This window comes from Lingula anatina, chromosome 1, assembly GCF_051362555.1.
Source record: "Lingula anatina isolate TDL-2025a chromosome 1, LinAna3.0, whole genome shotgun sequence".
Taxonomy (NCBI): domain Eukaryota; kingdom Metazoa; phylum Brachiopoda; class Lingulata; order Lingulida; family Lingulidae; genus Lingula; species Lingula anatina.
In genome coordinates, this window is record NC_141767.1 from 19,814,820 (window position 1) to 20,088,456 (window position 273,637).

The 273,637-nt window shown below is 37.2% G+C and overlaps 9 protein-coding genes, 4 long non-coding RNA genes and 1 other non-coding gene across 43 annotated transcripts; 7 read left to right on the forward strand and 7 right to left on the reverse strand.

Annotated features, from left to right (window-relative positions):
* Positions 1-1,527: 1,527 nt before the first annotated feature.
* Positions 1,528-9,437, reverse strand: LOC106180812 (snake venom 5'-nucleotidase-like). 3 transcript variants are annotated; one of them, XM_013564945.2, is made up of 9 exons: positions 8,920-9,435; positions 6,324-6,537; positions 5,438-5,623; positions 4,997-5,194; positions 4,090-4,215; positions 3,812-3,931; positions 3,487-3,636; positions 2,969-3,172; positions 1,528-2,428 (listed from the first exon to the last, which is right to left on the reverse strand). In XM_013564945.2, the coding sequence occupies exons 1-9, from the start codon at positions 9,250-9,252 to the stop codon at positions 2,244-2,246; spliced, it is 1,716 nt and encodes a 571-aa protein (XP_013420399.2). In that variant the 5' UTR covers positions 9,253-9,435; the 3' UTR covers positions 1,528-2,243. The 3 variants fall into 3 exon arrangements, with proteins under 3 accessions (XP_013420399.2, XP_086856877.1, XP_086856878.1); XM_087000751.1 differs by lacking the exon at positions 3,812-3,931 and having other exon boundaries at positions 8,920-9,437; XM_087000752.1 differs by lacking the exon at positions 1,528-2,428 and having other exon boundaries at positions 3,004-3,172; positions 3,816-3,931; positions 8,920-9,437.
* A 6,479-nt stretch (positions 9,438-15,916) lies between these two features.
* LOC106180813 (KRAB domain-containing protein 2-like) lies at positions 15,917-16,453 on the forward strand. Its single transcript, XM_013564946.2, has one exon. The coding sequence runs from the start codon at positions 15,917-15,919 to the stop codon at positions 16,451-16,453; it is 537 nt and encodes a 178-aa protein (XP_013420400.1).
* A 1,845-nt stretch (positions 16,454-18,298) lies between these two features.
* Positions 18,299-38,723, reverse strand: LOC106180850 (snake venom 5'-nucleotidase-like). Of its 4 annotated transcripts, XM_086999185.1 has the most exons (10): positions 26,550-26,721; positions 25,550-25,749; positions 22,340-22,553; positions 21,772-21,957; positions 21,398-21,595; positions 20,724-20,849; positions 20,307-20,426; positions 19,718-19,867; positions 19,204-19,407; positions 18,299-18,785 (listed from the first exon to the last, which is right to left on the reverse strand). In XM_086999185.1, exons 2-10 carry the CDS (start codon positions 25,658-25,660, stop codon positions 18,616-18,618), a joined length of 1,479 nt encoding a protein of 492 aa, XP_086855311.1. In that variant the 5' UTR covers positions 25,661-25,749; positions 26,550-26,721; the 3' UTR covers positions 18,299-18,615. The 4 variants fall into 4 exon arrangements, with proteins under 4 accessions (XP_086855311.1, XP_086855310.1, XP_013420463.2 ...); XM_086999184.1 differs by lacking the exons at positions 25,550-25,749; positions 26,550-26,721 and adding an exon at positions 38,200-38,530; XM_013565009.2 differs by lacking the exon at positions 25,550-25,749 and having other exon boundaries at positions 26,550-27,154.
* Positions 38,724-40,305: 1,582 nt separating this feature from the next.
* Positions 40,306-60,822, forward strand: LOC106179414 (uncharacterized). Of its 3 annotated transcripts, none has more exons than XM_086999175.1 (15): positions 40,306-40,708; positions 41,001-41,345; positions 41,743-41,928; positions 45,664-45,885; positions 46,340-46,426; positions 46,996-47,097; positions 47,389-47,479; positions 47,715-48,097; positions 51,052-51,366; positions 56,396-56,569; positions 56,962-57,192; positions 57,501-57,590; positions 57,903-58,055; positions 58,393-58,480; positions 58,698-60,822. In XM_086999175.1, exons 1-15 carry the CDS (start codon positions 40,639-40,641, stop codon positions 59,476-59,478), a joined length of 3,318 nt encoding a protein of 1,105 aa, XP_086855301.1. In that variant the 5' UTR covers positions 40,306-40,638; the 3' UTR covers positions 59,479-60,822. The 3 variants fall into 3 exon arrangements, with proteins under 3 accessions (XP_086855301.1, XP_086855300.1, XP_086855302.1); XM_086999174.1 differs by having other exon boundaries at positions 40,307-40,741; XM_086999176.1 differs by lacking the exons at positions 40,306-40,708; positions 41,001-41,345 and having other exon boundaries at positions 41,753-41,921.
* On the reverse strand, positions 60,815-181,131 carry LOC106179425 (protein phosphatase EYA1). 19 transcript variants are annotated; one of them, XM_013563091.2, is made up of 22 exons: positions 180,959-181,120; positions 180,329-180,397; positions 172,320-172,388; positions 162,258-162,476; positions 103,400-103,464; positions 91,719-91,834; positions 86,328-86,420; positions 85,248-85,328; positions 84,080-84,131; positions 83,472-83,674; positions 82,421-82,525; positions 81,983-82,044; positions 81,550-81,787; positions 80,967-81,020; positions 79,450-79,592; positions 69,654-69,743; positions 66,759-66,817; positions 66,182-66,342; positions 65,197-65,326; positions 64,851-64,972; positions 64,316-64,416; positions 60,815-63,465 (listed from the first exon to the last, which is right to left on the reverse strand). In XM_013563091.2, exons 4-22 carry the CDS (start codon positions 162,423-162,425, stop codon positions 63,385-63,387), a joined length of 2,124 nt encoding a protein of 707 aa, XP_013418545.1. In that variant the 5' UTR covers positions 162,426-162,476; positions 172,320-172,388; positions 180,329-180,397; positions 180,959-181,120; the 3' UTR covers positions 60,815-63,384. The 19 variants fall into 19 exon arrangements, with proteins under 19 accessions (XP_013418545.1, XP_013418554.1, XP_013418500.1 ...); XM_013563100.2 differs by having other exon boundaries at positions 65,197-65,311; positions 80,955-81,020; XM_013563046.2 differs by having other exon boundaries at positions 80,955-81,020.
* Positions 71,712-74,216, forward strand: LOC147764073 (uncharacterized). The gene is made up of 3 exons (XR_015331728.1): positions 71,712-72,203; positions 72,775-72,840; positions 73,194-74,216. It is a non-coding gene; the product is annotated as an uncharacterized LOC147764073 (long non-coding RNA).
* LOC147764074 (uncharacterized) lies at positions 73,576-75,323 on the reverse strand. Of its 3 annotated transcripts, none has more exons than XR_015331727.1 (4): positions 75,309-75,323; positions 74,685-74,759; positions 74,220-74,394; positions 73,576-73,971 (listed from the first exon to the last, which is right to left on the reverse strand). It is a non-coding gene; the product is annotated as an uncharacterized LOC147764074 (long non-coding RNA). The 3 variants fall into 3 exon arrangements; XR_015331725.1 differs by lacking the exon at positions 75,309-75,323 and adding an exon at positions 75,250-75,264; XR_015331726.1 differs by lacking the exon at positions 75,309-75,323 and adding an exon at positions 74,870-74,884.
* LOC147764075 (uncharacterized) lies at positions 92,705-102,386 on the forward strand. 3 transcript variants are annotated; one of them, XR_015331723.1, is made up of 2 exons: positions 92,705-92,859; positions 100,451-102,386. It is a non-coding gene; the product is annotated as an uncharacterized LOC147764075 (long non-coding RNA). The 3 variants fall into 3 exon arrangements; XR_015331724.1 differs by having other exon boundaries at positions 101,847-102,386; XR_015331722.1 differs by having other exon boundaries at positions 92,710-92,898.
* Positions 150,987-153,857, reverse strand: LOC147764076 (uncharacterized). Its single transcript, XR_015331913.1, has 2 exons — positions 153,074-153,857; positions 150,987-152,814 (listed from the first exon to the last, which is right to left on the reverse strand). It is a non-coding gene; the product is annotated as an uncharacterized LOC147764076 (long non-coding RNA).
* A 504-nt stretch (positions 181,132-181,635) lies between the features above and the next one.
* On the reverse strand, positions 181,636-188,201 carry LOC106167461 (uncharacterized). The gene is made up of 11 exons (XM_086999186.1): positions 187,773-188,201; positions 187,307-187,485; positions 186,877-186,957; positions 186,252-186,430; positions 185,432-185,621; positions 185,072-185,163; positions 184,685-184,839; positions 184,011-184,132; positions 183,622-183,720; positions 182,934-183,065; positions 181,636-182,604 (listed from the first exon to the last, which is right to left on the reverse strand). The coding sequence occupies exons 1-11, from the start codon at positions 188,143-188,145 to the stop codon at positions 182,524-182,526; spliced, it is 1,683 nt and encodes a 560-aa protein (XP_086855312.1). The 5' UTR covers positions 188,146-188,201; the 3' UTR covers positions 181,636-182,523.
* A 234-nt stretch (positions 188,202-188,435) lies between these two features.
* On the forward strand, positions 188,436-199,506 carry LOC106179781 (DNA polymerase delta catalytic subunit). Its single transcript, XM_086999177.1, has 25 exons — positions 188,436-188,508; positions 188,941-189,017; positions 189,329-189,435; positions 189,654-189,770; positions 190,227-190,399; positions 190,636-190,729; positions 191,073-191,241; positions 191,500-191,723; positions 192,290-192,456; positions 192,784-193,029; positions 193,250-193,360; positions 193,540-193,731; positions 193,977-194,065; positions 194,415-194,534; positions 194,864-194,977; positions 195,259-195,406; positions 195,666-195,761; positions 196,156-196,293; positions 196,501-196,673; positions 196,981-197,133; positions 197,255-197,357; positions 197,655-197,787; positions 197,951-198,064; positions 198,292-198,445; positions 198,890-199,506. The coding sequence occupies exons 2-25, from the start codon at positions 188,962-188,964 to the stop codon at positions 198,984-198,986; spliced, it is 3,288 nt and encodes a 1,095-aa protein (XP_086855303.1). The 5' UTR covers positions 188,436-188,508; positions 188,941-188,961; the 3' UTR covers positions 198,987-199,506.
* A 7,749-nt stretch (positions 199,507-207,255) lies between these two features.
* Trnar-ucu (transfer RNA arginine (anticodon UCU)) lies at positions 207,256-207,343 on the forward strand. Its single transcript is given in 2 exon segments — positions 207,256-207,292; positions 207,308-207,343. It is a non-coding gene; the product is annotated as a tRNA-Arg (tRNA).
* Positions 207,344-208,645: 1,302 nt separating this feature from the next.
* On the reverse strand, positions 208,646-210,916 carry LOC106179289 (sterile alpha motif domain-containing protein 15-like). The gene is made up of 4 exons (XM_013562841.2): positions 210,727-210,916; positions 210,385-210,483; positions 209,432-209,519; positions 208,646-209,174 (listed from the first exon to the last, which is right to left on the reverse strand). The coding sequence occupies exons 1-4, from the start codon at positions 210,886-210,888 to the stop codon at positions 209,038-209,040; spliced, it is 486 nt and encodes a 161-aa protein (XP_013418295.2). The 5' UTR covers positions 210,889-210,916; the 3' UTR covers positions 208,646-209,037.
* A 33,780-nt stretch (positions 210,917-244,696) lies between these two features.
* On the forward strand, positions 244,697-257,734 carry LOC147764077 (uncharacterized). Its single transcript, XM_087001980.1, has 3 exons — positions 244,697-244,724; positions 245,520-247,103; positions 251,973-257,734. The coding sequence occupies exons 1-3, from the start codon at positions 244,697-244,699 to the stop codon at positions 257,045-257,047; spliced, it is 6,687 nt and encodes a 2,228-aa protein (XP_086858106.1). The 3' UTR covers positions 257,048-257,734.
* The last annotated feature ends 15,903 nt before the right edge of the window (positions 257,735-273,637 follow it).

Below are 273,637 nucleotides of genomic sequence, written 5' to 3' on the forward strand. Positions count from 1 at the left end.
TATGACAAATTTATTTAAAAAAGAAAGAAACAATAAACATGAAAGTATGAAAATTTGACGAGAATCCATTAAAACGAATAGCATGAATTTATCTGATTCTTTTTTATTCGCCCATATGATCTCTTTATACGGTAAACCTAATTTCTTCGGAGTGTTTATTTAAAGATGAGCATGGATGAATGTCACAGCGGCAAGAAATGGGGTCTGTTTATTTCTAATTTTTTAATCGCCATCATCAAAGTAAAGAAAAGATCCCGGACTACCCTATGATTCTTGATATGTGTCCAAGAACAGCGTGAACGTTGGAACTGCTGCGAATGCTCGGTTGGTGCTACAAGGTTCCACTGAACCATTGACAAATTAAATTTGGGCCTCCGCACCATGATACGCATGAGAGTACTTTTTGATGCTGTCTATTAAGACATCTGAATTCAAATCACCTGAAAATACACATGCTATAAAAAAGTGCCAAGCTTATATTGAGTCAAGCATATATTGTGCCAAGCTCATTGCATTTGGAAACCTTTAAAAAAAGAGTTATTTTAGTGACGATGGTAATATGTTATGTTAAAATTAGGTACAAGAGCGAGAGATTCTGGCTCAGTTAAAAACACAAGAGAGAAAAAAATTGTGGAAGAACGTAAGAAAGGCTTAGATAAGACGCAATTGTGATGTGCTCTGAGCAAGTCGCACGGACTAAACTGTAACAGAAGGGTTTCTGGTACATCGCGCGCAAAACGGGAGAGAAATCTCCAAGATACCAGGGAGAGAAATCCAATAAACCCTATGCTATTTTAAACGCTTTTTTGTTTTCGCAACATAACTGTTAATCTAAAGATTTAATTAATTTTAAAAAAATTCAAAGATATATCAGAATATTCAGAATTCTAAAAACTGGGATCATTTTGGCGTTTTAGTTCCACACCTGTACATACAGTATGCTGTTCCTCAACATCGAATAAAATCTTATCCATCAATGATTTGATGGATGACTGACATTAAATAATCTTTATAAGACTGTTTTTATATTATATTATATTATATTATATTATATTATATTATATTATATTATCAAATTACGTTACAATACAGTTACATGATCCACATCTTTGATTTTAAAGTACTCTTAAGAGAAAATTGTCGAATGTTATTAAAATGAAAAAGTGCAGAAACCCTTGTAGATTCTCTCAAAATGGATAAATTACTGGATAGAAAACTTGATTAACAAGTCTAAGACGTTAAAGTGTTTGAAGTGAAACCCTTCGATGCTTCGAGTATGTGATAAAAGAAGCTCGCTTGATTCAATTGTACACCACGCGTGTCTTTGTCACACTATTTAATACGTAATACCAAACTTGTACAAATAGATTGGTCCAGAAACAAATTCAGCAGATTTCACCATATTTGTAAACAATAGTGACATCCTCCCAAGTCGCGTGTATATATACAGTGATGTTTCCAATGACTTAATGTTAATCTTAACGGAAGAAAAAGGTTTGAAAATATTAGTTATATTAATCACATGCGGGAATATCAATAACATTTATTTCATACAGGAATAATATGAATCACATACAAGAAACATTCGTTCAAACATCAAATTCAGGTAAACCTTTTGGTAATTCTCTTAGTTATACTAATTGAAACTATATGCTGGCATTTGGTTGGCTTTTGTGGCAAAAAAAATTGGCTTTATATGCATCTTTAAGTTCATCTGAATGGCTTCAAGTGGTAAACCTTAAGGATCAAGTTTGAACTGTGGGCTGTTTAACGACTTAGTCAATTCCAGTAATTCTTACAAGGTTTCTTAAGATTGCCAAAAGGCAAAACACCATGTAGCCATGAAATTAATGTTAAAGTGTTTCAAGAGAAACCATCCGATGCCTAGAGTATATGACAAGGGAAGCTCACTAGCTGCTATTGTACCCTACATGTGTTTTGTCACACTTTTAACACGTAAGACCAAACACTTAAAAGTAGATTGGTCCAGAAACTAATTCAGCAGATTTTACAATATTTGTAAACAACGATGACATCCTCCAATTCGCGTGCATATATACATCGATGTTTCTTTATTTAAAATCATCATCATCAAAGAAGAGAAAAGACTCTAATCTGCTCAGTAATTCTTGACATGACGTGTCCATTCCTCGTGTTTTCCTGATTTTTTTTTTTCTTTTGCCTTTAAAAAAGGCTTGGAGACTTCAGTGTTGTAAGCGCAAAGTTGTGACGGATGTGAAATTTTAACAATTCCCCATAAAGAACAAAGCAAACAAAATCAACGTGAACGTCGGAACGACTGCGTATGCCTGGTTGTTGCTACAAGGCTGGACTGAACCAGTGACGAATTTAATTCGGTCCTCCACACCATGGTAAACCGGAGAGTACTTTTTGATGTAGTCCATTAAGACATCGGCATCCAAAGTATCTGAAATATACATGCATTTTACTCTCTGACCACAAGGTGCACTAGCAGCCAGTTACAAAATTGTTGAAAAGCAGCGTGATTTTGGAGAGTATTTTACGGGACCCTCATATCAGAGGTTACATGCATTTAAAGTGTCAAGCCAGTTTACGACTGCATTTTCAAAACTTGTAAAGTGCTCTTTTATCAACGGTAATTGGCCAGATAAAAAAAGAAACAGGAAAGCAAAAGGAGGAACTACGTAGGAGTAACTGTTTGGCAATAAAACAGGGCTCAGATGCGATGCGGTGTGATTGCAGTCTGCTCTGTGCAAATCAGGTGGGCTCCACTGTAACAACGGGGGTTTTCCTCAAGTAACGGCATCTCGTGTAGAACAGGGAGAGAAATCAAATGAACCTCTTACAACAATTTTTTCGTTTAAACAACATTAACGTTTTTATTAAGAATAAATTATTTGTCTTTAAAATAACCAAAGAGTTAACACAATAATCAGAAGACTATAAACTGGGATAATCCTAGCGTTTTAATTCGTTCCGTACGTACCTATCCCGTATCGATACACGATGTTGTCCCTCAATACCGAATAATCGTCACCCCCTCCTAAGATGAATGAACTAGTGATTACTTCGTATATTTTGGTCTTTATGAGGGGCTGGAACTTGGGGACAATGCAGTCCGCACATCTGACGTCAACGCTGACCACGCGGCTTCCGACCGGCTTGGAGATATTGTACACAACTCTTAGCCCTAGACGTGAACACGAATGATGTGGACTTTCAATGCATTGTCAAAATATCTTTTGTGAAAAGTAAAGGTTTTGATTTATAATCTCTTGCTCTTTAAAAGAAACAAAACAAAAAATGTTCTTACGGCAAATGCCAGATTAACGCTTAGTTTCGGGAAAATTTATGGTTTTGGTGACAAGGAGAGATTCTACAATTACTTGATATATTTCCAATTGTCACGCACCCGCATGTGTGTCCTCGAGGTATTCTGTTAAAATTATCACAAACTAAAATACAATATCAAAACTAAGGCCTAGGTGCCTAGGTCTGCTTTACCTGAGACTTGTAAGAAGCGGCCGACCTTTTCCTCGTATTTAGACACTGAATGCTCCAAGACTGCCCATAGTGTGCTACCAGATATCTGGGCAATATCAGCTCCATTTCCAAATGGAACAGCACCTCGGACGTCCGACACAAGTATATCGCCTGGAGATAAAAAAAGATTATATATATATAAAATGAAGAAGAAATGCTTCCAATTCTGCAATGCATTAAATTAATCAAATGCATGTACATGTACTTATGAAAAGAATTAGTAAAATTGATGATAACCGAGAAAGTACATAAATGGTCATAAAAGCTTAACATGTGGAAACCTCACCTACGCGAAGAGGTGCACGAAATGAACCACTATTCCAGATGCCAATAGACCTATTCGTCCATCTTGAGCCATCCGAAGGCTTCAGATATTTGTCAACTAATGCGTCTGCCATCAAGTTTCCTGTAAGTTTTTATGTTACAAAGAAACGACGTCAATTTAAAGAAAATATCAATTCATCTATAAAGCATAAGACAATTGGTTTCATTTAACTGTTCAGTGACAATATTCTAATTATTTTCATAAATTATATACTTGCAAGACGAACAAAGGACACTTACCTAGACTACACTCGTTGAACTTACAACCCGTGTCATTTAGTAACACTAGTGAGGATCCGATTTGCCTTGAACCAAATTCAGTCACCCGTTGTTTCCATGGCTGCAGCTTAGTGAGGGTAGCATTGTCTGACAGAAGAAGACGGTACAAGCCAACTTAAAACATGATTTAGGCCTAATATTAAACACAAAGTGAAAACTTATATTCACTGTTTTTTTTTATTATTATTATTTAAGTGCAAGTCTCCCTTTGATAGGCATTATAATGACTATTACAATATACATGCATGTTGGAAGCTATAAAGGGTATCCAGTGGCGGATTTAGAGGTGGGGGGGGGGGGTGAGGGAGGCCTTCGGTTTCTGAAAAATGTATCACACCAATATTCCCCTCTTGAAATTAGAATGTTCACTAGCTAAATCACATTTCTTAACCGTACTAAAGGGCCCTGTTTGCTCTCCAAAACACCAAAAATTCCCGGGGCCCTTTAGTAGGACCCAAACCCCAAAACGATGGTCGGCTTCGCATCCGAGGCCTGTCGTTCTGGACCCCCCTTTCAAATAATCCTAGATCCGCCCCTGGTATCAAGTATCTGGGATAGCCATTTTTAAAATCCAAATGTTGTGAAAATCACAGCAATTTTCAACACAAGTGAAGCCTTGGCAGAAAAAGAATATAACTGTGGAACCGTTATGTGGTCTCTGCTGGCATAAAATAAGTTAATGTGTGTTGCACTAGTAGTTTGATGTAACCCTTCAAAACTCACATTTCCCCCGTGATTGTTACTTAATGGACTTTTCGACACATATTCATACATGTATGTGAAGCAGGGTACAATGTAACTTACAGTATTTTTATTGAGGTACTTGAACGCATTAATTGAACACAAAAATTCATTGCAGATAATTTACCTTCAGGAACAGTTTTATCCAATAAGATTGGATTACCATTCCATGACGTAACTTCCCCTGCGTCATCAAACGTCACTGCTAAATGACCTAGATATTTGCCCAACCAGAAATCAGAGACTATCAACACTTTTCTCCCGCCTGATTGTGTCATCACAACTGGATATTCACCTTCAGGAACTTCTGTTGAGGGCGGGGTCCCTGATACGTTATTAAAATCATAGAACAAACTTAAAATTACATGTTTTAAGATAATAATAACGATAACATAAACAAATAAACAATATAAAAACAATATGGAAGAAACATATCTTCAAAATAGGTCAGAATATAAGGGTCTACTTTCAAAGAAGAAAAAAGAAAAAAAACAGTACAGTACAGTGCGCTACTTTAAAAAATTAGGGCAGATTTTTCAAAAGAATTCTATTTCAAATGCAAACTTACCAGTATAAAGAAATGTATTTGTGTGCCCACTAACGACGATGTCCACACCCGTGACAAGTTCGGCGACCTTCTTATCCACAGGAAACCCCGAATGCCCCAATGCGATGATTTTATCGATGCCTTGTGACGTCAACTTGTCAGCCTCTGCCTGAACTGCAGCCACCTCTTCGGTGAATATCAAGGCACCTTAAGAAAATCCAAGTGAAATGTATACAATATTAACCCGTTTTTTAAAATCTCTTTGTTCAATGAGTACAATATAAGTATATGTTAGTCGCTCCCATGGCTAGATTTGGCGGATGTATGGGCTCTTTGATTCTGCAATCTCGATAAACTTCAAATGAATGTTCAAATTATTGTTTTTCTTTTTATCAAGAGCTTGTAAAATATGTGGATATTACCTCCAATATTTCTGTGACTGTCAGTCACCATCATCAGGGAGTAAATGACTAAGGTCATTTCATATTGGAGGTAATACCCACATATTTTACAAGCTCTTGATAAAAAGAAAAACAACAATTTGAATTGATACATACAGAGCTAATGAAACTATTCTCTCATTCAAATGAATGAATTAAAATATGACGCCTTAAATACGCAGCCTAGTAAAGGCATCATGTTATTGATAAACCGTTCAGAATAAGTGTATTGCACGAGGCATCAGCATATACATCTTTCATGAAAGGAAAAAATAAGTAATTTATCCCCCGATATCTCGTCAAACAATTCACACAAGATTTGTCATTGATGAAGAGAAATATCGGGCTTATTCAAAAATCGCGTGTCAGTTACTTCAGAAATGCTTTCTGGTTAATCTCTTCATCAAATGTGCCCTAAATAACCAAACAGGTGTCTGTTTATCGATTTTTATTATACAAATTCTTACCAGGGCTTGAAATAGTGGGTGTGTCTGTAGTAGTATATCCTATCACCCCTATCTTTTCACCAGCAACAGTTAGCACTGTGGATTTATTGAACAGTCCTCTCATTTCTGGAACATTAGCAGCGTTGATATTAGAGCTTACTACTGGGAAGGTGACGTTTTCAAGAAATTGCGCAAGACCATCAAGACCGTTGTCGAACTCGTGATTGCCTAATGTCTGAAGAGCAAAAAATAAAAACAAATAAAACAGGGACGTCTATCTTTTATCTAAGAGTGTAATTAATCATGTTAGGGCTATTGGATTTAATTCATTGCATCAATAATGGAGAGAGAAAGGGAGAGATAGAGAGATCACACTTTACAAAGATTTCTCAAATCAAACATTTGTTCTCATTTTTCCTTTTCTGTAACAACTGAGGCGGCTTTGTATACGTATAAGACTACACGGGAAAAAATGAGAAATCCAGCAAAGAATTTGCAATAAAATTTAAAATTATATTTTTTCAAACAACAGTTTAAGTTATTCCCATTCCAATATTTAACTGCTTAAAAAGACGCCTTTATTAGGAAGAGGCTACAATAACAACAATCGTAGTTCTTAAAAAAGGTGTCTTGTTCTGCATTGGGATATTGTAGTAGAGATAACTCCGTTGTCAGAAGAAACTATGAAAATTATTTCAGGTAAGCTGTGTCGTCCATGTCATAACTTGTTTTTAAAACTTTCATATCAATTTCGATCTACAGCAAGAAAATTTTATTTATTCAAAAATTCCTAAGCGTGTTTAGCTGTCTGGCTTGTCTGATTTATAACCCGATTGTATCTACAGACGGCGTTAAACAATGCCAAAATATTAGGGTATACTTTTACTAGGCGTTGTAACTGGCCACGAAAGACCCATGATATGTGATTATCTATACTTTACCAATGCATTTTTCACATAAACATATCCATTTGCTACAAATTATATACTGTACTGATGTGTTTTCACATAAAAATATCTATTTGCCACAAATGATATAGTCTGTCGAGAATACATCATTGATTTATTTATCTGATAAAAAATAACGACAATATTATTTCAAACGAGATTGCATAGATTTTTTGTCCGAGATAAATAGAAAGATACATATGTAAAAACCCAAAGACTCAAAATTTGATAAAAACAAAGTTTTCCCTGTCTTAATGTCCGAGTTATTGAAATCAACCCCACCCGCAGGATGCGAATAGATGTAGACCTGGAATGGACTTTTTTCATTGTTCCAATATTTTTAAATGCCAAAAGGCTGGATCCACCACACACGCGCGCGCGCGCGCTTACGTTCGCTCATTCTCATTCTCTCTCTGTAGAATCGAATTTTAAATCTTTAAATGTCACAAAAGATACGTATGACTTGTTAGTGCATAACATATAACGAAAAGAGCCTAAATGAATGGAATGTCAGACCCATTGTTGCCATTTTCGGCAATGCTGCAACACCCATAGTACATAACGCCATGGACCCATAAGGGAACGTGAGGCTTGTTTCAATGGAAAAAAAATGGTAAGGTGGAAAGTTGATAATACTGTATCGGATAGAATGCAAGGTGAATAACATGATCTAATGTCACACCTATTGTGTACTATATCTGGCGTGTATAATGTGACATGCAGTTTTCCATATAAAAGTGGTCAAGCATGATAAACACTGACTCACCTGCAATACCAGGGAATTAGGTGAAAGAAGAAACATAACATGTGAACATTTGAAAATTCGCAATAATTGCACAGTAGCACAGAAATATATGCCAACTGTCAATTTATAGATAATAATACTGTAATAATGGAGGAACATGGTGACAGCACCGCGACCCAAGGTAACGTCTGGCATGTCGCTGTTTACATGAAAAGATGTGTCTTTTGTGGACTAAAAGGCCTAAGGGACGGCAATGACTCGCCTTTTTTTTTTTTTTTTTTTTTTTTTTTGCAAGATTCGCCTTATCTTTGACATCGAAGAAAAGAAGGTGCGTTAATCTTAAAAGCGCATTTCCGCATGCATGAGGACAGTTGGGATGGTCCCGCAGGTTGTAGCCGGACCCACCTTTTGTAAATGTACCCCGGTCGATCAGTGCTCTTTCTCTCTCTCTCTCTCTCCAAACACACGTACATGTACGAACGCTCATGCTAAAATTTACTTAAAAATTGTAGGCCTACCGATATGACACATGTATGATATGATATGAGGGAGTGACTACATGTGTCTCCAAATAGTGTCACCATATTATCTCATTTTGTATGTTCTCCGATAAGGAGTGTAAGATAAACAGTGTTTTAAAAATACACTGAAAAGCTCCGTGATACATGTAGAAAAGGTGACACAAAACGTGTACCGTGCGTCCAGTGCGTAGACGTGTGAAGGCTTGTGAACTCAATGAGTGTCAAGTCGCTGATAAGATGCTAATCGCTGATAAGGTGTTTAAGAAACGACGGGTGATATAAAATAAAATTATCCTTATTGAGCCTATTTTCAGGAAGTAAAAAGAATATTCTAATACGCCTTCTAACTGAACGACAATTAATCTCTCGGTAAATGCCTTTATCGACCCTTAGATTATTCTTACCATTACATCGTATCCAAGTTCGTTCATAAAGTGTGCCGTCGCTTTTCCTTTGAACATAGAAAACCACAGCGTGCCCTGAGCCTGGTCTCCAGCGTCCAGCAAAATCACGTCAGGTTCTGCTTTACGGATCTCCTCGATTTTAGTGTATCTTCTTGCCACTCCCCCGAAACACTCCCCCGCTTCTGCCTCTGTTTCCGAGCACCTGCCTCCATACTTGTCAAACTGTTCAAACCGTGCATGAACATCGTTGGTGTGTAAAATAGTCAAATTAAACCCATAGCTTAGTGTTAAACACATGCTTATTACCACCAGCTCCTTCATAGCCCCTGCCATATTTTCAATGGATGTACAGTAAAAGGTACAGTTTATTGTGCTACTAATGCTAAAAATCCTAAAAAGCCCAGTCAGGCTATTTATCTAACTTTGCTGCTCTATGACCGTGAAGCACGTCACCGTCTTATTTGTGTCGTGTGTGCAAAGTAACAAAACAACGCTATGCCAATGTGTTTGTGGGGCATTCCCCTTGTGACCGCTGTGATAACATCACTAAAGACTGTGTGATAACTTAATAATAAAAAAGACAGGTTAAGTTTTACACGGTATGACCTAGTAAAGTAAGGGACATTAATTCATTTTTCATTTTCACTCCTCCTCTTCTGCAAACCGCAAACGGTTATTAAACCTCTGGCAATCCTTTTATAGGCTTTATAACAGATGTTTAGTTCTCGGATATTGGTTTATGAGTCGCTAAGGTCATTTGTAGTTGAACAAGGCAGCAAAGCTGTCAAATGTACAGACAAAAAACAGAAAATAAAGATGCAAAAAAGGTCATTTTGTCAATTTTGATGCAATAATAAATAATGCTTATAATAGCACTGTCAGTCAACACTGAATTTTAATCTTGCACAAAAGGTAACATGGTCAATAACAGGAGCGGACCCAGAGATATTTTCTGACAGTATTACAAAGTATCTATGTTGATCCATCCTCCATTTTGATGGTGTTCCAACAGAAAAAAATAGATACCAGTCAATATAAACTTAATAACCTGACTGTCTTCCGGAAGACCCAGAAGATGGTCTCAATCCACCCCTTCAATAAGATTACAGTTTCAGGACCATGAGAGTTCAAATTCACATTATGAAAGTCTCAATATTTGAAAAATGATGACAGTGCATAAAATAATATTACATAATGTTTAAAGACATAAAAAACAATACAACTGCTTATGTAGAAATACAGAAAATGTGCAGAGCCCCAGGCAGATGACAGCCTGCCTGGGGCTAAAAGTCACAAATGCAAGTGTTTGAGAAAAAATTATAAAGGAAAACAACAAAACTAGAGAGTGCAGACCTCTGCCAAGGCAGCAATTGTTGATTATTATTGATAATTGATTGATTATTGATCCGGACCACCACCAAAAATTAATCATTGTCCTCTTTGGCCCACTTCCGACAGTTCCTGAAAATTTCTGCAAAATCAGTCCATAACTTTTTGTGTTATGTGGATGACAGACAAACAAGGGTGAAAATATAACCTCCTTGGCAGAGCTTGAGGTAAATATAATTCCAATGAAGCTGCTATTCAAACTTTTAATCTTCCAGTTTGATATATATATATATATATATATATATATATATATATATATATATATATATATATATATATATATATATATTTAAAACTTATTTGCAATATTAAACAAAATTTACCTGCATAATTATCACTGCTTCCTTATTATTAATCTAGCAGAGAGCTTTACCTTTGGGAGTTTACAGGGAAATATCAACAAGTGTGCTTTACGTAATCTCATTTAATGGCCTATTAAAGCAAATGACTTTATAACTCTGAAATTAATCTAGTGATACCCAAGGGTAATTTATAGACTGACCCACTCAAAGGTCTTCAGGCCCATAAGTCACACCTTCAGAAAAGCACAAAACCATAATGCCCAAAATAGGAGACTACCAATCCTGATGCAATAATACATTATGTTTAACTGCACAGTCAACATCAACTTATGCACAACAGGTAACACAGACGAAAGTAAAAGCATAAGGCTTCAGGCCCATCAGAGTTCAAGTTTATACTTAGAAAGTGCCAGAATGAGAAAAATGAAAATTTCACAAAAAAATGCATAAATACAATAAACATGATAATCCAATAGAGCTGGTTTTCTCATGAGCTGAAGGCCAATCCTAAAAATCGTACTTGTAAGTTTAAAATTATAATAAGTAGCACAGTTTTCTTTTCATAATGTTTGCAGTAGCAGTGCAAAAAGATTGTCAATTTTGATGTAACATTACATAATAAATTAGAGAATAATTATCACAAATTTTTGTTTATTGACTATAAATAGGATGGACATGTAGAAAATATGATTACCATTTGGCTTCATGTCCATGGGAGCTCCGAGTCCCACAATGAATATGCCAAAAAAGATAATGAATATAACACTAAAATGTATAACTTCCAGAAAAAGAAGCCAATTAGACTGCTTTTCTAACTCAGGCTGCATTTTAGTCCTGTGTTTCTTTTTTGAAAGTTTGACAGTCATAAGTAACACGGTTTTTCCATAATGGTCATCAAGGCAGCAGCACCAAAAATTGTGTTTTCTTCTATTTTGATGCAACATTACATAATGCTTAACAGCATAATGACCATCGATTTTTAATAATAAAATATAAGTGTCATGGATTTTCACAAAATGTGACTAGCACGGGTCTTCAAGCCCGTGGAGGTTCTAAGTCGCACCTTGGAAATGCCAATATGTGAAAAATTAAATTTTCACAAAAAACTGTTTAATTGCCAGAAAAATTTACCAAACAGACTGCATTGCCTACTGAAGCTGTATTTTAGACCCATGTTTCTTTCCTGTAAGTTTGAGAACAGTAATTGACATGATTTTTGTTAAATGGTCATCATGGGAGCAGTGCCCAAAATAGGGGTTTCTTCAAATTTTGATGCAACATTACATAATGTTTAACAGCATAATGACCATCAATTTTTAATTATAAAATATTAGTATCACGGATATTCAGGAAATGTGACAAGCAAAGGTCTTCAGGATCATGGAACTTCAAAGTCACACCTTGAAAATGCCAATAAGTGAAAAATTAAATTTTCACAAAAAACTGTTTAATTGCCAGAAAAATTTACCAAACAGACTGCATTGCCTACTGGAGCTGTATTTTAGTCCCATGTTTCTTTCCTGTAAGTTTGAGAACAGTAAGTGACATGATTTTCCTTAAATGGTCATCATGGGAGCAGTGCCCAAAATAGGGGTTTCTTCAAATTTTCATGCAATATTACATAATGTTTTACAGCATAATGACCATCAATTTTTAATTATAAAATATTAGTATCATGGTTATTCAGAAAATGTGACTAGCAAAAGCCTTCAGGCCCATGGAACTTCAAAGTCACATATTGAAAATGCCAAAATGTAAACAATACAGCACTGTTCTGAAATGGGTTTATTTCCATTTTTAACACTTTTTAAACATAAAACAAAATAAACAGTTTACTGCCATTTTTATATGACCAATGAAGAAAATTGATGAGATGGGAAAAGTATCAATAGAACAGTTTTAAATGCCCAACTTCCTCCATTCTGAGATTCTGAACATAGTGGATGAATGCATCTGACAAACTGCAATGATATGAGTTTATTTCCATTTTTGACACTTTATTACACAATACATGATAACAAGTTTACCATCATTTTTACAAAATCAACTAACAATGTTGTAAAGATGCAGGAAATGCCAAACAAACACATTTACGTATCTTATTAGTTCAATAATGAGACTGTTAACATGCCTAAGAATTGAATGTGAGGAAATGTGAAAAAACAGCATTACCTTTTAAAATAATGGACTGATTATGCTGATTTTCAAACTCAACCTGCGTTTTAGTAAGATTGGCCCCTCCTGTGAGTATAATGACAATTGGCCAATCTGTTTTTCTTATATTGTGTTATCAGTGTTGCATATATACTGAAAAAAGTGAAAAAAAAAACAGCATAAATTCCCTATAAGTTACCCGATCGTGCTGATTTTCGAACTTGACCTGCGTATTATGAATATTTATCAGTTCTGTAAGTTTCAAGCCAAAGGGTAAAACAGTTCTTCATTTATTGTGTTATCAGTGTTGCAAAAATGCTGAAAAAAGTGAAAAAATAGCCTAAATTCACTAAAAATTACCCAATCACGCTGATTTTCGAACTTGACCTGCGTATTATGTATATTCATCAGTTCTGTAAGTTTCAAGCCAAAAGGTAAAATGGTTTTCCACTTATCGTGTTATCGGTGCTGTATATATGCTGAAAAAAGTGAAAAAACAGCATAAATTCCCTATAAGTGACCCGATCATGCTGATTTTCGAACTCGACCTGCGTATTATGAATATTCATCAGTACTGTAAGTTTCAAGCCAAAAGGTACAATGGTTTTCCACTTATCGTGTTATCGGTGCTGCATATATGTTGAAAAAAGTAAAAAAAACAGCATAAATTCCCTAAGAGTGACCCGATCATGCTGATTTTCGAACTTGACCTGCGTATTATGAATATTCATCAGTTCTGCAAGTTTCAAATCAAAATGCAAAATGGTTTTCCACTTATCGTGTTATCGGTAAAAGTGCACGGCGACGGCGACGGCGACGACGGCGACGACAGACGCAGATGATGGCTATATGTACAGACACATCTGTGTCTGTACATAAAAAGGAGTCAAACTAGGCCAACGTCTATTTCCTAGGAACTCGGGGCTACTGGACCTCCAAAGTTTTCACCTGCGATCTGTATGTGCAGAACGGACAGAAAGATTTTTTCATCTCTTCATTCAATACATTGTGTTTCAGTGTTGTAATGGAAAAAAGGAGAAAACTCTCTTGCATTTTAGAGTGTTACCATAATCGTTTTTTAATGTTTACGTTCCATAGGGAATGTGTCTGTGGCATATGTAATATCCATGTGCTTATTGCATTTTTGTTTGACTTTCATGTTTTAAAATGAATTTCTTTCTTTTTTTTTATTTCATAAAATGGATTTGAAGATTGCATGCTTAAGTAGTGAGGGCTATTCCCCTTATTTATTTCAGCTGATAGATATTTGGAGGGCCATCGATAGGGCCTACTCTCCAAAGAGTTGTTATGTCAGAGGGCCCTTAAATTATACACGAAATTTCACTGGGGGCTTCTCAACATTTTTGAAACAGACGACAAGCGCACCCTGTGGTCAGAGATGTGTGTATGTGTCATGTAAGATTGTTAGCCAGGGAAACCTGTATTCAAATCTGTCAAAGCGAAATCTCCCGTGGTTACATTATACTGTACATCGTCAGCGATACTGATGTTTCTCTCTCCCGCTTTCAACCAATGGCGAATGACACGGAATTGGGACAAAAAGAAGTATTAAGGCAATCATAATCGCCTCTTCTCAACTAACACATTGAGGCCATCGGCTATTTTTACACTACTTAGTACGGTGAGATACTGCCCAGTTTCTCAACTTCTACTAGAAAGAGAGTTGTATTTATCTTTTCATTCACAACTTCCACAAGGTACCTGCAAAGTGTCATGTAAATGTCTCAGGACAGATGGCGATTCAGTATAATCATCGATTTTCCTAGACCAGATGGCAATCAGTCTGATCTGCCCTAGAACAATCGCTGTTTGTCCTAGGTCAGTGGCTGATTCATCAGTTTGGATTCCTAAGCGAGTAAATATGCAATATGGAATCAGGGTGATGGTTATACTAGTAATAATGCAATCTTTGATACAAAGGGATTTGTACATTGAGATCAATGACACTGATTGCTAGAAAAGCATGACCTGGTTTTTCTCAGTTTTCATTCCGACAGACATTAGCGTCTAAGGATGGAAGTGAAAGAGGGGCAAGATTTGCATCACGAAGAGCAGCGAGCTGAATTTTACAGGTTGCTGGATGCTCATATTCAAAATTCGACCATAGAAAACGCAACACTCACTGTATTACTCAAGAGTGCTATGATAAAGCAGTCACTGCATTGCAACTGGACAGGGGTGTCAAGTGCTCGGATGGAAATAATTTTAAGTTCTGGGCGTCGAAACGTTTCAAGCTTCAACAAATTGGATCTCGCAAAATTTTATACTGCAAGAAGACATCCACACCTGTAGTACCTAAAGAAGATCTGTTTTCCAGTATAAAGATGTAAGCGCCCTTTTATAAATTACATGTATATTAGCATCAATTGGTTTGAAAATGAAAGGCAGTTATGCATATAAAAACCCATATACCAGGTATGATTAAAATTTTTGATTAAGCCATAAAAAAAAATAAATAAATAAATAAATAAATAAAGTCAGCACTAATTGAAGAATACTACATACATGTGTAAGTGCAGTTATGGTAGTGGATTCTTCTTGTAATCCAAGTAAATAGTTTCATTAATAAGCTCAATCTTATGAATAGGGTTATTTGTTTAATTTAATGAGGAAATCTACATTTTTCTCCTATATTTCATATTATATTATCTACTATTTCTCAATTATCACATGAAAAGTAGATGCAAAAGGGTGTATTTCCCTATATAAATTGTTCTTGATTAAAAAAAACTACCTCATTTACGTACTTACATTTGATTTAACATGCATCTTTTTTTATTTACAATTAATAAACAGTCTTACTTAAGGTTTTCCAAAGACTGAAATTGATGATTGGCAATGGCGTCACATATATGTATTTTTGGTTACTTTGGTTTTAGTTATGTATTGAAGAAATAATGTGAAAATCCATATTTTGCTTTAAGGTGCCACTTAAGAGTTGGACACTGTAGACGTGACAAAACCTGGAAGAAGTCAAGAAATATTATGCTGGAATCCGTGCAGATACTGTGAAGTTGTATCTGAGCACGTGCACGGATTGCTTAACCAGACTAGCCCTAAAGAAGTCATCTGTGGGAAAAGATATCATTTCCATCGGCTTTATGACCAATCTATATATGGACCTGATTGACATGTCGAGTAGGGAGCATCATGGGAACAGGTGGATCCTCTATCTGAGAGACCACTTCTCTAAATTTAGTTGGTCATATGCACTCTCATCAAAATGCGCTTCAGAAGTTGCAGAAAAGCTAACATCACTTTTCTGTCTTTTCGGTCCACCTAGAATTTTGCAGTCAGATGATGGCAGGGAGTTTTCTATACAGTTGTTTGATGAACTTGCCACAGTTGAAATGGAAAATGAAGATTTACTGTTGAAGTTGGGGAAGTGGGTAGAAGAAAATCCCCACAAATCATGGGTTGACGGCCTTCAGTATGTAACATATACCCTCAACACCACAGTTAGTTCCACAACAGCTAAATCACCATATGAAGTTGTGTTTAGACAACCACCACACACAGGCAGTGCCCTCCTGGGCATCCTAGTTAAACAAGAGCCGGATGAAGAAGTGACCAATGAGGAGGATATGGAAGGTTTCTTCACAGACTGCGACCAGCTTGACCAGACTGAGCATGGGTCAGGGCGGAACCAGCACCCGAGTATGAGGTAAAGCCTTTCAACAGCAGCACAACCAGCAGCCTACTCAACTATGGTGCTCCTACAGGTAATCATGGAAGGGAATACTTGCAACCTCCTCTGTGGAGCTGAAACTATTGCAACTGGGGTTGAGGAAGGAAGACTGTCCACAGAGAGACTGTTCAAAGCAAGTTTCAGGGTATATTTGAGAGAACAGGAGTCATAGATTCACACTACACCCTCTCACATAACAATCCAATCAATGAACCACTCGCTGAAGGCCAGTTTGTTACTTGGAACTTGACGAATGTCACTCCACTGGATGCTCTAGACACACCACATGAAATGAGAAGATTTCAAGAAGATACTGGGTGATCAGAATTCCTCAAAATATCGTGGGATCTAAGTATCTCAGTGAATTTATTAACTCAATTTATAATTTATAGTTTTATTTAGGACAAACAATATTTTTCTAAAAACTAACATTCAATTTATTAATTCTTGTTTTGAACCTTACTAAAATTCATTTACATAATGCAACCAGTAGTATTGAACTGTGCTCTGTGTAAAAAAACTTTGAGTGAGTGCCTCAGTTTGAGACACAAGTAGGAGGAACAATGAGCATAATTACCTTATCAGTAATCTCTTAACCTCACAGGATAATAAGTAACTTAAGTGTTAAAACAACTGTACAAGTGAATCAGTAATATTTTTATTATTGTTCCTCCTATTAATAAAACCCTCTGACAGTTTACAATGTTTTACAGTTTTAAGTGCATGGTGAATTCACCAATCTAATGGATATCTTGAATAAGTGGACTGCTTTTTTACTTTTAGCGGCCATTATTGGTATTATACACCTGAAGAAGCAGATTTTGATGCTGAATACATACCATGGTGCTTTCTAACCTTTATATGAAGCCATTTAAAGACTATGTACTTGACGTTTTTATTTAAAAGGGTATTTTCGACGGCCATCTTGGATTTGGCGGCCATTTTGGAATTTTCAGACATGCCCATATATCCACAATTGCTTAGAATTTCATTGTCAACAACTGTGCCAAATTTCATGCTTGTGAGCAAAAATGCACAATTTTTAACCAAATTCCTGGACTATTTTCGAGGATTTTGTTTCTACTTATTACTTTTACCTGTACTTTTACTTCACGTAATGGAGATAAAGGTGGTTGAATTTCAGTCGTGACGGTAAAAACCAGTCTTGTTTAGGATATATAGAAATAATTGATTAATTTGTGTTCTAAAAGAGACTAATGCGCATTGTATGGCTTTCATAATATTGCTGGGGTCCCTCACCCTTGCGCGAGTGTGTGGCTCTTTCTCCTGAATAATTCAAGCAAGTAAACCATGTTGTATTTTCTCTTCATTTTGCTGTTACACCCGAATTTCAATACAAAAAGCGGAGGTGTTCCCTTACATATTTGATGACTTGGCGACAAACGTTTCGCTACTACAAAATAAAGTCGACGCCAGATTTTGAGACACCGGCGTGCATAAAAAACTTTAAACACCTTTGATGTGAGCAATGGTGTATCTAGGAGGTGACATGGAAGGTGTAGGGCACATGCCCAGAACGCCACTTGAAGGGGGTGCAATTTTGTGATGAAGTTATCGTGGTATTGAATGTCAAGCGTTGAGACAGGGGTCGGACTGGGACGAGATTTAAGAGCTTGTCAGAGTTCGTTCGTTCAAAAACTTGTCATCTGAAAGTGGATCACTGAAAGTGGAGGGGGGCAATATAGCACAAAGGACTTCTCACCCAGTTCTTAGATGAATAAAACTAAACGTTTTGTTTGTCTAAGGCCGAATCCACCCATGGCACAGTTGCTCTAAATTTGAAGCACTACGCAAGATTTATTCATTCATTTATTTATTTATTTATTTATTTATTTATTTGCGCATACATGTTTGTTTGGTTGTGGTTCGATAAAGTCAGTGACAAATACACAAATGTTAGAATATTTTTTGCATAGAAACAATACAATGAATTGTGCGTCTACAAAGTTTTTTCTTTATATAAACATCTATACACGATACATTTCTATCTAGAGCATTGATATTTACAAATCTGGCGTACGTTTTTGTCTATCACTACCGGTATATGTGCATTTCACTCGAAAACGCCAAAAGTCTCTAATACAAATCCCATCTTTAAAGTAAAACGACATTAGAGCATTTTCATAATGTCAGTGCAAACAATATCAACATAAATGTTGGTGTAAGTGTGAATGCTTTACTGGTTGTACACGACATTTCTTCTGAAGACATCCTGATTCGGCCTTCTAATCCTTGATATATCGGAGAGTACTTTTGGATAAAGTCCATTATAACATCTGAATCTAGGCTGTCTGGAATCGTAAATTCAAAGAATAGCAAAATTACAAAAACGAGAAATGGACAAGCAAACATTAATTTAACAGTTCTCGAAGCTGTGAAAAATCGTTTGTCAGTCACCCTACATACAGCGGTTTCTCGCTGAACATCCTTCGTACCGGGGTACTTGCTCTAGTAATATGCACGAACGAGGTCTGCGCAATGCAGGGTTTTAAATACCGCTATAATTAGCTTAAAGCCAGCAGGCTGACAACGACAACTCATTCCTGTGAAAAACCTACTAATTAAAAAAATCACCCAAGAGGTTTTTATACTGGCATTCTAAATTGATATCAAAACCTTTATTAAACAAGAATTATTAGTATAAAATATTTTAACTGGTATTTTCCTTTTCTTTTCTTGCTTTAAACCGAAAACATACGCAGGACCTACCTATTCCATACGGATATAAAATGTTCTCTTTCAAAACGTCATATGCATCTCCTCCCCCCATTAAGAAAGTGTTGGTGACCACATCGTATGATTTTGTCTTAACAAGGGGCTGGAACTCGGGGACTGTACAGTCAGCGCACCTGACGTCAATGCTGACCACTCGACGGCCCACTGGCTTAGACAGGTCATACACAACTCGAAGACCTGAAGATAAATACATATGTAATGACTCTAAAACTTCAAAATAAAGATAAAGTTATTACATTTATGACACCGGTGGCCGATCCAGAAGTTAACAATTTGACAATTGGCAATAGAATGGAAAATGCGCTAGTGACCTAATACGTCATTTGTTGATAATAATTTTTTGCACGCTATACACTGTATTAGGTATGCCCTTACACCAGCACACTTATTTTGACATAGTCTAAAGCATGTTATATAGGCATACCATGAAAATGTTTGTCTCTACAAAAGCAATTGTCCATTTAACTACATGTATGAGACGTCTTACCTGAGACCTGTAAGAAACGACCGCTTCTCTTCTCGTATTCAGAAACAGAATGTTCCATGAGTTCCCAAAGCGTACTTCCACTTATCCTGACGATGTCTACACCATTACCGAATGGTGCGGCACTCAGTACGTCTGACACGTAAATGTCACCTAGTGAATCAAAAATTAATCATTTTGTGATGATATTCATAATAGTTATAATAAAATGGCGAACCAATTCATCATAAAATGAATAATCGTTCCAACATATTTTCACGAGCACTGCTTACTATTTGCTATATTACCACAAAGACAAATTCTGGTACATTTTGTGTGGGAGAGAGATTGTAAGAGAGATATCATGAATATTCATTAAAATTTATACGCAAGTATAATATTGTTAGACGAGATTCATGTCTGTCAATGAATCGATGGATAAACTAAATAAAACTGCCAATGTAAAAAAAAAAACAAACACAATAAACGAACATCACGTGATCGTAGAAGCAATTAAGAGAGGTGCAAAGGCACATTTTGCAACCGGTTACTAAATTAGTTCGGTCGTAAAAAAAACGGTTCTGCAGAGGATGACGGGAGTGGTTAGAAATACCAATATCGATTGGTGCTCGTATCCCGCCGCTGTTCCACAGGCCAATGGAGGCATTGGTCCATCTCGTTCCGTCAGTGGGTTTCAAGTAGGTGTCAACTAAGGCGTCTGCTATCAGATTACCTGGGAAACGTGAAGAAAAATGATGCATATCTCTATTTTGTTCGATTATTTTTTATGGTAGAGAATTTGACAGCCGAACGAAGAAACTTCTCATGATAAACATGAAACTTCATGAAGTTGTCCAGACTCAACCAAAATAAAAAATTGGTGACAATTTTAAAGTCCCTCAGTCCCAATCTGCCCAAGCAACACTGAATATTAGAAAAAATAACATTAGCAATATGATATTCAGTATGCTTAATAGTTACAAGAGTAAAAATATTTTAATACTTTAAAGAAGGAATATAACACGTTTACCAAAAACACATTCAGCCAGGCGGCATTTCGCATTATCCATGAAGACCAGGCTGTAGCCTATCTTTTGTGAACCATATGCCGTAACTCGTTGTTGCCACGGCTGCATCTCTGTCAGTGTAGCATTATCTAAAATGAGAAATAAAAATATATAATATATCGCAACAAAACCCCGTAGTAATGCGTTTTCATGGTGGAATCAGTTATTTCCCCATTTGAACAAGAGTATATTATTAATATCAAAGGTATCGTTCTTTTTGTCCTTTAGGTTCACGAGGAGATGCATTATCAAGCGTGTGTCTTGGCTTAAAAACCAAGTGAAAATGCAAACAAAAATTGCTTTCAAGCTCTCACTCGGTTTGAACCATGAGGAAACAAAAAGTGTCTGAAAAACCTCACAAAGGACTGGGAGTGCGTACATGTAACTCGCAGAATTGACGGAACAGGATAATCGATGTGAACGCCTCAGAAATCCTTAAGTTATATTTTTCCTGCAAATATCAGATATGCGGTCGCTTTAAATGTCCGTCACGTTTACAATTTTACAGAAAAGTATATAATGTTACATTTTCCTTAGACCTCGAAAAATAATAACTACAAACAGTTAAATATTAGGTACAGAATTTCTCAAAGTACTTAACATTTCTTGACACCAACGATGCGATCATTGCTTTTACCTTCCGTAATGTTTTTATCCAGTAGAATAGGGTTACCACTCCATGATGTCACAATTCCCGCTGCATCGAATGTTACACGTAAGTGCCCCAAATATTTAGCCATCCAAAAGTCAGAAACTAATAACACTTTGCCACCAGACGCCTGGGTTATAACGGTTGGGTACTCGCCTTCTGGAATTTCTTTATCTGGTGGGGTACCTGTGCACAAATCATTACATATTTTTACACTAGCATTGAAGTGTCTACTGAGAGAGAGAGAGAGAGAGAGAGAGGGAGAGAAGGAGATTACCTTTTATCACCGAAAGATACCGTAACTGATATTTTGCGTTGAATTGGGTTCTTTTTAAGAGGGATAGAGAGAGGCATTTACTTACCGGTATAAAGAAATGTGTTAGTGTGCCCGCCAACGATTATATCCACTCCTGACACTTGTTCAGCAATCTTTTTATCTACAGAAAACCCAGAATGTCCCAATACAATGATTTTATTGATACCCTGTGACGTTAACCTTTCGACCTCTGCTTGAACAGCCGAAACCTCGTCGGTAAAAATCAAGTTGCCTGGAAAAACATAACATAAGAATAACATAAAAATATTGTCAAGTATTGAAATCAACAAGTCTCTTCTTTATCTTGAAATTGCTTTTTAAATCCAGGTTTCAAGACTGAGGCCAATTGAACGCGTCACATCTCTCACGGTTTTCACTTTGTGTGGGCGCCCACACATCAGCAGGACTGATTGTAGAGTGAAAATTAATATTAAGATTTGCAGGACAACTTATCAATAGATAGATACTTTAATACTTATGTATACATAATAGTAGGCTAAATAACACAATGTAATAGTGTAATAAGAATAAGAATAATAATTAAGTGACACTTTTAAGTCACTTTACGGACAGGTAAAGTGCTCATTTTCTTATTTGAGTAGGGAAGGTTTTACCTGGGCTTGATATGGTCGGTGTGGCCCTATATGTGCAACCGACAACCCCTATCTTCTCTCCGCCCACATCTAATACTGTTGACTTGTTGAACAGCCCTTGTATTTCTGGAACATTACTGGCGTCGATATTAGCACTTATTACAGGGAATGTGACGTTTTGAAGAAAAGGAAGAAGGCCGCTAACCTTATTATCAAACTCGTGATTGCCTAATACCTGAAAGAAAGTAAAACATTTCTTAATCATAGTTAGTTTTTATAATATTCAGTAAAATTTAGACATACTCATCAGATCGAATTTATCTTTTAATCTCATTCTTGTCACCGTTTTGACTGAGCAGTGATTTCTCACCCACAATGCCGCCCACCTTTACATAATGGTGGTCACTATAAGTGCTCATTCCCATAGAAGCTATCGTTCTACGTAGATCAATCCAACTCTAAGGGGACTGCCGCTGAATTCAATCTGTTGAACAGGTAAACACGCCTCTTCTTGTTTCCAACGTAATCGTATAATTAATCATCAGTTTTTCTTTATTCTACGCCAGAAGGAAGCGTGTTATTCCGTTTAATATCTCCCTGCAACTAATTATTCAATAATCATCTAATGATTTAATGATTAAAACAACTGAAACTACCTCTAAAATATAAAATGACGGCGTTTACATTTCGCATTGATGAGGATAAGCATAGACACCCCAAAGCGTCATTTTAAAAAACGTATCTATTTCGAGACTTCATCCCTGAGCAACATCTTATCACGAAAATTGGCATAGGTGACGACAAATGTAGGGACTTCAATCCTGTGCCGTCATTTTAGTTTAAAGGTTTTTGTCGTGGAGTTATAACCCCCTCATTACAATTCATCATTGAACAAAGGTTGTTTTTTTGCCTTATTTACGATAAAACCTGAACTAAGGCTTTTACGAAAATTCGCCGGCAGGGCTTTGAAGTACTCAGTGGCGTTATGTCATTAAATTGACTTTAAAACGATGTTCATGGGTGCTCAGGTAAAGGAGAGATTTGGGAAACCTTTATTGCTTTTTTTTTTGCCCCGAAATGGCAATTATGACGTCATCGGTAAGATCACATTTGTGTAAATGCTAAGAAATATACTAACTTAAAATTAAAGATTTATCGATTATTCCCCCCCCCCAAAAAAAAAATAAAAAATTAATAAGGCAGTACATAAATCCTGACAGTGCCCTTCATGTCAGAGTCGCTGTGTTGGCTGTCTCAGTTTAATATATATATATAGTAGATGAACGTCCAATGTTTTATCATTATTCATCTAGTACGGCCCCACACTGACCCTAGATGTATATTCAAATAACATGCAATTTGACTAAGATCTTCTTGTAACCCCTACCAGGCCCGCGGAAAATATGTGTATTCTTCTCTATCACAGACAACATAATGAACGTGTATGCAGGAAGGACGACGTGGGTGACCCATGTAAAACTCCTTTTCCAGTATGGTTTCAGCTATGCCTGGATCGTGGATGAGTTAGGAGCTGCTACAGAGTTTATAAACCAATTCACGCACGAGTGACAGACTGTGCATTACAAAAGACATTTGCTGATATAAGCTCATCGTCAAAGTGCTCATTATACAAACAGTACAAAACTGTTTTAAATCCAGAAAGATATTTGTCATTACCACTGTCTTATACACAGAAACGTGCTTCATCAAAATTTCGCTGCTCAAGCAACAGTCTCATGATTGAAAAAGGACGCCATATGAATATAAAAAAAGACCGTAGATTTTGCCCATATTATTTGACTCGGAAAGTTTATACTATAGAAAACGAGGTACACTTTCTACTATTGTGTCCGTTGTATGATTTGGGGGAGAGATATTTCAGAACAAAATGGACAAAACAGTAAAAATGAACGATTATTTACTTTAATTATGTCTGACATTAGTAAGATGGCATATTCTCATTAGCAAGATTTTTAACTAGTGCATTTGCATTGAGAGAAAAGATTTGTTGCTATTGAAGTGAGTTTAATTCACAGTGTTGATTAAGAACATGACTATTAAAGCGTTTACAATCAATTAAAATCTTTAAAAAGAGGACTATTATGGATATATGTTCATATTTATTCAGTGCACATTATTACATTACTACTAGTGGAAAATTATGGTGAAGTTGCACATGTATTTTGGGTCGGAGGCCTTAAATTACGGAATAAAGATCAATCAATCAATTTATCTAAAGACATATCTGTGAATACCTAGTGAAAAAAGCAATCGACTGTGGCCTTGGTAGAAGGTAAGATTAATGTAACCTCCCATCACGGCAGGTTAATTAATCATCAAATTCCACGAAAGTTTGGTTTATTTTCATTTAAACATTTTCACTTGTACTCGATGTCTGGGTGTTTTAGTTGACCTGTGATAGAGAAGCGGGTATTGTTAAACTCCTCATTTATCACTCATCAAAATTTTATATTTAATTTTTTTTATCGATCATTTTTCATTTATTTTTACACCCCATCTGTGTACATTTATATCGAACATTTTAAAATGTTTACCCCCCCCTCCCCCCAATCTTCGCATCTTTGCTGCCAAATAAGTCTCCAAAGATTTACTCTCTACCAGGGCCAAAGATGGATTTTTCACTAGATATTCACAGATAAATAAGACGGTTATTTTGTTCTCTCGCGATAGAGAATAGTACACATATATTTTCCGAGGGCCTGGTATAGGGTATCCAGGATTAACTGTTAAAGACTACGCAACATAACGCTGCCGTGGAATCTGTGGTCTTTTCGCATCGAGTGGTACAGTTTTCTGTATCATACCAATTTGAGACATCGACAATTTGTTTGATCGACAATTTGATTTACATAAGAAAGTCGCCTATATATAGCCCCATCCCGACAAAATCAATAAAAAATGGAATATCAGTGATTAGTGTATTGGGGCTTGTGACAGAGAGTACAACCCCTCGTGGCGTAATCACATGTCAGAATAGCAGTTGTGAATGGTAGTCCTAGGAATGCAGGACCGGGGGCCTATATGATTAGAACAGGTTAGATTAGTCGAAGTATTTGGGTTAAAGTATGGGACGAACGTCACCTGTACAAATTAATGTGGAACGGACTACAGTTCCTAGCAGACTACCATTTCTATCACACCTGCCAAATACAGGCAGTGTTGAAATATATCGCTAGCGGTCTCTTTTGAGAAGACCTACAGAGTACTTACACTAGATGGGGCGTAACTCGCTTTCACAAGTTTGCTTGCTACTGTAAGGTGGAAATTCTGACATAAGCATGCGCACCATGACACAATACAAATATGTCGAACAACGAGCATAGCGCAGTGAGTGGGTCGTGTCGAGTGCGGGAGCTCCGTTTAAGCGATTCTCGTTCATAATAGCCAGGCTATTAATAAGCTGCCAATCTATCAAAACAGAACGTTAAAGATGTAACGCTACGCAATGAACTTTTCTGCAGACCTCTGAAAAACAAAACGTGGTCTGTTACTGGCTGTTTCGCCAAATACAAAAGTCAAGAAGTATATAGATGACAAACTTACGAACGAACCTCTGTATGAATGAGATAACGCAAAAGTATGTTACAATAACCGAACTTAAGTTCCGCTTGCTGACACAAGCAACCGTAAGATGACGAAAACGTTGTGAAATAGCGACCACGAAAAGCTGCGTTATTAACTCAAGAATATTACTGGTCAAGAGCATAGTGGCGCGCGACCTTGATTACAATCAGTTGGAATATTAAGGAGCTGTCAAAACAGCGTCAATGAAAAGGTGAGTGTTTGCTCGGACTCTCAGGAGCGACATGTACGTTGCCGGTCCTTTCATTTCATTCGTCCTAGAGCTACCCTAGAGCGGACTTGCGTCTCATTTGCATACATTAGTTTCACATAAGAAGTTTAAAGGTGATAGACAAACAAAGTTAAGTAATAGTAGGTCACACTGGAGAAAGCAAGTTAGAAGTTGTTCACTTTTCATTGGTTACCAAGCTGTTAAGTACATCAACATCAACCAGCTCACCGCCCGAGAAGCTTCACCTGACCTAGGTACTTTGTAAGAAATATTATACCCTCTAGCAGGGACACAAATTGGTTTTCACTGCATTCTTACAGATGTGTCTCTAGCTTAATCGTGGCACATTTCTCAAAAGTGCAAATAATTAATCTGCGGCCCTGGTAAGAAGCAGAAACACTATATACCCATACTAACCATAGCATCGTACTTCAGTTTATTCATGAAGTATGATGTCGCCATCCCCTTGTAGATGGTGAACCACAATGTGCCTTGGAACTGATCCCCAGCGTCCAATAACACCACGTTCTGTTCAGCGTTACGAATTTCCTCGATTTTAGTGTATCTTCGTGCCACTCCCCCGAAACATTCCCCCGCTTCTGCCTCTGTTTCCGAGCACCTGCCTCCATACTTGTCAAATTGTTCAAACCGTGCATGAACATCGTTGGTGTGTAAAATAGTCAAATTAAATCCATAGCTTAGAGCGAAACATGTAAAGTAGAAACCGATTTTGACGAGCGTCTCCATCTTTCCGTCTCCCAGTATTTATAACTAAGGCGAGTGTGCTTTGTTTGGTCACGGTTTCACTTAATATGCTAACCGTACCTCGAGTTCAAATAAGCTACCCGCATGACTCTACACACTCCCTCTACACCGCCTCTTCCGATGTCACCGCGTCATGGTTAATCTACAGTTTCCCCCCTGAAACTGTCACGTATCATAATTGCATAACAAAAGAAATACATAACATGTACGGCTAATTAAAGTTGGGGTCTTTAAAAAATCACTGTGGTAACACAAAGGACAGTGAAACAATTTGCATGTTCAGACCTTGAAGCAAAATTAGAGCTCGACTAAGAAAGAAAGTGAGGTCAACTCTGCATGATCTTGGACAAATAATACGACGTTCCATCTCTGATGACGCAGAGATAACTATTAGCATCCTGGTGACCGACAATAGATGAGGTATTATAATTATATCATTAGAGTTGTAACTTTTGTCCTTGTTAGCATCCTGTCGTATCCAGTTTCAGGGTCACTTAGTTCCATCTTGGACCCATTACAACGTAAAACACTATTAATAGTAATGTTCCAATGGTATTTGTACTTGAAATCTTGACAAAAAGTTTCACAGAAGTAACCTTTTTATTGGGGGGGGGGGGGGGGGGGGGGGGGGGGGGGAGAGGGGGGGCGGTGGAGTGGGGATGGAGGGTTGTAGGCATAGTGGGCTCGCGATAGACTGTTTACTTTAGAGGGGATAACGTCGAACAAACCATTTCATATACAAATCCATTCGTTTTATTCGACAAAGTTGAAACCGCTTATAACATGTCAATCCTATTAGGAGTAAAAACGCGGAAATCATTTCCGGGCAGAGGTACTGAGCTTGATAGCAAATTACGTAGCTTATAGTTTTTTTTTCTGTTGTCAGCCCAACTATCAGATGGATCAATCTCATCATTGACCATTGTCATTTTATTATCATTCATTTGGGTCCGTTGAGTTACCCGAAATTCGCTTTTCTAGCATTTCCTCGCCCTCGACATACATGTGGGCTTGTAGATTTAAGTATGGAAATATATCGTAGACTACTATACAATAAATTTCCATGATGTAAGCGTGCGGTCATTAAATTTTGAGTCCGATACAATTAGTTTGTAACGGACCACTGAAGAGTACGATTTCTCCAATTAGCGCGCTTACCTTCTTTTAAACTTACATGCCCAGCGAATATACTTGTGGTTATAAAGTTTCTTTACTTCATGGCGGGACTTATTAATGATTAGGGTTATAACGTATTAGCTTTGTTTTCTTAGAAAACAATTAATATCCAAAATTATGACATATTTTACTTTCTTGCGGAGGGTATCGATCATGGCGGTCTAACCGTTTAGTCGAGGGAGGTTTATTGCGCTGGGATGGGTATGGACGCATAAATAGGAAGGGGTACGACGGATGAAAAAATTCTATTGGTCATGTACGTGTATTACCATATGAGTAATGTCCGACTGCAAATATTGCATGATATCGACTTGTCACATGTTCGTTAGCTACAATGGAAATAATCTTAGGTGAAACTTTTTGTCGGGAATGCCAATTTAGAAAGCAATATAAAAGTGACGCACTGCTATGCAATAGTCGACAGAATTTGAGAAAAAGTCAGCATTCAATACTGCACCGCAATCGCCATCCTTCCATTATTTCTTACCTCAATCTCCTTCAAAACCCACGAAGTCGGGAGACGATGGTGTATATCAGTTGATTTCAATTATGATTTTTTTTCAGCTTTGATCTAACAGGATCGAACCAACTCCGAGGAGTTTCTCACTAGATTGCTTTCAGTTTAAGCGGCTTAGATGTCTGTCACGCCTACTGAGGCTGCTAAACGATAATTAATTACCCCCTAGCCCCTTGAGTAGGCGTGACAGACATCTAAGCCGCTTATGTCGATTGCAATTTAGCAAGGATCCCCTAGGATGTAGTTCCACCCACAGTTAGTACGACAGGGTCTGGGAATGGTCCCTTAGACCCTTTTCCCTTTTACAAAAGTAGGACATATACAAGACCAGTAACAGAATTACGAATGTTAAACCCGTTTTCGATATCTTAGTTTCTACACTTTACTTTTACTCGTAGTTTTACGTCACGTAATGGAGATAATAATAGTTGAATTTAAGCCGTGACGGTAAAAAACAGTCATGTTTAGGATATATAAAAATAATTGCTGGGTTTTTTTTCTAAAAGATCCCAATGCGCATTGTATGGCTTTCAAAATATTGCTGGGGACCCTTATCCACGCGCTCAAATTTGTGTCTCTCTCTCCTGAATAATTCAAGCAAGCAAGTATTTTCTCTTCGTTTTGCTGTTACACCCGAATTTCATTGGAAAAAGCGGGGGTGTTCCGTTACATATATGATGACTCGGCGACAAACGCTTCACTACTAAAAAATAAAGTCGAAACCAGATTTTGAGGCACCGGCGTGCATAAAAAGCTTTAAACACTTTTGATGTGAGCAATCGTCTAGGAGGTGACATGGAAGGTGTAGGGCACATGCCCAGTACGCCACTTGAAGGGGGTGCAATTTTGTGATGGAGTTATCGTGGTATTGAATGTCAAGCGTTGAGGCAGGGGGCGGACTGGGACGAGATTTAAGAGCTTGTCAAATGTAATATGATCACTGAAGCATTTCATAAATAGCATGCAGACTTGAGGAATATTTTTTTTGTCATCAAAAAGCATGAGATTTGACTGTAGGCTTATATGGACGGCAAACCGATGTATTCCGTTAAAAAATTGTCATCAGAATCTGATTCACTGGGGGGCTCAATATTATATAAATGACTTTTCACCCAATTCTTGGGCGAATAAAACGTTTTGTTCGTCTAAGGCCGAATACACCCATGACACAGTTGCTCTAAATTAACGCAAGTTTTTTTTTTTTTTTTTTTTTTTTTTTTTTTAGCGCGTAACGTATACATGTTTGTTTAGTTCTGGTTCGATAAAGCCAATGACAAATACAAAAAGGTTAAATTTCTTTCAAAGAGACAATACAATGAATTGTGCGGCTAAAACATTTTTCCTCGTTATATATAAACATATAGGCCCCTATACACGGTGCATTTCTATCTAGAGCATCGATATTACAAATCCGGCGTACATTTCTGTCTATCACTAAATGCGCATTCCTCTCGAAAACGCCAAAAGTTTCTAATACAAATCCCATCTTTAAAGTAAAACGACATTAAAGCATTTTCTTAAAGTCAGTGCAAACAATATCAACATAAGGGTTGGTGCAAGTGTGAATGCTTTACTGGTTGTACACGTCATTTCTTCTGAAGACATCCTGATTCGGCCTTCTAATCCTTGATATATCGGAGAGTACTTTTGGATAAAGTCCATTATAACATCTGAATCTAGATCGTCTGGAATCGTAAATTCAAAGAATAGCACCATTAGAAAAACGAGAAATGGACAAGCAAACATTCATTTCATAATAAGACTTATATCCAAAATGACCATCCATCTATCTAGAGACATATCTGTGAATATCTGTGAAAAATCTATCAGTCGCCCTGGTAGAAGGTAGGCATACTTCGTTTGTGCAAATTACTAGAGTAAGAGTACGAAGGATATGCAGCGGGGAACCGTTATATATAGGGTTGCTGACATATGATTTTTACAGCTTTGAGAACTGTGAAATGACTTATACCCAAAATGACCATCTATCTATCTAGAGACATATCTGTGAATATCTGTTTAAAATCTATCAGTCGCCCTGGTAGAAGGTAAAGTATGCCCAGGGCAGGGTTTTACCGTTATAATTAGAATAAAAGCTAACAAGCTGTCAATGGCAATTCATTCCTATGACAAACCTTCAAACTTAAAATATCACACAAGAAGTTTTTATAGTGGTATTTTAGATAAAAATCTTAACCTTTCCTTAAGAAGTAATAATTATTATTATAAAACGTTTTACCTGGTATTTTCCTTTTTTTTTTTCTTTTAACCGAAAGCATAACATACTCAGGACCTACCTATTCCATACGGAAATACAATATTGTCTTTTAAAACGTCATATGCATCTCCTCCTCCTATTAAGAAAGTGGTGGTGACCACATCGTATGATTTTGTCTTAACGAGGGGTTGGAACTCGGGGACTGTACAGTCAGCGCACCTGACGTTAATGCTGACCACTCGACTGCCCACTGGCTTAGACAGGTCATACACAACTCGAAGACCTGAAGATAAATACACATGTAATGACTCTTAAAGCTCAAAATAAACAGAAAGCAATATTTATTAAATATTAAATATGGACAAGAATGACACCGGTGGCAGATCCAGAAGTTGACGATTTGACAATGGAAAATGCGCAGGTGACAGCCACCGGTACTTTGTTTTTGCCTCTTATATTATACGTTATTTGTTGACGAAAACTTTTTGCCATGGTCTAAAACATGTAATATAGGACAACCATGAAAATGTGCTGAGTGTGCCTATACAAAACCGATTGTCTATTTAAATATGAAATGTCTTACCAGAGACCTGTAAGAAACGACCGCTTCTCTTCTCGTATTCAGAAACAGAATGTTCCATGAGTTCCCAAAGCGTACTTCCACTTATCCTGACGATGTCTACACCATTCCCGAATGGTGCGGCACTCAGTACGTCTGACACGTAAATGTCACCTGGCGAACAAAAAGTGAATTGTTTTATAACATGATGCTATTTGTGATGATATTTATCACAATTGTACAAAAAATAAAATAAAATAAATAAATAAATAAAAAAAATAAATAAAAAAGAAAAAAAAAAAACAAGGAAAAATAGTCAAACCAATTCATGCATGGTCGTTGAAACAATTTCACAAACACTGCTTACCATTTGCTATATTGTCACAAAGATAAAAAACAAACACCACAAACGAACACAACATGATCGTAGGAACCAATTAAGTGAGCTCGAGGTGTAAAGGCACATTTTGGACCCTGGTACTAAAGCCCCTGTAGCATGAAAATCTGACTCCCCCAGTCAAAATTTCATAATGAAAATCTGACTCCCCCATGAAATTTTGACTCCCCCTCAAAGAAATTATATTAATTATTAATCTTATTTTATTTGAGTATATAACTTTTATCTTGTAGTATGCATAATAGAGGATACATTGGCACTTTTTGAAAATTTTCATGATAAAATAAGAAGATTAAAAATGTGTATTTTTCCACCCAATAACTCCCATGAAAAGTTATGGGAGTCCAAATCCTACAGGTAGTAGGATTATTTGAGTATATAACTTTTATCTTGTAGTATGCATAATAGAGGATACATTGGCACTTTTTGAAAATTTTCATGATAAAATAAGAAAATTAAAAATGTGTATTTTTCCACCCAATAACTCCCATGAAAAGTTATGGGAGTCCAAATCCTACAGGTAGTAAGATGAATACTTGTTTCAAGAAATTTCACCAAAATTTTCACCACTAAATTTTCAAATACTAACAAAATATATGTCACAATGCAAACCATGTGGAAAACAATTGTATGATGACTAAATATAAAATAGGCCCTTTCTTCATGGGAGTCCGAATCCCATGGGTATAAATATGAAGATTTTTCATGATTTTTCTTTTCATTTTTTGCACCCAATAGTTTACCAACAACTTTCAAATATTTTCAATATATTCTTCATAAAGTATACTTAAGGGAAAGATGTTGAAATGATCACCAAATATCAGATAAACAGCTTTTTCATAGGGGAGTCATTGGGTGGTAAAATACACATTTTGAATATTCTTATTTTCTTTCTTATTAAAATTTTCACCTGCAAACTAACAAAAAGTGTCAATGTATCCTCCATTACGCATTAGCCATATACTAAAAAAAAAATAAGATATACTAAGTTTTGCGGGGGGAGTCAAAATTTCATTGGGGGATTCACATTTTCATTATGAAAATCTGACTGGGGAGTCACATATTTCGGGGAGTCAGATTTTCATGGTACACCCCCTTTACACTGGATGGCGTCCTCTCTGCGTCCAGTAGTGCAGCACCGTTTGAGAATAAAAAATACTTTACATGAAGACAGCTGGCCGATTATTGAGCATTCATTTAGCAACCAAAGCGATGAGTGTGCCTCCTTTCTACGGGGACAGAGATGTCAGTTTCATGGTCGCATAAAGGACGCAGAAAGGACGCTCTCCAGTGTAAAGGGGGTTTAAAGGAGTTTGGTTGTAACATGTAGTCCTACAGAGAATGGCAGGAGTCATAAGTAATACCAATATCGATTGGTGCTCGTATATCGCCGCTGTTCCACAGGCCAATGGAGGCATTCGTCCATCTCGTTCCATCAGTGGGTTTCAAGTAGGTGTCAACTAAGGCGTCTGCTATCAGATTACCTGGGAAACGTACAGAAAGATGATGCAAATCACTATTTCGTTTGACTTTTCATTCTAAAATGCGCGAATTGTAGAAAATTTAAACTTCATGATATTGTCGGGACTCAAGCGAAATGAAAAATTGGTAACAATTTTGAAGCCCTTCAGTCAAAATCTGCCCAAGCAACACCAAAATAATAAAAAGAAGGCAGTAAAGCTGTCCAATGCACAGACAACAACAACAACAACAAAAAATAAATAAATAAAATAAAAATAAAATAAAATAAAATAAAATAAAATAAATAAATAAAGCTGGTTTGCCAGTTTGAGCTGTATGTCGATCTTTCTTGTAAGTTATAAGATAATAAGTAACACAGTTTTCCTTTTATCAATTTTGTTGCAGTGTCACATCATGCTTAAAGCGTATAATCACCATAAATTTTAAATTACGCACTGCAGGTAACATAGATATTAAGAAAATGTGACTAGCAAAGGTCTTCCTTTCCATGGAAATTCAAAGTCACACCTTAAAAAATGCCAATATGAACACAAGTACTGAAATGTCTTACTTTCTTTTTCAATACTTATTACATAATACAAAATAACCAGTTTGCTTTCATTTTTAAATGAACTAAAAAAAAACCAAAACAAAAGGTAACACGGGTTTCATTTTATTTGTAAAACGGTGGATGAAAAATGCTGAAAAGGCAAAAAGAGTGCAACTTTTGGAAAAATGGTCCGATCAGCCTGATTTTCGAACTCGACATATTCATCAGTTCCGTAAGTTTGAAGACAAACGGTAAAACGGTTTTTATTTTATTTGTATAACGGTGTATAAAATAGACTAAAAACACTGTAACTTTTGAAAAATGCTCTGATCAGGCTGATTTTCGACCTCGATCTGTATTTTATGAATATTCATTAGTTCCGTATGTTTAAAGACAGAAGGTAATTTGGTTTTCATGTTATTTATATTACACTGAAAGTGCACGGCGACGGTGACGACAGACACAGGCGACCGCTATATGCACAGGCACATCTGTGTCTGAACATTTCATTTTATTCATGCTTAACAGTTACAACAAAAATTGTTTACGATATATTTAAGAAAGAATATCACATATGTTTACCTAAAACACATTCAGCCAGGCGGCATTTCGCATTATCCATGAAGACCAGGCTGTAACCTATCTTTTGTGAACCATATGCTGTAACTCGTTGTTGCCACGGTTGCATCTCTGATAGTGTAGCATTATCTAAAATGAGAAACAAAGATGTATAATAAATCGCAATAAAACTCCCATAGTTATGCGTTTTCACGGTGGAATAAGTTATTTCCTCTATTTGAACAGGAGTATATTATTATTATCAAAGGTATCGTACTTTTTGTCCTAAAAGTTCACTAGGATGTCTATTCTTGAAAACCACGTGAAAAAGCAAATAAAAATTGCTTTCAAGCTTTTAAGCTTTCACTGAGACAAGTGGAAACAAAAAGCGATTGAAATCCTTACAAAGAATTTTGAACCCTCACAAAGAATTTTGAATAACTTGCAGAATTTATGGAACTGGAAAATTGATGTGAGCGACTCAGAAATTTTTCCTGCAAATGTCAAATATGCGGTCAAATTAAATGTCCGTTACGATTACAATTTTGCAGAAAGGTGGGTTATGTTCCATTTACCTACGTTTCGAAAAAATCCTGCAAACGGTTTAATATTAGGCACAGTTTCTCAAACTACCAAACATTTCTTTGCCACCAATGATGTGAATCTTTGCATTAACCTTCCGTAATGTTTTTATCCAGTAGAAAGGGGTTACCAGTCCATGATGTCACAATACCCGCTGCATCGAACGTTACACGTAAGTGCCCCAAATATTTAGCCATCCAAAAGTCAGAAACCAATAACACTTTGCCACCAGACGCCTGGGTTATAACGGTTGGGTACTCGCCTTCGGGGATTTCTTTATCTGGTGGGGTACCTGTGCACAAATAATAAGGTATATTTACACTAGTATTGAAGTGTCTATTGAGAGAGAGAGAGAGAGAGAGAGAGAGCGTAACTTTTATCACCGAAAGATGCTTTGACTGATATTTTGCATTGGATGGGGTTCTTTCAAAAGAGAGAGAGAGAGAGAGAATTTACTTACCGGTATAAAGAAATGTGTTACTGTGCCCGCCAACGATTATATCCACTCCTGACACTTGTTCAGCAATCTTTTTATCCACAGAAAACCCAGAATGTCCCAATGCAATGATTTTATTAATACCCTGTGACGTTAATCGTTCGACCTCTGCTTGAACAGCCGAAACCTCGTCGGTAAAAATCAAGTTACCTGGAAGTAAACATAAAATATTGTCAAATGTTGAAATTTACAAGTCTCTTCTTAATTTTCGAAATTAAACTCAGGCTTCAAGACTGGGGCCAATTTAACGAGTAACATCTGCCACTGTTTTAATTTTGTGTGTGCGCCCATACATCAGCAGGACTGATAAGAGCATAATTAAATATGAAGATTTGCAGGACAACATATTAATACATGTAGGTAGATACTTTTATACATAACAGTAGGCTACATAACAGAATGTAATAATAATAATTATTATTATCAAGTTACACTTTTAAGTAACTATGCGGACAGTAAAATGCTCATTTTGTAGTTTGAGTTAGGAGGGTTTTACCTGGGCTTGATATGGTCGGTGTGGCCTTATATGTGTAACCGACAACCCCTATCTTCTCTCCGGCCACATCTAATACTGTTGACTTGTTGAACAGTCCTTGTATTTCTGGAACGTTACTGGCGTCGATATTGGTACTTAAAACAGGGAATGTGACATTTTGAAGAAAAGGAAGAAGGCCGCTAACCTTATTATCAAACTCATGATTGCCTAATGCCTGAAAGAATGTTAAATACATCTTAATCATAATTAGGTTTCACAGTATACGTTAAAATTTAGACATATTCATCCGATCTGATTGTATCTGTTCATCTCATTCTGAGACACAATTTTTAAAGTTCCACAGAAACCACAGAAAATGGACGCGTGATTGCTAGCCCCCAATGCTGCCGATCTTTACATCATGGTGGTCACTTCATTCAGAAGCATTACGCCTACTTACTGGAATTAAACTAATATAAGGGTTCATTCTCATTGAAGTTATCGTTCTACGTAGATCGATCCAACTCCTAGGGCATTCTCGCTGAATACAATGTGTTGAACAGATAAACACGACTCCTCTTGTTTCCATGGTATTCGTATCATCACCAGCTTTTCTGTATTCTACTCAATGGCAGAAGGAAGAGTGTTAATCTGTTAAAATCTCTTCCTGCACCTAAATATTCAATCATTATTTGATGTTTTAATGATTGAAAACAATAAGAATAACCTCTAAAATATGAAATGTCAGCGTTTATATTTCTGGTTGCCTAGCATAAGCATACATGTGGCACCCCAAAACGTTTATCGTCTTATTCATGTATTTTGAGATGAAATAGCAATCGGTATGGGACGTATATCCATCCCTGAACAAGCCCTTATCACAAAATTGGCATAGGTGAGGACAAATGTATCCCGTGCCGTCATTTTGGTTTAATTTTATTCATGAAGAAATGAGTTTAAAGGCTTTTTTGCCTTATTTACGATAAAACCTGAACTAAGGCTTTTACAAAAATTCGCTGGCACGGCTTTGAAGTACTCAGTGGCGTGAAAACTGTTCGCGAGTGCTCAGGTAAAGGAGAAACCGATTTTGCGGGGTTTTCCCCCTAAAATGGCAATTATGACATCATCGGTAAGCTTACATTTGTGTAAATGCTAAGGAATATAGTCAGTGAACATTGGCGGTTTATCAATTATCCAAAAAATGAATGTAAAACAGTAGACAATAAGGAGTTTTTAGGCTAATCCTGACAGTACCTTTAATGTCAGTTGCTGTGTTGGCTATCTCAATTAAATATCTATAAAAAGTAGAGGAACACCCAATGTTTTATCATATTTTATCTAGCACAGCCCCTCACTGACCCTAGGTGTATATTCAAATGGCATGCAATTTGACTCGGATCTTCTTGTTGAGCCGGGATTAATAAAGCCATGTGCGTAAGGGCTAACAGCGTTACTTAAGTAGTTTTCTATCGTTTTCAAAAGTGATCAAATGCGTGCGGACCTGGATAAGAATGCACTGCCATCACGGCAAGTCATCAATCATCAAATCCCACAAAAGTGTGATTTATTTTCGTTAAAACATTTTCAGTTGTACTTGATATCTGGACGTTCCAGCTGACCTGTGGTAGAGAAACGGGTATTGTTTAACTCGCGTCAATTATCACTCATCAAAAATGCATAAGTTATTTTATTATCGTTTTCATTAATTTTTACACTCATCTATGTACATATGTATATAGACCATTTTTAAATTCTGTGCCCCATTTCAGCATCTTATTTGCATATATTAGTTTACATAAAAAATTTAAATGTGAGAAACAAAGTTTTGTACTACTAGTAGACTCGTACTACTAGTAGACTCGATGAAAAGCAGGCCCGTAGCCGGGGGGGGGGGGGGGGGGGGGGTCTGGGGGTTCGAAAGAACCACCCTTTTGCTGGGAAAAGGTCCACTCTGGGTACACTATGTACTTGAGGATTTTATGGTAAAAGGTCCACTTTTTCAGAAAACGACCCCCCTCTAAAATCGCTGGCTACGGGCCCGAAAAGAAAACAAGTTAGAAGTTACTCACTCTTCGTTGGTTATAAAATCAACCGACACTTTACCCGAGAAGCTTCACCTGACCTAGGTGGTATGCTAGAAATAATATACCCTCTACCATCGCTACGGATTCATTTTACTACATACTCACAAATGTCTCTCTAGCTAATTCATGGCTCATTTCTCCACTGTGGACAACAGTGCAAATAATTTTAATTAAAATTAAAATCTGCGGCCCTGGTAAGAAGGCAGAAACATTATATACCCATACTAACCATAGCATCGTACTTCAGTTTATTCATGAAGTATGATGTCGCCATCCCCTTGTAGATAGTGAACCACAATGTGCCTTGGAACTGATCCCCTGCGTCCAATAACACCACGTTCTGTTCAGCGTTACGAATTTCCTCGATTTTAGTGTATCTTCGTGCCACTCCCCCGAAACATTCCCCCGCTTCTGCCTCTGTTTCCGAGCACCTGCCTCCATACTTGTCAAACTGTTCAAACCGTGCATGAACATCGTTGGTGTGTAATATAGTCAAATTAAATCCATAGCTTAGAGTGAAAAATGTAAAATAGAAACCAGTTTTGACAAGCGTCTCCATCTTTCCGCCTCCCAGTATTTATAACTAAGGCGAGCGTGCTTTGTTTGGTCACGGTTTCACTTATTATGCTAACCGTGCCTCGAGTTCAAATGAGCTCGACTCTACACACTCCCTCTACACCGCCTCTTCCGATGTCACCGCGTCATGATTAATCTACAGTTTCCCCCTGAAACTGTCACGTATCAAAATTTGATAACAAAAGAAATTCATAACATTATTATGCTAATCGTGCCTCGAGTTCAAATGAACCACTCGCATGACCCTACACTCTCTCAAGAAGTTATAACTCTTTATAACTTCTTGACTCTCTCTTACCGCCCCACTGTACAGAGATTAGCAATCTATTTAACCAGAGACATATCTGTTAATATCTAGTGAAAAATCAATTTGTTGCCCTAGTACAGGGTACCGTTCATGGTGGTCTTTCGTTGAATCTTTCGTTTGATTGCGCTGGGTTGTTCTGAAAGTAGTTTATCATAACTAAACTGGGAGAGAGTGCGACGGTTGAGAAAATTCTCAGAAAATTGGTCAGGCACGTGTATTACCATATGAGTAAAGTCCGATTGCACCATGATATTTGCTTGTCACTCGCTCGATGCCGACATTGGAAATAGTCTGATATGAAACTTTGTGTGGAAAATGTCATTTTAGAAAGCAATAAAAAAGCCATAGGACAATGTTGATTAATTGCATCGTTTTCTTATACTGTGACTGTGTATGTGTGTTTGCGTTTATGTGCGCTGGATGCTGTGGAGGCTCCGGGTGTGGAAGTCCGCAAGTCTGTTTCATCAAGGAGTTATAACTCCTTGGTTTCATGGAGAAAGAGATAAGCATAAGCAGATCTGGAAGTCACCTGACTCTTTATATATGATTATGGTTATTTTCAAGATGAAAACCAGGACTGATACACTGCATAGTTGTAAAATTTGTCTGGATGTCTCCCACAAATGGTTATAATCATTTTTCAAATATATTTGACTTTCACGCAATTCAAAACGAGAACTGCTGATTATTGCTCTGCCCAAGTGATCAGGATGACCAAAAAAAGGGGAGACTTCCCTGCATAATTTTTTTTAAAGTTTGTAACGAAAACAGGTATATCTGATGTTTGATATACGTTATCTAAGAATATGCATTTTTATTTCAACAAATTTCATTTTTCATTAATTTTTTCAGTGACCAACTGACAAATTTATTTGACGGATTTTAATGCATTAAAAATATACTTTTCATCTGGAAATAACATTTTCTATTTTCCTTGCTAAAGGGGGGAATTAAAACCTCAATATGTTTTGATTCGCGGAATGAAAAGACTGACAGCTATACTCAGGAGCAGATCCAGGATTATTTGAAGGGGGTGGGGTCTAGAACGACAGGCCTCTAATGCGAAGCCGACTATTGCCCCCCTTGGTGTGGGGTTCGGGGCCTGCTTAAGGACCCGAAATTTTTTTGTGTTTTGGAGAGTAAACAGTGCCCTTTTGTACGGTTTAGAACTATAATTTAGTTAGTCAAAATTCTAATTTCAAGAAGGAAATATTGGTGCGATATATTTTTCAGAAACCGAAGGGGGGTCAGGACCCCTGACCCCCCCCCCCCTAAATCTGCCACTGTATATTTTTCAAACTATGTAATATTGTATGTGGTGACCCATTAATTTTAATAATATCTTATTGCTTTGACACATTTCATCCTCTCTGATATGTTTTTTTTTTGTAATATTTTGTACTTAATCAGAAAGGCAGTAGTGTATTCGATTTCAGATAACTAACTAATTACATGTAGTAAAAGATGTGAAGTGTAAAATAACTTTTACATTAAAAAATTTGAATAAAATAACGGTCTGAAAATGTATCACTTTATTTTAGAGCATTTACCATACATTGTGCCTTGAGGGTGTCTTTCTCCTATTCAACTCTACCTGTATAGTCAGTGACATGGAAATTGGCTGGGAATGATGCATGGTTTATATTGTATGAATTTTTAAAAAAAATATTGACAGAGGTCATCACTGCAGTACGTTTTGTTACTTCCTGATATGGATAGCATATTTTGAATCACCTATAACTGCATCCGTTTAGTTTTTTTACTTCAGTCTTGTCAGAGGTAGTCATGATTTTCAAACTGTACAGAGTGGTTGATTTATGCATGTTGTTTACAGCTCTCACTTGTGGCGTTGAAGGTATGTGGAAAAGTAGCCCAGTATATCATTATGGTTAGTGGTGTTACATATTTTTAATTTTCATTTTATAGCACAGATGGTAATAATACCACTAGGTTGCAGTGATAATGAGGAAGATTTAAGATTTTTGTCAATGATTAACAACTGTAATGCACAACCATACCAAACTTGGTATGATTTTGAAAATCCTGAAGTTATCATACATGTGATATCCCTGACTTCATTTGATCTGACTGATCTTTTTTTTTCATTTATTTTTGTCACACATCTCATATCTTCAAATTTTTTTTAGGAAAGACAAACACCACTGTTTTTCTAAAGACAGGATGTATCCATGAAACATATTTGGAATCTTTGGTAGTTTTGGATGACTGTCTGCCTGGGGAGGTGATATTGGTTACTGAGGCATCTTATGCTCATCCTTATCCTAGGAATGGTTATACCTGTGCTAACAATCAAGGGCTGAGGACTTCTTGTAAAAGTGCTTCAGAAGCAGAAATAAAGTGTAACAACAAAGAGTTTTGTCATCTGAAAGCTGTAGCCAAAGGTCATTGTGAGGTGAAATATGATGGCAAATTCTCATCAGTTGGTACATATACAGCTGTTTTCCTTATAGTGAAATACAGATGCATTCAAGGTACAGTAAAAAGTATTTAGGTTCATAAATTGCAGTATTCTTGAACCAGTTGCATGTTTGCACAAAATCAAATGCTATTGCAATCATGTATTGGGAAATATTCTGAAAAAAAGGTTATTGACTTATCCAAAGTTACCATTCATGTGCAAAAAAAGATTTTTTTTATTTATTTAATATTACCAGTAAAAGTAAATACAGGGTAACACAGGGAATACGGATTTGTTCTCCAATTTGCCATAGAAATCCTATTCACATTGCTGGTGGATCCTGGATTTTGTTTGAGTGGGGTTGGAGCTGGTGCCTGTTAAGATCAACATACCAGTATGTTTACACCTATATTGACATGATTGTATGTTTTAAACCCCTTTTCAAGTTTTGTTAACTTTGATTATTACAGCAAACATTGCTACAGTCACTTGTCCTGTATTGGAGGCTCCAGCAGGTGGCCACATCAAGCTACCTCCCTCAAGAAATCTGCTTTCTGTGGCTGAATTTGGGTGTGACCCTGGTTTAACACTGTCTGGAAGTGACAGGAGACAGTGTCAGGGGGACTCTACATGGAATGGGATACAGCCAGTATGTTGTAAGTATGGGTATTTGTGTACGGTAATTACTTGATCTTTTCAATGGGGGAAAATTGTGAATTTTACTGACTTTATCTTTTTTAAGTCATTATTTCTTAAGATTAGAACATCTTATTGAGTTTTAGAAGCAAAATTAAAAATCAAGCTTCTATCTAGTTATATTCTATGCAGTAAAAGCACCACATATGCTTCACAGAAATATATATATATATATATATATATATATATATATATATATATATATATATATATATATATATATATATACACACACACTGGACAAAAGAAGTGTCACCCCCTAACTCAGAGTAATAAAAGTAGGCCGATCTTGGGTACTTATAATGCCTGGTCTACTTATAATGTGACTAATGAGTGTAAAACCGCTATACCATGGAATTGTATTGTTGGTCTTGTACATGTACAGCAAATGTTATTCCTGTATTCCTCCAATATGACAAGATACAGGCAATTATATAACGGTTATAGGTGCAAGTTATTAACCTGAAGAGGCGGAATATAAGCAATGTCAGAATATCGATACAATTGAATTGGTCAGTCAGAACCGTGCAGAGGGTCTGATCTCGGTATAGAAACACTGGATCAAGAGACAAATTGCCTCTGATGGGTCGTTATAGAAAAAATACTGGCCGTGAAGACCGACGACTGATTTTGATGTCCTGGTTGTCAAAGTTCGACACTGCTTGTCAGTTGACAACACAGTGGAACAATTTCACACATAAGAATGTGTCTGTGAAAATTGCTAGGCGTCGGTTACATGTTCAGAGAGTGTACAGCAGGGTAGCAAGATTGAAACCTCTTATATCGTTACAAAACAGGCAACGTAGAGTAAACTAGGGTCAACAGGATCTGGAACTGGACAGTTCATGACAATTAGTCCTATATATTTTTTTCTGATGAGTGTCGCTTTGGCCTGACCTCTGATGACAGACGGGTACTATGCTGGCAAACTGCTGGTAAAGCATTTGAACCACATGCACTTAATTTTCGAACCCGGAGCAGCATATTCGTCATGGTGTGGGGCTGCATCCGCATCCATGGCTTGGGCGAATTGATAGTGGTTGATGGAAACATGAATCACTAGAAATATATCGATGTTTTGGAGTCAGGCTTGCTACCATCTATTACTAACATGTTTGGTGACAGGAATTATCCATTTGTTCACCAGGATGACAATGCTCCTTGTCACAGGCCCAGAGCAGTTGATGATTGGTTTGACCAACAGGACATTCGCAGGGTGATGTGGCCTGCCCAGAGTCCGGATGCAAACATAATAGAAAATGTGTGGAATGTACGGAGCTTTGTTTACGGAGCTTTGTTAGTATCATATTAACTTTTTTTCTATTTTCATTTAAGTTTCATTTTATGGAATTTTCACCGCGGTGAAAATAAATTTCTCTTTATAATAACGCGTATTATTGGGAATACTGGTAGAAAGAAACCTCTCCAAGGAAACCGAGATTACATCTATTAAGATAAGATGTATGGACAAACACATCACACAAATATTTAAAAATACATTGTCCAAAATTAACGTTAAGTATTTAGTAATAACAATGGGATTCCCTTTGCATAAAACTGCAAGCGGGACTTTGATTATATAGGTGGTAAATATAGATGGGAAACCTAAGTTAACGGCAGTGGCCCCACGAACAGATCCACCAGCCTTGTGTATGTACAATAGTATGCACCGTGACGGCATCTGGCAAATGTAAGGTTCTCATTACCTATTCATCACCCGGGCCGAGATGGCCAGGAATTACCACCGCGGTGAAAATTATTTTCCACCGCGGTGTAAATTATTTTCCACCGCGGTGTAAATCATTTTCACCGCGGTGAAAATTCCATAAAATGAAACTTAAATGAAAATAGAAAAAAAGTTAATATGATACTAACAAAGCTCCGTATTTGTTAGTATCATATTAACTTTTTTTTATTTTCATTTAAGTTTTATTTTATGGAATTTTCACCGCGGTGAAAATTATTTTCACCGCGGTGAAAATAATTTACACCGCGGTGGAAAATGATTTACACCGCAGTGGAAAATAATTTTCACCGCGGTGGAAAATAATTTTCACCGCGGTGGTAATTCCTGGCCATCTCGGCCCGGGTGATGCATACATGTAGTATATGCGAATCCAAAATTTACCAGATGTCTGGGAAGGAAGTTGATTAAGACAAGCACATGCACATGCACGCGGTTTAACCGGTCTATGTGCCAATCATCCCAGGAATGTGGAGGAAGCGGGCAGTATTCGAATAGATTAAAAACCTCCGAAATGCTGCAATGTTGTACGTCGTTTTCCCCTTTATAATAACTTGCATATTATTGGGGATATTGGTAGAAAGAAACCTCTCCGAAGAAACCGAGATTACATCTATTAAGATAAGATCTATGGGCAAACACATCACACGAATATTTAAAAATACATTGTCCAAAAATAACATTAAGTATTTAGTAATTACAATGGGATTCCCTTTGCATAAAACTGCAAGCGGGACTTTAATTATATAGGTGGTAAATATAGATGGGAAACCTAAGTTAACGGCAGTGGCCCCACGAACAGATCCTCCAACCTTGTGTGTATGTAACAATAGTATGCACCGTGACGGCATCTGGCAAATGTAAGGTTCTCATTAACTATTCATCACCCGGGCCGAGATGGCCAGGAATTACCACCGCGGTGAAAATTATTTTCCACCGCGGTGAAAATTATTTTCACCGCGGTGAAAATTCCATAAAATAAAACTTAAATGAAAATAAAAAAAAGTTAATATGATACTAACAAAGCTCCGTAGGAATGATATGTCAAAACTTTTTACAAATGCCCGTCTAACCAGCAGAGAAACTCTGTTATATTCAGTGTTTCATGCTTGGGCCAGCATTAGCCCTGAACGCATCAGACAATTATATGAAACCTTGCTTCGTAGACTGGCACCTATTATTAGGTCACGTGCCTATGCTACTAAGTACTAATTTTGGACTTGAAACTGCATATTTTGGTAGAGTGTATATTTTGTTCTCATTTTGTGATTTTTTTGTGAAATTTAATGTTAATAAAATGATACCAGGAGCATATCATTCCGCAGTCATTTATCTCCCCCATAGTATTGGCTCAGTAGGGGTGACACTTCTTTTGTCCAGTGTGTGTATATATATATATATATATATATATATATATGTGTGTGTGTGTGTGTGTGTGTGTGTGTGTGTGTGTGTGTGATTATGAAATTATGTATCCTTGGGAAACCCAGTAGGTTTGTGAGTTCCTTCTTTCTTGGCTGCAATCATCAAGTCTATCTGCAAAGTTCGCACTTTGATTTGAAAATTGTAAAAACCCCATGTTTAAAACACCACAGAATCTTTGGTTTCTTTTATACTTATCAATCTTTTTTTATTAATCTAATCTTGGTAGATATTTTTGTTATAATTGTTTGGAAACATTGACAATTTTTTAGCACCACACTATTGAGTTACATATTCAGAATGTCTTCAGTGTGACTAAATCCAAGTGGTTGCATACATGCATGTATTCATTTTTTGATTTTCTCTTGCATGAAAATGGCTATGATTTAGAAAGAGTAGAAATAAAAAAGGACATAAGTCTTTAAAGTAAGATAAAGGGTATTTGAACTAAAGATGTTAGAAAAGGCATTAGAAAACTGCTCCTTTATTTTGGGAAAAGGATCTAATGGCATGTTTTTGTTTATTTCAGCAATACCCTCATCATTATGTCCAAAGCGTTTGCTGGTTTCAACTTTCCACAACTACTGTTATGAATTCCAACTTAACTTCACGAAATGGGGAGCAGCAAAAAGCATTTGTGAAAGACAGAATGGGACATTGGTGGACGCCAGTGTTGAGGGTGTGGTCCAGTACCTGGGCTGGCAGGCAGAGAAAATTGGATTTGAATATTTCCACACATTGCAGGAAACAGGTATTGCAAATGATACATGTAATTGTCTCTAAGACTGGGTTCCCATACTTAGATCAATCCATCTGGATCGACCTTACTCCCTGTGGGTTCACGCTAAATTGCTATCAGCTCAAAACGCATAAATGTCTGTCACGCCTACAGAATCAGCTAGGGGTAAAGATAATTACCCCCTGACAGTTTTACTAGGCGTGACAGACATTTACATAAGCCAGTCAGTTTGATAGCAATTTAGTGAGACTCCCCAGGGAGATAGATCAATTCAAATATCTGTGGGAATGGTCCCTAAATCATCTTACTGCATAGAGATTTTAATAGGATTGTCATATTGTTAGTTTAGTAAAACCTTCAATGCATGGGGTTAAAATCAAATTGATTAAAATCTCCAGCAGCACTGTTTTCTCCAGATAACAGACATTGTTTGTTTTAAGCTTAAATTTCAATTTTTTCCCTCCAGTAATACTTCTTAAGAGTTATAATGGACAGTGGACAAATAGTAGTGTTCTAAGAAATATATGGATACTTCCCTTCATTTGCCAGTATGGTGAGTATTTATAGACTGATCCTGCACTGTGTCTACCCCAACCTTGTATTAAAACAATGCAATACTGTGCAACATACCAGCTGTAGCTGTTCTTCTTTCTCAGACCAACAGAAGCAATTTCCATCATGACACAACTGCAGAATGCCTCAGTTGCACCAACAAAAAGTTTAGAGAAAACTGGAAGTGCAGAAAAAATTTGGTCCCACACCCTCTTGTTACATGTATGATGAATGTGACAGAGGTTTTATTTGAAATATGACAAAAAATCAGTTATCCTTGCTATTATGATATTGAATGATCAGAAGAAACAATTGTGAATTTGACTGGAAGTCCTCAATTTCCAGGACTTGATTACCATAGGTATTAGATTAATCTGAATTTACCAATTAAAGACAAATATATTTTTTCTTAATAGGCTAAACTGTATAGGTATGTAAATTAGTAAACTCTATGTTACAATAAACACAATTATTATTATTATTTATTTATTTATTTTAAGGTCATTCTATGATACAATTAAAAACATTATTATTATAATTCTTCTTCTTCTTATTATTATAAATATTTAGGGCCATTTTATGTTGATGAACAGACAACACGCCCTCTCTATACTACTAGTAGCCCTAGCACTGGCAGTACAGTAACAGCACATAGTCAGGTGCAAGTGTCAGGTGGGTAAAGAGAGGATGGCCACAGCCATACACATGTATTATCATACAAGATCTGTTAGGGGAGGGGTGCAGGGACCTGGAATTGCATTTGATGGTAGATGGTGTTCCTGGATAATCATGTTTGTGGTTTGACTTGCTATCAATGATTATCCAACTCAATATAATTTTTAAGAATTAAAGATATCCTATTTCCAAAATTGAGGATCTATTCACACTGGAGGGTACGGATTAAAAGAATATACTTACTGTACTGACAGTGAACATGCAGTTTGATAACCTCATTTGTTTCAGATTGTCTGGACAAATACCTCCTGTGGATCATAATTGGTACATGTGGTGGGGTGGTGTTGGTTATGCTCATGATCATCTGTGCATTAGTGAGGTAGGGTGGATTGGTCCATGAAAATGCCAGTATCTATTAAGGACTCTTTGTTATTAGTATTATTACATTTATTGATTTCTTGTTTCAAGTACTGGTATTATTTTCAGTTATTCTTCCGCTGTATCTAATATAGAAAATAAATGCCACTGTCTTTATTCTGAAATGGTGCATTATCATTCACTATTCCCCCAACTTTTCTGTCATTTGTAGATTTTTTCTGTATTTTATTTTTTAGAAAGTTAAATAAAACAAAGAATCTGAACCAAAGAAAAAACATCAACAGCTCTACACCAACTCAAGACAATCAAAATGTTACCCATGACATGGATAACTACAGCACGGCAGCTCCTGTACGCATGATTCCTCCATATTCTACTGTTGAAAAAAATGGTGGAAACAAAGATTCTGAAACAACCTTTCCCTTGAAACAAGATGAAAATGGCACTTTAGATGTGTCTGAAAATACAAGGGGCAAACCTAAGGTATCTTATCTCGAACTTGTAAAAGGAGAAGAAATTGACAAGGACTATTACGAAAACCATGCAGCTCTTTTCCAGCAAAACAATCTAAGAGATCTGAAATCAAAACTTAAAAACAGTAATGATGTAGGGGATGAAGGTAAGGATAGAGGCAGCAATCTTTCTACTGATTCTGATGTAGTGCTTCATATCAATGATATATACAATAGCGATGATTTTGAAGATAACTCAGTAAGACCATAGAGGTACATGTAGATATCTAGTTCCTTGGTAAAACTGAGATGTAAGTTGTATTAAAGGATCACACCTATGCCTGGGACTGTGGCATATTGCCATTCACACACTGCATTAGGAAGTTTATAAGATTCATGTCTATACAGCAAATTCTTATTGTTCAAAATTTTCATACAGAAACTTACACAGATCCAGGAAATCAAAAAGTTGGGGGGAAGGGGTTAAAAAATTTTTTGCACATCCACTCTTATGAAGAATACTTTTGAAAAGATGTTTTTTTTTTTTTTTTTTTTTTTTTGCGGTGCTGAATTTATGAAACATACATCTACTTTATTGGCCCTATTGTGTCTTTTCTCCCCCTTTGGAAACCGGCGCCATCTAAATCCACCTTAGCTTGTTATCTAAGGATTGCCTGAATTTCTTATTCACTTAGCACTTTTTACTTATGGGGATTTTTATTTGTGCAGTTATCAACTTTTTATTTGTATACATATATTTTTTCATTCACCTGATTAATGTGTATTGTCAAATAACCTGTTTACAGCCATATAAAGTTATTTATCCAGGGAATTCTTTGTGAATGTAATAAGTGACAAAATGTTGTCAGGCTTTTTTAGTGTTAAGTTTAATTGCAATGGCTCTTGTTAACACCAGTAATTTTTTAACAAGTATCTTTTTTACTTTAATTTTTAATAGTTATCAAGAAATTACTCACTGAGACAATCATTTAAGTTCAAATGAATATTTGATGTTCATACAAGATAACTGTTCAAACTATGTACACTGATATGCATCTTAGTAAAAAAAAAAATTAAAAAAATAACACAGAGATGAAAACTGAAGGAAAATAAAGGTTCACTTGTTGGCTTAAATTTAAACTTTTTACAGCCTGTGGAGCAGGAAATGCCTTACATTAGTAACCTTCAGCTAATTCAAGCAAAGAAACCTTTAAACTCGTTTTTTTTACTTCATTTCTAATTTTTAATTCTAGACATAAACACATTCTTCTCTCAGGCATAAGAAACACCCACATTGTGTTGAAGAAAATTGAAATTATGTCTAATGTAAAGGGTTTTAACATATTACAAAATAAATAGAAATGATAATAAATAAGGGATAAGTAAATAAATGAATAACTGTAGAAGTATGATGTCTTTAATTCAGAAATGTGAAAATGTTTTTAATCTGGGATAAATGTTTTTAATCTGCTCCAGTTACAAAAGCAAAATCTCACGAATGTGTATTTTTTAATTGTAAGTTCTCCAAATTTGCTTTATCTCATGTATCCACTTTAAATAGATTTATTCAAATTATCTATTTTTTCTAGTTATTTAATACACTAAAGTATTTATTTGTTTAAACCAGTTCCTTGTCACAACCATCTCCTATGTGCCAGTATTTTGGGGACACTGTCAGCTTTAACCAAGCCTCAAGTTCATACAAACAAAGTTAAACAATTCTCACAGACAAGATATATATTATGCAAACTGATATCAGTTTTTTTGCAACTAATGTAAGTTGATTAATGTAAGCCGTCACTGATTCCATGTAGCTGCCATTCCTGTGGCTGAATCATCAGATGCTATCATCTTGCGAGGTCAGTCAGTCACCTACGGCAGCTGGCTAACCAGGGCGAGAAGTACCTTGCTTTCCTGATGGTAAAAATAGCGCATTTAATTCACTTTCATGGCTTGTGGCTACATGCGAGTGTAAGAGCAGACTTATGAAGTCGTGAGCTAAGTATGATTAATTCCTCGGGTTGGTATGATGGGACCAGATAAGGGGAGTTAATTGATGCAGAATTTGTGAGGTGAAAGAACTACTGGGCTAATAGTGGAGATATTACAAGATCCTGATGGAGTGTCTATGGAGTGCTTATACCCTTCTTGCTGTGGTTTTGTATTATGTTATAAAAGGTGAGCACACATTTTATTTGATTATGTATGTTGAGGTGTTTTTTGTTTTGTTTTATTGATATTATTTGAGGTAGTATTCATGGAACTGCTCAGGACATATGCTCCCAAAAGTTTTAAAGAACATGTTACAGTATAATAGCAATACACTAAGCTGGTGTTGTAGTGATCCATTGATTTGGCTGTGTCTGCCAGTAATAGTAATAAATTAAGAAGGGTAAGTGCTGTAAAGTTGGCTAGCTGGTTTTGTCATGAAAGGGCTGTTACTGTGTGACTGACATTTACAACACGTTATTCCGTCCTTATTCTGGTAATGAATATACAGTGTATGTACCAGTACTGCCATATGATGCGAGGTCTGTGTCACTGGAGTTCAACAATTCATATGATAATAAGTATTCCTGTAATTATTCCTGTATTCCTGCATTGTGAAAAGCCAATTAATACATTCCTTTACAATGTTTTACAAATGATGCAAATTATTACAATAGAATTTAGTGTTTATATATTATTGACTATTATGAAAGATCAAGGTGAAGTTTTTCTATCAGATTAACTTCATTTCTTCTCTTTGCTTTTTTTAAACTTAAAAATGCATTCAGATAAAAATAGTATAAATAGTTTTTTCTTCTCTTTTGAAACAAGTCAGTGTTTGCTCTTTCATGCAGATTTTACAGGTCAATTCCCTAAGTCTAATCATCCAGTGTATCAAACTATATACACTGCAGTGGTAATAAAAACCAATTTTAAGCTAAATTATTTTCCTTTGCTTGATATCAAATGACACTAATCAAATTCCTGTGCAAATGCAGCTGTAACAATCAATAAAAACTGCAGCCTGCCAGATTGCACATCAAACTATTTATATTGTCAATTGTAAATCATCTTAATTTTCTGTCCCAAAGTATTGGTTTTTTGATACATTTTTTTTTGTTGTTTTTTACAGGGATCAATTCAGCAGAATGTCCAGTTCAGTCAGAACTGCAGGAAAAGCGTGCATGCACAGGGAGGGAACTTTCCATTTCTTGCAGCGAACCCAACCAAATCTTGGTCATAGTCTCAGCATACTATAGCTACTATGACATGAAGGACAAACGCTGCCATTTCAGTGCAGGTCACTGCAGCACTTACAGTTCTAGAGAAGTTTATAAGAAATGCAATCTACAGAAAGCATGCAGTTTTCAGGTTGTGGAAAAAAGAAGCTCTCTCTGTCAGACAGCCAGGTCCAGGTATCTTACTGTTTTGTACAGGTGTAGAACAGGTGAGTGATTCATTAATATATGTGGAACTAATTAACATATATTTAGGAGTGGGGTTTCATGTTAGTTCCTTGCTGATATGATGCTCATTTCAACTCATAAGCTTGTGAAAGAATCAAGTTAAATCATGTGAACATTAAACTTTGTCTATGAATTTTACCATTTAACAAGTTAAATATTTTTTTTTTACAAAATATTGATAGTGCTAAAGGACAATATGGCATTTATTAGAAAACAACATTTTTAAATAGATTTTTCAAAAAAAAAAAAAAAAAACAAAACAAAAAAAAAACAAGTAAGTTTTGGATGTTTTAAGTGGGTGGCCTTGTGGGAGGGTGGTATAAATGGAGATTACTCCTGCTAGCTATAGTGAGCTAGGGGAAGAGTTTCTGTTTTTTTGCTTAACATCAATTAGGTTCTGGCATATCAAGATGTTTTTTAACTTGAAGGGGAAATAATCCAGTGACTATGGTACATAAGGTCCTTTAATTTTCATTTTTTGTTTTATTTCTCTTGGATCATTTTCTGAACTTATCCTGGGACCTTGTATTTTGGTTTATCACAGATGTGTTTGTTTTGAAAATACTTAGAGTGTTATTGTATTGGAGCATTAAAACAAGTGCAGGTTTTTATATAGTCTCTTTCATGTCAATATTAATTTGGCTAATGATTCCGTACTGTGCATTGATGCTGTTTCAGCAGGTTTTTACTTAAAGAGAAGTGACATCGAATGAGTGTTACATCTCATTATGGTACTGAGTCAGTCTTTGGAGCCAGTTTTGTTTTGGTCTAGACTCTTTCACTGTTATTCATCTTTTTATTTAGTGTCTTAAATTTCTTTGAGTATTTTATGAAAACATCTTTAAAGACAAAAATAAGTCTTTATAATTTTTTTGCCAATACTGTTGAAAGTATGCATTCCATATTACATATATTTTATTTCCTTTATAAATAAGTGCCTGTGTTTCAGTAAGTATGGATTGGAAGAGTGTTTATTGCTTAAAAAATTTAATGATTTGTCTTTGGAGATATAGACCAATTAAAAGTACTTCCTATTATAAAGAAGGAAATAGAATATGTAAAAAATAAATAGAATAAAAATGAAAATAAAATAAAATAAAATAAAATAAAATAAAATAAAATAAAATAAAATAAATAAATAAATAAATAAATAAATAAATAGATAAATAAATAAATAAAGGAAAGCTTGGCAATTGAAATGAGTTTACATTTCTGACCTTATGTAAGGCCAAACAACTTAATCATGCTGTGCTAAGACCGAAAAACTTGGGAGACCAATTAAGATTGCATGACTTGATTTCTGAAATACTAGGTATTTACCAGGACCCCTTTTCCTACCTATTCATGAGTCAAGGGAAATGTATGACACAACCTGTTGTGTTCCTTGTTTATATTCAAGCATTAAAACAGTTAATGTTATTCCAAAATGCATGACGCATGCCCATACCATAAGTTGATGTTGTTCCGTGCTGCATACCAGTACATCATTATCATATCATCTGTCAGTGCATGGTCATGGTGGAATGCCTTGTGTGTGTTTTTTAAAAAATATACACTTCTTATCAAAAGGAAAGTGAGTGCAGAAAAAATAATTAGTTAAATATCAATAACAATAAATATGTTTAGGTAAAGTGATAAAGTCATAAAAGGTTTGCCTACTCTCATATCAAAGAAAGGAAGGAACTAATAAAAGTGTAATTCAGGATGTACATCTTTCATATATTTTATATCTGGTACATTAGTCATACCTGTGGCAGTATTGACAATCCTACAGCTTTGGGGCAGACAGAGCCACAACTGTGAAAACCCATTGGTGCATTTACACAATAAGAGATGTCACGGATTTTGTGGTACTGTTAGTTTGTGTCATGTCATCAGGAAATAATTGTAACCAAGCAGCAAGTCATCAGTCTAGTAATTAATCTAGTCTCTGAACAGCTTCACTCTACTCATCTAACTTTGAACTGAGAGACATGTTGTGCCAGTGTGTCTGGTTGAGAGAATGTGCAGCTTCATGATGTCAAATAAAACCAAAACTGACCTGCTTAGTTTTTTTTCCTGAGTGAACTCACCTAATAAATTAGGAGACAGTGGAGTGTGGTATTCCTGGAGGGGAATATTAAAGGAATGCCGCATGTGTTATTTACATGGTTCTGTCAGGCACAGCAGGTGACACAAAGGTTTTTTTAGGGTTACACACGGAAGGTCTGCCAGTTTAAAGATAGTAGTAGTAAAGTTTCTGAAGTACAGACTGCTGTACAGAAATAAGATAGGGGAGGCAATAAAGGCTGATATACTCCTACAGGGGTAAATCAGTGGATTTTTGAAGATTTTTTTAAGGAGGGTTTTTAATAAAATTTTACATACTTTTGAAAATTATGCAAATAAAAATAATTCAGTTGCCTTTGGGTATTAACAATAAATTGAATTGGGCTAATTGGGCATTTTAATTTAAATGTTGAAAGTAAATTCAGAACAAGGCAGCAAAGCTGTCAAATGTACAGACAAAGAACAGAAAATAAAGATGGAAATAAGTGAAAAATTAAATTTTCACAAAAAACTGTTTAATTGCCAGAAAAATTTACCAAACAGACTGCGTTGCCTATTGAAGCTGTATTTTAGTCCCATGTTTCTTTCCTATAAGTTTGAGAACAGTTAGTGACATGATTTCCCTTAAATGGTCATCATAGGAGCAGTGCCCAAAATAGGGGTTTCTTCAAATTTTGATACAACATTAAATAATGTTTAACAGCATAATGACAATCAAATGTTATTAATAAAATATTAGTAACATGGACATTCAGAAAATGTGACAAGCAAAAGTCTTCAAGATCATGGAACTTTAAAGTCACACCTTGAAAATGCCAATATGTGAAAAATTAAATTTTCACAAAAAACTGTTTAACTGCCAAAAAAAAAAAAAAAAAAAAAAAAAAACCAAACAGACTGCATTGCCTACTGAAGCTGTATTTTAGTCCCATGTTTCTTTCCTGTAAGTTTGAGAACAGTAAGTGACATGATTTTCCTTAAATGGTCATCATGGAAGCAGTGCCCAAAATAGGGGTTTCTTCAAATTTTGATGCAATATTACATAATGTTTAACAGCTTAATGACCATCAATTTTTAATTATAAAATATTTGTATCACAGATATTCAGAAAATGTGACTAGCAAAGGTCTTCAGGCCCATGGAACTTCAAAGTCACGCCTTGAAAATGCCAAAATGTAAACAAGACAGCACTGTTCTGAAATGGGTTTATTTCCATTTTAACACTTTTTTAACATAAAACAAAATAAACATTTTACTGCCATTTTTATATGACCAACTAAAAAAATTGATGAGATGGGAAAAGTATCAATAGAACAGTGTTAAATGTCCAATTTCCTCCATTCTGAGATTCTGAACATAGTGGATGATTGAATCTGACAAACTGCAATGATATGAGTTTATTTCCATTTTTGACACTTTATTACACAATACATGATAACAAGTTTACCATGTTTTTTACATAATCAACTAACAATGTTGTAAAGATGCAGTAAATATCAAACAAACACTTTTAGGCATCTTATTAGTTAAATAATGAGACTGTTAACATGCTTAAGAATTGAATCTGAGGAAATGTGAAAAAAACAGTATAACTTCTAAAATAATGGCCCGATTATGCTGATTTTCGAACTCAACCTGCGTTTTAGTAAGATTGACCACTCCTGTGAGTATAATTACAATTGGCCAATTCTTTTTTCTTATATTGTGTTATCAGTGTTGCATTTATATTGAAAATAGTGAAAAAACAGCATAAATTCCCTCAAAATAGCCCAATCATGCTGATTTTCGAACTTGACCTGCGTATTATGAATATTCATCAGTTCTGTAAGTTTCAAGTCAAAAGGTAAAATGGTTTTCCACTTATCGTGTTATCGGTGCTGCATATATGCTGAAAAAAGTGAAAAAACAGCATAAATTACCTAAAAGTGACCCGATCATGCTGATTTTCAAACTTGACCTGTGTATTATGAATATTCATCAGTTCTGTAAGTTTCAAGTCAAAAGGTAAAATGGTTTTCCACTTATCGTGTTATCGGTGCTGCATATATGCTGAAAAAAGTGAAAAAACTGCATAAATTCCCTAAAAGTGACCTGATCATGCTGATTTTCGAACTTGACCTGCGTATTATGAATATTCATCAGTTCTGCAAGTTTCAAGTCAAAAGGTAAAATGGTTTTCCACTTATCGTGTTATCGGTAAAAGTGCACGGCGACGACGGCGACGACGGCGACGACAGACGCAGATGATGGCTATATGTACAGACACATCTGTGTCTGTACATAAAAAGTACATTTGGTGATTTGAACAATGATATCAGCATATGTGTTTGGTAATGCTAAGAAATGAAGATAAAATTTGAAAATAAAAAGCTTAGGTCTAGACAATAAAATTAAAATAAGAATATAGGTGTAGAAAGAAATTGGAAAAATAATGAAATAGATGTTTTTATGGTGTTTAAAAGTTAGATAATTTGCAGGAGCCTTTTGAATGTATGGTTGATTAGAAAAGTTTTTATGTTATAAAAAAATATGAGTCATTTTATGACAACATGGTGGAATAAGTTCATGACTTAAAAACTCATTCTTTCTTTGAAGTTTGTCATAACTTCCTTTATGGTCAAACACTTAACATAGGTACCTCATTTTATTGCTTTAATGAGAAAGAACATGCAGATTTATGTATGTAACCATAATGTTTGACAAAGTAATGCTAAGCAGTAAACTGTTGACACCATTTCAACATGCAAAGAATTTTTAGAACAAATTTTTGTCTTTAATAATGTCACATATATTATACTCAGCATCATACTGAATGATCCTTGATTAGACAAATGAAAGATTTTTCTAAGATCCATTTTAAAATCAACCAATCAGTCCTATCCCCAAAGGCAAACTTCATTTCATAATTGCATAAATACTTAAATTGTGGCTGCCTATCTAACTTCTCACAAACTCTTTCAGTGGAATGCCCTGACCTGCTGCCTCCCCTACATGGAGTCCTTGGCTTCACCAGTCCTGCCAGGCAGTATGGTTCATTAGCCAGGTATACTTGTGATAGAGGCTTCACCTTAGCGGGAACAAAGACCAGAGTTTGCCAAGAAAACTGCAGCTGGTCTGGAATACAGCCAATGTGCTGTAAGTATACATTTAAATCCACTTGTATTCATGCCAAAATGTCAAAGACATTAAAAATTTTCAGACAGTTATTATGTAGAGACAAGGACCCACCAAACCGGGTCCAAGGTAGACACAAACATGTAATTATGTGCCACACACTTTTTAAACTAAGAAAGCAAGAAAGCAGCCAAAATACTTCCCACATAACTGAGCAGAAAAAAAAAAATGTTCAAAGATTTGTGATGATAACATAATAATCTTATTTAAGGTATTCAGCATATACTCTTCTCATATCATATGAGGACACTTTCGATAATCTCCATTTTGAGAATGGAAGAATATGGCTACTAATACTTTTTTGTTGAAAATATTTTTAACCATTAATTAATCTGTCCTCTCTTTTTTTCCAGCCATCCCCCCAGAAGTGTGCCCGACCTCCGTGAACCCCATCCATTCCTATGGCAACTACTGTTATGAGCTGCGTCCAGAGCTGCTGTCCTACCCACTGGCCACTCAGGCCTGTGTAGACAGTCATGGTACCCTGGCCAGTGTGGACACGCCAGAACTGAGGGCCTTCCTTGCATGGTTGGCAGAGGATTTACTTACAGGTGCTAACTACTGGGTGACCACTAGACAGGGAGGTGAGATAACGATACATTTGCATTCTGTCTGGCCCATATCAAATGATATGGATTCTGCACTAGTTTTACTTTTGTCCAATTATAGACAGTATGTATTGGGATTTTTGTAAGTCATTGAAGGTTTGATTTTATGGACAGTTTACTACTTAGAAGAAAACAAACTATTTTAATATAGGATTGTAGATGAAAATTGTATACAGGTACAGTGTAGTTTTCTATCTATCTTTCTTTCTTTTTTTTTTCTTTGTACTTGGTTGGTTAAAAGTCGTGAAGGTTTATTTTCACTGAATGGTGAAATCTATTTACAGATATGCAGGAAATAGCCAGAAGTTATGATTTAACATGGGTTCCAGCAACCATCCAACCCACATACTACAACATGTTCATTTGTCAATATGGTAGGTGAATTAATGGTCATTTTTTAAATTATAATAAAACATTTTTCAAGCTGGAGAAATAATTGTATTGCACTAACATAAATAAAGGACAGAAACTTAATTGGTCTTTTGGACATTGATCTAGACTTTTTTGTACAGGAAAAGCATTGGTATTAGAAATATTTATTTCAAAATTTTACTCTGGTAGTTTCTAAACATTTATTTCTGAAGTATTTTGTCCCCTAAATGTGCCCATTCAGAGTCTCAAAGTATTCATTAGAGAGTGAGAAAGCCTTTGATCTGTGGAATATTTCAATATTTGTATTTATCCAGGGCCATACAATACTTACACACCAGATATGTTGGACAAGCTTCCAAACAGAGGGCCTGGAGATGATGGAACAAGTAGTGTGTCTGTTGGCAGCTACCCACCTCTCAATGTAACAACTGGGGGGACTGGTCAGGTACAGGAGGACCTAGGACAGGGTGAGAAACTGGCAAATTGTTGTATTGTGAAATGATGGGTGTCAAGTAATGGCATGAATTTATGTAATTTTAAGAATAAGAATACATTGTTTTTTTGTCAGTATGATTGTTTTAATTAATCATTATTGGCCCTCCTTAATTTATTTTCTTTAATGTGCTTTTCTTGTTGTGCATATAAAGTGTGGATCTGAGGCTTTTTTCAACACCATTTTGTGGATAGAATGAAGTAAAATTTGATTCACATTGAAAGAACTTGATACTACCCTGATATCTAACATAATTACCAGCAACCTCTTCTATCATATTGCAATAACTGTATGTGTGAGGTTTCTTTCAGATTCAGACTTGGTCACAGCCATTGTGTTTGCTGTTCTTCTTGGATTGCTGTCAGTTGTGCTGCTCATAATCCTAACTATATTTATCAGGTTTGAGTCTTTTTCGCCCTAAGCAAAGTTGAAATGACTGATAAGGAGTCCACATTGGAAAGAAAATATTAATACTGTTTTCAGTAACCAATTATGTATTTAATGACTTAAATGTACATGTCTTGTGAAATTCCAAGAAAAAAAGTGTCACCAAAAAGATATACTCCAGCATGATTGATTTACAAACCAAATTTTGAATATTTATTTTCATTTTAAGGAAATACTGTAAAACAAAAAAGGAGAAAGAAGCAGAAGATGCTGGGGATGGCTCATCTTGGGATAATTACTCTCTCAATGGTGGCCCTGCTTACAGAGATCCACAAACTCTGCACTCAACAGAGATCAAGAATGATGGCAGAAACACACAAGAAGAAGAAGAGGGGGATGTTGAGAGGGAATGCCCCCCTCGAGCACCCACCAAAAAATTATCTGTGCAAAATATCAAAGCTTTGCTGTATGCACAAGTCAGAAAAATACGAAAACCCCGAGCGCAAAGGGATGGTTATGATGATATTGTCATCCAAGTTGGAAACTCCCCTACAAATGAAAACCCAGAGGTACCTGATAAGGCACCACACTCGCCAGTTATAGGAAATCCCACAAATCCCATTACAACAAACACTGTAAAAACTATTGCATTAGAAGCTGCTGCAGCATCAGCTGGTATTCCATCATATGCTAATGCTGCTAGTACGGACTCTACAAGTGGGAGTACCCACGAATACGCAGTCCCAGTGGACACCAAGCATGGCAGCCCTTATGAAGTTAGAAATATCACAGATATGTCAGGTAACCAGTATGATGAGGTACCCCGGGAGGAAGACTACCCCTACCAGGTTATGCCCAATGGTCAGAAGTCTGATGACCAGGTCAGTGAGGTGGCTCAAGCAAAAAAGCCTTTACCTATACCAGTGAAGAGACCACGTGGTCAGGCTCAGACTGATTCTACAAAAGTTGACTTTAAAGATAATGATTTGTATTATGACACTTCAGAATAAGTTCCTTTTGAGATGAATTATACCTAGTATATCTAATGTCCTGTTTATACCAAGATGATCCATTGGCATACCCTATGTAACTGCTGACTTCAACCAAAAATCATTCATTTCCAGTTGACATCAATGAGTTCTGAGAACAAGCCGAATATGATTCCTGCATCTTTATTGCTGTTTGCCTTCCAATGACACAGTATTGAATACTGTATAGTTTATTACCAGTATGCTGGCAGTGCCACATTTTTTATAAACAATATACACCTTTTGTGCATAGGATGATCTTGCTATAGGACACAACTTATTTAACATCTTGTTAACTAGCTTGCCTCAAGGTAAAGATTAGCATCTTGTAAAGTGGCCAGTAAATTGCTCAAATATTTTTGTGAACTTCAGAAGGAAAAATTTTAAGTCATTGAAGCAAAAACAGATTTGAAAGAATTAAAAACATAAATATCCATGTTGGCAAAGTAATGTACCTGAAATTTTTTAGTGTCATAGTGTGGTTGTTGTGATTTTTATATTTGGTTGTGATAAGGCAACTCTATTTTGAAATAGAAAATTTTTACCAGAATCATGTGGGTCTCCTTCCAGTGCCAACTTAAAAATTGTTTTTACTTTGATTTCACCCAATTTAAGGATTTTCAGATAATTCTCTTAAATCAAATGGGTATTTTTTTCAAATTGGGGCTGTATTCAATATATACTGTTGTGGAGACATATATAACAGGCCCATAGCCTGGGGGGGTTCAGGAGGTTAGAAAGAACCACCCCTTTTGCCAGGAGAAGGTCCACTCTGGGTAAAATTTGATCTAGGTACATGAAGTTTTTATGGAAAAAGGTCCACTTTTTCAGAAAAAGAACCCCCCTTTTGAAATTGCTGGCTACGGGCCTGTATAACAAGTTGAATTTAGCTTCATTAATTTATCAGGGGCCCTTACTTTTCTAGGGCAATCAGAATCTCTGTAAATTTTAAATGAAAGGGTGGATTGTTGTGTGAGAGATAAAAGGTTGCAAATGGTGGGCAATGTATAGTTAAGTAGTAAATTTTGTTCTTGATATATACATATATTATTTGATATTTAATTTGCTTTATACACATTCATTTAATAAATCCCTTCAAAGACCTTTACTACAAGGTAGATGCAGCATCATTTGGGAATTTGAAGTGAGGCAGTCTCCATATTGGATTTGTCTTTATAATTTTTGAAAAGAAAATTGTAAAAAATATCAAACACCTGTTAGCAAAAATAATGCTTTTACAGGTCAAAGACTAGTGTGTACTTTCTCTCAGTTCCATCATTTTTTGAGAACATAAAATACATAATAAAAATTACAAATATTCATTTATTAAGTGGTTTTATTGAGGGTTACTACAAACTAAAAATAATTAGCTTTTACACTGTACAAACACTCGATACCACTACATCAGTATTGTTTCTTTGAAAACTAAGATCTCTGTTCCAGCTGAAAAAATATAATATCAATAAGGTTTTGAGACTATTTAAGTACAGTAATATTACCATTAAACTAGGCCCCTAACTAGTTTATGCAGTAGGGGACCAATATGGTTTATTTTAAGCCTATTTTTAAGAAAGCTAGCCCAAGGCTTTTTATACACATTCTTAGGTTTTTTTATGATGGTGCCCTTCAAACACACACAAACACACAATGTGACATTCTCCCAACCAACGCAAACTGCTAGACTTATAAATACATAATTGTGACAGCTAGCATATAATATTATTAGAAATACATTCATCGGAGGGGATTTTATCTAGAAAATAGTTCTTCCATCTTTTTGTTTTCTTACTGACTTGGCTTTAGAATTAAGAGAACAATGCTTATAAAACTTTGATGCATACCTACTCCATGGAAAAAATTTTGGTTGGAACATGGACTTGTAAAATAATAATAACAATAATAATGATAAATCTGGTTATTCTTCATCTTAACATGCAAGTTGCCAAATTACAATCTTGGTTTTAAAAGAGATTAAATTTCAAGATTTCCTTATCGCAGTGAAATCATGTTAACCAAGTCAACATTTTTTTATTACAATGTATTTCTACAAGTACAGTGCAGGTTTGTATTTATGAGGTAATCCTACACTTTCAGTGGCAGCTTAATTCTAAAAAATCTCATCAGATGCTCACAAGAGTTTTAAACTACTCAAGTCTGAAAATCCTCAAATCACACCGATCTTACTCAAATATTTGCAAAAAGTAAGCAAAAATGATTATAATTCCAGACGAATAAAACTAAGTTTCACAGAGAAATTTCAAAATCTGGATTTGTGCAACATCATAAAAAGTATTTTACATGTCTTTTATACATCACATTTAATGAAAAAATGATGGGTCCCTATCACCCCACTGTGTATGGCATAAATAGTGTAGACTTGGGACTGTATAGACTCAGAAAGCACCTACAACATGCAAATGCCTCTGAACAAAATATGATTGGATTGTAGACCCTATGCCTTCTACCACTACTGTACATACAATAGAATAAAAATACTATTCAAATAAACACTGAAATAAAAATCATAATAAAGCACATTTTTCTAAATATGCTACTCTCCTCATCATAATAATTACTTGTAAAAAAACATGACAAAATGACTTCACATCTGTTAATTAATTATTATTAAATTAAAGCACAGTTATCAACCTTTCTAGATAAAATGTTTTTATGGATGCACAACTGAAGCCTCAGAAAAAAATGGTGCTGGATACAGAGAACAAAGTTTAGAGCACCGTATTTGCACGTTTGATGTGTTTCGTAAAAAATCATACCCACAGAACACATATACATTCTCTCCTCCAGCAAAGAGAGAAATGAAGATCTATACAATGTTGCTATGGCAACAATTTGTTATATCATTCTTAAATAAAAGGTAAATTTCAAGGGAATCCATGATAAGTGTTTACATATCCCAAGTAAATTTCCAAATATATAGAATCTTCTACCGTCTAATACTAAGCACTAGTTCTCTGTTATTGCGTACTACCTGTATGAACAGTCAAATAATTCACCAGCTTGGCCTCTCTGAGTTCATCAATTTTGTGGATTTTATCCAACATTCTTGGAATTTCTCAATGTTCTACAATATGATCACACTCTAGCAAATCTTTAGAGTAAACCAACACTATGTTTTTCATGAAAAATCCCCACTCTAGTATCTTTTTGCCTTTGAAAAGTGTCTCCTTGGAAGTAAGAAAATCTTGCCTTACTACTGTGACCTGAACAGTAGTTTACTTATTTATCTCTTCCAGCATCTCAAGCAGTCATGTAACATGTCCTCTGTTGGAATTGCTAACACTTCTTTAAGCAGATGTGCATGTTTTCAACATTACATTGACACTGTTAACTCTGGCACTAGTGAGGGATAAAATACTGACTCGAACTGTCTGTCAACTTTCATTTGTCTCCTTCACTATTCCAACAATTACCTAGGAAAGATGCAGCCATACGGTAATAAGTCCAACACTATCTTTTGTGATACACATTGAGGCTCAAGCCTGGAATGAAGGGCCTCCACTTATCAAAACAATTATTTCTTCTCCAGTCTGAATGAACTCTTCTAAACCCTGCCATGCTGACAACTCAAACTTCCTCTCTTCTTCATGTTCATGCATGCTTCCCCTTGAAATTTCATGTTGTGAGCTTCAAATTAAAAAGGAAAAGCAATCTGTCCAGCTCCGAACTTCCAGCACCACACCAGCAAGTACTCATTTATTGTGCAGCAACAAAATCACTTGTACAACGGTCCACAGTCACAACGTTGTGCCTGTTGAGCAATCTTGTGAAACTGCTCTCAAAGTGCACTAGCTGTGTTATGTTGCTGAACTACTTTTGTCTTTCTTTCTTTCTTTTACCCTCTCTACTGTCATTTTTCCTCATTGTCTGTTAAAGATATCCCAGGTCTAGTGCATGGTGTAAAGCCGCAAGATCGGAATGATTTGATACACGCCAATATGGCCAGTTCATCTGAAATAGAGAAACCATGACAGCTGATTTGAATGCATACATGCCATGATGATTTGACAATTTCTATAAATGTGAATGTATTTAAATGAGTTAAATTTAAAAACTGGTGGACACACTTGTTTTTTAAAACTTATTTGAACATTTTAAAAACAGATCTTCAGTCATAAGGAAAGTTTGAAGATGAAATGCTTGAGTGTTTAAGAGCGCATTCTCAACGAATTAAGCCAGGCTTTACAAAGCCGGTGACCTAAAAATGGCGGACGTACATGAAAGAAAAAACGCCTAATCTTTTAATAGTCTCTCCGCCTCCCCACACGTCGTCCCTGCGGGGTACAGTATTTAAATCGCGTCTCCGTTCGCCATGCGGAAGCTACCTGAGAAATATTAAGTGCGCATGCTCATCAGTTAAACTCGTGGTGAAGAAAGCATGGCGGCTGAAGGCGATCGAAGGAAAAAAGCTCTTCTGTTCTATTATCTTTGAAAACAGAGACGAAAAAGGAATAATTTGGCCCGTAGAGCAGCAATGAATCGACTATCTACGGAGATAATATCACCAGAGATATTCACGGAAATATTAATGTTTGGAGCCGAGATTTAATTACTGTACCCCGCAGGGACGACGTGTGGGGAGGCGTGTGAGAGGCGGAGAGACTATTAAAAGATTAGGCGGTTTTTCTTTCATGTACGTCCGCCATTTTTAGGTCACCAGCTTTGTAAAGCCTGGCTTAATTCGTTGAGAATGCGCTCTAAGAAAGGTAGGGAAAAACTGTAAAAAATTTATGAGTTCTATCACTTGGATAATGAGGTAGGTCAAGAAAATGCATGGAAGCACATGGAGTCAGTAACTTACTTGTTTGGCTGCTGCTTCTTCATCTCGCCCATCTCCCACAACGACATATGTACACTTTCTTCCAAACCGGGATACTATACGTTCAAAACAGCTTTCCTTTCCTGCAAAAATACAAAAAAATACATCAACATATTTCCTGACAAAATGTCATTATTACAAAATGGTTTCCCCAACTTAAATGTCACCCAACCAATGCAATCATATAAATGTCGTCTTTCGCTTTCAAATCAATCTACCAGTTTGACAAGAATGGAACAAAGGTCGTTGCCAATGAGGTTTACTTGAACTCTTCCTACTAATAAGCCTCTTCTTAATAATGCAGACCAGGAAAGGAATGAGAGAAAACAAATAGAGGAAAATCCCATTTAAATGAATTTTTCCTGTATTTAAATATTTTATACAAAATCCACCATTTAAACACACTTTTCTTAAAAATAATAATAAAATAAAAAATAAATAAATAAATAAAAAATCAAATCATCAGAAAAGATGAAAATTACCCATTTTAGACAAATGTATATTATTAACAACAAACCTATTTTTGTTGCACTATAAATGTTTTCTATTGAGAAAACTCCTCCCAGTCCATAGAGTAAAACTTTAGCTAATGCTGGTACTAGTTGCGTAGTTGTGACTAGCACATTCACACAATTTGATCTGAAATGAAAGACAGATATATCATAATCTCAAGATTAAAAAGGACAACTATACTAAGGATGCTGATGAAGTTATTCTTTTGCAATATCCCTGCCAATTATTTCAAGTTAATGGCAAAAATGTCAAGGAAAAAATGATAAGTTCAAAACAATTAAATTTGGTCCTTAGAAACTGTTCCAGGAATTAATATTGTCATATTACATTCTATTTATAAAAATACATACCTAGAGTTGATAATTTGGAGGGACTTAAGAGCTAAGTTTAACCAACTGTCCGTCAGAGCTTCAATTTCTTGTCTTAACTGTAGCCATTGGTCTCTCTTCTGAGGTCCCAATAAACCTGAAAATGTCACATCTAGTAAGAGTAAGACATAAACAATCTTATTTAGTGAAAGCAGGGTGGTGACAAGGGGAATTCTTATGAGAATTATATATTGTGCATCATAAAAAATAAGTGCTGTGCTTTGAACACTTAAAGGACTTTGGTGATTATTACAATGCACAGAAACATTTATTTAATAAAAAAAAACAAAAAAAAAATTCAAAGTGCATCCCAAAGCAAATAACAAGATATTTAGTAACCTTTTTGCCCTCTTTTATTTTTTTCTTTATTTTTCGTGACAAAGCACTCCTTTCATCCATTTGTTAAATAGACAATGAAACTTTTAATAAGATTACTTCATTGCATCTAAAACTTTTAATAATACTACTTCATTTTATAACTGCACATTTGTAATATTGTTTGTATTATTAGTATATGTATATCATAATATGTATGTTTGTACATTTGTGACAAATTGGACAGAGATGTACATAAAACAATTTCTTAAATCTAATGCTAAAATATCTAAGTAGATAAGGTAACACATTAGACTTAACCAAAACATATGTGCCCATAATTTGATAGTTGTTCCTATGGACACTTACTCCAAGTAATCTTGTTTATTTCATGTCTATAAAAAGGTTATTTTTATTTTTGGACAGGTGTTTTGGTATCTTACAGGTCACTTAACAAGGAAGAACTTCCAAAGACCCAATTATGCAGACTATAGATATAGACTAAACAAACTGATTCCTATCCCATTTTAATTCATCTGCAATAAATCTGACTCTCCCCCCATTCCATTTACAGCTCATCCCATGGGTTGATTATTGCACTGGCATCTTTCATTTCCTGCAGAAAGCACATCCTTCTTTTCAAGATTCTTACCTCCAACATTATTTCTATAGCTGTTGTAGATTTCCTTTATCCTCCTATATCTGAATGCCAGTTTCCTCATCCAGTCCACGCCCCCTCTTACACCTGTTGCTAAACACAGGTTTGCATTTGTGGCTGCTGCATGGAAACCATCTGTCTGGAAATTGTAAGTACTGAAAAGAAAAAAAAAACACATACAAATACATATATTGGAAATATCACCTTAGAGGTTTTATTTCTTGTTTGTAGAAATAATATGCGAGGCATTTAGATAATACAATCCAGTAGAGGGCAGCACATATTTAAGACAGGGGCTTCCATGTAGAGAGTACCAAGGAATACAGTCAATTTATCCTGAAGAACACACGCCTAAGAAGTGTTTAATTGACGAACGAACTTTATAAAAGTAATGGTGTTTTAAACTTTAACCGCTATTAAATGAAATGAGGTTTGCAATCACAAACAGCTTTCTATTTGCCTGATTAAATCATTTTCATGAAAGCTTACTACATGTAGTACTGTATTCCAGCCCTTCAGTGCTTTGACTTTATTCAGAAAAAAAAGATGGACATCTGGTTAAATTAATTACCTTAAATCTTGACCATTGTCGTCTGATGAGACATCATCTATATGAACTTGATCACATTCCTGAATAAGACAAGACAAATATTTTAAAGGCTTGAATTATACTAAATAATACAGGCTGATATTAAAAGACAACAACAACAAAAAAAGATGTTATTTCAATAATGGTTCTTGTCTTCCACCCCGTCAGTTGCTTTAGAAGTGCTGATAGAAAGATACCAACTTAAGGTTTTATATCACATTCATTTTAATTTCTACTATTATAATATAAAGCACTTTTGTCCATTTCCATGCAAACAGAGCTCTTTAAACAATCTGAGATCATTCTTAATGAGACTTGAAAATAGTTTTTTTTTGTATTGTCAGTATGTTATGTTAGATGACAAAACAACAGGTCAGCAAGTGCTCTGTGTGTTTATCATAATCAGCCCAGCCAGGTGAGAGCTGTCCACTACAGTGACCATTACAAAAATGATTGAACTGTCCTTATCCATTAATCTGTCATCAAAAAGAGTGATGAGGATTACCGATGGCTTTAAAATAAATGAATTATGTCACAAAAGTATAGTTCTAGGATTTTCCTAACAGTTTATACATTTAACTAGCAATAGGGTTTATCAATTAATAAATCCTTCTTAACCATTTCTGGATCATGTTTGTACATCATTTGGTTTAGACAAGACAGGCTACAATACATAGGGTTATCTAAAGGACAGCCTTCAGTTAACTTACGTCTGAACAAAAACATGCGTCTTATGCACAGCATTTCTAGTCTTTTCTGCAGAATACCCTCATGAAATATGTAAGAAGATGAAACAATATATCCTCCATTGTCTGGATATCCAGGACAATTTGTGACCTGGTAATCTAATATCAGAACTCAGGTGGCAGACTGAAGGGGGGTAATTATATTAACACTTTGGTGTTTTGTTCTCTTGCATATTCATCCTGTCCTTACAAGTTCTATTCACAGATATTTGACAATTAATGCTGCATTATGATGTTTCATCAAGAATGACTGGCGAAAATCATCATAATGAATAATTCTTTTTATAACTTATCAAGCTGTTGATAGATTTCAAGCGATTATGGAAAGATTTTTACCATGATGTAAGGCAGAGGAGATAAATAATCAATGCCAGTTACTGTGAGACAGTTTTTTTTTTTTTTTTTTTTTGGGGGGGGGGGGGGGGGGGGGGGGAAGGGGGAGTATTGGCACTGAAACTACAAAATTGCATTTTCCCTCATGCTGAAACAGGCAAACCTAAACAAATCAAGCATTTTTATGTCTTTTCAACTACCTCCAAATTTCATTTGACCTTTATTTGGAGCCAAACAAAGACAGTTTTTTAAAAATTGTCATGGCTAAAAAACTTGAAGCTTAGATTTAAAAAAAAAAAAAAGGAAGACAAGAATAATCAGACTGATTTTTGGAAAGAACATTTTTTCTTGACACAGATGAATGCAAATGACTAACATCAATGCTTGTAAAAAGTGTGTGTTTGTGTTTGGAATGTTTTACAAGTGATTATGTGAGTCGCAAATGGTACACTGCCTAATTTAAATTTATTGTTTGTTTGCTGGCTTCCAAATTTGCTGTATACCACTCTTGAAAAACAAGAACAAAGAGCAAGGAATATGCAATTTGTCCACCAACAGAAAATTAAAGGAAAAAAAAAACAGAAAAACTGCCACTAAAAAACAGGAAAATTTGTTGATATACATATTAAGTATTTCAAAAGGAGGTTACCAATAATTTGAAGAATTGGATTTGTGAGTCTTGAAAGCACTGTAATGACTGTGTTTTTGGACACAACATCATGGCTGCTGCCATGCTTGACAACAAGATTGTTTCACGCCCACTGAATGAGAAAATTCAGATGGACAAGTTTCCTAGGGTTTCAGGTCAACTGTGTCTAACACAAATTTAGATTAAGACCCTCTTCAGTCTCACCTGTTGCTAAGTTTCACAATATTAACATGTCTCACCAGAAAAATAGTTTAAAAGATAATTTGCAGATTTCTTGGTAAATTCTATTCTATTTTAAAATTATTTCATTGATGGAAAATTCAGCAACTGGACTCTGCATCAACAGAATGCCACATGTTTCATATTTCTAATTACAGCGTATGCTTCAAGCTATAATTAGTTTCCATGAACAGAAAATATTGTTATACATCATCAGTCAGAAATTTTCTATGCAAATCCTTATTTTCTGATAGAGCCAGAGGCAACACTACTCTCTCGATAGCTATATAGATATATCTTTTCACATCATATGTCATTTGCATCCTTGCCGTGCATCCATCCGTATTACACTAACATCTCCTTTGTAAATTAAGATAATAATCCATATATAATGGAAACTCCATCAGGAATTCAAGGTCTTAGCTCCAGCACATCTTGTCAGTGCTCTGTCTCCAGTCTGAACACACACAGGAGGAAGGCTGTCTCTTTTACTTAGTGGGAACATGATGAGCAAACAAGTCCTCCTGTGAGTTTAACACCCCAGATAGGGTGAGACCTCACCTTGTGGAGAGAAGTACCAGTATATTGTTCCACGTTTTATTTTGTTCACGCAGTACATGGCCAATACTTTAGACCAAGCATCAACTGATAAATTGTAGTCAACTTTAAACAGAGGGTGATTGGGTAACATACTGTGGAATCCCAGCATACATTTTAATTGCAATCATCATCGAAGATTGTAATATTTTTAATGTGACCACCTAAGTGGAGAGTAATGCAGCAGTTTCCAGATTGATTTTTCTGTTTACATTCAACTTCAAATTCCAACAAGAGCTATCATCGGACTGGCACCAACAGTTCACAAAAAATACAACAACAGCTTGATGTTGTTGTTATCATGCCATCTATAAACCATATTTACAAACTCACCTCCAGATCATTGAAAAACAAATGTGTATCTGCTAGGTTGAAGATCATTTCCTCCATACGCAACCCAAGAGACACAGACTGGGGAGGATCCTGAAAAAAGGAAAAAATAAATATTTGAGAATGGAACTGTAGATGTTTGTTTAACACCCCAGAATATATGTGTGTGTGTGTATTTGTGTATGTGTGTGTGCACACATAACAGACAACAAATAAATATGTAATCAAGAGACCTTATTTGAGAAAAAAATTAATTTATAAGGTCATTTTCATAGAGAAAGTATTCCTTGTACTTTAATAGTGTTGATTTTAGTTTAAGTTTATTTAAAACAAGTATCTTGAAATACAGTGCACATAAACTTCTCTTCTGATAATTTGTGTCAAAAACTCCCAATTGTTTAACCATCAATTGGTAATCTGCAACCTTCCCTTGTTGCAGTAAATGCAACATATTTGGCATTTTATACTTTGAATGGAACAAAAAATTTCTTAAATGTAAATAACTCAACTATCTATTTAAGTATAGATGTATAACCGCAACAGAAGAAACACAGGAGCACACGTGCACACAGACACACACATTGTGTAAAAGCTTACAATCATTATTTAAAATAAATCTTCAGAAAATTAAAAAAAAAAAATTCAGTATTTTTGTAAAACACTTCCTGGTTAAATGTTTTAATAAACTTTTGATTTGTATATACTTTTCATCAAATAAGAGACGATATATTTGGGCACAAGACCAGACCACACGAAGAGACAGCATTTTCCACAAAGTCTATTCAAATAAGCACTTGACTGGGGAAAAGGTTAATTTTTTCAGCTCCACTTGCAGCTGTTGTGGTTTATCAGAAATCTTACAAGGCAAAATACTCTGCAGAATAAGTTTTTTTCTTTATGCTCCATTTTCTGAAACAGCCTTAATGGGCTCTAGAAAATTGCTTTAACAGAAGACATGGTATTCAGCAGTGAAGCTTTTGCCATGCAGGGTGTGGACAAAAATGCAAGGCATCTTACTGTGTGCAGAGATTACAATTTCAATTATTTCTTTGTGTGTTTGGAGATGGCAGAGATGTGAGCAACCTCCTGTTCAGGCAATTACAAACTCTTTGTTGCACTAAAAGGGGAAATTATATTCGTCTGCAAGGGGTAAAGCCATGTTTATCTGCCTTTGGCTTTGTTGAATCTAAAAACATTTTACCAACACCAAGTTAAAAAATCTACATCATCCCGCCATAACAGACTCCAACATTTTTGAAACAGCATATTTCATAGTTTGCTTTCTTTCTGGACTTGTGATAAGATACTGATAGGGTTAATCTTGTAATTTCCTTCAACTGGTAATACAATTTCATGGTTCAAAAAATATTTTTATGGCATCAAGATTTTCATTTACATGGGACTATATATCTAAAATAATTGTAAAGTACTTCTTTCAATAACCATATTTTAAAAAATAAGAAACTATTTCAGTAATTTAGGAAATCATTTTAAAACTAAAACATTATTATTAATGTTTATTAACCTTATAAAGTGAACATACTTTCAAACTTGTAGGAGTTGTACAATTTATTCTGATGTTTATTAAATTTAATACAACTGAAGGAACAATACATTGTCTTTTTCTATTTTCAATTTTTTTTGTTAACTCAATGCACACATCCCCTTATCTCTTTCAAAAATCTTTGCCTTGGGATTTTCTAAGAAAGCTGAAAATATCTTCATGCTCTTAAAGAGAACACAGAAAATGTAAAAGTGTTTACAATACTACAAAGACATCCCATCTTTTTTTGGTGTCATGCAATGAACAGACTTGATATCATTAACAAGTACCATCTTTGTTTTCTCCATCTCAACATTGTATTGATGCTGAACAAATGACTGGCATTTCAGGCTTTATGGCTCTTTAACCGTCATGACAATACCTACAGATTACTGAAATAATTCATCGAAATGGATCCCTCAGTAGAATGGCCCATTGCGTGCAACCACGCCATGCTGAATTCGGTGGAAGAAACACTCTATACCCTGCCTTCAGTTAACATCAGTTAAAGGGGATAATTAAAGGAAGTCTTTCCGCTGTAGACGCTTAAATAGGCCTTTCTCTGAAACTTTGCCTATTTGATCCTGAACCCCAAAGCATGTCTCACACAAAACCGTTGAGAAAATAAAGGTCGAGGTATAGGTTTTTAAGATCACTTAAAGAAAAAAAAGCGCAGCATTTTTTTTTCGTCTAAACTTCTCGCCATTACTCCCCTATGCATGGAATTCTGGGACTTGCCTCAATTTGCATATGACTGAATACTACTGTTTACTACGCTCTGGAGAAGACCCGGATGTCACTGCAAACCAAGATGGAGGGTAGTCCGAGTGCTTAGTACACGTGAGTTGAAAGAGAGAAGAATAACTCTACGGGACAATGAAAAAGGAAATAAAACGGGAAATGCAGAAGCAGAGGATGTTATTTTCATTGGCAGGCCGGTGAGGTAGACAAAGCAGAAGTAGGAAATAAAACTGACAAGCGAGAAACTGACAAAATTCTGCCGGATACGGGTAGGTTATTTCGATCTCTTATCACGTCCGACTCTTTCATTGAGAACATATTCAGGAGGCGGATTTAGGGCGTCTTCTGGTTCTTCCGGAAGACGGTTAGATTTTCAAGTTTTCATTGGCGGGTATATGTAATATTTCTGTCGAAAGGCGGTCAAAAATGGAGGATGGATCAACATTACTCGGAAGACTGTCAGAAAATATTAAATATCTCTGGATCCGCCCCTGTTATCCCTGCTGTACGCAGAAAAGTTTATTATTCTTTAGAGCAGTCAGTACAAACAAGGATTGAGCTAAATAGTCTTCTATTAAAGACTGGTTTTTGTCGGCTTACTTAACGTCGTTATATCCTCAAGTCCAAAAAAAAAAAAAAAAAAGAGAAAAAACAACCTTTCACTAATTACCTTATTCGAATTTAATTTAAATTAAAAGATTTAAAGCGAGCACATTAATTGCAGCATCTGATGGTAGTAAATGTTTATTCTCTGTTTACGTTTTTAAAGTTGACTTCATGGGGATTCTCTGGAGAATGAGGATAATACACTGGTATATATATATATATTTTTTTATCCAGGTAATATGCATGTGGTAACATCTACCCCTACATCAGGTTCAAGGCCAACATAGAGCCAGGGCCAAAGTAAGTACCTGACACCCAGAATCCAAACACACAATAGCTGTTTATTTTACCATGTTCAGTACACCTTGCCATCAATATCAATCTAATGCATGTTAGTACTTGGAACAATGCCATTTTATTATAAAGTTTAACACTGCCATGGCAGCTAGTCCTAGAATTGTGACAAGCACAGGATATCAGTACTTATTGTGGGGAACATTATATAATAAATTGGATTTTGAAACAAACAATTTTGATAACCATGCTCTATTCAGTGCTCTTATGTCTGGCGTAGACATTACAGATAGTGGGTGCTATTAATTTCACAAAAAAATGCATTGAATTCTTTCCAATAGTCAATGTTTTGTTTTTAGGTATACTAAGCAGCAAAGCAAGCACTCAAAATCATGGATGACAGTAAGACCTCAAGCTGTTACATAAACAATTAGCACAAATAAAGGTACATTCCAGTCTTACAAACCAGGAATTTGACATGGGAATTACAAGTACACATTTCTAAGCAGCCATGGTGCAGATGGAACCAAGAGACTCAAGGCACCGTGGTCCTTATATGTATATAAGAATTTTTTTATCAAAATGATGATTACCTCACATAAACTTTTCTTTTATAAATCCATCCAGACATACATTATTTCCTTGTATGACATTAACTTTTTAAATGATTGATTTTATGAACAGATTGTGTACAGAGTTGCATTTTACTTTTGATATGAGAAAGGGATAAATGAAAGCACCTTGTTTTTCTATGCCTTTATTTTTTATGTTCACTGAATGGTTGCACAAATTACAGTAGAATGAAAAGAATCCTTCTACTCAGTGACTTGCATATTACAGGTCTTATGAATGTTTGGTCAGTAAACTGATACTTGTGGTAATAGTTATTCTGTGATTTTCTTCAAAGTGAAGTAATCCAGCAAATTCAACGGCAGTCAAAATGTAGGGGACATTACAGTGAGTGGGAGATGGGCCAGTCCCATCTCCACTGATGCTGAGTCATTGCTTGGTAAATTCTCTAGCAAAAGCATCTTTATATCCAGTGCAAGGCCAGGATTTCCATCACACTTGTCACAATGTATTCAGCACTTTCCTTGGCAACACCATCATTTTCTTGGCAACACCATCATGTATGCTCTGATAATGAAAAAAATATATTCACTTTTATATCTGTCATTTCTGTTTTGATATGTACAATAGCTTACTTCAAAAATAACATATTTGAAAATGTATGAACACTAAAACAACCATAAGGACTGGATTTCACACCACCAAATTTTATCGAATAAATTTACTTTGAAAATAAGAAGGAATATGAATGGTGTTTGTGTATTGTGAGAAACTTGGAATTTATCTTTTCAATAAAGATTTAATGAGTTTTATACCTCTTCTGTGAGTTACTGAATTCTCCTTTCATGTTCTTGAGTCAATCCTCCTGATCTCACACCTCTTCCATGCCTTGTACTACTGGACCTAGAAGTGCTATGTATCACTGCCAACTCTACTAAACCTTTATACAGGGCTTTTTTTCTAATGAGGCCAACATCACAAGATAGTATGCTGTAAAATAATAATAAAACTAATAATAATAATAATTGGCACTGATTTAATTGCATGCTAGTAATAATGTTGTGAACTGTTCAAAATGGGTTTCACTTCAATTAATCATTGTCCTGCACTCAAGCGTATCAATTGTTATCCCTAAACTATAAGTTTTTTGTATGTGTGGATTATTACATGTGAATATAGGTGAGGGTAGGGTGGGTCCTACACATTACTATCAAAACTAAGGAATATGCCAGATTAACTAAAAGGCCTGTATTATTTAAAAATAACAGAAAACTCTTTACCTCAGGGAGCTCTTTACCCTCTAGTTCTGGACTGCTCTGACTGCTTGCCTCATCAACAATAGGCCTACTCTCGATCTGAAAAGTATAAAAACAGATCGACTAGAAAAGTAAGATAAGATACGTGTGTGCGTAGCACAAAATTCAGGCACTCCTATTGACGATTTTGACATCTGCACGATGCTCACCACTACTGCCAGTAAGTATCAAAATCGTCCGGAACGCATTTGTAGTCCGTGCTACGCTGTGCGTGCAAATCGCGATGTCAAAATTGCGGCTCAGAAAGCATAGCAAACAACAAAAAAGTAACAGTCGTTCATAAATATCCAACCGAAAAGGGCTGGTTCAGTTGACCCGAAAAATATCACTGTCTCTAATCATGTCACCGGTATACTTCCTGGTACAAGTTACTCATTCGGTGAATCGGCATTGAGAATTACGGCATCAAGCACTGTTGACATAATAGGCTACACTCTGTCGTAAATATTTCCAAGCCATTCGTTGATTTTTGGACTATTTTAACCGACGAGAAGTTAAATGAATTCTTTAAATGTTTAAGTGCACAAACCTGTTCACGAACAATGAAGGGAGAGAGTTTTAACTAACGTGCATCTGTAAACGACTTACTTCGAATTCCACCGCGCCATATTTGTTTCTCCTAGTGTACGAGTGCTATTTTAGGCAACGCACTCTGATTGGCTAAAACCTTGCGGTAGTCGTCTTCTCTTTTTTGGGGAGAGGACGTTCTCCAATACAGACTCGAATGTGAAATAATTAATTATTTTGATTGCCGTCTACCTCCAAGGCGAATTTTAGTTTAGATCGTGACCTTCATATATAAGAAAAAGTTTGGGATATGTTTTATTTTCCCTCATATCGGAAAGACCCCCTTTAAGTCTTTTCAAATGACGTTTGGAGCATATTCAGGACTTGAGGCAGAATCACGCAAAGGTATCATTTATCCCTAGTCACTGTCATTCAGAGACTAAATTGTTTAGCTAGGCAACATGTAGAACAAGATGACTTGTGTAACAAACTTGTTCTTTATGAAACCCACAATTATGAATATTTGCTTTGAAATGAGTTGCTGTGCACTATGTATATGTGAAATTGGTGAGATCAGTTAATCAGATAAAAAATATGACCAACTGGTAGAAAAAATTCCTTCAGGCCTTAAAATTTTACTTATCCTTTTTTAAAAAAGATTTTTTATAATAAGCAAATAAAGAAACCTGTCTGATTAGTTTTAATCCCAACATTTTTTCATCTACTGAGTATCAAATAAATGGATATCAAAACTTACTAAAAACATTTCTAGAAATATTCTCCAACTCAAAATAATAAAAAAAACAAACTTTAAAGTTCAGAGTGCATCTAAAACTGTATCACTGACCCATGAGCAATATTTGATAAGGTAATCTGCTAGTTAATGCAGATGGCTACTTAATAAAACATTTGTTCACAAGTTAAGGAAAAAAAAAAGAGAATCAATAAAAATGCACTTGCTTGTCTAACATCTATTGGCAAAACAAACATATACAACAGGCAAGCAAACATGCCCCCCTCAGGCAGTTAGAGTCCCACGCCAAAAGCAAATACTTTCCTTCAACAGAAAGTTAATGGCAAATATACCTTATCTGACCCTCTCCAATCAAGTGGAAATGCGTAACTAGGCAATAGCATACACTCTTGTAAGCTCCACTGCAGAATTCGATTTTTTTAAACAATATAAACCAGTGTCATCATTTCAGCATTCACTTCCCCTGTATTTGGAGCTCAGCAACAGAACAAGAGGCTCTTATGTTGAAAATGTGACCTACACACCAAAAAAAAGTTGTCTGCCCTTTTAATTTTTCTTTGCTTTTTAATTCACCTTTTTTTTCATAATCTCAAATTATGATCAACAAATATTTTAGACTAACTGAACAGGCAATCGTGGTGAGTCTGTCTCTTACAACATATAAATACTTAACTTTTTCTGTGGACCATTCCTTTTTTATGGCATAATTTGAAATTTTAAAGCACAAGTTACTATGCAGGTGTTACAAAATCAACAACTGCTGGCTGATTAATGTACGTACTAAAAAAAACCCCAAACATCCCCTTGAAGCAATTCTTGGCGAGTTCAGATGTATGAACCTAACCTTGCAGAAATTTTATCTAAGCGTCAGGTCCTCAGTTCATTAACTTGTTCCTTTACCACCCAAATTTTCTTGTACTTTTGGCAAAATCTTCAGACAAAAATGTGGCTCCTTTTTCTGCTACGTCAACTCAGATTTGGCAAACAACTTGAATACCTGACTTGACCTAAACATAAATTCTTAAACTACTTCTGTTCTTTGTTTTTAAGGTAATTATTATACACTCTAGATGCATTTCTTTTCATGATAATAAATTTCTGCTTAGTTACCAATCATTCTAGGTTTATGCAAACAAACAAAAAGAAAATGTTTGACTAAGAATCTTTACTTAAAACTGAAGAAAATTTGGCTAGAAATTGTTTTATTTTCCCACAATCTATCAGTTTTAACAAAGAATTGTTATACATACTTAATATTTTTTTATTTATTTGACTAAAAGAAATTGCATCTAGAATGAGCAAGGTAATAAATTTAAGCTTAATTTAGCATCCAGATGAAAAAAAAATTGCCTCAACTAAAAGGTGAAATATATTCATTTTATTTTCTGTTCTGTGCAATTCATGGACCTAAAGAAAATATTTAAGAAAGCATTTTGATAATATCATCTTGTTATTTGCAATTTTCTTTAATTAAATTGTGCAATATCATTTCCTTGTTTTAGGTAAAAATTCTAATAAGTCATGCAAAAGAACAAAATTAATCAAGAAAAATGTCCTTTCATAACAATTTAAAATCTCATTCATAACTTTATTCACAAAATGCTACCACTTATTGTATTAATGGTTTTATAATCTTAACAACTGACATGTTTGAGATTCATTTTTACTTGTCATTCATTTTGTATGCACATAAGCATTTTTATCCAAAATTCTACCCACACACCCCTCCACAGACTGCTAAGATAATACATTCACATGCAACATCCATATAACATCCTTTATATCTCTTACAAGAGAAAGTGACAAAACAATATCAGTGGCTAGGGGAAAAACCAAATGCTTCAAGTATCTTTTCAATGCTTTTTTCCCGCTTTCTACACAGTTAGATAAAATTGGCCCAATTTTAGCTTGGCTGGATTAATAAAGATAACCTACTGCTGTGAGGTGTTAGGCTGGGTGGTCCAGCAGCAGACAGGTCATGGCCTAACCCTCCGCTTTCATTGCAGAGGACAACAAACACATTTGGTTCTTATGCCCAGCTCATCTTAAAGATATGCATTCTCATATACATTTTTGATCTTGTGATATGCTAGACTGAGGCAACTTTTCATATATTTAGGAAATGTTATGTCATTTTCAAATAGCTAAATCGGTTTTGTAAAAGTTACAATTCAGTGTGCCAAAACTTTAAAATGTTCAAATTTCAAACAAGATTTATAATTGAATACTAAAAACTAAAAAAACAGTTTTTTTTTCTTTTAGATCCAAACAAAAACTAAATTAAGAACATCTACTTAATTACAGCTTTTTGTCAATGAAGAAAAGCAAATATAATTTAACCTCTTTTAAAGTTCAGCATTTCCTGTGTTACAATGAGATCATTTCCCATAACTACTCCATTTCCATTACCTTATAAAAAACAGGTCCATGCTTAAAAATCCCCAGTCATGATAAGGTTCACACTGTCCCCATTATGTGTTTTTCAAATCAATTTTTTATTCAGTGCTTTGAACTGGGCTCTCCTACCTGTCAATTTTCCATTGTAGATAAAGTCCCAAATCCATGTTATTTTGAGGTTTCCTAACAGGAGTTGGGTCCGATTACTTTTTAATATCCCTCTTAAGATTGCACTAGGCTTTATCAAAGGAATGACATTTTCCTACTTTACAAGAGGTCAGGAATAGGCATTCAGCTTCTGACGAAGATGGAATAAATCTGGGCCTTTATATTAAATGCTTCTGTGCCAGACTTCTTAAATTATCAACCTCTTTGACATTCTATCTTAAATTTTAGAAAAATAAGATGTAACCTTTTTTCGTGTTACACCGATCCACTCTGCATACTTTCTGTTTCTTGTTTCTCTTGTATCTGATTAAACGATCACCAGGTGTCACTACCGAAAGGTCTGTCCTAAAACATTTTAGCCACCATGTTTTGAAGTAAATTTCAAGTTAATGCACACTAAAGTATAGGGTTTTTATTTAAAATCTGGGTGGCTACTAAAATATGTATGGTTGTTTTGAAGGAGACATTAATGAGAGACAGCCCAAGTGCTCCTTCAAAAATACAAACATCACAGTTTATTATCATTCACTTTAGCCTGCTGGTTCTGTGGTAGCTTGTATTTATTTGGCATCCTCTGTTGCCTTTGTATAGCTTCTGAGATCATTAAGGAATTTCCTTCTTTGTCTATTATAAGTCTGCTTAACATTAGGATATATTGTGGATATTATTAAATATTGTGGACAATTTAGCATGAAGATAAGTTATTCGTTTAGTTTTCATATGGACTGTTAAGTTTACTTATAACATGTTGCTACTAAACTGGTTTTAAATTTATTTCAAATCTTTTTTCTAGTGGGAGGGGAAATCAGGTGAATATGAAGGGAAATTTTATCAATAATGGGAAACATTTCAATCCATTAATTGTGGATAAGTGAACTAAATACATGCAAGACTTTTTCTTACCTTCCCATACCGCTGTGCATAGGACCCTGTGAGAAGAGAATGGAATATAATAATGGTTTCATCCAGGTCCCAAACAAAAACCCTCTCCAAGTCATTCTCAGGACCCGGAGATGGATTATTTTGTCTCCGCCGTCTACTCCTACCTAAAAAAAATCAATTAATTATCTTTTTAAAGAATCAATGTTATTATTTATTCTCTTCATATTTTTCTATTAGATCATATAACAAGAACACTATCTCGATAAATAATATTCCTGTCATAAAATGGTTTGAGGGATTTTTAGTGGTGAGATATATTTTATTTTCTGAAAAGCCAACTGCTGTGTAATGTATTTCAAAAGAAAAAAATTGCAGCCCGTGGCTAGTGAGGATTTTTTAACTAGAACACAAATAATGTGCTCTTAATTTTTCAAAAATGCCAAAATCAGTAGGTCCAAAATACCTTGACTAAAATATGAAAAGAGAGGTAATGTTCACCAATTCAAGATAATTCAAATATCTTCAATGTAACTTTTCAGTGTTAACTTGTGGCAGGGGTGGAGAAATTAATTTGAAATTAATTAGGCTAAAATGCTCTCCCCGTTACATTTTGATCTACTTTACTCTAGCCCTGCAGCAAGAAGAATGAGGTTGATTTTGTAATTCTCTCACGATTTCTGTCAGAATTTCAACATACGAGAGCTGCAATAGATGTGAGATAACATGCCTCGGCAAAATACCCCCGCTGAAAAGTGGCATAAAAGAAAGGCAATTTGCAGCCACTGTGAAAACATTTTTCTTCAAAAAAATTTGAACAGATAAAGACATCTCGATAAAAACTCCTGCATTAGCTCAAAAGGTTTATAATTCAAAATGGAAACTGGAGCTTAAACCAACAACTTCTTCAATTGAAAGCAAACAAAACTTTGGCTATCCTGGAGCTGCCTAGTCATTCTCTGCTTGTTTGTATAAATAAAGAAATTATGGGATGATGGGTCTGCACAGCTGGTTGTGGCCTCCTGACACAAAAGAGTATCAACATGCCTTGCTTCCAAGATTAAAAGGAACACGCTCAAGCTAATGCAAGATGAAAAATGCAATGACCACCAAAGATGGAAGGTGGAGAATTCATTAGAAAAAAGTCAAGGCAGTTAAAAGGTTCCCTTTTTTAGCCAATTTATACAGACTTAAATGACTTATTTTTATTTCAAACTAGACATCTTGCAAAAAGCTTATAAGTAGCAGCTAAAATATTTTTTCATATCTTACTTCTGCCAAGAAATTAAAACACACTTCAGTGGTTTTAAAATAGTTGAATAATTCCAGCCAATTACATTCTGGTTTCAAAACTATCTTGTTTCCATCAAATCCCTGCAGGTTGAGTACTGCTAAGAACAAGCACCTCATAACTGGATAGCCTTGTCTTCTCCTCATTCAAAAATACACTAAGGCAGCTGAGACTCATTCCAATATGATATTATTTTTACCATCTACATAAGCAGGGAATGTTACCATTCCCAACTTACCCCTAGACGTACCATTTGCTTCTGCCTTTAGTGGTGGTGACGGACTGGGAATATTATATTGGCTATCTGAAAAGGAGTAGAACGAAAGATATGAAAATTTAGAACTGGTTTTCTTGTCAACGACAGTCTTAGATACCAACTTAATACATTTTGGTGCATTCTATGCATTTTTCACCATTAGTTTTATCCTACTATTAGTTTCATCATCTTACCTTGTCAGTAACATAAGATAACATCAGCATTTTACATTGCATGTCTTGATTCTTGCTCTTTGAATTTTGATTTTTTTTTTATTTCACAGTTTTAAAACTCCTTTTTTACATTTAGAAAATAACATAATGTGTCCATCAGGTCCTAAAACACCATGCACCTGTTGATTTCACCCTCATTTTAATGATACATATAGTAACTCCTATTTTTGGATGTTGGAAACAACATTAACAAATATGCACAAAACATTTTCAACAAAACCTAAATGTAATAATAATAATAATAATAATAATAATAATAATATTAATAATAATAATAATAAACAAAGACAATAAACGAAATAAGAACAAAGTAAGTAATTTGATGGTGCAAAAGCACCCCTCACCACTGCTGTCCTGCCAGTGGGTCAAGGGTCCAGCTGTTACTATAGAAGCCGGCACCACTAGCTTCTCACCTGTAGTAGCGGGTGGTAGATCCACCAATTTGTATGTCTGCGTACTTGGGGGTGACGTGGAGGCCAAGCCTGCAGCATCAGCTGTGGACATGTAGGAACTGTACCCTGGGTATGCGTATGGATAGCCACCCTGGCTCGTGTAACCCCCATAAGCACTGTAGTCTAAACCCTTTGAATGGAGAAAAAAGATTAGATAGCAAATAGAAGGTACATTTGGATTTGTTAACAATTGGAACATCATGAATAATTATCTGTGCATATATCACTGTGTAACTTGACACAGAATCAAGAAAAATATATCAATAAGACTTAATTTTTTATCAATCTTATATGACTCTCCCACTGCATTGTACAAATATGTTACCTGTTGGGCGTTAAAGCCAGTGCTCCCTGTTGTATTGCTGGGAAACCCTGCATTCACCGAACCTGAAATATAACACTCTATAGTAAATGATTGCCAAAATTATACAAGGGTTACAGTCAGTACAGTGGCAGTAAAGGCAGTCTAAATCCATGATGCAATACTGAATTGATACAGTATCTGTCAAACTCATGCTGCATGATTTCAAATATTTGGAAACCTTAAAAACTAGATCATGCTTGTTAATAATGTAGCTTCATGCTTTATTGGGGGCAGTGATGATTATAATAAAGCACAATCTAATCTCTCCATGTTATACCACTGGTCATTAGCTTTAAGTTAACATGCATCATCATTTCAATTATAATTAGAAGTCCACTTGACCCCAATTGACCTTTCTGCCCACGCAGAAGAGAGTCATGTATCCCAGCATGCACCTACCATATGGATATTGCCCCGTCTGTGCATTAAACCCTGTTCCATAAGGACTGAGATACCCAGCACCACTTGCCATTGCTTGACTATTCATCGTTTGTTTTAATTTGACTGCAATAAAATGAAGCAACAGTTATATATCCAAACATGGGCTGTTTGGAACTTCAAATTTTGAAGTTGTGTGCAGTCTCTCCCCCCTCCTTTTAACAACTGCACTGCCAACCCACCCAAGTTGTTAACCAGTTGTCTCACAAACTGAGATAAGGGGAATTGTATTCAGTCTCCTTTCTTATTGGTATATACATATGATTTAAGTAGTTTCATGCATCACAGAAATTTATCAGTGTGTCTCACATGCATGCAATAAAGATAAAGAACAAAAGCAATACATAATTTTTGAATGGCCCACTGGGTTTTTGGTTGTAAAAATTAACAGTCAGAAGACTTTACAAAGGTTACATTCAATTTTGTGTTTCTATAACATAGTTGTCTTGAATCTACAGAGATGAGGCAAATTTTTTAAAAGAAACGGGAACACACATAAGAAGCCATGCTTGATAATAAAGCAGAACTAAAACAACTCTGATAGGTATAATAATACCTATTGTCCAGCAGATACAAGTATGGCTTTTTGTATTTTAAAATAACTATCCAATAAATATTCTTCCTATCAACTATTTCAACAATATGCTGGACAATTAAAATCATCATGCAGGGTGTATTTACCAGAATATCCTGCAAGCAGTGAAAAAATCAAAATCTTGATGTACATTCCAATACTCATAAAATATTACTCAAACCCATACAGCTACTCCTAAATGATTCTTGAGAGGAATATAACAAATATTTATTTTGTTTTCAATATTTACCTGCTTTGCTAAAAATTATAATGTTCAAAATGACGTAACATTTTGTACCCAATTAAATCATGCATGAACCAATTATTCAAACCAATCAAATCACCTTCATCCATTAACTCAATAAAGTATCCAATCAAAAATGATTTCATCTATGTACACAAGAAATGAACCAATGAAAATTGCTTTTGTTAACTCACCATCTGCAGACATTGGGTATGCCTGTGGCAGCATCCCATAAGCACCTTGGCCTGCCTGAGGGTTATAAAAAGCTGCGGCATTCTGGACGGCAAAGCTGCCTTGTGTGCCCATACTAGGATAGGCCTGCATATTGGCGTCACTTGTGTTGGACCCACTGGTCACTGCAGTTACTACTGGAAGGATTCCTTGATATTCTGTGGTTCTACATTTTTGTTTTGAAAAAAAGAATAATGATATTTACATTTCTGGATCAATACAAAAATCTATCATAAATATAATGACCAATAAATACATAAGCACAGATTAGTCAGATGTGCTTTATACAGACAATTATTTAAACAGAACATTTTTATTGGGATAATCCATTATTTGTAGCTGCAGCTGCATGTTATTATTTCTTTTGTTACATGTCTGTTTTGTCTGCTGCAGGTAAAATAATTGGAAAATTACAAATCAATTCACCTTGGGCTTTCACATACTCTTTTGCTACGAAAAATTACTTATCTAGAAAATTACGATCACATTTAAGTCTTACTGTATTATTTAACATTCATGTTGCCATTTCCAACTGCCATTCTCTTACCAATAATACATTCATTTATCTTACCTAAAAAGGTCTCCTGTAAAATTTTCTAAATTATTGGACTTATTAGGATCACCTAAAAATAAAAATGAAAATGAGCACAATTTTGTGAAATAACAAAGATCAGGGTAACTAGCATATGGTAGCAAACAAAGACAGGAATAGAATCGCAATCAAACTCCTAAAGTGTTGATAATAAATTTAAGGGTAAAATTCATATTTATTCTTGGGTAATTCATGCTTATTCTTTTAAGTGAAAAACATATAGTGCAACTAGACTTAAGATTGCATTGGATGTCTATTAAATGCTTAAATAGGGTGCTAGTAATGGTAGTAACTGATTTTAAATATCTTATCAGTTTTTTTTTTCATATTATAATTGGCATGATGAAATATAAATTATCTGGCTAATTAAAACAACATCCTCATCAAATATTGCTTATCCTAATTAAGTAATCCTAACAATTAAATGAAAAAATATTTTTAAAAGCACTGCATCTTACGTAGTTAAAACGCAAACATACTATTTTAAAAAATATGATCATTGATTCAAATTAAAGGAAAAGCACCAAACAATTAACCAGAACACAGTTTAAACAGTAAAAAATATCTCCATTTGGTAAAACATCAACACAGTACTTTTATAATTTTAAATTTATGCAGTTGATGATTAAATGCTCTGTTAATTACCAGAAAAGGAGCCTTTGTTGGGTGCAGCATATGACACAGTAGAAATTACGAAATTAACCTAAGAAGATCCCAGCATTAAATGAGGACAATACTAACAGATGTTTTACTGCTGTATGCTTGGCTGGCTCCAATCAGTCTCCACTGAGATTAATAGTAATTTAGTCACTCTTCCCAACCATACAGAATGTTGTAGGAGGTAAAAGCTTTTTGTGTCTTTTAATATTGAACTTCACATATTAAATAATGGAAGTCCCAATGAATAAGCTTACATAAAATTATGTAAATATAAGTTATCGAGATAACATGTAATATTTAATTAAAGCAAGTTGATAACTGCTCTGCATTCATCAAGAATATCAGTTTCATTATAAACCATTAAAACATATATAATGAAAGATATAATTTCTCCCTTGAATATATGTAGGATTTGAGTTAGTTTAAATGTGTGCCTATAAGCACAATATCACAAGGTAGTAAAATAACAAATAATCCAGCAGCTTACCTGAGGTTAAACTATCAATACTATCTGCAGTTGTGTAGGCTGTCTCAGAATTTGTAGATTCACTTGTCTGATCAGCTTTGACTGAAATATCGACCAAAACCATTAATAACCACAATAAAGCATTATCATTATTAGGCAAACATCATGGTCAAATCCAGAAAATAAACATCATAAATAATTGCCATTTATGAAAATATATATAACATTAGATGTATTACCAGAGCCATCTGCCCATCTCTCACCCAAGTGAACATAAGTACTTTAGAAAACACAAATGAAAAGTGACTAGCATCCCGTAACATATCATTCAATTCTGATACTGTGGGTGGACGTGTATATAAAGAACATTCTTGAGGATGTGCTCTAATGCAGCTTTGATGTTGCCTCTCGTTAAAGTGGATTGTTTGGTTTTCCACGTGACAATATGAGAGTGAAGCTGACAATACTCATGATATCAAAAACCAGCATTTGCATGATCCACTAACTGGAGGGATTCAATACAATATGATGCTCATAAAAAATAGTTATAATATCTCCCATTCATATTAGTCTCGTAAAATTCTTACTCTATTTTTTTTTTCTTCAAAACCGATGATGGTACTAAAACTTCTCTGCCACTAATGACATATAAGGCTTATGCTAGGCATTTCAGGTGTAAGATATTAAAATTATGTTCAATGTAAGAACCTAAATTTTCTCAATTGTTTGAAAATGTTTTAGTTTTAAAAAAATATGCACTTGTCTTTTTTTATTGTCTTTCTGTTCTTCAAATTTTAATCAACTAATCAGTTCCAACACAATGGTTTTACAATTGATTTTGTTCACTGTTTAATATTTAACATTACAAACCATGATTGCTTCAAAACTTGTTAACCTGCAAAACAAATATTTTACCCATTTCCCGAGAGAGAGAGAGAGAGAGAGAGAGAGAGAGAGAGAGAGAGCGAGCGAGAGCGAGCTTAACTTACAGGAGGAGGAAACCAGATGACAAAGAAACCCCACCGTTTTTACGTAATCTGTTACTACTTAATTTTCAGTCCATCTAACATTTCTACATGATTATGAACCTAGTTTCAGTACCTGTATCATTGGCTGTATCCACGCCTGATATTACCCATGTGTCTGTGCTGTTGTATGTGGAGACATCACTGGACACGGGAAGACCCAGGACACCTGGCATAAACAACAATTACTCGTTATCAGTTCAACTAAATTGAATAAAAAGCTTTCTCCAAAGGATGTTTTTCATAACAATACTTAAAAACAGCTATTTATGATTTCTGAAAACTTAGTTGGTTTCGTGTCAGCAAGTACAATTTTGTAATTAAGTAACTGAAATGATAAATCCTAAGAAAATCAAAATATTTGAATAAGAAAAAAATTAATGCAATGACCATAAAAAACAGTTACAATGCTCAGAATCAAGATTCTATGCATGTTCATACAAAGTCACGCCACTTTATTTATCTATAGTTAGTTACACATGTGCAAATCCATTTGCACCGACATTCTGCCTACTTTAAACACACTTGAAACATTCATGGTATATCAAATAGGCAGACTTTAGGTTAAACATGACATAAAATCTATACAAATCTATATCTGTAATCTTCACTGAGTATATCACGAAGTGTAAAACACATCTACCTGCTCACAGTTTACTGCACACATTTCATTGAATCATGGTTTTATTCAACAATACTATTCAGTTGTTCCTAATGTTTCAACTTAAAAAAATAATAAATTGACATTTCACACATTTTCATCTTTTTAGATGTAATTGATAGTCCAATTTTGTCCCATATATTTGTTTAGTTAAAATTGCAGTAAGTATATGATTATAAATCAAATCAAAGAAATTTTCACAATGAATAATAGTGAAATATATAGTCAGATATAATTCCGTGTCTAACCCCTCCCCAACATACATATTAATAGAAGAAAAAAAAATCTCAACTCAGGTGTCTGAGATATAGGGGCAGCCATTATTGATTTCCAATGATACATAAATGTTGACTTCTTTAAATGTTAAGCAGCTTTAAGCACCCCCAAATCCCTCATCTGCAATCTGTCCCAGATGTAACAAAGGCCGGCTATGTTTCTATGGTCACAGGTGAGTGTCCCCCATTATTAAAGGAGCACACTACAGAACAGGAGGAGGCATCTTTCATATTTCATTTTTACAGATGTCAGAACAAATGCCGACAATCATAATGGTGCATCACTGGAGGTGACGGTCATGGGTCGGTGATTGACTTGATTAAAGCTCCCGTTTGCCGAAGTCAATGCCAGAGATAATGAGGTAATCACGACAATTTACATGCCGCAATAGACAGTGCCGTTCAACACACAATGATCCTCTAGGTCCAAATATGACAATCTGTATTGTTGACTCTTTAAACACAGGGGCATTTAATCAAAAGGGTAAGCAGCAATGTCATTAGATGAATATAGACCAGAAAGCTTCAGGGAACAAAAGCCTTGGACCAAGCCCAAATGGTTTTCATTGTAGGACCCCTGACAGTCCCCTCCTTTGATCTTGTGAGGAGGACAAAACTTGCTCATTATGCAGCTGAAGTGCTAGAATGCTACATAGTTTGTCAATTTGTTGCCCACCTTCATGGCGTAATCATGAAATTGCCAGGTGACATAATCGAGCCAACAGGTAGTATTTTGGGAATAGTTTGCCTTTGGTGATCTAAGTGGCCATTTAAAGGGCTGGTTACAGCACCTTCTTCCCAGTGTGTGGAAGTTGAGTGTGGCAGACTTGGCAAGCGAAGGTGCAGGTGGCTCCACAGACTTTTCAGGCAAAAACTCCCAGTGGTTCCACTCTGCAGATCATGACTGATAGGGACCGGACTTTTTGTGGTGGTTTGATGGAGCAATATTGACACCGACAGAAAAAGTTCTCACATTAAAGATGATGAATTACCATATTTTTCTGACATGTCTCTTTTAAAGGGGAAAACTGAAACATAACCCCTTCTTGGTGACGAAAACAAAATAAATTTAAGGCATAGTTTGCCATGTCACAGACATCATAAGGGCTATTCCTGGCCTAATTAAACACATTAACTACCACAAATAAATCAAGAAAACAATAAATACACTACTGCAATAATTCATGAATAAATACAAAGTAAGTACTATTCATAATGCTACAAAAGAGATTTTGGTTGACTGTTCATCATCAAGCATTTGACAAAATTCTGAAATGAGAATGAGAACTTACTACAAAAACAACTTAACATATACAAAACAAATATATGTAAAAGTTTTATCCATACCATATCTATTATAAATACATATATACCTGCTAGAGTCAGCATACTTCACAGCCACAAACTTGTGTTTTTCTTAAAACCTGTTCTTTTTTTAAAGAACTGTCTGACCTGGACATTACAATCTGGCATCATGCAGACAAAATGGGGCTCAAATCTGTGAACACTACATTACTCTCAAAATCTAAATTTGCGTCGTCATTACAGACATCATTATTATACTCCAAACCTTTCTTCAGTTTTTTTGTGAATAGCACAACTACTGCTTGAACCCCCCAATGCTGTTCTGTTGTTTGACATAGGGTGGTTCCAAACCCATCTCCATTGTCTATGACCCTGACAGGCCCCATTCCCTAATCCAGGCAGTCTATTAAAAGGATTTTCTCATGCTTTCTAACTTCTTAAAAAATAATAGCATGGAGGTCTTCCGCAAATTTCTTTTTTCATAAGCTTTTATTCCAGTCGCAAAATTACAGAAATTTAAAAGGAAGTCTAACATGAAATCACTGCATGAGTCCCCCTTCTCTGCTCTAAATCATGTTGGATTGAAAAGATTTGACAAGCATTGTAGAGTATTATCAGAATGCACAACATTGAAAGATAGTCAACCCGAAATGACCCCAGCCATTAAAAATCTTCAAACAACAATAATAGCACCATGTTCTGTGGTTGGAAATTTACCAATGGAGATTTTTTTAGGAAGAATGTGAAGAACTGATCGCTGGGCTGATTTTTCAAGCACTTCACAATCCTACCTTACTCATTTTTTATGCTGGTCAGGAAACATCTACCACGCTGTGTTTGACGTAGCTACAAATATAGGCCTTTGGCTTTCCTGATAACTTTTAATTTTACTAATACTAACTAAACTTACCCACAGGGTCAAATACGTATCCTGCAGTGACTGGCTGTAATGAACTATTTCAGTGTCAGTGACCACGGGGGTCAAGTGTCCAATAAGATGTCTCACCATTATGGTTATCACAGGCTAACAGATATTATACATAATACTATCAAAAGCAACTCATATATCAAGTGTAATATCAGAAAGCATCCACAGCTAATGTGCAACTCATTATATATTACTAGAAATAAATATTTACTGGCAATTATTTGATCAGCAAAAGTGAGACAAGAGTGGGCAGCTTCTGATACTGACACCATCACAGAACTATAGATGTTGTAACTGAGACCTGCTGTAGTACTCCATTAGTTCAGAGCATCATACTTTCATGCTGGTTTATAATTTCCTATTTAAAAAAATCACTGTACTTTGGAACCACTTCCACTCTAGTTGTCTTCCATCTTTCCACGTGCAATGTCAATCAACCATGGCTGAAGTGTCACAGAGGTCATGCTTTGACACCTCTTGGCTTAACCAGTACACCAGTGTGTTCACACACCCCACTTTACTCGGGGACCTTTTTTCTATGACAGTCATTCAAATGCAGTTCAATAATTCAAACCAATGGTGTTGACACTCTTTGCATTTCCCCTCTACAACTGGGTAGTAAAAATGATTTTTGTATGCCCGAGGGAGAGTCTTGGCCAAGAACTGGTGGTGACGTATCAACAATGTTTGTAGATTTAGATTGGGAATGCAGTAAGCAAATAGAATTTTCAGAACTGCACCCGAAGAGAATGTTTTTGGATTCAATCACACTCTTTTCTGAACAAATATAGTCGCTTGAGCAATGGCTACATGAGTACAAAATGTAATTTCACAGTTTTACCCCTCTCTTCACAAATACAATGCCTGGAACAAATACTCACTTATAATAGGTTTCAGAAAGCTCTATAAATCTCACACTCCTCTCGTGACAAAACAAAAAAGATCAGAGTTCCAGGAAAGACAATCTGTTCAAGGATCTTCATATCAATTGTATCCACCTTCTTCCTTCTTCAGTTCTTTTTCAATAAGATCTCAATTTGACTAATTTATTTGCCACACTTCTTTCACTTTACATGCCTCTTTTGACTGCTGGTTGATCAGCAGTCTTTTATTAACAGCTTGGCTCGCGTGCTGGTATGGGTAATATTTTCTGCCAGTGTTCAACCAAAGATACAGTACTGTGATAAATTGTGACAGGACACACCAACTTGTCTACTGGATTGGGGTCCAACAAAGGAAGACTTAATTGCTGATAATGTAAGGATAACTGTAAATTGCAGCTTTTTCCACCTCTTTCTCTTATTGGCTTATCTGCCATTTCATGCAGTTCTGATTATTTGATGAAGTTTCATCAACCATTGTTCACATTTTTAAAGGTAGTCATCTGATAATTTTTTATGGACCTTTTTCATGTTAAAACTGTAGGGTGGTCTGAAACGGAACAGCCACACAAATGAGTTTCCACTGCAAAAAAGATTTAATTACTGATTGATTAATTCATCAGACATCTTTTGAGTGCTTTTTATGTAAACTACCATAAAACCTAATGGAAGACTGCTTTTAATGATAAAAAAAATCATCACACCTACATATCCAGGGATGAGCATTTCTTCGTCCAACTTGATCAGTAATCGTTATGCAAGAATATTATCTTAAAAATATTTAAGGCACATTCTGTAATTAAGTTTCCTTATCATTTTTACTAATATAAACTAAACTGTTAATGGGGCCACTTTCTTTAACTGCCGGGGGAAACACTTTAATATACTGAAGAAACACTCAAGAGGGAACAGACCTCTTCCAAGGAAGCTCAATTCTCAATATTATCAATCAATTAGTGAATGGATGAGTAATCAATGTTTCACCACCAAAATCTAAGTGATTCAAAGTTATCCCATTTCTGACCTATCCTGGAATTTTTATCAAAATCTTGAGTTAGGTTGTTGACTAACAAACCAACAAAAGGTAAAACCATAACCTCATTGGTAAAGGTAACAATGCACACTGTGGTCATGACCCCTCCCCCTTCCGTGGTATGGCCCATTGGCCCTGAAATTCACCAAGCAAATCTGAATATGGTTTGGGAAACACCCTTAAGAAAATGAATTTTTTGTCATGAGTCATAACTGAGTTATTCCAGATTATCTGTCTTCAGAAACTTGCATTGTTCTGGAATTGAAAATCATTTAGAATTGTGAAACTGCTCTTCCACATTTTCCTCCAGAAAAGTGACCAAAAATTGTGTCGATAAATGTAGTCAATAGTTTTTTAGACAGGGTTTGGAGTATGTAAACTTACCATCAGTTGTCCCATTGGTCTGTAGAGTATTGTGACTATGTTGACTGGGAGAATCAGTATTGTTACATGTATCTATCTGGCCTGCTGGACTCAATGTTTGAAGCTCTGTTGATGACCTGTACAATAACAAGGACGGTTAAACAAATATGCATCAAACAATTTGCTTGAAATATTTTTCTGTTTTTGGCTGATAACAAGATTCACTTTTCAGCTCTTACCTTTCTTAGTAACATCTACAAAGTAATCATAACAAATAATATTCTATGAGCAAAAAAAAAAAAAAAAACTAACAAAATTACTTACAAAAATGTCACCTACTACATCTATAAGACAAAACACAAAATTATACCACAAAGAACCTTTTCATTTTTTTACAAATTTGACATAAATTGTTCACACACAAAGCCATTGGCCTCACTAGAATACAACAATCACATGCACACATCCAACCCTCTGCCACAATCAGGAAAACAAGTCTCAATCAAAGCATTCCAATTTACTAGGTTAATAATATCAAAATACTTGCCCCACCTTTTACCCCTGATGCCACACTTACTTGATGTGAAACAGGGGTGGTGTAGAGGTACTTCTCAATAAAACAATCCCATAAAGAAGAATAGGAAGGGGTCAAACCTGCCCTAATCAAATGGTCAATGAGCAGCACTGACCCAAACCTCCTAAGGTTAAAGTAATTAAGATTCTGAATCAAATCTAGCCATCTGGTCATTCTACTTGTGAACACTTTGATTATGGACAATTGTTTATTAAATGTATCATTTTTGAAAATTTCAACAATGATAAGAATTTGATATGTGTGTTGAACAATTAATTTTGACTCTCAGTATTGCTGCTCTTCCTTCTATAATCACCTATTTTCGGAGATGTGGGTAAAGAAGGAAAAGGATAAAAGGGAGAGGACTGTAGTATGCATAACAATCAGATCAGACACTCCCTTCCAATACCTTAAAGAAGGAGTGTAAATTTTCTATATAAAGTACCTGCTTGAACAACCCTTTGTTCAACATGACACATCCTAGATATGACTTTCATGGTTTTTACATTAAACTTACTGCAGGTTACGTACCCTGAATTGACAGTTATCTAACCTCCATCCAGTGGCAAAGATACAATGATTAAAGAGGTGAGTTTCCAGAAGACTCCAACGCTCGAGGTGATGCAGGTATGCCCTTAGTATATCACCTTGTCTTAATTGCATTAATTAGCTGCACCAACATGCAAACTCTACGCAGTCCTCTTGAAAGAAGTATAATACAAGTTCTATGCAGGTAAATGTGTGACTGGGATCGGTTTACTTCATTCTTATCAACCAAACAGCTATAAATATAAAACCACAGACTTATTTTCGTGGTATACATACAATGATTGAAGCAGCAAAAAGCAATGAAATGGCCACTACATTGTTCTATAAGGTGGTTTGGAAAGCATCTGTCTCGCAATGACAACAAAGCAGCGGATGATAAATATATGGTATTGCTCACGATACTGGATATATATATTGGATATTTTTCATCATTTTTGCTTTGAATGTCTCAACCACATCCTTTATCACTCCTGTCAGATTTTTAATAAGTCTATGGCAAAGGTAGAACCAAGCTGTTCTGTTTTTTGACTGATGACATATTTTCAATTGAGAGATGAAAGGGGGTGAAGTGAGGGGTGGGGTGGTGTCCTTTGATAAAGCACCTGTTTTGTGGGAACTGTTCTAAATATTGATAGAGCACGATAAGCAGAAAAGCATGAAAAGACAATCAATTGAGTCCTAATTTCACTTCCCTTTGCACACAGGCATAACACACATAACCGATAAGGCAAGCTTGCCAGGAATACACATCTACCAGTCAGGGGAATAATAAATCTGCATGCTTGTCAGAAAATCATAAAAAGACCAGTTCACTGTTGAGTGAGGTGGCACATGGGTAGCATACTTCTTCTGCTTAGCTAAAAATGTGTTGGTGCTGTGAAAAAATAACTTCATTCTTTTTGAGCTAGATGCTCCCTGAGCTCCAGAAGCAGGTGAACTTATTTGGCACATGACTGACAAAAATGGCTACTGAGTGACACTGGCAATTGGTGGGTTGGTTCGCCTGGTAGCAGGTCAAATCCACAGCACAGGTCCTGGGTCCCACACACTGCTGCTACCACGATCCCACTTAAGATAAGTGCTGTACCATGCCAGGCACAGTGGCTAAACAGCCCACAGCAAACGGAACTTCCTCAAACAAGATGTTTGCTCTATCATTCTAATCTTAAAATGTTGAGACAGAAAACATTATTGAATTGTTCCTGTCTCTCAAATGCTGAACCACGGAAAGTTTCATGCAAAGACCACGCAGTGTTCAACTTATTAAGTGCCCCAGTGTTCCTACAAAGACGTACAACTTTATTAATGAAGCCTCAGCTTTCTGAAAGAAAAGACAGACCAAAGACAATTACTAGGTCCACGCGATTTAGTTCCAGATACGGCATGAGCCACAGTGGGGTGTCAATAGTTCATCTCAGTCTTTGTCAGCTCCAACTGTTTTGCTTTTTTTTAAGTGTGACAATAGCAGTGTCTGCAATTCTTTACAATTGGTAAGCAAACTGATGGGGGGATTTTTTTCTCCCAATATTCTTTGGCACCATTAAAAGTTGGTGTTGTAGTCCTATCAGCTTGACAGACGTCAACCCCTTCAGAGCCCTGTTTATGTTGATGCCAATGCACCAAGGAAAAGTCACTGAGAAAGGCAAAGAATTATCCACGTATATTTTTTCTCCCACACACTACACACCCTTTTGCCACTGACCCACAGAGAGCTGGGTACTGTCAACAAAGTGAAAATCTACGCACTGTATCTTTGATCTAGTGAGCAAGACTCAACACCTTTAATTGTAGCATGACACCTCTGAATATGAAATTGAAAATAACCTAACAGCCAAACTATGCAAAAAAATTGGAAGACACAACTGTGATCTTAGAAAGAAGTCTGAAAGTGAAAGAGAAATTCGATATTTAAAAAGAAAATATAACTGTCTAAGGGAAATCAACCATAAGAGAGAAAACTGAAAGTGAAAGAGAAATTTGATATTAAAAGAGAAAATATATCTGTCGTAGGGAAATCAACCATTCCCTATCAGCAGCATCTCTAAATATACTGAAAAATCTTTCAGCAGGTTCATAGAATATCTGAACCCAAAACTACCACCTACCACAACATTGACGGGTAAATTTCCACCAAGCACTGCTACTGGAACTGCAAAATTCTTCAGTATTGAAATATCCAATGGTACTGCTTTTGGTGAAGACTTCTAACCATCACTGTGATCTATACTGTATCACAATAATACAAAATGTCTCTGCCTTTTCACTTATGTGATCCAACTCCTAATACCAGTTTACTTTAGTTGGGCAATACTTGGCCTCCCCTCTTTCTGTATCCTTTTCAGCATCTGACAGTGACAAGGCCCAGGGAACAGAAAAAGGTGCAGGTCCGTTGCATAAGGCATTGATAGATGACTTTGCACCACTCTTTACCACTGCTAGCCATTGGTCAAGTATGAAAGAGGTGGTGGACAATAGGGAGACAATGATCGCACCATTTAAAGCTGACTCTTTGAATACAGGCATTGATTCTGCGGTCCTACCCCTCGAGACCATTTGGCACGGATGGATGGGTTCAAAATGGAGTTGTGAAGACGGGTTACGAAATTCTTCACAATGCCCTTTTATGAACTAAGATGCATGTTAACTTTCAAACTTTCTCAAACTGGGTGCAGCAGCAAATAAACAGGAATGAAGTCCCGAGAAGGACAATTATCGCAATAAATTGGACAGATCAAGATAAGTCTCGTCTCAACAACAAAATAATACAGGTGGTCTTATATATGAGCTACCTGCAGCAATTATGGCAATACCCCAGTCAAAAAACAGACAGATACACACACTACCTAACATATTAGCCAAGGTTTATATTGTTGATGATATTTATCTCCATTACAAAAAAATTGTTAAACACTGTTAATTCATCCTCCTCTAAAGAATGAAGCAAGAACATAAAAGGTCGGAAAACCATTAGGAAGGCCTCAGACAACCCGATCTTTCATAGAATTAAAGTCAAGTTAAAATGTGTGTCATCTTTTTAGACATTTTACTCCAGTTGACCACTGCATTGCGTTTACCTCTCAAAGTCCATGTCCAAACCTAGAATGGTCACCTGTGGTCAAAACAGTCTGTGTTTCAAGATGTATTTTCACAGACAGTCCAGCATCACCTTCAGCAGTAAACATCATGGCAAAGTCACTTGCACCTTGAACGTTTCTTCAGCCAGAGCGACCAATTTGCATGCTACAAAAAGATTCAAGTCGATCGATCCGAATGGCATTTTAACATTTCCAACTTCTTTTAAAAATTGAACAGACTCTTATCTTGCCAGCTTTTGTATGGGACAACTGATTTTAACATGCTGCTATTGACAGAGTATGCATGATCAGTGATGCACACCTTCCTCACAAAATGTCAAGAACCGAGGTCATGATGTTTTTCAAACATGGTTTATTGTTTACGGGAGGCTCACAGACAGAACTTAGCTGAGGGAGGGGTCCCTTTAAGTACCCTCCTGTGTGATTTAGGACACAGAGAACAAGTAACATTTTTTCTTTCACAAGACATATCCTTGGCCTTATATGTCTTCTTTAAAACTTTACAAAAAATATTAAAAAAACAAAAATAATAAGAACGAAATAAAAGAAGAGTAACATTCAACTTATATTCTGTATCTGTGAAGTATTAATTATTTTCTGCTTCTTGTTTTTATATAATAAATATCTTTGTTCTTTATAATTATTATTATTATTATTATTTTGCTTAAATACTCTAAAAAAGTGCAACCATCTTATTTTCCCTTCAATTTTTCATTAACAAACTTTGCAACATCTTAAGATACCTTAAATCAAAACTTTCAACAAAGGTCCATCACCTTCATAAAACTGAAGCCTTTCAATCCAGCTTATGGCTGACATCCAATTTAAACGATCAATTTTAATCAGACTGACAGAAATCACCTTAACCTCGAGAACACTGAAAGTGTTTTGTTTGAGATGTGCTCTCTTTTCATTTCAACCCGCTTGGCTACAAAATGTTTTTATTTGATAGCATACAAATCTCAGCAAAACTCATTTGTGCTGTATTTCTGATAACTGCATATATACAAACCTCGTCCTTTGCAGCAAGTTGAATTAAAAACAGGAGAAACAAAATCCATGACCTTTTCAGGGTCCCCAGCTCAGGAAATGACAAGAGGAATCCTAGGTTATCAGGACTACTGTAAAAATGTTCCACACTTGTCTGTTCATGTATTCGACACACTTGAGATACTTCAGTGGGAGGTTCATGACATGTTTTCCACCCAGAACACTGATTAGTAACAGTGCAAGAGGAAGCCTGCTCCAACAGGAAGGCTAGATGACATTCAGACAATGTCTTAGAAAAGCTAACCATAAAGCCACCTCATACTCCATCTCATCCATATTTCATAATTACAAAGGACAGGTGGGAAATTGTCTTCCTGATTATTGTTAATATCAAGAGGGTTTTGATTCGATTGGTCTGCTAATTGCTATTAAACCCATTGTATGAGTCTGAGGATGAAAAGAGATTATCGTAATTTCTTGAGTTTAGAACCAGCCTGAAGAACAATTTAACAGCAATGTTTTTGACACAATATACGTTTTTGTCTTTTTTTTTCATATAAATGTATAAATGGAGCATTTGTTAATGCCATAGGACTTTAGTGCATAATTATTTCTGTGCACAATACCATGAGCAATTAAGCAACTGATTAGATCAATCATAGAAAAAATACATGGAAGAGAATTTGCTAGGAGAGATGGCAGCTTTTGATATTTTTCAGACAGGCATAACCTGTTTTTTATAATGCACAGATGAATGCTACATTTCTCAATATTTCACAAGTTTCACATCAAAGCAAATACCCCCTCCCCCCCCCCAATAAAAAATCTTTTAAACGAAATGTCAGTGTTTGTTTTATGACGACACAATATTCTATGCATAGAAAGACAACAAAGAAGCGTATATACAAGAGAAAAAATTCTAAAAAGAAAGAAGAAAAAAAAAGTGCAATTGTGAATCAAAAGTCACTCCCATCCTGAGGAAATTTTTAATTAGCAGTGCAAAAAGGCGATGATGTTTTCCACGCCATTTTCCCCGCTGTGCAGTCGATGAAGTCGTAGTGCCTCTCTACAGGAGCTGGGTACAGAAATTACAGACTTTATTTTCTCATGAATACTACCAGCTGTTTTTTGAAAACTTAGCATATGGCTGCACATCTTCTTGCCTTTTGTATTTTCTGAAGCACGCCTCTTTAAAAAGCAACCATTTTGTCAATTTCTTTGTGTAGTGTCCAAATGGTAACTAAAAATCAAAGTAATCATCAGACTGCAATTTATTTGTTTCCTAAATTTTCATTTAAAATTAAACCCTAGAGGTAAAGTGTAGACTTCTTAACAGACTCCATTACATTTTCCAAATTAATAATGTTGCTGAAACTGGTGAAAAACTAATCAGATTTCAATTTTGTGTTTACTTTTCTAGAAAGAGAAAAGCTTGAATTATCTAAGACTTATGTCATTTTTTCAAAAGTTTTACATGTAAATTAGTTACATAAAGATATGACAATGATAAATCATACTGTCACCATGGTGACCAAATGACCATGCCACTAGAAAACTGATTCGTCTGCCAAATGCAAAGTCTACAAACAAAGAAAACTGAGCAATAATTTCACACCTTTTCTATCCTTCTATCTCAGTTTTGATATTCAATGTAATCCCATCTCACACACAACTCTATTTTAACACTGTGTATGCCTTTTTATCAATAATTAAATAACGAGAGAAACAGATATTCCTTGATTAAAATGCACATATGTGCAACAAAATCTCAAAAGCCTCTGTGACATCATTCATGATACAAACAAGTGGATATAAAGTTTCATAATAATAAAAAAAACTGATTCATAGTGGGAAGCTGGCAATAACAGTTTGTGCATTATTGGTATCTTCCCATGAAATCAGTAGTACATGGGACAGACAGCATATTTAACAAGGTTAGATCCATTAAACCCCAAAAATCAAAGCAAACCACAGTGAAACCTTTTAACAACTACTGCAAAATGTAAAATAATCACAACAAAGAACTGCACATGTCAAGTAAAGTCATTGCAACTTAGTTTGAAACATCTACTGAAAAACACCTCATGAAAAGCCCAGAATGCCTCTCTTTCCAAACCAGACTGTTCACTAACTCGTTTATGCATCATCATGAACCCAAGAATGCAGTATTTTACAGCACTTTAATTAAGCAGGTCAATATACAAATCACCTCCAGTAATACTTCTTCAAAGTAACTGTTATTTTAAGGACAGAAGCATTGAAATTTACACGTTTTTTTCTCCAACAATGATACATAATTTTTGGATACATTACAAAAATCAAGTCACAATTTCCGACACGTCTCATATGTTTGCTGCAAAAATTACAAAACATGCTCTTGTGTGGGCATTAAATTATTTACAGTACTTGGTGAAATCTTACAAAAAGCCAGGCTCATTGTTGTGGCTGGTGCCAGTACTACTGATAGTAATCCCTTTACAAACCACTCTAAACTCCATGAGTATCCAACAAGTGTACCATTAACCACTGAGTCCTCAGTCTGCTTTGTTGTGTCTGTGTGACCATTTTGTTTTGTTGTGAAACAACCAACAAAACAAACTATGTAATCTCCCAGATCAGACAGTTGGAATAATTTTGTATAAAAAAAGTTATGCAACAGATCAAGGTCTGTTGGTAGAAAATTTTGGCCCTTGGATCAATATTTGATATATTTAGCTACAAATCCTGTTTGACACTATTTGCTTACTTTTAAGTTGCTAGTGAAATTCACCGTGCGTAGTCAATGCCACTTGCTTTTCATTAGCAAATCTAAATTGCATCCAACTCTTTATTTTCCTCCTGATTACATAAATTGATCAAACTATTCTTCCACTAAATTAATTCCCTTTTGTGGATGAAAAGTAATGGCTTTAACTCATTAGGTCCTCAGCCAGATCTGCAAGATTTTTGATTTTACGCTAGACCGGATGCTGCTCAAACACTAACAGTAAACATTGAGAAATAATGCACTGCATCTCCTAAGCACACAGGGCTACTGTCTCCCAGAAAATCCTCCCATAATAATCAAACTTTACAGAAGACAAACAATTAAACAAGGGTCTTTCAAAGTTAAATGTAAGGATTTTGCCTGGCAGGTGGTAAGTTAACAGACCAAACCGGCTGGAAAACAGGCACTGTTTGACCATAACACACAGCATCAATTCATATAGGAAATACATCTATGCTTCTACACTGAATAACTAAGAAAATCTTTAACTTTTTAAAACTTCTTTACACTTATCCTTTTAATCTTAAAATCATTTTATTCCTAAAAATTAGATTAGATACGGTTCTGTACACATAATTCCCCTCTAAAAAGTAAGTTATCAATAATCATATTTTCATGTGTAATGGAGATGGACAGATCTTATCGAGAGAAATGAGGGGCAAATGAGGGGGATATAAGACCAGAGCCTACCTGAATAGATTTCACAAGATACCCCTACATATCCAATTTTCACATGTACCAGTATTCAGAATTGTAATCCTTGGCTTTTTCCCAACAGAGCCACATGCCAGCACCCAAGCCGACAAGTATTTTTGGACCCCCAATGTCAATTGTCATCACTGGCAGCAGCATAACAAGCAATAGGAATAGCATCTTACCTTCTGTTTCTGCCACCGCCTCTGTAAATGGGACTGACAGCCGGACTGGGAGATCACAGTAGCTATCAGAGTTTATTTTCACAGAGGGTTCAGAAACTAGTCTTTGCTGCAAAGTCATAGAATGCCAACCATGGCTTAATTGGCTACACCTTTAAATTACCTAACTATTGGTCAGCCTGCAGTTTGTAGGAGATGGTTTGGGTTAATCACCAACACCTTTGAAGTTACCTAATTTTCAGTCAGGAGAAAGGGGAGCCAAAAGGAAGGGTTATTAATTCTATGTTGCCACTTACAGTTAATGTTCCATCAAGTACATGAAAGCCTAATAATATACTGTACCCAGATAACAATGTGCCCATAATGTGGGGATTGTGCAATAGTGCTCAGGTTGTGATTACATGATGGGGTGAGATGGAGAATAAATAACTGAAGTTGGTTACATGGAGAGATAATTAGGAAGAATTCCACTTACAACATCCAAGATAAGGATATAATGGAAAGTTGTGCTGAGCAACAAACCCAAAATATACAAACCTAACCACATTCTTTCCTCACCAACTGGCAAAAGCTAAATTTCTTCATAGAATTATAATTATTTTATAGCTAAATTAACAAATAAACAACAAAAGAGAAATTGATATTCTTCATTTTCAGCCAAAAAATATAATCATCAGTCATTGGTATTGGCTTCTTAGTTCCTAGGTACAATGTACGGTCAATTCAAAGAGAGGAATTTTTTTTACTCCATATCATATTCTCTTTAAGAAAGAAAACAAATTTTACTCTTTTTGAAAAAATAAACAAGTTAGATAATATTATAAATACAGCACATGAACAACATTCCCCAGCATCTCTAGAGTACCTTTCAGTCCTGCTGTGTGGTGAAAAGTATACTATCTCCATAGCAACAAAGCTTTCTTTTGCTCTTTTGACCCTGCATTTTTTGAAAACTAGTGGAGCATTAAGTTTATAATCAGCAAAACAGTTGGGGACTATGTTGGTTAAGGCACACTGGATGAGTACCATGGAAGTAGTTATATATACTTCAGTTGCTGGGACAACTTTGGGTTCATAACACAACAGGCTTGGTGGTCAGTAAATAGAGATCATTGCAGGACTTTCCTTGTCTTACTTAGACTTTTATACTACAAATTCTTAAAATTGGAACCACAACCTTGATAAACAAAACATCTGCTGGAAAGAGAAAATTGTTCCAAAATTAATGAAAGGTGACCATTTCTCTCCTGAACTTCAGATAGACTCCCTTTCAGCTTCACTTTTCTTGACACACTCCAGGTTTTGAGGTAATCCAAGTGTGAACTCCCCAAATCTCAGCCAAGAGCAGCCCCAAGCGGCATTGGACGGTCATTGGCAGCTCGAGGAGAGTTGAGAGGCACAGGGAGCCAGTAAGGAGAGACCTGTTTGATTTGAAGACCCCCCTGAGAGAAAGTTCTTGTTAGTTTTGCCATTCATCTGAACAAGCCTTCCTCCTGCTGAAACCACTCCTGATGCTCTTCAAACGAAGACAGAAGTGTTTACACCAGCTACTGAGCTCAGCAGTTCAGCAAAAACTTCAACATGAAGGGTTACACACTTGAAACACCTAACAAACAAGGGAGATCTACAAATACAGGGAAAAAACAACATAACACACATCACACATAAGCTTCAACAAACATATCCAACACTGACCTTCCAAAGCAAAAGAGGGCAGGGGCAACCAGCAATTGAAAAAGAAGGGCTCTTTTCATACAAGCCAAGAACGCAAACTAAAACTGACCCAAACCACAAATCTCTCATTTCAAACAGAAAACTAGTTGACTCTGTTTTCAAGACTCTGCAATAAAACTGATATGCACGGCGTGTTGCTTCAAAATTGTTAGTTTTTCTTGTCTAATCATTTCTGTCTAATAGTTCTTCTTCTTAAAAAAATAGACTTGCTCTTTTTTCATTATCAAAGAATTGTTCACTCATTTCAAGTTAGACTAAATTAAAACATTGTTTCATGCGACTTCAAAATTTCTCATATAGTAAAACACCAAAATTGTCAGGCTACAATGCAAGAATTCATTGATTCCTCTGGTATCTTCTCAGCAACAGGATAACTGTCCATAATGTTCCCGTAATAGCAATATGACATCAACGGCACAGTTACAAAATCACAGACAGCCACAGTAGCATGCTGCGCCAAGAGATTGTTGGCTTATTAGATTACTATTACAGCGTATTTTTGTTTTTCCATCAACCCTGAATACTTGGTGGGCATTACAAAAACCAATATTGAAAACAAACATTTTTTATTATCCCCCCCTTTAATGCTTTTAATTCTGCTGAAAATTTATTTTTCCCATTTCATTCAGTTATTTTTTCATGTTTATTAAAAATTTCTGCAAATAGCATTGCCTTTCACATTTTCATTTGATAATAAAGCTTAAGATGAAATTTGAGATTCATATTCTAGAATGATTCAAGATGATAATCTCTTTTCAAAATTTAATTCTGAGTCCAACCCCCCTCCCCTATCCTTTTGTTTTTACCACTAGGGAGATCAAGACATGTTATATGGAATTACTACATGACAGCCAACACCACCACGTCAACAATACAGAATCTCCAGTTTCTCCTCAAGAGAAACTAGTATAGCTGTTTATTAACCCCAAAAGTGTGCCCGGATTATTTACAAACATGGCAATCTTATAGGTAATCTTCACAATTATTCACAATCGCAGACCTCTAATTTTACATGCATGCTTATATCAATACAGATAGAGAGATACTACATCTAATACTGCCACCAAGTACGTACCCATTTGGCCAATCACACATATATATATTTGTCAATCCCTTACCTCGGTGTATGGATGCCTGTGATGTCAGTATCTGTGGTCTCGTTTTCTGAGCGCGCCCTTTTAACCTGCAAAGATACAAAAAGTGGAAGCTGTTTGAGGAGCTGTTGAATTCTTTTAACAACAAGGCATTTCTAAATCTCTCATGCACATGTTAATTATATCCATCTGATATTAAAATCACTCATCCATTTTTCAACACTCGTGACTGACTTCAGACCTAGCTTCTTACATACTCCAGGATAATGTCGTGCCATTGAAAAAAGGTGCCAGGAAGTTTGTTAACATAATTTTCAGGACAAATGCATTCAATGAGATATTTTTAACAATTTGAATCAATGGGAAAAACATTATCTGTAGAAATCAAACAAGGCAAAAACATGACTTCAACTTCAAAAGAGCCATGTTTCGAAGTGTCCCTCTGTCAATTTTGTTTTACTTCCTGTGGAACGCTTTGCTTAAAGAGAGATAACCAGAATATAAACAATATTCTATTAGGTGATTAACTCACTGATCTGTCTGCAGCTGTGCAGCAACAACAAAAAAGTTAGTGAGAGACGGGGAGAGATGTTAAATTACACATGCAACAAAACTGATTAAATCTAAAATTCTGACCAAATTTGCCAGGAGTTAACTTATTTTGGGGCAATTTTTACAGCTGCATCAAACAATTCTGCATGAGATATTAAGCTGAGCAACAATAATAGCTGGTCCTGTCTAGGGAAGAACCGATTTGCTATGTGTAACTGCTCTTTAATAGAGATCTAGATATTTCCACCAAGTACTATTTTTGCTGAGCAGTGAGAGACTACATTCAGCGGTCCAGTCAAATCAAATGCTTTTAAATATTTAACTCCAGGAAGGAGGCTTCCATTTGACTAATCAAGTAGGCAAGCTTCAAAGGTCTTCTCCCTGTTCTGCATGCTAGCCTTAATTTCTGTGTCTGGTGCAGAGCAATGATAAAATTATAAAAGGTGAGGAAACACTGGTAAATTTGTTCATTGCAAAGTTGATGGAGCAATTATGATTTCTCATTAGCAGATTCACTGTACCTTACAGGCAATTTCAATTGATAACCACAAGGCTAAAATAATATTAGATGATAACACCCTGTGACTCCTTTGCTAACTGAAGATAAAATACCTGACATACTAATAATCAAGAATCCATTACCAAACATATTTAATCAAATTAAATGAAATCAGCTCATAGGAAGCCCCCAAAAGCCAAATCATACCTAGATAAAAAAGTTCATATATGATACCGATGAGTTCCTGAATGTACGAACATTCCAAGAAGTGCCGTGGCATTTCTTATTTGTAAATTTGCACAAGAGCAATGTTTGGAAACAATTTCAAACAATTTTCTTCTCCTTCAATGATTGGCAGAGCAGTTAAAAAAAAAACAAAAAAACCAAGAGCGAAAATTTACCTCCAAAACTTCATTCACTTTTATGATCAGGGTGACAGTACCAGCAACACCTCACATGGCAGTAAGATACATAAAAAATTGAACAGCCAATCATCCTCTCATTTATAAATTATATTTTTCTTTTGTTCACCAACCCTTCAGATGACAATTAACTAAGATTGAAATCTCTGGCAAACATGAATATTATATCAAATTTTGAAAGAAACCACATCTCTGGAAAGAGCAAACAATCTACTCAAGAACTAAGGTACCAAAACCTAACAGAGTATAAATTAACTACAGAGAACTGATTTCAGTTGACAAGCCAATGAATTCTGGATATCAAATCAAACTTGAAATCAAAAAGCTTCACCAACAGACATTCTTATCAAATCTCTTTGACCAAAATCCACATTAAATACTATAGAATATGCCCAAATGTCCTACCATACAAAGAGACTGAAAAGTTGGATCAATCAACATCACCACTGGCCTGAAGGAAATAGCTGACCACTAATGTGGCTATAAAATCTCATCTGCTCTTCCTCAATCTGCTTTGCAGTCTTGCTACTACACTCCTATCGCTGATATTTCTCCCCTGCTATTCAGAGAGGTTATGCAGAGGCCCCAATTTGCTTGCCGTGTATTTGCATACTATAGGGACAGAAGTGCGTGTACATATACTGAGCAATTAGTGAGGGTCAGGCAAGGAGAGCCACTCAGGAGGGGAGAGGTGGAGAGAGAGAAAGAAAAGGAATGTGCCAACACAGGTGGCAACAAGAGAACTGATGAGTGAGAAGGGAGAGACATGGCATTCCTCTCTGGTTTCAATTAAAATCGAAGAATCTTTAGATTTTGCTCTTATTCCCACTGAAATTCACCCCTGTTCTCATGCACTATAATTTGAGTTCTGATTTACATTTTTTCAAGAGGGTCTGAATTTCTGAACATCATCATCCACTCCACAGTTTGTTTGCAAACTGCCACTGACAAAAATAATCTCAAGCATATTCCTGACAAAAGAAGATGGATGGGTCTGATAATGGTTGTTGCCTCTCTAAACATCAGCTTTGCTAAACCAATGTTGCCTCCAAATAATTAGTTTTGAGAAGGGTGAAACTATTTTATCATTTATAGTCAGTGTCCATGTAGAATGCAAATTATGCTTCTAGATAACTGACATAACTAGTCTTTGAAAATGAATCCCCATTTACAGTAATTAACTTTTTGTATGGGTGTACCCAATTTGCATAGGCATTTCTTATATCTAATTCCCCTAATATTTCTCTCCCATACTGTTAAAAAACATTTTACATTTGCTATTTATTTTCCATATAAAATCCAGTGGGGTACATGAAGCAAAACCCAACAGTTAAGTCTGTTTCTACTTCCAAATGGAACAGCCAAAAATTAATCAGACAACTATGACCCCTAGGGGGCTTTAACCCAGACAAGCCCGATCCAATCTAATCATAATATAAACATCATTTTTGCCTGCTTAACACTGGAAACATAATTAAACCTAGGTTAACCCTAGGGCTACTTTTTTCTAAAACATGACCAGGAAAAAATCAAGATTAAGCCAAGGGGGTGTCTAAATAAACATTGAAATGTCATTATAGGGAGAAGAGTAAACTGGGGCAGAAGAAATTCTCTTCAAGTAGGATATTTTCAGTTCTTCATTTTAAGCATGCTATGGTGTGAAGAAGTCATGCCCTGGACAGATCAAACATGCATGTTTTGATGAGCAAAAACAAGTTTTCACCAAATATACATCACCGTTTGTATTTTAAAAATCTTTTTGAAGTCTCCCAGCATGGGCAGGAAAATAATTTGTGAAACAGCTTCTCATCGCTTGATCTTTTATACAGAATGATTAAGAGTGATTTATATGAAAGGGGTGGTACCCCTGGAGTTTGGACCAATTAACAAGTGACCTCGCTTTTGAACATTCAAAAATTTGCTGGCCCACACAAGTTTTCTTTTTTGTCTTAAAAAATAGCTCTGGAGAGCACCACAAATATCCAGATTCCCAGGAAATACTACCACGAGTGTACCCTGGAACTGGATAGCTAACACTCCACCTCCTCTCATCTCTGCCTGGCTGGGTGTTCTCTATTAAGAAGCATTTTTTACAAGCTACTTCATTTATGGTCCGATTTGCTTTTCATTTTCTTTTTCTTCCCTTAATCAAAAGTGACAAGTTCGATGTTTTTCAGCCTTCTTTAAAGTGTCAAGGGACTAGAATAAATGCAGCATATTATGGTTTATATTTCGATGGTCCAGTGAGCAATTCCAATTGAATTTTTTTTTTAAACTCTGAAAGTTTGTTTTTCTGAATTTTACTGAATTTATTAAGCTCTAGCTAGCAAAAACATGTGCTGAGTTAAATTGTTTCAAGTAAAAAAAAAATTAAAATTAATTAGGCCTTTGGCATAAATGAACTTGAGCCTCTCTATATCATAAGTGAACTTCTGTTTTGTAAATTAAAGTCCCTTTTTTGAAAATAATTAATGACAACCAAGTTTTGTTTTTAAAAATCTTTTCCCAAAATGATGGATTTCCCTGATTGTTTTCTACAGCAAGAATTTAGTCACCTACTTTTGCATCTATCTGTCTGCCACATTCACCACCATTCCCCTCTCTCACACTTTTCAATCTAAACAAAAACTTCAATCAAACCGACCTGTGCATTAAATTCACTTTAAACTCCCATCTGTAGGATCTCCCAAAAAGTGACAGATGCTGCTAATAAATTCTGATAAAAGCCTCTGATAGCACTTACAACACATCTCTTCCCCTCATAGTACATTTTCTACAAGATTGATGGCAATACACAAAGTGGCTAATAACCCCGCTCAGGGCATTATACCCTACAACATATGTTATGCCAGTTTTAAAGTAGTTTTAAATCCCTAACCAGTCTTTGTAATAATACTTGCATAAATAATACACCTTTTCTATATATACAACATCGGGTAAGACACATCCCTTTTATCCTGGGGGGAACACACTTAAATAAGTTAATGTCTTTTAAGAGTAACCTCGCCAAAAGATATGAATGTCAACGTATAATTTTTAATAACATTTAATGGAATAATGGACGATAAGAAACATATTGAATATTTAGGCTTTAAAAAAATTTTAACATAGGCAAATTTGATGAGAAGACAGCTTGCAAAATGAAGAAACTAAAATAGAGCTAACCAAATCAAACAAAATCATGTTATATACATTTTAAATAAAGCTTTACCAACTGTCACAATTTTTCAGGGTGTTTGATTTTAATAGATACACACAGTTTTAACCAATGGTGATTATTTCAGTTGATCACATTCCATAATATTTACCAGCAAGCCAGTGCTTAGTTTTATTCCTATTCTAATTGAATTCAGACTTATAGGTGCTCCATGCAAAATTGTCATCAGAACCCAATTACCCATGCAGCATCCCCACCAAGTCAATGTGACACATGGCTGGGTGACAAATACTTCCTTTTCTGATATAATTCTGCATCATGATCGTTGTCACCATTTGTTTCAATTAACCGTTTTTCTATCCTCAAGATGAAAATGTCATGATAAAGACATGATGGATCTTTCTGCCATTAGAAAGAGGCAGCCATTGAGACATGCATGCTGTAAGAGCTATTGGTCCATTAGAGCTTCTTGTTGTTTGATTAATAAGCCTGTGATATTTGCTAAAGAAATTACCCCTTCTATCATAATAGTGACCAAAGGGCCATAAATGTTTACCTTCAGGCAGGTGTCTAAATCCGGAAAAGAGTGGCAGTCAAGCCAGCAAGGTTGCAGTTGCATTTAAATATTATTGTTATACTTAAAAAAAAAATAGACAGGGTTGTTTCTTAATGAAGACTGTCAATGTCAATCAAAAATCATGAGGTGTGAAAATGTTATTTATCACCAATGGTCAGTATGCTTTTTCCCTTTCCTATAATTACACTTGAAAAAAGGTTGTCGGAAACAGTCACATTTTATTTTTTATTTATTTTTTTGCAACAATTTTGGACTGCAACCTATTTAATAATAAAAAGTGTCTTCATTGGTGACTACTTAAGTGTTTTTATTGGTTATTGTAATGCAAAGATAATGATGGAAACCATCTTAAATTCTTAATAAACACCATGACCAAAGAGAAATAAAATTGACAAATAAACCATTAGTCTTATCCTGAGGCTATTCCTTCTTTCTGTGGTTCTGAGTAAATTATGCAGAATTTACATATGGTTATATAAAAGGTAAAAATCAATAGTTGGGAATGGACATTGTTTGACCGATCTCATTCTGGTGGACCCGAACATTACTCATGACATATTAAGGTTAGATCAAAAAAATTTTTTTTCTGTATCATGAATCCAAATTATGTAATTTTTTAAAACAACTTTTAAATAGTTACCCTTTCCAAAAAAGATTAAATAAAGTTAAATGAAACAATAATACTTTTTGAAAAATTGTTTATGTTAAAATTTAGATTCTAATCAAATGATTTTATCCTTCAGATGGCTGAAAAGAAATTCTGTAATACAGTAAGATAAGGTGACAAGTTGTAACACCTTAACACACTGAAGTCCTATAAAATTTTGAAGTTTTATAAAACAGTACACTCTACCTGAAGAAAAATGCCTATGTCCCTTCTAGTGAAATTTGACCAGACGTAAAAGAAACCTGTTAATACCCAATAATACACTGTTTATATGCGTGTGTCTTTGGCATTCAAGACCTATTGTGAAACTGCCCTCCATACAAAATTAATGTGTTCGGCCAAACATGTATCCAGTCAAGGTCCCAGCAAGCGCCCCGGGTAACCGGCTCCATCCTTCGCACTCTGATGCCTCCGAGGTCAAACGACACCCCAAAAGATCAAGTCCACAATACAGGTAGTCCCTTTGCCATCCAGTTGCCGCTTCAATAGAATCTCGACCTTGTGACAAGGTGGAAAGCCCTTTATGATTAATTACAGAAGACCCAGTTCATTACGAATGCAGCGCAAGCATCCAAGGCTCTGCCAACAATGGGATCACACATTACTGTTTTGATACCTTCATCCCAGGTATTCTGCAGTGCAACAATACTACTCTTCAAGCTTGTGAACACAATAATTATATGCCTATGAGGCACATTTAATGAAAAATGTAACTTTACATGGTCAACAGAAAGGGCAAGGATGAGAGTACGTAATTCAGGTAGGAGGCCAGTGTGAAATCCTTACATCATTTTCATTATGCGATTACACTGTAAGTCACTCCCTTACAAGAAAGATGCAATGCAGTTTAGGCTTATGGATATCATAATGCGTCTGAAACTTTCAGAAGTTCTTAGACTGAAGCACTGGAACATCATCTTCCATAAACCTAACGCCTCCACTCTCCGGAGAAAAAAAGGGCACTTATTGCCTAGCAACCTCTGCAGAAGCAGCCAATCTAAGCTTGGTTTCACAATGAAAAGTATATTGTACCGGACGAAAATAATACTTACATAAAAGGCAGAAGGTGCTATGGTGTATCGCAGTAACTACATATCCTCTACATTTATTGTCACAGAGCCTTCACCTAGCAGCCTGGATGCCAGTAATGTGACTGCCTTACAGACACATCCCACAGTGAGAGGTATTTATTCAAATTGGCTGTCAATCACGAGAAGAAAAAACACAAGAGGCCATGAATGTGTGTATGGCTGTATGGCACGAATTGGCAGAATGATTAGAGAATGACAACGTTGTTGCACTTTGTGATTATCTGATGCAGAAAGCTAATGTACATACTGGCATTCTTTCTCATTTTGTTTGTTATATTGACTTGAGGAAATGAACTAACAAAGGCTTTTCGCAGCCTTTGTATTTGCTAGCAAAATGCACACTGGTTTTAAGGAGCAAATCTCACCAGGGGGAGCTAGTCACTATTCAGAAGTTAATGTTGCAAAAGATTTCACTGATGTATGTTGCATTTTTCCTACATACTGTTCATCATTCTTTATGTAATCAGCATTTTCCTAAATAAAATAAACTTCTTCAGCATTTCATCTTAAACAAAATGTTTTACAAATATTGTAATTTGTTGCAAAATTGTGAAACATCAAGCACTTCTTTACATTCAATTAACTTGTCCTAATCTGGATCTCAATAAAACTTTTGTTCACCATGTAGTCAACCAGTAAAAATGCAAAGAACTAGCAATCTAAACAAGGTTTTCAATACGACAAAAGGCATTCTAAATATTCCACATTAAGTTGCACAAAGGTAGCCTTTAAAAATAAAGGTCGCCTTCATTTTTATTCAAAACAAGCCATCCTTTACGTGGGACAACAGTCATGTCTCTTTAACGGGGAATCCACCCTGTACACATCTCCTCAAAAACATATGCTTACAACAAAGGAATTCTCTTGATTGTGTGAAGTCATCTGTGGACCCATAACTCTGCAGTTTCAATAAAGAACTTATATATATGTCAATCTGGGTGAGAAACAGTTCATGTGTGTTGGGACAATAGTTTTGGCTGCATCTTTTTCCTTGAATAATGGAGACGAATAAAAAATGCAAGAAAAGACAACCAGTTCAAAAGATATTTTACGAACGTAGCTAGCATATAGGGTTATGTAACAGACAGAGCAAAAAATACCAAATTTAATAAATCAAATGACAATCTTTTGGTAACCTGTCTTTTGGTGTTTGAAATCAGAGACAGAAAGAGGGGAAGGAAGCCTGGAAGGGGGTCATATAGGGAGGGAGGAAATGCAAGGTTTTTTTTATCAATTAATACAAGTCAATCACCCTCTCAATCAGAGAATTGGAATCAGGTGTGACTGTGACAATAAACAAAAACTACTTTTTAATCATCGTAAGTGCTGCATTTTTCAAAAATACCAACATACATTTAGCCAATATTGTTGTACCCCCAGAAATCAGATTAATGACAACTGTAGAAACAAATTCCATGAAAAGCTATTAATTTAGTCGCAAAAAGGATAATCCCATTTTGCAGTACTTTTCATTATTTGTGTCAAAACTGAACTATCTGGAGATGAATCAGCATGGCACTTGCACATGTGTCTAGCAGTGAAAATATCAAAAATGTGATTATGGCACTTTATTAAATGAAATCCTCACAAAGTGGGTCTTGAAAATCTTGCAAATTTCACTCGATTTTGGCAAATGCAATTTATTAGTGGCCAAGCATAAGCATTAATGAAGACCTGTCATTCCTCATCCATCAAATGGCGTTGTTGGAGGAAAATTATGTTATTGCTTACTATTAGACCCTGCTGTGAAAGAAAGCTTTTTGAAGAAAAAATGACACAGATCACTTTTTTTCTCTCTTCAACCTACACGAAAGAGCCAGATGGACTGAACAGACTAGAAAGCTTTTGTTCAATATTTTTCAAGAAGTACAGGTGGCAAAGCAAAAAGCCAATCTACAGATAAGTGCACTTCTATTCAGGGAACAATTTTTGTTTCAACAGTCTGCAATCAAAAATGTGTTCTTTGCATGTATATATTTAAATCAAGACACACTTTAATTCAAAATCATGCCTCAAAATAATAAACTGTCAACTTGGATAAATCTGCCTAGATTATCACTTCCACAACCATGGTTCTGTTTCTAAAATACTTATTGAAAATTAAAGTGATAATAACTCTTCGTTTCGGCCAAAAAATGAATTTTCCTGGAGTAAACAACAATTTTCCCATACTTACCAATGGTTAATGAATCCATTTTTACATTCAAAGTTAGTCCCTGGTTTTTTTCTAAAAAGTTTGGTTTTTTGTTAAAATCTCTTAAGAGATTTTAACAGAGTATAGCCATCAATGGAGGTCACGTGGTCTAAAGACAAGCTCAGATATCAGAATAATAGCTATAACAGCCGTTTTTGTGGGAAAACAGAATATATTATATTTTTATGAGTCACTCACAATGTTTTTATTGTGAAATACAGATTTCATATGAAGAGTTATTATCCCTTTAAGTCTTTGCTATTCAAAATTTATATTTTTACATGAAACATTCATGGTTCTATTGTGCAAAATAAAATAAATAAATAACTAAATAATAATAATGCTCTTCTCCTGTCTGATGAAAATCTTGCCAATTACAACTAGGAGAATACATTCAAAAATGTACAAAACCATGTTCATTTACTGCTTATTTATACATCTATGACATAATAAATTTTCAATGCATCATTGACAAATATCCAGTTAACACTACAGTCATTTACAAATTCAAACTATTATACACATAATTCAAACAAAATTATAAGTAGCAAAATGTTTCACAATTCAAATAAGTGTGATACTGTGAAATGAAGGTTTCTATAAACCAATTTCTCAAAATCCTGCTAGATCCTGCTGGATTTCTGAGTGCCATTCCAATAACTCATTGGAACTGGAAATTGGTAAGGGGCTAATTGTGTATAAGAACATGGGACCAAAACCCAGACCAGCCTCCTATTTGCCTACATCCTGTTACCTTCTAGTGTTCAAAAACTAACCCTAAGGTTGTTGAGATGTCCGACATGTAGATAATAACTCAAATAAAAATGGATGACAAAAAACCAGAGTAGGAACAGTACAGCAAATGGCACTATTTGCATAGAATGTTCACCTGTTCTTAGCAGGGACAAGGTCTTGTTACTGCTGTTGTTTTCAGTTTATAAAAAGTCACTAGAAAGCAAGTTTCTACTAATATCATATGTCTTATAAATCAAAATGGCTGACAAGCATAGAAACTGGTTTAACATAAAGATTTGTCCTGTGGCTAGGTTAAAAAACTGACTTTGAATAGCTCACTTACATCACATGATGTCATCAGATTTTTATGCATATCTCAAAAATGTGCATGTTATGTTGAGCTTTCATAAACCGATTTGTATTTTATATTTTTAAAAGGCTCTTGCAACATAGGACAAAAAATCCTTAGTATCATCAGGGGGTCCATCATGGGGTTCGATTGGCAAGAATGTGCAATAAAATTCTTTCAATCACTCCAAAATGGAAGAGACAAATTAACAGAATGCATGAAGTCCTTATATCATTCGTGTGCAAACCAAGGGCCCCAAAATGTAAAGTATTAGTTATATCATTATGTATGTAACAATTCATATAAAAAAATGCAAATATCAGTTGTATATAGACTTTGCAACATTTGTGGAAAAATAAAAAATGCTTAATGATGTGCAACTTACGAAACTGCATCAATATGACCTCAATCTAAGTTATGTGGAAAGAAAGTGTTTAAACATCCATCAGCTGCTGAAATATGCAGCTTTGTATACTGATAGTGAAAGACGTCTGTTGAAATACTGTATTTGGTAAAATGAGCTTAGAAAACTGTATATGTGCCAAAAGTATATGAAATGTCTCTGTCTGCATGTTTGCATCTTTTCAAGATGATTATCACTTTATTTATACAAATGTGACAGAGACAAACTCAATTATTAAAAAAAAAAAAAAAAAAAAAAAAAAAAAAAAAAAAAAAAAAAAAAAAAACAATGCGAGGGGTAATATGTACTAGTACTCAAACCTAATGCCCTGCATTATCATATAGATAGATATAAACTTTTATGCTCATAATGTTTGTTCCTGGGACAAAATGACCAAAAATCATAAAAATTGTACTCTTGGACTGATAGCCAGAAATTTTGGAAATAAAGAACTTGAAGGACCTGAACTTGAAAAAAAAAAAATTAATAAAAAAAATTAGTACACAGAAGAGTTTCCAAGATTTCATCTAATATACCGGTAAACAGAATAAATAAAAAATTTAGAAAATAATCGATGTCACTTATCTGTGAGAATTGCTATATACAGAGGCTATGCACACGGTTTCCTGTGCAGATAATGCATTATCTTTCAAACATACATAGCAATCACTTGATTTTTTGGCTCTTGAATCATTTTCACTTTGTTGTGTGTGGTTTATTTTAGAACATTCACCAGTTTGAATTAAGCAAATATTCAACAAATGTCCTGTGAAAAATCTTATGATAAATACCCCCAATAGCCTGGCCTCATACTTAAACTTACAAGATGCAAAACAACATAATTCCAATGAAGACTATGAAACAAAATCATGTTTCATTTTCCAAAGAAAACAAATCTTCAAACTTGCTATCATAACTCCAAAATTTTTTTCAAAGCACTCTCAACTAAGACATGCCACTTCAAAGTAACATACGATATTAGACGTTTCCACTTCACATATATTATGACCTAAAACTATGTTCTGAGCTTTCAGTTTCAATGAATGAGAGGCAGAAACCTAAATACACTATTGAAAATGAACCCTAGTTGATTCAGTTGTCATCATGCTTTTGCTTACAACAGTAAAATATTTCTCTAATCTCCCATTGCAAGTGTAAAGCCGCCACCTGAGGAACGTGCCTATGCCCTAATGGGACAGATTACATTCTATTTGGTGATCAAGTTCATTCTAATACCATACAAAAGCACTGGGTTAATATGTTAAATATAATGAAACAATGACTGACTTGAAGTATGATCCAGTGCCAGTGAATACAATATCCAGTTAACACTGGCTGAAGTGTGCCATCAAAGGAGGGTGTTGAACAAAAGAAATTAGATTCAAGGCCACACTTTGAGACCAAATTTCTTGTAATGATTTGGATCAAAATATACTTTTTCAAGTCAACACGGAAACTTTCTTACCTGTATTAGACCTGCCTAATATTCCATGAATAAGCGGCTGTCAAAAAGAACAGATGTAGCTACTCACACCGTAAGGTTCTGAGGGGGGACCCCTCTCAGTTCCTTGTGTTTATCTTCCATTTTGAATCTTAAAATAAAAAGTCTGTGGATAAACTGTCAATGAACCAGACTGCCTGTGGCAATGTAGACTTATGCAAATATCGCGCTGAGTACTTCACACTTTCCAATTGAATGAATATCAAAATTATTCTACGGCAGGCAAATGGTGCAGCTACTGCCATGAGTCATGTGACGTAACAAAGTCAATGCTGAGGAGAAAAACATTGGCGAGTGCCAATTTCCATTAAAGCCAGCTGTTTGAGCATCCTGACACAAGTTGTAATAAAAATTGCCAGAGTGGTAACCTCTAAGCTTGGTTTCCCTTTGCCAGGGCTAGAAAATCAGACCGGTTAAAGCCCACTTATTTTTATAGGATTGTGCCATCCTGAGTGCTCTACCTCTAGTCTTTGTCCCTATGCTAACAACATATTTATATAGTCACATAAAAGCAGACAAAGAAAGTAAAACAACTTTTATGCCGCACTCTGCCTAGCTGCCTTTCACATTTTGGGTAATAGTTGACATAGGACTAATACAGCTACTCAATGGCACATTTCCACAATTTTGATGGATAGTCCTCTTGTATATGTTATAGTTCCCCCTTGCTTTGGCAGCAACAGGTAAAAGTCAACCATTTGCTAAGTAAGCAGAGAAAACAGTCCGCCTTCATTCATGTGTCACCATCACCCTAAAGCGTTGGCCAACCACCACTTTCCATTCAAGAACTGGTCGGCATGAATGAACCAGCGAATCAATGAGGGAATCAAAACATGCTCCCAAAGTTGATTTTGCCATGCTTCAGCATGGTCCACTGACAAAAAACTTAAGTCCTAGACATCCTGTGCTGTGCCCCTCTTATTAGGTATAGAAACCACAAAAATAACACTTTTATTTGATAGGAGGACTATAAAATGAAAAGAAAGGACACTTCCTGCAGGGATATATGGTTATTTATTTACATGATCATACTTAACTTTTGACAAGACACCTGTTCTACTGCACAGAAAGATTTGGCATGAATTTATGTATTAAAAGTATTTTTAGTTATAAAAATAGCTTTAAAAAATAGGGAAATGTTTAATTTATTTATGATTATATAAAAGTTAAGCACCCTTGAAAAAAAGGTTCCATCGTCTTTTTACAAATATTTATTGAATTTATAGTTATTTCTGTAAGGGCAAGAAAAGAAGATAAAACTTTTAACAAAAATAGTTTAAAGAAACCCAGCTTTTACCTACAAGAGCCTCTCATTTTCTCTCCTAAGAAGAAAAATCTCAGCATTTCCCCCTTTGGCAAGAAACTTAATTAAATAACCTCAGACTAAAATTAATTTCCTACAGCAGGTAAGAAAGCAGATGAGATTCGCCAAAGATGACATTTGCTGGAATGAAACACCGAGGAGGCAAATCATTCAAATGCGAAGATCTGCCTGGTCAATGATATGGGAAAATTAAATCATGCTTTTCTCTCTTCGCATGCAATAGTCTTTCTTTAGGTTCACAAAAGCTTTAGTTTACCAGAAAAAAATACACAAAGAACACATGAATTAGCCTTTTATCAGACTCAAAAACCACAAAGAGATCGCTTTTTTCTGATATGTGGACATACTCCCTTTTTAATAAGACATTCTAAATAAAAAATACATGCCTTTTTTAATTAAAAATGGATGTCAAACAAAATGGCAGATGAAAAAATTAATTCATAAATGTCAGGAGGTATCACAATATTTAAAGAAATTCCTCTGAAAGCATAAAACGGTGGCTCATTGTTGACAGAAAAGAAATTCATAGAATTGTCAAGAGCTATTAAGGAGGGTTGAAGCTAAGAACAATTCCAAATATTGTCTAGCCATTCAGAATCTGTGCCCTGAAACACGGAAAAGATTAACCAGGGCTAAGCATGGCATGCTGGAAACTCTACAAATCAATACCCACACAATATACGACAGCCCACAGATCGATGAAACATAAAAAACTCACCACTACAGAGATTTGTTGTTTCACCTATGCTTTGGTTGGCATCTTGTTTTAATGCAACTATGATTGACAGTCCTCAGACCTGAACAATACATAAATGATAACACCTGCTTCTCTGGGGCTGACCCCTTCTTAGTGGGATGAGATCAATGAATAGAAAGCTTTTAGACCCAGCTAATTATCTGCACAACCACCTTTTTGCCGCCCCATTAGGTGGACATTTGCTCTAGAACACAGAGAGGCAAAGAGAGAGAGATAGAGTGAGAGAGAGGCCCTACTGCCATGCCCCGAAGCCCAACAAGGTAATAGTCAAGCTGGAAATCACTAATTTAAAACCACTGCCAACAGAAGCTGCTATAATTGCAATCCACAGTTATTTCCTTGTCAGTATCAATAAAATAGACGTCAGATGCCATCCTTAATGAAAATTATGCAACATGCAGTTTATATGTAAATTATTAAATTTGTTATATACTGGGTGAAAAAGAAAGACAAAAGCTAACCTGGCTTAAAAAAAAATTACAACATATCCTACAAAGCCTTTTTTAAATTTTGTTTTAAAATTACAGAATATTTTCTACTTTGTTAAACTGGCTTTTAGAAATGCCCTACTAAAGCTAGACCAAATGATAACAATCAACCTATTACTACTTAATTTCTGCTTCATACTTTTTAAAAGCCAACCAGTAATATATGTGCTGTACTGCTGTACTTTCTTCCCAATTTTCTAGTATTGGATTTTATATTTTACTTCAAAACAAAAACCTTACTGATTTGTTTCAAAATGCCAGCAATTTTAACGCACGCTATGAGGTGAACATTAATTTGTCAGATTTTTTTGCTCTTAAACAATTTTTGCCATTCTATAACCACTCCACACCCACTGTGCAAACAAAGTGCTTCCAAATTTCATTCATAAAATGCTGAGCAAGGAACGTATTTTGCGTTGGGCTTTTTAATAGCCAGATGACTGTGTATGAAATACTACATTAACTTCATTCATGTGGTTCATCCGGCCCTCAAACTGTGACTTCAATGAGGGTCAATGATGTGATGGTGAGGGTAGGAAAATATGCAAACAAATAAATAAATGTTGACAGCTCTGCTCAATGGAACTGGAACCCATTTTAACTTTTAATAGATCCTGCCTACAAAGACAACTGCCAGTTATGCCGAAGAAAGCAAACAAGTAAATAAATGTTAAAAAGCTCTGCCCAAAGGGACTGGAATCCATTTAACTTTTACTTTTATTTTACTCTAGAGGGTGCCCCACAAAGACAGAAATACTGGCAGTAATACTGGTGAACTACAAACCGCATCTACTAGATCTCATTCAACCAAGCACAGGACAAAAGAGGGAAACTTTCACCCCTTTCCCCTTTAGAGCAAATAGGAATTTGCATTTCCACAAATGAAATGCCAATCAAAAGTCATCTCTGACGGAAGCCCATCATTGCAACAATTCAAGCAAGGTCGAGAGGCCTCACCTGGAAAAGCACAGAGCACTCTCAGGTCTTTTCCGTTTCCAGTATATTAATGGACTCGATCATCTCTAAAACTTTTGATACAATGTGAAGTTCAATGCTCTTCACTCCTATTCTATTTCACTTTTAGGCATTATGGACTTGTAAAATACATCTCCATATAAAATGTTTGAAAAAATAGCACTCAAAGCAAAACCAAATGGAATTGCTTTAAAAATTGTGCAATGAGGGAAAATGATTTCTTTAGAATTTCCATAAAATAACCTCAAAATTTTTTCTCAGGAAAGTCTGATTTTTATCAAAGTTCAATATTTATTAAGGTAAAAAATCACTCTTTAATAAAATATTTCAAAATAAAAGTGAGATATTTAAACAATTTAATTTTAAAATTTGTATCATTTCATTTTCTACTATTCTAATTTCACCAAAATTTAGCTTTCTTTAAAAACACTTAGTTATTTTCCTTGCTTTCTCTGATTATCACTTTACTAATAAGTCAGATCTACATTTCTCACATTTATTCCTTTTGATGATTTCAAACCATTAATTACATGTAAAATTAACAATAATTACACTAATTACAAATAATAAGTCAATAATACCACTAACATTCCGAATGGCATGGAAACCTCCAATGTCTCAATGATTTTCCGTGTATGAACAATATAATTCATCTTATTTCATCAATACAAGTGGGCTATTAAACCCTTATTATTCCTATAAAGTAAATATGCATGTTTACTGATGTTCCTTCACATGGAGAAGCAATTATTTTTCTAGATGGCAATTAACATAAACTTAATAAGTTTGCCCATTCAACAATTAGAGATACTGTCGATTGTCCAATTTGAGATGGGTTTTAACAAGATGTACAAATGCCAAGATTCACAGGCTGGTAAGTGTCAATATTTCATACAAGCATATGCTCTCCTCAGACTAACACAATTACTGCAATTTTAACTTTTTTATTAAAAAAAAAAGAAAAAAAAAGAAAACAGACACAACTATAGCCAGCTTATAAACTTAGTAATACATAGCTGTCCCCACTTTCAAATTTCAGTTTGAAAGTTTATGCACTATCTTTACTGTGCTGGCAGGTGATGTGACTAAAGGGGAACAAAACAGCTCTTAATTGGCTGCTAATTAATTAAAACTCTGACTTTAAGAACAGACCCCAAGGCAGCATCTAGACATAGTTCCTTTTATCCCCCTGGGGTTGTGTCTTCTAATTGAAGCTATTATTGAGATTAGTTGCAAAATGGATTGGGCTGCCATTCTATTTTGTAAGGCTAAATTATGCAGATGACGTAAAATAATTGTTTTCTTTACCAGGAAATCAATAGGCAGACGTGAAATTAGGTTTCAAGACGCCGTTAAATATGTACAGGTAATTCCCTGTTGGTTATTTTCAAACAACCGGGAAGCAGTATGCTTCTTTGCAATCTATCTGTAGATTTGTCTAAAGTACTATTTTTTTAAATTAGATTTAAACAACAACCATTTCTTCTAAATTGACAAAGATACTTTACTTGGTTTCATACAAAAAAAGCCCTCTTAATCTTGATTATGTACCTGAAAGAACTACTTAAAGCCAAAAGTTAAATTTAATAAGAGTAAAAAGGCTCCTCACCTACTTAATATTAATCAGGTAAGAAAATATAATTGTGTTGATTTTAAATTAAAGATACTGCTATTTTAAATGTCTTATTTAACATCATCATCATGAAATGCAAATGGTGATTTTTGACAAAGACTAAAAAATATCTCAATGAAGAAGAAACAAAATAAGTAAGAACTTGGTTATGCACAAATATTTTTAGTACTTATGAAGATGAAAAAAAATTGTAAAAAAAAAAAAAATGATAAAACGGTATAATTCTCAGGCTAGAACCTCAAAATATAGGCTGAGAAGCATAATTTCAGCTTCAAATAGCTTAGTTTCTTTGAAAATGGTGAACAAAAGTAAAGAAGCGGTATAACTTTTCGGAAGCAGACTAAGTAAATCCAGTTTGAGTTGGACAGAAGGGTAAATAAGAGTAAATAAGAGGTTCGGATTTGTTTGGGGATCATTGAGAAAAGCATGCAAACAGTCCAACACCTGAAGTGTCCACTTACAAACATGGACACACATTCTTCTATTGTCAACCCGCTAGAGATTTAAAGAGCCTTAGACTGTATAATTGTAACTGAACACATCCTCGATTTCTCCTTTCTCCAAGTGTGTTACTCAATATATAATACTAAATAAACAAAATATCAAAAAGGTACCATTTATGTGCTTCTTTTTCTCCCTCAGAAGAAATTGATTTACACACAGGTATGTTTAGATTTTGGTGCAAAAGTTGTGTAATTTCTTTTCCTTGCAAAGCTTTTAACCTTTTTTCCATTGGAATATACAAGTTCTTCATTTAACCTTTTTTAAAATCATTTTAACAAGAATAAAAATGGATGGAACCAACATATTCTAAGGAACATAAAAAATGAAACTTGTTATATATTAAATGCCTTTTTTTAAATCAAACATCAGTAATAATGGTTTAAAAGATCAGGTAACAAAAATTTGGACTTTATGTAAAAAGGTGGTATAAAGAAAAAGACTGGAAGAAACAAAACTTTAAATCTTCTAAGCCAAATCTTTGTAAGTAATCATCTCTAATTAAGTTAGACATAAAGATCAGAGGCAGTTCTGTCAAAAAAGTTTCTTTTTTAAACTAAAATTAACAAATAATATAGACCTCAACTATTATTGTTAATAAACGGCCTTGATACATCAGAAATCACAAATTTTCAAAATAAAATTGGATTAAAAAGAAAATTCTTTCTTAAAAGATAACAAATTTGAATCTCACACTGCCCATAGACAAGAATCAGAAGATAACTATCTTACCCCCTGGGCAACCTAGTCCTAATCTTTGCAGGAGCTCTGTCTCTAATACAAATAAACTTCAGGCTTGAGAATCTTCCTCTTCATGACGCTGTCTCATTCTATCACATTTTCAACGGTAAATTCAGCAGCTGTGATCAGGACTCACCTCTGACCAATGATTAGGCAGCGAGGGTTCAAACTGACCACCCAAATGACCACCCAGATGAACAGCTGACCCCACTCAGCTCCTTGCCAGCACTGACAGCTCTTGTCAGTGGCACAAGTGACCATACTGACCACCATAATGACGATGTAAGAAGCAGAACCTGGGGGATAGCTACGCTTTAACAGAGTGGCCAAAATGTGGAGTCAATACAATAATTATCAGCCCTTCGATAATGTTCAATTCAACACTGCAATAGCAACCATTCCACCCCAAAAATTCATCTCTCTCCTACATTCGCTCGGAATGAAGACGAAAATGTCGTCAGCTTTGAGACTTATCTCAAGTAAGAAAATCTGCAACCTTACCTGGCAGCCTTCTCAAACTTCTACTCTGAATTTGATCGCATGGGACCCATGAAGTGCGACTGATGGACCATATGCACCTATGCCTTGGCTGACCTCCAGAGAGCCCACTCATTGGGCTCATCCAACCAAATGCAAGCCATATGAGCTCCTCGAGAAAACTCCTAGCCTATCAGGTGGAAGACTTGGATTACGCGGCCATGAATAAGGATTCTCAAAAAGACACACTGCAGAGAAGGGAGACTTTTCTTCTTACTTTTTTGCTGAAGTTTTTCTTTTTTTTTTTTTAAATTCACAAAAGAGACATCAAATGTTTTTTTATTAACAGATAAGTTGATTCAAGTAAGATCTCTTCAGTTACCACCAAAAGATGGACGTAGTACAACTTGCTGATGTTTGCACTGCTTTACAACTGAATAGTGACATTTAATGTTTTCTTATTGAATTTAAGATTTTTCTTCTTTCTATTCATTTTTATAGTTTATTTAATTGTGAACAAAATTTAAATAACAATGTTGATAAAGGGACATAGATGATGAATGAAGATCTGGATAGGTGCAAATGAACATAATGAATGCTCAACTGCATATTGTCTGCTATGAAATACAAATCTCACTTACACGGAGAAGAATTCTACAATGACATTTAACACACACAATGATGAAAAATAAAAACACATACTATCATAACGGTGCACAGCTTTAACTTGTGCACTTGGGACTTAATATCTACATCCATCAAAGTACAAGGCTGCTTTAATGGATCCCGAGCAATGGCATAAAAAAAATGAAAAGAAAATGAGAAATTAATGAACAGCACTTCATACAGGTGCCAGTGCATTAAGCTCTGCCAGGGAAGAGTGACATCAAAAAATTGCCTTTTGTTGCCATCACGTCTGTTTGATACTCCCTGACATCAAATACCAAGCAAACCTGCATTTCATTGAATTCTGATACACCCTTGCTTCAGTTTCAGTGACAGCCCATAAAAATTGGGTGACATACTGCGCGTTAACTCAAATACCTTGTACAAAATTATCTCCACTTCTATAGCTGCTCAATTAGTATAGGATGAGACCGTAACAGTTACATTTCAGCAAATTAATCATGGAGTATAATGGCATAGATTGGTTTGGCATACAGATACTGACAATACTCATGGATAATATTACTGCATGTTTTTTAACATTTCCATTTTGATAGTTGTTGTCTTTGTGAGGCTCCAATGATATATTTGTTACCACTGTTGTTGTTTATTTGCCATAGACTGCTGCTTTTTATTTGCTTCTAAATATTGTCTGAGCAACTATGTAGAATAGAAATTATTACTGTTTTTTAGACGTTATTTAATACTGTTACTGTAGTTATTGCTGATACTGCCAAATATACCTTGTTATAACTGCTACTACTTAAATCAGCATTCTCACTTTGTATGTTTGTCACACTTGAAAAACTAAGAAATAGACCCAGAGCTAAGTCACACCTTAAAACCTGCAAAAAGAAACCGTTATTGATTTAATAGAACTGTATGTCATCCAACCAGAAACTGACAAAGGTGGTGGACATTATCCAATTGTAACATATATGCCAGAGACATGAAAATATAAATCATGAAACCAACCCAAAAAGGAGGCCAATTCAGGGATACAATCTGAGACGACCAATTACCATCATTAAACTGACAGTGTGAGAGTAGATTAAGCTCCATTTCCTTGATGGAGAAAATAATTTGCTAACTCATTAAGAGCTGAGTTGCTTTTGCGTTAAGACCAAGACTTAATAAATGTCTCAATAATACGTGGTGAAGATTGGCAGCCCTAAGATAACGTCAATGGAGGCAATTGGGCAGATCAAGCCCAACAAGTCTTGATTAATTTTGGCTATTATATCCTAGCAGGCTGCTATCTGCCAGTTGAGTCTTAATATAATTGTCGAGAGATGGAGATTTTAGGAGAACAATGAAGTCATCATTTTGATTAAAAGAAATGAGCCATTTAATTACATCTTGCCTTCCTGGTTGGTTACCATGGAGATGTCTACAGTGATTCTATCCTACATATCTTGCAACTGCTAGACATAATCAGCCACAATTTTAGAGCCGAACTTGTGAATGGAAAAGTGATTTGGAGGCCCTCGTCTAACCTACTCCTTTGCTTGAAATGGAACAGGAGAAAGCTTGAAGCCTGTTACCTAAGCTTATAATGTCGTGTTCAAGCTGGGTCATTATAAAGTTGTGGGCGACATGGTTCAGCTCAACACGCAACTGAACGGGTGCAGGCTTCCACCTCCCGGAAAAACAGCTCTACGCAAAAGAATTAATAACAGCAGCAGTAGTTTTTCTATTTATTCCAGATTATCACAAAATCCTCATTAATTCTCAAGATAATTCCTGTGTATGATTCATGCATGATATTTTCTTTCTTCAGCGGGAAATGAGTGAAATACTTAATGAATCACAGTTCCTCCTTACTTACTATTACCAATGCAGCACAAAATTTTACCACCACATCAAGAAGAAAAAGAAAAGCACGAGATCTTCCACTTTACAGTGTGCTGGCTTGATGTAAGGAACCAGTGCTTGTGTCTGGCGCCACAGTCATAGTCAACTTGTGATGCCACTGATTACAAAATCAAAAAAGAAAATACACTTTGTTGTTAAGTTCTGGTACTCCTGTTATGTTCTAACCACTAAAAGATTTCCATCCATGTTCATCATTTTGCATAAAAAAGCAAAGATTATTAAGAGCTCAAGATAGGATGAATAAGTTTGCATAATATTTTTATTTTTAATTTGACTGTTTTTTATTAAGAGATTAAGTTTTTACTAATACTGTACATGGGTAAAATAAAATAAAATAAAATAAAATAAAACTATCTATTCCTTCACTCTTTGAGATAGAAAGTCGGTCTAAGTGTCTCCTTTTTTTTGGGAGGCTTGGGAATATTGATCAGTTACAAGTGTTTCAAATTCAAACATTTTTAAAACTCTAACAAAGACTGCTGGGTTAAAGAGGTCTAATTTGACTGGGGGCAATCTTTTATCTATGTAAATCTCCCCACTCATCCCTTGCAGAACATATTTACCTAGAAAACAAATAAAAGAATGTGTTGTATTTGTTCTACCTATTCAGCGTGCTGTAACCTATTGACACGAGTCTAGCGTAACAATTAAAGATACACCAGCAGGTTCAACTCTTCACAGTCATTTGTCTAGACATAAGAGGGGCACCTTTTCCATGACAAGAGCCTTTCCCAACAAGTTCCTCAGAGCTGAAGAATCCAATTAGACTGATCATGTTTTCACTCCAGTTATCTGCAAATACTACCAGCTCTGAGCCAAGTCCAGCCTGACAGTAATTAGCAAAAGATACAAACAAGGGGAAGGGCATGGTGCGGTCAAGCTTATTCAGGCACACAGTTGCCATTGGGATTTGTGGATTTAGTATAATGCACATGCATACATGCATACAGATTTTCCTTCATGCAGTTGTCTGGTGGTTCCTTGCTTCGTTCAAATCTTGAGGGGTATGCCACTATAATACAGTTAGGAAAATTTTATATTAGCAAGCATGTAGTTTAGTGCCATTGTGTATCCATGTATAATTTCAAAATAAATAAAATTTTTGAGCAGTGAATCTTATCATATTATACAGAAAGCTTTAAAATGTCACCCACTTGACCAGAAATTGTAAGGAAGGGATTTTGTTTAAAATCTATCTTTAAAAAACTATATAAAAAGTACCAAATCTTGGAAAAAACAAAAGCATGTCAATCACTATTAATGTTACTGCTGTTGTATATGCAGTCACCGCTGCTGTAACCAAAGCATTTACCCTGCCAACAAATACATGTATCTCTTAAAACAAAATAAGAAAGCATGACTCACAGGAAGCGAGACAATTGAATGCAATCTGCTGACCCTCCTAAAAAAAGCCAATCACAAATTAAGCATTTCCCCTCAAAAAAAAAAAAAAAAAAAAAAAAAGGTTTCGAGGTACTTATTGAAAAACGTCTGTACAACCATTCTACCAATTTTCCAGACTTACAAGCAGCAAACAAAGAAACAACAAGGAAGGATGTTGTCAACAATAAAAGCTACAAAATAAAACATCCTTAAAACCCCCCATTGGGATGCCTTAATTATCATGCAGTGAATCAAAAGTAACCCAGGAAAAGAAATCATTCAAAGGAATCATCTCCAGACAATCAACCAGCTTGTTTGTACTTCTTAATACACCTCTTCATGGTGAAAACAGTAACCTCATCAAGAACCACTTAAAGGTCACCCTTCTGACCTAATCAAGATTATTTCTATAATATCTCATAGCTAAGTGTGATTACTTGTTCGTCTCTTGTACAGAAAAGAGCAAAATAATGTCCCCTGTCAAAATCAATAAGCTAATTTCCTAACTGGTGCTGAGACTAGGTCTTGCAAACCATTAACCAACTTCCATGGTCTTGAACAAGCTCTCTATTTTAATTTCATTACTGTTTCCATGCAGACTGTCTGGAGGCAGGGGTTTCCTGTAAAAATATTGTTGACTTCTTTCTCAGTTTTTTTCCTTCCTCCAATCACCAGAATGACACATAATATCATTCAGTTTTAATTTTATTTTCATGTACAAGTTTTCAAGCAAATGGCACCAAATGTATCATGCAGCAAGCAACGTAACATTTTCTCCCTAATTTTTCCTGTTTTTTTTTCTCATGGCCCACCCATCTACTGACCTTTATAACACTCAAATGCATCAGAAGAGCAGAAGAGAACAGTGCATTTCAACTCTATAAAGAAGGCAACACTTGACAACTTCCTTTCCTTCTTCTATATCTATAAAAAGAAATCGAACATCTCAATGATAATTTGCCATGACCAATCAATTTCCAGGCAATGATAACCATCGCAACAGGCCGCTTTGGAGGCAGCAGAGAATTGAGGGATGCTCTGGGCACTTATCACCCTAATGACATTGATAAGTAATAGATTTACACAGACTGCAGAGCAAATTCAATTTGTAAGTAGGCAAGAAGGGGCTCTATCGCAGGCAAATTACAGAATTTCCAATTTCCAATGCCATTTATCAATGCACAGCCAACATCGAGGGAGCTACAAAATCAATACACGGCAGTTCCTGAGGTAGTTGCCTTCAACATCAATCATGATCAACACTTTATTACAACTTCAAACAAGTCCCACTGTTAAAAGGGAATGGGTATGGAAAGGCTCCTGAATAAACATAGCTTTCAGATTAGAAAGAGGAAAAATGTGACTTTTTGGAAGAAAAAAAATCAATGCCATGATGCTAATACTGTCATTGGCAGAGATTTTGAAATGTTTACATAATCTGCATGCAAATACATTCAAAAGTACTTTTACCTCTGCTTTTTTTCCATTGGTAACATTCTAAGGTCCATCTTACTTGATTGTATTGATAAAAAATATACAGATAATACAAATATACTGATGTTATACATATACAGATAATATTTGCACGCACATTTATGACATTTCACTGTCAGAACACAATACCTCAGAGTTATCAAAGAGAATCAGGACAATAATAAAAGGTGTCATAACAGATAATTGTCATTTGCTAACAGAAACCTTAGATTTTGGAGCGTGAATGCCCAAATGAAGAACTGGAGCAACAGATTAAGCACCCCAACATAAAATTAGTAGACATAAACACAGTGTAAGAGCGGTTCGTGTGTCATAACGCTGTGCTCTAGGCTACTTATTTTATCTTTTTAGTTATGAAATTAAAAAAAAAAAAACAATCTAAATGGGTTGTAGATGCACTACCTAATTAAGGAGAGTTTTTTTTTGCTCTAAAACCAAAATTTGAGCAAAGAATGAAATAAAATAAGCTGTATATCTGAACTGCATCTTATAATATAATAGAAAAGTGTTTAGATCACTTCAATATTTGGCAAGATCTTCACAGTTGATTATAATTACTGACAAGGTTTAGCTGCTTAGACTCAGTTCAACTGCAAAATCTATTTTCTAAAAATCTATTTTCTATTTGCGGTATCTTGTGATCACTCCGAGCGCAGCCGAGAATTAATTACAGCTTTGGAAGTAACTGGCTCGCGCTGCCAGTAATTACGCCGCGGGGTATTCAGGGCACAGACCGTGATCACAAGATACCGCGAATAGAAAATAGATTTTTAGAAAATAGATTTTTTATGTGAACGAAGCCTTAAGCATACACATTACTCCACTGAGTAATCTTAATTTGAAATGAAAACTGAGCAAATTTTTGATACTTAATTTCTTAAACCAGTGGCCAAAGAACCTTTGAAATATGGATGTATGACATAACTGTTTATCAGACAATTTTTTTTTTTTTCTGATTTGTGCCAGACAATAACAAATATGTACAAAAAGGATAAATGTACCAGAATTGATTTTTGGTCCCTGTTCACCTTAGGTGTGTTCATTGAAATTGCAAGCACATCACACATGGTATAAAATATTGATACAAAACATATTTTTTAAAACACTTACTTGACAACAAATTTGATGTTGCAGAAAAAATACAACAATTTAAAGCTACCTAAGAAAATGAAACAAAAGATCAAAATATTAATATCATAATGGCCTGTAAGTTTCAAAACAAAACCAATCAAATTCAAGCAGTATTAATCTCTGCACAATACAAATGCACTTCATCACACCTCTTTTAGAATTCATTCCTAATGGTTTATCCCTGTAAGCTATAGTACAGCAAACAGGACCAGATACCAATGGCATAATAGTTTGTGCAAAATGTTCTGCTTCACAATGCAGCAAGCCATTATACATGAACACTACGGTGCCTTACCACACCCCTTATCTTTCCATTACCAACAAATCCTTTTTTCCCTTCAATTGTTTCTACACTTTACATGGCGACTGGGGCTTTTTACCATGAGAGACATATCAAAAAGTTTTTGTACTAGATCTAAATTAAGTGCATTCAAAGGCAGATTTTTGGATAGTGGTCCAAAAAACCCAACTGACAAAACTGTATGATTGATGTAGCCTTATCGGTAATTCTCCATTAATGCACAAAGCACAGAGCCCTTCCCACTAAGAACAAAGTTTTTCAATAGAAATTATTCTCCTGATGTGAAATTCAAATGACTGAAAATCTACTTCACCGAAAAAAATACTATATGAGTAGTCTGTCAAGTCTCTTTATGCATAGTGAAATGATCATTATCAAAGGAAGCAAACTGCACTACAGTGGTGACCTCTAGAGTTTCAAACTCGACATGAAACTTAAATTTATTTGACAAATTTTTCTACATATGTGAACCTGAATTTGAAGAAGAATTCATATAAAAATAAAAATGAAGAAAAATAATAATAATAATCAGTGAGATCTAGGGGTGCACTTCTTTCCCTTTTATATGACAAACTGACTTTTTTATTGTGTAATCATTTGCCTTTGGATGTTCTGTTATCATAAATTCATTTTTCTAAATTACTTTCACTTCCCAGAATATAAAGATGAAGGGCACTGAATACACAGTGAGTGATGCGTTTGAGAGCATCTCACCTCTTACTGACTCAAACAACCCTTAATTGAGTAATTTTCTACTCTAATTTGTGTACTTGCCTTAAGTCAGAAATAAAAGTTCAAACGATCACACAGACTGCCAATTATTCTGTTTCTATTTTTTCTACTCCCTCCCCCCTCACATAGCTGAATGTAAATGTCAGTCTGCCTCCAGTGATCACAATGACTGTCCAGTCAACCAGACCACTGATATATAAAGTTATTTTCGAGTCTCTTTTAGTAATAAACAAATCATAAACTTACAACCAAGGTCATAGAATAACCACAGAGAAAAAAATTGTCATAAAGGTAATTGCACCATATTATCACATAGGGGTAAGATCTATGCCACCAAAGTAAATCATGTATCCCCTGACTCGATCACTAACCTTGTACTGAAAAGTCTGGAAGCGGCAACTAGAAAGCATGGAAACATACTGCATCATGGCAAACTATGTCTACTAGATCTCAAACACTTCTATCCACTCTTCTTCAGAGTGGCAATAATCAGGCATGAGGAATTTTATTATTTCAATCACATTGTCCTAATCCAACAGAATTGTATTGTCTGTGTATGTTTGGAGATGGGGGCCCCCAAGTGTCATTAGCTGCACTCCTAAATTGATTATTTTTGTACTCGGTTTGTGTAGGGCAGTCACACTCCATGGAGAACTAAAGAAAAGCGCATCAATAAGTTAAACAGGGAGAAATTAAATTTTCATGTCTGCTAATAAATCTTAATGATTTAATATAAATAATCCATAATTTTGTAAACACAACAAAGAATACAGTTTTTGAATTCGATTATAGCCTGGAAAATCTCAGAAGTCGATGCGCAAGTGTGGCCCTCGTAGGCTAACACTAATGAGATTTAAATCTACTCTCACTATAAGACTGGGATCCTACCACTGTTTCTCTATTGATCTATGCTTAATGTGTGGAGCTTACAAAATATAAATGAAAAGCTGATTGTACTCAAAAGTAATTACTGCCTCAAGTTATTGTTTATTTCAGACAAATGCTATTGATAAAATGGCAGGGAAAGGCAAGCAAAAACTGCAACTGTTACAAATTGGTTCAATGAAATTACTGAAGAAAAAAATATGGCATGGCATAATAAAATACTTTTACAAATATTCAGACCTTGGCAGAAATTGATTCTTGTTTTGTTTCAAATTCTCTTTTGTAGCCTTTTATTAAAGAGACAAAGCTCTAGGTCTATTATTCCCTATGCAAAGTTTGTTGACAAATACTTCATCAGACACATTCACGCAATACACGAGCAACTCTAAATTATCAGTGACAAATTCAGCGCAGCTTTTTCCCCTGCTGAACATGCACTGTCAAATTTCAAATTTTCCCTAGGAACTAGTCAGATGTGTGTTGTTCTGGCATCAAAACAAATGTTCTGTTACATACAAAATCACTTTTCTTTCTTTAATAGGTGATATCGTTTGACTGCCTGAACCACAAAGGACAACATAAGCAGCAACATAAAAAATGTAAATGTTGATTCCAAACCTCAACCCACATGACCGTTTCAATGAGAAGTAACTCTATGCAGACAATAGCTATTTGTGAAGCAATTTCACAGAATCTCTCCTTGTAACATAACCACATAACTATGTCCGTGTGCTGCAGTATCTGTCATGGTTTGATTACACGATACTAACTTAAACATTTTCTCTAAGGTCCAAGACAAACATTTAGCGTTTCAAACTTTCCTGGGGGGCTTTTTTTAGGTTAATTATCATCCATAAACGAGCCAGATAATGTGAAACACAAGCAAGATGATACATGTAGGAACATCAGTGGTGAAAAAAAAGGCAAGGTCCAATAAAGCGCTCCCCAGTTCACAGGTTAACAAATGATGGGTGGTTTGTATCTGGTAATAAACTGATAATCATGCCAAATAACCAATTACATCAATATTAAAAAAAACTTAGTTTTTTTCCACTTTTGTACAACAGCAAATTTTAATCACAGTTGCTCTTTTTCATGTTCAACATGCATCTTGATGTTACACTAGAAGTGATAGTAGTTGGGCTATGACATCCACTCTACGAGCTGAGTGCAGTTAAGGTTCAATTCAACACCTACCCAGTCCCAGTATACTGTTAAAACAGCAACAACTTGAAAACTCAGCCAACTGTAACAGAGCTGCTTATACATTTAGATCATGAAGCAATTTTTCCATTTCACTTCAATTGTCAACACAGGATCATTAAATGTTTAACCCAGACATAGGGCCTGGTTTGTTTGGGTGTGTAATATGGGACTCCCCTATCCCCCAGGGCAACCATGTCTGGATCCAAAACCAACCAACCATACTGGTCTAGAGTTACCAGTCAAAACAAAGCCAACTTTTAATTAATTTATCTATTCAGCTACCTTCCAGTGTTCTTCATAATACCCTTGGCTAAAATAATACTAAAATCAATTTTCATGTGATAATTTTTACTAAAATAATTTTTTAAAATGCTATGTCTTTTCAGAACAGATTTATAAAGAAACATTGGCAGTAAATTTTCAATTTTTAAAAAGATGTCTTTAAAGAAAGGAACATGACACGCTTATCCTTCATGACCCCTAGGGTTCCTTCCCTGCAGGCAATTCTCTGGGGCATGCCTTAATAAAGGCACAATCGTTATTGACTTCTCCTCCATAACCTTCTTGAGAAAAATAAACAACTTTACCATCAAAATTATAATTGGGGCAAGACTAGGGAAAACATCAGCCCATTTAGAATCTGCACAAGAGTGGAATGGGGGCATTCAAGTGTGAAATTAAATAAAACTTTGCAGAATAAGATTTAATCAAAGATTATGCCCAGGTTGTCTGGCTATCCCAGACAAGCCCCGCCTTTTTCTTTTGCTGATAGGAACGGTAAAAATTTCACCAATCAGAGCATTTTTGGTTCCACTTTGCTCAGTTGCTGAACCACTTGCGATTAAGTTTCTTTTACATTTTAATCATTAAACTGAAATTAAATAGCCAAAAAATAAAAGAGAAGAATTGTTAAAATTTAAACTTTAATAATGTATTCGTACTTCATTTAGCTTTGTTCTTGTATTTTTTCAGAAGAACTAATTGTTCTTAAATCCACTGTAATCTTAGATTTAAGTCAACTTTAAAAAAGGAACCTGTAAATTTTTTTATTTCCTAAATTCTGCATGCATAAGCTTCTTATCCCTTTTCTTATAAAATCAAACCCTGAATTTTACTACCTAACAAAATCTAATTGGCAGAACTTCAGAATTTCTTTTTCCAAAGGACAACACCCAAGGGGAAAAACACAACCCCAAAAAAACTCTTGGGGGCAAGAAAAAAAGATATCATCTTCTAAAACATGTTGTGTTATGAAAGCCCTATGGAGAAAGGCTGAAGGGTACTAATAGTGGTAAATGACTCCGGTTTTATGTGAAGATCATAAACTTTTGCTAACTACTACCTTGGCAGAATTAAGACTGATGGTATTCTAAGCAAGTGTTCAGGCCCCCACCATTAGCTTGGTCAGAGGGGAACAATGGAGCTTTATCTTCCTATGCATCATTTTCAACAATACGCAGGTTTAGCTCTAGTCGGCATTGTGTGCCATGAGACAGGTAAAAATCACCCATTCAAAAGGAGAATAACAACACTTTTGAATTAATAAATGAAGTTAAAATGCACGATGACATTCATTTCATGGCCGGCTACCACCTCTCTGCACATTAGGGAAAAAATCAATGGGCTGATGTCATGGTCGAGGAAGTGGCCGTCAAACTCTTCGTGGATCAAATGCATCTTTGTATTTATACTGCCTTCTGACCCTTACGGTGGCAAAAAATTAATCATCCCCGAACAAAAAAGGGGAAAGACATCACCATATTGTAAATACACGAGTTTTGCATGACCAGTTCAGAGTGCTTTGCTGTTTTGCACAATGCCAGAAAAAAGCTACACTGCATCAGTGCGCCTCTGCAATTTTGCAATCTATCAAAAGTAGCATAAAATACTAACAAGTCACAACAGCCAGACAGCTATTGTGCATGAGTGCATTTCAAAAATGATCATCTCATGTAGGGAAGACATGCCATTGTGTGCCTCCTCTAAAAATATTTGCCTTCGACATCACCCCTTTTATAAAACATGCTTGCTTGAGCACAAAAATTGTCCCATCGAGGGAAGAGAAAGAGGGAGTCTATTAAGTCAAAGTTATTACTGCCCCGATGGTATTCACAACTGACATATTCAGCCAAAAGTCTTTTGTTTTGCTCCACACATTTTGGTTTGCGCTGCATGCCAGAGGACTTTCACCTGCTCATCACATTCACATGCCTTCACTTTTCCCCCCATCTCACAAACTTTGCAGCTATAAGCTACAAGCAGTCTTTCTATTTTTCTTATAAAAAACTCTTTTTGAGATTTGTGAATCATATTCCCATATGCTGCATGAAAGAACTTTTGTGAACACAAATATTCTGAACTATTTCATCTATTTTGTTAAAAGGAAGCAGAAATGAAAAAGGACAATCTGAAAAATGTATTAACTCCAACAAGCTGGGAAGAATTATACATACACTAAATTAGGGATAGAAAAAAAGGTGGACTTCGGCAATAATTCTTTACACAGTCTATGCCCTCTTTTCTAAATTCTGCAGGCTGAACAAACCATTGAAAAACATTCATCTATCCATCACCTTTTAATTTTTATTACCATAATTATGGGTTAGAAAGATGGAGACAGAAAACAGCTTATTTCATGCCCTATTGACTCTGAAATTTATGTTCTAACTTTACACACTTTGCATCCTAAATTATACCATACAGAACTTGAGGCGCTATGAAGATTGATTATTGCAAGGGACTGAATGGTAAGGTAGCAGAAAGTCTCCCTTTCATTACCAGCATTTTTTGTCTATTCTTGTGTTTACAGCATTTAGAGCTGTCAATAGAACAGATATGACTTAAACCCATCTTTTCACATACTACAACCGACACGTGTCCGTGACATATACTTAAAATAATTTGAAATAACTGCAGATCCCTGCAGATATGGTTTTCTGCAATAAATTATACCAATTTCACCATTTCCAGTTAAATAAAGTAAAATTCTTCAATTGAAAAAGATAACAATCAGATTGCTGAACAATGGAAAAGAAAATAACCTTGCCTCAGTAAGGTGAAAGTCTGCTTTCTGTCAACTATGAAACGGATGATTATCTTTTGGAGTCCAAAAAAACCAAATACCCATTGGCAGGGCTTAAAACTATTCTAAAACCTGAAGTTGCAAAAACCAACATACCATAGGCTGTGCTTAGCGCACGCTTTTGTTAATGTTCTTCAAACGTGTTTACTTTTTTCATTGAACATCAACATTTTATAATGTTGAGCTAATGAAATTTTTGTCACACAATAGTCAAACGTGTGCGAGAAGCAGTGATGCCCTTGCCCCTACAGCAAAATACAGCCGTCCCCTGACAAGCTCTATTTATCTTGAGCAAACTTACGTAAAAGTCACGTAGAAAAGAATAAAACTGAGAGTTAGAGCCCTGTTTAGTCTAAGCGGGCATACTCCTTGATCTATTTGATTTCTCTTGAGCAGAAAATGTGTTGTTATCTAAAATGGTTTGGTAAATTTTAACCATAATTGCTTTCCTCTGTTGTAAATGAAAATAAAACAACTTCAACAAGGGATTCTGTTTGCAAAGCTCCTCTCTGAAATGGCTGCAGAGAATTCCCAAAACACTTGCCCCTTATCTTATCAGATACCCCATCACCATATCACCCAAGGAATTATTGCTATGCAAAATTTGTAGCACGGAGGGGGGTTTGTGAAATATTTATCTTTAATGTATCTTAAACGTAAAACATTTTTTTCAAAATTATGAGGGAGTTAGCAAAATATTTTCACTGTGACATATATCATTTCCTCTTGCCATGTCTTTAAACAATCAAACTGAAAACAAAATCTGATACCAATGATGCTAATCAAGATATTCCTAAAACTGACTTGGCAACACCTTAATGCTTCTGATGAAAGGAGCAAAATCACTGATAATATCACAATTAATGCAAAGAACACATTTTGATCATTTGACTCATGTTTCCTTTCCAAGAAAAGTCTACCTTTAGATAAATTACATGCACATTCACATTACTTATATTCATGGAAAATGCCAAGTAATTACCTATTGTACTTCAGTAAGTCCATAATGATACCTGAGAATGGAGGAACAAATGTATTATGTGACTTATGCAAAAAATTTGTTTTTATCTAAAAATATATTTCCCCTTATAAACAATATACTGTGTTTTTCTGATGACAACAACCATTCAACAACATATTTTCTTTACATTAAGCATATAACTTTATTGCTACAACTTTGTTCAAGTGGCATCTATCATGTTATTTTTCTTCCTTGTGCTTATGAACAGGAAGAGTGAATATTTTACAAGAAAAAATAAATAAATAAAATGTCCCATATAACTTGAGGGAATGGTCATTTGTCATTACTTCTGTTTTTTTTAAATTCAAAACTAGATTTATAAAAAAAAAAAATTAGCTGCCACCATGCTCCCATCTTGTGAACAATACAATTAAGGTCAAAGTGCAACATGAGCTTTTTTTCGAAATTCTTGACCGCATTGTGCATGTTCAAATTTGTTCCTATAGCAAATAGTTAGAAACCCCAGGAAAAAAATACTAAATGAAGATTATTCCATATTTACATATTTACTGCAGATAATCCTGCAAGGCAGTGGTGAAACTTGCTTAGAAACTGAGCCTGACAAGAGACAAAATAAAGAAATAAAATCAATTGCGATGTATTTTCATGTATCTTTTACACATCTACAGTGAAGACAAAAGTGAAATAATTCACTAAAAAGAAAGATAATTTCATTAAAAAATGTTTTTCACACATGCTTCCTCCCTCAGTGGCAAGAGTTCTTCACTTGATGATATTACTAAAACAGATAAAAGATAAAAACAAGGGATAACCATTCTTAAGGGGATGACAGTGAGAGGGATCAAGGGAGAAAAATGGGACTTAAGTATCCTTGTTTCTTTTTTGGCATTATTAAAAGCACATTATCAGTCAAGTTGAAAAAGGTGGCCTCTTCACTCAACAGTCAGGCATAATAAATCTACATTTTGTCTCAATGAGAGTAAAGAATAAACAATGGGATACCCTTTCACATCATATTAGCCAAAGAAAAATAAACAACATTGGGCTACAATCCAAACTCAAAGCACGGTGATATTGAGGGCTATTTTCCTTGCATTGAAACCAAGGGAGGTAATTATAAGAAAAAAAGATACATTTTCTGCATGTGATTTTTTTTTATGACAGAGAGCAAGAGTGTAAGAGTGTTTAATGACCAGTTTCAACATATCAATAAGTTGTCCTTTGTTTTCTCCCATTTTGATACCAAATACACAGTGTATTATTTTGGTAAAAGTGGTTTACATTCAACAGTAGAATAGTAAAAAACAAGATTTTTAACAAGGAATTCCTTACTGATTTTAAGCCTTGTTAGTTTCACAATTAAACAAATAGAAATACAAAGAGCATCACAGTTCAGTTGTAAATCATAAAACCAAACCAAATTATGGAAAAGGCTTCAGAGAACAAAAAACTCCACCTATTGTTTTAAAGATGAATTACGCAATTAAATAACACCGTACGGAAGAAGACACAGAAATATGACAACCAATACTTAGTGTTATGGATTGATATTAAAGTCTAAATTGTTCTTTTCCTGCTTTGAGTATCAAAAACACTGTGTTGAAATGAGACAGACCCTTGCCTATATTCTGACTTCTACAAAACTGACACATTAGATCGAAAAGGAAACTGAGACAAATAGAATGGAATAGGAACTGAGATAAAAAAAAAATAGAGGCGCGAGAGACACACAGGAATAACAGTATTGTAGTGAATACACTGTAAACAAATATTTGTAAAGAGACCTATTCCACACTTCACACGAAGGAAAATGCATAGTATTCTCTACTTGAACCAGGGAATATGAAACATCCTGCCAAGCTGACATAGGAATTATTTCATGGGTGGTAAAATGAGACAATGTACTGCTGATACTAATACTTCTCCTCTCATCTCCATTCTCAGTTTCAAATCCTACAACCTCGTGATTGAACAAACAACTGCTGTTCTTTGGAGCAAAGTGTTATATTATGCTCTAGACATGGCCTCCATAGCTGAATATATGCTACTTGCTCACTGGAATAGGTAGTTGCATTGAACAATGGCAAAGTATAACATCTTTGACCATATTATGATAATTGACAAAGAGGAGAGTAGATGTTACTTCATTTACAAACATCAACTGTGACATGCAGACCTGTCATCTACGACAAAAATGACAATACTGTGGAAGTCACCATGGAAATACCTTTATGCCACATTGAATGGTTACAAGTTATCTTCATTAAAAATTGTCTGCTGATGAAAGAATTCCCCGTCTGCACCTGTTGCTCAGCAAATAAAAATGATGAAAATGCTTCAATGCAGAATAAAAAGGTAAGTTTATTTCTGTCTTCATAGTTCATATAAAGTTGATGATCCTATAGAAACAAACTTGTGAGGTCACAACCTATTGACCCTGTTATAAACGAAGCCCAGCCTTCTGCGTATTTCTTCATCAAGATGAATTATGCAAATAATAGTACATATTGTGAGATAATCAAACAGCCTTACTGGAGAGGCTTGAAAAAACTATTAAAAGATTATGTATCTGGAAATTTCATTACTGAAAACAAAGATTCAACATTTAACTAATAGGTAAAACAGCAAGTGGAGAAAATTGCTTTACAGAAAAAAAGAGTATTATTCTAATACTATTGAATATAATAGCATTAAATAAAAATCTTAAAAATTGATGGTTTCCACTTTCTTCAATATCATCATCTCTTCTTATTGATAACCCTACCTGAAGCTCTTAAACAAACCCACCAGTCTTCACCAAGGACCTGAACAAAATCACCATCAAATTCAATCAGACGAATCGAGCTTATGGAATTTCTAAGTTTAATGAACTCTCTCTTGATGACTTTGACTTTATGCACCTTTGTGGGCACGTAACAAAAAAACTCAGTTTTGCTTCATTTACAAACACCACAAGACGAGCTCGGCCGATTAAGCAGCTGGCTCCAGGCCTGGGCAGACGACAGTTGCACCACTGAGCTAATTTCTTTTATCATTTAGCGACCTGGACACCCTGGAAAGGAGCTAAATAGAGAGAGTTATTAACATAAAAAAATAACAGTTATTCACCTCAAATATAAATAATCTGGCAAATACACCTCATAAGCCAACGAGACACAATGTGTTCAAACAGTATGACCGTGAGTACTAAGGGAAAGGTTATTATCCACTGATTTCAAGTTGGGTTTTTCTTTGTACCAGATTCTTTGTTACCGTTTTAAAGAGTCCTCCACACAAAGGCCAGGGGAATTTTGTAATTAGAACAGCAAACAAGTTAGGGGAGAAATCTCACTTGGAAATCTCAATAATTCTGCCCTAGACATCAACAGACCCTGGTTTTGATGGCACACAAAGTTTTCTTGTGCGTTAAGGTAAATCAACATTTTTATCAAGACCTCCACAAAAAAGCCATTTCTTTTGATATTTCTCACTCATCTGTTCACACACAATCATGTGTGAAATGTAAATAGGAAAGAATAGGGCATTATTTATTATTCTTGCCCTAGACTGACTTAAGCCATGGCCCACTTGTTTGTCAACTATGGGTTGGGTAAGTGTTTTTAAAAAATAAATTACGCAAACGCCAATGTTGTGTTAAATACATTTGTTCCTTCTGCTCCGCATGAAGGAAACAGCGACACAGTGACGACGCGGGCCTCGATGGCTTTTTCACTTTTCTAAAAGTCTGGTCATCCGAACAATAAAGAGATCAGGAGTCAACTCACTTTGCTTTTTATAACAATGAGAAATCATTTTCAGGGTAGAAAAGCAGGTATATAAACAACACTCTACAAAGGCAACAGTTTCTGCCGCATTACTAAATGAACTCTTGGTGCAGCATTAGTTAGTTATCTTTTTATGTAATATGTGACTGTAAAAAATGAAAGATAACTTTTTTCATAAACTAAGACAAGGTTGAGTTCAGAGATTATGTGCCCTCAGCATGATCCCCTGGGGCGACAAAGAAAACCAGGAGAAGTTATTGACTCCCCCTATTTGTGGAACAACATTTGCTCTCTACCTAGTCAAATACTGTCTTTTTCTAAATGAATAGCATGAATTCCTATCCAACTTTTCAATTAGCGGGTGAACAGCAAATCTTGCAGAGAGACAAACAAAACCAAAAAGGGCTAGCCAAACAACAGCCCTAGGCAGAGCACTTTGTCCACAGATCTTTGAGTAACAAAATGCGCAGCCAAAATTTGACCAGTCTGCTTAAAACTGCAGTACATAACTTTTGCTTTAAGAAGTAATGTTCGCGTCGGGTTGTGCAAATTTGCATGAAAAAAAAATTGAATTTTTCACTTATGCAAACTTTTAAGGTGGCTCACAAATTTCGATTGAAATGACACCTGCAAGCTTAGAAACATTTGATAAAGTTCGATTCTGTAAACCTGCCAGGTAAAGGATGCTTATTCTAAGGTTTCTTAATGTGCAAACTTTTTAATGAATTTGTCTTTCTGTTAAGGTCACCCTTCTGCGAACACACACATATGGGCAGTATCCCCCCTGTCATCTCACACGGTGACAAATTGAGGTCAACTTTTTAATGAATTTTTCTTTATTCTTAGGTCAAACTTGTGTTAACTAGCAAAAGGGAACTCTCTCCATTTCACCTTTCAATAAAAGACAGACATTTCAGAAAAACAACGTTCCCAGGATTTTGTGAAGACAGTTCTTTTAAGATAATTGTATAAATTTACAGAGCCATTTTCTTTGAAAATTATTCAATTAAAATTTAATAACTTGTGAAAAAAGAGGTGCACATAACTATAAAATTTAAATCACAATTAAACAATCTCAATGAGTTGCATTTACAACTGGACCCTTATATCTCAGTATTAAATCATGGATCTTTGGGGAAAAACTAGAAATCAAATGGCCTAAAGCTGCCTAAAAAGGTTATCAGCGATGCCTCTATGTGCTGGTTATCAACACACAGTTAGAAATGCCAACTTTTTACTGTTTTCATAGAAATCTGAAAAAAAAATGTATTAGAAAAACAAAGTTACCAACAAAGAACTGCTTTTTTATTTCAACAAAAACAAACTGATTTCTACATATTGTCCATCTTCCTTAACCTCAACAGATTTGCCCTGCCACTGAATTGCCAAGATAATTTCGAGCACAGAAGATAATCGTATCTCTCTCTTCCTTTATCTTTTTCACATATCCTTATTGTTTTCAGGGGAAAAAACTTGGGAAGGGGATGCTGATGTTTAGAAACAGATGTTTTTCATGAAATAAATAAATCCAGCTATATAGATTATGCCTATGGCTGATCATCTGTAAAAGATGAAACATCAAACCATTATGAGGTAAAAATATAAGTAATATTGTGTCATCCAAAGTAAAATTCTTTAAACCTGAAACTTTTCCAGAATTAATTATGTAAAAATACTTTATTTCTTTCAAAATATACAATGAAATCTTATGTGCCAATAACTAGTAAACCTTCTAATTTCTATTTCAAGAGTTTTCAAAATATTTATTTTATATTGCAGAATCTCACATAAAATTATTTTCTAAAAAATTACTTAGAGAACAGCTGCAGCTTGAGTATGATGGTGGGACCCGTTCTCAGCATAGAAATTAGACAAAATACAGCTTGGGTGTGTTAAGGTAGGATTTGATTAAGTAGTGAAACTCAAACCTTATAACAGCCTTAAAGTAGCTTTACAATTGAGGCCTTGGTGAAAACCAAACCTCCCTAGAGAACTCAGCTATTTTTCTAGAATCGAACCTCTGTTACTGATCCGATGGGGGAAATAGCAATTGCTTCTGTCTGTAATGTTTTTTCTGTGATACTCTTGGTGCCGGTTTCCATTAAATATTTTTTCTACTTTAAAATTTTATTTTCACTGGACAAATGATGATTTCAGAAGATAAATAATAATGAAAAATACTAACAAAAGCAAATTCTTTAGGTTTAAGTCCTGTTAAACTAACTGCAAGAACACGCAAAATTACATCCCAGTAAAATTTCTCAGATAAAATTCAACATCAGTATTTGAGTATCCAGTAACATTTGAAAGAAAAACATCATATGTGCAACAATCTTCTAACATTTCTAATAAATCTCAAGAACATTTATAGCAAGGTATAAAATCTTCACTGGTATCAAATTTTCCTATAGCATTAAAAAACATGTTGCCTGAAACACCTGGTTGGGAAAAGGTAACCTTCCAACTGAGTTAACAAGACTTTGAGGAGATATTTTCTAACAAAAATACATCTTAAAAGAAGACAGTCTCATCTTTGCCCAACATGCAATAAATTGTACAACTTCAAAGTAGACTCTCAGGAAAAATAACCTCTGAAGAGTGTGGCTGTAGTCTACCCTATGAGGCTGGTTGCTATCTTCCCATCTCAAAGTCTTAATTAAATCTGACATCCTATCATTAGGTGTCCCATCACTAGGGAGGGTGTCACTCTCCAAGGAGGTCCACCAATCAAATTCCATTCAATGAAATTACAGTTGGTTAATTTGCCAGGGCTGCCAGCATGCATCACAACTTCTGCTATCATTCCTAGATGCTGAGAAAACCAACAGGGCAGTGTGTCCCTTATGCAACCTAAATATACATGGAAAAGTTTGGAACTCTTAGAATGTGAGAGTTGTTTGTTGTTTTTCCCTCCATAGATCTTTCTTCTAGATTCTGCTCTCTAATGGACTCCCCTCTTTACAACTGACAGCTGTATCATCTTGGTTTTAGAAACAATACTTGTCCATGCATTTTAAAGGGATTTCTGAAACACATCTCCGGCAACTGAATCTGACAGCTATTACATAAGTGATTCATTGAACTCAAGCAGCTGTGAAAGGCAAAATACAATTTAATAGAGTATAGTTGATCTTAAAAGAACATTCACATCCAAATGATAAAATGACATATGAGAAAATTACATACTCATAACTCAAATTTTCTTGGTAATCATTTCACCATTCATTACAGATGTGCACGGCATGAATATCTGTAATAATTTTGAAAAACTTTTTATACCATACGTCATACCTTAAATAATCATAAGGGTAGAAAAAATGTTTACAGATTTTAGTGATGGAAAGTTTAAGAATATACATAAAACCACAACATGTAAGACATATCAGTTCCAACAGAGTAACAATCCTGGTCAGGAGGGTTGTCCGGAAAGCTCCATGTAATTCATTTCTTTTTTTTCTCCCTTTTAAAAATGCTTTGGAAATTACATCATTCTTGTATGTGTTTGGTTGAGGAAGTGGGCTGGGGTGGTCTGCAGTTCTGAAGACAGCATGTGGAGTATAGAGGAGGATGTCGATGTATCTCTGGCTGATTCTAAAGTACTTATCAATTTCCTAGCCAGCATGCAGGACACTGGCATACATGGTTTTGCCTAAACTTATACAATGTAGCATAAATCATGGCTGTCCTTGCAAAGTTAACACTATGCTATGGTATCATTTCCTATAGGATACTTTTTAAAAGCAGCTGTCACATAAAATTCTTTTAAACATCGGAATATTGGCTGATATAAACAAATTAACATAGCATAAATTAATATACATCATAAAACATGCTATTGCGAAAAATATTATTAAAAGAAGGAGATACTCTTTTGGGAAAAGTTAATATGTATGGAAATTTTTCATTCTAGCTTTTAAAACTGAAAGTGCCTATGGGTTTCAGTAAATTTCGTATGGATTTTTTCATAAAAAATTTACCTTCTATACATACTGTTTTTTCAAAGGTACATAGATTTTTTTACTGGTACTCTTGTTAGTCATATTTCAAGCCTAACGTAATGAAACAAAGAAAAGATGAAAACCTAAGTCAGATAGTGGTTCTTTTAATCTTGCTGACTATCATATTCATATATTAGTAATTTTTTTCCCCGAAATGTAGTATGTTGTATTCCTCTGACATTTAGACATTAACCATTCATAAAATAGATATATATATTAAGATGTTTTCATGTTTGTTCTTTTCTGCTAATTCTTTGAAATTTCATTTCCTGGATATTAGCACATTTTTTTTTGGTTCCTTTTCAGCTTTATCTTACAGTATAATACTAAAATCAAGCAACTGTAAAATGTAGCCAGAAAGCAAGTAGATCGAGAAAAAAATATCAAAGATTGCCCTAGCTGAACATGACACTGCGGAAGACAGTGCTTGGTGTAAAATAGTACACCATCTAATCAAGCAAAAAAGAACAAGGCAAAGATGACAGAATAATCATGTTCCCAAGAAAAAGATTAAAATCCAACATGAAACAAAGAAGAGACCTGATACTTATTTTACCATCCAACCTCTGCCGTGTGGCAGGCTGCTTGAGAATCAAGCACCAGCTATGTACACCCTGCTTACAAATCTCACAGAGGGTCAGTTTTAATTGTGTAGGTCAACAAAATACGAGAAAATTCATCTCAAATTGTGTATAAAGAGTGGAATTGATTTAAAGCGACATGACAGGTAAAATAATGCTGATTAACTGGTTACTGGAGAAAGCAGAAAATTGGTGTGATGCGTGAGCCGACACTAGATCTTAATTTTCTGCTTGGAAAGAGTAGCCCTCCAAGTATAGTATTTATGACAGCAGGGGAAAATAAAGGATATAATCAGAGAAAAAAAAGATGTGTCAGCATTCCTTTTTCCATATTTTCTGCTTGGGAAAATCTGTTTTTCATGCTTAGTACATATGAAAGAAAGCCTCTGACAATGCATGTAATCAGAAGCATAAATACAAATTAATAATACGACCGTGGTATTTTTTTCATAATTTCGGGTTAGTTAAGTCAGTAAATCAATCAACTCTTTGCATGACAAACTTCAGCAGCACAATTAGATTTTCATGTGACATTAAATTCCTCAAATTGCATTTTTCTCACCATCTAAACAAATATAAAATTTCTAATAAAAAATCTAATAAGAAACAGAATTTTGATTTCTGCATTTAAACGTAATTATCAAAGCAGATAAAATGAAAGGAGACTCTGCTGAACAAAATTTCAACAGTTGGCATTCAGATGAGAAAATTGGTGTCAAAAAAGTTGACATAAGAAACAAAAGCTCAGTACTGAGTCCCCTGTGACCAACTGGACCATCCAGTCCATGTACACATTGACCATGCAGTTATCCAATATTTCTGGCCATGAAAAGCCACAACTGGTATCTTTGACCATTATGTTTACTTTCCTCTCTTTCTTAGATGAATAGTGACCAAATGTCCTAAGCAATGGAACAAATAATGGGTAAGAAAAGTTTAAAGAAAAGATGGTCTCCTGCATGTAAATGAGACATTGATGAACTAGTTTGCACCCCTCTTTACACTCATGTCACCTAGTTTAAAGGTAAAAGACCAAATTCCTTCCCTATTGAAGTCAGCATAGTAAAGTTTTGTGGAGAAACTCCATCAGCCCGGTAGTGTTATTTTTCAATTAAGTCTGTTCTAACACTTAGCTTTAGCGTCAAAACAGGCCACAAACTGGAGAGAACAATTGCAAACGGGACAAATGAAAGAGGCATTTATGGGCATGTTTTGTACTGTGCTGTTGAAAAACTGCAGAGAAATTATACATGTTAATTTATATGAAATGACACACCTGACCAGTCCTCAGTGGAAATAAGGCTATGGCTTAAATTAATTTGCATGTGAGTAATGTGTCACCAAGCATACTTACATTAATTCCAAATTTGGTATAATCAATATTTAAGAACTTTTTGGTATAAACAATTAGTGCCAATATCCTCAACAAATATCCCTGGAGATGTACCAAATTAATTCTGACATTTAACTACAAACAGCATCACTAGATCAACGCTGATGAATATTTTTGAAAAACTTATGCTAGTAGTCTAAATAGCCATGTCAAAACTATGGTGAAACAATGCCTTGCCTTCAAAAGCCAGATTATTTTCTAGGTATTCTTGACCGGCAAAGTGGACAGTGACTTCTCCTCCCAGTATTGTCACCCTGTGGTTAAGGGAGCTAGTCTTGCTGGTGTAAGCTGACCAAAGGGGCTAGTCTTGCTGGTGTAAGCTGACCGCTGCCAAATCTGCTTACTGTCTAGTGTTCACAGCAGGCTGCTTGGACTACTGTGATTTCAATTACAACAACAACAAGGGGGTGGGGCCAATGCAAAGGTTTCATTTTGATTGATTTACTCCATTCAAGACTCTCAATATGCAACACTATGTAACGCTTTTTTGACCACCGCACTAAGCCTTATAAATGATTCTTAATAAAGAAGGAATCAAATTCTGAAATAGAAGCCCCCTCGATTAGTGCACTAAACACCATATGAGATGTACACATTTGTAAGGGACACGGCTGCTGAACTAAATAACACATCTCAAAATAATCACTCTATAAGCATTTGAGCAGTTAACGATCCTCTGCCAACAAAGGCCTATAAAAATCCTTTAAAATAATCTAAATACAGAAAACCCAGCATTGGTTTGCCTCAGGAAGCTCCCCCAGCAAAGCAAACACCCCAAATGGAAGGACTAAAATGGAGCATATAAAAGATGAATCGAGGTTAATTCCTCATTCAATATTTTGCCATCAGATCAGGAACGGAAAAGGGAGAGGCCAGAGACCCAGTCTTGGGTACAGGCAACATACAATTGTTTATACCAAAATCTGAGAGAGAGTGAGAGAGAGAGTGAGAGAGAGATTATATATCTAGGTGGCAGACCTGTAGAACAAAACAAATTCAAGAATAAAAAAAATTTAATCTCTTAATTTTTTTGTGCACAATTTCAAAATTGGGTTAAAATATGCATATCAGTATTATTTAAAAATATGTTCTTTATAATCAAATACAGTTAAATGACAATTAAGAAGAGAAGTTGCTGTTTACCGCTTTGTATTGTCCTCAAATTTTATTCACCCAAAGCAAAGTAGCTACAGTGGTCTTGCGTGCCTTAAGGGCAATATAGACAGGTGTAAGCGGGAACTGGACAAGGTGGCGCAGATCAAAAGCCAAGGCTAAATCACTTCCCAATCAATTGGCTGAACTGTAATGTTCCCATAGAGAGAACTCAGGGTAAACATTGCTGTGCTGGACAAACAGCATGCCCCAATGAACACAGGTAAATGTTTCACATCAGCTCTTCTGTCTTGCCACAAAAACTTGCAAAGCAAAGGCATGGCTTTTGTCCTAGACATAGGCTGGTCACAAGTGAATAGAGAGGTCAAAAAAGGTTCAAAAAGCTAAAGAGGGACACCATAAAGCTTAACATATTTCTCAATAGTTTGACATAAAATGTCTGGAAAAAAACAATTAAACTAATTTCAAAACTACATATATTTCGAAGCAAAAGAAGATGATTCATAAAATGTTCAAATATGGAACCTGAACAATACTCTCAATATAAAGACTTGGTCAATATTTGATATTGAAAGGGCTATAAACGTTTGACTGAAAAATCTTATAAAGAACTCCATACACTGAAGAATTGAAGAATATGCCCCATAATGCAAATAAAATGCTTTCTTTTGCATAGACTCAAGGTAAAGACATTTGACAGATTCAGTGAGCCGAAGACTCACGTGTGTATTATAATCCTTAAAGTCAAAGCAGGTGAAAAGACGACATGACTTGAAGAAAAGCCAGTGGACATTGGTCAAAGATCAGTATAAACTTCACCCCAGGGAAGCTAATTTACCATAAACCCCACTGCCCTCTTACATCACTGAGAATTGCCCCCACAGAATCGGAGATGTTAAAGTCAAAAGTCTAGTCAGGTACGCAAATAATGAACAAGTTTGTGGGGAAGAAAGTGTCACACTGACAAGTAGTGACCAAGTTCTAACCACAATACTAACATATAACCTACAAATATGCTCAGTACAGAACCATTTATCCCCCTCCCCATAGTTTTATCAGTTCTTTTTATTTTCTCTCAAAAAAGTTTAACTCACTACAAAAACATCCACCCTAATGTATCCGACCTTTGACCTAATGCTGTGAAATCTGAACAGAGCTCCTGATTATTTTCTTAAAAGAAAGCTGACCTGCCCGCTTTGGGAAAAAATGTCAGTCTGCCCTGAATTTGGAGAGTGATGACAAAAGAGGTTGAGTGGATTCTAGGTGGTATGGCAGGAAAATCTACTAAACTTGTTGCAGATACGTCAAAGAAAACCACTTCATTAAACCAGAGAGAATTTAAGCATGTTTTTTAATAGATGAATGTTTTTTCACTAGAAAAAGCTAAATAAGTAGGTTCATTGTCTGTACAATAAAATCTTCTGCTAGCTTTCCTACTAAAAAAAAAAATAAATATTTTTTTAAAGAAAAGAACATAATTTTATCTTATAGAAAGTATAAAAACTAGATCTGTGACAAATGTATGTGATCAGTAGTCATTGATGAACTTTCTCCTAAAAACAGGTACAAAAATGAGGTATAAGTACAATTCCCTTACCAAAATATAGCAAAGTATTAATATCAAAACAGTGAAATATCAATATTACACAGATTTTAATCAATCCAAATCAAAAGGTATAAACAGATATTTCTAAGGCAATTGTACAAGTTACATCAGTTTCACACTTTATCTGCAAACAATATTTCATCTTTGCAGATTTTTTCCAAGTTCATTTGAACAGAAAATTAGTGTACACGGTAACTTTTGGAGGATTAAGTGGAAAAGAACTCCCCTAATACTTTAAGTAAACTGAATGTGAACCAAACAGGAACATACACATTCTGCATCAATAGCATTCAAATAAAAGTAAAAAACTGCAGTTTCAAAAGAAAATCCACCCATCCAATGCCACTTGTCATTCATTTTACCTTTTGACAGCTTTCTGCTTCTCTGTTTTGTTTTTGACAAAAGGGGTTTTAAAAATGCAGTATTAATACAGATGCGGATCATTCTTAAGTTTGAACTTGATGCTAAGGATGATGTATGATGTGTGCGATGGAATATGGAACAGACACATTTTACATCACAAAGAGTCTTTGAAAGAGAAAAATATCTGACCATGAAAAACTATGAAATATACATACAACTTACAATATGCATTGTTTTCCTGTGTACTTGAATTTTTAAAGTTACAATCCAAATGATTAAGGGATAAATTGAGAAAAACATTACTTCAAAATAAGAAGTGTCATTACATTTTTAACCATAAATCTTAATTAATGCAAATTAAAAAACAAAACAGATTTTTCTTATCTCCAATGAACCCAATAAAAAATGTACTTTTTTGGACTTATTAATAATTTTGCATTACACAAGTTATAATATGATTGTTATTATGAAAACATTCAGAGACGAAAGTAATTATTTACTATAATGAGAAAGGAAAATAACCAAATGATAATCATTTAAAATTTCCAAAAGAATATTTTATAAAAAAAACTTTGTAATTCAGTTTATTTTAGCATGAGACAGCTGTCTTCAAAAACATTTCTTTATTCCAAGGAAGAAAACGTTAGTATATAATTTCATTAAATAAAAGTTAGTGTTGAATATGTTTTTTTTTTATATTCATTACATGTGCAAACCTGAAGATACTAAGAAGTGATTTTAAAAATGAAGACATCACAATAGTGTTTTTGACCTAAAATCTCTTCACAGTATATTCTCTTTCCAAACGAATTGGTAATGGTTAATTTAAAATTTAAAGACAAATGTGTTCTTTTGTCTACAATTAACTTTTAACACAGCAACACAGAATCTTATACCAGAAGAATATGGACACTAACATATGAAAAGATAGATATATCAAAGAGAAAAAATTTAAAAGAAAACTGGTAATAAAAAGAGAAAAAATTCCCCTGCTGTTTTACTATTGATTTTTCTGATGAAAGATGTCTCACTCACAATCTTTTTTTTTTCTTTTTAATTTCAATGTCATGTATATCTTCACAGAAAACGTATCACATTTCCTTTTCACAAGGTCATGTATTCTGCCTGTTATAGTATCTAATTGTGTTTTTTAATCTCGCATATTACCCCAAGGGGCCAGATCTTGCTCTAATCTACAACAAACCACCTGGTAATTTTTGGCAAACATTTTCAAGGGGGCTAGACCTAAGATGAAACTTTTTAATAATAATAACATGCTCCAAGTTTTCCCATCATTTGTCTGTTCATTTTCTCTTTTGCTCTTCTATTTGTCCGTCTCAAAAAATGCAAAACATTTTCAGTAATCTTTCTAAAAATTAAATAATTAAAGTAAATTAATTTACATATTAACATTAAAAATAAAATTTTTAATTTCTTTAATTCAGAAAAAAATTACACTTAATCACATATGACAAAGGATCCCCACTGTTTCATCATGTTTTACCTGGGCAGTACAACTAAAACACCATCTTACTAGGTTTCAGAACAAAGCCCAAACAAAAATGGCAAGCTTGCAATTCATTGCTATTGCAAGCTTGCGGCAAGCTTGATTCGCAAGCTCGGAATTGGAACCTCGCGACGAGCTAGTAATTGAAACCTCGCGGCAAGCTAAAACCGCAAGCTTGCAGCAGGCCAAACTGCAAGCTTGCGACAGGCCAAACCGCAAGCTTGCAGCAAGCCAAACTGCAAGCTTGCGGCAAGCTTAATTTGCAAGCTCGGAATTGGAACCTCGCGACGAGCTAGTAATTGAAACCTCGCGGCAAGCTAAAACCACAAGCTTGCAGCAGACCAAACTGCAAGCTTGCGACAGGTCAAACCGCAAGCTTGCAGCAAGCCAAACTGCAAGCTTGTGGCAAACTAAACTGCAAGCTTGCACAAAGCTTAACTGCAAGCACACTGCAACTATTTTCTAAAGGTTAACTGCATACAAAATTGACACAAATAACTACTGAGTAGGAGGTTTCACTCATCTATTATCGTAGATTATTGTACAGAAAATGAATAGTAATTTGAATTACTAACAACAAGGAAAATTGAAAAAAAAAAGTTGATATATACAAGCATACAAATCTATTAAGTAGTGTAGTGATTAATTTCTGGAAAATATTACAAGCAAGTGTTCCTTTTATTTACCATCAATGACAAAAATTGAAAAAAAATGTAATATATATACAAGCATCTATTAAGTAGTGTAATAATTAATTTCTGGATAACATAACAAGCAGTGTCCCTTTATCTACCAACAATGAGGAAAATTTTTTAAAAATGTAATATATATACAAGCATATAAATCTATTAAGTAGTGTAATAATTCATTTCTGGATAACATAACAAGCAAGTGTCCCTTTATCTACCAACAATGAGGAAAATTTTTTAAAAATGTAATATATATACAAGCATATAAATCTATTAAGTAGTGTAATGATTAATTTCTGGATAACATTACAAGCAAGTGTCCCTTTATCTACCAACAATGAGGAAAATTTAAAAAAAAATGTAATATAATATATACAAGCATGTAAATCTATTAAGTAGTGTAATGTACAGAAAAGCAAAAAATAACAATGCACAAAATAGGCTTCAGTAACTGTAAATTCTGATGCAAAAGTACATATGCTTCACTGCAAATTCAACATCAAATTCTAATTATGCTGAGCAGGTAATACCGATGTAAGTAAAATATGTAACAAGCAGAAGGCTTCAGGGCCAACAAGAGTTCTCGTTCACACTTTGAAAATGCCAGAATGAGGAAAATTAAAATTTCACACAAAATTGCATAAATTCAATAATAAATGATATTACCCAATTGAGTTGGCTTTCTAATTTGAGCTGCATGCTAATCCTAAAAATCATTCTTGTAAGTTAAAAATAATAATAAGTAACACAGTTTTCTCTTCATAATGTTTGTGGTAGCAGTGCAAAAAGAAGATGTAACATTATATAATAAATTACAAAATAATTATCACCAATTTTTGATTATTGACTATAAATAGCATGGACATGTACAAAATTTGATTACCAATCCGCTTCATGCCCTTGGGAGCTCTGAGACCCACAATAAATATGCCAATACAATAAAAATGAATATTTCATCAAAATGTATAACTTCCAGGAAAAGAAGCCAATTAGACTGCTTTACCAACTCAGACTGCATTTTAGTCCTGTGTTTCTTTTTTATAAGTTTGACAATCATAAGTAACATGGTTTTCCCATAATGGTCATCATGGCAGCAGCACCCAAAATTGCATTTTATTCTATTTTGATGCAATATTACATAATGCTTAACAGCAAAATGACCATCAATTGTTAATAAAATATTAGCAGCATGGATATTCAGAAAATGTGACTAGCAAAGGCCTTCAAGCCCATGGAGATTCAAAATCACACCTTGAAAATGCCAACATGTGAGAAATTAAATTTGCACTAAAAATGTGTAGCTTACAGAAAAATATACCAAAACAGACAGCATTTACAACTGAAGTTGTATTTTAATCACGTTTCTTTCTTGTTTGAGAGTTTGAGAACAGTGAGTGGCATGGTTTTCCTCTAATGGTCACTATGGCGGCAGTGCCTAAAATAGGCTTTTCTTCAATTTTGATGCAATATTTCATAATGCTTGACAGCATAATGACTACCAATTTTTAATGATAAAATATATGTATCATAGGTATTCAGAAAATGTGACTGGCTAAGGTCTTCAGGCCCATGGAACTTCAAAGTCACACCTTGAAAACAACCGGAAGTCAAGTTATTGAGTCCAACGAAGAGGACCCTCTGGGACCTGTGTTGGAAAGCAACAATAAGTAACAATAAGTAACAAAATTACATTATCAGTTTCTCAAGACGGCACGGACTGCAGGAGACCTACATTCTACCTCAATGACGATTTTAAGCTCACAGACAATACTAGTTTCTGAATTCAGCATGAAAAAAAAAATTCTTTGAACTTCATTCATAAAATACTTCTAAAAAATATCGGTGTATTCTCAACTGACGATTAAATTAGAAAAATGTATGTTGTTTAACAAAGGAAAACTTACCGCCAATTTCTACGATGACACCTTTCCACAGTCCAAATTTCGGTAGCTTTGCTACAACTTCGGCACCTTTTTTGTATTCAAGAAAGCCTTTTCTCGGTTCTTTGATAATTTTTATACTGTTGACGCAAGTTGTATTGTCATCCCAGTCGAACCAACAAAAGAGATTCGCGGTGTTTTCTTCCATTTTTTCGTATTCTCGAGCTCGCAGTTTGAATTTGATGCAGCGGATTAGAGCAGACGACGTTTCCGCACATGCGTACGAGCGCTTTGTCTACGCGCCATAGGTGGCGCTGCGGTCATTTCTTCCGTGAACTGTACATGTAATGTAATAAAGAGCAGGGATAATCCTGGGCCGCGCGATTGCGCCAAATGCGCGAGCCTCTTCTCAAAGGCGCAAGTAAAATTCTAACCTGCGCCATTTTGGCGCGTACAAATATAGCAGAAACTTTTTTTCATAATAAAGATCTCCCTACATAATGATGTCGTTCGAAGTGCGCGTAGCGATGTTGCGAGGGCTGACATGTGACCCGTTTCACAAAAATTTATCGAAACTGAAACAAGTACGCAATGAAAAACGCGCAATGCTCAAAACACTGAAAACAAGCCGCGCGCGGACCTCTGAGAACACCTAACTACACGAGGTAGGTAAACAAACTTATGGCTTCTCAGTTCAGTCGGGCCGCATGTTGAGTAATCGATAAGTGAAAAGGAGAAATATTCGTCTGTTTTTTACAGACTAAATTTTTTTTTAAATAAGATTGATTTTTAGTAGTGTAAATTTTAAATGGTTTCCAATAAGAGTTTATGATTAAAATATTGTAGTCATTTTAATGATTTTAGTATATTAGCCATTATTGTAAGGCGCCTTGAGATAGAATGTAAGGCGCCATATAAGAATCTTATTATTGTACCACCAGCGTAGGCGCTGGCGGTACACATGGTTTTAGTCCCGACCCGTATGTTCCGCCGGCTCCTGCGGCTCCTGCGGCTCCGCCGGCTCCTGCGGCTCCGCCGCCAAGTCCTCGTTACCGCTTCTCCTCCTAGACGGTAAGGGCCTCCATACCCATCTCTTGGATTTGGGTCACCTATAATCTCAACTCGTTCCACGTAAAATTTGGGCTTTGTCGGTATTGGGGTCTAGGTGTGGCACTCATTGCAATGCACCCTTGTCCAAAAATGGCAAAATTAAATGCTAATTATCTCCCCTACGGAAGGAATTATGGGAAAAATTTCTACAGACAGCTTTCCAAAAGTCATATGTGTAGATTTCAAATATGCCCTTGGATTTGACCTTTGACCTTTATTTCAAGGTCAAACTGGCCAAAATTTTCAAAAAAACAAAATTTTTGCCGAAAAAAAAAATAATTTGCGGTCTTATTCAGACACCACACAGACTTAACTAATAATATTAATGGAAAGTGTTACCCTTCAGGTCATCTTTCATCTCTGTGAATTTGGGGTCAATCGGTGCATTTTCACGGGAGTAGCGGCCATAAGATATCGAAACTGAAAACTGTCTCTAATTCGGGAACCGTTAATGCTAGACACCCATTCTTTTTTGCATTTTGTAGAGCATGTTAAGCCCAACACTGGAGGTGGTCTCCGTTTTTTTGTATTCCATACGGTTTTCGAGTTACGCTGTATCAAAAAGTACATATTGGTGGTGAAAGCAAAATGTGCAGTACGGTAATGGATAATAAATTTTGAACTCTGGAAAAATAAAACATAAGGCTTGGCAAAGCAGACAACTTGTGGTCAAAAATGACATTATTTCATCAAATTTGAACATCTGGAACTTCAGAGCACCTCCCATTTCAAGAATTTTGACCAAAATGACCTTTTCTTTATTTTAATTAATTTTTTCTGTAGGAAATTTATGGTACATTATGGTAACTCCAAAATTATAACATTTAGTCCCTTATATCTCCAAAACTGGAAGAGATAGGTCCATAGTTACTATTGAAGTTGAATAGGAAGTCATATACTGGCAATCTAAATGTGACCTTAAAATTGACCTTTGACCTACTTTTCACCATGAACTGAACTTTGCAAATTTTGCTTCCCTTTTATCTCCAAAACTGGCAGAGATAGGTCCATAGTTTCTATTGAACTTGAATAGGAAGTCATATACTGGCAATCAAAATGTGACCTTAAAATTGACCTTTGACCTACCTTTCACCATGAACTGAACTTTGCAAATTTTGCTTCCCTTTTATCTCCAAAACTGGCAGAGATAGGTCCATAGTTACTATTGAAGTTGAATAGGAAGTCATATACTGGCAATCTAAATGTGACCTTAAAATTGACCTTTGACCTACTTTTCACCATGAACTGAATTTTGCAAATTTTGCTTCCCTTTTATCTCCAAAACTGGCAGAGATAGGTCCATAGTCTCTATTGAACTTGAATAGGAAGTCATATACTGGCAATCTACATGTGACCTTAAAATTAACCTTTGACCTACTTTTCACCATGAACTGAACTTTGCAAATTTTGCTTCCCTTTTATCTCCAAAACTGGCAGAGATAGGTCCATAGTCTCTATTGAACTTGAATAGGAAGTCATATACTGGCAATCTACATGTGACATTAAAATTGACCTTTGACCTACTTTTCACCATGAACTGAACTTTGCAAATTTTGCTTCCCTTTTATCTCCAAAACTGGCAGAGATAGGTCCATAGTCTCTATTGAACTTGAATAGGAAGTCATATACTGGCAATCTACATGTGACCTTAAAATTGACCTTTGACCTACTTTTCACCATGAACTGAACTTTGCAAATTTTGCTTCCCTTTTATCTCCAAAACTGGCAGAGATAGGTCCATAGTTACTATTGAAGTTGAATAGGAAGTCATATACTGGCACTCTAAATGTGACCTTAAAATTGACCTTTGACCTACTTTTCACCATGAACTGAATTTTGCAAATTTTGCTTCCCTTTTATCTCCAAAACTGGCAGAGATAGGTCCATAGTCTCTATTGAAGTTGAATAGGAAGTCATATACTGGCAATCTAAATGTGACCTTAAAATTGACCTTTGACCTACTTTTCACCATGAACTGAACTTTGCATATTTTGCTTCCCTTTTATCTCCAAAACTGGCAGAGATAGGTCCATAGTCTCTATTGAAGTTGAATAGGAAGTCATATACTGGCAATCTAAATGTGACCTTAAAATTGACCTTTGACCTTCTTTTCACCATGAACTGAACTTTGCAAATTTTGCTTCCCTTTTATCTCCAAAACTGGCAGAGATAGGTCCATAGTCTCTATTGAACTTGAATAGGAAGTCATATACTGGCAATCTAAATGTGACCTTAAAATTGACCTTTGACCTACTTTTCACCATGAACTGAACTTTGCAGATTTTGATTCCCTTTTATCTCCAAAACTGGCAGAGATAGGTCCATAGTCTCTATTGAAGTTGAATAGGAAGTCATATACTGGCAATCTTAAAGTGACCTTAAAATTGACCTTTGACCTACTTTTCACCATGAACTGAACTTTGCATATTTTGCTTCCCCTTTATCTCCAAAACTGGCAGAGATAGGTCCATAGTTACTATTGAAGTTGAATAGGAAGTTATATACTGGCAATCTAAGTGTGACCTTGAAATTGACCTTTGACCTACTTATTATCATGAACTGAACTCTGCTAATTTCTTTCTCTTTTAACTCCAAACCTGGCAGAGATAGGCCCATAGTTACTATTGAAGTTGAATAGGAAGTCATATACTGGCAATTTACTGTGACCTTGGAATTGACCTTTGACCTACCTTACGATGAACTTAACTTTGATTGTGTTCCTTATTTTGTATATGTGGGGGTCTATACGAATGCGCTTGCTCCAGCTGGTGGTACAATATTCGGAGGCGGTATCGCCTCTCTGATCCTCTAGTTATTATTATTATTAACAGACTTTTTTTGTAATTTTTCACCCTTAGTGGCACTGCATGTCTCTAAATGAGGGACAACATCGTTTTCAATGCGGGAATTGCGCAATGGATGCACAGTCATGATTTAAAACTGCCCATCATATTATATCCACCTAAAGGAACCAGCTTAGATATTGAAAAAAAATGCACTTTTTTGAGGTGGGGTTGGAGGGACTGTGCAAGTGAAAATTAGCTGGGGGACAGGTGAGACTTGTCAGCAGTAAGCCTGAGCGGACAGGTGTCCTGAAAAAGCGTTAAGCCCTGCAGCAGTGTAATAATCACATACTTAATGTATAAGTACATTAATCGATATCCCAACTAATTTTAGTAATGTTATGTAGTTGCTTGCCAGATTTTTATGTAAATATAGATATATGTAAGACTGGTTTCTCTCAGCTTAGATCATTGCTTTAATTGTTTTCAGGTTAAAAAAGAATGCAAATATATTTTGAAAAATAAAAATTATTTTCAGAGCAATGGATTCTTTTTCACAATAAAATGGGAATTGTCAACCTTTCCATGCAGTGCTATTACTCAGCACAGTACAATGATTGATTTTTTGGACAGTACAATTGTTAATTTGGAAAATTTTTCCACACACTTCAATTATCTAGAACTCTAGAGTAATAGCATCAAGCCTTTTTTAAGTGTTTTTAATCATATAAAAATATTGAAATATAATGAATTTTCGCCAAATAATTCACGGCACACATTTTTTAAAAATGGCCCACTTTTTTTGACCAAGTGGGCCAAAATGGCCCAACCAGATTTTGACCCAGGACGATCCCTGGCAATATGTAAATTATCTGGTCTATGAAAATATTAAGATAAAACCTTATACACAAATCATAACGTTTCAAATGACATTTTAAGCATCGTAAAACTTTGTAACAATCTTTTTGTTTCTGTTTCATTAAACCCCTGAAAATTACAGATATCTCGTCCGGCCATTTGTTCAGATTTTAGGAAAGCCCAGTAACTTCCTGTTTATATATATATATATATATATATATATATATATATATATATATATATATATAAGAAAATCAAAGAATATATGATCCTCTAGTACTTTCACCTCTTTCTAGAGGCTCATCATATTAACATTTTACCTCCAAGTTTGCAGAAATTAAAATTCCCAGATGCTTGTTCAGATTTCCTAGCTTGCAAAAATTCATGCAAGCTTGCAGAAAGTGTCATCACAAGCTTAATTATTAATTACAAGCTTGAATAGTGTTCTGTAAGCTTGCAAAAATATCTTGCATGCTTGCAGAAAACCTCCCTGACCAACTGCAAGCTTGCAGAGTGTTCTGCAAGCCTGCAAAAATATCATGCAAGCTTGCAGAAAGCCTTCATTGCCCGCTGCAAGCTTGCAGAGTATTTCGCAAGCTTGCAGATCAATTCTGCAAACTTGCAAAAGTATCTTGCAAGCTTGCAGAAATCCTTTCTAGCCTCATGCAAGCATGCGCAAGCTTCCAACTTGCTTGTAACAAGCTTGCGAAGGGTAAAACTAGCTTGCCACAAGCTTGTGACTAGCTTGTTGCAAGGAAGTATTTTTGTTTGGGAGCAGCCCTGAACACCTCAGGGAACATGTAATAGCTTCAACCTTGGAAAAAAACATAATAGACTACTTAACAAAGATCAAGTAAATCCCAAAGAAACCTCAAACGACTTTTTCTTTCTGTGCCGTAGCATTAATTTCCCAGAATGAACATGTGTACACTCCCTTAGCCTCTGCATATAATTATGACATTTGAATTTGACATTGCACTAATTTCATTAAGAAATATCAATAACTTATCAACCTGTCAGAAAGGTTTACTGTCTAAATTGATGATTACTGAAACAAACCTTTACTAGTGTCACAAGATGCACATAAGCATTCTTGAAAAAAAATATGACAAAGCAGTTATATATTCTATATATTATAATACATACTTTCAAAGGCTAATTTACTATGATGTCAAGAGTAGCTATGAAACTGCAAAAACTGTTTAATTAGTTACTTTCCCATGCATCTCCATCATCTTGCTTGGAGAATTTCTTTGAAGATGTTTTAATCCAATTCAATCAAAAAACAAAATAACCTGCCAGTGACCTGGCTATGTAATGATTACTTGAAAGACAGAGATACCTTAGCCTCAATAATAATAATAAGCAATTAAATATTTTGTATCTATTTCCTTGCTACCCATTCTTTTTCTTTTTTATATCCCAAAAAAATCAAATGCCAAACATTTAAGTAAAAGGAATAAAATATTAAGAAATTATTAATTATAAGAAGCATTGTATTTCTGAGTCTGTTAAAGTTTAAATAGGCAATATTTCCATGCAAAAAAAAAATTCCTTCAGGCAGTGGGTGAGAAGAGAAATAATATTAGCTTTAGTGATACTGATAATATTATCAGTCAAAATAGTAACAAGCACCTCTGGTAAAATCGATCAAGTTGGGTTCTCTAGATCCACTGCTTTCTCCAAAATACTGAAAAGGAACTTCCATTTTTTTACAGGTTTGTCATAAAATTTCTATGTAAATGGCAATCATCATGAGAGTCAGAAAAATCAAATATTGGTCATTCTTTTGGACCCCACGAAAGCTTCTTGTGTGAGATACAGAAATTCTAAAATGAAACCAATAGACAAGCAAGACCTACTTTCCCTCTTTTTTTAGCAGGCATGTAGCTAAAAACAAGCCTTTAGGTGATAAGCCCTGCCCACAAATTTGATAAGCACATGCAGCAACACTTTGCCACACAGCGTGAAGAATATGGAGGAATTAATTACATAGAAAATGCCATCACACATTAAGTCTACAATTCTCTTTCATGGCACATCATTTTTTGATAAGATACCATAACACTGGGAGACTGGAGAGACTTGTGCTGCCCTCTACCCATTGCCCAACAAAAAATAACAGACTTCTTAGTAAGGGAGACAAAACCATAACAAATCTAACAGCATTCAGACATTTGAAAAATTCTTAGATTGAAATTTCCATCTTTCTCCGCTTTGATTATAGAAAGTTATCTTGGGTTAGTTAATATAAAGATTCAACAATCAATCAATCAATCAACATATAAAAATAGAAGAGCAATGACAGGAGTTCCAAATATTAATATGGGACTGTTTTATTATTGTGGTCTCCAGATAATAACTCAACCAATAATGAAGATAATACCCCTAAACTGAATTTGTTGCTAAATTGCCAAGAGGAAAACAGAGCACTTTTCTTAGAAAGAAGCCATTAGGTAACTTATCAAATGATTTCAAGATAATGGCAGCAACCAATAATAAAGATAATACCCCTAACCTAAATACATTGCCAACTTTGTAAAAGAAAAACAGGCCATTATTCCTAGAAAATAAACATTAGATAAGTTATCAGTTGCAAAAAATTGCACTCTAGAAATTATCATTATGCTGACTTATTCTTATCTTGGAAAGAAAAAATAATTCCAGGAAAAACAATGCTTTGTCAGACTTTTTAGAAAAAAAAGGGATGAAAGTCAAATAGTTCTTAAATCAAAAAAAACTTTTACACATGATGTCACCTGCCCCACTGAATGGTGACTATGAAAAGTTTCTAGTAGTAAAATATAGTTAAAGATGATGGAAAAATCATGTTGCTATGGGCACACATATTTGCTAACATATGCTCTGGTGGTTAAAGAAAAATCTGAAATGAAACACTTGGTGATTTTGTGCTTCAATAAGATGAGCTCTGAACCCAGGATGCCTGATTTTAAATTCTAAGTGATAATGGTGCAAAATATCTGTGACTCAGTTTTCAAAGTAACAACCAGAACTTCCTGTTTAAAGTGCTGACCTCTATCAGCACAATTGTTCCCTTGTAGAAATACTGCTATACTGAGTGGAAAAAAAAACTCACTGAGACAGGATTTTTTTTACATTTGACAACAGACTGAGTACTTCAGAACCAGACCTTGTGTTAGCTCCAATCAACTTTTCTCCAAATTAAAAGGTCAGAGAATATATGCCCTACATTGTTTTTATCCAAAACATAAGTTTAACAGACCACGCCATAATTGTTTCAATAGCACTGCAGCCAAATTAGTCACTTGTGGAGGCAAAATACCCCCAGAGTTTACAAGTGCCCAAACCTCCTAATTTAGCAGTCAGTTAATGACTGCAGACGAGCTGAAAGTCCCACTAACATAAACCACCCTCAGGCGGACATGGGGTTACAAGTGTTTTGGAATGGAAGCAAATTTTTCCCAATCAGAACTGATGGTAAAAAAAATACACATCCTGGTAAAGCCTGGAGCGCCTTTAGGTCGAACATAGGGACCAGATCAAAATTCAGTCAAGAAATACATAAATGACAGGCCTGTATTGAGAAAAAAATAAGAGACTGGTTCTGATTATATTTCAAGGAATCTTTAAAAAAAAATTTAGGTCTGCAGACCAAATACCATGGAATGACCCTTCACTAATTCATATACCTCTTCTAATTCTTGAGATATATTTACACAAAATGAAGTTGTATAATTTCTTTATTTTCATCATATTCCTGAAAATATTCCTGTAATACAAACTATTTATTTAAGCATGAATACTTTAAAATAAAGTGTATCAAATTTAAAAAAAAGTCTAAGGCATATGTATAATTCAACACTCCATTCACTATTTCACATGGTCCCTGTAACCATGAACTTTTTTTCTGCAAAGTAAACTAAGGCAAGCATGAAATTTAAATTGCACATTAACAAGGAGGAAATAACCAATATGAAAGAGCAAACTTATTTAGAAACTGGTAAATGAGCAAAAATGTTCATTAGCTGGGGTAGTTTAAGCACAACATAATTAATTTATTAAACATAAGCTAATGCTTTTGGTCAACATGGTCAGAGGCCTTGATCAGACTGATGTGAGATGTAATCACTCACTGACTGCTAAGTGGTACAGCGACCAGGTCACTGTTTTAAATTTAATGTCTGGTACGCATGGCCTCTGACCATTTTAGCTGTAAATTAAGAATGGTTGAAAAAATTAGCTTGTGTTCAATAACGTTATTATAGTGTTATCTCAACCCCTTTCACTCACAGAAAGAAGGACAGAATTTTTTTATCAATCTTTAATGCTTCACAGTCAAACAAATATACTATTTGGGTAGAAAACATACAAAATTCTAATTAACTAATTTTCATGTGTGAAATAATAGCAAAAGAATGGTAAAAAAACAAGCTACAGGTATTGTGCGTGGAAGAAGTCTACAAGCATTTACTCACTTGGCCAACTTCCCCCGTTTCCGGTGAAGCCGCTCTCTTTATAACACTGCCAGCGTCACTGCTGCCCTCTGCATGTCCGAGGCTGATGCCATGGGTGATATTGCTGGTTGCTATAGTCATTGGCATGTTGTTTTCTATGGCAACTGGCTCCATGGTGTTGAATTTCATTTGCTCACTTGGCTTCTAGGCTAGTCTGTCTGAGAGTTAACTCTCATGTTGCTGATGGGTAGAAATTGAATTAAAAATTTAATTCATTTTGAATATATTCAGAAATTCTCACATGAAAAAAGGCATAGCATTTTCAATTTCTGTAAAAAAAAAAAAAATTAAACCAAATCAAAACATACTAGAATGAAAGCATACATGTAATGCATCAATTTTCCCAGAGAGTTTTAGCCTGCTGAATGTGTTAGATGTGATGACTGAATGTGAAATATCTCACTTAACACAATTTACTGCTAGTAGTGACAACCTTCAACACTCATCATGTTGCAACATATCAAATTTTGTCTACCAGTTTGATGATATACATTTAATGTTAAACATACCTTTAATATTTTACACGGGCAGGGCTTCTTATTGTCTTAAATGTGTCTTTAAAATTATAACATTACAGGCAAAAATTTATCAAAAATAGGCTAGATATTTTGTCCTTTCCTTTCACAATAATCATCTAAAATCAAGGTAACACTAAACATATGCAGACCACCTGTCAAGTTTATTTTACATCTTTAGTGAGCTGGCAATTTAAAAAATCCATACTCTGATACAATCTCAAGAAATTATCATATCCATAACCACAAACATCCTGCTTTGCAGACATACAAGCAACATTCATCATCATGCAATCTTGGGTTATTTTTGAAAAACTGTCTTGACAGCAATGTTTTAGAGGAAAAGAAATTCTTAAGAAAAAAGTCAGACTAGTCAGTTAGATAAAACAATAATAAGAGCAAATAGGAAGTTTCCCTGAATTGACTTTTCCTGCAATTTTTTACAGTAATAAGTGTTAAAATGAGGTTTACTTTCTAACAGTTCATTCATGTTTGTGGGATTTTCCCTGTCTCTGTAACTTCAAATTTTTCAACTCTACATTGCATGACAACTGCAATAATGCTCAAGTCACTAGCTGGATGTTATAGAAGCTGTTTCTAAGAGTGAAGAATCATCGCCAACTATTAATTGATAGTAAACTAAAATATCAACAAGGCAGCAAAGCTGTCAAATGTACACACAAAAAGCAGGAAATAACAAAATAGGCTACTGTCAATTCTGATGCAAAAGTACATTATGTTAAACTGCAAATTCAACATCAAATTTTAATTATGCTCAACAGGTAATACCAATGTAAGTAAAATGTGAAACAAGTATAAGGCTTAAGGCCCATGGGAGTTCAAGTTCACACTTTGAAAATGTAAAACTTCCAGAAAAAGAAGTCAATTAGACTGCTTTTCCAACTCAGGCTGCATTTTAGTCCTGTATTTCTTTTTTGAAAGTTTGGCAATCATTAGTAACATGGTTTTCCCATAATGGTCATCATGGCAGCAGCACCCAAAATTGTGTTTTCTTCTATTCTGATGCAATATTACATAATGGTTAACAGCATAATGACAATCAATTTTTAATAACAAAATATATGTATCATGGATTTTCAGAAAATGTGACTAGCCTGGGTTTTCAAGCCTGTGGAACTTCAAAGTCACATCTTGAAAATGCCAATATGTGAAAAATTAAATTTTCACAAAAAAAAACTGTTTAACTGGCAGATTGCATTGCCTACTGAAGCTGTATTTTAGTCCCATGTTTCTTTCCTGTAAGCACAGTAAGTGACATGGTTTTTCTTAAAAGGTAATCATGGGAGCAGTGCCCAAAATAGGTTTTTTTCAAATTTTGATGCAATATTACATAATGTTTAACAGCATAATGACCATCAATTTTTAATAATAAAATATTAGTATCATGGATATTCAGAAAATGTGACTAGCAAAGGTCTTCAGGCCCATGGAACTTCAAAGTCACAACTTGAAAATGCCAAAATGTAAACAAGACAGCACTGTTCTGAAATGTTTTTTTCCCCATTTTTAACAATTTTTAACATAAAATAAAATTAACAGTTTACTGCCATTTTTATATGATCAACTAAGAAAATTGATGAGATGAGAAAAATATCAATAGAGCAGTGTTAAATGTCCAATTTCTTCCATTCTGAGATTCTGAACATAGTGAATGATTGAATCTGACAAACTGCAATGAGTTTATTTCCATTTTTGAAACTTTATTACACAATACACGATAACATATTTACCATCATTTTTACAAAATCAACTAACAATGTTGTAAAGATGCAGGAAATGTCAAACAAACACTTTTACGTATCTTATTAGTTTAATAATGAGACTGTTAACATGCCTAAAAACTGAATCTGAGGAAATGTGAAAAAACAGCATACCTTCAAAAATAATGGCCCGATTATGCTGATTTACGAACTCAACCTGCATTTTAGTAAAATTGACCACTCCTGTGACTTTCATGACAATTGGCCCATCTGTTTTTCTTATATTGTGTTTACAGTGTTGCATATATGCTAAAAAGTGTAAGAAACAGCATAACTAGTAAAATAGTGGCCCGATCATGCCGATTTTTGAACTTGACCTGCGTTTTAGTAAGATTGATAACTCCTGTGAGTTTCATGACAACAGGTCTATCGGTTTTCCTTGAAATGTGTTAACAGTGTTGCATATATGCTGAAAAGTGAAAAAACAGCATAAATACTAAAATAGTGGCCCGATCATGCCGATTTTCGAACTTGATCTGCGTTTTAGTAAGACTGATTACTCCTGTGAGTTTCATGACAACAGCCCTATCGGTTTTCCTTGAAATGTGTTAACAGTGTTGCATATATGCTAAAAAGTGAAAAAACAGCATAAATTCTACAATAATGGCCCGATCATGCTGATTTTCGAACTTGACCTGCGTTTTATGAATATTAGTCAGCTCTGTAAATATAAAGCCAAAAAGTAAAACTGTCTTCCACTTATGGTGTTAACGCTGAAAGTGCACGGCGACAGCGACATGATCGGCGACGGCGACGGCGACGACAGACGCAGGTGATGGCAATATGTACAGACACATCTGTGTCTGTACATAAAAAGGTGGGGTAGTTTGGGATAGACTAGAAACAAATTTTACAACTTGAAAATACTTCATGTCTCAAAGGTAGTACCCACAATAACTTTGCTTCTCTAGCCACAAGGAAGTATTTCCTGAAAAAAAATTACAGGAAAAAAAAAACATTGCAGGATTCGAACAATTGGGCCTATGAGAGAGACAACTGGACTATCAAGCACATAACACAACACCTAATAACAAAGGGTAGGTCCCAACAGTGGATGAACATCCAAAGTAAATTCTTACAGTAAACCGAATTGTGCTTGTTTTTCCTATCCCAATCACATAATAAAGAAAAAGCAGTACTTTTGATGGCTGTCAGAACCGTAGATCTAACAGGAAGTATTTCTTCAACCTAATTACTACATGACTTTTTGGCATTTTTTTCTTTAGACATCATGTTCACATTCATTTTGCCACAACATTTCACAAATAAGTTGACATTTCTTCAATATGTTACAAAAGCATATCTCACACAAGCTTTGAGCTCTTTTCAATAAAGCAATTTGAGCAATAACAGCATGGCAAAAATAGTACATGTACTGAGAGGTCATTTTAATTATAAAACAATATTTCCCTTGACTTATTATGCCAAAGATCTAACAAAGTAAAAGGATATTAACCATAGTTTTGGATTAAAAAAAATCCCACATATGAAAAATCAATCCTGTAAAAGGTTGGAAAGAAAAATATATAAACATAAACCATTTAACTACTGGATGAAAGTATATATATATAATCTCTCTCTCTGTCATACATAATTTAAGATCATAATGTGCTAGTGAAGCATTGTGTGTGTGTGTGTGTGTGTGTGTGTGTGTGTATATATATATATATATATATATTGGGATGTGGTTTTATAGATTTTAAAATATAAAAGTTATGAAACACTGGAATGTTCAGTACCCTTTTCCCTAATGTGTTTGTGGTGATTGAAAACAGACTTGAATCAGAAGTAAGGTAGCTACAGTATTATTTATATATTGTTCGAAATAGCTCAGTTATGCCAGACAAAATTGGCATTTCACCTCAATAATAGGTATGGGATATCAATGTATTTCACTGTTCACAATCTCTTGAGGTTTTCTGACCAATGATCAACTTGCATTACTGTAGGGATCAGCATAACTTCTGCACTTTGAAGTTGTTATCAAGTGAATGCAACATTACACAAACCCCTGATCATATCTAACCAAAGTCATAAGTAAATTTACAACAGAAGTTTAAAAAGTTGTGATAGTTTCAACAAATATCACCCCACGATGATCATAATAGACAGACAGTGACTGTATACATTCAAAATCTAAATAACATATTTTCCATAATCTTAAATATTCCCAAGTCTCCTGCTACCCCATAAGCTCAAAATCAGTCCTATAAACTATACTCCTCACAGGGGCAGTATTGTCAGTCATCATCTTCACTCTTTTTTCAATTTGTCCATTAAGGATGACTTCCGCATCATTCAACAATATCACAATTCCCATTATATATTTTATTACATATTCTGAACAGTCTTAAACAAAATCAACCCATTTTCTCATGTACCTTAAACTTTTCAGCATTTTGCCAGGCAACAATATTGATTGCTTATGACTTACTAGATTGTAAATTTGTATGGTCTATTGAAAACAAGCAACCTTTGGATTTAATTAGCACAGGCAGAGAAGTAATGGTACTGTTGAGGAGGATTCCAGGCCAGAGGACTTTTTTCTGCCTCATTTAAAGTCACTCATGAGATGGTTTATTGCCCTTGAAACTAGAGGTTAGCTCACAGGGAAGTACTAATGGTTTTGATTCTATTCTGGCTAGAATTATGTCCATACATCAGTAACCCTTTATGTCTGACATTTTTTTGTTTATACTATCACTTAGAGTCTATAAAATTCTTCAATTGCCATATGGACAAGTTCACAGAGATGTCAACCACTGAGCAAATAAAAAATACCTTAAAGCAGTACTTTATTGAATTGATTTAGCATTATACTACCTATCATAATATAATAAGTTTTAGTTTAAGGTCAGTATATAAGTTTTAGTTTAAAATGTAAGGAGAATTGTACTTAAGGATTCACAAAGTTGACTGAATGTTTAAAAGGCAAAGAAAATTCTGATTATCTTACCATGAAATATTTTATGATCATTTTTAATTTCTAGATAAATTTTTTCATTCATTCATTCATTCATTCACTCATTTACTAATTATGAAAGATATTGTCAAATGAAGAAACATTAATCAAACCATCAAAATATGAATTTCAAAATGATAGCCACATATTTTGAACTTTCATTGGCATCAATATCACAATTTTCTGTTTTTCGCTGTTTTTGTCATTTGTTTTTATGTTCTATTATATGCCATTTGATATTCTCTACTAAAATGGATTTGCCACCATACAAAACTATAAACAATGCATTTACAACTTAAGTGAGGCATTCTCTGTACATTTTAAATCAGAAGTTTGTCACTCTGTTAATACACACTGATTAACAAGCCAGGTTCAGCTTACATATTTACAGAAAACCAGTAAAAGTGTAAACATGGAAGAGTGAAAACAGCAATATACATATTTTGGGCCTTGACACCCGGCACCATAAAGCGAAATATACTGAAAGAAATACTGAATCAAAAACATTAATAAATATATGGAAGTATTAAAGTAGTAAGGTTCGCAGCTCTACATCCATTACTGTTACCCCCCCCCCCCCCCCAATATGTCATCTACTAGTAATTCCTTTTTTTAACACAATTATTACAGTTCAATAATTCTACAAGAATTTTATCTGACCTATGACTAAGATTTATAGATTGCACTTATTAATTTCCCATTAGCAAATGATTAGCCAAACTTGATGAAGGGGGGAGGGGGGGACCCTACATATTTCTTCATAATAGAACAATTGTATACAATATACTAAAGTCCCTATTTTTCCAGCAAATTCCTTTTTTATGTTTTTTAAATAATGCATCAGCGCAGTTTTAATCAAGACTGTTTTAAAACTAACTCAGGAAGAGGACCCCTTGTCTACGCCCACAAACTATATAATCCCTGAACAAAGTAGTCTGCTCCATGTATGGGTCGGAGGGGAACAATGGCAGATAATGTTTAACTGTTATCAAACTTTTTCTCCAAAATTAGTATAAGAAGAGTTTTAACATTCAACATTTGAAGCACCCTCATAAATCACTCTTACAGTAAAACCATTGTTTTTAAAACTAATTTTAAGTATCTGAAACTCGGTTCAGACATAAACAGTTGCCACACTGCACCTATGGGTCAAAACTGATAGTCACATCAACTGTTACAGGCCCCATTCACATTAAGTGGTATAATGTCAGTGATACAAACTGCGCAGGTACATTTTGAGATATTTGCAACTTTTAATAGCCTTTGAGACATTTACAACTTTTAAGTTATTAAGATACTATGTCAGAGAGTCACCTAAACAGGAGCCTCCATGCTGGACAATTTTAGGCCCCTGTCTTGTTTCCTATGTTCTCATGTAATCACCAGTTTTACTACTATATTTTATTTTACCATGGGGTTGGATCAATTTATGTAGTCCAATAGTTTCATTGGAAATGAGCCCTTAGCCACCTGATAACCAGTTTTTTTTTTTTACAGCCAATTGGGCAATAGTGAAGACTTGAGTTTAGAACTTTGAAATCCAGGGTACTTGTCTCTGATAAAAGATCAACTTAACTAAGAAAACTATGAGTCAAACTTCAAATTCCACTCTGAGTAGTTGACAGTTCAAACAAAATAGAAATGTTTCAAGATATCTGGACTTTATACAGAGGCTGTTAATCTGATGGTGACACCAGAAAAACAGTAAATCATTTTGAAAGTCATTGTTTCATAAAATTTGAGTATATCCTGATAAGTTAATTAAAATTCTAAAACAAATAACTTAATCGTATTGGAGATTTTTGGACCAAGTTCAGCTTAAACTACCTTTCAGACGTCAAATTGAAAATTTCTAAGCTGAATCTTAATCCAGGCCAAATTGTAGAAATAAGACCGAGATATAATATTTATAAATTTTACAAATAGTTCTCTGTGATATAGCGCAATACTAGAACAGCTGACTGTGTTCATTTTCAAATGAATAATCTAAATGAAGCAAAACTGAGTAATATTGTCCATTTCAGTCAGTCAAATGTTCTTTAAATTTAACTTTACAAAGAAGTTTTTGTTACATATTATGTGTATGTTCATTCATTAACACGTCCCTCAGCCTTATTCTTTATAGAATCCATGTTTTCATATAAAATTCCTCATGACCTGAAGACAAAAAGGTTGAAATTGTGTGGAATTGTCACTGTCTATAACAGGCAAAATACTTTTTACCTTTCTCGCCCCCCCCCCCTTTTTTTTTTGGGCCCTCTCTCCCAAACCAACCCCCTCCCTTCTTATCATTAACTTTAGAAAAACATTCTTTATGTTCAACTTATTAGGGTGAGAAAAAGAAAGGAGTACATGATCAATCTATCCATGATCTCCTGATGTCCTTGATATTGTAAAATAGGTGTTCTATATTGATTTACTAGTATACACACACACACACAAAAAAAAAAAAATCACTTCCACTTCTTCCCACCTGCCTCTACTTATTAGCACTTTCTCTATAAAATCTACCTGCAGTTGTTAAGGTCAGGCCCAGTCAAGAGGTTCACTTCAATTAGGAGATTTCCAAACTAGCACAGGGGTGAGAGCCTACATCAAAAAGAAGCATGTCTTGTTATTAAAAACTAGTACATGACATGAAACATTCAAACTTCATCTGTAGTCATAAAAAAAAAAAACTTGGGAGATTGGAGATCACACATGGAGACTTAATAATGGCAACTGAGGGTAAGGACTTAATCTATCAAATGGAATGACTTTAAAATGTTATTGTTTCATACAGTAATCACCTATATCACCTTTTTTCTCATCACAGCCTCTTTAAACCTAGGCCCATATCCCCCAATACCACCACGCTATGTACTGATGGATTCTATACCTTGTTTATTCATGGAATCCCCGTGTTCTGAACACAAAGTGCTCATAATAGTAAGTTAAAGGCAGTTTCCTAGAACAAAACTATTGGATTATATACTTTTAATACTTTAAAACAAGCCTAGGGTTCAAGGCCTGCAGGAACTGCTCATCTGCAAAAATTCAGATACAGAAGCAAAGAAACAAGCAAATCTATGACAAAGACTTGCTTGGCTGTATTGCAGGTAATAAAAAATACATTTCAAAGACAACTATAGAATGTCTTTAACAATGAGCCACATTTTTTTGTAGGCCAAATGGATGATATACTTGAAATTGAAAAGAACCTTAGCAATTAAAAGCTTACCGCCAAAAGATAATGACTGAATTACCCTTTTCCTAATTACCAGTGCAACCACATGAGCTGAAATAAGCAAAGAGCTCTGTTGGACTATGAACCTGTGAAAGTGATTAAACATTATCAGTATAGATCTAATTTTACTCTAAATGGTATCCTGATCAACTGAAGCTAACATTTTGTTCTGCAGGATCCCCACTTACATATTTCCCATTTGCCAAAGACAGCATCTTAACCTTACACACAAGCACACCTCGGTGCATATCTATACACCAATAATAAATAATTGAAGAAAAGAGAAAATTTATCAGAATGATTTTTCTCATATATATATATATATATATATATATATATATATATATATATATATAATTCCTAATGCTTAATCCATTCATTCAACTTTGCAGTGTTAACTTTGCTTGAGTGGTCCCTCAACCATTTCCATTATCCTTCTACCCACGATAACTAATCTGATGATCATCCATCTTTTGGTATATGAATCATGTGTAGAAATGAATGAACTCAAACATTAATACGGATGTGTGGGAGCTCAGTGTATGAGACTTTATTTTACCAAGATTCTTCCAGAAATATCCAACAGAAACAGTCAAGAAAAATGAAATTTTATTTAATTTCTTTTTTTCCCCTACTAGAACATAGAAGTAAAAGATGCATTGGAAGCGAACAGACATGTCAAACCAATGCCACTAAAACCAACCTAATGCCATTATATAGGAAGCATTCAGAATAAAGCTATCATACCTGCAGGATCGATCTATCTCTGTGGGGCTTCTCGCTAAAGTGCTGTCAATGTTATCAGCTAAATTGCCTGATGCACAAAAGTTAAATACCCTCTACCTCCCTACTTTATTTAAATTGTACATATCAGAAACTGGACATAGTGACTGACATGCTTTACAGGGAATGTACACTTGCTTCATATCAATCTTTAACACTAGATCAGAGACTACAAAACAACAGTTATATAACCCATTGTACTGTGTGGCAAATCTTTCCCCATGAATTGGAAGGATGTGTGTTCTAGATGGAAATGGTGAAGGTGCCCACCCTCAATCCTGACATAAAACAACAAGCCCTTCTGTAAAAAAAATTGCTTTCAGAAAGTTGACATGTTTCCACAAGTGGCTATCTAGTGTAATATCAAGAACTCAAATAGAGTTATACTGCAGAACAGATAATGATATAAACTTCATTTCCATATCATGCTACTGTTGTCTCTTTCAGCTGTCAGCATGCTGCCAGACTAAGCAGTGAAATAGCAATATTGAAACAACCCACTGAGAACCTGAAAATGTTATACTGGTGTTCTGAAAAAAAAAACTAATACAATCATTAAACATATCTGGAACCAGTCACACTTTTGTTCCTATTTATATTTTCCTCAACTTATGTCAATTGACATCTTCATCAAGAACCAATTTCTAGACGTCAGGTCACCTTTAGGTTGGCCTAAAATGGCAATCAGCTGTTTTGAATGGTTTGACAAAACTTCCAACAAGACACAAACACATACAAACCTATGAGGATACTTACAGAATATTGGTACACAATTCTGATCTTCAGAATGTTCTTCTTGCACTAATAGCTCTGGTCAAGTGGAATCTGACAATACAAATAAAAGAATCTATCAAGACCACATGAATCTCATTTCTGGTTGTTTTGTTTCAAGCTCAGAATCAAGTCACCCTGAGTTTCTTATACTACAGATAAACCTCAGCATGGTTCCAGTCAGGGTTACTACCAGTACTTGCTGGTAAGAGAAAAGTTTCTGGCAGACTCTGAAACTCAGGGCATATGAAGTAAAACATTAATATATCTCATTTCCTTATGTGCATTCATCATTATAAAAAGAAAATGACCATGAATTGCAAAATGTTATTAAGTGTCATTTAGTGGTTTCGGAATGCTGTATCTTGCCAAACACTTCATGCTCTGATTTCAAACCTTTCAAAAAGGATTGCTCCAATGGAAATTACAAAATTGTAAAAATCTAATCAGAAAAAAATCAACATGGAGAAAAAGAGTACCAATTGTAAGTATCTTCAGACGAGCATTCATATCAAAAACTTAACATGAAGCACTATCTAAAATACTCTTCTCAATACCATACATTGTGTAAATCTATAAAACAAAAACAGAAAAAATGCATGCATGCAAATACCAACTTGTTTATTTACTGCAAGCCTTTTTGCCTTTCACCTTTTGAAAATTTTGTACATTTTAAAATGAAAACAAAAAAAATTATCATTTTTTTTTTCAAATCAGGATACATTCTTCCTTCCCAATAAAGCCAAAAAAGGATAAGACTTTTATTACATTACAAAACACAGTGAGAAATTCCAGGAAAACATCAACTTGAGCAAGTCAGCTTATATCTTTCAAAAATCCACTGCAAATTCTAAACAATCTCAGAAGACTACTGCCCCCTCACTTCCTACACACACACCTTTTACTACACAAAACACCTCGTAACTTCAAGTAAGCCAGGTGTATGGTTGTTTACTTGTAAGCCTCCAATGTCTGTCCTATAATTTAATATGATGATCACAGGTGTTTGGCCTCTTCTGTTAAGTGGTTCTCATCACCAGATACAGCAAAAGTATTAATATACATGCAGAAAAATGCTCTTCTCAAGTATGTATGATATATTTTCTGCCTGTATGTCTACCGTATATTACTTTTTCAGTGGTAATTGCTGTCATACTTAAAAAATCAGCCTGTACTTTTGAGTTAATCTTTTCTACAGAAGCAATTGCTTTTTATGATACATGCACATAACTTCTTTTTAAAAGTAATTTTTAAAAAACTAAAAATACCACATGTTTGTACATTTGTTCCCATCTTACTGAATATCAATTTATCATAAGCAAACTTTCACTTTTCTCTAAATTTTCTTTTTAGCCATTCACAGGCATATTATTCTTTGGCACTGGCCTGGCTGTGTCCCTGAAACTATCAGGTTAAGCCAATCCTCTAAAACCATATTAAACATAATGGCAAAATAATCATGCTTAAACCTAAACAAATTTGCAATCAACCAGAAAATGCTAGGCATGTGCTCTGCCAAGTAAATTTATTGCTGGCATATAAGTGAAAACAAACTCTTGTTGTCTTGCTTCTAAATTTTCATTTTGAAAAACTTCAACAACTTTCCTCAAAATGCCTGCAACTTTTTGGAAGCCAATAAAACCCCGTTTCCCCTAATCTACCATGTTTTCTGTCTTTCAATATTTAAAAAGTGAATTGGTGCCCCACCAGGCAAGTTGTTACCAATTAAGAACTGTATGATTAAAACGTTCCAGATGTTCCAGGGCGGCTCATGCCATGACGTCAAGGACAGAGGAGAACAGTCAGGTTCCCAACATTGCTAGTGCCTCCCTAATCTCATCAGCTGCTCAGTTAATCAGCAAGGGTCAACAAAGTCAAGATTCACAAGCACCTTAACTTTTTCTGCCTCTCAGAACACCCATGTTCATCAAAATAAATGGGATATTGAACTAGTTCAGAACATGTTAAGACCAGCCAAGGTTCTGCCTCTTGGCCCAGATGTACACCTTTCTGGCAGCCATCTTGTAAACCTATCATGGCCGTCTAGAATTTCTGTTGTGATATTGGATCCAACTCCGGGTCTACCATGTGCTTTCCAGTCTGCCTAGCAACTGCACATGGTTCAGGCGCAACATACATTAACAGTCAATTAAAAGCCTTTTAGCAATCATTCTGATGCCAAAGAAAAAACTTTCTTTTGGTTTTCTTATATTGTCCCATTAATGATAAAAGCAGACACAAGAGGTATGGATTTTAAGTCCTGAAAAGCCATCATTTTAAACAATTTTGAGATTTCCATTCAGTTAATTCCCCACTTAATACCTAACTGTAAACACCTTTTTCAATATCCACATTTATCCCTACTAAACACTTCTGAACACATAATGGTAGTAAGAGCTGTTAATAAGACAATAACTTTGTACTTACTCTTTCCACTGACCCATCTGAAAGAAATATCCACCCTGACCTGTTGAACTAAAACAAAACTCAACAGGTACACATATACACCAGGTGCAGTCAAGAACCCTGTGTAAAATGCCACCCAATCTTAACAAGTCACCACTGTGCTAGAATACAATTCATTAACACAGCTGACCTTAAAGAACAGTAGCCCTTACAATGGCGAGTTCCCCAACCCATTTTTCTAGACAACAGATTGAAGTTATTCCCCTGTGGTGAATCTAGCTCCACCAGTATTATGTTGCAGCCAAAAACCTACATCTCATCATAGTGGGCACTAAACTAATTAATCAGTGCTCACTCTAGCCTTCCCCCATCTCACCTGGTCTAGCAGATAGACACCAGGATGTTTGTTGTTAGCAAGCACTGCTGCCCTTTCCCTGCTCCTATTTCACAACTTTGAAACACAATGCGCTCTGTCCCTGTGGGTTTCTCATTTGCTGCAGGTTCAACAGTCAACACTGCCGCAGTGATGATGAAGTGGCACAGAAAGCACCTCCCTTAAAACTTGTTGCTATGGCAACATTAACAGTCGCTTGAGGCAAGGTCACAATTCACTAGTTAGGAATGTGATGTGCTTTGCCTTCTTTACCTGCATGAGGTCCTTTTTTTCTACTCCTTGTTTTTTTTTTTAAGGGGAAGCCTAAACCTCAACTCAGAAGCAGGGCAGGAGTTTCACCAAGTAACTTACTACAGCATATACTTTGGGGAGCCTCCTGTGCAAAAAGGCGTTAAGAAGACTATAACATCTGGGACACCACTGAGCTGTTTATGTTCAGCGCACATCATGGGAAGATTTGGAGATAATACCTGCTTCTGGGGCACTTTTTATCAAAAATCCTCTTCCATTATCAAGCCTGGCATTTTACAGAGAAAGAGAGGGAGTATGCAGTGCAGCAAAGGAAGCAGCCGTTGGCAAGATTTCTCTCTTCTCAATCATATGGCAGTGTTCCACTTTGTTTGGAAATTTCTACAGGAAATTTTCTGAGGGGAGTTCAACAGCATCTTGTGTATAAACAGTATGTCATCACTCAGCAGAATTCAAAGAAAAACTAAAATTATTCTCTCCTCCACATATTTTGGGATTGATTCTAAATTAAATACAAGTGCAGATGATAGTTTCCTTTCAATTTTCATCATAAAACAGTCATTTCCTAAATGAAATGAACATGAAAGATTGCTTCTCTATGCAGAAGCTAAGTTGCAAAATGATTACTGCTGAAAAATCACTTTCATAAGGCTTTCAGGAAATTAGATTAGTTCTGACAGGAGCTGTGAATCCTGTTATATTTGAAATGCAAATCACTTATCACACATTATTGACTTTTCTCACTCTGTCATAGAAAGAAATTCAACAAAATGCTGAAAAATTCTGTCCAAACTGTGAACAATAACACCAGCTTTAACACTATGTATTTTCAAGAACAGCACATACTGGTATGCATACAACATGCTATTTTGATTTCAAATACTTAATAAATCTGACAAAAGAAAATACACCAAATTGATAAGTGACTTGACACAGAAATATTTAAGAATAACTTTTGTCAGCAGTGTCTGGAACAGCAGACATCTACAGTACATGTCATATTTTATGACATCTAAAATTTCTGTCTTCCTTTCTTTCTGAAGTAAATTTCACTACAGCAGTTTCATTTCATCCAATAACATGTCGTCACAAAATGTTCAACCTGCCTGTGCATTTAACTTGCAGTTTAGTGTTTGATTGTTTGTGGCAGCACCAGCTGCTGTGGTCTTTAGGCTCATTGAGATTATTCAATTTTTTCAATGCCGTTTTTTATTACTTTTCTGAGACATGTTTTGTAGTATTCAGCCAAGTACTGCAATTAAAATGGATAATAAATGTTTATTTTTTACAGGGCATAAAATGAATATCAGACACGAAGATTTCTTTTTTCATAAATAGCAATACGGCAATTATAAGTTTTAAAAAGAACTAAATACTTAATAAATAACAAAACAGTTATTGTTTATTTCACTAGTTAATAAAGTAAATGATATTTCAAAAAAAGAAAGAAGGAAAAAAGAAAAGAAAGAACGTCCATTCATAACAGAAACTGTTAAAGTTTTATTGACTTTTTAAGTACAAATATTAAATCTTTTCCAATCTGGCTATTTTTACTCCAGTATTTAATATAAAATAATACATTCAACTAGAAACTGCAAGGTCTGGGTAAAATCTTGAGGCTCATTCCCATAGAAACTATTGGTCTACATGGATCCATTCAACTCTGTGGAGGCTCTTACTATATGCAATCAGTTCAACAGATTAAGGAGCCTTCTCTTGCTTCCAACGTTCTTGCATAATCACAAGATTTTCTGTATTCTACTCAATGCCAGGGGAAGGTGTGTTAATCTGTTAAATTGATTGCATTCAGCGAAGGTCCCCGCAGAGTTGGATCGAACTATGTAGACCTATGGTTTCAATTGGGAATGAGTCCTTACATAGATTTCAAGCAGGAAATAAAGGCCAAGTAACACAAATAATGTCACTGCTTTTGCTAAATTAAGGATGTCAAGATCCCACCTTCCTGTTTAAATCATCTTCCAACCACAATGTTTTGTGTAATCTTCTTAAGATTCATAATCAGCACTTACAGCCAGGCCATGCTGACTTAATGAGGATTTCTGAGAATGCATACAGCTAGCTACACATACAAAGAAAAATTATAATAAAATACATGGAATTTTCACATGAAACAACATTACAAATAGCAATGTGTGGGGATCTATAGATACAACTTTTGGTAACCTTACCCTTATTTAAAAATAGAAGTAAATCAGTTTACTTTGATTTTAACCTAATACGCCTTATTCTTATTTTGTAAATAATTTTAAATACACCAATAATATTTTTCTATTTCAGCAAAAAAAATAAATTAAACAATCAATCAGTTAATAGTGCTTTTCAATTAACTCACCCCTTGTTCTGTATCATTCAAGCTTTTCACTCAAAAACATATTCATTTGAGCTGAAACATAATGTTAACATCAACTGCCATGGTTACTGACAGACTATTTTTACAAAACTTTCCATATACTTTTGACCTTATGAAGACTGATTGACAAATGGTAGAAGGTCCAAATTTAGCTGAAGTTTTGTATTTAACCTTGAATGGTAGACAAGAAAGTAAAATTCTGTTTTTCTCATGGTTCAATGATACTTATTACAGTCAATCCAGGTACAGAGGTCTGTACATTTTGTAGCTTTTGTTACAAAGTTTTAAAACAGTTCTGCTGATTTAGGTATTCATATTTTAAAAAGACACAAAAACCATCAAAATATTTGCCTATATCAAGAAAACAATCATTTTACTTTCATTATTGGTTTTTACAATAAATTTCATGTTGGTAGTGCACCTGTTTGATTGACCACTGATTCATTGAACTTCATGTTATTAGGTCACCTTTTCAATTTCCTATGAACCTTAACATTTGGCTTAACCATTCTCAATCCTAAAAGCCTAGTTCTTTTAGATATCTAATTTACTTGAGAGCTCCAAACACAGCAAAACACGAATGCCTTATTTGCTTTCTGCATACACATGCATTTTATAGTTATTTCCTTTTATGACCAACCTGTTTGATTTGGTTCAACACCTATGAAAAGTCTGCTTGGGGAATTTGGTGATACAGAATTAAATTGACCTGTATGTGTGGCATACAGAATCGTTTCAAGATGGATGTACAAAAGGATTCGAGCTACAATTATTCTTAAGACATTTAACAAAAAAGTAATGGACACTCTTTATCAGGGATATGGATTTTATCTATTTTATCTTGTTACATAATGAAGAGTGTTTTAAAAAAACTTACATGAAATACAGCTCAAATTGTCTTGAGGCATTATTATTAAGAGGAAACAATCCAATCCCCTAGTTCATTTAATTGCATTCAAGTAAGGTTGCATTTAGTCGTCCTTCCTCTTTGGACAATTACTTGCTGGTGAAAAGCCCATAGAAACCCATTCAGCTGTGAAGATCCTGCAAGGCATTTTACTTTATGATGGTGGTATATTGGCAAATACAATCTTGCTAGGCTTCTCAAACCCATCAAAGCAATACAACAATAAAGGTTGTACCATTAATGATGCTCTCTGCACAATTCAGGCCTGTGGAACACAAGAGGTAGACCATCAATCCTGTTTTCGATGGTGAGATACATCACATCTGGACAATAAAGCTAAACTGAAGAATTAATTGAATCAGGGGATTTGTGTTGGTTATGTGAAGTATGAAGCTGGGTCAAGAAAACAGGTGTATAATGGAAGTTCAGACACCTTTTTAGCTGATGACTATAAGGACTATACTATACAGAATGCTAGATTGAATGAAAAAAAATGAAAATGTTTTCTAAAGAATGCAGTTTTTGAAATACACTCAAATGCTGCCTGGCCATTTATATTTTTCTATTAAGAACATTCATTTATACTTTTTAACATTTTAAGATAATTAGAACTTACTTAAAATCCATGGCAATATTGGAATATCCATTTATCAAGACCCTCATATGGTGTTAAGTTTGATGGAGACATTCTTCCTATAAATTTTCTTACATATTTATAAATAACCCATTGCATGCAACTCTAAATCAGAGTAACAGAAGTTTATCACCTCTATCAGCCAAGATAATAAGGCACTAAATGTTCAACAATAAGGCTGTCATGTGTTATGATGAACTCTTGATTCATTAAAAAGCATTTCATTTCTTCATCAAAAGGTTTGAGGTACAACTATAATGGCAAGATCAAACAACAGAAGGAATCCATTTCGCTGCACTGAAGCACGAGACAAATTGTCTTTTTAATCATTAATATATGCATCACAACCTCTTCCTCCCCTTAACAGAATCAAAACTGAAATAAACAATTCAAAACAAATTCAATTAAAATACATAAATCTGCATCACAGGTATATCATAGGGTGCATTCCCATAGATTTTAGATCGATCTATCCCCGTGGGGAGTCTCACTAGATTACTGTCAGATAATCCGGCTTAAATGTCCATCCTGCCTACTGCAAGCTGTAAGGGGGTTATTAACTTATGTGCCTGCTCGGCTGACAGCTATTTGGCATGAACCCCCAGGGGTTAGGTCGATCTAGTTGGATCGATCTAATCTCTGGGAATGGGGTCATAAATATCAAGTCAAATAATTTAAACAGTTCATCAAGATCTGCAGGAGCTGCATCTTTTGGAAATAACTATACTCATTAGTATTGACTATAGCTAGTTATTACACAAATCAAATAATCCCTTTGGTTTTTCATATTCACTATTTTGCTAAGTATGAAAGATATACAAACATACTCTGCGGTGCAGATCCTCTCAATTTTTCCCTTATACCTTTCACCATCATGCTTTACAAACTGTTAAAAAGTCAAGTGATTATCAAGCATTGAAAACTACTGAAGATCCATCAACTTGACTGCCAAAAAAGCCACCCTAAAATAACTTGTGTGGCATCTACTGTGAAAATACTGTGAAAATCATGCATATATAAAAGCGACACTGACCAGCAGCCCAAGCATTGTCTTGCCATTTTGAGAGGGGATCACAATTCTTCCTAGTTCTGTGTTCCGTGACTAAAAGAGGGATAAACTTGTTTTGAGCATTTTTATACATAGTGTTCCACGTAAACAATAGATCTTCAATTTTTTCTGGCTTATCTGAAGTGAAAAGTATTTACATTTAAACAGAGAGCATCATGTGAAGGCAAAGGATAAGACAAAACCCTAACACTCTGAACACTGCAAAAAGTTTTTTCTCCAGGATCCAGACAGGTTGAAAATTAATTTCAAACCTTTGGACGCATACTTCAGCACGCTCGGACTAGTCACTGCATTTTATCAATGACCTAAGTATTGCAGTGTACATTACACTTGTTGATTTCCTCTGGCGTAATCGATGCAATGGCAATAAGTACAAAAACAGCGGCTAAATCTATAGAATACCGATAATCTCCAAAAACACACCCTGATCATGTGCAAGCCTTGTGCACTCTTAAGACATGTATATTAACTACAGAGTCGGCGTTCGTGTCTCTTACTGACACCTCAAATTTCACAACACGTTTGACCCAGTTTACAAATACAGTAGCTGCAATGGGGGGGACTCCCTAGATACCACATTATTTACAAACTTACCAGTTACAAAGTTGTCATATGCTGCCTGTTTAGTATGAGCTTTAACGCTCTCTTGCGAGGTATTCACTTTCTAGCTGAATCCAGGTTGTAAAGTTGTAGTAGTAAGTGCAGTCTCCTTCCCTCACTTCGCCATTCACAATGCACTAATGCATGCTGGGAAACTAAGCTCACGCGGAAGGGAATTCCCGTAATTAGGTCACTAAATATAGAGCATGAAATCTGATCTAGATGCATACAAATCAAGTACAATTCTATCGCATTTTCTCAAAACAGACAGAGCCTAATCTCGTATAGTATTACACGGCAATTGAAAGGGCATTTAACAATGGGGCTTTCCCCGTCAATCAAGGGGCAATGTATAGTTGACGTAGTTCGCGTGCCTGTAGTAGTACGTACGTTTGTTTCCGATGATTTTCATTTATTTTTGAGAGTGGAGGACGTTATTTCTACAAAATGAAAAAATCACATGAAAAGTTTTGCCTCTTTTTTGTTTTAAGCAGATAAGCCAGATTTACATGCCATGAGTAACATAACCTTTATTTTCAGTTAATAGTAACGATATTCGTGACTGATTCTTCCTTTGTGCACTACATGTACAGTAGTCTTTGTTAGACTATTTTCCCGAGGCGTGTACATGTATTTAGTGAAAATACAAGAAATTCACGCAATGAAAAAAGTAGTAATAGAAATGTATATTTACAATAACTCATTGGACGGTGTAAGGTGTATCAGATTTTTAACCCAAGAAGGCAGAATTATAAAAAAATTGTTAAGATTGCCAGAAAAGAAAACTAACATTACATTTCCACAATTACTTTACAGGTACATGTACTAATACTAGTAGATTATAGTTGCAAAAGATGACGCTTACACTAAAGATTTTATTGCATTAATTCAAAATACTTTATCCAATCATCCCTGATGAATAATACATTATCATCTCTAAAATGAGCTTTTGCACCCATTCTTGAAATTATGAGACACTGTTCCTATTCTATGAATATTACAACTGATGAAAATTTATATTAATGTCAATACCATATACTGTTTATCAAAAAATAAGTGTTTCTTCTAATTTTGTGGAACAATAAAAACCATTTTGCCTACCAGTTTGAAAATACATACTGTAAGTAACTGAGATATGAAGCAAAAGTCTTGCTCAGTCTATAACTAACTTCCTAATTTTCTTTGAAGCACATTTAAGATAATAGCTCATAGTTGGCTCAGTGATACTCATAGATTGTTTAATTTCAAAGAGTTACTTGTCAACTATATATCAATTACATAAATTAAATCAGCTGCTGACACAATTCATGAATACTGTATGTTAACCTACTGGAAATTAAAATGTCATAAATTAAAATACTGGAAATTAAAATGTTCAAATGTCTATGTAAAGAAAAAATTTACCATGGATTATTACTGAATCCCAAGGTTTATTTACAAATGCATACAAAGTTGCATATAGTTTCATATCTGTAAGTTTTTTTTTATCAAATCAAATCTCCTGAGTGTATTTTTTTATTTTTATTATTATTATTTTTGTAAAATGAGCGTCTTCACGACTACATCCTGAACATTGGTTCTGTAGCTTCACTGGAAGGAGGAAGTGGTCCACTGACAATGTCCAAGCACTGTCCCAGTACCTGTAACATAAAACAGAAATAAATAATAAAATTTATGCAGTTATGTAAATAATGGTGTAAGATATCTGTTTAAAAGATACTGGACTCCTTATCTGAAGTCGTACATGTAAAAAGCATAAACAATCCAAACAAACACCAAAGATAAGTATAAATCTTTCTTTATTATTCACCTATACATGTAGTTGTTTTAAAAATAAGTATCAGTATCAAAATGCATTGCAGGATTGTATTTTCTTGTTTAAATTGATCATCTTCAAAGGTAACATTTAAATGAGATGCCCAAAGGATTTGTTTTCAACATCTTGAAGAGTGTAGCAAAGAGTGATCACCTTTCTTGAGTTCTGAGGTAAAATGATTCCATCATCCCATAATCTGGATGATGAATATAATGCTGACATTTTGGAGAGGACCTTTTCCTTTACTGATGCCTCCTGCTCTTTGGTAAGATCTGCTGCTGGCAACTAGAGTATAAAGTATCAAACTGATAAGTAAATATGTAAATTATTTAAGTAAAAGCCAACCTTAATTGAGGTGCGCTGTAATTTTTAGTTTATCAGAGACCAATAAACACATATAACTGTGATCACACAAGCATAAATATATACAAACTGCTGAAAAAAATTACACTAGTAAAATAATTGAGCCAGAATTATAACAATCTGGTGAAATGAAATCACATCTCTCCCTTTCAATATGTCAAATTGAATAATTGTCATTTAAAAACAGTCTAATGTAAATGTGAGCCCTGTACAAGATTGAATGAGTTCTAACAAACCTCTGTACCCCTTTAAAATAGTTGGCAAAAAGGCATAAATGCAATAACATCACTTTTCAAAGAAAATACCATAGAATTTCTCAAGGAAACCCACAGAAATGCCAATTATTCATAAACTACCACATACGTCCCAATGATGTATAAACTAATTTTTAAATGTTTGTTTAAGCAATGTTTGCTTCCAAGCACTCCCTGTGTAATTTATAAGTATGAATTAGTGTACTATGTCTTATTCTGCTTACCTGGGTGACAGTGTTATTCAGTAGGTACTCCTCATTCTGTATACCAATAGATACCGTGGGCCACACAAAAAGAAAGTTGGGATCCATTGCACGACCAGCCTAAAAAACACAAAATTTTTGTGCAATCTCAACATTTACTTTAAGCATGATATGCTTTTCCTTCTGTGTGTCTTCTGTAAATTTGTGAACTTTCATCAAACTTAAAACTGACATTCATCTTTGTAGAAAATTAATACAGTTTTTACAGACAAAATACTCAGGCCTTACTATCAACATAATAAATCGTCCTTAAAAGAAAGAAATATTGAAAATATATTATTTACCATAATTCTGGATAAAAGCAATTTTGGAACAGAGTTTAATGTAAAAACCACCAAAACATGCCTTACCATCATGTAGTTTTCTGCTCCATAGCTCTGTCTCATTATCACAGTTATTTTGGGCACACTGACCACAGCCACTGCAGTTAGCAGTCTAGACTGACATTTCAGGGCACTTCCACCCGCCTCATCTATACAATAAAAATATACCAGCAAACATATACATAATCAAGGAGAAGAATGGGTGGTACTTTTTTGTCATTCTCTTTGCTTTCCCCCCCCCCCCCCTCCCCCCAGCACACTCCAAAGAAAACTCCTAGACGGTTTGACATAAATAAAAAAACACATATGAAATGCAGTTTTTTTTAACAAGTGCTATTAAGTTTAAGAATCTAAATTTGTCTAGACAAGCACTTACTCAAATTTTTTCCAAAACTGTTATGTTTACCTTTGTGGGCCCAAGAATATCTAATTGCTCAACCCCATTGAAACTATCAGTCTACATAGATCAATCCAACTCCACGGGGACTGCCTCCTTTTGTTTCCAAAATACTCTTGAAATAACCAGCTCTTTGGTATTCTACATAATGCCAAGAAAAGACATGTTAATCTGTTAAACTGATTGCTTTCAAGGAGAACCCCCACGGAGTTGGATCGATCTATGTAGACTGAAAGTTTCAATGGGAATGAGCCCTGAAGTTAGTTTATAGGAATGTAATATCATGAGTTTAAATTTCACTGACCTATATTTGTTTCTGAACTGAAATCCCCAGATCCTGTATCTTGGAAGAAAATCAATGGGATTTTCCTTTCATCACACATACGAACAAAGTGTGCCCCTTTTGCTGCTTCTTGCTCACTAAGTGGACCATCATTTGCAACAATTCCAACCAAATGCCTGAAAATTGTATTTAAGAAATATAGTAGGATTTCCATAAAATATAAGAGAGTTTTTTGTCATTTTCTTATTAATTACAAATGAAATAAAATTTAGTTATAAAGTAGATATACCATTTTACACTACAACTAAAAAAAAAAGATGGTTATAAAAATTGTACACTAGTGTTTTTCAAAAAGTTTACTTTTCTGTTAATATAATTCTAAGAAACATGCATTTTTAATGACAGTACCCATGTATGTGAGAAAACCCTGTCTTCAAAGAGCAGCCAAATTTAGCTTTGAATTCATGAAATCTGCTTCCATCCACAATTCTAGCCAGAATCTGTAATTCAAATGCTCTTCATATTAACATATATATTTTGTAAACTGTTTTGTATTTCAGAAAGCATATTTAAGGGGTTTTCTCAAGACTTCATGAATTTTGATATAAGACATGAAACAACAAAATAAGAACCAAACTCACAAAGTAAAGAAGTCTTTGGATGGAAACATCACAATAGGCATACAAAGGATAAAGGATGTTCTGTTATGAAAATTTCAACCCTATCAATCCACCAAACGATGGACTAATCAAACCATCCAGCCATTACCTTAGTGATGTCTAGAGACTTTGTGAGATCTGACGGTACCAGGCCTGGCAGCTCCTCAGGGCTGAACTGTGGCTCTTCATAACTGGAGTGTCCAAGTCTGTCTGGGATGTTTAGGCTTGCTACTATGTCCCTGCCATACTCCAGACCCTCCTCTTCTGTGTGGGCAAAGTAGTCTGTGCAGCCACTTACACTGGAATAAAATACTTCAACTTATTACATGATAAATTATTAAAGACTTAGGGTTGGGGGGGAGGGGGGGCAAAATAATACATCAAGTATTAATTAAGAACATTGGCAAAACTTTCACCCATCTCATAGGTTAATTGCCATGTGAGACGTTGATAGAAATAATATTCTACATAAAAATCATTTTACAATTTCCACATTTTAGCATCATCTTTAATTCATCTAGAGTCTTGTTTTCATTTAAGACATTTCCACTAGAATTTTGACAATGACCCAATGATTTATTTTGAGTTACAAATAGAAAACCATTGTTAATTTTTTCTTTATATCATTATAATTAAATCAATATCTCTTTTTAGACACAAAAGTATTATATCTTCATGAATCAAGAAAATCATAAGGGCTACAGAACATTTCAGCTGTCTACAACAAATGCCTCACTTGGTCAATCAAATCAGCCAATGTAATTTTTTTTTTCGTTTGTTGGTTCTGTTTTCATAATAATGAAATTTTGAACTGTTCAATTCCTACACTAACTGAAAGCAAACCTGTAAAAGATTTGTCCCAATGGAAGCTTATCATTATGAGTAACATTACTACACAGATCAATTTCCATCAGAATGCTTTCTTTTACCTGGAGTGTAATTCTGCCCCACCCAGTTCCTCTGTAGTGACCACCTCCCCTGTGGCAGCATGCACTAGGGGTGGACCACCCAGGAAGATATGTCCAATCTTCTGTACTATCACAGTCTGGTCTGACATGGTAGGAATGTAAGCACCTCCTGCTGTACAGCTACCACATACAACAGCTATCTGGAGAGGAAGGTTAAGAAAGAAAATATAATAATATGCTCAGATCTTAATGCCAAAAAATAATTTGCCTAAAAAAAAATTCATGTGTTTTATAGTGGTCAGGAAATTGCAGGCAGAACTTAGGCATTGCTTTATTCCTAAAACCTATTAATGTTTATAGTAACCATGGAGTCATGTGATATGTACATGTACATGTATACGTACTCATAAAATATCCACATATACTACAACTAGCTTTCATTCGAAAACTTATTTTGTTATAAAAAGGACATTTAAAGTATTGAACTTTATGACAAAATGCTGTTTATGAAATATTTTATAAACTTTCATATATCAATATAAGCAATAAAACGCCATTCAAAAATAAATTCAAGTGGAGATTTATCTTTGTTATGAATTGTTTGTCCTAGCAATAAGAGCAAAGGTAACTGCTTGAACTTTTTCACCTGTGGAATCCCCTTGGCTCCCATTATAGCCATGTTATAAAAAACACGTCCACCATGATGCTGATCAGGAAATATCTCTGCCTGTGAGGGAGAAGAAAGCAAATAAATATATATGGGTTTTTTCTACAAGCACTGCTTCTCAATCTTATAAATAAACAAACTTTTAAAATTCATTCAAAATTCCAAAATTTCCTACAAATTATTTTATCAACCTACTTTTTTCTCAACATGTTGCTCATAAAAATATGCTAACAATTATTTGAGCCAATAAAATAAAAATTTTTTATGCTAAGGCACGTAAATGTATAAATTGCTCGATCATGGCCTGCATGATTAAATTCAATCCATCTTCTCTCTACACACACACACACACACACACACACACACACACACACACACACAGACAGACAGCTATAGGGCAGTATCTTGCCTGCAATGGTAGAAAGGCTCCACCACTATCAACCAAATAGATACATGGAAGGCGATTTTGCTCAGCAATAGCCTGACTTCGCAGCTGTTTTTTAACTGCTATGGGATAAAGTGTTCCTCCTTTCACTGTCGCTTCATTTGCTAAGATCATGCAATGCTTGCCATGGACTTTACCAATACCTGTCAATAAAAAATAACTATTTTATCATTTGACTTTTCTAATTTTACATTAATAATTTTTGCCATTAAAATCATCACATTCAGTTAAGTTTTTAATATTATACTGGAAAGTTTGTTATCAAATTGTATCATTAAAAAAAAGAATTATTAATCATCATTGCATACTGTAGTTGTGAATATTTCTTAATAGCATTAATTACAGTCTTTTTGTTCAGCAAAAAATAAGAGTCCCTTAGGTTTGAGCTTTAAGTTCAAAACATTAAACCATAAGACAATTGAGCAAGCACCTGCAATAATGCCACCTCTGGGGACATCACCATACTCCATGCGCATTCCACATAAAGGAGACAACTCAAGAAAGTCACTGTCATCATCCAACAGTAACTTGATGCGATCTTTGGCTAACAGTTTCTTGTTGCGTTTTACATGCCTCTCCACAGCTTTTTCACCACCACCAGCATGAGCAACTTTTAGAACGTCCAGGTAGGTCTTCTCTATGAGTTTGTTGTGTTGTAAGTTGGCGTCAAATTCCTGAGTACTGCTGTCTATTTTGCCATCCAAAATGCGCGAAAAGGCTATCCGCGTATTGTTACGCGTTGCGCCCTTTAATACTGTTGATCTATATAGTCTAGTTGCACAAAATCTGCATTTCGAAAACATAGTTTTTCAGGGGTGTCTCAATGTGTTAACGTCCTTCACCTTTTATGACCCACTTTACTCTGACCAAGACAAGATTTCAAAAATCACGGATTTTTTAGGCAAATTTTGTATCCAAACAAATTGAAAACAAAATTAAATATTGCTATTTTCATTTTTTTCTTTTCTTTTTTTCAAAAAACATACGTACCATCATTCGATTGTATTTTATAACTCTTACTTTGTGAGCCTCCGTAAAACCGCGGCTCCGCATTTGACATCTCCCGCCATTTTCAAGAGGTACACAAGTAGGTTTCAAATAGGTCTTATGCATTAGCCAGAACGTTGGTCCACGCGTTTTCATTGTTGCTTTATGCTTTTATAAAGGTTTGTCTAAGACAGGAGTGCTTCTTTCGTGCATTTACATCATGGGTATTGTCTCCAGATTCCATTAATTTGACACTGGATTATCTCTGCATACCGGTAGAATTTAGAAATTAGTACTGCATCTACTACTGTGTATAGTGCATTTGGTTTGGTCAGCCAAAGTAAAAAGAAATGTTTGTATCAAGTCACCACGTCTAACTCGCTAGCCATTCTGATCTCATCTGTGATCTTTATTATCCACCGTCTGTTGCTCTTGGTTTGATTAAAAATTACAGCTACTGTTTTATGGTTGATTTACGAGCCACAGGTACAATATATATTATATATATTGATACAAAAATACACACATATAGAAGCAATTAGTATCTCCAGCTTTAGTCAATGTCAAATTAATTTTTCATAACCATTTCATCTGCAATTCATTTAATGTAGCCTGTAGGAAGAGAAGAGAAAATGGACAAACGGAAGAATCAACCCTGGAAGGGTGGTCCCCCTTCTAAGAAAAACAAGTTAGTGTTGTGGGTTTTTACATTAGTATTATAGTATTCCAGACCCTGGAGATCATTACTTTATTTGCCAGACATTGTCATTTTAGTACTTGCCAAGATAAAAAAAGATAAAAAAGCAAATGTGTATAAGTATGATCAAATGAGTATATAAATGATTGTAATATGAACAGACATTTATTTTCCTTTCAATGAATTTGAAAATTTGTAAGTGCTTTCGCATTCTGTTATAGTTATCAAATTTCAGTTTCATTTTAGTAATGATTATATATTGCTGATATGTATTAATGATCCATATTAATGTGTCATTTCAGACAAGATGATGATGGAGATGATCCATCAACCTTTGAAAGTGAGTTGGCCATGCTGGAGGATATGGAGAATGATATGATGCAAGAGTCAGAATCACAAGAAATATTGGGTAGGTTGAAAGCAATGAACATTTGAGAATGGTATTAAACAATGGGTTCAAAAGTATGTAATTATGTTCTCCACATATGCTATCAATAGCTCCTTTTTTTTTTACAAATCATTTAAAGGTTCTGTTCAGTAATTTTATTGTTTGCTTTAAAATGTTATATAAAACTGTTGTAATACTTTAGAATAATAATATAAGTTGTTTATTTAAATATCTTACAGGAGAGGGCCCAGAATATATGATAACATCTGTGAAATGGTCCCGTCCACCTCTGCCTTCTATAGACCCCAAGAAAGATACAATAATCTTCCAACAGTTGGATTTAGATCATTACACAGGTTTGTCATTCTGTTTGCTCTTCTTTCTCCCTTTTGTAAGTAAAAACCTTTATTTCTTAGTTTAACTATTTGATGCTGCATGCCCCTGTAGAACTTTTATTGTAAACGTGGCCGTTATAAGTGTCTATGAGAACTTACACATCATTACATGGATGTTTGTTTACATCAAGTTAGCAAAATTTTCAATATCTTGGTAGAAATATAGTTAAAAGATCGTCATAACTGTTTTACCTATGTACAATTAAAAGTCTTACGATAATATAGGGTGGTTATGAATTCTTGGTAAAATTATCTCTGAAAGATTGTTTTTAAGAAATTATGTTTTACCCAAGTTACCAATGTATTTATTTAACTCTCAACTTCTAAACTTTTAATATGAAATAAAACACATTACACATACATTTTTTTCTTCTTATTCTTTTGTTACTTATAATTTATTCAATTGTGTATATACAGGCACCCATTTTCCTGGAATGCCAGGTTCTACAAAAGGCCCAGTGCCCATAGTCAGGATGTATGGCATCACTATGGAAGGGAACAGTGTTATGGCTCACATCCATGGTTTTGCTCCATACTTTTTTGTTCCTGCACCAGATGGATTTAAAATCTCACATGCTGAAGACTTCAGGGTATAAAGTTATTTTTCACTTTTCATTGACATTTTCCTTTTGCTTCCAGTGAAGTTTTAATTCTTAGAATTGAGTGTTTACTTTCTCATTAACTGATTTTAGTCTGTGGTAATTTATATTAGAAAAACATTAATAATCCAAACAAAAAAATGAAGATTGAAATGTGAAAAGCAAAGATGAAATACATTTGTTGAAATATGTTTACATTTACATTTTTGTACTATGTATCATTGTAGCAAGCGTTAAATGAGGCTGTGGTTAAAGATATGCGCTCCAACAAGGACAACGTGGTAGACGCTGTGCTAGCAGTAGAGCTAGCCACAAAAGAAAGTAAGAAAAAATGGTCTGCAAAAATATTTTCTAGCTAATTTATTATCCTGATAAAATAAGATAATTTCTTTTTTTTCTGGATTCCCACTTTTGTTTTAGAATTTTTGTCAATATTTGAGTAAGGAATGATTGTTTATGTAATACATTTAATCTCATTTATGGAGATATTTGCACATTTTTACTAAATTGTAGGACTTCTATGTGTTTGGGCTATGCTATTTCTATTAAATGTGAACATGGTACACCAGTTGTCAGCTTCAGACTATTTAATTACACCATAAATAAAATATTAAAAAAAGGATTATCTTTTTATTTTAAAATGAATCTGTCATGCCAATTTCAGATATATATGGATTCCACACAAATGGGAAGAGAGATTTCCTGAAAATTACTGTGGCCTTGCAGAGACTAATTGCTCCAGCCAAAAGAATTCTTGAGATGGGATTCTCTTTTCGTGGCTTTCCAAATCATGGGTATTCTACTTTTGAAAGCAACATTGATTTTGAGATCAGGTAAGGAAGTTTTGGTACTGTACAACTGGGAGAAAACAGAAAATTAATTATATTTAAGCACTCTAAGGTTTTCTGCCATAGTAGCAAGTAAACTGTTGTGAAGTGATAAAATAACAAATCACAATTGGTATACAAGCCATATTACATTGAAAACAATTCTTTCAAAGGAAAAGATTATGCTATTGAATGTGAACAGCATTTACATTTTATATTTTGTGTTATAACTTAAAATTTTTCATTTAAATATTTCTTGTTAAGGTTCATGGTAGACACCAAAGTAGTGGGATGCAACTGGATAGAAGTCCCAGCAAGAAAGTACTCTGTGCGCAAGAGTGGTGATGCCATAAAACCCACCTCTCGCTGCCAGCTGGAACTGGACGTATCCTGGGAAAACTTTATTTCACATGCCCCAGAGGGAGAATGGTCCAAAGTGGCACCCTTTAGAATTCTCAGTTATGATATTGAATGTGCTGGCAGGAAAGGTGGGTGCTCCTGTTGACAATGTCACAAGGAGATAAAGGTTGCAGTTTGTATTATAGTGGTTTTGAATAGAGGAATGGTTACCAATTTGAGTTGTAAGCAGAGATTTTTGAGCAGGGTGCTGATTAAGTCTTTGCCAACTAGCTAGTTGGTTGGGTGCGGTTCTATTCTGGCAATACTGTGTTATACCTGTTGATTATGTGTATGTGTTCTTTGTTTTAGTTTTAGCTAGGGCTTACCTTTCCATGCCTAATTTTAGTAGAATTAAGTGAATAAAATAAGGAAATGAACAATTTCAAGTCTAAGTTTTTACAAATCTATTTTTAATTATGAAAATCAGGTTTTATCTCTTGAATTATTATCAATAAATTATAACATAAAAGAAGATTGGCTTTCCTGTTCGGTATAGAGCCAAATCAATATGTTATGGATTAATGAATATCTAGAAGATTTTTATTGGAATTGTGTTTTTCTTTTATTAGTCACGGCCTTTTTGCCTCCTATGCAGTATGTTAGCTAAATTAAAGAAAAAAGAAATGGTCCCAATTTATACCTGTGTTACTTTCAGGCATCTTCCCGGAACCTGACAAGGACCCTGTAATTCAGATAGCTAACATGGTCATCAAACAAGGGAGTAAGGACCCCTTCATCAGGAACGTGTTCACTCTCGATACCTGTGGCCATATTGTGGGCTCACAGGTGCTGTCATATCAAACAGAGGAAGAGATGTTGAAGGTACAGTCAGAAAGATTTATTGTAAATGACAACATTGCTGCTTTCTTACCTTCCTCCCTCTTTCTTCCTGAGTATTATTTTCAACCACTCCAACAAATAACATTGCTGTATAGATTGGTGTTATGGACATATTTATTGGTGTACTATTGTCTTGTAAGCATTTTCAGCAGGTAAAAAAAGCTTTAGAGTAAAATTGCATGTCATTTCAACTTAAATGTGTGTATGGGTGAAAATGTGCATGCATGTATGTGTGAGAGAGACAATATGGAAATGAACTATGGAAATGCATTTATACAAAATTAATCTTCTCAATTCTGATAATTTCAGAAATGGTCAGACTTCATCAGAGAAGTTGACCCTGACTTAATAACAGGCTACAATATCCAGAACTTCGATATGCCGTATCTGATGAACCGTGCCAGACATCTCAAGGTGAAAGACTTCCATTACCTGAGCCGTATCAAGGACAAGGAGTCCACTGTGAAGGAGGCAATGTTCCAGTCCAAGCAGATGGGAAAGAGAGAGAATAAAGTAGTGAACACTGAAGGAAGGATACAGTTTGATTTGCTGCAGGTATTGAATGTCTGCATTTGAATTTTAACTACTTATTGCCACTTAGTTTTAAAGATTAAGTGCAAGTAATTCAGCATTGTTTGTAAAAGAACTGGAGGTATTAAAGGAAGCAATGAAAGGTTTTACCAAAATAAAGACTTCATTGATGATCATTCCCTACACTAAACTAACTTCTAACTGAGAAAATTAAATCACGTGGCAGAAATGTATTTGTTTCTAGATTTTGCTGAGGGACTACAAGTTGAGATCTTACACCCTGAATGCAGTCTCTTATCACTTTCTACAAGAACAAAAGGAGGATGTTCAGCATTCAATCATTACAGATTTGCAGGTATGCTTATGTGTTAATTGCTTGAATAATGATACTTTATTTACTTGCACTGAACTATTAGTATGTCACTTCTGAATTCGGAATTTATATTAGTCAGGTCCACTATTACATGATGTACAAGATTGGAATTTAGCTCAGTATGAACACTCTTTTAACACCGGGTGTGTTATTCTTTTCAGAATGGCAATGAGCAGACGAGACGAAGGTTGGCTGTTTACTGCTTGAAGGATGCATATCTTCCACTGCGACTCCTGGAAAAACTGATGTGTGTTATCAATTACATGGAGATGGCCAGGGTCACTGGGGTGCCGCTGACATATCTGCTCACCAGAGGGCAGCAAATTAAAGTCATTTCGCAGTTGTTGAGAAAGGCAGGTCCCATGATGGTTCATATTTATTTGTAGCCTTTTGATTTTAGTGTCATTCACATTAATGTTTATGCTGGAAAATAAAATGGGCTACAAATAAACTCCTGTGACCAATTAAGTTTGGAATAAGACATATGTAATATGAGTATCTCCATTTTCAGCAGGTGTGATTGTTTTTTACCACCAAAAGTAAAAAAAGAGGAAATGATCTCATTTGAACATTTTCATTTGGAAGGACTTTTTTCCAGGCCAAAGATACAGCCTATGTTATTCCTGCCATGAAACCAGAGACGGGAGATGAATATGCAGGAGCAACAGTCATTGAACCTAATAAAGGGTAAGTTATTGGATCTGAGAACATTTTTGTTTGAGTGTTTGGTTGTTTTTAATTTGTTTATTTAAAAAAATTCTGCTCATAAAACTTCAACCAGTCATATGATTCACTTTATTCCACTGAATTAATTATTAAATGAATCGTTTTATATCTCGAGTTTGAATTGATGGACAAATTATAAAGGGTATAACATGTTCACAAAATGATTTTTTAAAAGGGTTGATTTAGTATTTGATAATGCAGAATTTAATGACTGGTGACTTTTCTTTCTCCATAAAAAAGTCTATTTCTCCATTACTGAGATTCAATTTTTTAAAAAATGCTTATGTAGAAATTAATTTTTTGTTTCCAGATACTATGATGTTCCTATAGCCACCCTGGATTTCTCCTCCCTGTACCCCTCCATCATGATGGCCCACAACCTGTGCTACACCACTCTGCTGAGGAATCAACAGGTTATACAGAGAGAGGGGTAAGGATTTGTGGGTAGTCATGAACCACTCTCTCCATAGTAACATGATATTGTGACACAGTTTTACTACATAGATGTGTTTGCAGACTGGTGAAAGAGAAGTGGGAAAGTCCAGTCCATGTGTGTTATTATTGCATATATGTGTATAATTATGGCAGCTAGGAAAGGGTCTTTACTTGTTGTGCAGTTGTATTGAGTGGAAAATATTTAATAGGCACCCCAAAAGAGTGCTCATTGTGCTTATGATTTTGAATTACATATATTAATGATAGTGTATTCCCTGTGCAATTATGTCATATCAGTGAGATTTATGTTTATCACCTTTGCAGACTGACTGCAGAGCAGTATATTAAAACACCATCAGGGAATTTCTTTGTAAAGCAGTCAGTAAGAAAGGGTCTGCTGCCAGAGATTCTTGATGACCTGCTGAGTGCAAGAAAAAGGTAGGATGATTCAAGTTAGGGGTTATGTTGTAGTTGATAATAGCACAGTTTGATCACTGCTGTAGTGTTGAAAAATAAATATTAATCTGTTAGTAGTTGTGTTTTAGCTTCATATAACTGAGTAATAAACAAAGCAGACAGGTGCAGATTCAACTGTGGCAATTTTTTTTTTAATTGGTTGGTATCAGATGGACATGGTCCTCTAGTAGAGTTGAAAGTTATCAGTTAAGATCAAAAATTTGTACAGAAATGTAAAAAAATAAGAATAATTCTTATTTTAGAGCCAAGAATGACTTGAAGAAAGAAACAGATCCTTTTAAGAAAAAAGTGCTTGATGGGCGACAGCTTGCTTTAAAGATCAGTGCCAACTCTGTGTATGGCTTCACTGGGGCACAAGTTGGGAAGCTGCCCTGCTTGGAAATATCTCAGGTAAGAGGTGGTTTAATGAGAAAAGTTATTATCTTTTGCCATAACAAAACTGACAGGTTAAATGAAAAAGGAGCATATACATACAATATTTTTTTTCCAGGAAGAGAATGTAGAGTTTATTTTTATTTATTTATTTATTTATTTTTTGTGTATGGTGAAATATGACAGTTGTCATCGAAAATTTGCGTGATGTTAGGAGAATGTGTAAATGGAGTAGAGAGTCTTGCATTCTAACTGATGCATTAATTTTACTCCCCAGAGTGTGACTGGTTTTGGACGGATGATGATTGAACAAACAAAGAACTATGTGGAGGAGCACTATACTGTTGAAAATGGCTACCCTGCAAATGCTAAGGTGAGAACTTTTTTTTATTTTTTGAACATGAATACATGATATTTATAATGTTTTTATGATTACATTGGTTACTTACATATTTGAAAACCAACTAAAAACTCAGGGAAGATGTGGAATTTCATTTTGAATGACATACCGACTGGCGGGGGTTTTGTAAGAATTCTAGTTTTTTGTCTTGGACATTGAAATGATTTTCGTGCAAAGATCTAGACTTCTAGACAAATTCTTAATATTATAAATCTATTGATTAATTAATTATAGTGACTTGCAATAAACCTCCTGTATTTCAGCATTAAATTGACAGATTGCAATCAGCTTTGAATGAGCTGCAGGTTTAGAGAAAAACAATGTGAAAAGAGATCTTTAATTTACTGTCCTTTGTTTCTCCTTTCAGGTTATTTATGGAGATACAGATTCTGTGATGTGTAAGTTTGGAGTCAAGACTGTTGCAGAAGCAATGAAGCTTGGGCAAGAGGCAGCTGATTTAATATCTGAAAAGTTTATCAAACCTATTAAACTGGAATTTGAAAAGGTAACGTTTTGCTTGAAGTTTTTCTTAAAATATGTTTATTGTGTTTCTTACATTTTGATTTTGATCACTTCTCAAAATCAATATAAGACTTTCGTACTGTTACATGTCAGATATGTTTGCAAGAATTTTTGTTGAACCAACAATGCAATGTACATTTTTATATTTCATTAATTAATTTTTTTTGTTTATTTTGTGTTCTGTTTTTAGGTTTATTTCCCTTATCTTCTTATCAACAAGAAGAGGTATGCAGGGCTTTACTTTACCCGACCTGAAATTCATGACAAGATGGATTGTAAGGGAATTGAAACAGTAAGGAGGGACAACTGTCAACTGGCATCACACCTTATCAGCACCTGTCTTCAGATGTTATTAATTGAGAGGTATTGAGCTTCCTTTATGGGTTCAAAATAATGGTAGATATTTGATGTAATTAATCAGATACTTTTATTGAAGAAACCTTTGTCACATGAATAGCTTTTATGAATAAGATAAAAGACAACTTTGCATTATTTGGCATTATATGTTTTTTTGGCATTAATTCACCTCTTGTTTACTTCTTGAAAATACATTCAACTTTATGCATTGGTTTTAATGTGAAATTCAATTCTATTCATGAAAATAAAATAGAGCTATTTGAATGTTAAAAAAGAGTTAATGTTCTACAGTATGATTATTGTTATGTTCAAGGAATCCCAATGGTGCTGTAGAACATGCCAAACAGGTGATATCTGATCTCCTGTGTAACAGAATTGACATCTCCCAACTGGTTATTACAAAGGAACTTGCCAAGACTGACAGTGAATATTCTGCCAAGCAGGCACATGTGGAATTAGCTAATAGGTAGGCATGTGTGTGTGTGTGTGTGTGTGTGTGTGTGTGTAATGTAGACGTACAGTTGTATTATGCTGCAATCATACCACATGATCATTGTTTGTTTATTTTGTCATATTTTTTTTCATAGAATGAAAAAAAGAGATGCAGGCAGTGCTCCTAACCTTGGGGACAGAGTTCCATATGTTATAATTGCTGCTGCCAAGGGAACTCCAGCATATATGAAATCTGAGGTACTTTTCTGGTATTCGTGGTATCTTTTTAATTTTTTAACATATGTACAGGTTATCTAGACATGTGATACCAAAAAGAACTATAGCAATAAATGTATGTGAACAAACATGGGTCAAACATAATTATAATTATGTGGGCAATTGGATCATATCTGATAAAATTAATAATGATTATGATTTAATAATTTAATTTTACACACAGCTGAAATTTTTAAAAATTTATATTATTTATTTTTGAAACAACATTTTAAGAAAAAGGAGTGGCCAGTTATTTGAAAGAGTTTTGGTTTATTTCAGGATCCAATCTATGTGCTAGAGAACAACATACCAATTGATACACAATATTATCTGGACAACCAGCTGTCTAAACCACTGCTCAGGATATTTGAGCCTATCCTTGGGGAAAAGAAGGCAGAATCTGTTCTCCTAAGTAAGTTTCTTCCCTATCATACATTTGCTTTACCTTAAAAAATATTTGTAGTACCCATTTTAAGTTTTAACCAGGAAAGCACTCAAATAGGCAAAGGATTTATTATGTCATATTAATCTAAGAACAGTCTTCATACAATTCCTAAATTATATTTGATATTTAGGGGGAGATCACACAAGAACAAAGACTATGATAATGTCCAAAGTTGGAGGATTGTCTGCATTTACCAAGAAGAGAAGCACATGCATAGGATGCAAAGCTGTTTTGGAAAAAGAAGGTAAAGTGTACTAAAATGACTTTTTTCCATACAATGTTAGAGAAGACTGAACGTGGTAGAATCATATTTATTTAATTATAAATGTAGTGTTCAAAAACAATTTGTGAATCAAAGATGAGAGACTTTTTCTGGAAATATATATTATTTTTAAATTTTTTATGTGGAATCTGTGCTAAACTCTGCTGTTGTTGGTTGAGGAAATTATACTTTTTGGAATGTTTTTTCAGGAATTGCAGTTTGTAAACATTGCAAAAGTAGGGAATCTGAAATTTACCAGAAGGAAATTTCAATGGCCAATGCTCTTGAGGAGAAATTTGCACGTCTCTGGACACAATGCCAAAGATGTCAAGGCAGTCTGCATGAGGATGTCCTGTGTACAAGGTAAATTATACGAGGGCCAGTCAATAAATAACCAGCCTAACCTATTTCGGGTTGAGATCTACTTCTTCTTTTTCAATATAATTTTCCTCCAGGGCAATGCACCTGGACCATCAGTATGAATATATATATATATATATATATATATATATATATATATATAGTTTACAATATTCTTCTTCATCATTTCTCATATTTAATATGTTAATTAAATGTTTTCATTTGCTTAGGCAAATGTATAATTATTTCTGCCCTAAGAAAATGAAAACTATAATATTCTCATCCAGGTTTATTATGGTAAAAATACATTTTAACTTAGCATGTTATTTGACCAAAATGATCACAAATAGTATTTTATTTACTATTATTATTATTATTAATTTTTTTAAATTTAACTAATTATATATATATATATCTGATTTCCTCACTTTTTCTTTATATTTCCAGTTGTGACTGTCCCATATTTTACATGAGGAAAAAAGTTCAAAAAGATTTGGCAACCCAGGACAAGTTGCTTCAGAGATTTGGCCCCCCAACCTGGTGAGGGCAGACACAATGGAAACAGTTGGCATCACTAGAGAAATACCAAGTAGACTGTTAAACAGCTTGTGTACTTTGTAATTGCAGCTTTTCTGAAAAGTGAAAGGACATTAAACTTGCTGTTCTGTACAGATAGGTGTGAACAGAAAGGTGTGAACAAAATAACTAAAATTCATTTCATTTGAGAAGTAATTGAAAGTGCATTAACCATGTAGCTATTCACCAACAATGACCAAAAATTTAAAAAATTACATCAGGTTTCAATATTTGCACTCTGATATTGCACTGCCTGGCTATTAAGGATATCAAACTGTATTTTTAGAACTGTGATGTTGCCAGATACATTTGTCACAGGATATGATCAATATTTTATATCTTCTTTATATTGGCAATATTAAATAATCCAGCTGTTTTTGTAGACTTGATGAAACGTGTATGTTGGTATATAAGATCAATGCATTTTTGTAAAATCCGTTGGTATACTGGCTACTTACCATAAATAAATAAAAATATTTTTCATGCAATTCCCATCTTAGTTTCAAAATTTAAGTCTAAATGAAAAGACTTTTACACATAAAAAGGTGTTTTCAATTTAAAACGCCTTCAATAATTTCTGTCCATATCAATGTATTTTCGGTATTTTTTTTTCAGTGAAAAAGTTTACTGGATATATATATTTGCTGTAAAGAACACCCGTTTTTACTTTGCTAGCACTGTCCTGAAATGGTACTTAGAAAGCTGAATACCAGGGTACTGTTTCAGGGTTGCGACAGCGGAAATTTTCAGAAAGTTACGCAATCGCAGCGCAATAATGTGCGCTTTGATATGGGTTGAAAGCAGTCTAAGGCTTCATTCACATGCAATGTCTATTTTCTAAATTCTATTTTCTATTCGCGGTATGTCTTATGATCACGGTCTGTGCCCTAAATATCCCGCGGCGTAATTACTGGCAGCGCGAGCCAGTTACTATAAGTTACTATAAGTAACTGGCTCGCGCTGCCAGTAATTACGCGGCGGGATATTCAGGGCACAGACCGTGATCATAAGATAGCGCGAATAGAAAATAGAATTTAGAAAATAGACATTGCATGTGAACGAAGCCTAAATTTTAGCTGCCGCGTGGTGAGTGTTGCCTTGGTAGTATGTTAAAAGTCTATAGCAGAGCTTCACGGAAAACGCAGATAAGGACACCGATGATGTGAATGAAAAAGATTGATAGAATTGATGAAAGAAGTTCAATTGCAAAGGAGGAAATGGGCGTTTTTTTTGTTTTTTTTTTTTCAATTAAAAGACCTACCCGGTACAAGCTGTATTCGGAAACCAGACCGGCAAGAGAGACATCGTGGCGTAGGGACGTAATTCGCTATGAAAGAAGTGGAAAAGGGTCGTGTAACTCTTCGGATTTGAGGATTTCCGAGTGCATTTTCTCCTAGAAAAAACATTGCATAGAATAAAAATGAAGGTACGTGTGGGGGGGGGGGGCAGGTACGAAATTTTAAAAGATTAGTCTTTATTCAACTGTAGATTAAGTCGCTTACTTGAATCTGTTAATTTTCCCCGATTTTGTTATATAGTGCAGTGAAAAAGAATTGCAAGTAAGTTCACACTCGCTTCATAAAATGACTTCTGTAAAGACATGTAAAGGGTAACAAAGATGACGTAATTTTATTGCTAACAGAGGGATGATCAGCTCACGTGCTGTAGGGCTTGACAGCGAATAGCTTTTGGCGCCTTGAAGTCGGCCTGTCATCTGGAGAGAACACTAGTGGTAAGGAATTGCTGTGCTGTCTAAGAATACTAAAATGTAGGTATTTCCATGCTGGAATTACATATAGGAAAAAAGCAAAACAAGAAAATATCATACTCAGTTAAACCCCAGGGTTCATTAACGTATCTCTATCTGTTAGAAAATATTCAATTGCGTTTTTTTTTTTTTTTTAAATAAAATAACGATCAATAGTAAAAATGCCAATGTGAAGTTTTACTGCGTACTAGGTACTTGTAGATAGACTCAGACAGGAACCTACCTCCTGAGTCAACTAAGATGAAAATCTTAGAAAAGTAAAAGGATGGACTGTGCGCCCTGGAAGTCGACAAAGGCGGAGGGTATAAAATTGTTTCAAGTGGTGATGGCTGGACAAAACGATAGAATAAATATTTCGGGAATGGAGGTGACGCACTGACGGTCACAGTGGGCCAACACATGCAATTCAAGGTACAGTGGCTTTCATTATATATGTCTAGTCGGTATAAATTATTTAAAGGTTAAACCTCATATTTTGCTTAAATGTACATTCGATCGCTTAATTGGATCTTTTATAAGAAATTTGCCTTCCTGATTTTGTTATAGATCTGCACGAAAACGGATAGGCCTATTACATTGTTACAAGCAAGTTCAGACTCGCCGCCCAAGTACAGTAACCCCGCCTTTCAATTCCATGTAAGTCACTGTGTATCCATAAAAGGAGATGAAGTGACGTCATGTTTATTGCCGACAAGCTGGATAAAAGGCTCACGCGAGCTGTCAAAATATGACAGCGCATAGCGTTTGGCGCCTACAAGTCGAGTCTTCGTTATGTTAAGTCCGAGACGCACGTGGGCAAGTTCATTCGTGGTAGCGGCAGTGGGAGGACGAGGTCGCTGGAGAAGAGCTCTAAGCTTGGAGTTATCTATTAGCGCACAGGGTAAAGTTTTCTCCACGAGCGACGAAATATCAAACGCGACAGGTCAGCGGTGTAAGACGTGTAGCAACCAATGTACTTGTCCGACAACAGCAAGCTCTTGTGTGTGGTGGGCGAGGAGTGCACTTGGATCAAGGGATTGGAGGCTTTATTTCAGCGCACACGGGGAAAGCTTTCTCCACGTGCGGTGAAAATATCAAACGGACAGGTCAGTCGCAGGTATAGCCTACATGTAGCAGCAAATGACTTATGCGACAACAGCAAGCTCTCGTGTCCGGTGGGTGAGGAGCGCATTGGGATTAAAAGAATTGGAGACTTCTGCGGGGATTTGTCGTGGAATTTTACAGTGGAAGTATTACACCGCGATGAGTTTCACTAAACAGAAGGAAAAACCAAAACATTAGACCTTGCGGTACTTGTCCCATTCAGTTATCAGTAATGTATCCCCTGGACAAGACGATAAAGTAACAGCTTTTCGGGATTTTAGGTGACAGTCACATGAGCCAACACGTGTAAGGTACAGCGACTTAAATTTTATTTTTATGTACAGACACACGGTGTCTGTGCATATATCCATCACCTGCGTTGCCGTGCACTGTTAACGCATTCTCTTTCAATCATTTTCAATATGTAGGTCCTTTTGAAGAAAACGGAGAGAAATGAAGGTAAACATTTTCTGCGAATTCTGCTTTTTTTCTAAATCTGGTGAAGGAAAGTGTTAACTCTTGTTGTCTTGTGTAAATCATTGAAATGATTTTAACTCATGCCTTGCTGGAAAGGGAAATTTTCGTACTCAGTAAGGAATGTTTTGGCTTATTTTACTAACGAAAGTTTTATAAATAACTCTTTGGGATAATATTTACATGATATTAATACTAAAATAAGTACACTGCGCTTTAGGGTATTAAGAAGTACGCGTTCATTACAATGAGACAGTGCACATGGTAACAAGGTAGTGCAAATTGATCTTTGAGAATGCAGTTTTGCCGCGATTCGCGTAAAACATTTGACTGTGCCCTGTTACCAAATTGTCTTGCTAATAGTGCATGTAATTAAAGTAAGGATGTTATATATTAAAGAAAAAAAAATTGAAGTAACTGAAACTAATGACTGCACCAAAAGGCGTAACGAGTTTTTTTTTAATACCAGGCGAACGTAGTCGCATGCTATTTATTGAGTTATGTAAAAAAAAAAAAAAATACCTTTTAGGCATTTTCTGAGACGAAGGATGCCATACTCGCTCTTGACAAGATGCAGATTTTCTACTTAAGATGAAAATCATCCGATTGGAGAATAACAATTGAAAAAATGTTAAAAGGACCTATTTATTGAGCATGGGTGCATTTTTATTTTATTTTATTTATTAATTTTTGTTATTACTATTATTTGTTTTTTGAAAACCTCGTTTGGTATATGGCACTGAAATGTATGTGCATGTCATGTCCCTGTAGCAGCTTTTTACCTACATTTTACTTAATTTTTAAATTATTTATATATTTTTATTTTATGTATTTATTTAATTATTTATTTATTATTATTTTTTTTATTTTTGATGTTGTTGTTGTTGAAGTTATGCATTTTAGGGGGTAGGGTTAATTTCCACCAAATGGTATTCTCTTATGGTTATAAAGATTGGTGGTGATAGTGCTATTAAACATTGTAATGAGTGCGTAATATTGATTTTTTTTTTTCCACTGGTGTAGGAAACGTTGCAAAAAGGAAATCTTGTTACTTATTACTTCAAGAAATTTTTAGGATAATGTAATTCACCTCGAATAGGAAATATGATATAATTGGATTTTCTTGGAAGTTATGCCATTTTTGTGTACGAATTTTTGTTTAGGGTGGTGTTTTTCTATTCTTGTTACTTTTTCTGTATGAGCATGTTACCCATATTACATAATTAAAAAATTGTTGGTAATGTTGTTATCTAATTTACATTATTACACTGCATGAATGTATTCATGTTACCTGCAAAAAGGAAATCTTGTTACTTATTACTTCAAGAAAATTTTAGGATAATGTAATACACCTCAAATAGGAAATATGGTTTAATTGGATTTTCTTGGAAGTTATACCATTTGTGTGCGAATTTTTGTTTAGGGTGGCGTTTTTCTATTCTTGTTACTTTTTCTGTATGAGCATGTTACCCATATTACATAATTAAAAAATTGTTGGTAATGTTGTTATCTAATGTACATTATTACACTGCATGAATGTATTCATGTTACCAGGCAATTACTATACTGTTTAGAACTGTGTTAATAATGCATTTTAAATTGACAACTGTTGTGCACTGCTATCAGTGTTCTGTTTACTGTTTTACATTTTTACTACCTTGTTACATAGAGTAGTGGATTTTACGATTGTCTATAGTGGAAATTATTTTCTGTAATTTGGTATTATGTATGTTTTTCTGGAGTAATCGTGAATTTGTTTAAATCAATGTGAAAAATGTGGATCAAGCTAGGCATGTTTCAATAGACATTTTCTTGTTACATTGTCGCATTACGACTAGTGAGTAAGCTACTGAACTATTGAGGATAGAATTGTCAGTACGTAATAAAATTTTGTTTGATAAATAGCTAGGTATGATAAATGCGTAAATTTTATTTTGACATGTTTAGATAATATCATATGTTTTTAATATAGATGATAGATCTGATACAGTTAAGCTTATGTGAAAAAAAAAAAACGTTGGTCTACATTGATCACAGGGTGTGATTGTACTGGGTTAGGAAATTATTGTATCGCATACGTAAAGTTTTGGGCTTGGACAAAATATACGTATAATTCGTGTTCGAGAGTAAATTTTATCTGAACATTTTGATATCAGAGGATAAGGGTCAGTGAGTTATCTCCAAATAGATATAGTACACCTTACAATTAGCTTCGCACACGGCACACATGTACATGTGATTGATGTGGCCAAAGAGCTTACCATAGACAACCTACATATGTAACACCCAAGATGCTACTGAAACTATCTATGGAGGAGACAAAAATTCTTCTATTAGGCATTTGAGCTGTAGGAATAAATCAAACAAGTGAAAAGTTGGTCTATGAAGGAGATATTTGAAGTGATTCCTATTCATGAGACGATACCTGCACCGACTATTCGGACAAGTGAAAATAGGAATGTGTTTCTAAAAAAGAAGTTTAGCTTTGTGGCTGGCCCCGAGGCTTACCTCTTACCCTGGGTATTCAAATTTCTGATGTATATTTGTATGTATAAGTATGAATTTGTTGAATAAAGTTTTTATGTGGTGTGGGTGGCTTTCTTACCCCCAACCATATTTTCCGTGTGCAGCATAAATTAATCACACACAGACACAGGATTTATTCCATCATTTGTATAGTGTACTATTCAGTGCAGAGGTTTTCAAAGTCAGCTACATGTACGTGAATGTTAAGGAAGATTGGGGGTAGTGAGATTAGTTAAAACACTTTCGACCTTAAGAAGTCGACTGAGAATGATGTAGGTGTAACAGGAAATGAAGTTTGCTAGGAACTGTTGACTGCTTCCACTTTGTACAGGTAACAGTTGTCCGATATATAATACACCAATTCTCCCAACTAACCCTAATCTGTACTAGTCACATGGGAGCTGAAATTATCATTCGTAAAACTTCCATTCCTGTCACACCGGGTTTAAAAATGACCCCAAGACATACCGACAGATGCAATATCATTATTTTGCAAGTGTAATGATGTATGGTTCATAATTGCCGGGGAAAAAATACGCCTGATGTCAGGTGGAAGAATTTGCCGCGGGGCGGGGTAAAGTAGCACCATATATATATATATATAAAACAATTTTGTAGAAGGCGGGACGGACATTCAAGCCGGATTATCTGACAGTAATCTAGTGAGACTCTCCGCGGGGATAGATCAATTTAAAATCTCTGGGAATACAACCTAGGGGATTTGTCGTCAAATTGCCCTTTAGCTTAAACTGCTCTAATGCCTGGGATGCAAACTGTAGCTGTTAGGAGGTAAGTAATTATTGTTTAGTCTTAAAGCTGCAGTAGACGTGTCGGAAATGTAAGCTGCTTAATCCGAAGGCAAATTAATGAATCCTTGATGGGTCGGTTCAGCTGGATTGATTTGAACGTGAGAATGGTGTCTTAAGTTAGCGGGGCCACTTAGCTTGGAACAAGTAGGCAACCCTCATTTTTCTTCTTTTCTTAATGTGGACTAGCTGTTGTAAGGTTTTGTAAACATTTATGACCATATCATATGGTAAACAACGCTATCATCCAACGGTATCTGCCTCACATAGACCACAAAATTAGCACAGATTTTAAAAAATAATATTTTTAAATAAAATATTAAAAAAATATATTTGATGGGGTTTTCATGTACTGAAACCTGTTCAAGCGTAGGGTGCCAACTTGTCCTAGGATCATTTTGCTGCGCCACGGGTGACGTTTGGTTGACTCAACTGACATAAGTATTGGCCTACTTTTGTGAAAATGAACCATACTGCATTACACTTGCAATATAATCATGAACAATGACTTAAGTTGTATTCCCAGAGCTTTTAGATCGATCCATCCCCGCGGGGAGTCTCACTAGATTACTGTCAGAGAATCTGGCTTAAATGTCCGTCCCGCCTACTACAAGCTGTAAGGGGGTAATTAACTTTTGTGTCCGCCCGGCTGACAGTTATTTAGCGTGAACCCCCCCGGGAGTTGGGTCGATCTAAAGTAGATCGATCTTATCTCTGGAAATGGGGTCTTATGCTTACGTACGTAGCCTACTGTAGGGCCTACGTTGTAGGGGTCTATCTGTAATCGTGTTACACTATATAAAAGTCAGGCGCTCGCCTTAAACCTACTTTAATTCTCAGTTGGCTCTCTTAATAAGGACAGTGTCTCAACTGGATTCACTAGATAGTGCCCCTTACCGTTCCTGCAGGTGACTCTGCATGAGAACTTAGCTCTCGCTATTAGGGGTATGAAGTCGGCCCACTGTACCACAGTGTAAAAAATATTTTGGTGAATTAATTAAGGAAGGTGTGTCACTATCTTTTGATAATACTCTGTAAATCTGGCAAGGCGGCCCACCTGTTTCAGTGTTTTCTCTTTTAGGTTCCGAAGTGGCCAAATTATGTGAACTGGATAATTTTCCTGTTATTCATGAAATGCTTCGATGTAGTCGCATGGAAAAGTTGGATCAACGGACTAGCATTGTAGTGCCTAAATAACCAGCTCAAAGTTGTAGTGTAACAAACACGGATTGAGGGAATGTCCTTATGGCGTAAGACCTACAGGAAAAAGTCCCGTTTTCTGTGATTGCGAATCGACCTGCTAAACTTATTGTGTGTGATGAATGTGAATTTACACATGCGAGATTCGTAGCGTTTGATTGGCTGCTTCAGTCTCCCTCTAACAGTGATTGGTGGAAAAGATTGCGCATTAATCCGGCGTTAACAGCACAGGCAACGGAATGTCTCGTAGCTATTTTCTTTTAAGTGTTTATATTCACACTTTTTATCTGCTGTTGTGTTACTTTAGCAACATTTAATTATGAAGAGGCAAATTGTCAGACCAAAATCATGCACTCTCGAAGCTGAGCACCTTCTAACACGGCTCCGTGGCGCAATGGATAGCGCGTCGGACTTCTAGAGTATAGAAAAGTAATTCGGAGGCTGTGGGTTCGAGTCCCACCGGAGTCGGTTACATTTTCGTTTTTGTAGATATGGTTTCCTGTAAGTGGCAACCTGTCTATCAATCTAACGTAAAATTGAAATCAGCCCAGCTGGTATGGCTAGAACGGTGGTGAGTGCATCTTCTCTTTCTAAGTTTTCACCCATCTGGAGGGATTAAAACATCTCGTTCAGGGAAAATATAAAATGTGGATCATTCATATTCTCTCTCATTTTCATATTGGACATAAACTCCGACAGTGGAACTCAAGGCGAAGATTTGAGCAATGGGAATGTAATGTTACTGACATAATAGGCATCTCACCAGGTTCTGAATCAAATTTGAACAGGTCCATCAGATGTGAATTGGACCAAAATGACGATCTTTTTACATAACAAGTAGAGGAAAGAGCACTCGCTCAGACTGCCCTGGCATGCAACAAGATCAAATGGTCTTGGAAAGACTTCATAATGCAAAGCTGAAGGTGTGAGGCTGAGGCAGACAGAAGTAAGAACAACATCAAAGAGAGGACAGACATTTTTTCCAAATCGAGGCATTGGCAAACTACCAAAAAGAATGGAAATCACTAATGTTTGCTGTGCAGAGAGTTAATGCAGTGCCTCCATGATCCCATACCACAGAAAAAACAGAGAGAGATATCCTGTGTGCCGATATGTAATACATTTATTAGTACACAAGCATTGGAGCTTGATGATGTGTCACTATAAATAAAGTTAATTTTGATTAGCTAACATGACTATTGTATCAAGAAAAGATCCCTATGTAGGTTCAATGTAATTGTTGTTGCATATGTTTCAGTTATGGATTTTTTTTTTCAAGTATAACATAAAATGTTAATCAGAGGAGATCTGAGATTTTATCCAATTCAATTCAATTTTTCATTTATGACAATCAGTTAATACCAACAAATGCCTGGCTTATATCATCATCATCATCATCATCATCATCATCATATTTCTGTTCTGTTTACTCTTGGGGCTTATACACCAGGTGTTCAGATTCTGTTTGTTGTGTTGCAAGTTCATAAGTAGCAAACTTTACTTGCAGGCCCATTTTGTTACACATTTCATACCCAAAACTGTGACAAATTATGCATTATTCTTTCCATTGCCTCCCCCTTCCAAACTACTAGTTCAAACACTCACCATCAAAGACAGATGCATTTGCTTTATTTGTTCATTTTTACTTTATTCACTTACTTTATAATACAGTTGCTAAGTGAATATAACTGTTTTTGACATCAAGTACAATCTCTTTTTGGTAAACTGTATGCTGTGCACAGACATGCAAAAAAAATTAATCAATGGCACTGACTGATGAAGATATTTAATGAGATATGAATGAATTTCCACTACATTGTGTGAAATGTAAGCTTAGTGCTCAACCTTTTTACATTGAAATATATCCACTTCGTAAGGCATATTTTATATATATGGAAGTTTTTCTTTAGTTGGCTAGGATGTTTAAGTGCCCTCTTCTATTATCAACGTGATTTTACATTTTCAAAATGTTACACCTCTCAAGCCACAAGTAAGCAACTTTTCACTCTGATGCATGCATTTTCATGCCCATGTTATAGAAAGTATGCTTTTGGTTTTGCTGTCATTCTGTTGCTTACTCTGACTGGTAGTAGTACATATTGTTTGGCTTTTTGTTAGCTTCACATAGTTTTACATTCATATAGCTTCATATAGTCTTCCATTCAGCTGTGTGGAAGAATAAGGCAATGGTTTGAAAGAGGAGGTTGCCACTTATAATCCTCAAAGTTCATCAGAAATCTCTTGTAAGTTAGTTCATCTGCTTTTTCACCTGTCTTGCTTTTTCTTTCCAAGTACATGCCTGTAGAACAAACAAAATTGGAAGACCAATGTATCTAGATGAGTTTTGTATTAAATGGATTAGGCAGTGTTTGATAAAACCCACAATTAAAAAGTAAATAAATCTGGTGACCTTTAAGCAAGTAAGCTGTTAACATTTTTCATTACCGTGGCAGTAGTAATTCATTTTAAAAGGCTTCTATGGAAAAAGTAACTAATGTAACATGGGAAAGGGGTAGCATGTGTTCATTCTGTTAATTAACAGAGATTGAAACTTACCTAAAGTTTCTCTTGGAGGGAGGGATATGCTTCTACTCCAGTTTGGATGTTCTATGGTTAATAATTGTCGAATACTTCCTGATATAAACTGAAAAGAAGTAATGTTTTCTACAATTAGATATTATTAGGCAAAATGATGGTGGATAATACCCCAAAAACAAATTTTGACAATTACAAATACTTTCTGATATGAACTGGAAAGAAGTAATCATAGAAGTGGAGATTCATAGGCAAAATGGTAATGGGAAAAACTCCAAAACATTTTGAAATTAACATTTCCTGAACACCAGAAGTTTTACATGTCCACTTAACTAAGACCCCATTCCCAGAGATTAGATCGATCCAAACTAGATCGACCTAACTCCCTGGGGGTTCACGCTAAATAGCTGTCAGCCGAGCGGGCATGAAAGTTAATTACCCACTTACAGCTTGTAGTAGGCGGGACGGACATTTAAGCCGGATTATCGGACAGTAATCTAGTGAGACTCCCCACGGGGAAAGATCGATCTAAAATCTATGGGAATACGCCCTAAGATCACTGGATATAGCCAAATTTTCTAAGTCGGATTTGGTTTACTGTAGGGTTGACGTAAATTTCTTTTCCATCACTACATAACAGAGAATTCCCGTATTTCAAGATATTGTTGTAACTAAACAGATTTAGTAAGAAAGGTTTACATTGCATTAATTGAGGTATGTACTTTTCAATGTTCATCCTCTCCCTGCATCTTTCAAAATACTTCATATACCAGTTGTAAAAAAAGGAGAGAGGAAGAGACAGGTAAATAGTTTTTTTTCACTCCATCAGTAAAAAATTTACAATAACAATATATATATATATATATATATATATTGTGCCTAAAGTCATATATGATACTGGTAGCTTGAAAATACTGCGTCACAATACTAAGTGTGCAGGAGTATACCTGTGTTTTCTCGGTCCATGTACTTACTTTAATGTGTTCAAAATCTGTAATTCCAATCTTTGGCAATGCTGATGCAGATATCAGTATAAGTTTCTTACCATCAATTAAATTTGACACGAAACAATCCTGTAATAAAACGAAGTTTGATTATGAAGTATAAAAAAAAAAAAAAAAAAAAACGGATGTGGACTAAACTTAAGGGTGTGTGTGTGTGTGAGAGAGAGAGAGGGGGAGATAGATTATGTCAAGAACACTTAAATCGTTACATCGTTTTACAAAACCTAATTTAACTTAATCACTAATCCACTGGGTACTGTTCTCTTGCTTACAGCCTGCAGAAAGCTTCAAAATTGACCTCTCTGTACTTACTTTATACTGTGGAAATCCTAATTCCTCTATCCACCTTCCAACTTGTTCACATGTCCATTGCTGACAACTAGGGATCCTTTCGTCCCTGAGATCTTCGTGGACAGAACGGGACGACCCTCTGCTCGACATATTTGCTTCGTTTCTAGGGGAGAATGACGTCATGAACAGGTGCTTGTAAACGCTAGATGGCGCCAAAGGTCGACGAGATGTTCAAGTCTGACAAAAATCAACGTACAACGTGAATCTAAACAGCTCAAGTGCATTATTTCTGTAACATTGCTTTAAACTGTTTGAATAAACGAAGAAACAATCCTACAAAATACGTGATTCGTCACTAATATCACTAGAATAATCAAATAAATGGCTGCAAAGAAGTTGGTAAGTGTTGATGAGTAGGACTACTGTTAAAAATAAGAGTATTGAGCATCATTCCTACTTATAATTTCACACAAAGATTGAAGGTAGCTGTATGTATGTTATCCTAGGTAAAAACATAGATATCAGTCAAGTAGTAGTTTGTTGCCGACACGACAGAACTGTCACACAATTAAATTTAAAGGTCTTAACTTGGACGATGATTTTATGATTGTCCAGGTTGTGTTAGGTGAGAAATTACACTGCTAAGAGGTGTGCAACATATGAAGCGATGTCGCACGTGCTCTGCGGCGGTCATTTATTTCTTACTGGCAGAGTGAACAGCTCAGATGGTCATGACCGTCTCTGGGCAGCCAGTTGACAGCGGATAATGGATATTCTTTTAGTTTTTCACCAGTTCAGTTTAGTACAGCTCAGTACCCAGTAAGCCTAACAGTTCTGTACACTGTGTGAATAAACAGCATTTCATATCCAGCGATGACTCTTCGTCTTTCTTACTCGTGGTCTGCTACGTGGTCTGTAACGGGTGATGTGACGTTTTTCATAGATCAGCTGCTTGAAAATATTCTATTACACTGGATGATAGTTAGTCAAGAAAAAAGACATTCACGGATTCGGAATGTATTATTATAACTCGGACTCTAAATAATTTTACCAAACTTAGACAAATAACTTGATTTAAAATACAAATGGAAGTTTCTGAAATTTAATTTGGCCATGAATTCACCAATAATGACGATGGGTGTTAGTTCTGTTGTTAATTGTAAAAGGGTGAAATATTCAAGAGACTGCAATTTAAATGTTGCGAGGAATAATAAACAATCTGAAGACTGACTTGATATTTATTTTGTAGCCTATGCATGATTCACGCGTCCCGCAGTAAGGTCCTACTCATATAATTCAATTGCATGAACATTCGCTTAGAAAAAATTTGATCGTAAAGGAAATTTGTGGGTGTCGTGAAAGTTTTCAAAGACGTCACGTTTTCTCGAAAAATTGATACGAAATTAATATGGCAGGAGTACAAAGTAAGAGATTTGAAAGCACTTGAAGCAGAAAAGATAAAACTGCATTTCAGAAAAAAAAATTGTGGCGTATGCCCATTAAGTCTTGATAAGAAAAGCAAACTTCTTTCCATCATCTGGTCATACATGTATTCTGAGGGCGTTGATTTATTTTTAAACTATGTAAAATCGTGTAACATTATGTGCACGACAAACAATGACGACACCATGTGTTTCTTTTCTGCTAACAATCAGGGCCGTAGCCTGAGCGAAATGCCAGGGGGGGGGGGGGCAGTAGGTGGACACGAGGGGGCAAAGCCCCCTAGGTGGGAGGGGGTGTCCCCCTCCCACGGTGGGGAAAATTTTTAAAAACTGTATGTATAATACTGCATTCTGGTGCATTTTAACTGTTATTTATTGCTAAATCGGAAATCAGAAATTGTGGGTTCATTTTGTCATAAGTACAGTCATTTTTTCAACACAACACTTCATTTCGTAGATTGTCTCAGGATCAGGAATAACGTTTCAAAACAGCCCTCCCAGCTTTGTTGGGCAAACACTCAGGGTGAACAATAACCTGATAACAGCCTGGGGGATAGCTCCCTAAGGGAGGGTGAGCTTTTTTGGCATGAACTGAGTTGGCTAAAAACAGTACACCTTTGTAAACAGATTGTTGAATGATTGTTTGGTGGCCATGAGTGCATTTTCTCACAGAATTGATACCAACTTTGCAATTATTTTTTTTTTACCTTTGCGATTATTATTATTATTATTATTATTATTTTGCACCTCAAATCCCAGGGGGGGGGGGGGGGGGGGCAGCTGCCCCCCGGAGGCTACGGCCCTGACAATACTGTCTTGCCTGTCGCTTTATCAGTTTTTATCATTATTAAAGAATTAGTATGACAATATAAATGACAACGGACCTAAGCAATCTACGTGATAGATAATCGATCGATACCGCGAAATCAAATCCCAGATTTAATTAAAACATTTTCATTAAAAAGAGACGTGATTGTTGTTATCATGCCAACGGACTAAAAATAATCCTTTCGTTGACAACGCACGGCAAGAAAAACTGCATTGCTGCTATCTTTTGTAACGGGCTACATCTTTGCAAACGGTGTATAACACTAATCTATGTCACCACACCTCTTTCTCCAAGATAGCTCTGTCTTGGGTGTACTTGAAATGGCGCCTAATTTTACATCATTTATTCACAGTACAATGGGAGACAAAACTGGGTGTGTTCTTTTTACTGTGATTCGGTATATATTGGTTGTTGGTAGAATATATATATATATATATATATATATATATATATATATATATATATATATATATATATATATATATTTTTTTTTTTTTTTTTTTTTTTTTCTACCAACAACCAAAGAAGATTTCTCGGCCTGAAAATAATTGTCTCCTAAAGCTTCATGACCCATGGTAGAAGTCAATCTAAACACAATCAGCTCAATATTTTCGTTATTCCGATCCTCCCTAGGGGAAATGTGACAGAGTGAAGAATAATTGGAGTATATTTCAGTCGAATCAAATGTGTGAAATTATTTCCTTTTTGAAATAATATGTATTATGATGAAATGAGCCCCGAGCAAAGAATGACCTTTGCATAATGTTTAAATCTGAAATGTGACAAGCATGGTTCCAGACTTATTTGTCTGCTTTTTGCTTAGCGCATTTCAGAATTTTGTTAGTGAATAATACTTTCCTGCCGAAGGGCTGGGTGCCTCTGTTTACTGTGTTTACATGGCGCTGACGTAAGAGAAGGGAACGTCGTGCAGAAATCCCGCTATAATGTACCAGGCAAGTGACGTAACGACTACAGATCCCTTTTCTCCCTGTTAGAACCACAAGTGATGGTTATCTGACGCATTAGCATCGTTTACTTCGGTAAATTTGTACTGGTGCTTTTGTCTGACTGTCCAGTCACGCCTCCGCGTGTAGAAATTGGGAGTAAATTGATTCCATAACAGACATCTGTAAATTGGCACACAGACGGACAGCTTCTTCTGGTAACAAGGGGGACTGGCACCACGCGCACATGTTTACACGAGTGAAAATAAAACAAGTTCTGAAGGCATCCATTTGACGGCAGTAGTTAACTAAAGTGAACTAGGTCCCCCAGTCAAGCAATGGGACACAAAAATTTGTTGTCTGCTTTTAGGTTTGTCGCCACCCCACTCCGTCCTTTTTCCTTTATGAAATATTGAGTAAAGATTTTTCTTTTAAGCTCTGGTTATTTCTATGCTGAAATACTGCAATTGATAAACTACAGGTAGCCCATCAATGCAACTCTGTCGAAGAGACTAACATTCTACTCTGTCGAAGAGACCAACATTCTAGTCATCAACGAGTTATGTCTCGGGCGTGTCGGTATTTAGCTATGGACTGATAGTCATTCTGTGAACGAGTCTAGAGTACGCCCTGATATCATATTGAAAATTACGTTAAATATACTATCCACCTTCCTAATCGCTACTTTCCTAATAGCTTATAATACAGAACTATTATATAGGCGCTGAAAGCATTATTGTACCGGCAGGTGAGTACAGGCGACAGGGTGAGGTGACATGTGGTTTAACAGAATGATGACTTGACACGAACTACTGGGTAGTGTGACTAACCTCAGTGGAAATTGGCATCAGCAGTTTATAACTGGAGGAATATAAGCAGAACTAGTACGATGTGAATTTTACTAAGGCTGTTTTGTTATTGGTTAAAAAGTAAATAAATAAATAAAGGCCTGTCGGATGCTATGGACACAGGGATCACTCTAAAAATGAAAAGTTGCCACCGACTCGCTATATTGATTCAGCCTAATCATTATTCGTAAACCTTGGTCGATTTTTCCTTAGATTAGTAGCTTTTTACCGGAAGGTGGGATAACGTAATCTATTTTACTAATAAAAGTACAAACACTACCTGTGTGCTGAAGGATCACAACATCACCCAAGGCTATTTGATAAGATAAATGGATAAACTGCTAATATATTAAACGGCTTTCGTGCCAAAAGTTAGAATTTATAAAAATATCATTTTACCACCCTTCACATTGGCTTGTAGATTGGATACAGACAAATTCGTGCATGTTATTATTATTTTTGTCTTTCATAGTTGTTCATTATTTACGAAATATTTCAAACGACGTTTTGAAATAATCAACGAGGACTCTTTTATTGTTAACATTCTAGGGGCGTGAACTTTGATATAAAAACATAAAAGATAATGAATTCTTTATGAAAAGTTATTGAATGCATTTGTATATTATGTTAGGGTTTGTGACAAGCATTCTTTTATTGGAGATCTTTTAAATATTTGTTGACCGATTTTTAAGGAGAAAAATTTGGGTAAAAGGGATGTTATTTGTGGGTTGAACCGCCGAATTCGAAGTTCTCGGATTGCACTGCGACTTGCGTGCAGGTTGATTGTTGAGCGCACGATCAGGTCGCATTCCTGTGACGTGCGATCGTTTAGGGCTGTTCATGTTACCAGGTCGATATCTTCGTCGTAATTGCCATTGTTCTGCGTATTTGGTATTGTTATCATTTTATATGTATATCACTCATATCAGAACGTGGTCAAGGCCTCCATTATCGACTATTTTTCATTTGTCTTTTTCCATTATATAAATCGTTTTAAACTATGTCCAGTAGCACTACGCTGTTCTGTTCAAGTATTAATTGTGACACCGACACCGCGCCATTATGCATAAACTAGAAAAATGCAATGATATATGTTGACAAAAATTGCTTGTAAAGAGATTTAGATGGACAAGGGCCAAAATGTGGTTGCCCTCTGGTCGTATGAATATTGTTGCGCCTTACAATGGGTCAGTGATGATGAAGGGTCAAGTGGCCAGATGGGTGAAATGTCACCACCCTCCCACGGGCCGAGTGTAACGCGTGCCTGTTATTCGATAAAAAAGAAAGTAGGCAACAAGTTGCTTTTATTTAAAAGCAAAGAACAAATTTGCAACATGTTTGCTCATGGCTTTAACTTCATTATGGCGTGTGTTGAAGCGACTCCTTATACCGAAGAGTAAAGGTTAAAAACATAATGAAAACTACACCGTAATGTATTAGATTGTTCTTTAAACAAGCTAAGAAAGGGAAACCGCGCCTGGCAAGCTTTATCTTTGAATGCGCTTACTGTTTCTTTTGAAAACGTATTCGTGACGGTGTATCAGTATTTCCGATTTCAAACCTACGTTGTCTTCCATGGCTGTACGTTGTTAGGTGTGGGACCCTTTTAGCGGCCAATGAACAGCGAGATTTTATATTGCATCCCCCCGCACAGATGTAAAGTTAAATAACTGCATATTTGCAGGGAAAAGGGCAACTAAAGCACCTATAGTACATTTGTCGACACTTTTGCTCAAGTACAAAAACTATTTAGTATTTGTTCATTCATTTAGGCCATAGTACTAAGGGTCAGCCTTTGCTGATATTACTTTTATAGACGATTTCTTATCTTGACCATGAACCAAGAGGCTGCGAGTTAGTCCAGAAAGAAACGACGAACCAAACCTCGTAGGAGTACCTGTTGCTTTATAGGCTCCACGTTAACATGACAGATTTTTTTCGATGAAGAAATCACAAGGGCGAGAGAGGAATTTCTCCAGATGAATTTAGTTTAATTGGAAACTACGCATTTGTCACCCTCTGGGGATAACACATACAAAATAGGGGGATTTGCACAACGTCCCAAAGGCGTGGGCCCTCACGCCCTCTCACAACGCACAGGTAGGGAATTATACTATAAATGAATTTGTGTCAGTCTGTCTTTTTATTTTTGTGACTAATTCGAATTTGCTTACACTTGTGGATCGCTACTTTGTTGACTGATGATAAATAAGAAAGCGCACCAAGATATGGATAACGGTACGGGACATTTATTACACGTTGTAGTTGGGATTCTTTATTGATGAAAATGATGAAAAAGAACGTAAAACACGTTTTGTTTCTGGTGATAAATGAATAGACCAAAACATCAAAATGAACTGAACAAAACTTACACACCAGGTGTGGATAATACGTTAACACGAAACATATTGACATAAAGCGTTGTTTTCGTATTTCAGGAAAAATAGTGTCTTTGAAATGTACTCGCGCGTGTTTATTTATCGATATTTGTTTGGGACTTCCAACAAAATATCAAGTGCTGTCGGTGGTTGCGCATTGTAAGCAGTATTGTGGAAACTTTCATGGAGCAACTATTGCTTGTCTCTAGAGTACACAGCTCTGTCTTTCTTCGATAGCGATGGTAGGTTCTAAAGTCAGCATTTGAATCGTGAATACATAATATATTAATATTGGGATTATTCTGTTCAGCTGAAGACAATCATGTATGTTCGAAATGCCGCAGTTACCAATAATATTCATCTCGGCGTGAAAAGTCAACAGCAGTAAAACTGTCCTTCAGTCTGTAGATAAAAACCCATCTGGAAACATGGACCACGATCATCAAGAATTCGTACAAAGAAGACTTTTTTGCAACGTTTTATTGGTGAATGGGCAATCTGTTTCAAAGCATTTGGGTGCATGGTCCTATTGCGGCAAGTCAGGCTAATCGAAAGTTTTGTTTTGGAATGTGTATACTATAGTGGGAACAAAAAGCACGCACTGGCTTGTCATTGAGGGAAAACCACCTATTGATTCCAGATGAAAGTTAGTCTGGGGAGGTTAGCGCTTTGGATGAGCAGTCACCGAATTGGTCATTTAACGCACTGACCATTCCGCATGGCTTGGAATTGCATTTAATTCGCGTATTGAGTAAGTTCACTGCGATTTGTATGTCTTGCAGGTGTCGGTCGCTCTGCTCATGTACCGGTATACGCCTACATTCACTGCCGCAAATAATGTTGATTTTGCGTACTTCAAGTTGATATGCATGTGTGGCTCTCTCCACAGTTGGGCCCATATTACAAAAGTCGGCTGAAAGAGAGATTTTACGCTTAATCGAATTATGTTATAATCCTCCCTTATCATATCATGCGAAGTATTACACCACTCTGAAAATATAGAATGTTTGACATAGCTGGGGAATAAGACTGTGAGACTAAATGAAAATCAACATAACCTTATGTGAAGCAGTTTTTCAAGTATATACAGGTGTGTCCATGTCCCCATTTTCGAAATTCGTCTTATTGACTGATGTGACCACCTTAATATTGGCCCACGCCTTGTTGTGCATTGTCATTTGAAACAAATGGTAACGTTATTTGACAGTACAGTTTAATACTTTGCGTTTGGAAAACTTAAGTAGCTTGCAGGGCATTTTAAATGAAATTACTTGGACATTTAAAATCTGAACAGTCTTAAAAATGTTTCGATGCAAGCTTGAAGGTGCAAAAGAGGTAAAACCTAAAGGCTGCATTACATTGTAAATCGCAGACTTAGGGCCTTGAAAAGAGTATATCGATAATTTCTCTCTTACTCATTGTATGGAAAAGGACAAAGAACAGAAGATCTGCATGATAGAGTGTATTAGCATGCAGCAAGAAGGGTAGGGGTTATCCATTCCATCAGAAAAGAAAAAAATTAAGGGATAAACGTTTTCGACTCACCACGCCCAATTATATAAAAAATGTTTTCGTTCACGGTTCATTTCTGGTGCAGGTAAATTGATCAAAACGTAAACAACCCGACAAGGACACCTGGTTGCTCTACTCAGGCAAGCGATATTTATTAATGGACCCGGAGGCTTCATCTATATTATTAAATCACCCCCCCCCCCCTCAAAAAAAAAAAAGAAAGAAAAAAGTCCAATTGCTATTCATGAACACGCATTTTAAATGTAGCCTGGGGAAATAAATTCGTCGCATAATAGCAACTATGGTCAGGTAATAATACCTGTTACACAGCGCTTTGATACGGTTAAATTCACGGTGGAAGTAAAGGGCTTTTTTCTATTCATTTCAAACATGATGTTTCGGGGTTAACTGCCTGTGTTAGCTCCTAAAAGAAAATGTGCTTAGACTGAAACACGTTCATCAATTGTCAGCATAAGTGTAGTGTTGAGCAGAAACGCTTTTACTGACACGTCTTGAATACTCAGTGCGTGCTTCTTACATTTGATAATGATTCAAATAAGAAGAAACGCGTGGGAAAGGGTTTTCATAACACCGATTTAAACGCAAGTGCTCATGTCGGACCTGAAATACCCTATACAAATTTTTCCTAATTATGTTAAGCATATAAGATTATACCTCCGCGTTTAACCTGAAATGAACGATACGGTGAGTGAAATATTTTGAATAAGTTAGTCAGTAACAGTCCTGCACCATGGGTAAAGGTTTAACTCTTGTTGAATTTTTAAAATTTTTTTTTTTAAATTGGAAATGAAAATATAGAGACAAAACGCAAAACCCGAAAAGATAACATTGTATCTTGGCAAATAAAAATTTAACAGTGACTTATGTAGGGTAGGTGGTTGATGCGCAAGGTCTATGTTACCTTCCTCAATTTTGCTTCTCCCACTCCACCACCCCCAACCTTTCAGCGACTGCAATGGCTCGTGTACGTATTGCGCGGTTTTCTAACTACCTACATGTATACTAGTATTTATATGGACTTGGGTCATTTACATCTAACTTGCCATATGTTGGATCCCAGACTTAACTGTTATAAGAACATTTGTGTTTGTGATGTATAGGAGGAATATGTTAAAAATACCAATCCATCGTGTGAATGAAAAAAAAGGGCCATACCTCAACTCACTCATATTACACCTTGTAGGTCTGAAATATACAATCATTTCTCTCATCATATACTTGTATTTAAAACCACGCCTTCACTGTAAACAACAGTGTGAAACTTGTTTTCTGCATGTAAAACATAAGAAAACTGTGCTCAAATCATGCCCTATCTCACACCTATTAGGTAGTGTGAGTGGCGTCCACTTGAACCAGGCACATGCCTTTTTTCATTGTTCTGGCATACATTTAATTACGGATATACCTCTCTCCCTAAGGCGATGGGTGTCACTTTTCAAAAGGAAGCAGCATTTACGATGCGTAATGATAATCCGAAGCAACCACCCTGAATTTCAGAACACCTTGGAAAACGCTCACTTTGGGGCTTACTTAAGCCAAGAAGTTATAACTTCTTGCTTAAGCAGCCATTCACACAAACAGTGACGGAAAGTGCAGGGTAAGATAAGTCACCGACGGTGCTGTGAGGCTCAAAAGGCCGCTATGTGACTGATACTTGAAAAGTGGTTGCTCAGCACGAAGGTACATCTACGCGACACAGTGGTACCGATTATCATACCTAGCGTCTCAGTTACATGTTCTCAGTTAAGAACACGACCTATAGGATAAATCTACCTCTTACCGTCAACGCAGTGAAATAATGTGCTCCCCAAAGCAAATTTGAAGTTTAAACACTGGTTGATATGGCCATCCTTTTGTGTGCTTGATTTACGGGGCACTTACAACCTGCCAATATTTTTCACACGGCAAAGTATAAAAGGGGTATAGATTTCACTATATTTCATGATATCGACTGCTTATTTTGTTTGTAAGCGTCAAAACAGTGTTTAGCAAACCTACACTAATATAAGAATATAAGTGCTAATATAAGTGCTACATGTATAGGGAGCAATCTAAAATTTTCAAGAAACCCGGAATCAACGCTTGGTAAGTACATGTAGGACGTTGGAGCGTGCTCGTGTCCCTTGCCTATAAACAATTAATATTAATAACTGTACACTTTGACAAATACTAAATCGTTTTTTTCGTCCAAGCTGTACACAATAATTTGATATGTTAATAAGGTTGGTCCGCGTTTTTCTCAAAGAAAAGTAATCTTACTTTTTGTATTGCCAAGTCTTAACCTGTCGTGTAAAAGATAAAGAGCACATAAATTTTCATTTTGATTTGGAAAAAAACTCTTCATCTCGGTGCGTGTTTGGGCGAGTTTTTTAAACCCTTTGTGTACTCCATAAATGCAAAACGTATTATAACCCAGGATCGAAAAAGATGTAAATCACTGGTGAATAGGGACACTGATGCAATTAATGTACTTGATCTGGAAATACAGTTTTGACTGTTTCCGTCATATCAAAGTTGCCGTTTACACAGTAAATCTCATTGTTGATTTGTAAATACACACTTTGATAAACTTTCGTTCCTGCTTGTAAGATGTAGATTGGGAATCAACTCAATCAGTTCAAGTCAAGTTCAGATAAGTCAAGTTCAAACAACACGTTACAAAATAACGTCATTTAGAAGCTGATAAATTTGTTCATTATTCTTTACTGGATTAACCGTAGAAAAGCAGTGCATGTAGCTGGCTGTTTACCCTTTACAGGGGTTCCAGATTGATTTTTCACAAGATATCCACAGACGTGTCTATGGCTAATTATGTGCACATTTCTGCACTGTATCCAGCGATAATTTTCGGATTTTTTGCACAAAATTGGCTTCATCACTGAGGTGGTCTCTAACAGAGAGTACTGAAAGTCCAAGATCTTCGTTTTTCGCCCCAATCCCCCAATGATGAATTAAAGATGGCTCTTTGGATCTCAGGACGTAACTTTTCTCTTTGTCTTTTCGTGTGTATGGTGGGTGGGTTCACTTGTTGTCTTGCATCTACCGGTATGAAAATGTCATTTCATTGAAGGTTCTTTGAAACCGGTAAAACTGGTACGCTAAAAACGTACTATTGTCTGACGAAAAAAGTTTTGTAGAGCAACATATTGAGAATATGGAATGGTAGATGAATAAAGGTGAAATATGGAGACCCGACGTATTCTAGAATAACAAATACTTTACACGCCTCAAGTCCTCTGATAAGCAGCTGGTCTCACCGCTTGCCTAAAATTGTTCATGGTAGATGCTGATCTAGACATCACAAATAAGGGTTTGGGTTTGATATCAATAAAGGTGGTTGAATTTTTTTTACAATTGTCTGGGATTTCATCCTACAAGTTCGAGAATCTCGAAGAGAAAACTACTAGTAAGGCCTACTCAGTGACTGTCTTAACGGAAAGAAAAAAGACAAGATGGCAATTTTTCTTTTTTTATAAGAACCACGTACCTTGTTACTAAGATGGGTCATTAAAAAACGAGAAAAATAAACACAAATGGATAGCTGTTTCGCACAAGTGGATGGGAAACTCTATCCAGACAATGATTTCGTTTAGACTAAGTGTCATTTAACATATATTATTATCGAAAACGACAACAAAAGTCCTCAGCTTCACGTGAATCGATCAAAAGTTCATCTACGCACTGTAAGCGTTTTATATTGGTATAATAGCAGAATGCTGGACAGAAAAACAACAACGACAACAATACCGACGTCTGTACAAGAGGGTAAAAATAAGCGTGAATTAGACTCTACGTAAGCACATCTGTTATTTGTACAGCGCACGCCTTAGTGTATTAGATGACAACCGCGAATAAACTCATATTTTATTGTATAAGGTCAATTTTATGAGGTCACGGGCAGATCGCTTTTATTCAAATATTGACATTTCTTTCATTTAATGTGTAATAATGGAGGGTGGAGCTGATTTTGTGAATAAATGAAATAGGGAAAATAAAAACAATTTCAGATTGGCCGTCTAATATTTAAAAAAAACCTTGGTTTTCAATCAGGGAAAGGTTTGAACTGAATATTTTCCAAACCCCATGCTGAAACTACTATGGCAGAAAGACCACCCCATGCAGTGAAAATATTAGCAGAAAGCGGCACCTTTAAAAATAATTTTACCTCTATTTAGAGAAAACGTCGGATGCGGCCTGTAATCACAAAATAAAACGGTGAATTTGCTCTCAGGAAGAAATTTAAAAACCTTACAGATCTACAGTTTGCATTGTTTTCAGCACGGAGTTATATGTAGATTTGCAACCTTGTTTTGACTCAATTAAAAAAAGCTTGTTGCACAATTATTGTCAATTTATCTTAAGTCGTTCATTGTAATAGACCTATCACTTGCTAGTACTGTATTACTACTTACAACTATTTCTGGTATACTGGTAAAAAATTAATTCAACTGTTTTTATCTCATTTAAGTGTCATTCAGTAGAAAATTGCAGTGTCAAAATAAAAAAGCCCTGTAAGATTGGTCCAAGTTGTAACCTACTTTATCATATAAATTAGGGATGGGTATAGCTAAACTGATCAATTGCCAATTAGCAACTGGGCAATTTACGTAAAAACGATGGCTGATATAGGCCTAAAATAAAACACCTGTATTTAGTTCAATGTGAGTGTCTGGTCGATCTTCTCTACAAATCTGGTGACTTGCATGATTGGAAATCAAGATATCAGATGCATGTTGCTGTTTCTACTCCATACAAAATGAATGAATAAATTTATTTTTCACACCGTTCCCTCGGCGAGACAAAAAACCTAAAAGGCCTATCATTTGATGAAATCGAAAATGCCCCACCTTTCCGCATTTTAGGGATCTTGGTATATCACACTTTTAGTTTGGACAGGTGCCCAAATTAAGCTACCCAAAATACGAAAAAAAAAAGACATTCCTGTAGGCTAGTAGGCCTACTAGTAGGCCTAGGCCCTACGTTTGGTCATCATGTAGAAGGCCTACAGATAGGGGGGGCCTATTTTGTTTTTAATCATTAACGAGCCTCAAAACACCGATATAATTCAAGGAAGTGTACAGAAAAATTCATCTTCAATTGTTTACTACCTTATTTTGAATGAAAAAAATGTAGCCTAGCCTATTCTTGAACGACGCGATCGCATCCGAAGACGCACTGTATTTGCTTGCGCAATAAAACTGAATGAGTTGCTTTTTATTGCGCTAGTTGAGAAAACACAGCCATTGCACATCCTCACTAAAACGAATTGTGTTATTCACTAGCCGAATCGTGAATGTGCCACACTATCGCAACCAGAATGTCAGCATACTAGTAAGCCTGTTCTTCGTTGTGTTCCTCTATATCCTCATTTATCTCTTACAGAATATCACTGCAGGAAGCGACCACAACGACGACAAAGTTCCACGGTCGTCTGCAACAAGGGAGTTGAAAATGGAAGAAGAAGAGCGAATTCATCCAGCCGATGTCAGCTGGTCATCAGTGTTTTCACAACGTGGGTTTGCCTAAGTAAGTCATATCGCAGTCTACATGCTCACATTTTAAAAGTTATAGAGAATAACTTACATCATGAGGGGATGTATCGAGAATAATTGTGACAAGAAGAAAACAACAACTAGTGTGTGTGTGTTGGGGGTGATTTGGAAAATAGATGTAAAGGAAAGCATATCATACTGTTAAGTTCACAAATATAATCCCCAGATTTGTTAAATAACTTTAATGGAGTTGCTTCTTGTACAATTCTGCGTGAGAACACGAGATTTTGCGGGATTTGAAGTTTCAAGGGGCAAGTGTGGAGTGTACATGACTGACGCCATATCGACGAGTGCTCGTTTCGATCTGAATTTTCAAGGATTTGTAACATGATAACACCTGATTTTTTTTCGAAAACACATTCATGCGAGTACTTGGAATAGAAATTTAACGGACGTACCTGATGACTTTTCCAAGAAAGAACTGAAAACGTATCTCATAGACAGCAAGGATAGGACATACGATAAGAAATTTGTGCGGACATTCAAAAGTCTGAAACTTATTATTCAAGATGGATATGTGCAGAAAATCTACACAACAGCTTTAGTGGACCACTCTGTGTCACCAGAAAACTGCCATGTTTAAAGCTAGACGAAAACAACAGGCCATATTTGAATCAGAACCATAGCTTGCCTACTTCACTCAAGTCCAGGGTCAAATGGCTGTGCACAACATTCATGTGTATGATTTTGTTTTGTGCATAGAGAAGGATCTCTTCATTGAATCTGTTCTGTTTGATGCTGTTCATTGGGTATCTGTGGTTCCTAAACTGACCAGTTTTTACAAGACATTCATTTTGACAGAGTTGGTGTACACTACTATTAAACATTTTTTTTCATTTTTTTTCATTCAAAAATTCAAGCTTTATTCTACACATGCATTAAATACCAAACTGAGAATATGTGCAATATTATTCTGCATTGTGATCTTGGGTTGTGAAAATCTTTAGTGTTTTATTTTCATGCTGTTATAATAATCCTTGCATGATAATAGTCTTTTTTTTTTTTTTTTGAAAAATATTTTTTCTTTTGTGTATTTAACATGGATATAGATATTGAATAACACTGTGATAAAGTAAATGTTTTAAAATATGGTTGTATCAGATGGTGCTTTTATATAGGTTTTACTGGAATACAGTAGAAAGGAAATGGTTCTCAGGAGTGAACTTTCATCTTTTTAGACTAGATTTTTATTTTATTGATCAGTTGATGCAGGATTCAAGTGCAGTTTCTATATATTTTATGTATTTAGCAGTGCAATGGATATTTAATTACATTGTGATATAGTAATGTTTTTAATTATAACTTGGTCTCAGATGATGGTGCTTTAAATTAATATTTCCCATGTAGGTTGGTTTAATTTTACTCAGGTTTTAATGTGCAGCTTTTTTAGATTAATTTTAACTGGAAGATGGCACGATGCTAGTGCATTTACTAGTACAGTAATTTATTTGCAGCAACAGCTCAGCAGTGAACAAATCAAATATCTCTGTGATTATATTTTTGTACGCAGTTTTACTTTTCTAAATAAAACGATGAAAGAAAGTAAATGTGCTGTGATCAGCTTCTTCAATATAATTTTTCTACTCTCCGCCGCTTCGGCCCATGTCGCACTTGAAATACTGTTTAGCCATTTTGTGTGACTTTGGTAAATCAGCTGATGGTACTGCATCAATAGTCATACTATCTTTCCTGTTTGGTTTCCCGGATTGGAAGTGACAGCCACATACTTTGAAGTTGTCAGTTATATTTTGCAATGAAATGTTCGAACGACCAGCAGCACTAATCCATAGCAATTTCAGATGTCTGGCCTTTGGAAATACAAAAAAAAAAAGAAAAAAAAAGAAAAAAGAAAAAAAAACTACAAACATTGTCTATTCTACCTCTCCGGTGGCTGCAGTTATACACACAGCAGTTGTCATGACTACCCATTACCGATAAATGCGAAGAGCGGGATATCTACTTTACATCGTGACAGCCGTCCATGAAGGCCCCTTCAACTCTTGCCCCCTGAGAAACAGTCCCGCACAAAATGGCGCGAACTGCGCATGCACACGATTTCGTGGAAAACACTCTATTAGATAAGTATATGCACTCTTTGCCATGCTGTTTGTTGATGATTCTATTGAAAGACTAAACACTCAAAGACTCAAATCAATATCAAAGACTTTAAAACATAAGGTGCTCAATTGCCTGCACTAGTAGGCTTGATTTGGTCTTGAAGTGCAATTTAAGATCACAAATAGTCTTACATGATCGTAAACCTTGATTCAGACCATTTCTGCACTGACAGCCAATTAAGTTGTCTCCCCTTACTCATTCTCCCATTGTGAGCAGAGGTGTCCTCTATTGTGAGGAGAGGTATCCCCCATTGTGAGGAGAGGAAGCTGCTTGATTACGTAAGTGGATGTTAGATCATTTTTAATCTTAAAAGCAGATTCAGTCCATTTTAAGACTACTGCTGTAATGATCAAGACAGTGTTAGATCATTTGTGATCTTAAATTGCACTTTAAGACCAAATCCAGCCCACTAGTGCTGGTTTCCCTATATTGATAATGAAAGATATAAATTAAAGGGTTTTATCCCAGGTTTTCCCCAGAGCCTGTCCATAAAGTGTTCTTTTATTAATATGTTTTGCTTTGTTTATATTCTAAATATTATATGTAGAGTGAATGTCTCCAACATGTTTAATGAAAAAAAAGATGTTTTTTTATTCTGGTAAAAAATGAAGGCATGTTCAGTTAACAAATATAATCCCCAGACTTGTTATTTAATTTTAATGGAGTTGCTTGCTTGTGCACTTGACTCATTTTATGGCATTATATAATGCATTTTAATGTGTGCAATTTGAATAATTAAATTAGTATACACCACAAAATAGTGCAGCATTGAATCCAACTTGGATAAGGAATTTGTATATAAGATGTTCTGAAGTAATATCTGGGGAGTTCGGAGAGAGGAGATTTAGAGTAACTGCTTGGGTTTCAGGTGGCTAGTATCATCCTTTTTGACATGAAATTTGTACTGAAGTAATATTGTTAGGTGAATTTCACATGGCTTAATTTTATGCCCTGCAGTTGCAGTCATTCTTAACACAACAATTTAAATATAAGGGTTCATACTGTTTTCTGCACAAGTGACATCAAGTGCCCCAAACTAAGAACAATTACATCGTGCATGAGCCATTAATAAATCGACAAATGACTATGTACCTATTTGCAATATAAAGGGTAATGCGCCTTCTTGATGAATGCCAAATTTCACATTCATTCAGCAATCCACTTTACAGAGCAAGACAAGAGAAATATAATTTTTTGTTCAAAATATATGTACTGTACATTATTATTCTTTATTTTATTTTATTGAATGTGAATATTTATATACTAAGCTATCAAAGCTGTGTATTTTTTAAAAGAATTTAAACTCTCAAATGCATCATACTATTCTTTGAGCCTAAGAGAGAAAGACAGGAAAAACAAACAGTTAAAAGGAGAGCTGTGCTTAGCTCACACACCCCATTTCTTTGAAAAAATATCACTTTTTCTTTATCTCTTTTAATAGATAGTAACTAAATATATATATATATATATATATATATATATATATATATATATATATATATATATATATATGTTAAATCATGTGAAGAGTAAAATTAGACATTCACATTCTCAAATCAAGCTATTCTTTATGAATCCACCATCAATAAGACCTTTATTTTCCCTTTATAATAGGTCAGATAGTTCAAGGAACAAGTGCAACATCATCGGCTGCTGACTCAGTTACAGCTCAGTTCACTGCAGCAGTGACAGACAGTGGTCTCTCTACTGACTCTGCTGCTGTTTCAGCTACTGACAGTGCAAGTACTGCAACCTCTGATGTAACATCAACCACAGCTGTAGCATCCACTAAGTCATCCTCCATACTAGCAACTTCTACAACATCAGCTGCTGACTCAGTTTCAACTCAGTTCACAGCAGCATTGACAGACAGTGGTCTCTCTACTGATTTTGCTGCTCTAACAGCTACTGACAGTGCAAGTACTGCAACTTCTGATGTAACGTCAACCACAGCTGTCACTACGGGAACAATATCTACCATAACATCAAGTGAGTCATCCTCAATACTGGCAAGTGCTACAACATCAGCTGCTGACTCAGTTTCAACTCAGTTCACTGCAGCAGTGACAGACACTGGTCTCTCTACTGACTCTGCTGCTGTTTCAGCTACTGACATTGCAAGCAGTGCAACCTCTGATGTAACGTCAACCACAGCTGTCACTACAGGAACAATATCCACTGAGTCATCCTCCATACTGGCAAGTGCTACAACATCAGCTGCTGACTCAGTTTCAGCTCAGTTCACTGCAGCTGTGACAGACAGTGGTCTCTCTACTGACTCTGCTGCTGTTTCAGCTACCGACAGTGCCAGTAGTGCAACATCTGATGTAACGTCAACCACAGCTGTCATTACGGGAACAATATCTACCATAACATCAAGTGAGTCATCTTCCATACTGGCAAGTGCTACATCATCAGCTGCTGACTCAGTTTCAACTCGGTTCACTGCATCTGTGACAGACGGTGGTCTTTCTACTGACTCTGTGGCTGTTTCAGCTACTGACAATGCAAGTACTGCAACCTCTGATGTAACGTCAACCACAGCTGTAGAATCCAGTGAGTCATCCTCCATACTGGCAACTGCTACAACATCAGCTGCTGACTCAGTTTCAACTCAGTTCACAGCAGCATTGACAGACAGTGGTCTCTCTACTGATTCTGCTGCTCTATCAGCTACTGACAGTGCAAGTACTGCAACTTCTGATGTAACGTTAACCACAGCTGTCACTATGGGAACAATATCTACCATAGCATCCACTGAGTCATCCTCCATACTGGCAAGTGCTACAACATCAGCTGCTGACTCAGTTTCAGCTCAGTTCACTGCAGCAGTGACAGACAGTGGTCTCTCTACTGACTCTGCGGCTATTTCAGCTACTGACAGTGCAAGTACTGCAACCTCTGATGTAACGTCAACCACAGCTGTATCATCCAGTGAGTCATCCTCCATACTGGCAACTGCTACAACATCAGCTGCTGACTCAGTTTCAACTCAGTTCACAGCAGCATTGACAGACAGTGGTCTCTCTTCTGATTCTGCTGCTCTATCAGCTACTGACAGTGCAAGTACTGCAACTTCTGATGTAACGTCAACCACAGCTGTCACTACGGGAACAATATCTACTATAGCATCCACTGAGTCATCCTCAATACTGGCAAGTGCTACAACATCAGCTGCTGACTCAGTTTCAACTCAGTTCACTGCAGCAGTGACAGACACTGGTCTCTCTACTGACTCTGCTGTTGTTTCAGCTACTGACATTGCAAGCAGTGCAACCTCTGATGTTACGTCAACCACAGCTGTCACTACAGGAACAATATCTACCATAGCATCCACTGAGTCATCCTCCATACAGGCAAGTGCTACAACATCAGCTGCTGACTCAGTTTCAGCTCAGTTCACTGCAGCAGTGACAGACACTGGTCTCTCTACTGACTCTGCTGCTGTTTCAGCTACCGACAGTGCAAGTAGTGCAACATCTGATGTAACGTCGACCACAGCTGTCACTATGGAAACAATATCTACCATAACATCAAGTGAGTCATCTTCCATACTGGCAAGTGCTACATTATCAGCTGCTAACTCAGTTACAGCTCAGTTCCCTGCAGCAGTGACAAACAGTGGTCTCTCTACTGACTCTGCTGCTGTTTCAGCTACTGACAGTGCAAGTACTGCAACTTCTGATGTAACGTCAACCACAGCTGTCACTACGGGAACAATATCTACTATAGCATCCACTGAGTCATCCTCAATACTGGCAAGTGCTACAACATCAGCTGCTGACTCAGTTTCAACTCAGTTCACTGCAGCAGTGACAGACACTGGTCTCTCTACTGACTCTGCTGTTGTTTCAGCTACTGACATTGCAAGCAGTGCAACCTCTGATGTAACGTCAACCACAGCTGTCACTACAGGAACAATATCTACCATAGCATCCACTGAGTCATCCTCCATACAGGCAAGTGCTACAACATCAGCTGCTGACTCAGTTTCAGCTCAGTTCACTGCAGCAGTGACAGACAGTGGTCTCTCTACTGACTCTGCTGCTGTTTCAGCTACCGACAGTGCAAGTAGTGCAACATCTGATGTAACGTCGACTACAGCTGTCACTATGGAAACAATATCTACCATAACATCAAGTGAGTCATCTTCCATACTGGCAAGTGCTACATTATCAGCTGCTGACTCAGTTACAGCTCAGTTCCCTGCAGCAGTGACAGACAGTGGTCTCTCTACTGACTCTGCTGCTGTTTCAGCTACTGACAGTGCAAGTACTGCAACCTCTGTAGTAACGTCAACCACAGCTGTATCATCCAGTGAGTCATCCTCCATACTAGCAACTGCTACAACATCAGCTGCTGACTCAGTTTCAACTCAGTTCACAGCAGCATTGACAGACAGTGGTCTCTTTACTGATTCTGCTGCTCTATCAGCTACTGACAGTGCAAGTACTGCAACTTCTGATGTAACGTTAACCACAGCTGTCACTACGGGAACAATATCTACCATAGCATCCACTGAGTCATCCTCCATACTGGCAAGTGCTACAACATCAGCTGCTGACTCAGTTTCAGCTCAGTTCACTGCAGCAGTGACAGACAGTGGTCTCTCTACTGACTCTGCTGCTGTTTCAGCTACTGACAGTGCAAGTACTGCAACCTCTGATGTAACGTCAACCACAGCTGTATCATCCAGTGAGTCATCCTCCATACTGGCAACTGCTACAACATCAGCTGCTGACTCAGTTTCAACTCAGTTCACAGCAGCATTGACAGACAGTGGTCTCTCTTCTGATTCTGCTGCTCTATCAGCTACTGACAGTGCAAGTACTGCAACTTCTGATGTAACGTCAACCACAGCTGTCACTACGGGAACAATATCTACTATAGCATCCACTGAGTCATCCTCAATACTGGCAAGTGCTACAACATCAGCTGCTGACTCAGTTTCAACTCAGTTCACAGCAGCATTGACAGACAGTGGTCTCTCTTCTCATTCTGCTGCTCTATCAGCTACTGACAGTGCAAGTACTGCAACTTCTGATGTAACGTCAACCACAGCTGTCACTGCGGGAACAATATCTACCATAGCATCCAGTGAGTCATCCTCCATACTGGCAAGTGCTACAACATCAGCTGCTGACTCAGTTTCAACACAGTTCACTGCATCAGTGACAGGCAGTGGTCTTTCTACTGACTCTGCTGCTGTTTCAGCTACTGACATTGCAAGTACTGCAACCTCTGATGTAACGTCAACCACAGCTGTAGCATCCAGTGAGTCATCCTCCATACTGGCAAGTGCTACATCATCAGTTGCTGACTCAGTTACAGCTCAGTTCACTGCAGCAGTGACAGACAGTGGTCTCTCTACTGACTCTGCTGCTGTTTCAGCTACTGACAGTGCAAGTACTGCAACCTCTGATGTAACATCAACCACAGCTGTATCATCCAGTGAGTCATCCTCCATACTGGCAACTGCTACAACATCAGCTGCTGACTCAGTTTCAACTCAGTTCACTGCAGCAGTGACAGACACTGGTCTCTCTACTGACTCTGCTGTTGTTTCAGCTACTGACATTGCAAGCAGTGCAACCTCTGATGTAACGTCAACCACAGCTGTCACTACAGGAACAATATCTACCATAGCATCCACTGAGTCATCCTCCATACAGGCAAGTGCTACAACATCAGCTGCTGACTCAGTTTCAGCTCAGTTCACTGCAGCAGTGACAAACAGTGGTCTCTCTACTGACTCTGCTGCTGTTTCAGCTACCGACAGTGCAAGTAGTGCAACATCTGATGTAACGTTGACCACAGCTGTCACTATGGAAACAATATCTACCATAACATCAAGTGAGTCATCTTCCATACTGGCAAGTGCTACATTATCAGCTGCTGACTCAGTTACAGCTCAGTTCCCTGCAGCAGTGACAGACAGTGGTCTCTCTACTGACTCTGCTGCTGTTTCAGCTACTGACAGTGCAAGTACTGCAACCTCTGTAGTAACGTCAACCACAGCTGTATCATCCAGTGAGTCATCCTCCATACTGGCAACTGCTACAACATCAGCTGCTGACTCAGTTTCAACTCAGTTCACAGCAGCATTGACAGACAGTGGTCTCTCTTCTGATTCTGCTGCTCTATCAGCTACTGACAGTGCAAGTACTGCAACTTCTGAGTTAACGTCAACCACAGCTGTCACTACGGGAACAATATCTACTATAGCATCCACTGAGTCATCCTCAATACTGGCAAGTGCTACAACATCAGCTGCTGACTCAGTTTCAACTCAGTTCACAGCAGCATTGACAGACAGTGGTCTCTCTACTGATTCTGCTGCTCTAACAGCTACTGACAGTGCAAGTACTGCAACTTCTGATGTAACGTCAACCACAGCTGTCACTATGGGAACAATATCTACCATAGCATCCACTGAGTCATCCTCAATACTGGCAACTGCTACAACAGCAGCTGCTGACTCAATTTCAACTCAGTTCACAGCAGCATTGACAGACAGTGGTCTCTTTACTGATTCTGCTGCTCTATCAGCTACTGACAGTGCAAGTACTGCAAGTTCTGATGTAATGTTAACCACAGCTGTCCCTACGGGAACAATATCTACCATAGCATCCACTGAGTCATCCTCCATACTGGCAAGTGCTACAACATCAGCTGCTGACTCAGTTTCAGCTCAGCTCACTGCAGCGGTGACAGACAGTGGTCTCTCTACTGACTCTGCGGCTATTTCAGCTACTGAGAGTGCAAGTACTGCAACCTCTGATGTAACGTCAACCACAGCTGTATCATCCAGTGAGTCATCCTCCATACTGGCAACTGCTACAACATCAGCTGCTGACTCAGTTTCAACTCAGTTCACAGCAGCATTGACAGACAGTGGTCTCTCTTCTCATTCTGCTGCTCTATCTGCTACTGACAGTGCAAGTACTGCAACTTCTGATGTAACGTCAACCACAGCTGTCACTGCGGGAACAATATCTACCATAGCATCCAGTGAGTCATCCTCCATACTGGCAAGTGCTACAACATCAGCTGCTGACTCAGTTTCAACTCAGTTCACTGCATCAGTGACAGGCAGTGGTCTTTCTACTGACTCTGCTGCTGTTTCAGCTACTGACATTGCAAGTACTGCAACATCTGATGTAACGTCAACCACAGCTGTAGCATCCAGTGAGTCATCCTCCATACTGGCAAGTGCTACATCATTAGTTGCTGACTCAGTTACAGCTCAGTTCACTGCAGCAGTAACAGACAGTGGTCTCTCTACTGACTCTGCTGCTGTTTCAGCTACTGACAGTGCAAGTACTGCAACCTCTGATGTAACATCAACAACAGCTGTAGCATCCACTGAGTCATCCTCCATACTAGCAACTGCTACAACATCAGCTGCTGACTCAGTTTCAACTCAGTTCACAGCAGCATTGACAGACAGTGGTCTCTCTACTGATTCTGCTGCTCTAACATCTACTGACAGTGCAAGTACTACAACTTCTGATGTAACGTCAACCACAGCTGTCACTACGGGAACAATATCTACCATAGCATCCAGTGAGTCATCCTCCATACTGGCAAGTGCTACAACATCAGCTGCTGACTCAGTTTCAACTCAGTTCACTGCATCAGTGACAGGCAGTGGTCTTTCTACTGACTCTGCTGCTGTTTCAGCTACTGACAGTGCAAGTACTGCAACCTCTGATGTAACGTCAACCACAGCTGTAGCATCCAGTGAGTCATCCTCCATACTGGCAAGTGCTACATCATCAGCTGCTGACTCAGTTACAGCTCAGTTCACTGCAGCAGTGACAGACAGTGGTCTCTCTACTGACTCTGCTTCTGTTTCAGCTACTGACAGTGCAAGTACTGCAACCTCTGATGTAACATCAACCACAGCTGTGGCATCCACTGAGTCATCCTCCATACTAGCAACTGCTACAACATCAGCTGCTGACTCAGTTTCAACTCAGTTCACAGCAGCATTGACAGACAGTGGTCTCTCTACTGATTCTGCTGCTCTTACAGCTACTGACAGTGCAAGTACTGCAACTTCTGATGTAACGTCAACCACAGCTGTCACTACGGGAACAATATCTACCATAGCATCCACTGAGTCATCCTCAATACTGGCAAGTGCTACAACATCAGCTGCTGACTCAGTTTCAACTCAATTCACTGCAGCAGTGACAGACACTGGTCTCTCTACTGACTCTGCTGCTGTTTCAGCTACTGACATTGCAAGCAGTGCAACCTCTGATGTAACGTCAACCACAGCTGTCCCTACAGGAACAATATCTACCATAGCATCCACTGAGTCATCCTCCATACTGGCAAGTGCTACAACATCAGCTGCTGACTCAGTTTCAGCTCAGTTCACTGCAGCTGTGACAGACAGTGGTCTCTCTACTGACTCTGCTGCTGTTTCAGCTACCGTCAGTGTAAGTAGTGCAACATCTGATATAACGTCAACCACAGCTGTCATTACGGGAACAATATCTACCATAACATCAAGTGAGTCATCTTCCATACTGGCAAGTGCTACATCATCAGCTGCTGACTCAGTTTCAACTCGGTTCACTGCATCAGTGACAGACAGTGGTCTTTCTACTGACTCTGCGGCTGTTTCAGCTACTGACAATGCAAGTACTGCAACCTCTGATGTAACATCAACCACAGCTGTAGAATCCAGTGAGTCATCCTCCATACTGGCAACTGCTACAACATCAGCTGCTGACTCAGTTTCAACTCGGTTCACAGCAGCATTGACAGACATTGGTCTCTTTACTGATTCTGCTGCTCTATCAGCTACTGACAGTGCAAGTACTGCAACTTCTGATGTAACGTCAACCACAGCTGTCACTACGGGAACAATATCTACCATAGCATCCAGTGAGTCATCCTCCATACTGGCAAGTGCTACAACATCAGCTGCTGACTCAGTTTCAACTCAGTTCACTGCATCAGTGACAGGCAGTGGTCTTTCTACTGACTCTGCTGCTGTTTCAGCTACTGACAGTGCAAGTACTGCAACCTCTGATGTAACGTCAACCACAGCTGTAGCATCCAGTGAGTCATCCTCCATACTGGCAAGTGCTACATCATCAGCTGCTGACTCAGTTACAGCTCAGTTCACTGCAGCAGTGACAGACACTGGTCTCTCTACTGACTCTGCTTCTGTTTCAGCTACTGACAGTGCAAGTACTGCAACCTCTGATGTAACATCAACCACAGCTGTAGCATCCAGTGAGTCATCCTCCATACTGGCAAGTGCTACATCATCAGTTGCTGACTCAGTTACAGCTCAGTTCACTGCAGCAGTGACAGACAGTGGTCTCTCTACTGACTCTGCTGCTGTTTCAGCTACTGACAGTGCAAGTACTGCAACCTCTGATGTAACATCAACCACCGCTGTATCATCCAGTGAGTCATCCTCCATACTGGCAACTGCTACAACATCAGCTGCTGACTCAGTTTCAACTCAGTTCACAGCAGCAATGACAGACAGTGGTCTCTCTTCTGATTCTGCTGCTCTATCAGCTACTGACAGTGCAAGTACTGCAACTTCTGATGTAACGTCAACCACAGCTGTCACTATGGGAACAATATCTACTATAGCATCCACTGAGTCATCCTCAATACTGGCAAGTGCTACAACATCAGCTGCTGACTCAGTTTCAACTCAGTTCACTGCAGCAGTGACAGACACTGGTCTCTCTACTGACTCTGCTGCTGTTTCAGCTACCGACAGTGCAAGTAGTGCAACATCTGATGTAACGTCGACCACAGCTGTCACTATGGAAACAATATCTACCATAACATCAAGTGAGTCATCTTCCATACTGGCAAGTGCTACATTATCAGCTGCTGACTCAGTTACAGCTCAGTTCCCTGCAGCGGTGACAGACAGTGGTCTCTCTACTGACTCTGCTGCTGTTTCAGCTACTGACAGTGCAAGTACTGCAACCTCTGTAGTAATGTCAACCACAGCTGTAGCATCCACTGAGTCATCCTCCATACTAGCAACTGCTACAACATCAGCTGCTGACTCAGTTTCAACTCAGTTCACAGCAGCATTGACAGACAGTGGTCTCTCTTCTCATTCTGCTGCTCTATCAGCTACTGACAGTGCAAGTACTGCAACTTCTGATGTAACGTCAACCACAGCTGTCACTGCGGGAACAATATCTACCATAGCATCCAGTGAGTCATCCTCCATACTGGCAAGTGCTACAACATCAGCTGCTGACTCAGTTTCAACACAGTTCACTGCATCAGTGACAGGCAGTGGTCTTTCTACTGACTCTGCTGCTGTTTCAGCTACTGACATTGCAAGTACTGCAACCTCTGATGTAACGTCAACCACAGCTGTAGCATCCAGTGAGTCATCCTCCATACTGGCAAGTGCTACATCATCAGTTGCTGACTCAGTTACAGCTCAGTTCACTGCAGCAGTGACAGACAGTGGTCTCTCTACTGACTCTGCTGCTGTTTCAGCTACTGACAGTGCAAGTACTGCAACCTCTGATGTAACATCAACCACAGCTGTATCATCCAGTGAGTCATCCTCCATACTGGCAACTGCTACAACATCAGCTGCTGACTCAGTTTCAACTCAGTTCACAGCAGCAATGACAGACAGTGGTCTCTCTTCTGATTCTGCTGCTCTATCAGCTACTGACAGTGCAAGCAGTGCAACCTCTGATGTAACGTCAACCACAGCTGTCACTACAGGAACAATATCTACCATAGCATCCACTGAGTCATCCTCCATACAGGCAAGTGCTACAACATCAGCTGCTGACTCAGTTTCAGCTCAGTTCACTGCAGCAGTGACAGACAGTGGTCTCTTTACTGATTCTGCTGCTGTTTCAGCTACCGACAGTGCAAGTAGTGCAACATCTGATGTAACGTCGACCACAGCTGTCACTATGGAAACAATATCTACCATAACATCAAGTGAGTCATCTTCCATACTGGCAAGTGCTACATTATCAGCTGCTGACTCAGTTACAGCTCAGTTCCCTGCAGCAGTGACAGACAGTGGTCTCTCTACTGACTCTGCTGCTGTTTCAGCTACTGACAGTGCAAGTACTGCAACCTCTGTAGTAACGTCAACCACAGCTGTAGCATCCACTGAGTCATCCTCCATACTAGCAACTGCTACAACATCAGCTGCTGACTCAGTTTCAACTCAGTTCACAGCAGCATTGACAGACAGTGGTCTCTCTACTGATTCTGCTGCTCTAACAGCTACTGACAGTGCAAGTACTGCAACTTCTGATGTAACGTCAACCACAGCTGTCACTATGGGAACAATATCTACCATAGCATCCACTGAGTCATCCTCAATACTGGCAACTGCTACAACAGCAGCTGCTGACTCAGTTTCAACTCAGTTCACAGCAGCATTGACAGACAGTGGTCTCTTTACTGATTCTGCTGCTATATCAGCTACTGACAGTGCAAGTACTGCAAGTTCTGATGTAACGTTAACCACAGCTGTCCCTATGGGAACAATATCTACCATAGCATCCACTGAGTCATCCTCTATACTGGCAAGTGCTACAACATCAGCTGCTGACTCAGTTTCAGCTCAGTTCACTGCAGCAGTGACAGACAGTGGTCTCTCTACTGACTCTGCGGCTATTTCAGCTACTGACAGTGCAAGTACTGCAACCTCTGATGTAACGTCAACCACAGCTGTATCATCCAGTGAGTCATCCTCCATACTGGCAACTGCTACAACATCAGCTGCTGACTCAGTTTCAACTCAGTTCACAGCAGCATTGACAGACAGTGGTCTCTCTTCTGATTCTGCTGCTCTATCAGCTACTGACAGTGCAAGTACTGCAACTTCTGATGTAACGTCAACCACAGCTGTCACTACGGGAACAATATCTACTATAGCATCCACTGAGTCATCCTCAATACTGGCAAGTGCTACAACATCAGCTGCTGACTCAGTTTCAGCTCAGTTCACTGCAGCAGTGACAGACACTGGTCTCTCTACTGACTCTGCTGCTGTTTCAGCTACCGACAGTGCAAGTAGTGCAACATCTGATGTAACGTCGACCACAGCTGTCACTATGGAAACAATATCTACCATAACATCAAGTGAGTCATCTTCCATACTGGCAAGTGCTACATTATCAGCTGCTGACTCAGTTACAGCTCAGTTCCCTGCAGCAGTGACAGACAGTGGTCTCTCTACTGACTCTGCTGCTGTTTCAGCTACTGACAGTGCAAGTACTGCAACCTCTTTAGTAACATCAACCACAGCTGTATCATCCAGTGAGTCATTCTCCATACTGGCAACTGCTACAACATCAGCTGCTGACTCAGTTTCAACTCAGTTCACAGCAGCATTGACAGACAGTGGTCTCTCTACTGATTCTGCTGCTCTAACAGCTACTGACAGTGCAAGTACTGCAACTTCTGATGTAACGTCAACCACAGCTGTCACTATGGGAACAATATCTACCATAGCATCCACTGAGTCATCCTCAATACTGGCAACTGCTACAACAGCAGCTGCTAACTCAGTTTCAGCTCAGCTCACTGCAGCGGTGACAGACAGTGGTCTCTCTACTGACTCTGCGGCTATTTCAGCTACTGAGAGTGCAAGTACTGCAACCTCTGATGTAACGTCAACCACAGCTGTATCATCCAGTGAGTCATCCTCCATACTGGCAACTGATACAACATCAGCTGCTGACTCAGTTTCAACTCAGTTCACAGCAGCATTGACAGACAGTGGTCTCTCTTCTCATTCTGCTGCTCTATCAGCTACTGACAGTGCAAGTACTGCAACTTCTGATGTAACGTCAACCACAGCTGTCACTGCGGGAACAATATCTACCATAGCATCCAGTGAGTCATCCTCCATACTGGCAAATGCTACAACATCAGCTGCTGACTCAGTTTCAACTCAGTTCACTGCATCAGTGACAGGCAGTGGTCTTTCTACTGACTCTGCTGCTGTTTCAGCTACTGATATTGCAAGTACTGCAACCTCTGATGTAACGTCAACCACAGCTGTAGCATCCACTGAGTCATCCTCCATACTAGCAACTGCTACAACATCAGCTGCTGACTCAGTTTCAACTCAGTTCACAGCAGCATTGACAGACAGTGGTCTCTCTACTGATTCTGCTGCTCTAACAGCTACTGACAGTGCAAGTACTGCAACTTCTGATGTAACGTCAACCACAGCTGTCACTATGGGAACAATATCTACCATAGTATCCACTGAGTCATCCTCAATACTGGCAACTGCTACAACAGCAGCTGCTGACTCAGTTTCAACTCAGTTCACAGCAGCATTGACAGACAGTGGTCTCTCTTCTGATTCTGCTGCTGACATTGCAAGCAGTGCAACATCTGATGTAACGTCGACCACAGCTGTCATTATGGAAACAATATCTACCATAACATCAAGTGAGTCATCTTCCATACTGGCAAGTGCTACATTATCAGCTGCTGCCTCAGTTACAGCTCAGTTCCCTGCAGCAGTGACAGACAGTGGTCTCTCTACTGACTCTGCTGCTGTTTCAGCTACTGACAGTGCAAGTACTGCAACCTCTGATGTAACGTCAACCACAGCTGTATCATCCAGTGAGTCATCCTCCATACTGGCAACTGCTACAACATCAGCTGCTGACTCAGTTTCAACTCAGTTCACAGCAGCATTGACAGACGGTGGTCTCTCTTCTGATTCTGCTGCTCTATCAGCTACTGACAGTGCAAGTACTGCAACTTCTGATGTAACGTCAACCACAGCTGTCACTACGGGAACAATATCTACTATAGCATCCACTGAGTCATCCTCAAGACTGGCAAGTGCTACAACATCAGCTGCTGACTCAATTTCAACTCAGTTCACTGCAGAAGTGACAGACACTGGTCTCTCTACTGATTCTGCTGCTCTATCAGCTACTGACAGTGCAAGTACTGTAACGTCAACCACAGCTGTCACTATGGGAACAATATCTACCATAGCATCCACTGAGTCATCCTCAATACTGGCAACTGCTACAACAGCAGCTGCTGACTCAATTTCAACTCAGTTCACAGCAGCATTGACAGACAGTGGTCTCTTTACTGATTCTGCTGCTCTATCAGCTACTGACAGTGCAAGTACTGCAAGTTCTGATGTAACGTTAACCACAGCTGTCCCTACGGGAACAATATCTACCATAGCATCCACTGAGTCATCCTCGATACTGGCAAGTGCTACAACATCAGCTGCTGACTCAGTTTCAGCTCAGTTCACTGCAGCGGTGACAGACAGTGGTCTCTCTACTGACTCTGCGGCTATTTCAGCTACTGAGAGTGCAAGTACTGCAACCTCTGATGTAACGTCAACCACAGCTGTATCATCCAGTGAGTCATCCTCCATACTGGCAACTGCTACAACATCAGCTGCTGACTCAGTTTCAACTCAGTTCACAGCAGCATTGACAGACAGTGGTCTCTCTTCTCATTCTGCTGCTCTATCAGCTACTGACAGTGCAAGTACTGCAACTTCTGATGTAACGTCAACCACAGCTGTCACTGCGGGAACAATATCTACCATAGCATCCAGTGAGTCATCCTCCATACTGGCAAGTGCTACAACATCAGCTGCTGACTCAGTTTCAACTCAATTTACTGCATCAGTGACAGGCAGTGGTCTTTCTACTGACTCTGCTGCTGTTTCAGCTACTGACAGTGCAAGTACTGCAACCTCTGATGTAACGTCAACCACAGCTGTAGCATCCAGTGAGTCATCCTCCATACTGGCAAGTGCTACATCATCAGCTGCTGACTCAGTTACAGCTCAGTTCACTGCAGCAGTGACAGACAGTGGTCTCTCTACTGACTCTGCTGCTGTTTCAGCTACTGACAGTGCAAGTACTGCAACCTCTGATGTAACATCAACCACAGCTGTGGCATCCACTGAGTCATCCTCCATACTAGCAACTGCTACAACATCAGCTGCTGACTCAGTTTCAACTCAGTTCACAGCAGCATTGACAGACAGTGGTCTCTCTACTGATTCTGCTGCTCTAACAGCTACTGACAGTGCAAGTACTGCAACTTCTGATGTAACGTCAACCACAGCTGTCACTACGGGAACAATATCTACCATAGCATCCACTGAGTCATCCTCAATACTGGCAAGTGCTACAACATCAGCTGCTAACTCAGTTTCAACTCAATTCACTGCAGCAGTGACAGACAGTGGTCTCTCTACTGACTCTGCTGCTGTTTCAGCTACCGACAGTGCAAGTAGTGCAAGATCTGATGTAACGTCAACCACAGCTGTCATTACGGGAACAATATCTACCATAACATCAAGTGAGTCATCTTCCATACTGGCAAGTGCTACATCATCAGCTGCTGACTCAGTTTCAACTCGGTTCACTGCATCAGTGACAGACAGTGGTCTTTCTACTGACTCTGCAGCTGTTTCAGCTACTGACAATGGAAGTACTGCAACCTCTGATGTAACGTCAACCACAGCTGTAGAATCCAGTGAGTCATTCTCCATACTGGCAACTGCTACAACATCAGCTGCTGACTCAGTTTCAACTCAGTTCACAGCAGCATTGACAGACAGTGGACTCTCTACTGACTCTGCGGCTATTTCAGCTACTGACAGTGCAAGTACTGCAACTTCTGATGTAACGTTAACCACAGCTGTCACTTCGGGAACAATATCTACCATAGCATCCACTGAGTCATCTTCCATACTGGCAAGTGCTACAACATCAGCTGCTGACTCAGTTTCAGCTCAGTTCACTGCAGAAGTGACAGACAGTGGTCTCTCTACTGACTCTGCGGCTATTTCAGCTACTGACAGTGCAAGTACTGCAACCTCTGATGTAACGTCAACCACAGCTGTATCATCCAGTGAGTCATCCTCCATAATGGCAACTGCTACAACATCAGCTGCTGACTCAGTCTCAACTCAGTTCACAGCAGCATTGACAGACAGTGGTCTCTCTACTGATTCTGCTGCTGTTTCAGCTACTGACATTGCAAGCACTGCAACCTCTGATGTAACGTCAACCACAGCTGTCACTACAGGAACAATATCTACCATAGCATCCACTGAGTCATCTTCCATACTGGCAAGTGCTACAACATCAGCTGCTGACCCAGTTTCAGCTCAGTTCACTGCAGCAGTGACAGACAGTGGTCTCTCGACTGACTCTGCGGCTGTTTCAGCTACTGACAGTGCAAGTACTGGAACCTCTGATGTAACGTCAACCACAGCTGTATCATCCAGTGAGTCATCCTCCATACTGGCAAGTGCTACAACATCAGCTGCTGACTCAGTTTCAACTCAGTTCACTGCATCAGTGACAGGCAGTGGTCTTTCTACTGACTCTGCTGCTGTTTCAGCTACTGACAGTGCAAGTACTGCAACCTCTGATGTAACGTCAACCACAGCTGTAGCATCCAGTGAGTCATCCTCCATACTGGCAAGTGCTACATCATCAGCTGCTGACTCAGTTACAGCTCAGTTCACTGCAGCAGTGACAGACAGTGGTCTCTCTACTGACTCTGCTGCTGTTTCAGCTACTGACAGTGCAAGTACTGCAACCTCTGATGTAACATCAACCACAGCTGTAGCATCCACTGAGTCATCCTCCATACTAGCAACTGCTACAACATCAGCTGCTGACTCAGTTTCAACTCAGTTCACAGCAGCATTGACAGACAGTGGTTCTTCTACTGATTCTGCTGCTCTTACAGCTACTGACAGTGCAAGTACTGCAACTTCTGATGTAAAGTCAACCACAGCTGTCACTACGGGAACAATATCTACCATAGCATCCACTGAGTCATCCTCAATACTGGCAAGTGCTACAACATCAGCTGCTGACTCAGTTTCAACTCAATTCACTGCAGCAGTGACAGACACTGGTCTCTCTACTGACTCTGCTGCTGTTTCAGCTACTGACATTGCAAGCAGTGCAACCTCTGATGTAACATCAACCACAGCTGTCCCTACAGGAACAATATCTACCATAGCATCCACTGAGTCATCCTCCATACTGGCAAGTGCTACAACATCAGCTGCTGACTCAGTTTCAGCTCAGTTCACTGCAGCTGTGACAGACAGTGGTCTCTCTACTGACTCTGCTGCTGTTTCAGCTACCGTCAGTGTAAGTAGTGCAACATCTGATGTAACGTCAACCACAGCTGTCATTACGGGAACAATATCTACCATAACATCAAGTGAGTCATCTTCCATACTGGCAAGTCCTACCTCATCAGCTGCTGACTCAGTTTCAACTCGGTTCACTGCATCAGTGACAGACAGTGGTCTTTCTACTGACTCTGCGGCTGTTTCAGCTACTGACAATGCAAGTACTGCAACCTCTGATGTAACGTCAACCACAGCTGTAGAATCCAGTGAGTCATCCTCCATACTGGCAACTGCTACAACATCAGCTGCTGACTCAGTTTCAACTCGGTTCACAGCAGCATTGACAGACAGTGGTCTCTTTACTGATTCTGCTGCTCTATCAGCTACTGACAGTGCAAGTACTGCAACTTCTGATGTAACGTTAACCACAGCTGTCACTACGGGAACAATATCTACCATAGCATCCACTGAGTCATCCTCCATACTGACAAGTGCTATAACATCAGCTGCTGACTCAGTTTCAGCTCAGTTCACTGCAGAAGTGACAGACAGTGGTCTCTCTACTGACTCTGCGGCTATTTCAGCTACTGACAGTGCAAGTACTGCAACCTCTGATGTAACGTCAACCACAGCAGTATCATCCAGTGAGTCATCCTCCATACTGGCAACTGCTACAACATCAGCTGCTGACTCAGTTTCAACTCAGTTCACAGCAGCAGTGACAGACAGTGGTCTCTCTACTGACTCTGCTGCTGTTTCAGCTACTGACAGTGCAAGTACCTCAACCTCTGATGTAACATCAACCACAGCTGTATCATCCAGTGAGTCATCCTCCATACTGGCAACTGCTACAACATCAGCTGCTGACTCAGTTTCAACTCAGTTCACAGCAGCATTGACAGACAGTGGTCTCTCTTCTGATTCTGCTGCTCTATCAGCTACTGACAGTGCAAGTACTGCAACTTCTGATGTAACGTCAACCACAGCTGTCACTACAGGAACAATATCTACCATAGCATCCACTGAGTCATCCTCCATACAGGCAAGTGCTACAACATCAGCTGCTGACTCAGTTTCAGCTCAGTTCACTGCAGCAGTGACAGACAGTGGTCTCTCTACTGACTCTGCTGCTGTTTTAGCTACCGACAGTGCAAGTAGTGCAACATCTGATGTAACGTCGACCACAGCTGTCACTATGGAAACAATATCTACCATAACATCAAGTGAGTCATCTTCCATACTGGCAAGTGCTACATTATCAGCTGCTGACTCAGTTACAGCTCAGTTCCCTGCAGCAGTGACAGACAGTGGTCTCTCTACTGACTCTGCTGCTGTTTCAGCTACTGACAGTGCAAGTACTGCAACCTCTGTAGTAACGTCAACCACAGCTGTAGCATCCACTGAGTCATCCTCCATACTAGCAACTGCTACAACATCAGCTGCTGACTCAGTTTCAACTCAGTTCACAGCAGCATTGACAGACAGTGGTCTCTCTACTGATTCTGCTGCTCTAACAGCTACTGACAGTGCAAGTACTGCAACTTCTGATGTAACGTCAACCACAGCTGTCACTATGGGAACAATATCTACCATAGCATCCACTGAGTCATCCTCAATACTGGCAACTGCTACAACAGCAGCTGCTAACTCAGTTTCAACTCAGTTCACAGCAGCATTGACAGACAGTGGTCTTTTTACTGATTCTGCTGCTCTATCAGCTACTGACAGTGCAAGTACTGCAAGTTCTGATGTAACGTTAACCACAGCTGTCCCTACGGGAACAATATCTACCATAGCATCCACTGAGTCATCCTCCACACTGGCAAGTGCTACAACATCAGGTGCTGACTCAGTTTCAGCTCAGTTCACTGCAGCAGTGACAGACAGTGGTCTCTCTACTGACTCTGCGGCTATTTCAGCTACTGACAGTGCAAGTACTGCAACCTCTGATGTAACGTCAACCACAGCTGTATCATCCAGTGAGTCATCCTCCATACTGGCAACTGCTACAACATCAGCTGCTGACTCAGTTTCAACTCAGTTCACAGCCGCATTGACAGACAGTGGTCTGTCTTCTGATTCTGCTGCTCTATCAGCTACTGACAGTGCAAGTACTGCAACTTCTGATGTAACGTCAACCACAGCTGTCACTACGGGAACAATATCTACTATAGCATCCACTGAGTCATCCTCAATACTGGCAAGTGCTACAACATCAGCTGCTGACTCAGTTTCAACTCAGTTCACTGCAGCAGTGACAGACAGTGGTCTCTCTACTGACTCTGCTGTTGTTTCAGCTACTGACATTGCAAGCAGTGCAACCTCTGATGTAACGTCAACCACAGCTGTCACTACAGGAACAATATCTACCATAGCATCCACTGAGTCATCCTCCATACAGGCAAGTGCTACAACATCAGCTGCTGACTCAGTTTCAGCTCAGTTCACTGCAGCAGTGACAGACAGTGGTCTCTCTACTGACTCTGCTGCTGTTTCAGCTACCGACAGTGCAAGTAGTGCAACATCTGATGTAACGTCGACCTCAGCTGTCATTATGGAAACAATATCTACCATAACATCAAGTGAGTCATCTTCCATACTGGCAAGTGCTACATTATCAGCTGCTGACTCAGTTACAGCTCAGTTCCCTGCAGCAGTGACAGACAGTGGTCTCTCTACTGACTCTGCTGCTGTTTCAGCTACTGACAGTGCAAGTACTGCAACCTCTGTAGTAACATCAACCACAGCTGTATCATCCAGTGAGTCATCCTCCATACTGGCAACTGCTACAACATCAGCTGCTGACTCAGTTTCAACTCAGTTCACAGCAGCATTGACAGACAGTGGTCTCTCTTCTGAGTCTGCTGCTCTATCAGCTACTGACAGTGCAAGTACTGCAACTTCTGATGTAACGTCAACCACAGCTGTCACTACGGGAACAATATCTACTATAGCATCCACTGAGTCATCCTCAATACTGGCAAGTGCTACAACATCAGCTGCTGACTCAGTTTCAGCTCAGCTCACTGCAGCGGTGACAGACAGTGGTCTCTCTACTGACTCTGCGGCTATTTCAGCTACTGAGAGTGCAAGTACTGCAACCTCTGATGTAACGTCAACCACAGCTGTATCATCCAGTGAGTCATCCTCCATACTGGCAACTGCTACAACATCAGCTGCTGACTCAGTTTCAACTCAGTTCACAGCAGCATTGACAGACAGTGGTCTCTCTTCTCATTCTGCTGCTCTATCAGCTACTGACAGTGCAAGTACTGCAACTTCTGATGTAACGTCAACCACAGCTGTCACTGCGGGAACAATATCTACCATAGCATCCAGTGAGTCATCCTCCATACTGGCAAGTGCTACAACATCAGCTGCTGACTCAGTTTCAACTCAGTTTACTGCATCAGTGACAGGCAGTGGTCTTTCTACTGACTCTGCTGCTGTTTCAGCTACTGACAGTGCAAGTACTGCAACCTCTGATGTAACGTCAACCACAGCTGTAGCATCCAGTGAGTCATCCTCCATACTGGCAAGTGCTACATCATCAGCTGCTGAGTCAGTTACAGCTCAGTTCACTGCAGCAGTGACAGACAGTGGTCTCTCTACTGACTCTGCTGCTGTTTCAGCTACTGACAGTGCAAGTACTGCAACCTCTGATGTAACATCAACCACAGCTATAGCATCCACTGAGTCATCCTCCATACTAGCAACTGCTACAACATCAGCTGCTGACTCAGTTTCAACTCAGTTCACAGCAGCATTGACAGACAGTGGTCTCTCTACTGATTCTGCTGCTCTTACAGCTACTGACAGTGCAAGTACTGCAACTTCTGATGTAAAGTCAACCACAGCTGTCACTACGGGAACAATATCTACCATAGCATCCACTGAGTCATCCTCAATACTGGCAAGTGCTACAACATCAGCTGCTGACTCAGTTTCAACTCAATTCACTGCAGAAGTGACAGACACTGGTCTCTCTACTGACTCTGCTGCTGTTTCAGCTACTGACATTGCAAGCAGTGCAACCTCTGATGTAACGTCAACCACAGCTGTCCCTACAGGAACAATATCTACCATAGCATCCACTGAGTCATCCTCCATACTGGCAAGTGCTACAACATCAGCTGCTGACTCAGTTTCAGCTCAGTTCACTGCAGCTGTGACAGACAGTGGTCTCTCTACTGACTCTGCTGCTGTTTCAGCTACCGTCAGTGTAAGTAGTGCAACATCTGATGTAACGTCAACCACAGCTGTCATTACGGGAACAATATCTACCATAACATCAAGTGAGTCATCTTCCATACTGGCAAGTGCTACATCATCAGCTGCTGACTCAGTTTCAACTCGGTTCACTGCATCAGTGACAGACAGTGGTCTTTCTACTGACTCTGCGGCTGTTTCAGCTACTGACAATGCAAGTACTGCAACCTCTGATGTAACGTCAACCACAGCTGTAGAATCCAGTGAGTCATTCTCCATACTGGCAACTGCTACAACATCAGCTGCTGACTCAGTTTCAACTCATTTCACAGCAGCATTGACAGACAGTGGACTCTTTACTGATTCTGCTGCTCTATCAGCTACTGACAGTGCAAGTACTGCAACTTCTGATGTAACGTTAACCACAGCTGTCACTTCGGGAACAATATCTACCATAGCATCCACTGAGTCATCCTCCATACTGGCAAGTGCTACAACATCAGCTGCTGACTCAGTTTCAGCTCAGTTCACTGCAGAAGTGACAGACAGTGGTCTCTCTACTGACTCTGCGGCTATTTCAGCTACTGACAGTGCAAGTACTGCAACCTCTGATGTAACGTCAACCACAGCTGTATCATCCAGTGAGTCATCCTCCATACTGGGAACTGCTACAACATCAGCTGCTGACTCAGTTTCAACTCAGTTCACAGCAGCATTGACAGACAGTGGTCTCTCTACTGATTCTGCTGCTGTTTCAGCTACTGACATTGCAAGCAGTGCAACCTCTGATGTAACGTCAACCACAGCTGTCACTACAGGAACAATATCTACCATAGCATCCACTGAGTCATCCTCCATACTGGCAAGTGCTACAACATCAGCTGCTGACTCAGTTTCAGCTCAGTTCACTGCAGCAGTGACACACAGTGGTCTCTCTACTGACTCTGCTGCTGTTTCAGCTACTGACATTGCAAGCAGTGCAACCTCTGATGTAACGTCAACCACAGCTGTCACTACAGGAACAATATCTACCATAGCATCCACTGAGTCATCCTCCATACAGGCAAGTGCTACAACATCAGCTGCTGACTCAGTTTCAGCTCAGTTCACTGCAGCAGTGACAGACAGTGGTCTCTTTACTGATTCTGCTGCTCTATCAGCTACTGACAGTGCAAGTACTGCAACTTCTGAAATAACGTTAACCACAGCTGTCCCTACGGGAACAATATCTACCATAGCATCCACTGAGTCATCCTCCATTGTGGCAAGTGCTACAACATCAGCTGCTGACTCAGTTTTAACTCAGTTCACTGCATTGGTCACAGACAGTGGTTTCTTTACTGACTCTGCTACTGTTACTGCTACTGATAGTGCAAGTACTGCAACCTCTGATGTAACGTTAACCACAGCTGTAGCATCCACTGAGTCATCCTCCATACTGGCAAGTGCTACAACATCAGCTGCTGACTCAGTTTCAGCTCAGTTCACTGCAGCAGTGACAGACAGTGGTCTCTCTACTGACTCTGCTGCTGTTTCAGCTCCTGACAGTGCAAGTAGTGCAACATCTGATGTAACGTCAACCACAGCTGTCCCTACGGGAACAATATCTACCATAACATCAAGTGAGTCATCTTCCATACTGGCAAGTGCTACATCATCAGCTGCTGACTCAGTTTCAACTCAGTTCACTGCATCAGTGACAGACAGTGGTCTTTTTACTGACTCTGCGGCTATTTCAGCTACTGGCAGTGTAAGTACTGCAACCTCTGATGTAACGTTAACCACAGCTGTATCATCCAGTGAGTCATCCTCCATACTGGCAACTGCTACAACATCAGCTGCTGACTCAGTTTCAACTCAGTTCACAGCAGCATTGACAGACAGTGGTCTCTTTCCTGATTCTGGTGCTCTATCAGCTACTGACAGTGCAAGTACTGCAACTTCTGATGTAACGTTAACCACAGCTGTCCCTACGGGAACAATATCTACCATAACATCCACTGAGTCATCCTCCATACTAGCAAGTGCTACAACATCAGCTGCTGACTCAGTTTCAGCTCAGTTCACTGCAGCAGTGACAGACAGTGGTCTCTTTACTGACTCTGCGGCTATTTCAGCTACTGGCAGTGTAACTACTGCAACCTCTGATGTAACGTTAACCACAGCTGTATCATCCAGTGAGTCATCCTCCATACTGGGAACTGCTACAACATCAGCTGCTGACTCAGTTTCAACTCAGTTCACAGCAGCATTGACAGACAGTGGTCTCTTTCCTGATTCTGCTGCTCTATCAGCTACTAGCAGTTCAACTACTGGCAGTGCAACTTCTGATGTAACGTTAACCACAGCTGTCCCTACGGGAACAATATCTACCATAGCATCCACTGAGTCATCCTCCATACTGGCAAGTGCTACAACATCAGCTGCTGACTCAGTTTCAACTCAGTTCACTGCAGCAGTGACAGACAATGGTCTCTCTACTGACTCTGCTGCTGTTTCAGCTTCTGACAGTGCAAGTAGTGCAACATCTGATGTAACGTCAACCACAGCTGTCACTACGGGAACAATATCTACCATAACATCAAGTGAGTCATCTTCCATACTGGCAAGTGCTACATCATCAGCTGCTGACTCAGTTTCAACTCAGTTCACTGCATCAGTGACAGGCAGTGGTCTTTCTACTGACTCTGCTGCTGTTTCAGCTACTGACAGTGCAAGTAGTGCAACCTCTGATGTAACGTCAACCACAGCGGTCACTATGGGAACAATATCTACCATAACATCAAGTGAGTCATCTTCCATACTAGCAAGTGCTACATCATCAGCTGCCGACTCAGTTTCAACTCAGTTCACAGCAGTATTGACAGACAGTGGTCTCTCTACTGATTCTGCTTCTCTATCAGCTACTGACAGTGCAAGTACTGCAACTTCTGATGTAACGTCAACCACAGTTGTCACGACGGGAACAATATCTACCATAGCATCCAGTGAGTCATCCTCTCTACTGGCAAGTGCTACAACATCAGTTGCTGACTCAGTTTCAGCTCAGTTCACTGCAGCATTGACAGACAGTGGTCTCTCTACTGATTCTGCTGCTCTATCAGCTACTGACAGTGCAAGTACTGCAACCTCTGATGTAACGTCAACCACAGCTGTCACGACGGGAACAATATCTACCATAGCATCCAGTGAGTCATCCTCCATACTGGCAAGTGCTACAACATCAGCTGCTGACTCAGTTTCAACTCAGTTTACTGCAGCAGTGACAGACAGTGGTCTCTCTACTGACTCTGCTGCTGTTTCAGCTACTGACAGTGCAAGTACTGCAACCTCTGATGTAACGTCAACCACAGCTGTAGCATCCAGTGAGTCATCCTCCATACTGGCAACTGCTACAACATCAGCTGCTGACTCAGTTTCAACTCAGTTCACAACAGCATTGACAGACAGTGGTCTCTCTACTGATTCTGCTGCTCTATCAGCTACTGACAGTGCAAGTACTGCAACTTCTGATGTAACATCAACCACAGCTGTCACTACGGGAACAATATCTACCATATCATCCAGTGAGTCATCCTCCATACTGACAAGTGCTACAACATCAGCTGCTGACTCAGTTTCAGCTCAGTTCACTGCAGAAGTGACAGACAGTGGTCTCTCTACTGACTCTGCGGCTATTTCAGCTACTGACAGTGCAAGTACTGCAACCTCTGATGTAACGTCAACCACAGCTGTATCATCCAGTGAGTCATCCTCCATACTGGCAACTGCTACAACATCAGCTGCTGACTCAGTTTCAACTCAGTTCACAGCAGCATTGACAGACAGTGGTCTCTCTACTGATTCTGCTGCTGTTTCAGCTACTGACATTGCAAGCAGTGCAACCTCTGATGTAACGTCAACCACAGCTGTCACTACAGGAACAATATCTACCATAGCATCCAGTGAGTCATCCTCCATACTGACAAGTGCTACAACATCAGCTGCTGACTCAGTTTCAGCTCAGTTCACTGCAGCAGTGACACACAGTGGTCTCTCTACTGACTCTGCTGCTGTTTCAGCTACCGACATTGCAAGCAGTGCAACCTCTGATGTAATGTCAACCACAGCTGTCACTACAGGAACAATATCTACCATAGCATCCACTGAGTCATCCTCCATACTGGCAAGTGCTACAACATCAGCTGCTGACTCAGTTTCAGCTCAGTTCACTGCAGCAGTGACAGACAGTGGTCTCTTTACTGACTCTGCGGCTATTTCAGCTACTGGCAGTGTAAGTACTGCAACCTCTGATGTAACGTCAACCACAGCTGTATCATCCAGTGAGTCATCTTCCATACTGGCAAGTGCTACATCATCAGCTGCTGACTCAGTTTCAACTCAGTTCACTGCATCAGTGACAGGCAGTGGTCTTTCTACTGACTCTGCTGCTGTTTCAGCTACTGACATTGCAAGCAGTGCAACCTCTGATGTAACGTCAACCACAGCTGTCACTACAGGAACAATATCTACCATAGCATCCACTGAGTCATCCTCCATACTGGCAAGTGCTACATCATCAGCTGCTGACTCAGTTTCAACTCAGTTCACTGCATCAGTGACAGACAGTGGTCTTTTTACTGACTCTGCTGCTGTTTCAGCTACTGACAGTGCAAGTACTGCAACCTCTGATGTAACCTCAACCACAGCTGTAGAATCCAGTGAGTCATCCTCCATACTGGCAACTGCTACAACATCAGCTGCTGACTCAGTTTCAACTCAGTTCACAGCAGCATTGACAGACAGTGGTCTCTCTACTGATTCTGCTTCTCTATCAGCTACTGACAGTGCAAGTACTGCACCTTCTGATGTAACGTCAACCACAGTTGTCACGACGGGAATAATATCTACCATAGCATCCAGTGAGTCATCCTCCAGACTGGCAAGTGCTACAACATCAGCTGCTGAATCAGTTTCAACTCAGTTCACTGCAGCAGTGACAGACAGTGGTCTTTCTTCAGAATCTGCTGCTGTTTCAGCTACTGACATTGCAAGTAGTGCAACATCTGATATAACGTCAACCACAGTTGTCACTACAGGAACAATATCTACCATAGCATCCAGTGAGTCATCCTCCATACTGGCAAGTGCTACAACATCAGCTGCTGACTCAGTTTCAACTCAGTTTACTACAGCAGTGACAGACAGTGGTCTCTCTACTGACTCTGCTGCTCTATCATCTTCTGACAGTGCAAGTACTGCAACTTCTGATGTAACGTCAACCACAGCTGTCACTACAGGAACAATATCTACCATAGCATCCACTGAGTCATCCTCCATACTGGCAAGAGCTACAACATCAGCTGCTGACTCAGTTTCAACTCAGTTCACTGCAGCTGTGACAGGCACTGGTTTCTCTACTAACTCTGCTGCTGTTTCAGCTACTGACATTGCAAGCAGTGCAACCTCTGATGTAACGTCAACCACAGCTGTCACTACAGGAACAATATCTACCATAGCATCCACTGAGTCAACCTCCATACTGGCAAGTGCTACAACATCAGCTGCTGACTCAGTTTCAGCTCAGTTCACTGCAGCAGTGACAGACAGTGGTCTCTCTACTGACTCTGCTGCTGTTTCAGCTACTGACAGTGCAAGTACTGCAACCTCTGATGTAACGTCAACCACAGCTGTATCATCCAGTGAGTCATCCTCCATACTGGCAACTGCTACAACATCAGCTGCTGACTCAGTTTCAACTCAGTTCACAGCAGCATTGACAGACAGTGGTCTCTCTTCTCATTCTGCTGCTCTATCAGCTACTGACAGTGCAAGTACTGCAACTTCTGATGTAACGTCAACCACAGCTGTCACTGCGGGAACAATATCTACCATAGCATCCAGTGAGTCATCCTCCATACTGGCAAGTGCTACAACATCAGCTGCTGACTCAGTTTCAACTCAGTTTACTGCATCAGTGACAGGCAGTGGTCTTTCTACTGACTCTGCTGCTGTTTCAGCTACTGACAGTGCAAGTACTGCAACCTCTGATGTAACGTCAACCACAGCTGTAGCATCCAGTGAGTCATCCTCCATACTGGCAAGTGCTACATCATCAGCTGCTGACTCAGTTACAGCTCAGTTCACTGCAGCAGTGACAGACAGTGGTCTCTCTACTGACTCTGCTGCTGTTTCAGCTACTGACAGTGCAAGTACTGCAACCTCTGATGTAACATCAACCACAGCTGTAGCATCCACTGAGTCATCCTCCATACTAGCAACTGCTACAACATCAGCTGCTGACTCAGTTTCAACTCAGTTCACAGCAGCATTGACAGACAGTGGTCTCTCTACTGATTCTGCTGCTCTTACAGCTACTGACAGTGCAAGTACTGCAACTTCTGATGTAAAGTCAACCACAGCTGTCACTACGGGAACAATATCTACCATAGCATCCACTGAGTCATCCTCAATACTGGCAAGTGCTACAACATCAGCTGCTGACTCAGTTTCAGCTCAGTTCACTGCAGCTGTGACAGACAGTGGTCTCTCTACTGACTCTGCTGCTGTTTCAGCTACCGTCAGTGTAAGTAGTGCAACATCTGATGTAACGTCAACCACAGCTGTCATTACGGGAACAATATCTACCATAACATCAAGTGAGTCATCTTCCATACTGGCAAGTGCTACATCATCAGCTGCTGACTCAGTTTCAACTCGGTTCACTGCATCAGTGACAGACAGTGGTCTTTCTACTGACTCTGCGGCTGTTTCAGCTACTGACAATGCAAGTACTGCAACCTCTGATGTAACGTCAACCACAGCTGTAGAATCCAGTGAGTCATTCTCCATACTGGCAACTGCTACAACATCAGCTGCTGACTCAGTTTCAACTCATTTCACAGCAGCATTGACAGACAGTGGACTCTTTACTGATTCTGCTGCTCTATCAGCTACTGACAGTGCAAGTACTGCAACTTCTGATGTAACGTTAACCACAGCTGTCACTTCGGGAACAATATCTACCATAGCATCCACTGAGTCATCCTCCATACTGGCAAGTGCTACAACATCAGCTGCTGACTCAGTTTCAGCTCAGTTCACTGCAGAAGTGACAGACAGTGGTCTCTCTACTGACTCTGCGGCTATTTCAGCTACTGACAGTGCAAGTACTGCAACCTCTGATGTAACGTCAACCACAGCTGTATCATCCAGTGAGTCATCCTCCATACTGGGAACTGCTACAACATCAGCTGCTGACTCAGTTTCAACTCAGTTCACAGCAGCATTGACAGACAGTGGTCTCTCTACTGATTCTGCTGCTGTTTCAGCTACTGACATTGCAAGCAGTGCAACCTCTGATGTAACGTCAACCACAGCTGTCACTACAGGAACAATATCTACCATAGCATCCACTGAGTCATCCTCCATACTGGCAAGTGCTACAACATCAGCTGCTGACTCAGTTTCAGCTCAGTTCACTGCAGCAGTGACACACAGTGGTCTCTCTACTGACTCTGCTGCTGTTTCAGCTACTGACATTGCAAGCAGTGCAACCTCTGATGTAACGTCAACCACAGCTGTCACTACAGGAACAATATCTACCATAGCATCCACTGAGTCATCCTCCATACATGCAAGTGCTACAACATCAGCTGCTGACTCAGTTTCAGCTCAGTTCACTGCAGCAGTGACAGACAGTGGTCTCTTTACTGATTCTGCTGCTCTATCAGCTACTGAAAGTGCAAGTACTGCAACTTCTGAAATAACGTTAACCACAGCTGTCCCTACGGGAACAATATCTACCATAGCATCCACTGAGTCATCCTCCATTGTGGCAAGTGCTACAACATCAGCTGCTGACTCAGTTTTAACTCAGTTCACTGCATTGGTCACAGACAGTGGTTTCTTTACTGACTCTGCTACTGTTACTGCTACTGATAGTACAAGTACTGCAACCTCTGATGTAACGTTAACCACAGCTGTAGCATCCACTGAGTCATCCTCCATACTGGCAAGTGCTACAACATCAGCTGCTGACTCAGTTTCAGCTCAGTTCACTGCAGCAGTGACAGACAGTGGTCTCTCTACTGACTCTGCTGCTGTTTCAGCTCCTGACAGTGCAAGTAGTGCAACATCTGATGTAACGTCAACCACAGCTGTCACTACGGGAACAATATCTACCATAACATCAAGTGAGTCATCTTCCATACTGGCAAGTGCTACATCATCAGCTGCTGACTCAGTTTCAACTCAGTTCACTGCATCAGTGACAGACAGTGGTCTTTTTACTGACTCTGCGGCTATTTCAGCTACTGGCAGTGTAAGTACTGCAACCTCTGATGTAACGTTAACCACAGCTGTATCATCCAGTGAGTCATCCTCCATACTGGCAACTGCTACAACATCAGCTGCTGACTCAGTTTCAACTCAGTTCACAGCAGCATTGACAGACAGTGGTCTCTTTCCTGATTCTGCTGCTCTATCAGCTACTGACAGTGCAAGTACTGCAACTTCTGATGTAACGTTAACCACAGCTGTCCCTACGGGAACAATATCTACCATAACATCCACTGAGTCATCCTCCATACTAGCAAGTGCTACAACATCAGCTGCTGACTCAGTTTCAGCTCAGTTCACTGCAGCAGTGACAGACAGTGGTCTCTTTACTGACTCTGCGGCTATTTCAGCTACTGGCAGTGTAAGTACTGCAACCTCTGATGTAACGTTAACCACAGCTGTATCATCCAGTGAGTCATCCTCCATACTGGGAACTGCTACAACATCAGCTGCTGACTCAGTTTCAACTCAGTTCACAGCAGCATTGACAGACAGTGGTCTCTTTCCTGATTCTGCTGCTCTATCAGCTACTGGCAGTTCAACTACTGGCAGTGCAACTTCTGATGTAACGTTAACCACAGCTGTCCCTACGGGAACAATATCTACCATAGCATCCACTGAGTCATCCTCCATACTGGCAAGTGCTACAACATCAGCTGCTGACTCAGTTTCAACTCAGTTCACTGCAGCAGTGACAGACAATGGTCTCTCTACTGACTCTGCTGCTGTTTCAGCTTCTGACAGTGCAAGTAGTGCAACATCTGATGTAACGTCAACCACAGCTGTCACTACGGGAACAATATCTACCATAACATCAAGTGAGTCATCTTCCATACTGGCAAGTGCTACATCATCAGCTGCTGACTCAGTTTCAACTCAGTTCACTGCATCAGTGACAGGCAGTGGTCTTTCTACTGACTCTGCTGCTGTTTCAGCTACTGACAGTGCAAGTAGTGCAACCTCTGATGTAACGTCAACCACAGCGGTCACTATGGGAACAATATCTACCATAACATGAAGTGAGTCATCTTCCATACTAGCAAGTGCTACATCATCAGCTGCCGACTCAGTTTCAACTCAGTTCACAGCAGTATTGACAGACAGTGGTCTCTCTACTGATTCTGCTTCTCTATCAGCTACTGACAGTGCAAGTACTGCAACTTCTGATGTAACGTCAACCACAGTTGTCACGACGGGAACAATATCTACCATAGCATCCAGTGAGTCATCCTCCATACTGGCAAGTGCTACAACATCAGCTGCTGAATCAGTTTCAACTCAGTTCACTGCAGCAGTGACAGACAGTGGTCTTTCTTCAGAATCTGCTGCTGTTTCAGCTACTGACATTGCAAGTAGTGCAACATCTGATATAACGTCAACCATAGTTGTCACTACAGGAACAATATCTACCATAGCATCCAGTGAGTCATCCTCTCTACTGGCAAGTGCTACAACATCAGTTGCTGACTCAGTTTCAGCTCAGTTCACTGCAGCATTGACAGACAGTGGTCTCTCTACTGATTCTGCTGCTCTATCAGCTACTGACAGTGCAAGTACTGCAACCTCTGATGTAACGTCAACCACAGCTGTCACGACGGGAACAATATCTACCATAGCATCCAGTGAGTCATCCTCCATACTGGCAAGTGCTACAACATCAGCTGCTGACTCAGTTTCAACTCAGTTTACTACAGCAGTGACAGACAGTGGTCTCTCTACTGACTCTGCTGCTGTTTCAGCTACTGACAGTGCAAGTACTGCAACCTCTGATGTAACGTCAACCACAGCTGTAGCATCCAGTGAGTCATCCTCCATACTGGCAACTGCTACAACATCAGCTGCTGACTCAGTTTCAACTCAGTTCACAACAGCATTGACAGACAGTGGTCTCTCTACTGATTCTGCTGCTCTATCAGCTACTGACAGTGCAAGTACTGCAACTTCTGATGTAACATCAACCACAGCTGTCACTACGGGAACAATATCTACCATATCATCCAGTGAGTCATCCTCCATACTGACAAGTGCTACAACATCAGCTGCTGACTCAGTTTCAGCTCAGTTCACTGCAGAAGTGACAGACAGTGGTCTCTCTACTGACTCTGCGGCTATTTCAGCTACTGACAGTGCAAGTACTGCAACCTCTGATGTAATGTCAACCACAGCTGTATCATCCAGTGAGTCATCCTCCATACTGGCAACTGCTACAACATCAGCTGCTGACTCAGTTTCAACTCAGTTCACAGCAGCATTGACAGACAGTGGTCTCTCTACTGATTCTGCTGCTGTTTCAGCTACTGACATTGCAAGCAGTGCAACCTCTGATGTAACGTCAACCACAGCTGTCACTACAGGAACAATATCTACCATAGCATCCAGTGAGTCATCCTCCATACTGGGAACTGCTACAACATCAGCTGCTGACTCAGTTTCAACTCAGTTCACAGCAGCATTGACAGACAGTGGTCTCTCTACTGATTCTGCTGCTGTTTCAGCTACTGACATTGCAAGCAGTGCAACCTCTGATGTAACGTCAACCACAGCTGTCACTACAGGAACAATATCTACCACAGCATCCAGTGAGTCATCCTCCATACTGGCAAGTGCTACAACATCAGCTGCTGACTCAGTTTCAGCTCAGTTCACTGCAGCAGTGACACACAGTGGTCTCTCTACTGACTCTGCTGCTGTTTCAGCTACTGACATTGCAAGCAGTGCAACCTCTGATGTAACGTCAACCACAGCTGTCACTACAGGAACAATATCTACCATAGCATCCACTGAGTCATCCTCCATACAGGCAAGTGCTACAACATCAGCTGCTGACTCAGTTTCAGCTCAGTTCACTGCAGCAGTGACAGACAGTGGTCTCTTTACTGATTCTGCTGCTCTATCAGCTACTGACAGTGCAAGTACTGCAACTTCTGAAATAACGTTAACCACAGCTGTCCCTACGGGAACAATATCTACCATAGCATCCACTGAGTCATCCTCCATTGTGGCAAGTGCTACAACATCAGCTGCTGACTCAGTTTTAACTCAGTTCACTGCATTGGTCACAGACAGTGGTTTCTTTACTGACTCTGCTACTGTTACTGCTACTGATAGTGCAAGTACTGCAACCTCTGATGTAACGTTAACCACAGCTGTAGCATCCACTGAGTCATCCTCCATACTGGCAAGTGCTACAACATCAGCTGCTGACTCAGTTTCAGCTCAGTTCACTGCAGCAGTGACAGACAGTGGTCTCTTTACTGACTCTGCGGCTATTTCAGCTACTGGCAGTGTAAGTACTGCAACCTCTGATGTAACGTCAACCACAGCTGTATCATCCAGTGAGTCATCCTCCATACTGGCAACTGCTACAACATCAGCTGCTGACTCAGTTTCAACTCAGTTCACAGCAGCATTGACAGACAGTGGTCTCTCTACTGATTCTGCTTCTCTATCAGCTACTGACAGTGCAAGTACTGCAACTTCTGATGTAACGTCAACCACAGCTGTCACGACGGGAACAATATCTACCATAGCATCCACTGAGTCATCCTCCATACAGGCAAGTGCTACAACATCAGCTGCTGAATCAGTTTCAACTCAGTTCACTGCAGCATTGACAGACAGTGGTCTCTCTACTGATTCTGCTGCTCTATCAGCTACTGACAGTGCAAGTTCTGCAACTTCTGATGTAACGTCAACCACAGCTGTCACGACGGGAACAATATCTACCATAGCATCCACTGAGTCATCCTCCATACAGGCAAGTGCTACAACATCAGCTGCTGACTCAGTTTCAGCTCAGTTCACTGCAGCAGTGACAGACAGTGGTCTCTCTACTGATTCTGCTGCTCTATCAGCTACTGACAGTGCAAGTACTGCAACTTCTGATGTAACGTCAACCACAGCTGTCTCGACGGGAACAATATCTACCATAGCATCCACTGAGTCATCCTCCATTGTGGCAAGTGCTACAACATCAGCTGCTGACTCAGTTTCAAATCAGTTCACTGCAGTAGTGACAGACAGTGGTCTCTCTACTGACTCTGCGGCTATTTCAGTTACTGACAGTGCAAGTACTGCAACCTCTGATGTAACATCAACCACACCTGTATCATCCAGTGAGTCATCCTCCATACTGGCAACTGCTACAACATCAGCTGCTGACTTAGTTTCAACTCAGTTCACAGCAGCATTGACAGACAGTGGTCTCTCTTCTGATTCTGCTGCTCTATCAGCTACTGACAGTGCAAGTACTGCAACTTCTGATGTAACGTCAACCTCAGCTGTCACTACGGGAACAATATCTACCATAGCATCCAGTGAGTCATCCTCCATACTGGCAAGTGCTACAACATCAGCTGCTGACTCAGTTTCAACTCAGTTCACTGCATCAGTGACAGGCAGTGGTCTTTCTACTGACTCTGCTGCTGTTTCAGCTACTGACATTGCAAGCAGTGCAACCTCTGATGTAACGTCAACCACAGCTGTCACTACAGGAACAATATCTACCATAGCATCCACTGAGTCATCCTCCATACTGGCAAGTGCTACATCATCAGCTGCTGACTCAGTTTCAACTCAGTTCACTGCATCAGTGACAGACAGTGGTCTTTTTACTGACTCTGCTGCTGTTTCAGCTACTGACAGTGCAAGTACTGCAACCTCTGATGTAACCTCAACCACAGCTGTAGAATCCAGTGAGTCATCCTCCATACTGGCAACTGCTACAACATCAGCTGCTGACTCAGTTTCAACTCAGTTCACAGCAGCATTGACAGACAGTGGTCTCTCTACTGATTCTGCTTCTCTATCAGCTACTGACAGTGCAAGTACTGCACCTTCTGATGTAACGTCAACCACAGTTGTCACGACGGGAATAATATCTACCATAGCATCCAGTGAGTCATCCTCCAGACTGGCAAGTGCTACAACATCAGCTGCTGAATCAGTTTCAACTCAGTTCACTGCAGCAGTGACAGACAGTGGTCTTTCTTCAGAATCTGCTGCTGTTTCAGCTACTGACATTGCAAGTAGTGCAACATCTGATATAACGTCAACCACAGTTGTCACTACAGGAACAATATCTACCATAGCATCCAGTGAGTCATCCTCTCTACTGGCAAATGCTACAACATCAGTTGCTGACTCAGTTTCAGCTCAGTTCACTGCAGCATTGACAGACAGTGGTCTCTCTACTGATTCTGCTGCTCTATCAGCTACTGACAGTGGAAGTACTGCAACTTCTGATGTAACGTCAACCACAGCTGTCACGACGGGAACAATATCTACCATAGCATCCAGTGAGTCATCCTCCATACTGGCAAGTGCTACAACATCAGCTGCTGACTCAGTTTCAACTCAGTTTACTACAGCAGTGACAGACAGTGGTCTCTCTACTGACTCTGCTGCTCTATCATCTTCTGACAGTGCAAGTACTGCAACTTCTGATGTAACGTCAACCACAGCTGTCACTACAGGAACAATATCTACCATAGCATCCACTGAGTCATCCTCCATACTGGCAAGAGCTACAACATCAGCTGCTGACTCAGTTTCAACTCAGTTCACTGCAGCTGTGACAGGCACTGGTTTCTCTACTAACTCTGCTGCTGTTTCAGCTACTGACATTGCAAGCAGTGCAACCTCTGATGTAACGTCAACCACAGCTGTCACTACAGGAACAATATCTACCATAGCATCCACTGAGTCAACCTCCATACTGGCAAGTGCTACAACATCAGCTGCTGACTCAGTTTCAGCTCAGTTCACTGCAGCAGTGACAGACAGTGGTCTCTCTACTGATTCTGCTGCTCTATCAGCTACTGACAGTGCAAGTACTGCAACTTCTGATGTAACGTCAACCACAGCTGTCACGACGGGAACAATATCTACCATAGCATCCACTGAGTCATCCTCCATTGTGGCAAGTGCTACAACATCAGCTGCTGACTCAGTTTCAAATCAGTTCACTGCAGTAGTGACAGACAGTGGTCTCTCTACTGACTCTGCGGCTATTTCAGTTACTGACAGTGCAAGTACTGCAACCTCTGATGTAACATCAACCACACCTGTATCATCCAGTGAGTCATCCTCCATACTGGCAACTGCTACAACATCAGCTGCTGACTTAGTTTCAACTCAGTTCACAGCAGCATTGACAGACAGTGGTCTCTCTTCTGATTCTGCTGCTCTATCAGCTACTGACAGTGCAAGTACTGCAACTTCTGATGTAACGTCAACCTCAGCTGTCACTACGGGAACAATATCTACCATAGCATCCAGTGAGTCATCCTCCATACTGGCAAGTGCTACAACATCAGCTGCTGACTCAGTTTCAACTCAGTTCACTGCATCAGTGACAGGCAGTGGTCTTTCTACTGACTCTGCTGCTGTTTCAGCTACTGACATTGCAAGCAGTGCAACCTCTGATGTAACGTCAACCACAGCTGTCACTACAGGAACAATATCTACCATAGCATCCACTGAGTCATCCTCCATACTGGCAAGTGCTACATCATCAGCTGCTGACTCAGTTTCAACTCAGTTCACTGCATCAGTGACAGACAGTGGTCTTTTTACTGACTCTGCTGCTGTTTCAGCTACTGACAGTGCAAGTACTGCAACCTCTGATGTAACCTCAACCACAGCTGTAGAATCCAGTGAGTCATCCTCCATACTGGCAACTGCTACAACATCAGCTGCTGACTCAGTTTCAACTCAGTTCACAGCAGCATTGACAGACAGTGGTCTCTCTACTGATTCTGCTTCTCTATCAGCTACTGACAGTGCAAGTACTGCACCTTCTGATGTAACGTCAACCACAGTTGTCACGACGGGAATAATATCTACCATAGCATCCAGTGAGTCATCCTCCAGACTGGCAAGTGCTACAACATCAGCTGCTGAATCAGTTTCAACTCAGTTCACTGCAGCAGTGACAGACAGTGGTCTTTCTTCAGAATCTGCTGCTGTTTCAGCTACTGACATTGCAAGTAGTGCAACATCTGATATAACGTCAACCACAGTTGTCACTACAGGAACAATATCTACCATAGCATCCAGTGAGTCATCCTCTCTACTGGCAAATGCTACAACATCAGTTGCTGACTCAGTTTCAGCTCAGTTCACTGCAGCATTGACAGACAGTGGTCTCTCTACTGATTCTGCTGCTCTATCAGCTACTGACAGTGGAAGTACTGCAACTTCTGATGTAACGTCAACCACAGCTGTCACGACGGGAACAATATCTACCATAGCATCCAGTGAGTCATCCTCCATACTGGCAAGTGCTACAACATCAGCTGCTGACTCAGTTTCAACTCAGTTTACTACAGCAGTGACAGACAGTGGTCTCTCTACTGACTCTGCTGCTCTATCATCTTCTGACAGTGCAAGTACTGCAACTTCTGATGTAACGTCAACCACAGCTGTCACTACAGGAACAATATCTACCATAGCATCCACTGAGTCATCCTCCATACTGGCAAGAGCTACAACATCAGCTGCTGACTCAGTTTCAACTCAGTTCACTGCAGCTGTGACAGGCACTGGTTTCTCTACTAACTCTGCTGCTGTTTCAGCTACTGACATTGCAAGCAGTGCAACCTCTGATGTAACGTCAACCACAGCTGTCACTACAGGAACAATATCTACCATAGCATCCACTGAGTCAACCTCCATACTGGCAAGTGCTACAACATCAGCTGCTGACTCAGTTTCAGCTCAGTTCACTGCAGCAGTGACAGACAGTGGTCTCTCTACTGACTCTGCTGCTGTTTCAGCTACTGACAGTGCAAGTACTGCAACCTCTGATGTAACGTCAACCACAGCTGTAGCATCCAGTGAGTCATCCTCCATACTGGCAACTGCTACAACATCAGCTGCTGACTCAGTTTCAACTCAGTTCACAACAGCATTGACAGACAGTGGTCTCTCTACTGATTCTGCTGCTCTATCAGCTACTGACAGTGCAAGTACTGCAACTTCTGATGTAACATCAACCACAGCTGTCACTACAGGAACAATATCTACCATATCATCCAGTGAGTCATCCTCCATACTGACAAGTGCTACAACATCACCTACAGACTCACTTTCAACTCAGTTCACAGCAGCATTGACAGACAGTGGTCTCCCTACTGACTCTGCTGCTGTTTCAGCTACTGACAGTGCAAGTACTGCAACCTCTGATGTAACGTCAACCACAGCTGTAGCATCCAGTGAGTCATCCTCCATACTGGCAACTGCTACAACATCAGCTGCTGACTCAGTTTCAACTCAGTTCACAACAGCATTGACAGACAGTGGTCTCTCTACTGATTCTGCTGCTCTATCAGCTACTGACAGTGCAAGTACTGCAACTTCTGATGTAACATCAACCACAGCTGTCACTACGGGAACAATATCTACCATAGCATCCAGTGAGTCATCCTCCATACTGACAAGTGCTACAACATCACCTACTGACTCACTTTCAACTCAGTTCACAGCAGCATTGACAGACAGTGGTCTCTCTACTGACTCTGCTGCTGTTTCAGCTACGGACATTGCAAGTAGTGCAACATCTGATATAACGTCAACCACAGTTGTCACTACAGGAACAATATCTACCATAGCATCCACTGAGTCATCCTCCATACAGGCAAGTGCTACAACATCAGCTGCTGAATCAGTTTCAACTCAGTTCACTGCAGCATTGACAGACAGTGGTCTCTCTACTGATTCTGCTGCTCTATCAGCTACTGACAGTGCAAGTTCTGCAACTTCTGATGTAACGTCAACCACAGCTGTCACGACGGGAACAATATCTACCATAGCATCCACTGAGTCATCCTCCATACAGGCAAGTGCTACAACATCAGCTGCTGACTCAGTTTCAGCTCAGTTCACTGCAGCAGTGACAGACAGTGGTCTCTCTACTGATTCTGCTGCTCTATCAGCTACTGACAGTGCAAGTACTGCAACTTCTGATGTAACGTCAACCACAGCTGTCACGACGGGAACAATATCTACCATAGCATCCACTGAGTCATCCTCCATTGTGGCAAGTGCTACAACATCAGCTGCTGACTCAGTTTCAAATCAGTTCACTGCAGTAGTGACAGACAGTGGTCTCTCTACTGACTCTGCGGCTATTTCAGTTACTGACAGTGCAAGTACTGCAACCTCTGATGTAACATCAACCACACCTGTATCATCCAGTGAGTCATCCTCCATACTGGCAACTGCTACAACATCAGCTGCTGACTTAGTTTCAATTCAGTTCACTGCATCAGTGACAGGCAGTGGTCTTTCTACTGACTCTGCTGCTGTTTCAGCTACTGACATTGCAAGCAGTGCAACCTCTGATGTAACGTCAACCACAGCTGTCACTACAGGAACAATATCTACCATAGCATCCACTGAGTCATCCTCCATACTGGCAAGTGCTACATCATCAGCTGCTGACTCAGTTTCAACTCAGTTCACTGCATCAGTGACAGACAGTGGTCTTTTTACTGACTCTGCTGCTGTTTCAGCTACTGACAGTGCAAGTACTGCAACCTCTGATGTAACCTCAACCACAGCTGTAGAATCCAGTGAGTCATCCTCCATACTGGCAACTGCTACAACATCAGCTGCTGACTCAGTTTCAACTCAGTTCACAGCAGCATTGACAGACAGTGGTCTCTCTACTGATTCTGCTTCTCTATCAGCTACTGACAGTGCAAGTACTGCACCTTCTGATGTAACGTCAACCACAGTTGTCACGACGGGAATAATATCTACCATAGCATCCAGTGAGTCATCCTCCAGACTGGCAAGTGCTACAACATCAGCTGCTGAATCAGTTTCAACTCAGTTCACTGCAGCAGTGACAGACAGTGGTCTTTCTTCAGAATCTGCTGCTGTTTCAGCTACTGACATTGCAAGTAGTGCAACATCTGATATAACGTCAACCACAGTTGTCACTACAGGAACAATATCTACCATAGCATCCAGTGAGTCATCCTCTCTACTGGCAAATGCTACAACATCAGTTGCTGACTCAGTTTCAGCTCAGTTCACTGCAGCATTGACAGACAGTGGTCTCTCTACTGATTCTGCTGCTCTATCAGCTACTGACAGTGGAAGTACTGCAACTTCTGATGTAACGTCAACCACAGCTGTCACGACGGGAACAATATCTACCATAGCATCCAGTGAGTCATCCTCCATACTGGCAAGTGCTACAACATCAGCTGCTGACTCAGTTTCAACTCAGTTTACTACAGCAGTGACAGACAGTGGTCTCTCTACTGACTCTGCTGCTCTATCATCTTCTGACAGTGCAAGTACTGCAACTTCTGATGTAACGTCAACCACAGCTGTCACTACAGGAACAATATCTACCATAGCATCCACTGAGTCATCCTCCATACTGGCAAGAGCTACAACATCAGCTGCTGACTCAGTTTCAACTCAGTTCACTGCAGCTGTGACAGGCACTGGTTTCTCTACTAACTCTGCTGCTGTTTCAGCTACTGACATTGCAAGCAGTGCAACCTCTGATGTAACGTCAACCACAGCTGTCACTACAGGAACAATATCTACCATAGCATTCACTGAGTCAACCTCCATACTGGCAAGTGCTACAACATCAGCTGCTGACTCAGTTTCAGCTCAGTTCACTGCAGCAGTGACAGACAGTGGTCTCTCTACTGACTCTGCTGCTGTTTCAGCTACTGACAGTGCAAGTACTGCAACCTCTGATGTAACGTCAACCACAGCTGTAGCATCCAGTGAGTCATCCTCCATACTGGCAACTGCTACAACATCAGCTGCTGACTCAGTTTCAACTCAGTTCACAACAGCATTGACAGACAGTGGTCTCTCTACTGATTCTGCTGCTCTATCAGCTACTGACAGTGCAAGTACTGCAACTTCTGATGTAACATCAACCACAGCTGTCACTACAGGAACAATATCTACCATATCATCCAGTGAGTCATCCTCCATACTGACAAGTGCTACAACATCACCTACAGACTCACTTTCAACTCAGTTCACAGCAGCATTGACAGACAGTGGTCTCCCTACTGACTCTGCTGCTGTTTCAGCTACTGACAGTGCAAGTACTGCAACCTCTGATGTAACGTCAACCACAGCTGTAGCATCCAGTGAGTCATCCTCCATACTGGCAACTGCTACAACATCAGCTGCTGACTCAGTTTCAACTCAGTTCACAACAGCATTGACAGACAGTGGTCTCTCTACTGATTCTGCTGCTCTATCAGCTACTGACAGTGCAAGTACTGCAACTTCTGATGTAACATCAACCACAGCTGTCACTACGGGAACAATATCTACCATAGCATCCAGTGAGTCATCCTCCATACTGACAAGTGCTACAAAATCACCTACTGACTCACTTTCAACTCAGTTCACAGCAGCATTGACAGACAGTGGTCTCTCTACTGACTCTGCTGCTGTTTCAGCTACGGACATTGCAAGTAGTGCAACATCTGATATAACGTCAACCACAGTTGTCACTACAGGAACAATATCTACCATAGCATCCACTGAGTCATCCTCCATACAGGCAAGTGCTACAACATCAGCTGCTGAATCAGTTTCAACTCAGTTCACTGCAGCATTGACAGACAGTGGTCTCTCTACTGATTCTGCTGCTCTATCAGCTACTGACAGTGCAAGTTCTGCAACTTCTGATGTAACGTCAACCACAGCTGTCACGACGGGAACAATATCTACCATAGCATCCACTGAGTCATCCTCCATACAGGCAAGTGCTACAACATCAGCTGCTGACTCAGTTTCAGCTCAGTTCACTGCAGCAGTGACAGACAGTGGTCTCTCTACTGATTCTGCTGCTCTATCAGCTACTGACAGTGCAAGTACTGCAACTTCTGATGTAACGTCAACCACAGCTGTCACGACGGGAACAATATCTACCATAGCATCCACTGAGTCATCCTCCATTGTGGCAAGTGCTACAACATCAGCTGCTGACTCAGTTTCAAATCAGTTCACTGCAGTAGTGACAGACAGTGGTCTCTCTACTGACTCTGCGGCTATTTCAGTTACTGACAGTGCAAGTACTGCAACCTCTGATGTAACATCAACCACACCTGTATCATCCAGTGAGTCATCCTCCATACTGGCAACTGCTACAACATCAGCTGCTGACTTAGTTTCAACTCAGTTCACAGCAGCATTGACAGACAGTGGTCTCTCTTCTGATTCTGCTGCTCTATCAGCTACTGACAGTGCAAGTACTGCAACTTCTGATGTAACGTCAACCTCAGCTGTCACTACGGGAACAATATCTACCATAGCATCCAGTGAGTCATCCTCCATACTGGCAAGTGCTACAACATCAGCTGCTGACTCAGTTTCAACTCAGTTCACTGCATCAGTGACAGGCAGTGGTCTTTCTACTGACTCTGCTGCTGTTTCAGCTACTGACATTGCAAGCAGTGCAACCTCTGATGTAACGTCAACCACAGCTGTCACTACAGGAACAATATCTACCATAGCATCCACTGAGTCATCCTCCATACTGGCAAGTGCTACATCATCAGCTGCTGACTCAGTTTCAACTCAGTTCACTGCATCAGTGACAGACAGTGGTCTTTTTACTGACTCTGCTGCTGTTTCAGCTACTGACAGTGCAAGTACTGCAACCTCTGATGTAACCTCAACCACAGCTGTAGAATCCAGTGAGTCATCCTCCATACTGGCAACTGCTACAACATCAGCTGCTGACTCAGTTTCAACTCAGTTCACAGCAGCATTGACAGACAGTGGTCTCTCTACTGATTCTGCTTCTCTATCAGCTACTGACAGTGCAAGTACTGCACCTTCTGATGTAACGTCAACCACAGTTGTCACGACGGGAATAATATCTACCATAGCATCCAGTGAGTCATCCTCCAGACTGGCAAGTGCTACAACATCAGCTGCTGAATCAGTTTCAACTCAGTTCACTGCAGCAGTGACAGACAGTGGTCTTTCTTCAGAATCTGCTGCTGTTTCAGCTACTGACATTGCAAGTAGTGCAACATCTGATATAACGTCAACCACAGTTGTCACTACAGGAACAATATCTACCATAGCATCCAGTGAGTCATCCTCTCTACTGGCAAATGCTACAACATCAGTTGCTGACTCAGTTTCAGCTCAGTTCACTGCAGCATTGACAGACAGTGGTCTCTCTACTGATTCTGCTGCTCTATCAGCTACTGACAGTGGAAGTACTGCAACTTCTGATGTAACGTCAACCACAGCTGTCACGACGGGAACAATATCTACCATAGCATCCAGTGAGTCATCCTCCATACTGGCAAGTGCTACAACATCAGCTGCTGACTCAGTTTCAACTCAGTTTACTACAGCAGTGACAGACAGTGGTCTCTCTACTGACTCTGCTGCTCTATCATCTTCTGACAGTGCAAGTACTGCAACTTCTGATGTAACGTCAACCACAGCTGTCACTACAGGAACAATATCTACCATAGCATCCACTGAGTCATCCTCCATACTGGCAAGAGCTACAACATCAGCTGCTGACTCAGTTTCAACTCAGTTCACTGCAGCTGTGACAGGCACTGGTTTCTCTACTAACTCTGCTGCTGTTTCAGCTACTGACATTGCAAGCAGTGCAACCTCTGATGTAACGTCAACCACAGCTGTCACTACAGGAACAATATCTACCATAGCATTCACTGAGTCAACCTCCATACTGGCAAGTGCTACAACATCAGCTGCTGACTCAGTTTCAGCTCAGTTCACTGCAGCAGTGACAGACAGTGGTCTCTCTACTGACTCTGCTGCTGTTTCAGCTACTGACAGTGCAAGTACTGCAACCTCTGATGTAACGTCAACCACAGCTGTAGCATCCAGTGAGTCATCCTCCATACTGGCAACTGCTACAACATCAGCTGCTGACTCAGTTTCAACTCAGTTCACAACAGCATTGACAGACAGTGGTCTCTCTACTGATTCTGCTGCTCTATCAGCTACTGACAGTGCAAGTACTGCAACTTCTGATGTAACATCAACCACAGCTGTCACTACAGGAACAATATCTACCATATCATCCAGTGAGTCATCCTCCATACTGACAAGTGCTACAACATCACCTACAGACTCACTTTCAACTCAGTTCACAGCAGCATTGACAGACAGTGGTCTCCCTACTGACTCTGCTGCTGTTTCAGCTACTGACAGTGCAAGTACTGCAACCTCTGATGTAACGTCAACCACAGCTGTAGCATCCAGTGAGTCATCCTCCATACTGGCAACTGCTACAACATCAGCTGCTGACTCAGTTTCAACTCAGTTCACAACAGCATTGACAGACAGTGGTCTCTCTACTGATTCTGCTGCTCTATCAGCTACTGACAGTGCAAGTACTGCAACTTCTGATGTAACATCAACCACAGCTGTCACTACGGGAACAATATCTACCATAGCATCCAGTGAGTCATCCTCCATACTGACAAGTGCTACAAAATCACCTACTGACTCACTTTCAACTCAGTTCACAGCAGCATTGACAGACAGTGGTCTCTCTACTGACTCTGCTGCTGTTTCAGCTACGGACATTGCAAGTAGTGCAACATCTGATATAACGTCAACCACAGTTGTCACTACAGGAACAATATCTACCATAGCATCCACTGAGTCATCCTCCATACAGGCAAGTGCTACAACATCAGCTGCTGAATCAGTTTCAACTCAGTTCACTGCAGCATTGACAGACAGTGGTCTCTCTACTGATTCTGCTGCTCTATCAGCTACTGACAGTGCAAGTTCTGCAACTTCTGATGTAACGTCAACCACAGCTGTCACGACGGGAACAATATCTACCATAGCATCCACTGAGTCATCCTCCATACAGGCAAGTGCTACAACATCAGCTGCTGACTCAGTTTCAGCTCAGTTCACTGCAGCAGTGACAGACAGTGGTCTCTCTACTGATTCTGCTGCTCTATCAGCTACTGACAGTGCAAGTACTGCAACTTCTGATGTAACGTCAACCACAGCTGTCACGACGGGAACAATATCTACCATAGCATCCACTGAGTCATCCTCCATTGTGGCAAGTGCTACAACATCAGCTGCTGACTCAGTTTCAAATCAGTTCACTGCAGTAGTGACAGACAGTGGTCTCTCTACTGACTCTGCGGCTATTTCAGTTACTGACAGTGCAAGTACTGCAACCTCTGATGTAACATCAACCACACCTGTATCATCCAGTGAGTCATCCTCCATACTGGCAACTGCTACAACATCAGCTGCTGACTTAGTTTCAACTCAGTTCACAGCAGCATTGACAGACAGTGGTCTCTCTTCTGATTCTGCTGCTCTATCAGCTACTGACAGTGCAAGTACTGCAACTTCTGATGTAACGTCAACCTCAGCTGTCACTACGGGAACAATATCTACCATAGCATCCAGTGAGTCATCCTCCATACTGGCAAGTGCTACAACATCAGCTGCTGACTCAGTTTCAACTCAGTTCACTGCATCAGTGACAGGCAGTGGTCTTTCTACTGACTCTGCTGCTGTTTCAGCTACTGACATTGCAAGCAGTGCAACCTCTGATGTAACGTCAACCACAGCTGTCACTACAGGAACAATATCTACCATAGCATCCACTGAGTCATCCTCCATACTGGCAAGTGCTACATCATCAGCTGCTGACTCAGTTTCAACTCAGTTCACTGCATCAGTGACAGACAGTGGTCTTTTTACTGACTCTGCTGCTGTTTCAGCTACTGACAGTGCAAGTACTGCAACCTCTGATGTAACCTCAACCACAGCTGTAGAATCCAGTGAGTCATCCTCCATACTGACAACTGCTACAACATCAGCTGCTGACTCAGTTTCAACTCAGTTCACAGCAGCATTGACAGACAGTGGTCTCTCTACTGATTCTGCTTCTCTATCAGCTACTGACAGTGCAAGTACTGCACCTTCTGATGTAACGTCAACCACAGTTGTCACGACGGGAATAATATCTACCATAGCATCCAGTGAGTCATCCTCCGGACTGGCAAGTGCTACAACATCAGCTGCTGAATCAGTTTCAACTCAGTTCACTGCAGCAGTGACAGACAGTGGTCTTTCTTCAGAATCTGCTGCTGTTTCAGCTACTGACATTGCAAGTAGTGCAACATCTGATATAACGTCAACCACAGTTGTCACTACAGGAACAATATCTACCATAGCATCCAGTGAGTCATCCTCTCTACTGGCAAATGCTACAACATCAGTTGCTGACTCAGTTTCAGCTCAGTTCACTGCAGCATTGACAGACAGTGGTCTCTCTACTGATTCTGCTGCTCTATCAGCTACTGACAGTGGAAGTACTGCAACTTCTGATGTAACGTCAACCACAGCTGTCACGACGGGAACAATATCTACCATAGCATCCAGTGAGTCATCCTCCATACTGGCAAGTGCTACAACATCAGCTGCTGACTCAGTTTCAACTCAGTTTACTACAGCAGTGACAGACAGTGGTCTCTCTACTGACTCTGCTGCTCTATCATCTTCTGACAGTGCAAGTACTGCAACTTCTGATGTAACGTCAACCACAGCTGTCACTACAGGAACAATATCTACCATAGCATCCACTGAGTCATCCTCCATACTGGCAAGAGCTACAACATCAGCTGCTGACTCAGTTTCAACTCAGTTCACTGCAGCTGTGACAGGCACTGGTTTCTCTACTAACTCTGCTGCTGTTTCAGCTACTGACATTGCAAGCAGTGCAACCTCTGATGTAACGTCAACCACAGCTGTCACTACAGGAACAATATCTACCATAGCATCCACTGAGTCAACCTCCATACTGGCAAGTGCTACAACATCAGCTGCTGACTCAGTTTCAGCTCAGTTCACTGCAGCAGTGACAGACAGTGGTCTCTCTACTGACTCTGCTGCTGTTTCAGCTACTGACAGTGCAAGTACTGCAACCTCTGATGTAACGTCAACCACAGCTGTAGCATCCAGTGAGTCATCCTCCATACTGGCAACTGCTACAACATCAGCTGCTGACTCAGTTTCAACTCAGTTCACAACAGCATTGACAGACAGTGGTCTCTCTACTGATTCTGCTGCTCTATCAGCTACTGACAGTGCAAGTACTGCAACTTCTGATGTAACATCAACCACAGCTGTCACTACAGGAACAATATCTACCATATCATCTAGTGAGTCATCCTCCATACTGACAAGTGCTACAACATCACCTACAGACTCACTTTCAACTCAGTTCACAGCAGCATTGACAGACAGTGGTCTCCCTACTGACTCTGCTGCTGTTTCAGCTACTGACAGTGCAAGTACTGCAACCTCTGATGTAACGTCAACCACAGCTGTAGCATCCAGTGAGTCATCCTCCATACTGGCAACTGCTACAACATCAGCTGCTGACTCAGTTTCAACTCAGTTCACAACAGCATTGACAGACAGTGGTCTCTCTACTGATTCTGCTGCTCTATCAGCTACTGACAGTGCAAGTACTGCAACTTCTGATGTAACATCAACCACAGCTGTCACTACGGGAACAATATCTACCATAGCATCCAGTGAGTCATCCTCCATACTGACAAGTGCTACA

Excerpts from the sequence above, each read along its gene's own strand:
- LOC106180812 (XM_013564945.2), bottom strand. The coding sequence starts at position 9,252 with ATGGCAGGGGCTATGAAGGAGCTGGTGGTAATAAGCATGTGTTTAACA. Across the intron at positions 5,624-6,323 it reads ACCCACTATTTCAAGCCCTG|GTGCCTTGATATTCACCGAA; the intron begins GTAAGAATTTGT and ends GATTTTCTTAAG. Across the intron at positions 5,195-5,437 it reads AAATACATTTCTTTATACTG|GGACCCCGCCCTCAACAGAA; the intron begins GTAAGTTTGCAT and ends ATAACGTATCAG.
- LOC106180813 (XM_013564946.2), top strand. The coding sequence starts at position 15,917 with ATGTCGAGTAGGGAGCATCATGGGAACAGGTGGATCCTCTATCTGAGA.
- LOC106180850 (XM_013563006.2), bottom strand. The coding sequence starts at position 38,529 with ATGGAGACGCTTGTCAAAACTGGTTTCTATTTTACATTTTTCACTCTA. Across the intron at positions 34,484-35,009 it reads GGATAAAAACATTACGGAAG|ATAATGCTACACTATCAGAG; the intron begins GTTAATGCAAAG and ends TTCTCATTTTAG. Across the intron at positions 31,092-31,391 it reads TCGTTTCTTACAGGTCTCTG|GTCTTCGAGTTGTGTATGAC; the intron begins GTAAGACATTTC and ends ATTTATCTTCAG.
- LOC106179414 (XM_086999174.1), top strand. The coding sequence starts at position 40,639 with ATGATTTTCAAACTGTACAGAGTGGTTGATTTATGCATGTTGTTTACA. Across the intron at positions 47,480-47,714 it reads ATCATCTGTGCATTAGTGAG|AAAGTTAAATAAAACAAAGA; the intron begins GTAGGGTGGATT and ends TTTATTTTTTAG. Across the intron at positions 58,056-58,392 it reads ACAGGAGGACCTAGGACAGG|ATTCAGACTTGGTCACAGCC; the intron begins GTGAGAAACTGG and ends GGTTTCTTTCAG.
- LOC106179425 (XM_013563054.2), bottom strand. The coding sequence starts at position 162,425 with ATGAAATTCAACACCATGGAGCCAGTTGCCATAGAAAACAACATGCCA. Across the intron at positions 84,132-85,247 it reads TATTGATAGTTTAACCTCAG|GTGATCCTAATAAGTCCAAT; the intron begins GTAAGCTGCTGG and ends TTTTATTTTTAG. Across the intron at positions 65,327-66,181 it reads CTATAGAAATAATGTTGGAG|ATGTGACATTTTCAGGTTTA; the intron begins GTAAGAATCTTG and ends TACTCTTACTAG.
- LOC106167461 (XM_086999186.1), bottom strand. The coding sequence starts at position 188,145 with ATGTTTTCGAAATGCAGATTTTGTGCAACTAGACTATATAGATCAACA. Across the intron at positions 185,622-186,251 it reads GGGGCAGAATTACACTCCAG|TGTAAGTGGCTGCACAGACT; the intron begins GTAAAAGAAAGC and ends ATTTTATTCCAG. Across the intron at positions 183,066-183,621 it reads TGAATAACACTGTCACCCAG|TTGCCAGCAGCAGATCTTAC; the intron begins GTAAGCAGAATA and ends TTTATACTCTAG.
- LOC106179781 (XM_086999177.1), top strand. The coding sequence starts at position 188,962 with ATGGACAAACGGAAGAATCAACCCTGGAAGGGTGGTCCCCCTTCTAAG. Across the intron at positions 196,674-196,980 it reads CAGATGTTATTAATTGAGAG|GAATCCCAATGGTGCTGTAG; the intron begins GTATTGAGCTTC and ends GTTATGTTCAAG. Across the intron at positions 197,134-197,254 it reads CATGTGGAATTAGCTAATAG|AATGAAAAAAAGAGATGCAG; the intron begins GTAGGCATGTGT and ends TTTTTTTCATAG.
- LOC106179289 (XM_013562841.2), bottom strand. The coding sequence starts at position 210,888 with ATGACGTCATTCTCCCCTAGAAACGAAGCAAATATGTCGAGCAGAGGG. Across the intron at positions 210,484-210,726 it reads TAGGATTTCCACAGTATAAA|GATTGTTTCGTGTCAAATTT; the intron begins GTAAGTACAGAG and ends GTTTTATTACAG. Across the intron at positions 209,175-209,431 it reads CCCTCCAAGAGAAACTTTAG|GCATGTACTTGGAAAGAAAA; the intron begins GTAAGTTTCAAT and ends TTTGTTCTACAG.
- LOC147764077 (XM_087001980.1), top strand. The coding sequence starts at position 244,697 with ATGGAAACAATATCTACCATAACATCAA. Across the intron at positions 244,725-245,519 it reads AATATCTACCATAACATCAA|CTGCTGACTCAGTTTCAACT; the intron begins GTGAGTCATCTT and ends CTACAACATCAG. Across the intron at positions 247,104-251,972 it reads TGCAGCAGTGACAGACAGTG|CTACTGGCAGTGTAAGTACT; the intron begins GTCTCTCTACTG and ends CGGCTATTTCAG.